Source organism: Lucilia sericata, unplaced genomic scaffold, assembly GCF_015586225.1.
Source record: "Lucilia sericata isolate MDLA Ls3-8-SP2 unplaced genomic scaffold, ASM1558622v1 Contig000802F_arrow, whole genome shotgun sequence".
Lineage (NCBI taxonomy): Eukaryota > Metazoa > Arthropoda > Insecta > Diptera > Calliphoridae > Lucilia > Lucilia sericata.
Window position 1 is genome coordinate 1 of NW_023994794.1, and position 223970 is coordinate 223970.

At 30.1% G+C, this 223970-nt stretch overlaps 1 protein-coding gene across 1 annotated transcript; it reads left to right on the forward strand.

Annotated features, from left to right (window-relative positions):
- The first annotated feature begins 45204 nt into the window (after positions 1-45204).
- On the forward strand, positions 45205-192997 carry LOC119608182 (cyclic GMP-binding protein D-like). Its single transcript, XM_037962498.1, has 5 exons — positions 45205-45328; positions 62174-62264; positions 121646-123412; positions 181127-181509; positions 192651-192997. Exons 3-5 carry the CDS (start codon positions 123295-123297, stop codon positions 192723-192725), a joined length of 576 nt encoding a protein of 191 aa, XP_037818426.1. The 5' UTR covers positions 45205-45328; positions 62174-62264; positions 121646-123294; the 3' UTR covers positions 192726-192997.
- The last annotated feature ends 30973 nt before the right edge of the window (positions 192998-223970 follow it).

Sequence of the window (223970 nt, forward strand, 5' to 3'; positions counted from 1 at the left end):
ACTTTAAAGTTCATAATTTGCTTCAAAATTCCAGTATATCAACGAAATTGGCATAAGCATGTTTTTTATAAACTAAAATATCTCTGCCATATATTAGGAGGCTCGGTCCATAATTGATTCTACCCCCCATATTAGGTCCCCCTCACAAAATGGCTCCTAACTATGACTTGCTTCATTGCAACTAAATTCGACTTCAGCAATTTTTTCAAAATTCTAGTAAAGCAATGAAATTCGACATAAACAAGTTTTATAGGAACATAATTCTAATTGTTTTTTGAGGATCGGTCCATAATTGACCTTATCCCCTATAAATTGCCTTTCTCTTGGAATGACATTAACAGCCATAAATGACTCAATTTGGAAAAAATCCAATAAATGATTAACTCATTAACACCGAATGGGTATAAAAATACCCAAAAATAGAGCTATTTTAGAAAAATTCTAGGAAATTGATATCAAAAATTTTCTTTTCGGGATAGATAAAGTAAGAATCGAAATACTTAAAATATTTTTTTTCGGTAATATTAGAGCATTCCTTGGTGGTGAACAAGTGGGCCAAATTTGAGCAATTTTACAAAATTAAATGGGGGGAGAAGAAGTCCCCAAAGCCCACCAAGTATTTTCTTTATTAAAAGAAAAACATACAATTTAGAACCCATATCTGCTACTCCTAAGCCTGCTTATATGTCAAGGCAATATAAATGCCCTAAATACTGTCTGTATGAAATTTCACCAAAATCGGACAATGGATTCGTTGGTGAGATGGTAATGGGTTAACTCTTGACGTGAAATTATGACACAAAGATGTTGGTATCTATAAAACTTGTTTATGTCGAATTTTATTGCTGTACATATGTTGTTTTAGACAATTATAATCATGAGAGAAATGTTGGGAATGGGGACCTACAAAGAGAACTGTATTCAATATGTATCGATCATAATGAGATTTAACACAGATGTTTTCGTTTCTTACAAATCAATTTATTTATAATTTTATTATTTTAATGAAATTTTTTAAGAAAGTCGTTGAAGCCAAAAACATTTTCTGAAGAAGATTTTATATGGGGCGGTAGAAAGCATTTGGTTCATATTTCATCACCTTACATGATTTTTAAGCCGATTATTTGCTTTAAAGTCATTTTCATAACGGGACATTCTATGTTAGCTAACTGTTTTCATTGTATTTCGAAGGGACATTTGGCCCATACAAATATATATTTTCAAGCGGAAGTATGTGAACATCGTTTTCGATATAATGATAATGTCATAAACATTGATAAAATGAAACTTCAACCAGTTTTGAGTACATCACAGATATATGATCTCTCTAAATTTTCTTTAGAAGAGAACGGATGTTATAGTCTAAACGCAATTTGTGACGAAACCATCACATATTGAGAGCAAATACGGATGGAAATTTGGGCAGTTGTATGGACCTATTTTAAACATATTGAATAGGTTTCAAGAGAAGCGTACGTGCAAATTTTCATCAAACTATTTTGAGAGCCAGACGGATAGACAGATGACTGCTTCATCGACTCAGAAAATGATTCTAAGTTGATTGGTGTACTTTGTTCAAAATTCAACTATTCATTATCTATTAGGAGGTATTTCACAATTTAGTGACATTTATCATTGATAAATTTAATTCATTTTATTTTCAAAAATTTCACAATTTTTTTTTTAGCCAACACCACTTGGCATTGGGTTTGTGATGATCCGAACCAATCGGCACGGAATCATTTTTTGAGATCATTTAGTGGAATTTTTGGAATCGGTACATAATTTCACCTAGTCCCCATATAACCGAACGCTCTGAATAGGTTTGAGTACATAAGCTTAATACAATTTTTTTAGGATCATGCCGAAATCCGTAACGATCGAGCTTCATTTGATTCTAGCCCCTATACAAAGCTTGAATTAAGCAAAGTTTATGTTAATATAAATCCAAAATATAATAATAATATTTATACTCACATTCCAAAACTTACTTACTAATCCTTCGAAAATTAACTAATCTTAACATTTTACAATTGTTAATATGCTAGGCTAATATTTAGCCACCTTTCATTCATTTATCATGTTGTTTTTTTGGTGTGTTTATCTTTTAAAGGAGATTTTTTTATTGTATTCAAAGTACTTATAAAAGAAAATTTTTGTATGTTTTTATCAATGTTTGTGTAACCACGTTATGCATTCCACAACTGTGGTTTCTTTTCATTCACATTGTTTAGATTCTCATTAAAACAACATGTGTTTTTGAAAGGATTAGTTTACATGCCTTCCACAATATTTTCTTTCTTCCCCAAAATAAGAAAAAAATGATATATTTCTCCCCTTTTCCACCAGCATATGGTTGCGGGAAAAGGGCTTATGACTTTTTTTTTTTTTGGTTTAGTTTTCTTGTTGGCATTATGAGTTGTGTGTTTGAATATTTAAAACAAAATGGTTTTTGATTCCAAATTAATTAAAGTCATTATTTGATGTTTGAACAACAAAACCTCATTTATTTAAAAACATTTTTGACTTTACAAACAGGTCATTCATTCATTAGAGAGAGCGTGTAACATATTTTTAGTGGTTCTTTTCTAAAAACAAAAAATATGTTACACGTGCTTTTGATCTATTGCGGTTTTGTTTAGTATAATAAAATATAATGAGTTCATAATGATTTATGAAAAATAGTTTTAAATTGAAAACATTTTTTCATATATTTAGCTACATACATATAACGAAAGAAGATCATTTTTAAAAAAGACCAAGAAAATTAAAAGTAACTTTTTCATTTACTTTCTCAAATAATATATTTGCTTTAATGTTTTTTTAAGCAAAATGTAGAACCCTGATTTGGGTTTTATAAAATAGTTTACCAACTAATGGTATGTTTGTAGTTACTTAATTAATTTAATTAAAATTTTTTTTTGAAAACCCCAAAATTTTGAAAACCCCAAAAATTTTATAAACATCAGTACAGAGGCTTAATACTTTCTTCACTAGAGTGATGTAGGCTATAAAAATAACAAATTTACTGTATTATTGCTTGTTAATTGTGTAAAATCTCTAAAAATCTAAATTTTGGTTATATTTCGAACACATTATTTTCCACGAAACCGGGTACATTAGGGCTTCCCCGTTTGTATGGAGAAAAATAAGGCCCGATCTTTACTAAAATTGACAGTGTTATTATACTAAACTTAGTTGTGCCAATTTTAGAAAAGTATATTTGACGTAGTTATGATCTAAAAGGCTCAAATCGGAAGGTCCGCTTATATGGAGGCTAGGGCAAAACTTGGGCCGATCCTTATGAAATTTATTTTCAGGATTAATATTTATATAAAACTTATTTGTGCCAAATTTCATCCTGATACTAGTGTTTATAAGTGAATTGTTGACATTCAAGTAATTTTCTGAAGGGGACTTTGTATGGGGGCTAGGGTCAAATAATGCCCTATCTTTACGAAAATCGCTAAAATTATAAAGATTTATGTAAAACTAAGTTTTGCCAATTTTTGTAGAGATAGTAGATCATTTAACATAATTATAAGGTCAAAAGCCCTATTCGGGGGGTTCGGTTGTATGGGTGCTGGTTTAAATAATAGACCGATTTGAACCATTTTTAATAGCGTTTGTCTTTAGACTAAAAGAAGCGTACGTTACAAATGTCATAAAATTATCTGAAAAATTGCGGCCTGTAGCGTGTTTACATGGACACACAGACGGACGGACGGACGGGCATAGCTTAATAGACTCAGGGAGTGATTCTGATTGGTTCCGATTGGTATACTTTAAGGTGTATGTAGGACCAATATTTTTGGGTGTTACAAACATCAGCACAAACACATAATACCCTTCTCACTATAGTGTAGTGTATACACACCTGCAGTTGAGACTACTCCGCACACGCGTGTAAAGAGTACTCCTCAAAAATAATCCAAATATATGGAAAAAAACTTACTGTTCAAGAAAAAACGATATGTTTTTCATTATATTTCAGACTTTGTAAAAAAATGTTTCCCTTTTCTGAAAAAAATATTGAGTTGTGTCACTTTTGTACTGGGTGTGTAATATTTAATTATTTTTAGATACGTGTTATATGTATAAATTGTGAAAGTTAAAATTTTGATTCCGTGATGAAGGTGCTATAATTTAGAAATCATTTAGTAATTGGTTTATGCATTTATAGAGCTAACTTTGACCATGTCGATAACTAATATACATATGTGCAATTTTTTCTATTTAATTCATATGGGAGTTTCTAATCTCCCCTAATTAAAGTCCACCCATTTACCCCAAAATGTTCAAATAAATGTTAAATTTCTTCGTGCAAAATTTGAAGATTTTAGGTCTATTAGTTTCCCAGACAAACGACAACGCCAATTTATTACCCAAATGTTCATATGAATATCAAAATTGTTCTTGCAAAATTTAAGCATTTTAGCTCTAAAAGTTTCTCAGATATACAGATTTTCTATTTAATTCATATAGGGGGTTCCAAGTCCCCCTCATGAAAGTCCGCCCTTTTTCCGCAAAATGTTCAGATGACACTAAAGTGGTTCCGACAAAATTTGTGGACTCTATCTGTTATATTTTCTCAGATATACTGATTTAATATTTTCTTCATATGGAAGGTGCCACGCCCACTATAGCCATTCCGCCCATTTTGTCCAAAAATATTCTTATGGATGTCAAATTTGTATGTTTAGGGCTCCAAATCTTGCAGTTTCTGAGATATGCGACTTTTAATACTTATTTGAAGGTGGGCGTGGCACGTCGTCCACTTGAAATTTTAGAAGTAACAAGTAAGAGTGTTATATTCGGCCATGCCGAATCTTATATACCCACCATCAAATCATCCTTATAAATAAACTTTGATATTATCGATCTATGTTGAATCATATGTCGATATTAATATGAACATCAGGGAAATATTTGGTAGAGGGAATTTAATAAGGGCTTAAGCATGGACCGTGCTTTTCCGAATTAAAAATATTAATTTTGTTTGATCCAATATTTATAACCATAAACTGTTTTTTTGTAAGAGTGGTTATATGGAGGGTAGAGTCAATTATTGGAGTCAATTGTTGGTTTATACAATAATTATTTGTATCTAATGTAGCTGTACTTGTATCTTTAATTCAGTCATGAGGTTTAAAATATTTATCTGAAGGGAACCGAAAATGGGTGTTTGATTAGTTATCCTCATCAAATTCAGTTGAAAACTTCCAGTCCTATAAAACTCCCGTAATTTGGAAGAACTTTTGAGCCATACATGAGCGTTAAAGTGATTCTCTGGAGTGAATCGTTAAAGGCGCCCCTATACGCCCACCCCCGTATAAGTCAATTATGGATCGATACTTCTAAAATTTAAAACGATTTTTAGTTTTTGGCTAGTACAAAACTTGTTTACGTAGATTTTCACTGCTGTAATCGCATTTTTGAGTCAGTAATGAGCGTTAAAGTCATTATCTGAAGGGGACCTTATAGGGGGGTAGGGTCAATTACAGACTGATCCTCATAAAATTTAGTGGGAGATTTTAGCTAATACGAAAATTGTTTATGTCGAAATTCATCGATGTACTCGCAGTTTTAAGCTAGTAATGAGCTTTAAAGTCATTTTCTGAAGGGGACTTTACAAGTTGGATAGGGTTAATTAACGACCGATCCTAATAAAATTTGACAAAGAACTTTTGGCTTGGAAAAACTTGTTTATGTAAAATTTTACTTCTGTACTCACATTTTTGAATCAGTAATAAGCCTTAAAGTCATTTTCTGAAGGGGACCTTATATGGGGGATAGGGTCAATTATGAACCGATCCTTATAAAATTTTACGAAGAGATCTAAATTCTTATAAAACATGTTTGTGCCGAATTTCACCTCTATTGATGCTTTCCTTAGCCCGTTATGTGCGATAAAGTCATTTTCTGACGGGGACTTTTTATGGGCGGTAGGGTCAATTATGGGCCTATCCTTATAAAATTTTACAAAGAGATTTAGGTTCCCATAAAACTTGTTTGTGCCGAACTTCACCGCTATTGATGGTTCTCTTAGCCAGTTGTGGGCGATAAAGTCATTTTCTGAAGGGGACTTTATATGGGGGGTAGGGTCAATTATGGGCCTATCCTTATAAAATTTTACAAAGAGATTTATGTTCCCATAAAACATGCTTTTACCGAATTTCACCGCAATTGATGCTTTTCTTAGTCAGTTATGGGCGATAAAGTCATTTTATGAAGGGGACTTTATATGGGGGGTAGGGTCAATTATGGGCCTATCCTTATAAAGTTTTACAAAGAGATTTATGTTCCCATAAAACATGCTTTTACCGAATTTCACCGCTATTGATGCTTCTCTTAGCCAGTTATGGGCCATAAAGTCATTTTCTGAAGGGGACTTTATATGGGGGGTAGGGTCAATTATGGGCCTATCCTTATAAAATTTTACAAAGAGATTTATGTTCCCATAAAACATGTTTTTACCGAACTTCACCGCTATTGATGCTTCTTTTAGCCAGTTATGGGCCATAAAGTCATTTTCTGAAGGGGACTTTATATGGGGGGTAGGGTCAATTATGGGCCTATCCTCATAAAATTTTACAAAGAGATTTATGTTCCCATAAAACATGTTTGTGCCTAATTTCACCTCTATTAACGCTTCTCTTATCCAGTTATGGGCGATAAAGTAATTTTCTGAAGGGGACTTTATATGGGGGGTAGGGTCAATTATGGACCGATCCTTATAAAATTCTACGAAGAGATTTATGTTCCCATAAAACATGTTTGTACCGAATTTCACCGCTATTGATGCTTCTCTTAGCCAGTTATGGGCGATAAACTAATTTTCTGAAGGGGACTTTATATGGGGGGTAGGGTCAATTATGGACCGATCCTTATAAAATTCTACAAAGAGATTAAGGTTCCCATAAAACATGTTTGTGCCGAATTTCACCGCAATTGATTCTTCTCTTAGCCAGTTATGGGCGATAAAGTCATTTTCTGAAGGGGACTTTATATGGGGGGTAGGGTCAATTATGGGCCTATCCCTACAAAATTTTACAAAGAGATTTATGTTCCCATAAAACATGTTTGTGCCGAATTTCACTGCTATTAACGCTTCTCTTATCCAGTTATGGGCGATAAAGTCATTTTCTGAAGGGGACTTTATATGGGGGGTAGGGCAAATTATGGACCGATCCATATAAAATTCTACGAAGAGATTTGTGTTCCCACAAAACATGTTTGTGCCTAATTTCACCGCTATTGATGCTTCCCTTAGCAAGTTATGAGCGATAAAGTCATTTTCTGAAGGGGGCCTTATATGGGGGCTAGGCGAAATCGTGGACCGATATTGCCCATTTTCAATACCAGACAAACTGCAACAACTAGAAGTATCTGTGCAAAATTTCAGCTCGCTAGCTACTTCCGTTTGGACTCTATCGTGTTTTCAACAGACAGACAGACAGACAGACGGACAGACGGACGGACATGGCTAGATCGTCTTAGAATCTAATAAGGACCCAGAATATATATACTTTTATGGGTCTTAGACGAATATTTCAATGTGTTACAAACGGAATGACAAAAACAATATACCCCCCATCTTTTTTGATGGTGGGTATAAAAAGTAGCCTATAGTTCCTTTCAGATATACAGGAAGACTCTGTGGAATTTTCAGAAAAATCGGTGGACAAAATATTTTCATGACAATTTTTATAGCGACATCTCCCTCTGTTAATGAAATAGGTACGTTTTAGTAAGTGGACCTTGTAGTTATGGGCCTTTTCGAATATTATTTAAGAAATTTTCGGATGTTGGCCTTATTGGGAGCTATGACTAATTATGGATCTATACAGATCTACGACGGTACTATGATTTCTGTTCATCTTACATATACATCTGCATAATGTTGTGTTGCATATGCACCTTTGTATGGGGACTAGTGAAAATTTGGACCGATTGTTTTGATTTTCATAAAAAAATTAATTGAAGATTTTTAGCCTATGTTATGTGATATTCGTTCTATATTTGACTTTGAATGACAAGTATTTGTGTGCAGCCACCTCAAACTACCGGGTACACTTCCATATTAATACACACAAGCCCACAAAACATTTGCGAAAATCTAAACACTTGTGTGTGTATAAAATATTATGAGAATTTGAGTGTGTTTAAGGATAATATGCTGTATGTATTTTTCCCAGTATGTAGAATATAAAAACCGAAAAAATTAAAAAAAAAACGGAAATGATTACATTAAACATGCAATTAATTGAATTTTATCCGGTTTTAAGCTCATTTCATATGTACGAGAATGGCACAGCAAATATCTGAAATTAATTTCATATGAATACTTAACAAATATTTGTTTGTTAAATTTTATTATAATTTGTTTTCAGTTTTATGTTTCACCGATACCGTTTCCTTGGTAGAAAAATATTAGCAAAAAGAATAAAATACATAAACGAAAAAAGAAAACAGACATCAAAGCATATTTTTATATGAATTGCTTTAGGGGTTTTAAAAACATTTCATTTCATTTGATTGTTTTATTTAAATGCAAGACATCACATTCTTTTAGATTTTATTTTTTTTTTTGTTTTGGTTTTAAAATAGATTTAAAATATTTCAGAGTTATTTCTAAATTATAGCTAACAGGTTAAGGTGGTACTTAGATTGGGCTATGTCGAATATTAAATTACAATTTTTATTTAATTTCATTTATACCTTAATTCAGAAATATTTTAACAATTTGTTGACAAAAGAGGGATTTTCTAAAAGAGGGGATATATGGGGGCAGAGGGTTAATATAAATTATAAATTTTGGTAGAGGGATTTACACCTACATCAGTTATTTATACAGAATATTATCGTGATATTAGTGTTTATAGTGAATTTTGACCATCAAGTCATTTTCTGAAGGGGACTTAGTATGAGGTATAGGGTCAAATGAGGCCCGATCATTTCGATATCTTTAAGACTTATATAAAACTAAATTTTGCCGATTTTTGGAGTGATACAAGAACTTTTAACATATTTATGAGGTCAAAAGCCCTATTCTCGGGGTACGGTTGTACGGGAGCTATACGAAATAATGGACCGGTTTTAACCATTTTCAATAAGCTTCGATCTAATTATCTTGAAAATTGCGACCTGTAGAGTGCTCACAAGACAGACAGACAGGCAGACAGATAGACGGACGAATAATTAAAAAGTTATTCTGAGCGGATTGGTATACTTTAAGGTAGATGTAGGACCAATATTTTATGGTGTTACAGACATCAGCACAAACGCATAATACCCTCCCCGCTATAGTGGTGTAGGGTATAACAAGTAGGGGAGTTATATTCGACTATGCTGAATATTTATTTAACTTTACTATAAACCTATTTTTATAAAACTTCGATTCACTTAACTGGTTCTCAGCATAACCGGCAAGATAAGTTATCTATGGTTTATAATTAGTAAAAATAAATGTAATATTTATGGTAATTAAATAAACTTTTCATTACAATAAATTAACTGCTTTCATCTTTCGGTAATCATTTCATATAAAGAAAAAAATTTTAACTTGTCAATTAATTTATACAAATTAAATGTTTATTACAGTTTGTAAACTTTTATTTTTCCTTTAATTAATGCTATTCACACTTTACAATTTCACAAGAAAAAGAGAAAAAACTTAAATTTTAATTAAAAATTTCAAGCATGAATTTACTTTTAATTATACATAATTTTCATTAAAAAAACATAAAGAAAGTCTTTTTTTTTTAAATGTTGTCTTCAAAACAAGAATTCCTGTGGTGCAAAAAATGATTTTATTTCATCAAAAACATTCTCTTTTTGTTCGTTGTAATTAAACACAAGTTATTTTTGCATAAGCAATAATTTCATGTTGTCCATACTTTTTCCCCATTTAAAGTGTTGTTGTACTAAATGCTAGGGAATAAAATTGAAATAAAATTAAATTAAGTTTTTTTCTCATTCGTAATATTTTTTTTTTTTATTTTTTTTGTGTTTGTCAACACAATAAACAGTCATTGACATTTGGCAACGTCAACTGCAAATAATTTTAAATATTATGTTGTTTTTTGTTGGTTTACAGTTTTCAATTATAATGGAAGTGTTTATAAATAAGTAAATAAGTAAGTTTGGTTAGCAAAATAGTGTGGAGAATCAACAGGACTATATATATATGACAAATTAAATATGCCCAGTAAAAATATGACACTTTGTCCACATGACCACATATCACACATGTTAACAGAAATTAACTGAATGTTAAATAGTTTTTATTTCATTTCATTTTGTATTTATTTATTAAACAAACTATTATGACAAACAATAAAATAAAATTGATAGGATTTCAGATTATGTTTTAATACATAAATAAAAATATAAAAATAAATAAAAATATGATCTTTCTAACAGTGAATAGTTAATATAAAAATTAAATAAAATATCTTTAATATTTAATATTATTGGTCTAGGGAAAAAATGGTACGTTTATAAATTCTATACAAATTTTGTTATTAACATTGTTTTATGTAATTATCTAAATGTATTTAATTACAATAGCTCGCTTGACCACCACATTTGATAATGATATCATCATCGATATCACTTGTCTGTAATGAAGTCTTGCTTTAGTAAGAAACTATTATAGCATTGAAGATATTTATATACAAAATCTATATCTGCTATCTGTTTTTATACCCTACACCACTATAGTGGGGAGGTTATTATGCGTTTGTGCTGATGTTTGTAACACATAAAAATATTGGTCCTACACCTTAAAATATATCGATCGACTCAGAATCACTTTCTGTCCATCAGTCTGTTCGGCTGGCTTGCTGTCCATATAAATCTTGTGCTCAAGCTACAAGCCACAATTTTCAAGATATTTTGAAAATTTAAATCATACTTGTTTTTGGGCACAAGGACGATGCCTATTGAAAATGGCTGAATTCGGTCCATTACTTCACCTAGCCCCCATACCTTCCGATTTGGGGTTTTTAACTCATAACGTCAAATATATTGCTATCTCTCCAAAAATTGGCACAAATAAGTTCTATATAGGAATAAATGACCATGACGATTTTAGTAATAATCGGCCGTCGATTGGTCCTAGTCCCATACAAACTCCCCTTTAAAAATATTTTAAAAGTCCAAAAATTTATTTATAACCATTAGTATCGCGATGAAATTCAGCATAACTAACCTTTATATAAAAATACATCCCTCCTCCCAATTTTTTGAGGTTCGTCCCATATTTGACCCTAATTCTCATATAAAACCTCTTTAAGAAATTTAGTTTTTCATCAATATTTGACCCTCACTCCCATATAAAGCCTCTTTAAGAAATTTTGTTTTTCATCAATACATTGCTGAAATACATCGGAATTAAGGTAAAATTCAACATAAGAGTTTCTTTATGAAAAATAAATATTTTTAAAATATACTCATGGTGTAGGGTATCATATAGTCGGCTATGTCCGATTATACTTTCCTACTTATTTCTGATACGTCGCGATTTAGAAATATTCACATTTTTATGCAAGCTATAGAAAGAATTATTGAGCTACATATAAGATCGTCTATTGATCCTATCCGACTCTAGATCTCAACTTGCTATATGAAAGACAAATCGGTTGAGACCACGGTAAATTTGATCGTATGTTTTATAGAAAAATTTTTCGAGCATGAAGAATTTGCATTAGTAGCCATCTCAGAATTAGGGGGGCTTTTAACAATGTGCTCCCGCTGACCATTTTGTTGTCTCTGGAGGGTTGTGTATTAGTCAGCCGAATCTTCAATTAATTGGAAGACTTCTGATCGAGGTACGCCTCAAGAAGGAGTCCTTAAATCTCTTCTATTGAATCTCGCTATTAACTTCTTATTAGTGGAGCTTGATTCAAGGTTATGCAAGACTGTGGCAAATGCAGATGATGTTTTTCTCTGGCAAATGTCTTGCTACTATTCTACCAATGCCTTCAAAACTCGCTTCAACAACTTATTTTGTGGAGCACCAACTGTGGTCTTAGTGTAAATCCTGGGAAAATAAAACTAGTGATATTCTCTAGAAGGTACGAGATCCCACACTTCCCTTGCCATGAATTCTAAACTGTCATGGAATCTAAATGTGCAGCCAAGAACAGCAAAGGTTGGTATTGCCACATATGCGTGAAGCAATGTAGAAAGATTTATGATAACTGGAGTGCCACAGAGAACCCCATCTCGTGCCATTTTTGTACTACTACATTGTCTACCTGCTGACCTTGCGGTAAAACATAATCAATGAAGTATTTTCTAGGCTGAGTTATTGGCCATCGAACCTTCTGTATACTGGATGAGGTACTTTAGGATCAGCAATTAGATCTCTCTGGTGTCTATTCAGCTGGAACTATAAGTCTGCCCAGATCAGATGATCAACAACATACACCTGTTCGACAGCCAGGCTTACTGGGCCAATATGCAATAACCCTAGGACATTGTAACTGATAGGGCTTCCATGTGTGCGATTAAGGCTACTGACAGCCGTGATGACAGGTCATTGTTTTATGTGATAGCAGCCTAGCAGATTGAATCTTCCGTATAATGACTTCAGCTGGAGTTGCAATAATGATGATTTGGAAGAAACGTTCGAACACTTTTTCTGTCTGTGTCCGGCTTTGTCTGACTTCCGAATGGCCACCATAGGCCGTGCTTATTTGCATGACTTGGATAATATCTCTGACGTTGATATTCGAAAGATCAATTTTTTCATTTATGCCACAGGTTACCTACAATAGACACAAAGATGTCAATTTCGGTAGGTCGAAGTTTTCATTCGTTCGGGTACCTTAACGGGACTTATTGTGAACCCAAGTGCGTCAGTAAGGGATCACGTATGTTCAAACCCATAACAATTGTGATGACAGGTCATTGTTTTATGTGATAGCAGCCTAGGAGATTGAATCTTCCGTATAATGACTTCAGCTGGAGTTGCAATAATGATGATTAGGAAGAGATTTTCGAACACTTTTTCTGTCTGTGTCCGGCTTTGTCTAACTTCCGAATGGCCACCATAGGCCGTGCTTATTTGCATGACTTGGGTAATATCTCTGACGTTGATATTCGAAAGATAAATTTTTTCATTTATGCTACAGGTTACCTACAATAGACACAAAGATGTCAATTTCGGTAGGTCGAAGTTTTCATTTGTTCGGGTACCTTAACGGGACTTATTGTGAATCCAAGTGAGTCAGCATCACGCTCACTGTCTCTTAGATTCGACCTAACTTCTCATTTACACTTGTTTCTATTATCTCCCTCTTAAATTTTATTGAGTAAGTTTAGTTTTGTACCTACCATCAATAAAATGCTGGAATATTTAGTTTAAATCTCCAAGTGTTAAATAGAATTGAAATCGGAAAAACCATTTAGAAAATGCAGATTTTTTCAAAATTCTAAAATTGATATCATTATATGAAGAGTACAAAAAGTTTGTTACTGCCGATTATAGAGTTTTAAATTGATTGAAATTAAATCTTACATAAAACTCTATGAGTTTTGTATTCAAATAATTTAATCTGTTAAACGTGAACAAAAGTCAGCAATATGGAACAATTAAAATCAATTTGAATGATTTTATGCACACACAATTATTTAATGCTAAATGATTTTTTTTTAAGTTATATGCATTTACAATTTGCTATTTAATATGAAATGGTTTTTCAAAATAGACCAACACATATTTTGATTGCAAATTTATAAAGCTTCCAGCAAAAGCTTTTTAATGATTTTAAATTTAAAATTAACCAATAAAATATCACGATATTACAATCAAGATTTATTAAGAATATGTTCTTTAAATATTTAACCATCCATTACACAGAGGGAAAAAGAAATTTACACGCCTTGTACCAAATTGACACCAAAGAGTTTGTAATTTTTCAATAACATCCGTTGTCAAAGTATATACATACGTACGACAACACAAAGTAATGTTGACAACGCAACGTTGTCAACATTGCAACAATTCGTTGTCTAAATCTAAATTTTATACACATCCGTTGTTTAAATGTTAACAAACGTGGTAAGCTCACTATTGGCAACGGATTGTTTGTCAATGGGTGTGTATAAAACGGACAACGGATGTGTATAAAATTTAGATTTCGACAACGAATTGTTGCAATGTTGTCAACATTACATAGTGTTGTCGTACGTATGTATATACTTTGACAAGGGATGGTATTGAAAAATTATAAACAGTTTGGTGTCAATTTGGTACCAGGCATGTATATTTCTTTTTCCCTCTGTGTAGATATTTCCCTCAAAAAGTTTCAGCTTAAATTAAAATATGCAAATTATATACAGATTATTTTGTAACGAAAATATTTGTTGGGTATTTTATGAAAATTATTTGGAATACCTGGAATACACCATTCCTGTTTGCATTAAAAATTTAGCACATATTTAAATATTTATATAAAATAACACAAAAAAATTATTGATTTGTAATTCATGTGGTTTGGCTTTTGCAAAATCCATACATTTGTTAAGCCGATAAATTTTAATTCCACAACAAAAAAGGAATACATACATAAAATAATCTATGAAATATGTATCAGATTTTTTTGTAAATTATTTATGTATATGTAAATTTAGCATAAAAGATTTGTATTATTAATTAAAATAATATATTATGTAAATTATTATAACAATACGGTATAGTAGCTTTGGCTGACTTAATCCCACTGGTGAGATTTTATTATTTTTTTGGGTAGAGTACTACTTAGAGTATTTCTATGAGACTAGATATTTAAGAAGTTTAGAAGAAAGTTGAAATGAATGACTAACTCTTAGATTACTTAGGGACACTAATGTGACCATTAGATCCGTGCTAGTGTTATATGTATGTTTAGATTTTTGGTTTTTAAAGTTCTTTGCACTCTTAAACATAAAAATTGATAAAAAATTATCATATATTTTTTAATGCTCAAATAGAATTTTTTAAATTTGTGTTTTTCCTTTTTGTAATTTTGAAAAACTTTACCCTAATCATGTTAATATCTTAAAAGTCATGGCATTAAAAGATTGTCATGAATTGAATAAAATATTTTAAAATAGTATTCTGATGTTTGCAGAAAAAAAGTAGGTAAAGGTTTTAATTTTCTTTATTTCTTATAATATCTTATTTATCTTCTATTCATATACATTAAGCCAAAAGAAAGTATTAAGTAGGTCGTTTTCAAGCTTTTGTATTGTTTTTGGTTATATGTGTTAGTAGGTAAGGTAAAGAGCAAATTCGATTGGTCAGTGAAATGAGATGCTATTTACAAGACCTTCAATTTAATATACAATGTTAGGAAAAAAATTCTTAGAATTTTGGTCCTTTAGAACCACATTTGTAACTATTCTGTTATAGGGCTTACATAATGTCTTGTTGAGAGTTCCTTTTTATTAAAAATTTTAACCTTATATAGCGATTTAAGAATTTTGTTATCATCCTATGTTTAGAAACACTGTTTCTAGTACGTAGTTCCTTAGAATTTTCCAATCAGTGTTCCTGTGGGAAGTAACATCTCGAATAACATCTCTCCCAAGATATTTGCATTAAATTTCGAAATAAGCCTGACAATGAGAGTAAAAGTTTTCCAACTCTTCACTATAATCTCCGAATACTCTAAACCTATGTCTACTAAGAATACGTAAAGGTACATCTAAGGAGACTTTTCATTCTATTTTCGTTGGGATCCTTCCTTAGACCTCGTCTCCTTGAATGGTTTGGCATTCATCAGGTTCCTTCGTTCCATCATTGCCGATATTTCCTACTCGTATTTGCTCTAATGTTTCGCTTGACCAAGACATTCTATCTGAGATTAGCGTTTCAAAGGTTCCGACATATTCTGTGTCTGGTATGCGATCAGGTACATCCGATGGTTGTGTATAACTTTCCAATGTGTCAAGTATACATTGACGATGTGTCCTATAACCGCTTTTCACCAGTTCGCCAAAAGTAATGAGCCGTTCGGCTGTAAGCGCCGCCTCATATCTTAAATATGTTTCAATGGGTGGAATATCTAGCAACGTTTCCAGAGCCTTGGTTAAAGTAGTACACATGGCACCACTTATACCCAAGCAGCATGTACGCTGAACTCCCTGTAGTAGTTTGATATTACACTTTTTGTCCAAAGCAGTCCACGAAATTATTGAAGCATAAGCTAGAATTGGTCTAATTACACTTTTATAAAGCCAATTTGTCATAGTAAGACTAAGACTCCATTTCATGGCTATAGTTCTGCTACATATCACCCAGCACCTATGTACCTTGATGATTCTACCCTCTATGTGCTGTATCCATTTTAATTTCGGTAGAGGATTACACCTAAGTACTTAACTTTGTCTGTCACTGGTATCTTCTTGCCCAGGAAGCAAGGTTCAGTATACGTAGAAATTTTTGTGTTTCTGGTGAAAAGACAGATTTTCGTCTTCGCCGGGTTAACATTGAGGCCTCTCGGTTGAGCCCAGCTCAAGGCCTTATTCAGAGCCTCTTCAGCTCTTCTACACAAGTAATTTAGATCCTTTCCCTTTAAAAGTATTACGACATCGTCTGCATAGCAGACAGGTCTTTTCTTATTAATCGTGGTAACCCTGAGTAAAGGTGCAAAATGCCACCCTGCGGTGTACCACGAAATAACTTTTTCCTGATAGTTATATGGTAAATCTCTCAGTTTATACATCTATTCCTTAGCAAGTGGTTGATCCAGTTACGGAGCACCCGGTCAACATTAAACTTGTCTAGGGATTGGATAAGAGTATCAGTGTACCCGTTATTGAAGGCGCTTTCGATGTCAATGCATACCGCCAGTGTATACAGTTTGCTATCAAAGGATGCACCTATGTAGTGGACAACTTCGTTTAAAACGATTTCCACCGATCGTTTCTTTACATAAGCATGCTGCTTATATTTAAGGTCTTTGTCTGGTATACTACTTTTAACCATACTATTGACTATCCGATCCAAGGTTTTAAGTAGGAAGGACGTACGACTTATCGGTCTATAGGACTTAGGTGTCGCATAGCTAGGTTTCCCTGGTTTGGGTATAATTATTAAAAAAAAATAATTTTCATTTTTTCATTTCAAGTGGAAAGTTTGACATTGTAAAATTGCACTTCTTTTATTAACGACACCTATACGTATACGTATTAATAATTTATTGATATTACAAATATTAAGTATACGCCTAATGAAAATAATGAAGTACTTGAAATACGCAAAAAATCAAATTTTTAAAAATTTTTTGTGATTTAGATATTGAAGACGAAGTTTTTTGATTTTATCTATTCACAATATTTGAGTTTTATTTTAAGAGCTATTACTATGCCTCAGAGAGTAAATTAAAATTCTAAACGGTTTGCAAGATATGATCCTAAGAAAATAATCACAGCAAGGACCCGTATATTTCCATTAATTTTCGTGTTGCACTATATAACTTAAGGTCTCCGCTTTGGAAAGTTTAAGTAACGACAGTCTCCACTCTTTATATTCTTCCAGAATGTACTCGTTGTTTTTACCAGTGATTTCAATGGTTATTTGCAATTCATCAGACATTAATTTTCTAAAAGTGATTACCTAGAGTAATCACAAGAGTGTCTACTGCTTTAGATTACCATGTTTCAATTGCAACTGTTATTTTTGAAGAGAAAATCAGAAATTACCTTAACACCTAACCTAACTGTTGAAACAAACAACATTTTCTTTTTATAAATTTTTTACAAAAAATCTATACAAAACAAAATCTTTATTTACAATTTAGTTCTTATTTTACATAATTTCTTATTTTCTAAATGTGCCATCTTGTTTTTATTTAGTAAAAACTTTCATACCACAAACATCAGACACATACTGAGAGGAGCCAATACGGCTACTATCACTTTACTTAAATTGATGGTTTGGAGAGAATGGTTACAATAGCTTCCTATAGTATTTATAACAGAGTTTGGTTGACTGGTCGGTTGGTTGATGGTGATGTTATTATGACCAGTAAAAATAAAAATGCAAATGTTGTTTGTTTGCATAATGTTGTTGTAGTCATCCTCATAGTCGTAGTCTTAATAGTAGTACATTATAGTTGTAAATGTTATATTCATGATTATAGTTTGTACTTGGGATGTTGTCATTGTTGGTGGTGGTGGCATCACTAGGCAGTTTTTATGTTTTTTTGTTATTATTCTTTTATTGTATAGTCTAAGTCTACAGGACATTGTGTCCTGATTTTATATTACAACCCTTCTTGCATTATTGTTCTCTGGCTATTGTGTTTATAGTTGCTGTTGCGTATATACATTTGTTTGCGTTTTTTTTTTTGTGGGATTCTCTTCATTTTCATTTTTGTTGTATTTTTATTTTACTCTTCTTTATTTTGTATTTGTTTATTGTTATAAGGACCAAAGGTCAAGGATTTAATTATTCTACTTATGCCAGTTTCCCTATATGTAGTTGTGTCGTTCTTTTTTAGTTTTATATGTTTTTTTTTTAATTTATTTTCTGTTTTCATTTTTCATAATGCTAACTCACACAATACGTTGACATTATTTTTTCCGGTTCATATGCTGTAAAATTTCAGTGCGCTATAGTAGATAATTTCATTATGAAATCTGGTTTTGTTTTTTTTATGAATTACTTATAAAGAGGTTGACAAAAATAAGAAAAGCAAATGAAAGTAGAATGTCTCCATTTTGGTTTTTGGGTTACAAGTTTTTCTTTAAAACTTTTCAACAATAAGGAAAATAGGTCAATTTATTAAATATAAATCTATAATTTATACAGATTTATTTCGAACGAAGTTTTATTTAACAGAAATTCATTGTGTGAATTTAACAAAAAGCTAAAACTAACCAATGACTTTCAATTGTTAGAAAAAATTAGAAAAAAAAACCTTTTAACGATTACTTCTAGATATCTGCATTACAAAGAAGTAGTTTAATCATAACTTATTATAAAATATAAAATATGTTAATGCGAACTAAGTAAATATATATATAGTCTATATTAATCATATTAAACAGTTATATAGTGAATTTTTTAATTTAATGAAAAAATTCCAACACAGAAAAAAATACCCAGCACGATATTGTCAAAAATTATAAATGAGGGACAGAAAAGGACCATTAATATATTATACTAAGATTAATATAAAATTCTTTGCTTCTTGTTAAGTTTATATTTTCTGTCTTTAAAAAAAATGTAAAACACACAATTAAATGTCAAAAATGTAACATGAAACAACAACAACTGATGAAATTTTAATTATTTTTGTGGGACGTTGCATACTTTTGCAAATGTACGAAAGAAAACAAACTACAATATTAAAATAATGTTGGCTGTAGTAGTGTTCGTCTTTGCTGTTTATTAATGTCATTTTTAATATAATAAAAAATTATTAATATTAAACAGGAAATGAAAAAAATGTGTGTGTGTATATTTTAAAGGACTTGGTTATGCAGGAATATGAGAGAGTGTGTGTGTTATATACATATGAGTTGTTGTTTCTGGGTAATGTTCTCTTACACAGCTGTGTTATATAATAGTATTTATGAATTTATTTGTGTATACTCACATACATATGCAAATTAAAATTTAATTTCCTCACCTCTCTTTTATTTTCTTTCTCTTATTTTTTTGTTATTTTTTTTTTTTTTGCTTTCAGAATTAATTTTTAATTGGCATTTCTTTATGAAGGTTTCCTTTTATAAGCTAAATAAAATTGTCTAGAGCATGTATTTAATTTAAATTAAAATGTTTCCTATTGTATTAGAAATTATAGTTAAACTATGATTTTTTTTATAGAATAATGTAAATATTCATGATCTTTCGGAATATGGTTTAAATAAGTTCATTATGCAGCAATTATAGTACTTAAAAGTACCATTCAGGACACATTTGATCCCGGAAAATCATTTTAATATTCCTAACAGGCATACAAATACAAGCATAGATATAAACAGATAAACAATAATAAGATCTAAAATGCCACTACCAAGTTTAATGAAAATCGATCCAAAATTGTCCCTATTAAATGTCAATAAAACGTTAAAAAATTATATAAAAGTGTATCCCTATATGTGCCCCACTACGTGATAAAAGACCAAGAAAAAAAACAGTGTCATCGAGTTTTTATGGGCAACTAAAGATTTGGGTCTCGTATCATTTTTGCAAAAAAGTGATAATTTTCTCAGGCTCACATCTTGCAAACCGTTTGGAATTTGGATTTAGTCTTTGAGGCAAAGTTGTAGTACTTGTCATAAAGAACAAAAATTTTAAAGATATATAACAAAACTTCATCTTCAAAATCAGAAAAATTAGATTTTTTACTTTTAAGTGCTTCTATATATAAATTGGACGTATACTTAATATTTGTAATATCAATAACTCATTAACACGTATACGTAGCGGTGTTTTGTAATTTTACAATGTTAAACTTTACACTTGAAATTAATCAAGTAAAAAAGTATATTCGGGCGTGGCCGATCATATGATACCCTACAGTAGTAATGTTGAAGTTTGCCTTAACCGATTAATGCCCACAGTTACATATACGTAACGCAAATTAATTCGAATTTGGACTCGAAATGCACAGAAATGGAAAATGCAAAATTAGTTTTTTCTGATGGATAGGTTAACTTAACATGTTTTTAACGATTAGAAATCGAATTTGAGTAATTTTGGATTATTTTGTAAAGTTCCCATTTCGTAAACCTGCAAAAACTCAGGAGGAATGAATTGTTAGAATGTTAATAACTTCTATGTAGTTAGTTTTTTAAAAAAAGTTTCTTACGTAAACTTATAAAGAAGTAATCAAAGCTTATTACCTAATTGCTTATAAACATATACCATGTCCTTGCGGAGACTTATAGGGAGGACAATTTAGGTGTTACGTATACGTTTCAGTACTTTTTGTCCCCCTCTATATATGATATAAATAATGAACAACTTGCTTACTCTTTTATGAAATCTGCTCCAAAATAGTTTTTATTTTCTTGAAATATTGATATTTTATGAGAAGCAATATATTTTTAATGTAAATGTTTATATTAAATTATCGTGGATATTTTCAATTTTCAAGGATTTCTGTGAAGGATATGCCATTTGACTGTGTGAAAACTTACTCAAGTCAAAGTTGGCAAATCTTAAATACATAGTGTTACTAGAATATCTGAATATAATTGCAATTATCATTCAAAAATGAAGCATGGGTTGAAAATTATGCCCTTTTTTGGTATATCAAGGGAATTGCAAGGGGATTCTACTGCCAAGGACCTTCAGTAATATATGCAAAATGTGTAATGTTAGTCAATATATCGGTTTTTGCAAGAAAATATACAAATTTCATTAAATTCATGAACTGGCATTACAAAAATCACAAAATTCCACGAATTAAAATTTTAAACTTTTAAATTATTTTTTATTTCATATGATATAAGTTAGTATATGCTTAAAACTTAATAATTAACCAGTTTTTACGATGTTTTTGTAAGAAATAATCTTTTACTTAAAATACTTTAGGCACAAAAATTCGTGGGTAATGCCCACTGTTACGTATATATAACGTCTTCTAAAATCCAAACCAGGCAATATAAAAACAATTTTTTAATCAAAATCGATTTATATACACAAGTTAACTGTCATATCCAAATTTCACATTTCAACCTTACGTAGATCGCCGTGGGCATTAATGGGTTAATTTCATTATATTATTGATGAAAAACTGATTTTCTGATAGAGGCTATATATGGGGCCTAGTGAACCGACCCTAACAAAAGTTTGTATATAAAATCATTTTCATTTCTTCATTTCGAGTGGAAAGTTTTATATTATGAAATTGCACTGCTTTTATTAAAGACACCTATACGTATACGTGTTAATTATTTATTGATAATACAAGTATTAAGTATACGCCTAGTTTAGAAAACGACTTGTTTTAACGGTTTATCAAGCGAAATAAACAAGTTATATGAGAACGTACAGCAAATTGTTTAAGAATCAGTTTGAACTAATTTTAATATGGTCCAGGAAATTCATCATTATTCAAGTTATTGAACCAAACTTCTAAAAATTCTCTCTTAAGGTAATGACTCTAATGGGCATATTAATATCGATTTTAATTTTATTTAGCATGAATCTAAAAATTAGTAATCTATAATATAAATTCCTATAACATCGATTTCATTTTTATCCAGTTTTCCAGTCAATTTAGAAAATATTTTTAAATCAAATCTTAAAAGTTTTCATAAAAGTAAACAGCAATACAACTTAAATTCAAAATAAGTCTATTGTTAGTTTTCTAGCAAAATTTTAACAAACAATAACAGTCAAACCTACTATGTTGTTTAACAGTTAAAATCTTAATATTTTATGATACTTTCCCTACAGATAATAGATAATATTTTATCAAAATCATGTCTTCTATAGCTAAAGAACAGACACTATGGCCAAGAGCTGAGTTGTTTGTTTAAATATAGAAGAAAATATATAGTTTTTTATATAAAATACTTACTATATGTAGTATGTATATCAACATTTTTCTACACAGCCAACCAAATAAATACAACTAAAAACTCATTATTACTAAACTGAACAACTGCAAACATTTTCTAAAACAAAAAAGTTGGAAAAAAAAGACACAACACAAGCAAAATGTACAAGAAGAATGCTGAAAATGTGTCTGGTCTGTTAACTGCAGAAATATGATTATTTTTTTAATATTTCAATTTTGAGCTGCTTTGTTTTCATTTTAATTATTTTGTAATTTATAAAAGAGTGAAGGAAAAAAACACAAAAATAAAAAACGAAACGAACATGTTTTTAACAAAGACAAGGCAGTGAAAAACAAGTTAGAGTGCTATATTCGGCTGAGCCGAATCTTAAATACCCTCCACCAGCAACTTTTGTATTAATACATTTCTAATTAATAAAATATTTGTAGAAATAAGTTTTCTCATGTTTAAATAGAAAAATCCCAAGATTTAAACAACTTAAATCTACTACAATTCCAAGATTTATTGAACATTAGAAACGCCATTTTCATTTAAATTTTTATAGCGCCCTAAGATATGCTTTAGCGATATCTCGTATTTGCATGTATGCATGTGTGTGAAAGATTTAAGGATTTTAAAAATACATACATATATATAATTTTGTTCTACACAAATTGATAATGCAAATAGTTAAATACGGTTAAAGCGCTTTTAGGGGCAGGACCTAGTATGAGAGATATGACATAGACCGATCGTGAAAATTTTTTGAAATAGCATTAAGTGCTTTTTGCATTACAAAATAGTATTTATGAACAAAAATAGTATTTATTTATATCATTATTTGGTAATGAGTTATGTGCCTTTAAGTGTTTTTCTGAAAGGGACCTTGTATGGGAGCTATGATCAATTATGGATCGATAGGAAAACAATTTCACAGTAATATTTCTCTGTATATGAGCAATATTTTTGCCAAACTTTATATGGATATCTTAATTTAGTAATGAGTTATGCGCGTTTAAGTGATTTTCGGGAGGGGACCTTGTATGGGAGCTATGACCAATTATGGACCGATCGAAAAAAATTTTCACAGTAATATTTCTGTGCATATGAGTAATACTTGTGCCAAATTTTATATTGATATGGATATCTGAATTTAGTAATGAGTTATGCGCGTTTAAGTGATTTTCGGGAAGGGACCGATCGGAAAAAAATTTCACAACAAAATTTCTGTGCACATGAGTAATATTTGTACCAAATTTTATATGGATATCTTAATTTAGTTATGAGTTAAGCGCGTTTAAGTGATTTTCGGGAGGGGACATTGTATGGGAGCTATGACCAATTATGGACCGATCGGAAAAAAATTTCACAGTAATATTTCTATGCATATGGGCAATTTTTATACCAAATTTTATATGGATATCTTAATTAAGTAATGATTTATGCGCGTTTATGTGATTTTCGGGAGGGGACCTTGTATGGGAGCTTTGATCAATTATGGACCGATCGGAAAAAAATTTCACAACAATATTTCTGTGCATATGAGTACCAAATTTTATATGGACATCTTAATTTAGTTATGAGTTAAGCGCGTTTAAGTGATTTTCGGGAGGTGACCTTGTATGGGAGCTATGACCAATTATGGACCGATCGGAAAAAAGTTTCACAGTAATATTTCTATGCATATGGGCAATACTTGTACCAAATTTTATTTGGATAACTTCCGACATTGTGGCGGAAGTTATTAACAAAAAACCCATTTTCCGGGAATATGTACTTTTGTATGGGAGGTATATGAAATTGTGGACCGATTCTGGCAATTTTCAGCAGGGATCAAGCTCTTGTACAGAAACGAATGTATGGTGATTTTCATGGAATTATCTTGCATAGTTTTCGAGAAAACTACATCAGAATGTGTAAAAAATGCTTATTTTTTTCCGAAGTTGTTTTAAATTTTGATTCATAACTTTTCCCGGTGTGAACCAATTTTGCCCATTTGCAATACCAAACAACTTAGGAAAATGAAGAACATTTTGGGTGAATTTGGTTAAGCTCTATTGCTTCGTTTTATCGTGAGCGTGTTTTACACAGACAGACGGACAGACGGACATAGCTAAATCGACTCAGAATTTGATAAGGACCCAGAATATATATACTTTGTTGGGTCTCAGATGAATATTTCTTGGTGTTACACACGGAATGACAAAGTTATATATACCCTCTATCACCACTGATGGTGGTGGAGGGTATAAAAAGAATGGGCTTAACTAAAAAAAAAAACTAGAATAATTATATATGTGGCATACTTTTAGTGTCGAAAATTATAAAAATGGTTGTATTTCAAAATATATTTTTAAGTTTTTTTTTATAGTTAGCTACAATGGGGTAGTAGGCTACCACAGATGACAACATAATAATTATAATTAATGTTAAATTTATTCTATATTTAGCTTTTTGTTTCCCTATAATTTTAACTTTTGTGAAAAAATAATTTTTTGTGCAATTAAATCAACCATTCTCTTTTTATACACACAAACACACATTTAAATGTATGTATAATATACAACATTGTCAAAGTAGAGTTGTAGGCTGGTTTGCCTACTTTTAGGAGGTTATTTAATTAAAAAGGAATGAAAGCTTACCAACCTACTGTCAACTAATACTATGTTGTAGGTTATTTCATTTATTTTTACAGATTTGTCTTTATTATTATATTTTCTGTATAACATTTAGCATTAGCATTAAATTTAATCTTATGAAATTATTCTTCAAAAACATTATATTCCAGACCATTTGTTAGAGGTCAAGAATATGCCTTCCTAAACCTGAATGTTATATAATTTCTCTAAAAGCTTTTCCGAGGTGTTAAGTTCATTCTAGACAAAATTATATGTTAACCATTATAAGATTATTTTTAGTATAACTTAAATATTCTGTGTATTTTATTTGTTAAATAAATTAAATTTATTAGAAGAAATAATAACTACATACATATATACAAAATACATACATATACATATATAAACCCTGCAGTTTTCCTATAGGAAATACCTAGTTTAAGTAATACAGTATCAACATAATTTACACATTTTTATTTCAATTTTCTCTACAAAAGTTCAAGAGTACATTTAGACTTCTTAGGTATTAACACATATTAGTTCCAGAACTAGTAGGGTATCTTTATATGTATGTGTATATGTTTATATACTTAACATTATGTGATTACATAAATAATTCATTTCATTAAATTTTCTCTATGTTAACAGAAACTAAGTAGTCACCAGTAAAACACCTTTTATCTTAATGTCGTATTAAATCTATTCAACTATATCTTAAGATTTCTTAGTTTGTATAATATTTTGAGTAAGAAACAAAAACAACTTCCAACATATAAAATTTTATTGTTGTATCTATATTTATAAATATACTACAATTATTAATGTTAAATTTATGTATATAAATATCATAAAAAGATATTACTTTGAAATGGCTAAAGTTTGTATTGTGCAAATAAAAAATTTTTACATAAATAAACGTAAGGACTCTTTGTGTTTAATTTGAGTCCTAACCTTTTTTTATAACCACAATCAAAGAGATGGGGGTATATTGATTTTGTCATTCCGTTTGCATTGAAATATTAGTCGTAGAGCTATAAAAGTATATAGCCATTTTCGTCCGTCTTTCTGTATGCTAAAAGCACTACGACCAAAGAGAGCAAAAGGGTGAAAAGGAGGAATTTTGATTCTTATGAAACTTATTTGTGTCGAGTTTTACTAATATACTGAGACTTTTGATCCGCTTTCTGATGGATATGTTATTTTCTGCAGTGGACCTTATATGTAGGCTTGAATGTCGACCGATCCTCATGAAATTTGACAGAGATAGAATAAATTTTTGACGGTATAGGCATATAAGAAATTTTTGACGGTATTCGTGCATAGTGATGTTAGGCTCAATTAAGTCTCGATCATCAATTAATGAGCACCAATCTTTGATGGTTTTATTTCATTTTCAGTCGTCCTTTATACATTGAACCCATTGTTCAATGTCGGCTATAAGTGGTACATGCTTGGAAATTTTCCTAAAATGTTTTAAAATATCGCAAGGAAAAAAATTCGATATTGAAAGGTTTAACATTCTCTATAATATCTAATGGAGGCATGGAAAAACCCTCATATTGCTGTTATTGCAAACCCGTGAAAAATAGGTCCTACCAGTACCTCTAGTCTGCCCGCACCATAAACTGGTGATGATCAAATGTATCCTCGGACTTTCCTTAAAATGATTTGACATGGGTTCGAACCAGAGAACTACATAATCTGGTACCACGGGAACCGGAAGCCCACAAGGCATAGTTTCGGACTTTGTCTTATACTGGTTATTAGAGAGGTCCCTTCAAAATTCGCAGGAAGAGAATGTCAGTTAAAAGACTGATGAACGTTAAAGTCTATAATTCTGGAAAAGTTCAGAGAGAGAACAGATACCCTGCAGAGGAGTGACTGTAAGACTGATCGTTTGAAATGAGTTCGTGTTAAGTGTATATGATACGGACTTTACCAAATCGTATATCTAGAGTGAGTGTGTCGGAAGTTGTTCTCTATGAGTGCGTCGAACGAATGAGAAGTATGCTAAGTTGAATGGTGATGGATGAATGGTATCTTATACAAGTGATACCATTGACTTTTCCTTCCTAGTCCAGGTTTAGGATTTAGTCTGTTCATATTAGATTTACCACAGTGTGTTCTCTGTGAGTAAGAACAAGTTTGTTTCGGTCTACCGAATACGTCTCTAGGTATTGTTGGCCATTCAACAGTGGTCATTCCGTCTGCGTGTTTGTAAACGGAAGTCATGTTTTTGCATATCGGAAGTTAAGCAACGGGACAATAATGGTCAGAGATAGGATAGCTTGAGCAAAGTGCTCGTACATGGAGCGCCAGAATTATGTACAAAAATTGCCACCACCCTGTAAGAAGCACAAAGGGGCAGCTGCCCTGTGGCACTTCAACTTCTTCTCTATAATAAAAACTTTGACTGAGTGTTATAGTTCTCACTCAAGAAAAAATTATACTTAAGTTTTATTATGAAGTTTTTAAACTTAAGTATCTAAGTGCGAACTATAAAACCGGCTCTTATAATTTAAAAAAAGTTTTTCATGAACTCATATACATATTTTCGATAAATTTTCAAACATCAAACTAATAATATAAATTCTTTTTTTTCATAATTTTATATAGAAAATCAATAAATAAATTTTATTCATATTAACATATCGTTACTTGAAATGCGGAACAACAAAAAAAATTGTAAATTGACTTTTTGATTGAAAACGGTCCATTGTATTAAAATACATATTGTGTCAATAATAGTTATAATTTTATTTAGGTTTTTTTCTCTGCTGTAAAATTTGCATTTCATGTGACGATATGTATACACCAACTTATTTTGATTATTTGAAAACTTTACATTACAAATCAAAGACTAATGAAGGCCATATCAAATATGTATATGTATATAAAATAAAAAAACAACAACCACACCATAAATTTATCTCGTGCAGGATTTTTTTTTTCATAAAAAATTAAATAGAAACAACATGACCCATAAGTATTAACAAATTCTTATTTGTTTTAGCCAGAAAAACAACAATATAAAATATACAAAAAGCGCCAAGGACGTGACTTTGCAAGACAAATCTCTACTTTAGACTTGTTTGTTTGTTTTCTTTGTTGGAGGGGTTTCCCAAACTTTGTAAAGAAAAAGTTGGTATTAAAGATTTTCTAAGACAGCAAAAATAACAAAAACTTAAATTCTGTTGTTGTAGCTGTATTATACATATTTTACTTTTTTTTTTTTTTGAAACTCTTGTTGAACCAACTGTTTTGTTGTGTCATTATATTGTCATCATCATGACATTAATGCTGAGGTGTCAGTCAGTCAGTGAGTCACTGTGTGGTACTTTATTTTATTTACGAGTATTATTTTTCAGTTTTTCTTTACATTTATTTACTTTTCTTTTCTTGTATACAAATGAATTTTAAATAAGATTTCATATGTATAAATTTTGTGTGCACTCATACTTATTTAATACAATCAAAGTTTAAATATTACATTGCTTTATAGAGAATTATGTATCAAACAAAAACAAATAGTCTAAGTTAGGGAGGCCATAAAGTACCAATGAACTTTCTGGTGGAGAAGTGTTTCTTTATTTAACGTCTAGACATTTAATGGAATAAAATGAAAGAGTAAATGTTTCATGATATAAAATATACATGATGACATTATTTTCGTATAAAGAAATGTTTATATTTTTTGAGCACAAAAACGAATAAAAAATATTAACTAAAATGCGTGTTTATCTAAGATATTTGACTTTTTCTTAAGAAAGAAAACAAATCGAAAATTTGCTGACTTTGCCTATTCATTTCTATGCTCATCAACAAAAAATATAAATAGTCGCCATGTTTTATATTCCATCTAGTTGACTTTTGCTATTTCAATTACATGGACTATATTCTGTTCTCATTTCTTGCATTTGAATACTATGAACTTTAGTATCTTATATTGTAAGAACTATAGTTTATTCGTAGGTCCGCAAAAAGTTGAAACAACGATTTTCATATTTCAATTACATGGACTATATTCTTATTTCATTTCTTGCATTTGAATAGTATGAACTTTAGTCTTTTACCATTAACTATAGACTAGACTACAGACTAGACTACAGACTAGACTACAGACTAGACTACAGACTAGACTACAGACTAGACTATAGACTAGACTATAGACCAGACTATATACTAGACTATAGACTAGACTAGACTACAGACTAGACTATAGACTGGACTATAGACTAGACTATAGACTAGACTATATACTAGATTATAGACTAGACTATAGACTAGACTATAGACTAGACTATAGACTAGACTACAGACTAGACTGTAGACTAGACTGTAGACTAGACTATAGACAAGACTATAGACTAGACTATAGACTAGACTATAGACTAGACTATAGACTAGACTATAGACTAGACTATAGACTAGACTATAGACTAGACTATAGACAAGACTATAGACTAGACTATAGACTAGACTAGACTAGACTAGACTAGGACTATAGACTAGACTATAGACTAGACTATAGACTAGACTATAGACTAGACTATAGACTAGACTATAGACTAGACTATAGACTAGACTATAGACTAGACTATAGACTAGACTATAGACTAGACTATAGACTAGACTATAGACTAGACTATAGACTAGACTATAGACTAGACTATAGACTAGACTATAGACTAGACTATAGACTAGACTATAGACTAGACTATAGACTAGACTATAGACTAGACTATAGACTAGACTATAGACTAGACTATAGACTAGACTTAGACTAGACTATAGACTAGACTATAGACTAGACTATAGACTAGACTATAGACTAGACTATAGACTAGACTATAGACTAGACTATAGACTAGACTATAGACTAGACTATAGACTAGACTATAGACTAGACTATAGACTAGACTATAGACTAGACTATAGACTAGACTATAGACTAGACTATAGACTAGACTATAGACTAGACTATAGACTAGACTATAGACTAGACTATAGACTAGACTATAGACTAGACTATAGACTAGACTATAGACTAGACTATAGACTAGACTCTAGACTAGACTATAGACTAGACTAGACTATAGACTAGACTAGACTATAGACTAGACTAGCTAGACTATAGACTATAGACTAGACTATAGACTAGACTATAGACTAGACTATAGACTAGACTATAGACTAGACTATAGACTAGACTATAGACTAGACTATAGACTAGACTATAGACTAGACTATAGACTAGACTATAGACTAGACTATAGACTAGACTATAGACTAGACTATAGACTAGACTATAGACTAGACTATAGACTAGACTATAGACTAGACTATAGACTAGACTATAGACTAGACTATAGACTAGACTATAGAGAGACTATAGACTAGACTATAGACTAGACTATAGACTAGACTATAGACTAGACTATAGACTAGACTATAGACTAGACTATAGACTAACGATAGACTAGACTATAGACTAGACTATAGACTAGACTATAGACTAGACTATAGACTAGACTGTAGACTAGACTATAGACTAGACTATAGACTAGACTATAGACTAGACTATAGACTAGACTATAGACTAGACTATAGACTAGACTATAGACTAGACTATAGACTAGACTATAGACTAGACTATAGACTAGACTATAGACTAGACTATAGACTAGACTATAGACTAGACTATAGACTAGACTATAGACTAGACTATAGACTAGACTGTAGACTAGACTATAGACTAGACTATAGACTAGACTATAGACTAGACTATAGACTAGACTATAGACTAGACTATAGACTAGACTATAGACTAGACTATAGATAGACTATAGACTAGACTATAGACTAGACTATAGACTAGACTATAGACTAGACTATAGACTAGACTATAGACTAGACTATAGACTAGACTATAGACTAGACTATAGACTAGACTATAGACTAGACTATAGACTAGACTATAGACTAGACTATAGACTAGACTATAGACTAGACTATAGACTAGACTATAGACTAGACTATAGACTAGACTACAGACTAGACTATAGACTAGACTACAGACTAGACTATAGACTAGACTATAGACTAGACTACAGACTAGACTATAGACTAGACTATAGACTAGACTATAGACTAGACCATAGACTAGACTATAGACTAGACTATAGACTAGACTATAGACTAGACTACAGACTAGACTATAGACTAGACTATAGACTAGACTATAGACTAGACCATAGACTAGACTAGACTACAGACTAGACTATAGACTAGACTATAGACTAGACTATAGACTAGACTATAGACTAGACTATAGACTAGACTATAGACTAGACTATAGACTAGACTATAGACTAGACTATAGACTAGACTATAGACTAGACTATAGACTAGACTATAGACTAGACTATAGACTAGACTATAGACTAGACTATAGACTAGACTATAGACTAGACTATAGACTAGACTATAGACTAGACTATAGACTAGACTATAGACTAGACTATAGACTAGACTATAGACTAGACTAGACTAGACTAGACTATAGACTAGACTATAGACTAGACTATAGACTAGACTATAGACTAGACTATAGACTAGACTATAGACTAGACTATAGACTAGACTATAGACTAGACTATAGACTAGACTATAGACTAGACTATAGACTAGACTATAGACTATAGACTAGACTATAGACTAGACTATAGACTAGACTATAGACTAGACTATAGACTAGACTATAGACTAGACTATAGACTAGACTATAGACTAGACTATAGACTAGACTATAGACTAGACTATAGACTAGACTATAGACTAGACTATAGACTAGACTATAGACTAGACTATAGACTAGACTATAGGATCGACTAAAACATTTTGTTAAGTGAAAAGTTTACAATTTCGGAAAAAGGGATTTCAAAAATTTCTAAAAGGAAAATCACATTTACTTTTTCCCATCCCATAAGCCACTTGCCCCTTATATATCTAATGATAAATTATTCATGGCATTGTCATCAATTAGGAGTCAAATTTAATTAATTTTTTTTTATTTTTACTCAGGTTTTTTCTCCTCTATTTTTAAATAATATCTTTGAATTGAATTAAGTTTTTTATTCATTATTTTTTTATTTTTAAGCATGAGCAGGTACTCATGTGAATGCATGCTAGAATAAACATCTTTCAAGGGTCATTCAAATATGAATGTAATACGTTGAGAAAATTTTCGATTTTTTTCAATACTTGACCAATCTACTTGTTATTTGAAAAAGAAATACTTATTATGTACTTCAAAAATTTTCTAGTTTATTTCTTACATACTAATTAATTTCCAATTACAAAATAACTAGAAAATATGTATTCTGGTGTATTAATAAGTATTATGTATAGCACATTTGTAATGTGGTACTACTTTCATAAATATTTAACCCAATTCTTTCTTTGGACATATTAAATGTTAGCAAGTATGAAAAAAAATGAATAGAAAAATGGAAACCAAAGAATGGCATGAATATAAGAATCTTAATAATAAATATTTTGAAAATGTAGGGAGAAAATAAGTAAGTAAATAACCCTTATTGGCAATGTGCATGCAATATACTACTTAAGTGACAGTAAGGCTGGTAAAGTTATTCCTATTTCTGTGAACTTCTAGGAATTTTGTATTTGTATGCTTAATGGTATAAATATTTCAAGCATTTTAGCCATCATAAAACGGAGTAATTGGGGGAGGTTTCTTAACAAAATTTCAACGATAATTTCTTTAAAATTTATGACAATTTTAAATTTATCAATATGTTTTTTGTATGACGGATTAAAAAAAATCATTTTGAGGTATGATATATTTTTTAAAGCAATTACTTTTTTTTATAAATTTTGTCGTACAGCTATTATTGTCTTTTTTGGGCATATACAATATATACATATAAGTACAAATATATTATTCACATAATGCCTATACGAAATACCATAAATTTAAACACATATTTTTATTGTTTTTTTCATTGACTATAAATTACCATTATGGTGATTTGTTGCTTGTCTTCACAACTTTGCAAAACCAATAAAAATTGCACTTATAAGGCGTATGATTAATATGAAATATTAATTTTTTTATTAATATTACTCATACGCATGTTGCAACATATGTTGGCCATATAACAAGAGAATAATTTCTTACTAATCTATTTTTTTTTTGAAAATCTTTTGTAGTGAAAAAACCCGTATTCAGCAAGAATGCAAAAGAATATAAAATTTTTTTTGCGTATGTACACATTTTTGTGTAATATTTGTTAAATTATAGTTAATTCAAAATCTCTTTAATCGTTTTTTCAAGTTTTGTTATATTATTTGAGCTGGTTATAAGAGGTTATGGTAACGTCTTTTATTGGGTGTGGTTTCGAGAAATAACTACTAAATGTAACTACATATGTATATGTATCAATATATTATAAGCATAAGATTATAATGTTTGTGCCCATAGCTTAGCCTATAGACTAGTCTATAATCTAGTCTATAGTATAGTCTATAGTCTAGTTTATAGCCTAGTCTATAGTCTAGTCTATAGTTTACTCTATAATCTAGTCTATAGTCTAGGCTATAGTCTAGGCTATAGTCTAGTCTATAGTCTAGTCAATAATCTAGTCCATAGTCTAGTCTATAGTAAAGTCTATTGTCTAGTCTATAGTCTAGTCTATTGTCTAGTCTATAGTCTAGTCTATTGTCTAGTCTAGTCTATTGTCTAGTCTATAGTCTAGTCAATAGTCTAGTCTATAGTCTAGTCAATAGTCTAGTATATAGTCTAGTCCATAGTCTAGTCCATAGTCTAGTCTATAGTCTAGTCTATAGTCTAGTCTATAGTCTAATCCATAGTCTAGTCTATAGTCTAGTCTATAGTTTAGTCTATAGTCTAGTCTATAGTTTAGTCTATAGTCTAGTCTATAGTCTAGTCTATAGTCTAGTCTATAGTCTAGTCTATAGTCTAGTCTATAGTCTAGTCTCTAGTCTAGTCTATAGTCTAGTCTCTAGTCTAGTCTATAGTCTAGTCTGTAGTCTAGTCTATAGTCTAGTCTATAGTCTAGTCTATAGTCTAGTCTATAGTCTAGTCTATAGTCTAGTCTATAGTCTAGTGTATAGTCTAGTCTATAGTCTAGTCTATAATCTAGTCTATAGTCTAGTCTATAGTCTAGTCTATAGTCTAGTCTATAGTCTAGTCTATAGTCTAGTCTATAGTCTAGTCTATAGTCTAGTCTATAGTCTAGTATATAGTATAGTCTATAGTCTAGTCTATAGTTTAGTCTATAGTCTAGTCTATAGTCTAGTCTGTAGTCTAGCCTATAGTCTAGTCTATAGTCTAGTCTAGTCTATAGTCTAGTCTATAGTCTAGTCTATAGTCTAGCCTATAGTCTAGTCTATAGTCTAGTCTATAGTCTAGTCTATAGTGTAGTCTATAGTCTAGTCTATAGTCTAGTATATAGTCTATTCTATAGTCTGGTCTATAGTCTAGTCTATAGTCTAGTCCATAGCTTAGCCTATAGCTTAGCCTATAGTCTAGTCTATAATCTAGTCTATAGTATAGTCTATAGTCTAGTTTATAGCCTAGTCTATAGTCTAGTCTATACTTTACTCTATAATCTAGTCTATAGTCTAGGCTATAGTCTAGGCTATAGTCTAGTCTATAGTCTAGTCTATATTCTAGTCAATAATCTAGTCCATAGTCTAGTCTATAGTAAAGTCTATAGTAAAGTCTATAGTCTAGTCTATTGTCTAGTCTATAGTCTAGTCTATTGTCTAGTCTAGTCTATTGTCTAGTCTATAGTCTAGTCAATAGTCTAGTCTATAGTCTAGTCCATAGTCTAGTCCATAGTCTAGTCTATAGTCTAGTATATAGTCTAGTCTATAGCCTAGTCTATAGTCTAATCCATAGTCTAGTCTATAGTTTAGTCTATAGTCTAGTCTATTGTTTAGTCTATAGTTTAGTCTATAGTCTAGTCTATAGTCTAGTCTATAGTCTAGTCTATAGTCTAGTCTATAGTCTAGTCTATAGTCTAGTCTCTAGTCTAGTCTATAGTCTAGTTTCTAGTCTAGTCTATATTCTAGTCTATAGTCTAGTCTATAGTCTAGTCTATAGTCTAGTCTATAGTCTAGTCTATAGTCTAGTCTATAGTCTAGTCTATAGTCTAGTCTATAGTCTAGTCTATAGTCTAGTCTATAGTCTAGTCTATAGTCTAGTCTATAGTCTAGTCTATAGTCTAGTCTATAATCTAGTCTATAGTCTAGTCTATAGTCTAGTCTATAGTCTAGTCTATAGTCTAGTCTATAGTCTAGTCTATAGTCTAGTCTATAGTCTAGTCTATAGTCTAGTATATAGTATAGTCTATAGTCTAGTCTATAGTCTAGTCTATAGTCTAGTCTGTAGTCTAGCCTATAGTCTAGTCTATAGTATAGTCTATAGTCTAGTCTATAGTCTAGCCTATAGTCTAGTCTATAGTCTAGTCTATAGTCTAGTCTATAGTGTAGTCTATAGTCTAGTCTATAGTCTAGTATATAGTCTATTCTATAGTCTGGTCTATAGTCTAGTCTATAGTCTAGTCTATAGTCTAGACTATAGTCTAGTCTATAGTATAGTCTAGACTATAGTCTAGTCTATAGTATAGTCTAGTCTATAGTCTAGTCTATAGTATAGTCCATAGTATAGTCTATAGACTAGTGATAGTCTAGTATATAGTCCAGTCTGTAGCCTAGTCTTTAATATAGTCTATAGTCTTGATTTATATATTCTTATCTACAGGATTACCACTTTTCCTGAACATTTCTTATCGATTCTGCAAATGGAAATAAATTTGCAAATACATACGTATAATAAAATTTCCTCTAAAAAGAAGAAAAATTATTATTATACATATACATATTACCATAGAAATTTAACATCATTGTTTACGAACATAATAACAATCCCTCCCTTTTGGCACATATTTTTATAGTGGTCCAATTTTTCCGAAAACAATTAGGAAGTACGTTATGTTTTCAGTTATTTTAAATTAGTCAGCTATTCATTGGTATTTTTATTTACTAAACAAAAAAAAAAAACAATACCTACATATTTTTTCAAATTATGTACTTTATTTATACTCTAATTAGGCAAAATTTCATACGAATTTGTACATGTCGGAAAAATATAAAAATTCTTTTCAACATTTTGTTGCACACTTTGTTGGAAGTCAGTCATGTATGAACGTATTAAAATATCTACATACCTATATCTATTACATAACGAAATAATTTAAATTTTAGAAAATCCATAGAAAGGGTAGAACACGTTGTGCAAATTCTGGGAAAAGCAAAAACAATGAAAAAAATTTATTTCTAACAATTTACTATATATGATAAATAATTACAAAATTATAAAAAAATAATCAAATAATTTGTATTTGTACATGGTGGTGGAAAGTTTATATAGACACCTTCCCGAACGTCGCGGAAGGCCACATGGTAAGTTGCTAGTTCAATCGGTCCAGAAGTCTAAGGGATAACTAGCAACGTAATATATGTATTTAAAAAAAAAAATAATAAAATTTTTCATAAAAGTGTGTATATTATGTATAACTGAATATCAAAATTATCACAAATTTGTTTTAATCTGTGCTAGATAATTTTACTAGTTTTGCTAAAACTTATGGATTTATAATAATATTTATATTTTTTCATAAAAAAAAAACAATATATTTGTTTAAATATAATTTATGGCTTAATAATAAATTAGCTTCAGATAAGCTTATTTAAAGCTCGTATATTTTATAAAAATATCAATATTAAAAAAAAAACTAATTAGAATAATATGTCATATTAATCTAAAACTAATTAGATTTTAATTTGTTTTTTAATAGTTCTGTTTTTTGCATATTAAGAAAAAAGATCTATAATAAAATATATCATAGAGCCAATAGGAAGCGACCAAAGCTAGTTGCATTATTGGCTACTTAAATTGTAGATTACGCTAGACTAGATATTATTATAGGCTATAAAATAGACTATAGATTAGACTAAAGACTAGACTATAAACTAGACTATAAAGCAGACTATAGCATAAACTATAGAATAGACTATAGAATAGACTATAGAATAGATTATAGAATAGACTATAGACTAGACTGTAGACTAGACTATAGAATAGACTATAGACTAGACTAGAGACTAGACTATAGACTAGACTACAGACTAGACTACAGACTAGACTATAGACTAGACTATAGACTAGACTTTAGACTAGACTATAGACTAGACTATAAACTAGACTATAGACTAGACTATAGACTAGACTATAGACTAGACTATAGACTAGACTATAGACTAGACTATAGACTAGACTATAGACTAGACTATAGACTAGACTATAGACTAGACTATAGACTAGACTATAGACTAGACTATAGACTAGACTACAGACTAGACTACAGACTAGACTATAGACTAGACTATAGACTAGACTATAGACTTGACTATAGACTAGACTATAGACTAGACTATAGACTAGACTATAGACTAGACTATAGACTAGACTGTAGACTATAGACTAGACTATAGACTAGACTATAGACTAGACTATAGACTAGACTATAGACTAGACTATAGACTATACTATAGACTAGACTATAGACTAGACTATAGACTAGACTATAGACTAGACTATAGACTAGACTATAGACTAGACTATAGACTAGACTATAGACTAGACTATAGACTAGACTATAGACTAGACTATAGACTAGACTATAGACTAGACTATAGACTAGACTATAGACTAGACTATAGACTAGACTATAGACTAGACTATAGACTAGACTATAGACTAGACTATAGACTAGACTATAGACTAGACTATGGACTAGACTATAGACTAGACCATAAACTAGACTATAGACTAGAATATAGACTAGACTATAGACTAGACTATAGACTAGACTATAGACCAGACTATAGACTAGACTATAGACTAGACTATAGACTAGACTATAGACTAGACTATAGACTAGACTATAGACTAGACTATAGACTAGACTAGACTAGACTAGACTATAGACTAGACTATAGACTAGACTATAGACTAGACTATAGACTAGACTAGACTAGACTATAGACTAGACTAGACTAGACTACTAGACTATAGACTAGACTATAGACTAGACTATAGACTAGACTATAGACTAGACTATAGACTAGACTATAGACTAGACTATAGACTAGACTATAGACTAGACTATAGACTAGACTATAGACTAGACTATAGACTAGACTAGACTATAGACTAGACTATAGACTAGACTATAGACTAGACTATAGACTAGACTATAGACTATAACTATAGACTAGACTATAGACTAGACTATAGACTAGACTATAGACTAGACTATAGACTAGACTATAGACTAGACTATAGACTAGACTATAGACTAGACTATAGACTAGACTATATAGACTAGACTATAGACTAGACTAAGACTAGACTATAGACTAGACTATAGACTAGACTATAGACTAGACTATAGACTAGACTATAGACTAGACTATAGACTAGACTATAGACTAGACTATAGACTAGACTATAGACTAGACTATAGACTAGACTATAGACTAGACTATAGACTAGACTATAGACTAGACTATACTATAGACTAGACTATAGACTAGACTATAGACTAGACTATAGACTAGACTATAGACTAGACTATAGACTAGACTATAGACTAGACTATAGACTAGACTATAGACCTAGACTATAGATAGACTAGACGAGACTATAGACTAGACTATAGACTAGACTATAGACTAGACTATAGACTAGACTATAGACTAGACTATAGACTAGACTATAGACTAGACTAATAGACTAGACTATAGACTAGACTATAGACTAGACTATAGACTAGACTATAGACTAGACTATAGACTAGACTATAGACTAGACTATAGACTAGACTATAGACTAGACCTATAGACTAGACTATAGACTAGACTATAGACTAGACTATAGACTAGACTATAGACTAGACTATAGACTAGACTATAGACTAGACTATAGACTAGACTATAGACTAGACTATAGACTAGACTATAGACTAGACTATAGACTAGACTATAGACTAGACTATAGACTAGACTATAGACTAGACTATAGACTAGACTATAGACTAGACTATAGACTAGACTATAGACTAGACTATAGACTAGACTATAGACTAGACTATAGACTAGACTATAGACTAGACTATAGACTAGACTATAGACTAGACTATAGACTAGACTATAGACTAGACTATAGACTAGACTATAGACTAGACTATAGACTAGACTATAGACTAGACTATAGACTAGACTATAGACTAGACTATAGACTAGACTATAGACTAGACTATAGACTAGACTATAGACTAGACTATAGACTAGACTATAGACTAGACTATAGACTAGACTATAGACTAGACTATAGACTAGACTATAGACTAGACTATAGACTAGACTATAGACTAGACTATAGACTAGACTATAGACTAGACTATAGACTAGACTATAGACTAGACTATAGACTAGACTATAGACTAGACTATAGACTAGACTATAGACTAGACTATAGACTAGACTATAGACTAGACTATAGACTAGACTATAGACTAGACTATAGACTAGACTATAGACTAGACTATAGACTAGACTATAGACTAGACTATAGACTAGACTATAGACTAGACTATAGACTAGACTATAGACTAGACTATAGACTAGACTATAGACTAGACTATAGACTAGACTATAGACTAGACTATAGACTAGACTATAGAGACTAGACTATAGACTAGACTATAGACTAGACTATAGACTAGACTATAGACTAGACTATAGACTAGACTATAGACTAGACTATAGACTAGACTATAGACTAGACTATAGACTAGACTATAGACTAGACTATAGACTAGACTATAGACTAGACTATAGACTAGACTATAGACTAGACTATAGACTAGACTATAGACTAGACTATAGACTAGACTATAGACTAGACTATAGACTAGCCTATAGACTAGACTATAGACTAGACTATAGACTAGACTACAGACTAGACTAGACTATAGACTAGACTATAGACTAGACTATAGACTAGACTATAGACTAGACTATAGACTAGACTATAGACTAGACTATAGACTAGACTATAGACTAGACTATAGACTAGACTATAGACTAGACTATAGACTAGACTATAGACTAGACTATAGACTAGACTATAGACTAGACTATAGACTAGACTATAGACTAGACTATAGACTAGACTATAGACTAGACTATAGACTAGACTATAGACTAGACTATAGACTAGACTATAGACTAGACTATAGACTAGGCTGGAGGAAAACATTTTACGCTAGTATTTAAAAAATTTTCATGTTAGTGTCAAAGCACTCTACATTTTTATTCATTTCAAAGATTTTAACGCTTTAATCTAATTTTATGCTATATAAATTCGTAGCTGTTTTATTACAAATTTAATCTTTATGCAACCAAATTATTTTTCTCGCTCGCATGGCGGTTGTCGTTGCTGTTTTAGTCTTGCCCATTAATAGATGCATAAATGTGGAAAATTTAATTATAATAATTTTTCATAAAATGACCCAAAAATGTTGAAAAGAACATAATTTAGTCAAACTTTTATACTGGAGTTGTTTAACCTCCTCCAGTTTTTGTCAGATTAAAGAGAATTATTTTTTAAATATTTCTTTCATTTGCTCATTTTTAGTTGTTTTTTTGATGAATATGCATTAATTAAAATAATGGCGATTTTATTAATTATACAGTTAGTCAAATTTTTTAAAATTAATGTATGTACTATATGGAGACAAAGACAAATGTAATTTATAAATTGTTGTTAATTTATAATGATTTATAGAAATGGTATTACTGACATAAGGATTAATGCTGTGCAATTATTGGGAATGTGAAGGGGAATATTTGTTATAACAGGATTTAAAAAAAATAAATCTTTTATAAGAGTTTTACCATTTCAGTAATAATGCTAAAATTATATTTTCAAAGCTTTTGAAACTGTTTACTAGAATAAAATAACAAAAATCAATATTTAAGTTTTTGTTTTTGCTTGAGAGTAAAAATAATTTCATTTTCTTGAAATTAAAAATTTATAAAGATTTTTATTTTCAGGTTTATTTGTAGAAAACAAACAAATCAAGTTTTGTGTTTATTGTTTCTTAACTTGAAATCAATTTCATTAATATTAGATTAAATATATGCAATTTTTTTTTGTTAGAGTTTACAAATCTCCTACAAATGTATGGTATGTACAAGTACATATGTATAGTTGTATGAGTATTTTGTTCTTGATTTAATTAGAATTAGTTTTTTATAATTATAAACATTTTGTTAAAGGAAAGTAATAAATGTGCAACATAAGTGTGTATTATCACTATCGTGTAACTGTTGGAACTATTATGTTTATAGAGTCTTGTTCTAAATTGGTATTTTAAGCGGCTGAAAAAATGCTAGAACCAAATGGAGGATATATTGGTTTAGTAATTCAGTTTTTAACACATCGAGGGTATTTGATTTCTATTAGATTCTAAGACGTCCACCCACCTGTAAGTCTGCAAGTTTGTTACTTCTGCAAATTAGAAAGACTTTGGTCCAAAATTGACCAAAATCTTACGAAATTCTGTTTATTTTTAAAGCGTATGATTTGATGATGGGTAAATAAGATTATTAAGTTGGTTTATTTTACGCTGTTAAATTGCATAAAAAAATGTATCAAAATTATTTTTAACTCTCTTCTCACGATATGTATGTAAATTCATAATATCCACTCGTCAATGACTGAGTAGCATAGTACATAAAAGAAAAAATAATTTGCAAAGTACAAACAATTGGATTGTGTTCAAAAGAAAATTTTTAATACAAAACAAAATGAACAGCTGGCGGCAATGAACATATGATGTAGTATAACTAGTGAACAACATAACCCGGCAGTTTTAAATGTAGTAAATGTATAACTCATAGACTAATCACTAGATAAAAATAAATAAAATAACAGTTAAATAATTTTATTTATTTTGTCACAGTTCTATCATTATGGGTATCGTAGTTTTAATTTCTCTTAGATGTTCGGGACATTCACCCCAAATCCTCTAGTTCGGGACATTTACCCCGAACTACTGGGATATTTACAGGCAAATAACTTTAGTCAAATACCTTGGTGTACTCATACATATGTGCCACTCACACCAATCAAATAACCAACCACTTACACACTAACAATGTAGTTACATAAACAGTATGTTACAGAATTCTGCGGAGAACAAGCGTGATAAACAACTGGCGAAAATACAAAAATGCAAAACAGGAAGTTGTTAACATAAATAAGTATGGTTGAGTGTGTGAATATGAGTATACTCGTGTGTTAAGAAAGAAAACTCAAAAAAAAGGGGAACATTACTTATACACCCACAAATATGTAGGTATGTATATGAATACAAACACCAACAAGGTGTGTGGTAAGTTGTTTTAGGGAAAATTTTTCCTTTGTGTTGCTATTTTTACGTTATGTTATTGTAAATTTTTCTTAAGACAAGATAAAAAGAAAAAACACCAACATTAATAACATTACCAGCATCATCAGGAAATGAAGGAAAATGAAAGAAAGAAACAAAACAGAAAATTATCTTGGTAAAAATAGCAACAAAAGAAACAAAATTGAATATATGTTTTTTCTATACTAAATATGTGTAAAAATTGGCTAGAGTTGCGATAAAGGAAACAATACTTCTTTATATGAAAATTAGGCCGCCTTTTAAGGAAGAGTTTTCGTTTTGTCTCATATGTGGCTCTTAAGTATATTTTATATAATGTCATAATTGCAAGGCATATTATGCCCTTAGAGTAAATTTAACACAATTTAAGAAAAAAATATTTATTTAAAAGGATCCCAGCAAAAGCTAGGTAATGACTTTCAATGGTAATTACTTACCTAACAACATACTTTTCTTTGACTACTACATATTATCTGGATTACATAGAAATAGTCTAATAAGGTCTTACTAATAATGCGTTATATAAATACTTTCTAATTCATTAGTCATATTTCCAATGAAGATATAGAAGCTGTGTACGTTTTTTCATGCGATTTACAATCACTACTTTTTCTAATTACTTGTAATCGTTTGTGGTAAGTACTTGCCTCCAATGACATCACCGTGTTAAAATAACGACTTAAAATGCTATTGTGTAAAGTAAATTTTAGCACTTAACTCCTTACATGGTAATGAAAGTTTTTACTGGGATGTTTATGTGTCTTACTAAGTAAAAGTATTAATTTGAAAAATAACCAAATTCCTCTTTAAGGAATGGTATTAGAAACAATTCGTTTTTTGGACCTAGATGTCGCCATTTAATTACAGTGTCAATAACTATACCCTCTGAAAGTTTTATACTCATCATTAAAAAGATGGTAGTATATTAATATGGTCGTTTTGTTTGTAACCATAGACCTAGATTTTTGTTAGATTCTAAAACAATCTAGCAATGTCTCTCTGTAATTATGTTTATGCTTACATTTGACTGTCTGTGTGTTTATCTTTGAGCCCAAAAACTTCTCTATTGATTAGCTTAGTTTGGTATTAGAACTTTTTAATATCGGTCCATGATTTGCCATTGCTCCAATACAAGCAACGCAAATAATGCAACAACTGTGATCAAATTATGCAAAGGATATTCTCAATTTTTTATTTCCTATCCGGATTTTGTTAGAAATATCCCAGAAAGGTAGAGAACACCCTTTACTTCTGGCAAATAATCATTCACATTTACATTGACGAACAATTTAAGTACACAACTGTTAATCAGCATAATCTAGACCGAAAGCCATTAAAATAGATGCTGAACAGGTTAATTAATATTCTTATTTTGGTAGTAAAGCAGCCCTCAAAGTCCTTGAATGGGCATCTCTTCAAGAATGTTTTTAGGCGATAGGGGATTCTTGCAGATGGAGAAATCTATGACAATCTGAAAGCTAACACCCTTAATAAGGCTGCCTTGTTGTTTATAGAACACTAAAATACAACTTTTTAACAGAAAACGACGTATTTGTTGGATGAGAGGAACGGTTATCAGTTGGATTAGGATAGGTACCGATCACAAAATGATACCACAACGAGACTTTTGATTGAAACCAAATGAGCTATCTTTGACTATAAATTCCAGAATATTCCTGTATTGGACCGATCTTAACCATTTTCTATAAGCTTCTTTCCCGGAACAATAAGAGGACCAAGTACAGAAGGACAGGCGGTCAGACGGAGGGAAAGACGGACGGAAAGACGCACGAAAAGAGTACAGAAAGACGGACGGATAAAGCTGAATCCACTCAGAATGATATTCTTAGCCGATTGCTATACATTAAGATAGGTATAGGACCAATATTAATGTGCTTTACAAATATCACCACAAACCCAATATACCCTGCTAACTAAAGTGGCGTGGGATATAATTACGATATTAACATTAAATTGACAAAACATAATTGTTCTAAAATTAAATTATTCAATATATTATAAACTTCTAGGAGATCATTCTGAAATGACCTGACATAACCGTTCGATACTAAACTTTTTATTTTCATGTTAAAAATTAGGGATGATCTACATCCCTTAAACACATGGGAATGTCCGCATTAGTATTAATACACAATATTTTTCATTTTATAAATCAGTTGTTTTGATGTCATAGGAAGGAACTGGATTTGCTGAAAATTTACCTATATATAGGCAAAAATGTCATTTGTGTGCATAAACTCATACAATCACACATTCTAACATTTCCTTAATTTTCAAAAGGAAAATCTAAATATCTTATGGCAACTTGTTGCCGTTAGCTGGCTTTACATCCGTATCATTATATACACGAGCAGGAAGTACAAATTTGCTGCATAAAATCTTAACAAACAGCACATATATCTTTTTTCTGCTCTAAATAAAAATACAACTAAATAAAACTTTAAGAATATCAAATGGTGCTTCTTATTCAACTTCTTAAAGAACATGATGCCAGTAACAAGAATCTTCAAGTTGTAGAACGTAAGACTTTCAATGTGAACAAGTGTAGTTTTTTCGTTTTTTGAGGTAAGTAAGAATGAATGTTTTATAATAATGAGTATGTACAACAACGGCACAAGTTGTAGAAGCTAAAAAAAGTATATATATAAATATGAAAACTGTTGTACAATGAGCTGCCATAAAGGTGTCAATGATGCCGAAACCCACTGATGTTCATTGTGATAACAATAACGATAATAATGATGTCGTACTTGAGGCAAAAACGTAATTCTTTTATACTATATACAGATACATATATTTCTTTCATTTGCTGCTACTGTAGCACCAGTCCTTGTTATTTTATATAACTGCAGGTACATCCTACTTACAGGCATTTTTGTGGTTTATACTTTTATAACTACACGACTACAATAAAAATATTATAAACAAACCAACAGAATGAAAATTATAGTTGAGTTTTCTTTTGTGTAATATAAAAATGATTACGCATTTATAATATCTTTTTCATTTTTATATCTTTTTTCGAAAATTTACATTTAGTATTTAAATTCTAAAGACACTTTATCACTATACTTGTGCTTGTTAAATTATCTTGAATCTTAAATTTTGTTTGTGTCAGTTTTGTTAATTAAATTTTGTTTTTTTTTTCGGGGAATATAATACATAAAGGAAGAAGTTCTTTAACTTAAGATTTATTTGTTATTGTAGTCAAGTATAATGTCATTGTCATATAATCTATTGATTTTTCTAGCTATTTTTAGTTGTTTACTTCATTATTTTGACAGATTTTTGTGGTATTACTAGATATTTTTAGATGTTTTCTTTTTTTATAGATTTCCGGTCATTCGTAGTTCGGTTAAATTAAAATAAAAACAAATTTTCTCGAATCATATATACAATTTTGACGATTTTTTGAACTTTAGGGAATAACTTCTATGGGATAAAACTTCTTTTATCAACATTTTTATGCTTTAAAAAATGGCATTTTAAAATATAATCTGCTAATCAACTTACCTTAAATTATATAACATGTTAATGTACTTTATATGTATTCATGTCAAACTGACTTAATATCAATTAGTACATTTTTATACCCTACACCACTTTGGTGAGGAGGGTATATTGGGTTTGTGCTGGTGTTTGTAACGCACAATATTATTGGCTTAGAATAATTTTCTGATTCGATTTAGCTGTGTCCGTCCGTCTGTCCGTCCGTCTGTCTGTCTGTCTGTCTGTCTGTCTGTCTGTCTGTCTGTCTGTCCGTCCACGTAAACCTAGTAATCAAACTACAGTTCGCATTTTTGAAGATAATACAATGAAATGTGGTAAATGATCTTCTATTGTCCCATTATTTCGGTCCATTATTTCACCTAGCCCCCATACAACTGAACCCCTGAACAGGGCATGTAAAACTTGTAATCAAATTACAGGCTGATAATAATTCAATGAAATTTTGCACATTATCTTCTATGGTGCCGAAGACGAAGCCTTTTGAAAATTGTTAACATAGGTCCATGATTTCACCTAGCCCCCATACGACTGAACCCGACGAATAGGGCTTTAAAGTTCATAATTATGTTTAATATAATCGTATCTCGACAAAAAGCTGGCAAAAGTTCTCTCATGAATTTTATAATTATAGGGTCTCATATGACCTATACAAAGCCCCCTTCAAAATTTGACTCAAATGTCCACAATTTTATGACACAATAAATGGCTTAAGTATATCTGAGACAAGGTACAATTCAACTTAAATGCTTTATTATGAAAACTAAATCACATTTTATGTTTGTAACAGGTGTAGGGTATAGCCTCGCCCGACTATAATTTCTTACTTGTTTATATTTTATTTATTTTTTATCAATCTTCATTGTATTATACAATCCTAAAGTAAATATTGTAAAAAAAAAAAATAATAATATTTAAAATTCAAAATGAAATATTTGTTTTTACACAATCTTTAAAAATGTTTATTAATCTACTGTAAAATATACGAATTTAACTACAAATCAAATAGTTAATAGTTTTTTTTATGTAAAAAAAAAATCCATCAATTAATTATAATAATTAAATAAAATATATAACTTTGTATTTGTATAAGATTTTTTTTTCACTAGAAACGTATACATATTTTGCGTCATGTATATTCATATAAATAAATAAACAGTAAGAGCAAAAAAATTCAACTTATTTAATTAATGTATATTAAAGAAAATATTATTAAATAGTTAGACTTTGATTACATATAAAATATATACATTGACATAATGATGCTGAAAGCTACTTATTCAGTATTTATTGTTAATAATATGTACATGTATTTATTTTTTTAATGTTGATTAATTAATATTTATTTTTAATATAAAGCTATTTCTTATAAAAAATATAGTTTTTGTTGAGTATTTAATTATTTTTTTTTAAATGTTTAATATAAAAATTTTTATAAATATTAATGTATTTTTTAAATGGTATCAGGGATTAATAGTTTATATAATCATTTCTATTTGACTTAACAAAAAATTTATTTATCTTTCGATATACATATATAAATATGTATGTAGTAGTATTATATATATATTTTATAAAACAGAATTAAAACGAAAGAGCAATTATACGAGGGGTTTATAATCAAAAGCTGATATGGCCATTTTTGTGTTACTTTCGATTTAACAGAAATGCAAATACAAATCACAGACATACAAATAGTCAGACAGACATATATGTATATACATACCGGTAGACAAACAGTAAGACAATCAGACAGACAGACAGACAGACGGACGGAAATAGTACATACAGATATACAGGCAGACAGGCAGACAGACAGACAGACAGACAGACAGACAGACATAGAGATAGACAGATAGACAGACAGACAAACAGACAGATAAATATATGGAACAACAGGCAAACAGAATGACACACAGCATAGGTAGATCATTGTTAATGGTACATAAAACAGACGATATAACTTCTATCAATGGAATAACCTAGAAGATAAACTTCAAATAAAACATAAATTAGACAAAATCAGTCGAACAGAAACAACATTCAGGAACAACATTCAACAAACAGATATAGAGATAGACAGACAGACAGACAGACAGACAGATAAATAAATGGAACAACAGACAAACAGAATGACAGACAGACATAGGTAGATCATTGTTAATGATACATAAAACAGACGATCTAACTTCCATCACTGGAAGAACTTGGAAGATAAACTTCAAAGAAAACATGAAATAGACAAAACCAATCGAACGGGAACAACATTCCCAGCAATGCCAGGAAATAGAATTAAAATGTGATTGGAATAGGATAAAACTAATATATGTGATATATGGAACTCAGGTGGTCAAATAGAACCACTTGTATATAATCATAGGCACTATATGATTGGTCATATTTCGTAACTCATTGGCTACTCACGTTATAGCTTCTGTAGAAGTTGTTTGGATGAGCAAGAAGAGGAATAGGTACAACACCTTCTATGTGACATACAAGAGCATAGACTACTCTATCTTGGTAGAGAACTTTTCCATGATTTAGACTGTCACAGTGAAGCGTCACTAGTAAATATGATCGGATTTATTAGAAATACCGGCTGCTTCTCACGAGGAACGCAGGAACCACATAGTCAACGAAATTAGAGAGGAAATCCATTCTCCTTTATGTATAAACTCTAAACATAAGGGAATAGGCTACAAATAGCGAGCAACCCACGTAACCGAACCTAGCCATAGTATAACTTCAGTTTATTATTTCTGCAATTTCGAGTTTTATTTAATTAAATCTGTGGTAAAAATAACTTTAATTAACAAGTAAGTAACATGTGTTGATTTGTTAGTTTTGATATAAATCGAAAACACTTTAATTAATTAAACATGTTTTTTTCTAATAAAAAATTCTTGCTTATTTTGTTGTTATACAAAACTTACAATTATACTCTTATATATGCACTTAAATTTTGTATATTTATGTCTATTAAATTGAAATGTAATTATCTGCAGTGTATAACTTAAGGCTTTATATATGTAAGATATAATCATAACACACAGACAAATACATTAATTTATTAATGTAAACCTGCAGTTTTTCAAGAAGTCTGTGAAACTTTTTAAGACGATATTTTTCTTAGTGTTTACTTATTGACTAAATTTTTATATACTAGCGCATCTAACATAACTGGGACAAGTAAGTACTCCTTGGAATAAAGAAATGTAATCACAAATAATATATGAGGGAAGTAAATCTTCTCTTAGACTTCTTATAAAAACTAGCCATTTACTTAATTATATAATCCTAAATAACTACATTGTTTGGAACAGCCACTCCGAACTGCAGAGTTGTGGATATTTTACGTATTCTCTTGTTAACCATATTTTTAAAAACAAATATGAATCCTTTGAAGTTGTTGTTTGCAACACAAAGCACATTCAATTACAGAGACACATGGATTATTTAATACATTTGGGATAAATACAACAGAGTACAATCTAACATTTTAATAGAAATTCATAGAAATAGCTTAGGGCTTCATAGAAAATAGAATTTATAATTATTTATACGCATACATATCTCTAGTTTAGATTTTAAATTATTATCTTAGGGTATTATTTGTAAAAAGTACATTAATGTTATTAATTTTATAGTAGGTATGAAATTATTATTAGAGAAAATTATTTAAAAATATCTTTAAGTTTTGTAGGATGCTTAAACAAGTGTATTTATTTTATATGTATATTTTGTTTGTAATATAAAGAAATATATATTTCTGGGTCTAAGACGATCTAGACATATATGTTTATCTGTATGTGAAGGATCAAAAGGACAAGGTTTATATGGACACACAGACGGACGGACAGACGGACATACCTTAATCGATTCAGAAAGTCAATCTGGACCTATTGGTATACTTTAAAGTGGGTGTAGGACCAATATTTTTGGGTGTTATAAACATCAGCACAAACTCATAATACCCTACCCACAATAGTGGTGTAGGTTATAATGAAATATATGGGATAAAGTAACTTAATGAAGTGGGCCTTAAATGAGAGCTATGACCAATTACATACCGATACAGATCTACTTTGGTAATATTATTTCTGTTCATATTTTATACATACATATGTGCAAAATTGTTGAAGTAGTTATTAATGTTAAATCCATTTCCGAGAATAGGTGTGTACCTTTGTATAGGTATAGGATACAGGAATTTTAAATCGATTGTTTTAATTTTGAACATAATTAATTTCTGGGCGATCAAATAAAATATAACAAAATTTATCGAATTATCTTTGGTAGTCTCTGAGAAAACTACTCGAAAATTAGGAAAAAAGTAATTTTTCGAGGTAGTCTGAAATTTATAATTTTAATCTTCTTACGTTGTACACTGATTTTGCTGATTTTCAATACCAGACTGCGGAGGACATTAATGGATATTTTTGGTGAATTTGGTTGATTTCCTTTGCATTGTTTTACCGTGAGATAGACCGACAGACAGACAGACAGACGGACATAGCAAATCGACTCAGAATTTCATAAAGATAAATATCTTGGTGTTACGCACGGAATTGCAAATTTATATATACCCTCTAACACTACTGATTATGGTAGAGGGTATAAAAATGTCCCTATTTAATGACCCTAAAATAATAAATCTGTCTGATGACATGAGAACTAGACAACCTTAACCCAAGGTCTCATATAAGATCGACCTTATGAACTTAAGGTAACTTTGTGAAGGCACTAGTTGTACCCTACACCACTTTAGTGGGGAGGGTATATTGGATTTGTGCTGATGTTTGTAACGCACATAATATTGGCCCTATACCTTAAAGTATACCAATCGGCTTAGAATCATTTTCTGAGTCGATTTAGCTATGTCCGTCCGTCTGTCCGTCCGTCCATGTAAACCTTGTAATCAAACTACAGGTCGCAATTTTGAAGATAATTCAATGAAATTTAGCACATGATCTTCTATTGTCTCAGGGACGAAGCCTATTGAAAGGGCTTGTAAACCTTGTAATCAAACTACTAATTTTGAAGATAATTGAATGAAATTTGGCACATGATCTACCATTGTCCCAGAGACGAAGCCTATTGAAAATGGTTAACATCGGTCCATTTTCTCATCTAGCCCTCATTCAACTGAACCCTCGAATAGGGCTTGTAAACATATTAATCAAACTACAGGTCGCAATTTTGAAGATAATTCAATGAAATTTGGCACATGATCTTCTATTGTCCCAGAGACGAAGCCTATTGAAAAAGGTTAACATCGGTCTATTTTCTCATCTAGCCCCCATACAACTGAACCCCCGAATAGGGCTTGTAAACCTTTTAATCAAACTACAGGTCGCAATTTTGAAGATAATTCAATGATCTTCTATTGTCCCAGAGACGAAGCCTATTGAAAATGGTTAACATCGGTCCATTTTCTCATCTAGCCCCCATACAACTGAACCCTCGAATAGGGCATGTAAACCTATTAATCAAACTACAGGTCGCAATTTTGAAGATAATTCAATGAAATTTGGCACATGATCTTCTATTGTCCCAGAGACGAAGTCTATTGAAAAAGGTTAACATCGGTCCATTTTCTCAACTAGCCCCCATACAACTAAACCCCCGAATAGGGCTTGTAAACCTTTTAATCAAACTACAGGTCGCAATTTTGAAGATAATTCAATGAAATTTGGCACATGATCTTCTATTGTCCCAGAGACGAAGTCTATTGAAAAAGGTTAACATCGGTCCATTTTCTCAACTAGCCCCCATACAACTAAACCCCCGAATAGGGCCTGTAAACCCTTTAATCAAACTACAGGTCGCAATTTTTAAGATAATTTAATGAAATTTGGCACATGATCTTCTATTATTCCAGAGACGAAGCTTATTGAAAATGGTTAATATCGGTCCATTATTTCACCTAGACCCCATACAACTGAACCCGACGAATATGGATTTTAAGTTTATAATTATGTTTAATATACTCGTATCTTGACAAAAAGCTGCAAAACCAAGTTCTATACTAGCCTTGATGACTCGCATGAATTTTATAATTATAGTTTCTCATTTGACCATAGCCCCTATACAAATCCCCCTTCAAAATTTGACTTAAATGTCCACAATTTTATTCAACAATATATGGCTTAAGTATAATTCAAGGCAAGGTGCAATTCAACTTAAATGCTTTATTATGAAAAATAAATCACATTTTATTTTTGTAATAGTCGCCCGACTATAATTTCTTACTTGTTTCACAATGGAAATGCCTCTTACATTAGTCTATTATTGATCATAAAGACTTTATAATTCTTGCTTAAGAATATCTATTTTTTATCAATTAACCGCCAGATAAATATTGTAAGAAACGGAGTGTCTTGGTAAGCTTGTGGGAAGTTTGTTAAGTTTTAGATTTATATATGCAAGTTCTATTCCTACTTGATAGTCTAACTTAGTTCATTATAGTCTGTTCTTAGAGGATATGCTCAATAAGTGAAGCTAAAATATTATTACAATTTCTGTTATATTAAATTTAGTTTCAATAAACTTTTTCTTTAAATTATGTTACAACTTGTTGCTTAATTTTTCAATAAGTTTCCATTTTACTTTAATACACTTTTTTATTTATTCGTAATTTTTTACTTTTAGTTCTATATATTTTTTTTTTCGTTACCAAATTTCAAAGCTAAACAGATGCTGTTTGCAACACGAAAACATACACTTGGCTGAACTTTGAAATCTGATTTCATTTACTACCATTGAAAATGTGTACCAGGATTTCGTTTTTGCTGATATGATGTTCATCTACTATGTATGATGTGTTTGTGTGTTGTTTTTTTATTACACATACATATTCTTGTAAACTGGAACTTTAATGTTGAGAAAAAAAGTGATAGATATAAAATGTTCTTATATGCGAATATCGTTAGCAAAGATTTGTTAAGCTGTTATACATACATTATTCATTCTAAGAAATATTTTATATTTATGGGCTAAAGCAAGTATGTATCACATAGATAAATGACAAAATTGAAAACGATCTACACAAAAACCAATCACAGATTTACTAGGAAAGTATTTTTATATTTCTATTGTTTAGTTATAAACTCTTTTCGTATTAAAACTTCTGCAGGTCATTTATGACAAAATATCTGGTTTTGTTTTTAAAAGAAGAAAAATAAATACTGGTTAAAACAGGAAATACACATTTCAAAAGATTTTTAAATCGCATTGTATATCCTATAATAAAACTTTGTATGATATGAAATTAAACAGTTTTGTAAATCTACAAAAGGAAAGTTCCATGTAAAACCAAATATCTTAAACGATGGCCAAAAAGTGAAAAATTATGTTGTAATAGTTACAACCAAAAAAATTATAGAACAGTAAGGCTGTCGATTCTTCTGTCGATTACTTTGAATTATTATCTGAAAATTTAAAAAAAAAAAACAGAAACAATTTATCTACACAAAAGCAATCTACAATAGGTTAAAAACAATAACAAAACCCAGGTATTCCCTTTTGAATTTTTGCCAACGTTATTTTAAGGAAACAGCTAAAAATTCAAATAAAAAAAAACTTTTCAACTCTATACATGTAGTGAATTGGAAAAAGGGCAACTCTTTTTTTCGTAAACATTCATATTGTTTTTTTCTTATTTTTATATCTGCCAACCATAAGAACGAAAACAACAACAACAAACAAAATCCTTTTTTTCCTGAAGGACAGATATTGTATGTGTACAGAGTATATGTGATTGTTTGTTATACTAAATATAGTCTAAAGTAAGAAGAGAATGTAGTAAAAATAGGTTTTCACTTTAATACACCTTAAATAGGATTTAAAGACTTTATTTTAGTGAAAAGAAGAAAAAATGTAAAAAAAAATAAAATATTTCAATGTATTGATGTGGTTCGCCAGCTAAAATGGTTGTTTTCCTATTTTTCTTTCTTGAACAGGAGCCATATTAAGAAGTAGCCGGAAATTGCTTAGCGTAACCCACATATTGTTGTACGTGTTTTTATGCTTCCATGGTTTTGTGCCAATATTAACAAGTATCTACAGATAACCCTTTTACTACTTTTACTTACTTTCATTCGCAACAAAATATTTTGTTGAATTCTTTCTTTTTTGTTTTGTTAACAATTTTTTAATGTACATAGGTATTGTGTGTAAAAGTTAATTGGCAACTGATTCAATATTTACTTTTTAAACATTGTTTTTTTTTTTTTTTTTTCATTCTATTGTAGTTACTTTAAAAAGTAGGTAGAACTTTGTATCTTTTAAGGAAATGTAATTACATTTTCTTTTGGATTTATTTGTTTTCTTATAAAATACTATTCCTTCAATAACAATAGATTCATTTATATAGAAAGCATAATAGTTAAAACTTAACAAACAACTTTGTGTTTGATTTTTCAAAAAATATTTAATATTTTTAATGAATTCTAAATTTGTTAAAAATTTTAATTGCTTCCATCCGTGATTTCAGCAGTAAACTATGATAAATCCTTTCATATGCTAACTAACTAACTAACTAACTAACTAACTAACTAACTAACTAACTAACTAACTACTAACTAACTAACTAACTAACTAACTAACTAACTAACTAACTAACTAACTAACTAACTAACTAACTAACTAACTAACTAACTAACTAACTAACTAACTAACTAACTAACTAACTAACTAACTAACTAACTAACTAACTAACTAACTAACTAACTAACTAACTAACTAACTAACTAACTAACTAACTAACTAACTAACTAACTAACTACTAACTAACTAACTAACTAACTAACTAACTAACTAACTAACTAACTAACTACTAACTAACTAACTAACTAACTAACTAACTAACTAACTAACTAACTAACTAACTAACTAACTAACTAACTAACTAACTAACTAACTAACTAACTAACTAACTAACTAACTAACTAACTAACTAACTAACTAACTAACTAACTAACTAACTAACTAACTAACTAACTACTAACTAACTAACTAACTAACTAACTAACTAACTAACTAACTAACTAAACTAACTAACTAACTAACTAACTAACTAACTAACTAACTAACTAACTAACTAACTAACTAACTAACTAACTAACTAACTAACTAACTAACTAACTAACTAACTAACTAACTAACTAACTAACTAACTAACTAACTAACTAACTAACTAACTACTAACTAACTAACTAACTAACTAACTAACTAACTACTAACTAACTAACTAACTAACTAACTAACTAACTAACTAACTAACTAACTAACTAACTAACTAACTAACTAACTAACTAACTAACTAACTAACTACTAACTAACTAACTAACTAACTAACTAACTAACTAACTAACTAACTAACTAACTAACTAACTAACTAACTAACTAACTAACTAACTAACTAACTAACTACTAACTAACTAACTACTAACTAACTAACTAACTAACTAACTACTAACTAACTAACTAACTAACTAACTAACTAACTAACTAACTAACTAACTAACTAACTAACTAACTAACTAACTAACTAACTAACTAACTAACTAACTAACTAACTAACTAACTAACTAACTAACTAACTAACTAACTAACTAACTAACTAACTAACTAACTAACTAACTACTAACTAACTAACTAACTAACTAACTAACTAACTAACTAACTACTAACTAACTAACTAACTAACTACTAACTAACTAACTAACTAACTAACTAACTAACTAACTAACTAACTAACTAACTAACTAACTAACTAACTAACTAACTAACTAACTAACTAACTACTAACTAACTAACTAACTAACTAACTAACTAACTAACTAACTAACTAACTAACTAACTAACTAACTAACTAACTAACTAACTAACTAACTAACTAACTAACTAACTAACTAACTAACTAACTAACTAACTAACTAACTAACTAACTAACTAACTAACTAACTAACTAACTAACTAACTAACTAACTAACTAACTAACTAACTAACTAACTAACTAACTAACTAACTAACTACTAACTAACTAACTAACTAACTAACTAACTAACTAACTAACTAACTAACTAACTAACTAACTAACTAACTAACTAACTAACTAACTAACTAACTAACTAACTAACTAACTAACTAACTAACTAACTAACTAACTAACTAACTAACTAACTAACTAACTAACTAACTACTAACTAACTAACTAACTAACTAACTACTAACTAACTAACTAACTAACTAACTAACTAACTAACTAACTAACTAACTAACTAACTAACTACTACTAACTAACTAACTAACTAACTAACTAACTAACTAACTAACTAACTAACTAACTAACTAACTAACTAACTAACTAACTAACTAACTAACTAACTAACTAACTAACTAACTACTAACTAACTAACTAACTAACTAACTAACTAACTAACTAACTAACTAACTAACTACTAACTAACTAACTAACTAACTAACTAACTACTAACTAACTAACTAACTAACTAACTAACTAACTAACTAACTAACTAACTACTAACTAACTAACTAACTAACTAACTAACTACTAACTAACTAACTAACTAACTAACTAAATAACTACTACTAAACTAACACTACTAACTAACTAACTAACTAATACACTAACTAACGAATAACTATAACATAACTAACTAACTAACTAACTAACTAACTAACTACTAACTTACCTTAAAGCGTAACTAACTAACTAACTAACTAACTGACTGACTAATAAAAATCAAGTGAGAAAAATAAGTTAAGGATCTGTTATATGGAACTTACACCTATTAAATGGATTTTTGAATTGGTTTTTTTACATAAGATATTTGTGTCAAATTTTTCCATATATGTCAGCAATTTATTGATGAAAACCAGATTTTCAGAAAAACATTTATACGGAGGGCAAAAATTGCGTATAATTATGGAAGTAACTTATGTCGAATTGTATCGTGATATTAGTTTGATAAATGTTTGTCATATTTTTGGTTATGAGATAACAATAAAAATGAAAAATTTATATATGCAAGTATGTGTATATTAAAATTTAAATTAAACTTCAAATCCCCTTATTGATAATGTTAAATATAACATATAAATCTTAAATTAAAGAATCATTTCTAAGCAGTTTTATTAAAAACTGTCAATGGGTGTTTACGTACTATCCTTCACATAACAAAATTGTATTCTTGCATACAAAGTTACGTATAATTTTCCCCATACTCAGTCTGACACGTTTTTCCATTTATTTCTACCCACAAATAATTGTTACAAAATGCTTTTTGTTGTTAAATCAGATTCGGACCTCACTTATCCTTAAGACCTTACAAGAAGAAAAATAACTAAACTCAATAACAAACAGCAACAATACGAACAATGATATGAATGAGCAGGACTATAGAAAATTATACATTTGCTTGACAAAATTACCTAAGTAAAGGAAAAGTACAAAAAAAAGAGAAGAAAAAAACTTAAATAAAAACTAAGTAAAAAGAAACTATATATATAAAAAAAACAAGAGAATAACATGAATTAAAGAAAAGGAGGAAGAACTTGTTCAACCATTACAATAAGACTACCATTAAATTACAAAAAAAAAAAAAAAAAAACAAACAAAACATACATACTTAAATACTTACATAAAAATATACGCTGAGAAAAATTTTGTATTTGTTATAACTATGGTAATGCATCACTATTATATTGTACATAATTTATCATAATCCAGTTTTCCAAAGCTCTGCTCTACGTCAGTGAAGATTAATCTTCAACATCAAATTCGTTTATTAGCAAACATAGTATCAGTAGATCTTGTTCAATTTACACTCAGTGTATAATCATACAAATCCGATCGTTATAATAGAATGTATAAAAAAAATAAAATTACAAAAGGCTCACAATACGTGTATTTACTACATTTGTATGGTTGTGAGTGTAATATTTTGCCTTTGTATTCATGTGCATGTACACATAGATTTCCTGGTATGTGTATTTTATGTGAGAAACCATTCATTAACATGTCACGTCAATCGAAGAGAAAACAATCTAATGGTTTGCTTATGATTTTTATCTTGGCTTAAAACGTAAACACAATACCTACATACATGCATATACATACATTTATACAACAGTAAACCGACCAAGTTAAAAGCTGAAAAAAGTAACTAGTGTACTATTGTTGTTGTAGAGTAAATACACAAACAATGGCATACATGTTGGTTTTTCGTATAAATATATGTACGATTTTTTTATTTGTCTGCTTAAACACCCATGTCAACTGAAATGGAAAAATATCTAACAAAACAAAGACAAGGACTCAACACATTCACGTAGAATATTTATTTGAAAATGACCACAAAGTAAAAGTAGCCATTGGTAAGTCTAACAACCAAACAAATAAACGGGATTTGATCAAACACACACTTTTATTTATATAATTATATGTATATAGTATTCGATAGATAACCATTCTTTATTCCAGTTATATATTATATAGACAAACAAATAAAAAAATTATGTCCACACACGTCTTCAATATTTAATTTATTCAATTGATAAACAACGGAGAAAAAAAAATCTATAGAAATTAAATAGTTAAACGCAGTGTTAGTTAAATTGAGAATGAATGGCTAAGAAGTCAACGTGATAATGTATGATTGAAAGCAATTTTGTAATTAGAAATAGCAAATTGGATTGCTTTTATTGGGGTCAATACAACAGAGTGCCGTTATGTGAGAGTCACAGATTTTACGACTAAGAGATTAAGCTGCAAATACAAATTGTTATTTTTGTCGTTTTTATAATCATCGTTTTATAGTTGAGGGTTCTATTGATTTTGTTATTCCATTTGTTATATATTGAATACACAATTTCATACATTTATTTAAAAATTCGGGACAATTTAAAATTTTTTGCATTTTTTTAAAGTTTGTATAATATATCCCCACCGGGCCTGTTAGCGATCCTTTGACAGTACCTCTGGAAACGAGCCCACGACCTCCGGTCTAGTAGGATTGAAAAAAAAACTACTAATTTACTAGAGGCAAGCTTTGTAAAATATGACATGAACCTAATCACAATTTTTGAAAAGTGTAACAAAATGTACGTCCGATCTTGAAACTTTTTATAAATACAGTAATTGCAAAAAAGTAACAAAAAAGATAAAACCAAGAGAAGATATGTTAAATATTACGAAAATGTTCTCTCCTGATAACAAATTAATAAAAATCCAAAAAAAAAAAAAAATATATTTACGTATACTTGTGATAAAATAAATACAAAATAAATATTACTCATACTACCCGTAACACATATTAGTTTGTATAGAAGAGTTTGGTGGGTCAGAAATGAAATTTTTTTGAAATAAATCTGTTTAATATGAACTTAATTACAAATTTAATAAAATGTAACAAAATGCGTTAACGAGATCTAAAAGAGGAAATCTTGAAATTTATCAGAAATATTTCACAGTAATTTATAAAAAAATATATATCAATGCAGAAGAATCTTGGTCATTGTTGTGAATAGTACCAGTTCTGTTTTTCTTGGATTAAATCCTAGACCACTTTCTGTGGCCCACTTACGGAGTAGCACCAAAGCATCAGACAAAATATCGCTAATGACGTCTGGAAACATTCCTGATACAAGTATCACAACATCGTCCCCATAAGCAACGACTTTAATCCCTCTGTTGTCCAGTTCAATTAGAATCGAGTTAACAACGATGAGCCAAAGCAGTGGGAAGATTACGCGATTACGACTTAACGCTGTTACCAAGACTCGCAGTAACTATTCTAGGTTTCAACATAGTTACTAACCAGTTGCAGATATACCTACTCTTCAACATCTAGATTAGCAAAAGTTTGTTGAATTTCAGAATTATTTACGTTATTGAAAGCATCTTCTACGTCTAAGAAGGCTCTCATAGTATATTGTTTAAATTCGAGGGATCTTTCTATAACTCTGACAACCTCATGTAGAGTTGTCTCTGTAGATCGTCGTTTAAGGTAGGCATGTTGACTAGTTGAAAGCCGTAATGAGCTCTCTAGTCGTTGCCTAATATGTGAGGCGATGAGTCTTTCCAGCGATTTTTGTGGGACGGAACAACTTCACTTTAGCGTCTCTGACCCCTGCTCTCTCGAGCTCAGCAGAGCCCGACTCTGTGATAGCGGGGATAAGGTGTGGTTGTCGCATTGTTTGGCGCAAATGATGGACCAGTCGTCCATGTGGATGTTGGGATTCAGGCATTCCAACATTTTGTGTGTTTCAGTGGTAATTTTTGATAACTAGATGGGTTCAGCGGGAATAAGCTCAAGACTTAAGCCTTCCCATACGTCACTTATCTTAATGATGTATTTGGAAGTCCTTTGAGAACGTGTCCATACATTTGATCACCCTGTATCCCCGATGTATCTCGCCGGAGTCAAAACGAGGTGCCTTCACTGGCTAGGAGGTGTTCCATAACCAACTCAGTCAGTTTAGATTCCACGGCACCCCATTCTGTTACTACAGGATTTATGGAGGATTATCAGGAGGTGATTCTTCACCACTTCGTTGAATGGTCTCCTGGCTGATATGATTGCGGATGCTGCAGGCCCTGGAGTGGTTTTGTTATCTGCAACCTTCCTCCTCTTGGACGGTTCTCCTGTCTCTGCCTGAGATCGATTCCGCTTGGACCTTTCATCTGCAGCTGCTTTGAAAGTTTCCGGTTTCCATAAACTTCTGGTACTCGTCTACCACAGCTTCGTAATTGACGCGATCTTCCTCATTGCTTTCATGTGGAGTGTCATTTGCAGCATTTTGCAATCTCGTCTAGAAAGATGTCTTGTTGACTCTTTCTTCTTGCTCGCTTTTTACATAATTGTTCGCCAGATTTGGCTTCAGATTGGGAAGGTGTTTTTGTCAAGGGTTTTGAGAGTAGTGGAGTGCTGAGACAGTCGCTCACACTAGCTGTTTTACTGACCACGGTCTCTTGGCTAGAGGCCAGAAGACCATCTTCGGATGATGAATCTATATCATCCTTCTTACGTTGTTGTAATTGTTGTTTTTCTGAATGTTCCATATTTTAGTCCCACGAGTGTGCACGTAAAGGGAAGGACGATCCATGCAGTGACGACGTGCATGGACTAGACTAGGCATTACAACCGGCCCGTGTCATAGCGACTAATCTTCTTTTACCACTAATTAGCCATTCAGGTTCTCGGCACTGCTACCAACCACCTTAATCTTACAAGTGGGGAATGGGATAGTGGGAAAATGAAGGGATTAAAACAGGGAATATGGATTGGGGATGGGGAGGATAACCTTTGGTCATGTAGGCTTTTAAGTTCGCTGTCATGCGGGAAAGCTCAGCAGAGTTTACTGCAGCCAGCACTAAGCCACCATATCGCGGCAAGATTATTATCCAGGTGGTGGTGCGACCTGTACTTTGATAACGTTTACATGGACACACGGACGGACATCGATATATCGACTGAGAAAGTGATTCTGAGTCAATCAGTATACTTTATAGTGGGTATAGTACTAATATTATAGTGCGTTACAAACATCAGCACAGACGCACAGACCCTTCCCACTATAGTGGTGTAGGGTATAATAAGTGTGATTGTTATTACAAAATATGATGAAGAGATAAGACATATTGTAGGATTTTAATAAAATATTAAAGATTTTAAACAAACTATTTATTTAATTCTATTATTTTTAATCCCATTAATTTGTCTACATTTGTACGTGCTTTAAGCAATATTCATAACATAACAACTACTTACTAAAGATTAACTTTTATTACTTTTCAATATCGATCATAACTTTATAATTAAATCTTAAATCGATACAAATTTTAATTAAAATAACTTGTTTATTTTTTAATTACAGTTCAAAACACTTAACAAGCAAAAAAACTATAATCTTCCAAATGCATGCATGATATGAAAACATCATACTGACAGAAAAAACAATTGCTAAGGTATGTACTAAACCATAAAATGAAAATTGAATTTCGTTGTTAAGTTTTTGTTTGCTGCTGAATGATAAAAATAATAATAGTAATGTAATTATCACTTCGATTAAAAGATAATAGAAGTGAATAGAACAACAAGTTCCCCTTTGGATTGCTCACATATTACTGGCGTGTTTTAAAGTTTTTTTGTTTCTATTTTATACACAAACTACATATAACTTTTTAGCATTAGACTAACACTTGCATGGTTTCCAAATTGCGTGTTAACTTCACTCCAAGGGATTATCTTATATAAGTATATAGCTATGTATTTCTACATATATGTATGTAGTCTAAATCTAAGTTGGAAAAAACCAATGAAGTGGCAAAAAAAAAGCAAAGGGATAAATAGCCAACAAAACTGCATTGAACTTAATAAACATGAAATTGCTTAAGTTTTCCAATGATGATCATTAGTGTAGAGAATCATAGAAGAGAAAACTCAAATATTTTGAAGATAATAAAAATCTTGCACAACAGAGAAATAACAAAACCAAAAACTGTTAATTAGTTGTGGTAAAAACAAAAACGTTATAACATTTTGGCATATTGATGGCAAAAAAAAAAAAAAAAAAAAAAAAAAAACAAAAGCCAAATGAAACTGAAAACCAAAGAAACATAATTAAAAATAACATGCTTTGGAACATGAATATTTTTTTGTTGGCATAATATTATCTTAATATATATTACATGAAATTAAAAGAAGAAACTTTTCATACTTAACAAGAGTTTTAGTTAATTAATTTAATTAACATGAAGATAAATTGTATATACATATGTACACATTGTTAATTAAATGAAAAGTGAATAGCATTGTTTTATTAGGAATACTTATTTGTCGGTATTTTTCTTAGAATTAGTTGGTTTTTTTGTGACCATATATGTTTCGGACTAAAAATCAACATAAGACAAAATATTAAGATTTTAAAAAATTTATAAAAATATCTGTAAACTATAGTCGGGCGTGGCCGACTATATGATAATCTACACCAATTATTGAATGTGATTAATTTTCAATAATAAAACCTGTATGTTGAATCTTACATAGGTTCCAAATAATGCCTGTTCTTGTACGGTTGTATTGTGACTAGGAGAAATAAAAGATCCTATTTCAATAATATTCAAAAGCCTTCGTCATTGGATCCAAAGAAGAGTATATGACAAATTTTGACAACTGATATTGGAAGTTGCTAGCTGTAACGTGCACACAAGGTTTGCATGGTGACAAAGACGGACATAGCTTTATCGAATGAGAAAGTGAGCCTGAACCGACTGGTATACTTAAGGACAAATATTTTTGAGTGTTACAGACATTAGCACATTGTGCCAATTTTTAGATAGATATATCTATTAGACGTAGTTAAGAGATAAAAGGCCCAAATCGATGCCAAATCTCATCGTGATACTAGTGTTTATAAGTAAATTGTGGAAGTTCAAATAATTTTCTGAAGGGGACTCTGTATGATCAGGGGGGACTCTGTAGGGTCAAATAATGCTCGATCTTTACAAAAATCGCTAGAATTATTAGGACTTATATAAAACTAAGTTTTGTCAATTTTTGTCGATATAGTTGTTCATAGGTACTTGAGTAAGCTATAGAGAGCATCATGAGCTACCGATAAATTACTCTGTATAGACAACAACTGGAGCTATCGATGGATGCTTTCTTTGTATGCAGGACATCTTGAACTCTATGAAGAACATCTTGAGCTACGTATCGATGCTTTCTTTCGAAGTAGAATATATTGAGCTTGCAATAGGTGCTTCCTCTGTACACTTAGACCTACCGATATGTGCCTTTTCTGTATAGAAAATATATTGAGCTGGCTATAGAGATCATATTGAGCCAGCGATATATGTTATCTCTATATAGAGAACACCTTGAGCTAGTGTTACAATTTTATTTTTATATATTAAGCCAATTTTTTTTAATGAAATCACATGAAGGTTAATAGTAAAACTTCCTATAACTTTCATTATGTTTGTATTTAATTTCCGGTACCACTAATCCTACATACACCTCAAATGATATTAGCATGGATATGATAATACTTACGCAAGATAAAATCCTAAAAGGGCAAATAAATAGAATAAATGCAAGTTTAATATCTTAAGGTTATTATTTCCATATGTGTGTTTTTGCTACAGTACAATATAAACTATTAACGGCGTCATAAAAACCTCTGATACAGTTATTTTGCCAACATTCAAGCTCGCATACCAGCCAAATACATTTTTGTACTGTGAACATACAACAGACAAGAATCTTAAACAGAAATAAGCCAAAAAGCCATAAAAATTTACGAATACTTACATATGCATGCAAAAATGATGATGGCTTTGCTTTAAGCTTTTCAAGTTAAATGGCAGGAAAATCGTAAGAAGACCAACTATAAAAACAGGAAATATGTTATTAAAAGTGTGAAAGTGTTTATTGCTGATTTCCTTTCTTTTTAACTTCCTTTTTATTTTATGTATGTTGGTATGTGAATATGTGAGTACGAGGGAGATAGGATATTCTTGTCATAGAAGTCATAGTAATAATATTTTTCTTAGTATATAGTGATGATTATAGTTTTAATGTTAGTAAACCACAATATATTAAATAAATATGCATGTATGTTGGCAATATAAAAATATTTTTACCATGCAAATAATAATAATAATATTATTATTATAAATTTAAATGTAATTTTATAACCAAGTTGTGGCACACAGCATCAAGGTAAAACTATAAAATTCTATTAGCATTTTTTTAAAAAAATTCTATATTAAAATGCAATTAAATCTGATTTGAGTAGAATTTACGAGTTAGAAGGTTGCATGTGTATGCTTTTACTTTACATGTGCATAAAAATTTTAAACACTTTGGAAAATGTCTAAAGTTATGTTATAAAATTTAACTGGTTTTGTAAAATATTTAAATTTTCATTTTTTTATAATGAATTTTAAAATATATTAAATATAATAGAATAGTGAGTAACATTTTTACAGATTTCTTCTCTATAGGTTTGATAATACTACAATTTCAACAAAATATATATATATATATATACATTTTCTCGCTTTCTTTGTACAGAGATCATTTTGATCTAGCGATAGATGCTTTCTCCTTATAGAGAACATATAATGATTTATCCATATAAATAGGTGACATCTTGAGCTAGAATAGATGATTTGATTTAGCAATAGATATACATATATGTGTATTGAGAACATCTTGACCTATCAAGAGATGTCTTTCTGTATATAGATAACAGCTTAAGATATCGAAAGTTGCATTCAGCATCTTGAACTGCTGATATATGTTTTCTCCTTATAGAGAAAAGCTCGAGCTATTTAGCGTTAGATGATTTTCGGTATTTTTATATGGTCGGAAAATTATGTAGTGGAAATTACAAAGGGAAGACAAACTTATATCTATACGAAAAAAGACCAGTGACTCCCAGTTTTGCCCAAAGTCATGCACTTTTTTATGGCCCCAAAGATTCGGGACCTCGTTGTAATTTTTGCATAAAAATGATCATTTTCTCAGGCTCATATCTTGCAAACTTGCATCTTAATTTTTTCATTTCAAATGGAAAGTTTTACATAGTGAAATTACACTGCTTTTATTAACGGCACCTGTACGTATACGTGTTAATGATTTATTCATATTACAAATATTAAGTATACTCATAATTTAGAGAAGCACTTGAATTGCGATTTTGATCTTGAATTAAATATGCAAAAAAGTGATCATTTTCTCAGGCTCATATCTTGGAATCTGTTCGGCATTTTGATTTACTCTCTGAGGCAAAGTAGTAGCTCTTGTCATAAAGAACACAAATTGTGTTCATATAAAATCAAAAAACTTCATCTTCATTTTTATACCCACCATCAAAAAAGATGGGGGTGTATTGTTTTTGTCATTCCGTTTGTAATACATCGAAATATTCATCTAAGACCCATAAAAGTATATATATTATGGATCCTTATTAAATTCTAAGACGATCTAGCTATGTCCATCCGTCTGTCCGTCTGTCTGTCCGTCTGTTTAAAACACGATAGAGTCCAAACGCAAACAGCTAGTGAGCTGAAATTTTGTACAATTATTTCTTATTTATGCAGTTTGTTTGGTATTGAAATGGGCAATATCGGTCCACGATTTCGCCTAGCCCCCATATTAGGTCCCCTTCAGAAAATGACTTTAACGCTCATAACTGACTAAAAGAAGCAGCTATAACGATGAAATTCGACATAAACATATTTTATAGGAACCTTAATATCTTTGTAAAATTTTACAAGGATCGGTCCATAATTGATCCAACCCCCCATGTAAGGTCCCCTTCAGAAAATGACTTTAACATATTTTATAGGAACCTCAATATCATTGTAAAATTTTATAAGGATCGGTCCATAATTGACCCTATCCTCCATATAAGGTCCCTCTCAGAAAATGACATTAATGCTCATAATTGACTAAAAGAAGCAGCTATAGGGATGAAATCCGACAAAAACATTTTTTTTGTATCATTGTAAAATTTTATAAGGATCTGTCCATAATTGACTCTATCCCCTACAGAAAATGACCTTAACACTCATAACTGTCTAAAAGAAGCATCTATAGCTATGAAATTTGACATGAACATATAAGGTCCCCTTCAGAAAATGGCTTTAAGGCTCTTAACTGTCTAAAAGAAGCATCTATAGCGATGAAATTCGACATGAACATATTCTATAGAAACCTAAGTCGCTTTGTAAAATTTTTTAACGACCGGTCCATAATTGATCCTACCCCCATATAAGGTCCCCTTCAGAAAATGGCTTTAACGCTCATTACTAGCCTAAACTATAGGCTAGCATCGATTCCTAAATATCAACGTTTATTTATAAGGAAGCATTCCTTTTTGGCAATGATGTGATGGTGGGTATACAAGATTCGGCACAGCCGAATATAACACTCTTACTTGTTTCATTTAAAGTGGAAAGTTTTACATTTTGAAATTGCACTGATTTTATTAACAACACCTGTACGTATACGTGTTACAAATATTAAGTATACGCATAACTTAGAGAAGTACTTGAATTGCGATTTTGATCTTGAAAATTTTGTGCAAAAATGTCTCCCAGGCCCCAAATCTTTGGGGTCTCATTTAAAGCACATGACTTTGGGCACAACTGGGAAAAACGGTTATATTTTTGGCCTCTATCACGTAGTGGTGTCCGTATCACAGAAAAAATTATCGGTAGTTTATTGTCAATTAACATGTTTTCCTCTTTCTTTAACTTTTATTTAAACAATTTTTTAATTGTCATAATTATCTCATTGTTTTGATCCTAAGTATACAAATTTGATTAAACTTTTAAATGAATCAATTAATTTTTTAATTGGCTGAAAAAGTTTTTCCAGCCTACTTTTTATACCCTACACCACTATAGTGGGGAGGGTATTATGCGTTTGTGCTGATGTTTGTAACACCCAAAAATATTGGTCTTACACCCACCTTAAAGTATACCAATCGGCTCAGAATCACTTCCTGAGTCGATTAAGCTATGTCCGTCTGTCCGTCCGTCCGTCCGTCCGTCCGTCCGTCCGTCCGTCTGTCTGTCTGTCTGTCTGTGTGTCCATGTAAACCTTGTGCGCACTCTACAGGTCGCAATTTTTGAGATAATTTGATGAAATTTGGAACATGCACTTCTCTTGGACCAAGGACGAACGCTATTGAAAATGGTTGAAATCGGTCCATTATTTCACCTAGCCCCCATACAACCGGACCCCCCCCCCCCCGGACCTGATAATTATGTTAAATGATCCACTATCTCTACAAAAATTGGAAAAATTTAGTTTTATATATGTCTTAATAATTATAGTGATTTTCGTAAAGATCGGGCATTATTTGACCCTAGCCCCCATACAAAGTCCCCCTCAGAAAATGACTTGAATGTCCATAATTCACTTATAAACACTAGTATCACGATGAAATTTGGCACAAATGAGTTTTATATAAACATAATTCCCAACAATAAATTTTATAGGGATCGGACCAAGTTTTACCCTAGCCCCCATATAACCGGACCTTCCGATTTGGGCCTTTTAGCTCATAGCTTTGTCAAATATACTACTATCTCTCCAAAAATCGGCAAAACTAAGTTTGATATAATTATAAATAACACTGTCGATTTTTATAATGATCGGGCATTATTTGACCCTATCCCCCATACAAAATTCCCTTCAGAAAATGACTTGAATGTCCACAATTCACTTATAAACACTAGTATCACGATGAAATTTGCCACAAATAGATTTTATATAAACATAAATGTCGACATTAAATTTTATAAGGATCGGACCAATTTTTGCCCTAGCCCCCATACAACCGGACCTACCGATTTGGGCCTTTTAGCTCATACTACTATCTTCCCAAAAATTGGAACAACTAAGTTTAATATAATTATAAATAACACTGTCATTTTTCACCATGATCGGAAATAAAAAGTGGTCTATTGCCAGACATACAGGAATGTGCTGTGAAAATTTGAAGAAAATCGGTTTAGCCGTTTAGTAGTCTATAACGTTCAAACATACAAACATATAAACCCACAAACAAACAAACATACAAACAAACACACATTCATTTTTATATATGTATATAGATAATTCCCAATAATACATTTTATAAGGATCGGCTCAATTTCTGCCTTAGCCCGCATACATCCGGACCTTCCGATTTCGGCCGTTTATCTTTTAACTACGTCTAATATACTACTATCTATCCAAAAGTCGGCACAATGTGGTGATGTTTGTAACACTCAAAAATATTTGTCCTTATTAAGCTATGTCCGTCTTTGTGACCCTATAAACCTTGTGTGCACGCAACAGATCGCAATTTTGAATATAATTTGTTAAAATGGGTCACATACTATTTTCTGGATCCACTGACGATGGCTGTTGAAAATGATTGAAATCGGTCTTTTATTTCTCCTAGTCAGCATACAATCGAACATGAACAGACATTATTTGGAACCTATATAAGATTAACAGAAATGCTTTATTATTGAAATTAATCACATTTAATATTCGCAATTGGTGTAGGGTATCATATGGTCGGCCACGCCCGACTATAATTTCTTACTTGTTTATTTTGATATTTTATTTAAATAATTTCATTATTTATAACGGAAAATAATTCTCAAATAGTCAATAATATTTTAGGCATAAGAAGTTGAAGTTTCATAAATATTTTAAGATTTATGATTTAAGATTTATTTATTTTTTCAAATGTGACAATAAAGAGATATTTTTGAGAGTGCTTAACGCATTGTTAAAGGTAAAGGAATCCTTTAATATTGTAAGCATTCAATTAATGCTTTGATTGTTTCAATCATCGACTTTATTGATTTTTAATACATTTTTAACCAAACTGTTCAATTTATTTGATTAATAAACTAATTAAAATGTAAGTTTTATTTTATTAAATATTTAATTTATCCAATTAATGAATTAACTAATTTTAAATTTTGAATTTAATTACTGATGTTAATTGGTTTGATTATTTCTTTAATTGGAAAAATATTTTTTTACAAATTTCATAATTGATATCATCATTTTGTTGATAGGTGCAAAACTTGTTTGATACAATCAATTTGATAATTTAAACACATTTTCAGTTTTTTCTGTGTATGTGGATTCATGCTTAGCAATTGTGTTACAAAGAGTGTGTCCCAAACTTGATTGAGTATTCAAATTTGCGATGAGGATTTGAATTAAAGACGGAAAAGTTTAGGCTAGAATGACGATCAATAACTCACACAGTCGGACATAGTTTAAATGACTTCAGAACTGATTCTGAGCAGCTTGTTTCTAGTAATTACTTTAAATCCTATTACTAAATGCATAATATTTTCCTCCTATAAATATATTATTTTTGTATACTTATATACGTAAGAGTGCTATATATTATTTATTTCTTTTTTCCGTCCTTGATTTCAGCCATTAAGTGTGACAAATCTTGTTTTTTTATATTTTCATAGACCGTTTCGGAATTTTGTTCATATTTATTTCCGTTATTTTGCTGATTTTAATCACAAACTTCTCCAATAAATGTCCAATAGAATTATTGAAGATTTGGAACCCGATGATATCTTTAGAAAATTCATTTTAAGTGTTTAAGTGTTTAAAATATTTAAAAGTGTTTAGAATATTTAAAATCTACCCAAAATGTAAATATTTTGTACTTAAAAATGCAACTTGTATTTCAATTATTTTTATAATCTACTACATTCACTTTCCAGGAGAAACTTTGCGAAATAAGTTATAAACATAAATATAATAAAGTTATAGGAGAAAAATCGATTTCTTTATAAAATCTTTAAATATTTATAAAATATTGTGCATTTAAACTCCATATGTACATATATGTATAGGAAACATCCTTTAGATGTTTCAAGAATAAATAATGATGGAAAAAATAAAAACTTTGGAGTTCATATTTTAACCATAATAAGAAATGGTATTAAAAGAAGCAAAACTTATAAAATATCTTTGGCAACTTTTCACTTTTGTGTAAGTGTTCTTATAATATGAAAATTATTTTATACCAGAATTAAATAATTATACTTAAATCTTTTTCAACAGGTGTATATTGAGCAATTATAAAATTCTTAGAATTTATTTTCAGTAGAAAAATTGTATTGATAAATAATACAAACTTTGAAATACTGCTGCTAAAACGTTAATACATTCTAAGTACTTAACGCTTTCTTTTCATAGATTATTTTGTGATTTCCTGAGTTCTACTCCTAAAAAAGAAAACACATTCCTTAAACTCTCAAGGTAATTCTACTAAATACTTTATGGCTCGTTATAAGTACAAAGAGTTTTCAGAAAAAAATTTGCACGTCCAATGTTTATGTAAAATGTACTCTATTACATCCGCTTTCCGCTTTATTTCAGTAGTTATCGTTAAATGCATTTTTTATCTTGTAAGGCTTAAGAACTCAATACATCTTTTTTCTTCATCCTCTTTCTACCTATAAAATTTACTATTATCATCACTTGGAGCAGAAAATATACAAAAAAAAAAAAAAACTAAAAAGAAAAATTACCATCATCTTTCGTGGAAAAAAAATTATAGGAAAAACTTTTATTTTATATAAGAGATGGGAAAAAACAGATGTTACAAGCTTAAAAATTTCATAATATTTTCATAGTTTAAAACTAATTTTATTTAAAAAACAAATACTTAACAATATTGTTAATATTTTCAGAATTTTTGTTGAAAATAAGTAGCAAAAGTTAAAATCATAAACATTATTAGGGAATAAATTTTAAAATAATTAATAAAAATACGATAGATTTCTACCCTATTTTTGTGGAGGATATTGGTCATTTGCACTGATGTTAGTAAAAAGTTTATCGGAATATACAAATCGTTATATAATAAACTTGTGTTTCTGGTTACTTTGAACCTAAACTGAATTTATTACCACAGATTTATACAGCTTATCATCTAAACATCTTTTGAACATGTAGTAGTAACCTTTACTTTAGTGTGTCATTTTGAAGGTCACATATATATCTGCCATTTATTTTCACTTATTTACTGATCCTCAGTGCACCCATTAAAGTTATCATAGCAAAAAGAGTCTTAAAAGAGTGTTTTTATACCCTACACCACTATAGTGGAGAGGGTATTATGCGTTTGTGCTGATGTTTGTAACGCCCAAAAATATTGGTCCTACACCCACATTAAAGTATACCACTTGGTTCAGAATCAATTTCTGAATTGATTTAGTAATGTCCGTCTGTCTATCCGTAGGTCCGTCTGTCTGTCCGTCTGTCTGTCCGTCTGTGTGTCCATGTAAACCATGTATTACAGGTCGCAATTTTAAAGATAATATGATGAAATTTTTTGACCCCAAGACGAAGACTATTGGTTAAAATCAGTCCAATAATTTGCCTTGCCCCTGTACAACCGTACCCCCGTATAGGGCTTTTGAGCTCATAAATATGTTAAATGTTATTGTGTCTTCACAAAAATCGACAAAACTTAATTTTATGTAAGTCCAAATGGAACTGCCAATTTTCGTAATGATCGGGATTTGTTTAACCTTAGCTCACATATAAAGTCCCATTCAGAAAATCATATGGTCGGCTATGGCCGACTATTTATTCTTTCTTGTTTAAAAAACCACCGCTGAAGTACAACAATGCCACATCGAAGCTTATGGTAAATGTGTATCATTGGTTTCAAGAGATTGCAAAATGATTGGGAGCTACCTCAGGCAGCAATTTCTAAACGTTTTTGATCTGCAACATTCACCCAAAAGCAGGGAAATTTGGTGCCATATGAATTTAAGCCGAGTGGAAGAAATGAACTCATTACTAAAACAAGTAAGAAATTATAGTCGGGCGTGGCCGACCATATGATACCCTACACCAATTGCGAATATTAAATGTGATTAATTTCAATAATAAAGCATTTCTGTTAATCTTATATAGGTTCCAAATAATGTCTGTTCATGTTCGATTGTATGCTGACTAGGAGAAATAAAAGACCGATTTCAATCATTTTCAACAGCCATCGTCAGTGGATCCAGAAAATAGTATGTGACCCATTTTAACAAATTATATTCAAAATTGCGATCTGTTGCGTGCACACAAGGTTTATAGGGTCACAAAGACGGACATAGCTTAATAAGGACAAATATTTTTGAGTGTTACAAACATCACCACATTGTGCCGACTTTTGGATAGATAGTAGTATATTAGACGTAGTTAAAAGATAAACGGCCGAAATCGGAAGGTCCCGATGTATGCGGGCTAAGGCAGAAATTGAGCCGATCCTTATAAAATGTATTATTGGGAATTATCTATATACATATATAAAAATGAATGTGTGTTTGTTTGTTTGTGGGTTTATATGTTTGTATGTTTGAACGTTATAGACTACTAAACGGCTAAACCGATTTTTCTTCAAATTTTCACAGCACATTCCTGTATGTCTGGCAATAGACCACTTTTTATTTCCGATCATGGTGAAAAATGACAGTGTTATTTATAATTATATTAAACTTAGTTGTTCCAATTTTTGGGAAGATAGTAGTATGAGCTAAAAGGCCCAAATCGGTAGGTCCGGTTGTATGGGGGCTAGGGCAAAAATTGGTCCGATCCTTATAAAATTTAATGTCGACATTTATGTTTATATAAAATCTATTTGTGGCAAATTTCATCGTGATACTAGTGTTTATAAGTGAATTGTGGACATTCAAGTCATTTTCTGAAGGGAATTTTGTATGGGGGATAGGGTCAAATAATGCCCGATCATTATAAAAATCGACAGTGTTATTTATAATTATATCAAACTTAGTTTTGCCGATTTTTGGAGAGATAGTAGTATATTTGACAAAGCTATGAGCTAAAAGGCCCAAATCGGAAGGTCCGGTTATATGGGGGCTAGGGTAAAACTTGGTCCGATCCCTATAAAATTTATTGTTGGGAATTATGTTTATATAAAACTCATTTGTGCCAAATTTCATCGTGATACTAGTGTTTATAAGTGAATTATGGACATTCAAGTCATTTTCTGAGGGGGACTTTGTATGGGGGCTAGGGTCAAATAATGCCCGATCTTTACGAAAATCACTATAATTATTAAGACATATATAAAACTAAATTTTTCCAATTTTTGTAGAGATAGTGGATCATTTAACATAATTATCAGGTCCGGGGGGGGGGGGGGGTCCGGTTGTATGGGGGCTAGGTGAAATAATGGACCGATTTCAACCATTTTCAATAGCGTTCGTCCTTGGTCCAAGAGAAGTGCATGTTCCAAATTTCATCAAATTATCTCAAAAATTGCGACCTGTAGAGTGCGCACAAGGTTTACATGGACACACAGACAGACAGACAGACGGACGGACGGACGGACGGACGGACGGACGGACGGACGGACAGACGGACATAGCTTAATCGACTCAGGAAGTGATTCTGAGCCGATTGGTATACTTTAAGGTGGGTGTAAGACCAATATTTTTGGGTGTTACAAACATCAGCACAAACGCATAATACCCTCCCCACTATAGTGGTGTAGGGTATAACCAGAGAATTAAGAAATCGAATGTGCAGTCCATCCAACCAGTCAAATCGACTCCAAAGCCATATACTTACATATGTAATTCGGTAATTATCACACCATACCGTGCCACACTACCATTACTACTGATGCTCTTGAGAGCAAAGTTTCTGAATTAGTTTGATTCGTTCTGGACCTCAAAATATGAAAAATTATCCTGCATGGAGTCCTTACGTTGCCATAAAGATAAATAAGCTAATAATGTACAAGTGTTTCTAAATAAAATCCCTGTTATTCTGTAAATAACCCTTTATAAGGGGTTGGAACAAAACTGGACTGTTTGAACTGATTTCGGCAAGTTATATGTATGGGAGCTAACTTTTGTGTGGTAAAGATGTTACTTATTTACAATTTCAAATGATCTTTTTCAAGGCAAAATATTTATGGGAAAAATCAGTTCTTTAGCGTCTTCCGTTTGGGCCTAATATGTCAACAACAGACAGACAGAAATGACAGACAGACAGACAGACAGACAGACAGACAGACAGACAGACAGACAGACAGACGGACATTCATTATTTTCGAAGAGCTTTTTATATTTTTCATCATTTATTAACTTTTTGTCTAAATCATATTTAACTAGTGGCCTATGATGTCATATAGCAATACACTCTGATTAATGAGTTGAAATCAAAAACAGAAAAATTTTAAAAATACAGTTCCTTTAAAACAAACACATCAACTAATACTTATATTAATCCCTTAAATAACTTTTTATGTAAATTAAAAAAAAACTAAAAGTCGACCCCATACTAAAGTTTTGTTCATATTTATTCTTATCTTACTTTCCTAATGCGTAACAAGGAAAAAGATAATTTATTTTAAATAAATCTTAAACCTGCACTAAAAATACTAAAGAAAAACACACTTTTAAAAAAGAAAATGAAAAACAGTTTTTTTGCTACAACAGCAAAAAAAATTGTAAAAGAAAATTTAAGTTTTATCTGTTTCGACATTTTAAACTTTAACCATAATTCATTTGTGCATAAACATTTGCTGTTCTTTTTTTTTAGAGAGAAAATTTTAAAAGAAAACATTTATACAACACTTATTTATGCCTTAAGTTTTTTCTTTTCTTAAAATACTTCTTTAGAAAATATAATAATGAGTGGATAAGGAAACCGGAAGTTGTGGATTAAACGACACAGTTAAAAGAAATTCAAGTATTGAAAATTATTTTTTTAGAACTTAAGGTTGATAAATATATGATAATGAATATTATTTTTAAATGACAAAATAAAATTGTTTAAAATATTATGATCAAACGTTTGTTTTAAAATAAAGTTGTCCACATATAAACCATTATGTAAATATATTATCTCAATATTAGCTTTTTATATATTGTAAATATATAACCAGATTATACAAGCTTTTTATTATACAACTTTTCTGATTTCTTCTCACTCTCTCTCTTCCCCCAATCCTCTTAACCAAAGTTCAGCAGATTTGACATTTATTTCTCCCTCAAAGGATCCCTTTAGAAACACATTAAGTAATCCCAACAATGAAGTATTCATCTGTTAAGATCACAATCACTATTTCCTGACAAAAAATAAAAAATAGCAAAATATTTTAACAACTTAAGCTACAAATATAATTACCAGCACGCAATATCTTTTCATTTTTTTATGCTCGTACAACAAAAAGGAATAAAATTAAAATTACAACCGGAATCCAAAAAAAAAAAAAAAAAAGAACAAAAAGAAAATGCTGAAAAAACACAAGAAGATTACAATTTATCACAACTGGCCTGTGTTTTTATATTCTCTTCTGTTTTTTTTTTTTAACACAATTTCAGTAAAACGAAAAAACCCCGGTATTTATATTCGTTCCAAAAAAAAAAAAAAGTATATGAAAAAATAACAAGTAACAAAGTGTGTTAATGGGTCTCTTCTTGTATTAAACATTAAATGGCCAAAGTCGTTAACTTTTTGGAACCGTAAAGAGAAATAAAAATAAACACACACATACCAGCCGTTTTTTGGTTTATTAAATATATAAAAAATTGGAAATAAACATGAAATACCTACAAAACAATTTTATAAAGATTGTTCTTACACTATATATAATGTGAATATTAAAAGTTTGAAATGAGCAGAAGTTGTGCTGAAGCAAAAAAACAAAAAGAAATCAACTTAAAATGAAATAAAACAAAAACAGCATTAAATTTGTGGTCTTTTCGTAAAAATTTTTCTTTCGTTTTTTTCCTTTTCATTTTACAAAAACAGCAGCAAGTAAATTATGATGGTGGTTAAAACTATATTAAAGAAATATAATGTACATTTAAGTATGAATACTTGAAATAAAGAAAAAGCTACTACAAAATGGCAAAATGGAACATTATTTTTTTCGTTATGGAAAGCAAATGAACTGAGGGTAAAGTTCAGTGGAAGTGAAGGTTATTGCACTTCAGAAGTGTTATATTTATAACTATTTTCTTTTAAAATTTGCAGAAAAATTCAGGTATTTGAACCTTTTACAAAAGCACATTAAGCTTTTAGTAAAATACTCTAAAAAAAATACTTAATGACAAATTAAGCGATGTTTATTTATTACAAATTACAGTTTTCGGACCATTTTCAAATAGTATATACAGTGACGTTCAATACGTATTGGACAGAAGTAACATGTTACATATTTATGTAATAAAATAGTTTATATTCTCGGTTATGAAGAAAAACTACATTCATATATAGAACTCAAACTCTAAATTTTATCATATTTATAGATTGAGAGTAAAAAATGCATGCGACAAAACAAATTGGAACTATCCTTGTTCTAAAAATTGAGTAAACATGCTTTGTTTAAGATTATTTTAGTTGCATTAATTGTTATCAAAATAAGAAGTTTCTCCCGCAAATGAGTATGTAAGGGCAACCGAACAACTCTTCTTGATTTGTCTTCTGTTTTATGATTTCCCATAAGATTGGCGAACTGTGATGGCATTCACATGACTGCTAACTCTCTCACTTAATCCATTTTATTACGTTCTTAGTCCCTCAGTCGATTTTGTTAGTTAGTTAGTTAGTTAGTTAGTTAGTTAGTTAGTTAGTTAGTTAGTTAGTTAGTTAGTTAGTTAGTTAGTTAGTTAGTTAGTTAGTTAGTTAGTTAGTTAGTTAGTTAGTTAGTTAGTTAGTTAGTTAGTTAGTTAGTTAGTTAGTTAGTTAGTTAGTTAGTTAGTTAGTTAGTTAGTTAGTTAGTTAGTTAGTTAGTTAGTTAGTTAGTTAGTTAGTTAGTTAGTTAGTTAGTTAGTTAGTTAGTTAGTTAGTTAGTTAGTTAGTTAGTTAGTTAGTTAGTTAGTTAGTTAGTTAGTTAGTTAGTTAGTTAGTTAGTTAGTTAGTTAGTTAGTTAGTTAGTTAGTTAGTTAGTTAGTTAGTTAGTTAGTTAGTTAGTTAGTTAGTTAGTTAGTTAGTTAGTTAGTTAGTTAGTTAGTTAGTGGCCTCCGGTAGGTTAGTGGTTAGTGTTCTAGTCTGGTAGACCGGAGGTGGTGGGTTCGATTCCCACCTAAGGCACTGGTTAAGGAGCGCACAACAGGCCCGATAGAGGCCTAGGTGTATTTCTTCGGATTTGATGTATATACATCCTCCTTTCAAACTAACTAACTAACTCGTTAGTTAGTTAGTTAGTTAGTTAGTTAGTTAGTTAGTTAGTTAGTAGTTAGTTAGTTAGTTAGTTAGTTAGTTAGTTAGTTAGTTAGTTAGTAGTAGTTAGTTAGTTAGTTAGTTAGTTAGTTAGTAGTTAGTTAGTTAGTTAGTTAGTTAGTTAGTTAGTTAGTTAGTTAGTTAGTTAGTTAGTTAGTAGTTAGTTAGTTAGTTAGTTAGTTAGTTAGTTAGTTAGTTAGTTAGTTAGTTAGTTAGTAGTTAGTTAGTTAGTTAGTTAGTAGTTAGTTAGTTAGTTAGTTAGTTAGTTAGTAGTTAGTTAGTAGTTAGTTAGTTAGTTAGTTAGTTAGTTAGTTAGTTAGTTAGTAGTTAGTTAGTTAGTTAGTTAGGTAGTTAGTTAGTTAGTTAGTTAGTTAGTAGTTAGTTAGTTAGTTAGTTAGTTAGTTAGTTAGTTAGTTAGTTAGTAGTAGTTAGTTAGTTAGTTAGTTAGTAGTTAGTTAGTTAGTTAGTTAGTTAGTTAGTTAGTAGTTAGTTAGTTAGTTAGTTAGTTAGTTAGTTAGTTAGTTAGTTAGTTAGTTAGTTAGTTAGTTAGTTAGTTAGTTAGTTAGTTAGTTAGTTAGTTAGTTAGTAGTTAGTTAGTTAGTTAGTTAGTTAGTTAGTTAGTTAGTTAGTTAGTTAGTTAGTTAGTTAGTAGTAGTTAGTTAGTTAGTTAGTTAGTAGTTAGTTAGTTAGTTAGTTAGTTAGTTAGTTAGTAGTTAGTTAGTTAGTTAGTTAGTTAGTTAGTTAGTTAGTTAGTTAGTTAGTTAGTTAGTTAGTTAGTTAGTTAGTTAGTTAGTTAGTTAGTTAGTTAGTAGTTAGTTAGTTAGTTAGTTAGTTAGTAGTTAGTTAGTTAGTAGTTAGTTAGTTAGTTAGTAGTAGTTAGTTAGTAGTAGTTAGTTAGTTAGTTAGTTAGTTAGTTAGTTAGTTAGTTACTTAGCTAGTTACTTACTTCTGTAGTTGGTTTCGCGGTTAGTTCTGCAGTTAATTATAAAGATTAAAACAATATTGTAAATACAAATGTTGGCCACAATGTAGAAATGTTCAACCTACTCCCCAATAAATCTCACTCATTACCTTACAAATTATACATAATATATCCCCCTGATGTTGCAGGACAAAAGTAAGGACTAAAATTAATGAAGTATATTAACGATGAACATTTGAATAAATTTTTCTTATCTCTCATAGTCTGTCTGTTTATAAGCGCGTGTTTGTTTAAAATCCAGTCCCTTATTTTATTATTTAAATAAAAATAACATAAAATGTAATTATTGTACAAAATAATCAGGAAAAATTACAAAAAGTATATAAAAAAAAACTTTCAACAAAAGTTTATCAGTGTTGGTCTTGAAATTAATTCAAGTGTAAAAGTGAATTTGACGCCAATATACGAATAATCATTTGATGATTTGTATTAAAAACCACAATATTTTGTTAACATAAAATTTAAAATGTAAATATTTGAACTTGTTGGCGCTGGCATTGGGGAAAAGTTTGCAAGTAATTAAATCGAAATTTATTTATTATGTAGTAAATTGGTGTTTTAGCGGATTGCTGCTTACGTTATGAAAGCTTAAAATTTTGAGTTGTACTTATTTTACATATTATATTAGTTGAAATATTTCTTGTAACATCTGTTAATAAATTTTCACTATTTTAAACTCATATATGGGAATTATATCTCAAAACACCATAATTTGTTTTAATAAGCCAGTTTTCCAATTATAACCTACATAGCCATAAAATTGCTAATTGAAATGCTTAAGATGACTAATTTTATATACTGACAAAAGAGTTATTCCCAATTAATTTCACATACAAAAAGTTCCAGACAAACGTCTCTCAGATTACATACATAGATATAATTTATTTGATTAAATTTATAAAGAAGTTTCTTAATAGTTCAAAGAATTAATGGCTTAAAGTAAGTGTAATAAATATTATATGAAATAATACGTTATGACAGAGCATTTAAAAAAATTACCTAAACTATTTAAAAAAGATACGATTTTCTGATATTTTTAGCTACAAATATATATAAAGTCAACAATACATGTAACACTGTATGTCATCTTAAGGCATCCTTACGACAACAAGACTTTTATTCAGGAACTTGCGGTAGAAGTTATAAAATTTCTCTCAAATTGTATATATGTAAAACTGTATATATTTGTATGTATGTATTATCCATAAATTCACCAGCAGTTCGGTCGGACAGTCCCGTACTACCTATTTGACCGACCACTTAGTTTTGCCCCTAGACTGCCCAGGTGATTAGCTATTTTAACATGAACTTGTCCTACGAAGAAGTCAATCGTCACCTCATAGATTACAAAGAGACAGACAAAAAGCTTAAGTTCGTTTTTAAGCTTACAAATGGGACACTAAAGTTTACAAAGAGTACATCTGTAACGAAAGACGAATCAAAGCAAACCAAGTGGTTAGACGTTAAAAAAAAATCACTGTTTTTTTTGGATACAGTGATCCTTTTTCGAACTGCTGGGCCCTTTACAAAGTCTGTGTGTTTGTATATATATTTTTGCCTATTTCTTAAACAACAAAAAATATTAGATTATTTAATCGTTTCTATAGTAGTTTCACCTTTTAAAAGTTTTAACCAAATATTATTTAATATTTATATTTCTATACATAATAAACTTACAAACGCTACCACCATACGGTAGAAAATTCTTAAATGCTCATAGTACACTTGTAACGACATCGGTGCTCAACCATACACAAACACTTATGCCAACACTTTCGTATATTATTACGTAGATGTATGTGTTTATAGTACATTAGACCAGCCCTTTAAATAGATTTGTTTTCAAAGATCTAAACTAACTCAAGTAGTTAAAAATAGTTTAAACAGTACCAACCTATTATTAGTACACACATACTTCCAAATACTCTCACTTATTCTAACTTATAACAGTATGTATGAACATTCGTTTATCATTCTTTTTGTTGAATTTTTTAACATATTTTTGCAAAAATAAAATAAAAATATATTTATTTATCTATGTGTGTGAGTATTTATTTAGAAAGAAAAAACTAAATTTCTTAAATGTATTTCTATACTTATAAAATATACATACAAACATTCATATACATGTACAAGTAAATACTACTAATACTGCTAAATTTCTATAGAAAACTGCCACTCGTCTCTTTGGTTTTGCACAATTCATACTTGTAAATGGGGTTTTTCATGCCCTTTGGGATCAAAGTGTAAGAGTGTATATTGTTTAGAAGGTTCGTTGGTTTGCTGGCTGCTGCTGTTGTTGTTGGTCTTGTCTTGTGTTTATATATATTTAAATAGTTTATGAGGTGCCGTTGGTACTTTAGTACCATTTTTATTTCTGTTAGTACTTTATTAACCTTTTAGGTAAGAAAATGGTATTTGATTTTAAAGAAATTAAAATACCTTTGCTTAACCTAATAAACTCTCCTTGAGATTAAGCAAAATCGTTCAAAATTATATTTGTTTTTGAAATCGGTAGACTACAGTAGAGTTCTGATGTCTAGTCTTTGAAAACAAGCATTAGAGTGTCCCAATTTTTTGTAGAAATACCCCTCCAACGATGAGTGTTAATATACCAAATACAAAATTTTATCGCTAGGAAACTAATTATAACTTTTTATTGACCGATCCTCAAAAAATTTGGTAGAAAGATTTTGGTTCTTACAAAACTTGTTTATGTTGCATTTTTAAGCTCGTAATGAGCGATTTTCTGAAGTAAAATTTATAAGGGGGATAGGGCCAAATATATACCGAACCTCACAAAAGTTGGTAGAGAGATTTAGGCCCATATGAAACTTGTTTATGTCGAATCTCATCGCTCTATTCTAAAGTATTTTTCTGAAGGGGACCTAATATGGGGGTTGGGTCAATTATGGGCCGATCCTCACAAAAGTTAGTAGAGAGATTTTAACTCATACAAAACCTGTTTATATCGAATTTCATCGCTGTACTCTAATTTCTGAGCCTGTAATGAACGTTAAAGACATTTTCTGAGAGGGACCTTATATGGGGGATAGGGTCTATTATATACCGATCCTAATAAAATTTGGTTAAGAGATTTATGTTCACATAAGACTTACTTATGTAGAATTGAATCGCTATACTCGTACTTTTAAAACAGATATGATCGTTAAAGCTGCTTTTCGGGGGCCACTTGTATGGGGGCTACCCTAAAACGTGGATCGATTTTCTCTATTTTCAATGCCAAACAAACCTTATAAATAGAGAATATTTATCAGCTGTCAAGCTCCTCCAGTGTGGTCCCTATCATGATTTCAACAGACAGATGGACGGACATGGCTAGATCGTCTCAGAATCTAATAAGGACCCAGAATATATATATATATATATATATATATATATATACTTTTATAGATCTTAGGCAAATATTTCGATGTGTTACAAACGAAATGACAAAAACAAATATACCCTCCCTCTTTTTTGATGGTGGGTATAATAATCAAAATGGGCCAAAAATACTCTAAAATAATTTTAGAATTATTTTTTCCTTAATAAGCTTAAAATTACGACATTTTGAAGACCTATTCTGAAAAGATTTTAGAAATTTTTACATATTGTACTGATCAAATCGCTGGTAGGGAACTTATGCCCCATTAATTTTTTTTTTTTTTATTTATGTATATCGTGTTCAGTACATTAATACGCGTCGATTGAGAGGTATGTACTTATTCCTACATAAGTTCCTCGGGATACTATATAAGCAATTCTTAAACTCAGTATGAAGTGGTTCGGTTCAATAACTCATATTAAGATACCCGATCTACTTAGTAGACTATCCTGTGATACATCACAAGATTTTACTTATTTCTGATTTCTCTTTACTGGATTATTCATCAGATCACATCACGAATCAATTGGAATCCATTTTGTTTGCTCATTTTATTTGAGTAAAACAATTGATTAATTAATTAATTAATTTATTAATACACTCGAGGCTTCTGGTTCATATTCTCGCTTTTTATTTGTTCTTACTTTTATGGAAGTGAGCAGTAAGTACTTATATAACTCCTTCTTTGTAAGCGAACGGTTTGAGTAATTGCCTCCAATGACATCACCGTGTTAAAATAATGAGTTAAAATGTCAAAGAGTAAATAGTTAAAAGGGGGTTTTATTCCCTTATTAACTCGTTACATTTAAATGTAAATTTTTCCTGGGATCTCATTGAAAAATTAACATGAAGTACAATCAACTTAACAAAAGCTGTTAAGTCTACAAATGTCCTTGAAACAGATGTCAATGTCAACAATCTTGATATCTAAATTAAACTAAATCAATGCCAAAGAAGTCTTCTAAAAAATTTACACTGATAAATTATCTTAATGCTCTATCGCCTCCACAACAGAGAAATCATATAACGATTCCAGAACAGAGTATTATTGGAAATCTTAAAGTTATACAAACAACTATTGGGAATAAACTCGTCATCTAAAGTTGAAAAATTTCAATGAAAGTATTCGCATAAGTAGCATTTACTGGGATCTCAATGTCTTCTTTTCTAATATATGAGGGGATCAAACTCTTCAGTTTTACCTATTTGTCAAAACTAATGGTTCATGAAATCGTACTGCCAAGGAATTGTTGTCATTTGAGTATTATATATTGATAATAATAGAGTCATTGGATCTGGCCTGATAAGCAATATATTGACCTAACCAAATCGTGATTATAAGATTAAAAATGTCTTGAAATGAGAGTAAAATTAAACAAAAATGTCCCAGATACACAGAAAAAATTATCGGTAGTTTATTTTCAATTAACATGTTTTTCTCTTTCTTTAATTTTAATTTAAACAATTTTTTATTTGACTTGATTATCTCGTTGTTTAAAACCTATGTTTACAAATTTGATTAAATTTTTAATTGATTCAATTACTTTTTTAATTGATTGAAAAAAATTTTCTGGCCAACTTTTCTATTTTAGCTTTTTTTAAATATTTTATTTTGATTTCTTATGCTAACAATGTTTATAATTCTTAAATAGTCAATAAGATTTTAGGCATATAATATTCAAGTTTCTTGACAATTTATAAAACACTTTATATGTTCAAATTTGATAATAAAGTGATATTTTTTGTAAATGCTCAACGCATTGTTTAAGGGTAAAGTATTCCCTTAACATTGTGAGTAATCAATTAATAATTTGATTGTTTTAATCATCAACTTAATTGGTTTTTCATAAATTTTCTACCAAACAAACTAATTCATTTGATTAATAAATTAATAAAAAATTAGATATTATTTTTATTAAATATTTAATTTATACAATTAATGAATTAATCAATTTTAAATTTTGTCTCAATTATCGATATTAATTGTTCTGATTAATTCGTTATTTGAAAAAAAAGTTTGTTTTTTTAATTTTTTTACAAATTTGATAATTGATATCATCATTTTGGTGATAGGTGCAAAACTTGCTTGATACAATTATTTTGATAATTGAAACATATTTTCAGTTTTTTCTGTGTATCTTCCAATACATGTTATTTTGTCTAAACTTATCTAAGAGCAAGTACTATATTTGTATGAAAATCCGTTTAATTTTCCAGCCTTTAGGCTATGTTTGGTCTTAATAGCTCTAGGAAAAATACACATTCATTCCGTATGAGTGTTAGTGAAAATTATTTCATCATTCCATAAAATTTTCTTCTAAATAACAAACCAAAATTTGGTTATAATAAAAAGTACTTTTGCACTTTATCACAAAACGTAAATCTTTCTCTCTCAATAAAAAGAAATCGTTTGTCACTCTCAACCTAAAGAAATTTTTATCTATTGTTGAGTAGCTGTACCACGTTGCTGTATTGTGTCATATTGAATATTTATATAAGTTTTAAAGTGAGTGAGTGTGTGGTTATATTTCCGTTAACTCTTTTGTTTAAACAGTTAACACCAACTAAGAAAATTTCGAAAAATTTTAACCCTCCTTTCAAAAGTAAAGCAACAAAAAATAGCTATAGAAATCAAGTATACTACTACAAGCATATTTATATTTATTTTTTGTGGTTAGTTTTTTGGAAGAGGTTTTCTTCTAGTAAAATTGAATGAAGTATTTATTTATTGTGGAAGCAGTGGCTGTTGTAGTACTTACAAAAGTAAGAACCAAAAGAAAAAAAACTTTATAATTGTGTACCCTGGGGAAATTTGTTTAGATTTTAAATTGTTGATGTTTTGTGGTTAAAAGTTCTTTTACTCATCTGCTAAAGCTTCTGTTTAAATCGTCAGACATGTTTCAAAGACTGTATAGAAAAGTTTATACGTTTTTCTTTATTTTTGCTTTTTTGCTTGACAGAATTTTAAAAGTATAAAATATTTAACTTTTCACAAATGTCTGTAAATTTTGTTAGATTTATATTATAACTTAATTAAAAACAATAAAATTTTTTACGTTTATATTAAATGATGAAAAGAAATTTGTTTAATAATAAAACACAAGAGACTTATGGTAGAGATAATGTTTTAGAATTTGTTAAAATGTTTGGTTAAGAAAATAGTTGCTATAAGTAAAAGCAATTAATGAATGTATTTTATTAAAATTTTGCCACTGGGGTTTCAATAGAAATTTTTAAGGATATTCTTAAGGACTAAAATTAAAAAAAAAAAACAAATAAATATTTTAAATCTTTAAAAGAATAGAATTTGATTTAAAATTAACATGTTGATAATAAAAATTATATTTGTTTAATACTACAACTGTCACATGAACTCATAAAAACGGAACAAGTTGGCTAATTTTAGTTCTGTGACCTTTTACAATATCATTTTAGTCATGATATCAATTATCCTTCATAACTTTATTGCAAAACATTTTATGAAAATATTGACATATTGATGTGTATAACAGAACTCTTGTCAAAAATTTTTAATTGTTCGTGGCACTTCAATTTTAATTGAATTTTTTTTTTTTTGATATGGGTTCTCAAGGATGACAGATTTCAAAACAACGCAAAATTATAAGTTATAATATTTACATTATTATAATAATTCTAATTTAAATTTATAACTAAATTAGAAAACTGGTAAGAAAGCAAATATGAAAATAATTTGTTGTCCTAAATACTTATGTGTATTTACTTCTTTATTTTCTGTTCATTTTTTTGCATTACTAAGCAGTTTTCATTTTTGTATTAAAAGCCTTAAAAGATTTAAGCTTATCCAACCATATGATAATTATACCTTTGTCAAGGTTAAACATTTTATACACACCAATACACAAGTACAAGTATACGCACACACTCACTAACATTTACGCAAAAACCTACAAATTATAGGATTTTACTTTTAAAGCAAAAAAGTACTTTGGTGTGATTCCATGTTTATTAGACGGGTCCTTACAAAAAAAAGCTCTAAAATAATTAAAATTTGTTATCTTAATATATAAAGTTATTTTTACAATATATAAGAAAATTATGGCCGTATATGGAAATTTGGAAATTTTTAATTTATTTTCCGCTTTTAAGGACACATCTAATACACATGGTATGACATAGATTTAAGAAGGTATTTATTAAGTTACACTTGTGTGTTTGTTTGTCATCAGTGAGAAGCAGTTATTCAGTGTATGTTTACTTATACTCCACTTACCAAACCACATTAAGGCACTGGTGAACTTGGTTTTGACATAAATAATTTACAAAAAATTTTCTGATGTGATGTCTTGTCTCAGGTTTTTGTCGTCATGGACGTGTGTGTCACACATTTTATTCTTTTGGGGCGGTATTCCCTTTCACCGCGCAGTAAAACACATACATGAACTATTGTTACGTGGTAGCTACATAGAATAATAATAAACAGGAGTGTTTGCTCTATTTGTGGTATTCAGAGAAGGGCCTTAAATAGCGGATTTGGTAAATTGTAAACCAAACTCTTGAGAATTTTAGATTAGATTTTTAGTATAAATCATTTTTTTAGAATTTTAGCTTAACTTCACAATTTTTGAACGGTTTATTGTCAATAAACTGGTTTTCTTTAAGTATATGGATTCAAATTAAACTTGTATGGACAATTTTTGGAATTATAAAAGGAGATTGCCATACTATTACATTTATGTATGTTAGAGTCATGAAGAGTACCTATGATCTTTATAGCCAGCTACCGACTGATTCTCAAAAATTCGGTAGGAATGTTTTTGTTCTTATAAAACTTGTTTATGACTAATTTTATAGCTGTTCTCGTGTTTTTTAAACGAGAAAATAGCGTTAAAGTGATTTTCTGAAGGGGACCTTTTATATGACAATTATGTCAATTATGATCGAATCCTCATAAAATTTGGTAGAGACAATTTGGTTTTTACAACAGTTATTTAACATCATCGATTTACTCGTATTTGTATGCCGGTTGTGAGCTTTAAAGTCATTTTCTGAAGGGGACCTTATTTGGGGGTTATGAACCGATCTTTAGGTATAGAATTTGGTTCTTACAGAACTTGTTACATGTTTATGTCCAATTTCATTGCATTTAAACTTTTTCTGAAGGAGGCCTTGTATGGGGGTAGGGTTAATAATCGACAAATACTCACGAAATTTGGTAGAGAGATTTTGGTTCTTATAGAACTTCTTTATGTTGACCGATCCTCATAAAAATTTATGGAGATATTTTGGTTCATACATAACTGGTTTATGTCGAGTTTTGTAGGTATACTGCTGTTTTTTAGACAGTTATTACTATTTTCCGGGGGGCCACTTGTACGGGGGCTATACGAAAACGTGGACCGATATTGCCCATTTTCTAGCTCGTTCCATTTGGACTCTATCGTGTTTTCAACAGACAGGCGGACAGACGGACGGACATGGCTACATCGTGTAAGAGTTCAATAAGGACGCAGAATATATATACTTTTGTATATTGTTACAAACGGAATGACAAAATCAATACTCCCCCAACTTTTTTGATGATGGGTATAACAAAACTCTATTAAGAATATATGTGGAAAATTTCAGCCATCTAGCTCTGTGGGCGTGTATGGCTAGAACATCTCTATTACCAACTGATTGAAATTAAATTGATTTCCTGTAAGTGAATGTTGTACGATCATGTATGTATGTATATATATACTGGTACTTTTAAGTCATGTATATACTTTAATGAATGTTACACATTTTTTAAAAAGTCAGATTTTTAGAAAGTTACTCATTGTATGTGACACAAATCCGCGTACACTTGCTAAAAAAAATAACTATAATATTTGCTACAATTATATTTACTACACGAGTTTCAAATTAAAAACAAAAAGAACTATTTAGAAAATCTCTTTAATTTTTTGTCACGTACGTTGCCCTTATTTTATTCGATACATTGGATAAAAAGGCTAGGAATTAATATATTAGTCTTTTTCGGCTTAAATCGAAATATATATTTTGATTAAAAAATATGGAAATAATTTGAATTTACCTTTAGTTACTTTTCTTTCAGCGAATTAGTTGCGAGTCTTAACTCAGGAAGACTCAAATTCAAGTTTTAATTAAGAAAAAGTCAAAGAGTTTTCCATCCGATTCACGCTTTCTTCAAGACATTCCTAAGTTTCGCCCTTTTAAAATGTTTAACATTTACTTTTTCCATGTCTTACACATACTTAGTTGAAATTTTTGTATTTGTACTAAGTATTCTGCTTCCCATTGTATATTTTTAAATTTACGTACAGTTTTAGTAAACAGCACGTTTATTTTTCTTGTCGCCATCTTTATCTCTATCATCATAATCAACATTATTATTATTATTATCATCATCATTATTATGATTATTGTCATTCGTTACTCCCAAGTCGGATTCTGTTAGTTCTTACTGAGTTTTGTTATTCTTGCTTATTTGGTTTAAGTATGTGTACTTGTTTTTTTTGTTTTTATCTTAAAGCTGCCGTTGTTGGCGGCATATTCCTCCATCATTATTATGATTTCCTATTGTTGTTGTAATTGTTGCACTCTCCTCCATATTTGGTTTTATAAGAAAGAACATCAGAGGTTTTTTGCCATGTCGTTGTTTTTTTTTTTCTGCGCCCTTGTTTTTCTTATTCCCCACTGGAGCCTTGGGCATGTCTTGCCAGATGCTGTGGTACGGGTATCATATAGTTTTTGTTTCATATTTGTTTGTGTATTTTATATTTTAGCTGTGCTATTTTTTTTTTTGTTTTTCTCCTTATTTTAAATATTTGTTGTGATTGTTTCAGTTGTTTTCTTTAAGTTTGTCTTGTCTTAGTGAGTGAATTGTTTTCCTTTGGCAGGCCTGTTGTTTATTTTAACAAGATTTAAATGTAAGCTGCCTCTTCAAGTTGTTTAATTTTTTAAAATCTTATCAAATATGAAAAGAAAATTTACATTTTTGTTTAAAGTTTTAAATAGCTTGGCAGTGTAAGAATTTTGTTATGAATTTTTTTTCGATATTAACGAAATGGAAATTCATTGGCCTTTCAAGATGTGTAGGTGGCGTATTCTTACATACACATATTGCCGTATTTTATGTAATATAGGATATTAGTGTTGAAAAGAATATTGATCTAAAAAGATTATAGTAGAAGAAAAGTTGATAAATTGACAGTTTAATGGCTCAATTAATATGTAGCCAATTGAACTTAGTAATTTGTTAAGCTTTGGGAATTCAAAATGGACAATACTTAGTACTGGCATACTTAACATTGACTTTTTGAAGTTATATGACTTTAGTCACCTTTATAAATAAAGAGAAAACTTCAAATTTGTTTAAAAATTTTTCTATTAAGTAATTTTGTCTCACCAGAAAAATTGAATTGTAAAATCTACATATAGATGAAAACAATTAAGAAAACCATTGAAAGAATCACTTTTAGTAGATTATATTATACCTACACCACTTTAGTGGGGAGGATATCTTGGGTTTGTGCTGATGTTAGTATACAAATCGGTTTAGAATCATTTTCTGAGTCGATTTAGATATGTCCGTCCGTCTGTCCGTCTGTCTGTCCGTCTGTCTGTCTGTCTGTCTGTCTGTCTGTCTGTCCGTCTGTCCGTCCATGTAAACTTTGTAATCAAACTACAGGTCGCAATTTTGAAGATAATTCAATGAAATTTGGTACATGATCTTCTATTATCTCAGGGACGAAGACTATTGAAAATGGTTAAGATCGGTCCATTACTTCACCTAGCCCCAATACAACTGAACTCCTTAATAGGGCTTTTAAACCTTGTAATCAAACTACAGGTCGCAATTTTGATGATAATTCAATGAAATTTAGAACATTATCTTCTATGATACCGGAGACAAAGCCACTTGAAAATAGTTAACATCGGTCCATTATTTCACCTAGCCCCCATACAACTGAACCCCTGAATACGTCTTGTAAACCTTGTAATAAAACTACAGGTCGCAGTTTTGAAGATAATTCAATACAATTTTGCACATGATCTTATATGATACCGGAAACGAAACCCATTGAAAATGGTTAACATCGGTCCATTATTTCACCTAGCCCCCATACAACTGAACCCGACGAATAATTGATAATTATGTTTAATATACTCGTATCTCAACAAAAAGCTGCAAAACCAAGTTCTATACTAGCCTTGATGACTCTCATGAATTTTATAATTATAGGGTCTCATTTGACCATAGCCCCTGTACAAAACCCCCTTCAAAATTTGACTCAAATGTCCACAATTTTATTCAACAACAAATGGCTTAAGTATATCTGAGGCAATATACAATTCAACTTAAAAGCTTTATTATGAAAACTAAATCACATTTTATTTTTATAGCAAGTGTAGGGTATTATATGGTCGGCCTCGCCCGACTATAATTTCTTACTTTTTTAAATATTCACTTTGTTATTCTGTTTTTAGTAGATCGAAATATTGATCGTTGGCCCACTTATTCATATTCTGGGTTCTTATTATTCTCTAATCTCTATCTAAACCTTTGCCCGTAGAGCTAGAGCACATAAATTTTATTAAGTTTACAAAATTTGTATCAAATAAAACTTTATAACAAATTACAAAAAAATTATTTAATTTTTTTTATTTGAAATTAATTTTATGGTCAATAGAGTTTAGTTTTTTACCTCAATAATATTTGCAGTCATATTTTCATGTAATTTATATATCCCCATTTACCCATTCATTTATTTGACTAAGACCCTCATAAGTTTTTCTTTTATAAAACACTTAATTCGATAAAATTTAAAAAAAAGAGAAAAAGAAATTGCATTATAAAAATCATATTTCTTACAATATTATATGCACTTTATACATTTCAAAAATATTTTTTCAATTCTACTCAACCATGACCTCCTTTGTTTGATGAATTAAACTTCATTATACCGAACAGCGCTATAGAGGAGAAAGTATTATAAGTTTGTTCTAATGTATAACAATAATAAAACAACACTGTCAAAGTTAGGCTGATCGGTAAGTCCACTATAGAAATAAAACACCTCGAATTAGACCTGCTTCTTGGACACAATTTTACATACAAACATCTACATACTTACTTTAAATTAATTTGTGTGATAACTCCCAAGCTCTCCTGCATCATCTTTCGAAAATCACTAATGTAGCTTATCATTTGGTCAGTCGTAACCAAATCTAATTTCTCAATTGTTTTTGTTATTCTTTCTCTGTGCTTATGAACTTATAAAACATTAATAAAGCATAAAATACTTCATTCAAACACCACTCTATATTTTCATAATTTTTTCCCATCAAATTAAGGTTATTAAAAAAAAAAAAAAAAAAAAAACATATTCCAAAGCTAACTAATAGAGCTTTATAGCTCAAACTACATAAAAATATATTACAGAAAAAATAATATTTTGAAAGAACTAAAAGAAATATGATTAAAGGAAACTATTGGGTGGAAAAATATAAGAAAACTATTGGAAATTGAAAAGAAAAGTAGATTATCATGTATTATATTTTAACAAACTTAGTAGAGAAAATAAAATGAAATGGACAACATATTTTAAAGACACTTTTAAGGAAACATTTTTCTTTTCCAAAACTTGAAAAAGGCATCCCAAAGAGGGTTGATAATACATTTTCATTTTAGGCAACATATGCTCCCTAGTGTTAAATATTAAGTAGTTTTTCTTGAGTGAAAGTTTATTGGAAGTATTTTAATAATTCTATGGCAAAAGAAAACATTTGTTTTGTATATTTGTATGCTTATATATATTTCGCAAATGTTATTTTTTAATTATATATTAAAAAAATATTTTTCTATAGCAGTGTTATATATATTTAAGGTAGACTGTTTAGTATGCAAAACATATTTTCAAGTATCAATTTTTAATAATAATAATAGAAAATATCAAAGCAAGTATAAGATTTTAATACGTGCAGCAGCTGTTGGTATAAGTTTGTCTTAAATGTAGTGGGAGGTTGTCTTAAATTTGAAACTAAATATTAAATTTAATGTTAAATAATTTTTAAAAGAATTCTACAATGACCGCCTATAGACAAGTTTATCATCATGAGACTATAATACCAACTACAATCAAGTCTATAGTATAGTAATGTTGACTATACTCCAACCTTTTATGTTGACTGTAGAAAACTACTGTAGCTAATCACGCTGGTCTGCAATGAAATCCTCCTTTAAGAATGAACAGACTATAGGCCAGACTAAAGTCTTGACTATGGGCCAGACTAGTGTCTTGACTATAGGCCAGACTATAGTCTTGACTATAGACCAGATTATAGTCTTGACTATAGACCAGATTATAGTCTTGACTATACTATAGACCATACTATAGTCTTGACTATAGACTAGATTGACTGTAGACCAGACTATAGTCTTGACTATAGTCTTGGTTATAGATCAGACTATAGTCTTTACTTTAGACTAGACTATAGTCTTTAATATAGAATAGAGTATAATATTCTTGACTATAGTCTTGAATATAGACCAGACTATTATCTTGACTATAGACCAGACTATAGTCTTGACTATAGACCAGACTGTAGACCAGACTATAGTCTTTACTTTAGACTGTCTAGTCTTGACTATAGACCAGACCATAGTCTTGACTATAGACCAGACCATAGTCTTGACTATAGACCAGACTATAGTCTTGACTATAGACCAGACTATAGTCTTGACTATAGACCAGACTATAGTCTTGACTATAGACCAGACTATAGTCTTGACTATAGACCAGACTGTTATCTTGACTATAGATCAGACTATAGTCTTGACTATAGACCAGACCATAGTCTTGACTATAGACCAGACTATAGTCTTGACTATAGACCAGACTATAGTCTTGACTATAGACCAGACTATAGTCTTGACTATAGACCAGACTGTTATCTTGACTATAGATCAGACTATAGTCTTGACTATAGACCAGACTATAGTCTTGACTATAGACCAGACTGTAGACCATACTATAGTCTTGACTTTAGACCAGACTATATTCTTGACTATAGAGTAGACTATAGTCTTGACTATAGCCTAGACTATAGTCTTGACTATAGCCTAGACTATAGTCTTGACTATAGACTGGACTATAGTCTTGACTATAGACTGGACTATAGTCTTGACTATAGACTGGACTATAGTCTTGACTATAGACTGGACTATAGTCTTGACTATAGACTGGACTATAGTCTTGACTATAGACTGGACTATAGTCTTGACTATAGACTGGACTATAGTCTTGACTATAGACTGGACTATAGTCTTGACTATAGACTGGACTATAGTCTTGACTATAGACTGGACTATAGTCTTGACTATAGACTGGACTATAGTCTTGACTATAGACTGGACTATAGTCTTGACTATAGATTAGACTATTGCTTTTAATATAGACCAGAGTATAATAGTCTTGACTAAAGACCAGAATGTGGTCTAGAATATAAACCAGACTATAATCTTGACAATAGACTAGACTATATTCTTGACTATAGACCAGACTATAGGCTTGACTATAGACCAGACTATAGCCTTGACTATAGACCAGACTATAGCCTTGACTATAGACCAGACTATATTGTAGACAGTAGACTCTCTAGTCTTGACTATAGACCAGACTATAGTCTTTAATGTAAAACAGACCATAATCTTGACTATAAGCCAAACAATAGTCTTGACTAGAAGCCAGACTATAGCATTGACAATAGGCCATTCTATAGCCTTGAATATAGGCCATACTATAGCCTTGAATATAGGCCATACTATAGTCTTAACTATAGGCCTATATCAGAATATAGTCTTGACTATAGCCCAGAGTATAGTTTTGACTATAGTCTTGACTATAGGTCGGGCTATAGTTTTGACTATAGGCCAGAATATAGTATTGACTTTAGGCTAGACTATACACTATTGTCTAGACTATAGGCTAGAGTATAGCGCAGACTATGGTCTTGACTAAGGCCTGACTATAGCCTTGAATATAGGCCATACTACAGTCTTGATTATAGGCTTTAGGCCTGACTATAGTCTACACTATAGGCCAAACTACAGTCCGGATTATTCGTCAGACAAGGGTCTAAACTATAAGCCAGACAATAATCGAAGTTTGGGCTATAGTTTAGACTACAGACCAGGCTATATTGTATCAACAATATGCTACGCTGTCTCTATTGTTATACTCCACACTATAGTAAAGAAAGTAGCCAAATTATTAAAAAAAAATATTTAGGACTAAATTAAAGGCTACATTGTCATCTATAAGCTACGGCTTTTATTATATTTCGTATATACTTTATAATTTAACATTAAATTATATTTCTTATCTAAACTTTGCAATTAACAAGCAGATAGATAAAAGTTAAAACTAATTAATTTAAAGGACTTAAATTAATTCATGCCTAATGGCTCACATTTAAAAACATTACCTTTTTGTAATAAACGATTACTTTTAACAAAAATTCTTTAAACTATCCCCTAACATAATCCTATGAACCACACTATCCGCATAAGCAAAACGCCCCCCACCCCACATTCCGACAATCCTTTAGTGGTACTCAAAAAAATTTCTGGCATTTGTTTCTTTTCCTCAACTCTTAATAATAAATAAGTATGAAAACTGTATGGAAGAGCACTTCAAAGTGACATGATGTGTTAACACAAGTTTTATGTTTCCTGATTTTCGTACTCTTTTCAGAAACAACAATCATAAGGATACTTCAATGTGTACGTACGTATGTAAAGGCTTAAAGGGGTTTTTGGATTGTTTTTTAATTTTTTTTATTTTTTTTGTTGATTTTTTATGTAGACCTTTTTAGACCTGCTTGAATGTTTTGTTTACATAAAATATTTTACCAAAATATTTTTTCTTTTTATTGAAAAAAACAAAAAGAATTCATAACCCATTTTTTTTAAATTTTGTAACAGGAAAAATAATTTATAAAATATTTTGTTTTTCTGTGATGATGAGTTATACTACACTTGACTTTCAACAGCTTTCTTTTTTTGCTGTTATAAGTACTGTAAGATATTTATGAATGTGTTGACGTTTTATCCTAGACCTGCCTGTTATACTTTGATTATATGTATGTATATAAAAGTATCTTAAATTTTTTGTTAAAAAAAATCCCTTGCTCATACTCTTCTTACCTATTCGTGCATTGTTTCAAAAATATTTTAAACTTTTTGTTTCACTTTCTATATTGAATATTTTTCATTTTTGTAGTTAGGTCAAAAATGTCTTCTCTATAGGGCTTGTTTTGTTGTTGTTTGTATGTTAATAATGGGTGCTGAGCATTGTTTATAAATCATGTTGTTTTTTTGTTTGGTTTTTGTGGGGCGTTGGATATCTATGAGGCATGATCTAATAACAAATTGCTAACAGTTTATCAACGTAATGGAGACTAAAGAAAATTAAGTTGTAAATAAGTTGTGAAAAATATGGCTTTAAAAGTGAATAAAGTTAAAAAAAATCAAAATAGAAAATAAAAATGTAGAAACATTAACGAATTTATGACATTCAGTAAATTTTGTTAATTTTAGGTTTCTCTATTTTTGGATTAAGATTAATAAAGTTGTTGTTGGAGGAAAATATAATGTTCTTTTGAGATATTTATATGTTTAGGTTTAGTCCATATAGCTGAAGCTTAGTTTGCTCTAAATGATTTCTCAATCCCAAAAGTTGTATTCCGTTTTACCACCACCATGAAAGTGCTTTAGTACGTATGAGCAATATATGTTGGTACAAATAAATTATATATTACTCATGCGTACCATATTCCAAATTATTTAGTCCATATAGCTGAAGCTTAGTTTGCTCTAAATGATTTCTCAATCCCAAAAGTTATATTCCGTTTTACCACCACCATAAAAGTGGTTTAGTATGAGAAATATATGTTGGTACAAATAAATTGTATATTACTCATACGTACCATATTCCAAATTATTTCCTTTAGATTTTAAAATATAAATTAAAGCCTTTAAATATTGCAATGTAATTATAATAATTATTAAAATCTATATTTACATAAAATCACAAAACTAATTACGAAATATATAATTAATTTAGGTATATATTTAACATTACCTGCCTAAGGGGATGTGTACTATTTATATATCACTCAAACTACTTATTTTGATGACTTTGAAAAAACATATGTATGTATACCTTAAATAAACCATTCCACTTGTTATTGAAACATCCTTAAATATATCATCATAAACATTTTCATACTTTTAAACTATTTAAATTTAATTTACATTTTAACGTTCTTATATTCATTAACATTGAAGGATGTGAGAAATACTTTTACTACTCAATTTTATTAAAAAGTCATCTTAAACATCAATATCTGTTTACAACCTAATTAAAATCTTATTTGCTTGTTCGTTTAAAATGCTTCGGGGTGAAATATTTTTAGAATTTAATATGGCATGTAATTTAATAAACTCTAACAAACAATTTTAATGAGCTTAATTTACAAGGCAAAAAAAAATGGTCTAATAATATTTAAACAGTTTAGTACAGCCTTGAGATGGTTAAATATAAAATTTTGGAAAATAAAACTAAAACTGCAACATATATACATTTACAGGAAATATTAAATTTTTACATAAGGTATGAAAGGAAAATGCATACACAACCATATTTATATGGTGACTTATTTACTTTTTTTATTTATATACATATGTGCCAAATTATATTTAGACACACATATGTATATGTACGTTCTATGTGTATATTGTCTTATGCATGAATTCATATACATATGTATGCATATAGATGTATATGAAAAATAGGCTACTAGTTTACTCGACACCAAGTCTATGTCAGTTTCAATAGAAAAACTGTTTCTTACCATACTGCCAGACTAAACAGTTGTGGCAAAAAATAACGTATACTCGTACTAGTAGTAAGAATATTCGTACTAGTAGTAAGAATATTCGCAAAAACATATTATCTTTCAAAATTAATATTTATTTTTTAACTTTGATCCACTACGAAAATCAAGATCTTAATGATTATGTCCTTCTTGTAGTTTTGAAACCATATCCAATAAGAGCATGAACAATGCTGGTCTCCTAGGGTCCAATTTTGGTTGGGTAAAAAGCATAAGTTAGTGACTTTGCGTAGCCCCACAGGATATAGTCGAAAGATATGAAAATTGTACGATCTTGAATGCCAACAGACAGGACCAATTTCGAAGAAGTTGTCGGCAAATTTTAATTTGAATTAATCAATATTTGTGGTCATCGGACGGCTCGTAATGTCTTCTTTATGAAACTATGCCCTGTTCAGATCAATGTTGTCCATATTTTTAAATAACCAATACTGTCCGATGATGCTATTAATACAAAAACCATATGTCAATAATAATATGAACAATGTTGGCCACAAAAGGGTCAATTGTTGTTGGTTTATCAGCATCAATTCACTGCCATATAAATAAACTTTGATATTTTGAATATTTTATTATTAAATATCGATATTAATTAGAACATCAGGGTAGTATTTTAAAGAGGTCCATTAATGGGGGTTTAACTATTGACAGTGCTCTTTTGGACTAAAAATATTAATTTATATAGGGAGTAAGGTTATTTATACATATATGGACCAATTCTCATAAAAGTCGGTAGAAAGATTTCATGTATTTTGTAGAACAATCTTGGTTCATATAAGTCATATTTATATCGAATTGCATCGGTTTACTTGTTTTTTAGGCCAGTAATGAGCGTTAAAGTAATTTTCTGATGGACCTTATATGGGAGGTAGGGTCAATTAAGGCCCGATCACATTTGGTTAAGAGATTTTGGTTCGCAAGGAACTTACTTGAGTCGAATTTCATTGCAATACTCGTATTTTTAAGCCAGTGATGGGCCTTAAAGTAGTTTTTTGGAGGGGACCTTATATGGGGGGAGGGGACCTTATATGGGGGGTAGGGTCAATTATGGACCGATCCACATAAAATACTTATATTTACTTATGTCAAATTTCTTCGCTATATTCATATTTTTACGCCAATAATGAGCGTTAAAGTAGGGGCCTTATATGGGGGGTAGGGCCAATTGTGGTCCTATGTCCGACCATTTTCAATACCAACCATTTCTGATTAACAAGTAATATTTTCATCTCAATATCTCTTTTTGTGGACGCTATCGTGCCAACAATTGGCAGACGGATGGACATAGCTAGATCGTCTTACAATCTTATGAGGTCCCAGAATATATATACTTTATGGGGTCTGGGAACAATATTTCGATGTGTTACACACGGAATGACAAATTCAATATACCCCCGTCTTTTTTGATGGTGGGTATAAAAAGGTTTCTAAACCACTGTGTTTTGGGTTAAAAAAACAGTTTCTGTCATTCTATATAGAACACTGTTTTCAAAGTTTTGATAAAAAAATGCTTCAGTAAGGTTCTCCTATGTGTTTTTTCGTTTACTAAATATGAGTCTGGATTTATTTTTACGTTAAGATATGTTTCAAAATTTTATGCATTTGACATTTTGCTATATTTTTTTATTTTTTGCCAACTTGCAGTTATGTATTTATTTTTCGACATATATGTACCTTCCACAAAAAAAGCAGCATAAATGTATATTCATATATATATTTTAAAGTATACAAATATGTAGGTATACTGACATACACACATATGTACATATACATACATATTTATATAGATAAATACATTCGTATTCCAGCAATTGTGTTGTTGATGATGCTACTGCTGCTGCTGCTGTTTGCTCTACTTAGTAGCATAAACTCACAGTTTGATATTTAGTTTCTAGTTCATGTTCATTTTACGTTTATACGTTTACATTTTACATTTAAAATTTATTTATGCACATATTAAAAATTAAAAGTTGAAAGTGTTAAATGTGGAAAAATAATGCACAGGAAAAAGAAATACTCTTAATATATGGTTGTGAGAAAAAAAAAAAATGGTAAAACTTACAGTGGGAATTGATTTAAATTATTTTAGCATAATTTATATATGAAAATTCTGTAAATGAGGTTGTGTAGAAAATAACTTTTCTCTGCGTTTGTTTATGTGAGTGTGTGTGTGTGAATATTAAAGAGTAAGAAAATTTTGAAATAAAATAAATGCATTTTTTCGTTTTTTTATTTTTAGTAAACTAGTTTAAAAAGTTTTGCAAAATTATAAATCAGACCAATTTTCAAAGTGTTTACTATTTGTGTTTTCGTATAGAAAAAAAAAGTAAATTTGATAGTTTGATTGTAAAACATTGAGGAAATTAAATTTAATATGAAACATATTATAAGTAAATTTAAAAATATTTTTATATCTGATTCATGAGTTCCATACTTTGTTATCTTACATAAATATTCGAATTTTAAATATTTGCATGTACGTATTTTTTTAATTTTTTTTTAATTTCTGTGTTATTTTTGGCCCAACTGAAAGAATACTTTCCTCATTCCCTTATATCCATCTACAGTTTATATAAAACTTTTGTTTAATTTCTTTTTAAAAAAAATATTATCAAGTAAAAAGTTAAAAAAACAACAATATTAACACTTTAACTAGAAAATACTTAAAAATAACTTTTTTAAAAGTATTCATACTTATAAAAAAGTAACAACATTTTTTTTAAATATTAGTATTTTGTTGTGACAAATATTTGAAAAGAAAATATATGCGTTAAAAGATAAAATAAATATGCTGAAAAAAAACAACATAATTTGTGTTAACAAAATATTATAACGCATTTACTTACATATGTTTTTATATGGAAATTTCTTAATAACAAAACTCTTACAGTTTTAAACAAATATACACATACACTTGTAAATTACTAAACAGTTCCCAGCAATTTCGTTTGAAGACCACGTATCACTTTACGACAATAATTTTACTCCAAAATCTAACTACTTAGTAAAGTATAATTTGAAAAGTTGTAGAACATCGAGTTTATTATATTGAATGTTGTTAGTCTTCCCTTTAATGAACCGAAGTAATCTAGAAAGAAGTCAAAAAGTAGTAATTTAAATCATCATCATCCTCCTCCTGCAGGTTAAGCGATTGTAATTAGTATTATGTGAATTATATGCATTGGGATATCCTCCCCGAAATGCTGAGCTACAATAAGCATGTGTAGTAGGGTGGGTCGAAAATAGGCTTTTCGCTCGGATCAACTTCTAATAGTGAAATTACGTTGTATTTTAACGTCAAATGGCAGACTGTAAAATATTATTCAATTATTTTGAGGGTAAGAGCCCGCGCATCGCCGCCAAAGTTTGTAAATGCGTTTATATGGGAAAAATGGCACTTTTTGCAGTTTTTTTCACAAAATGAGGCTTTAAGTATTAATTATTGCACAATTTTATAGCAAAATCGTAATGTCTTCAAAATTGTCTTTCCAAGAAGATGGAAAAACCCAAAATTGGTTAAAAAATGGTTTAGTTATTAAAATTTCCCCCCGAGAATTTTGTGAAAAATTTTACAAACAAATATTATGTTTATCTTTATAAGATTCATAAATGTGCTAGTACGAATTTTTGTTCAAATTGGATAACGCTTATTTGGTTTAGTCCCGGTGTTTAGAGGGTTAATGATTTTTAGTTTCGGAAATTTGATCAGAACTAACTTTCCATAGACTGGGAAATAATAATAATCGCAATTTAATTGATCAAAATTAAGCAACAATTGGTAATAATATAATTTTTACTTAATTAATGGCAAAAACTGCCTTTTTCCCGAAATCCTTCACATCACATCGCAGGTACGGTAAAACTATGAGAGGTATTGAGCTCATTCTTTCTGTGTTTAATTCTTATATATATCCTTTATAATATCCAGTATAGAATAATTCATTTAACAAAATTTTTTAAAGTTTGAAAATGGAGTTTTGGAGATGCTGTTAAAATAATGGCCCTTTTTGACCAAAGACTAAACCGAGTAAGGGTTATCCAATTTGAACAAAAATTCGTACTAGCACATTTATGAATCTTATAAATATAAACATAATATTTTTTTTGTAAAATTTTTCAAAACTAACAAAAATTTTCTTATATTTACTTTTATATGTCTTCAGAATCACAAAATTCTAGGGGGAAATTTTAATAACTCAAAACTTTTTTAACCAATTTTGAGTTTTTCAATCTTTTTGGAAAGACAATTTTGTAGACATTTTGATTTTGCTATAAAATTGTGCAATAATTAATACTTAAAGCCTCATTTTGTGAAAAAACTCCAAAAAGTGCAATTTTTCCCATATAAACGCATTTACAAACTATGGCGGCGATGCGCGGGCTCTTACCCTCAAAATAATTGAATAATATTTTACAGTCTTCCATTTGACTATAAAATTCAACACAATTTCGCTATTAGAAGTTGATCCGAGAGAAAAGCCTATTTTCGACCCACCCTAATGTGTAGTTTTATATAAAATATACAATTATTCGAAAATGAACACATAAGAGTGTTATATTCGGCTATTCCGAATCTTATGTACCCACCATGAAAAAACTTTGATATTTTGAATATATTATTATTATATATCGATATTAATGAGAACATCGGGCTAATATTTGAAAGAGGTACATTAATGGGGATTTAACTATTGACAGTGCTCTTTCGAATTAAAAATATTAATTTATATATGGACCAATTCTTATAAAAGTCGGCAGGAATATTTCAGTTCCTTATTTATTTCAAATTTAATAGATCTATTTGTATTCTGAAGCCAGTACTGAGTTTTGAAGTCATTTTCTAAAGAGCCTTATGTGGGGGTACGGTCAATTACAGACCGATCCTCTTTAAATTTTGCAGAACGATCTTGGTTCGTCGAAGTCATGGTTTATGTTTGTATGGGGGCTATGTGAAATCGTTGACCGATTTTGACCATTTTCCAAACCAAATAGTTCTGATCAATAAGAAATATTTTGGGAAAATTTCATATCAATATCTCTTTTCTTGTGGACGCTATCGTGCCAACAACAGACAGACGGACGGACATAGCTAGGTCTTAGAGGCTTACGAGGTCCCAGAATATATATACTTTATGGGGTCTGTGAACAATATTTTGATGTGTTACACACGGAATGACAAAATCAATATACCCCCATCTTTGTTGATGATGGGTATAAAAAGAAATGTACAATGTGTGAAAGAATATAAAAAACTTATGGAACTGGAGCCTATAAAATTAATTGCAACCATTACTGGATGAAATTTTTGTATAGAAATTCTTACATATTACAATTTTTTTTTGCTTAGCAATGTCGCTATATGTAGCTCGTAATATCAAAACATTTAAAATTATTATAGAACTAAAAAAACACAAGAAAAACATTTTGAAACAAAAACATAATTCATAGGAAATTTCATGTCTAACAGCGTAAAAGTTTTTAACACATGCCAAAAAATATATACCTACTATATATAGGAAAAAACAGCAAATATTCACATTCACAACTAAAACTTTGAAAACAGAAAATAAAAATCGTTAGAAAAACATACATAGTTTACGCATACCAGTAACTTTATATTTTTTGGCTTGTAAAAGAAGTACAACATCAACAACACACTAACAAACGACATCAACGAAAAGAAAACAATGTTCCAAAAAAACGTAATAAAATAAACTTTTTTCTATATACAAACTGTAACATATTAACCCAAAAAAATGTGTATGAAAAAAAAAAGCACGAAAAGAACTGAATAGAGTCAATGTTAAAATTACGCTGTACCCAACTAAATTGTAACCCTAAATAACAAGTTCGGATACATTTTCTTGTTGGTTGTTATAAACAACTAAAAGTTATTGTTATTGTTTTTACTATAACTATGACTATTATGGCTGAAGTAACACCACTCCTACTACAACATATTTACAATGACTGCAGACTATAGAACACACATGGTGTTAAACAGTGTGGGCTTAATTATTAGAATATTTGAGAATATTTCTGTAAGGCTAGGAAATGATAAGTTCCGGGAGTAACAGAATATTAGTGTTGATTGGTTACTGGTAAATAGTATAAGAAGATATACTATTTACCAGTACTTAGGAAAACTTTCTTTGAAAATAGGTGAAGTTAGTTTGATTAGTGAGTTGAGTATATCCATTGGGGACACGAATGCCGAAGTGCTTTACGTGAGTACCTTCCGTGTTGGCCTATCTCACGGTGGTCATTTTTAACCATTGGGTAGCCTTGAGAACGGTCTACCATCGCCCCTTCAACGTGTGATCACAAAATAAGCTTAGTTTTCAATTTAAACGTGTTTTAGCGAAGTTATAAGTGATTTAAGATTTCGACAAAAAAATCGATTTTTGAAAGAAAATATGGGTGATCACAAAATATGATTATTTTTCAATTTAAACGAAGTTAAAAACTATTTAAGATTTCGACCAAAAAGTGGATTTTTGAAAGAAAATATGGGTGATTACAAAATAAGCCTAGTTTTCAATTTAAACGTATTTTAACGAAATTATAAGCGATTTAAGATTTCGACAAAAAAATTGATTTTGCAAGAAAGTATAGGTGATCACAAAATAAGCTTATTTTTCAATTTAAACGTGTTTTAAGGAAATTATAAGCGATTTTAGGTTTTCGACCAAAAAATCGATTTTTGAAGGAAAATATGGGTGATCACAAAATAAGCTTATTTTTCAATTTAAACCTGTTTTAACGAAGTTATAAGCGATTTAAGATTTCGATCAAGAAATCGATTTTTGAAGAAAAATATAGTTGATCACAAAATAAGCTTATTTTTCTATTTAAATGTGTTTTAACGAAGTTACAAGCGGTTTTTCAAGGAAAATGTAGATGATCACAAAATAAGATTATTTTTTAATTAGGTGATAACACAATAAGCTTATTTTTCAATTTAAACGTGTTTTAACGAAGTTATAAACGATTTAAGATTTCGGCCAAAAAATCGATTTTTGAAAGATTACAAAATAACCTTATTTTTCTATTTGAACGTGTTTTAACGAAGTCATTTTAGGCGATTTTAGGTTTAAGACCAAAAAATCGATTTTAGAAAGAAAATCATAGTCCTTCTGCCTCGACAAATAGTCGCGTAGCATAAATCAATATATGCTGTTGAGATGGCAACAGCACCGAGAAATTTCCCCGAAGCGAAGGAAAGGCATACTAAATCAGTACTAGCCTCCAATATATGGAGACTTTCCCAATCTTTCACCAATTTTCGCATCAGTTCCATTCCCTTCTTTCTATTCTTTCTACGGCATGACAGGCAACTACTGAATGTTAACCTGACAATTCCCCAGCATATACCGGCTTCCTACTACACGACCGGTAAGAAATACCGATCGGGTTAAGGAATCATATGCTGCTTTGTACACAGACCTGTGTCATTTGAATAGAGAATTAGCCAACGCATTATATGTAGGGTATATCAGCCCTTAAATCAACAATCTCTCCCCGCGAATTTTGGTTTAAACCACAGCCACTGCGTGGATCCCGAAGGAACCTCATCCAACTGACCAGCCAGGACAAGTCCTGTGGGCAACTGGCCATCCGTAGTACCAGATTATGTGGTTCACTGGTTAGACTCCATGTCAACTCATTCCAACGAAAGGCCGAGGATACATTTGATCATCACCAGCTTATAGTCCCGGCAGACTAGAGGTACTGGTAGCACCTCTTTACCCCGGGATTACAATACACCATTATTGGACATTATATCATGGAAACATGCCCCGGTGGGATCCTTTGGGGCTAGTGGAGCAGCACCCATGATTGTAGCTCGACGTGATCTTAGCATTGGACATTTACACAGTATGTGTTTAGAGGTTTCTTCCTGACAGCGACAAAATCTGTATAACTTTGATTTGGCGTGAATTGGGTGATATCTATGACCCCAGTGTCCAGTGAGTAATCCAGTTAGTATTCTAAGATCGTTTTTGTTAAGCGATAATAACTTTTGAGATTTCTCTTTAAATAGCGGTTAGGTTTAAGCGCCTTATCTGTCTAAGCCCTGTTGTAGCTTCCTAGTGGCGAGCAAATTCCGATTCGTGATAGTAAGGCCTTGTGCACTGCTTGACTGTCTGATATTATGTATACTCTTAGACCCCTTGTCCTTCTCCTCACAAACTCCATAGCATAGAAGAAGATGGCGTAGATTTCCGCCTGGAACATTGAGGGGTATTTTCCTATGGAGATTGCTTTCTGGAAGTTCGGTCCACAAATACCTACTCCAGTTTCACTATCTTGTTTACGGGTACTACTGTACAAAACTGGACGTACATTTCCACACCTATTAGTCGCAATTAGAACCAAATTAGGGTTTAAACACTATTGGGTAATGAACTTTTAGGGGTCTTAATTGAAACCATGTACTAATTTTGTCAATTTTCAATATCAAGCAAACCTATCGTGTTCATAACGATAGACAGATGCACACATCTCGATCACCTTGAATCGTATACATATGTAATCAGGTTAGATATATGTACATACCTATATTTTGATTACTTTCAAACGAAACTAATCATATTAAACAAATTCGGGGATCCTCAAATATTCACTAGTATATGAAATCATTTTGTCTAGATACGCGTTCTTCAATAACAATTGACCTTCAAAATAACTTTAAAAAATTTTTTTCACTTATAACAGTAGCCTATATACAAAAGTCATATTATATTTCTTCACTTTAAATATAAAACAACAACTAATAAGTCATGCTCTATTTCTCATTGCAATTATATTTTAATTGCTTTTAAATACATAGAAATTTTAAAAGTAAAATCATGTTTGTGTTAATGGCATTTCCATAGCAATTTAGTAAATAATTGTTTGGAAAATGATAGCTGATTTATAAATATCATTTCAGTGAAACAGAAAATTCATTAAAAAGTAAGAATAGCAATTAAAATACAAAACATTTTTTATAATTATTTTATTTAATAATTAATTAGCGATTGTCTTTATTACATGGGTAAACGTATGTTTTTTTTGCTGCTATTAATTAGAAATAAATCATACGACATGTTGGAAAATATTAGGCTTTGCTTGGTATGAAAGATTTGCAATATTTTGTAAAATATACTGACCATTTCAGTATTACTAAAGGCAATGATACAACAAATTGCAGAAATTTAACAGAGTTGTATTGGGCTTTAAGAATTGTTAAAGAGACCTCTAAATCTTCTAGATGCAGAATCATGGGGGTCCCAAATGAAATAATTTAAAAATTAAATAATTTTTAACAATTATATCAGAGGTATTTTTGAGTTTGCTATTTGAGGGAGAATTCTTTAAATACAAATCGGATACAAGACTTAAATCAAACTACCTTAAAGAACTTCTGTAAGAAGGGGTTCTCAATAGTTTTGTAAATTTTCTATAATAATAAACAATTCTAATAGCCCAATCCCTCCACTGTAATACAAAACTCATTAAAACAGTTTAAGTTTTTCACATACTTCCAAACTTTTGCTCTTTTTATACACATATATGTATACTTATATAAATACATATTTTTTTATCCTAAGTAACACTAAAGGACGTACTCATACAATATAGTTTTGTAATAAAAATGTACATAAAATAATATAGGTATTACTACAGACATTGTAACTATTACAGGCTGTTATAACAGTTAAATTTAATTTTATTACATAACGAATTCTAAAACACAAACACACATTTTCATTATTAAATATTGATTATCAATAGCGAAATTTGCTGCTAATATAAAATAATGGCGCCATTAAGAAAATTATGTCTTCCATAAATTTTTTTTTTTTGGTAAAATAATTTAGTAATTTTTTGTACATAACAATAACTTTTGGAGAAGAAATTATTATTGTTGAAAGTCTTTTAGAAACTATTACATTTAACGAAATATATGATGAATGGATTTTGCGATTGATACTTTATTCAAAATATATAGGAAATGTAATATGGTTTCTGTTATTTTATTTATTATTTTCGAACAATAAGTATACGTATCAGAAAACATATCAAAGAAATTTTGATACCAATTTTAACAATATATTTAAGTTAAACTGATGTTTGGAAATGAAATGAGATTCTGATCATTACAAAATCTTTTATAGATGTAAAATGGACTTATATTAGTTCTATGTCCAAAAAAATTTTACATTTATCACAAAATTTTAATTTTGATTTTAGAAATTTTCTCTATGTTGAAGAAATTTAAATATTTAAAAAAATCTTTTACATCGTTAGCCTCTCAGTTTCTCAAAATTTACAGGCTGACCTTTTATGTTTTCTTTTCAAGTTTAAGCTGAATAACACATGAGATATGACCAAGAACTAAAGTAAACAAACAAGATTACAAAAAGTTCACGAAAATACAAAACATTGTTTTGTCTGGTTAGACAATAATGTTTTGCATTTGATGACCTTGATTTTAAAAAGGGCATTTCATATGAGATGTAATAAACATTTAACTGAATACAATTTAATATTTAAATCTTTCTGAATATATTTGTTTTTAATTAACGTAGTAAGTTCTATATCATTGTAACTGTAACATATTAAGAACGAGAGTGGTTAGAAAATGTTTTCTTATGATGAAATTAAAAAGATGTGTAAGCAATCCCGTTCAATTCCCAGCAAGTCAAACAACTAGCTAGGTGACTAGTTATTGATGTTAACTAACTAACTAACTAACTAACTAACTAACTAACTAACTAACTAACTAACTAACTAACTAACTAACTAACTAACTAACTAACTAACTACTAACTAACTACTAACTAACTAACTAACTAACTAACTAACTAACTAACTAACTAACTACTAACTAACTAACTACTAACTAACTAACTAACTAACTACTAACTAACTAACTAACTACTAACTAACTAACTAACTAACTAACTAACTAACTAACTACTAACTAACTAACTAACTAACTAACTAACTAACTAACTAACTAACTAACTAACTAACTAACTACTAACTAACTAACTAACTACTAACTAACTAACTAACTAACTAACTAACTAACTAACTAACTAACTAAACTAACTAACTAACTAACTAACTAACTAACTAACTAACTAACTAACTACTACTAACTACTAACTAACTAACTAACTACTAACTAACTACTAACTACTAACTAACTAACTACTACTAACTAACTAACTAACTACTACTAACTAACTAACTAACTAACTAACTAACTAACTAACTAACTAACTAACTAACTAACTAACTAACTAACTACTAACTAACTAACTAACTAACTAACTAACTAACTACTAACTAACTAACTAACTAACTAACTAACTAACTAACTAACTAACTAACTAACTAACTAACTAACTAACTAACTAACTAACTAACTAACTAACTAACTACTAACTAACTAACTAACTAACTAACTAACTAACTAACTAACTAACTAACTAACTAACTAACTAACTAACTAACTAACTAAGCAACTAACTAACTAACTAACTAACTAACTAACTAACTAACTAACTAACTAACTAACTAACTAACTAACTAACTAACTAACTAACTAACTAACTAACTAACTACTAACTAACTAACTAACTACTAACTAACTAACTAACTAACTAACTAACTAACTAACTAACTAACTAACTACTAACTAACTAACTAACTAACTAACTAACTAACTAACTAACTAACTACTAACTAACTAACTAACTACTAACTAACTAACTAACTAACTAACTAACTAACTAACTAACTAACTAACTAACTAACTATGTTTTCCATGTCTCCGTTATTAATTTTTTATTGTTTTTAAACTTAGGAAAACAGGTGTGATAGAATTATTGAAGATTTTCAATGTCACAGATATCTGAGGGCTACAGGAAATAATTTCGTCATACGTATAACATTCTGTCAGACAGATGGACGGACATACAGAGCTTAATCGATCATGTTAACTAGAGGGATCCATAATATATACCCTATTTACTTCATCATAAAGGAATTTTTACATTCAGTTTGACATACATTCATATGTTAGCGTTATTCTATTTAAATCAAAATTTCAATATTAAACATCTTTCATCTGCCGAAAATCTAAAAACTGAAATACCGCTTTTAAGTGTTAATAAAATTAATAGTTCTTTAAATCGCTATATACAAATTTACATACATAAATATGTATATTATGTATTATGCTTTTCGTCATATTTTGTTAACATTATGAACAACAATTACGCTTGAGTATAAATTTTCTTTCCATGTTAATGTATGGCCTTTTAACATACTTTCTAGTTAAAAACGTAGTCGGTTAAGAAATTTATTAAAGTCTTTATATTTTTGTCATATTACACTGAATTGATGAAAAAATCAAAAGCATGAGATCAATATAAAGCTCTGAGTTAAAATGTTATTAAAGGGGTTTTATATTTTACTATACATTGTTCCTAAAATTATCTAATATTCACTTACACAGTGTGTGATTTTACTTAAGGCACATATCAATGTATCCATACAATTTGAAATAGTACTTTCTTAACTGTATATATACATACATATGTATGTATGTATATACCATAAGTACATGTTGTGCGTGAACGTGTATGTAAAAGCAATTTGTTTACTTTAGTTACACGACATTTTAAGAATTACCCATCCCGTCCCCTCCCTCACTAACATTTACTTACTCACACAAGTTACAATCTAAGCACTCATGCTTTTATAGAATTTTCTGTAAAAAAAAGAAAGACATAAAGGAAAACTCTTCTTTGTATAAAAAACGATTAATCAACACAGTATGAGTTTAATAATAGGCTTAGTCAAATTGACAAACATCTTAGACTAGCTTAAAGTTTTTAATGTTATTGGATTTTTTTTCTTCGTTTTTGTTTTTACTTTATTTTGCATTTCTGTTTTGTTTTGTCTCTAAAATCTAAGGATCTCTAGTTTGAACAGCATAAAAAGACTCTAGTTAAGAAATGTCAGAGTAAATTTGTATACAAATGATAAGGATTAAATATGTTGCAAAGTTAAGAGTTTATATTGTTGTTGAACAAAGAGCATTCACATGTAAATACATTTTTTTGAAAGAAAATCGCACTTTGTTTTAGTTAACAAAGAGAAAAATTACACTTCAATTTTTGAAATGTTAAAAACACTTTTACAATTTAAGTCAGTATTTAATGAAATAGCTATATTTTTAAATACAATTTATTTAAAATTCAATTTGATTTATTTGAACCTGTATACTATGTATTTGTGTACTACTTTTGAGTGTATTGTTTTTTAAACAACACCAGCACTACCACCACCACCATTACCATTAATAAAATATAAAATAAAATTTATAATTATTTCCAGCATGTGGTTTTGCTTTTCTTTTTCCTACTGAAAACAACCATCAAGAACTGTCAAACCTATATAATCTATTAAAGCAACCATTTAATTTACCAATACTACCAAAAAGAAGTGGTATGTGGGAAAATAACAACTGAAATAATATTTAAACTCACAATTCAAATGAACAGATACATATACACATACATATGTACATATGTATGAACATAACAGAAACCTTGGTATGTATGCATCAAACTCAACTAAACCGACACCTTTTATATTGGAAATGGTTTGATAACGCAGCATACTGATAAATTGGAAAAAGTATAAATATGGAGGCAGTATTGTCTAATAATGGGATTTTTGAATCCCAAAATAAAAGCAGTAATATCAATTTTTTGCTGTAATCCATAGATCCGTATAGATTTTTATTGGCTAAAAGCAATTTTATGTAAACCTATTGAAGTTGGAGTTTATTTAATTCTGTATTCAATAAAATGTATCATTCAAAAGATTACTATAATGATTTTTTACCGTACCATATAACTAATATAAGGAAGATCAGTCTACTTTAATCCAAATTCATCTTATTAAATCTGACATTAAGAAGACTAATTTTATTAAACACAATTACAATTTAGTTCATTTCTGTCTAATAACATTACTGTCCCACTGTACCTTTATATTCGAGCACATAAATAAAATATATTTACATACATATGATGTACTACGTACATTTCTGCCAATACAAATATGTGTATATTTTTGAAAAATTTCCTTTCTTTCTGTTCTGTGGTGAACATGTGAAATTTAAATTTTAAATAATTTAATACAACAAACAAAATCCAGTTTAAACTTAAAATAACTATTTAAGGTTTTTTTTTCTATATTGGTTGAAACAAAATTTAATTTTTTGTTAAATTTTAGGTATTCTTGTGTCATTAAACATTTTTTTCATTAATAGGTTCACATATTGTCAATTTAAAAAATTTTAAAAGTTAGTAACAGAAAAACAAACTATTAATCATTATAGCAAAAACTAGGAAATGTTGTAAGTCACATAACATATGTGACACAAAACGAAAGATAACTAAATAAGTGTAAATATGTTGTTAACTTTATAGAGATGGATCTAATTTCGACGAAAGTTCGGTAATGAAAAAAATTACAGATTTTCACAGTCCTCCCCGCATGCTCCACAATTTTATATAGTTGTGCTCGAAAAATAACTCAGAATATGTATCATTATACTAATCTCAGACATACTCATATGAGGGGGCTTCTCGTCCTCTTATTTTTAGAGTAACCTCATATCCACTATTTTAATATACAGCCATTTTGAATTTTATCACGAATTAAGTGTTTAAAACCTTCATAGCCAAAACCCCCCCAGGGGGCATGTTACCTTGGCGAACTTCCCATATTTTGATTTTATTGCAATCCCATGGGAAAAAAGGTGATACCAATATCTCCAGCCTGCCGGGACTATAAACTGGTGATGTAACTTCACTCCTAGGCTAGTCCTTGCTATGATTTGACATAGGGTCGAAACAGAGCAGCACATAATCTGATACTACGGGTGGCCAGTTGCCCGCAGGACAGTGTCCTGCCTGGTCAAATGGTGGAGCTTGCTTCGGGTTCCACGTAGTGGCTGTGGTTTAAACCCAAATTCGCGAGAAGGGGGTGCTTGGTTAAAAGATTAATACATGGTGAAATATAAATTTTCGAATTTTAGAAACTAGGAGCGGTACAGACCACAGAGCAAGGCTATGGATTACTAAAATGTCGAATTTGAGCTGTACTTGTATCTGATGGATCGGAGGGATTCTGAGTTGTATCCAAGGTTATTTGGATTGAGTGACGAATGGAGTGATGGTCGGAGTGGCAGAGGAGATGGTGTACTGAACTAAGGTTTGGGGAAACGTAGTGAGATGGTGGCGGAATTGTTAATATCTTAATCTTTAATTTATCAGTGATTTTCCTTCATGGTTGAGTGTGTTGGAGTTTTCTTTAAAATATGCTCAACTTATTACTTTGTGGCCACTGAAATAAGTCTGGCTAATTAAATATAGAAATATCAATTACATCCCCTAGGTGCTGTGTAGTTGGACGACTTTATGAGGTCCAGGAATGCGCAGGGGTGAGTCTTTTGATGATGAGAATGTTTGTAGGAACATAGAATTCCTCATGACATCAATAGGGTTTTTCCACCTGATGTGGGGTGCGCTCCTTCTATCGACTCTAACCAGATATTGCCATTTCCTTTGTCGGGGTTAGATGGAGCTTGACTCATGACACCTGTCATTCCGCAACTGGACTACTATGGCAAATGATTAGTTAGCTTGAGCACGTATACTGAACCGGAAATTCCATATACGTAAATTTCCAACTACGTGTAAGAAGCACAATGGGCGGTGGTGAATCGTTACAGAAGCTAACCCAGTGGTTGAAAAAAACCACCGTTAAATAGGCCAACACGGCAGGTTTTCACGTAAAGTACATCGACATTAACCCCACAGAATGACTATGGGACTAATCGTTGGAAATGAATTGGTGTCAAGTGTATGTACATGATAAGGGATGGATGTAAGAGTACGCGGGCCTTACCCATCCGTATACCTAGATTGAGTCTGATATTTTCCCAGTAAATGTGTTGGATGAATGAGAAGTATGTTGGATTAAATAGTGTGCTGTGAGTAAGAAGTCGGCTGTCTTCAAATTACGTATGGTAGAGTGGACAGACTGAGTCGCCGAATACAGGGCCACTTCTAGAGTCCTTAGGTCAACGAATAATTAGTTCATTATGGCAAAAACAGCCTCGGATTGTTCATTAGTTCTGATGTACGAATAATTCCTTCATTACTTTGACCTTTTTAATTCACTTGAGAATTTGCTGCATAAAATTTTTTCACATTCAAAAATTATATACCCAGCGAAACCTTCAACTTGACTGAGGTCAACTAGTGAATACATTATTATTATTATTATTTGTTTTTTTTAATTCATAGGACTGTGTAATTAGTCACATATTTCCTTTATTTCGTTTATACATATTACACAAAAACAAATAGTCACACATTTCCTGTTCCCAGTAAAAAAAAACTCTGTTTGTTAATTAAGTTTACATAATTTATAGCATAATATAATTTATGAACAATTTATAAACGTACTTTTGGAGACTATTAATTCAGCGTAATTTTAATTTCAAACAAACGCTGACTAAATTATATGTATATTTTATTTTTGATAAAATTTACTCTAGATAATACATTTAATAATTTATTTAATGTGATAAAAAGAAGGAAGTTGCCAAAAAAACGTGTCTGTATGTTAATGTTTAATAATTTTTCTCACGATTTATATATATATTTTTTTGCACAATACTTTTCACACACGTTAAAGAAAAAGAGGCGATAAACTTCAACATTCGCATACACCTACTATTTACAGCTATAATTCTAATAACTTCTCATAAATTTACAGGATGTTTAAGAATTTCATCATGTATTAACACCAACACATCATATCAACACATGCAAACTGTTCCACATAAAATACATACATATTTTCTTATATAGTAGCAAATATTCACACATAGATATATACATATTTATTTTAAGCGTGAATATTATTAAAAGATATTGCTCTCAAGAGATTTTATAACCTACTTGACGCCGCAGAAATTAATAAATTGCTCCATAAAAAAGTAAGAGTGAGTTTGTGGATTTCTTTTTTACTTCGTTGTGCAAATTAAAGATTTGATGATATTTTATGTGCAAAATAAAAATTTATTTACCAACGAAGATAGAAACTTTTTTCAACACCTCAATAAAAAATATACATATACACAAATTTAACTGCTATTAATGTTTTTAAAGAAGCAAAAAAATATATATATATATCTTAAGTTTACCTGGCGAGACTAAAATGTTGCAACTGTTTGAAAATGACAAATTTTATAAAAATGCCAGACATTATATTTTCGTACACTCTCTTATATTTTATTACACAAATTGATATTAACACCTTAAGAGATTTTATTGATTTATTTGAGGTATAAATAAGAAAAAGTAATAAATATAATTTATGTCAGTCATATAATGCATCACTTAATTATCAAGAATGACACTTGTCATTGACCCTGACATATTTATAAAGATTTTGCAGTGTAATTAAATGAAGAGGAAAGTAAGTGAAAAGAAAATTGCTTGTCTCGTTTTTTGTAACATCAATTAACTTAAGCGCGTAAATGATTAGTCGTCTTTTTTAGGAGACATAAATGGGTTTTAAGAGATTTAAATTTTGTGGTAAAATTATAAAGAACATTTTTTTTTACTGAATATATCTTTCAAGAACTAATTATTGTCGTATTCCATTAGTTCCACGATTTATGAGAATATACCTATTTTCTGCAAGAGCTTAGTTAGTTAGTTAGTTAGTTAGGTAGTTAGTTAGTAGTTAGTTAGTTAGTTAGTTAATTAGTTAGTTAGTTAGTTAGTTAGTTTAGTTAGTTAGTTAGTTTGTTAGTTAGTTAGTTAGTAGTTAGTTAGTTAGTTAGTTAGTTAGTTAGTTAGTAGTTAGTAGTTAGTTAGTTAGTTAGTAGTTAGTTAGTTAGTTAGTTAGTTAGTTAGTTAGTAGTAGTAGTTAGTTAGTTAGTTAGTAGTTAGTTAGTTAGTTAGTTAGTAGTTAGTTAGTTAGTTAGTTAGTTGAGTTAGTTAGTTAGTTAGTTGTTAGTTAGTTAGTTAGTTAGTTAGTTAGTTAGTAGTTAGTTAGTTAGTTAGTTAGTTAGTAGTAGTTAGTTAGTTAGTTAGTTAGTTAGTTAGTAGTTAGTTAGTTAGTTTAGTAGTAGTTAGTTAGTTAGTTAGTTAGTTAGTTAGTTAGTAGTAGTTAGTTAGTTAGTTAGTTAGTTAGTTAGTTAGTAGTTAGTTAGTTAGTTAGTTAGTTAGTTAGTTAGTTAGTTAGTTAGTTAGTTAGTTAGTTAGTTAGTTAGTTAGTTAGTTAGTTAGTAGTTAGTTAGTTAGTTGTAGTTAGTTAGTTAGTTAGTTGTTAGAGTTAGTTAGTTAGTTAGTAGTTAGTTAGTAGTTAGTTAGTTAGTTAGTTAGTTAGTTAGTTAGTTAGTAGTTAGTAGTTAGTTAGTAGTAGTTAGTTAGTTAGTTAGTTAGTAGTTAGTGTTAGTTAGTTAGTTAGTTAGTTAGTTAGTTAGTTAGTTAGTAGTTAGTTAGTTAGTTAGTTAGTTAGTAGTTAGTTAGTTAGTTAGTTAGTTAGTAGTTAGTTAGTAGTTAGTAGTTAGTTAGTTAGTTAGTTAGTTAGTTAGTTAGTTAGTTAGTTAGTTAGTTAGTTAGTAGAGTTAGTAGTTAGTTAGTTAGTTAGTTAGTTAGTTAGTTAGTTGTCGTTAGTTAGTTAGTTAGTTAGGTAGTAGTTAGTTAGTTAGTTAGTTAGTTAGTTAGTTAGTTAGTTAGTTAGTTAGTAGTTAGTTAGTTAGTTAGTTATACAACATACATACAACTGAACCCCTCCAAAATTATGTATAATATAAATGTATCTTGAAAAGTTCGCACAAAAGTTTTATACAAGCCTTGGTGACCTTGCCGAATTTCGAAATGATCGGACCTCAGTTGACCCTAGCCCCATACAAAACCCCTTTCGGAAAGTGACTTGAATATCCGCAATTCCCTTTACCACTGTTATTGCAATGAAAATAATCACAGACAATATTATATGAATCTGTCCAGCCCGTTTTATCGGGATCGGGCCACATTTGCTCCTATCTCCCATATGAAGCCTCTTTCAGAAAATTAGTTTTTTCGTCAATAAATTTCTTAAATTAATCGGAATCAAGGTAATATTCAAGATAAATGCTTTATTATGAAAAATAAATCACATTTAACATTCATAACTAGTGTAGGGTATCATATAGTCGGCAACGTCCGACTATACTTTCTCACTTGCTGACTTATTGTATATGTGAGCTGTGCATGTTTATATTTTGATCTTGTAATGCTACATACATTTCCAGCTGACTTTTAAAAATTATATATGCAGCGTTTTGCTTTCATACAAGACATTTCAAATGAAAATTCTATTTCAAATACAAATCATTTCTTTAAATAACAAACTAAATTAATAGAAACAATTGCAAGTTTCTTAATGTCAACTCTTATATGAATAATTAGAGTTCTAGCCAAATGAGCCATGCAGAGAATTGAATTACGATACGAATTACAAAGAACTCGTATAAGATTAACAAAATCTAATCTTGAAAGTAAAACTATGTATGTAGCCAAATTAAGACTTACATTTTACCTCTTATCACTTATAAATAAAATTTTCCCAAATTTCCTAAATTCGAAAACCCTGATGTGTTGTTGAAATTTTTTGGTTAATGACTAAAGCCATTTCTCTCTATACAAAAAAAAAACAACAACTCAAACACGCACCGTATGCTTTTGAAGCCTAAATTCATTATTGTGTTTTTCTCTCTCCTTTCCTTTGTTTATCCTGTGGAGTTTCTTTTCCCCAAACTAATGTGAAGTACATGCAGTATGAGTGTATCTGTCTGCACATCAATTACATGTTATCTTTTGGAAAATAAAGTTGTTATATACTTTACTGTTATAGTTTGGGATAGAAATTTTTTGTGTTTTGTATTTTGTTTTAAATTAATGTTCTCTTGGCCATTTCTATGTTAGATTTTTACCAGATTCAAGGAACATACAGCATTATTATATACTTTAGATGCTCTCCATGCCACCTCACCCCCTTCCCACTTTAAAGCCTGATGAGTGTGTAAAATCATCAAAGTGTTACAATATACTTTGGTTATTATAGTCAGTCTTATCGTTTTAATTGCTTTGGGGAATTGTTTTTGAACGCACACATAGCAACTGCAAACAAACGCATAGATACGCACAAACATTTAGACAAACACACAAATGAATACAAACTCATTGAGTTTAGTTCATTTCATTTGTAGTTTAGTTGTATTCATTGTAAGTATTATGCCCTTAACTTCATCTTTTTTCTGCCCATCAGAATGGCAGCAAACATTAAGAACACTTTTTTTAATGGCCTCTACTCGGCAGACTGGAATAGAGTAAAAGCCAGCATATTCTTACGAGTATGTCTTTTCTTGTCTTGAGTCCTTCTGCTAATTTAATAGCTGATACTTTTTTCTTCATTCTATTTACTAAGATTATTGTTGTTGGTGCAGCAATTCAAGGATAATGTAAAAAAGGAACAAAAATAGTTGATATAATATATGTGTGTGTGTATATGGGCGTCTGAGCATTCATACGTGCATGTGTTTTTGGTAGGAGATATGGTGCGAGTAATTAGAATCATGAACAATGGACAAAAATGTCCTTAATTTAGAAATGTAGTAGAAAAGAAGAAGAATAAAGCATAAGCCGACTATCAGAAACCCTACTACCTACCTACCTACCTACCTAACTAACTAACTAACTACTAACTAACTAACTAACTACTAACTAACTAACTAACTAACTAACTACTAACTAACTAACTAACTAACTAACTAACTAACTAACTAACTACTAACTAACTAACTAACTAACTAACTAACTAACTAACTAACTAACTAACTAACTAACTAACTAACTAACTAACTAACTAACTAACTAACTAACTAACTAACTAACTAACTAACTAACTAACTAACTAACTAACTAACTAACTAACTAACTAACTAACTAACTAACTACTAACTAACTAACTAACTAACTAACTAACTAACTAACTAACTAACTAACTAACTAACTAACTAACTAACTAACTAACTAACTAACTAACTAACTAACTACTAACTAACTAACTAACTAACTAACTAACTAACTAACTAACTAACTAACTAACTAACTAACTAACTAACTAACTAACTAACTAACTAACTAACTAACAACTAACTAACTAACTAACTACTAACTAACTAACTAACTACTAACTAACTAACTAACTAACTAACTAACTAACTAACTAACTAACTAACTAACTAACTAACTAACTAACTAACTAACTAACTAACTAACTAACTAACTACTAACTAACTAACTAACTAACTAACTAACTAACTAACTAACTAACTAACTAACTAACTAACTAACTAACTAACTAACTAACTAACTAACTAACTACTAACTAACTAACTAACTAACTAACTAACTAACTAACTAACTAACTAACTAACTAACTAACTAACTAACTAACTAACTAACTAACTAACTAACTAACTAACTAACTAACTAACTACTAACTACTAACTAAATAACTAACTAACTACTAACTACTAACTAACTAACTAACTAACGAACTAACTAACTAACTAACTAACTCTAACTACTAACTAACTAACTAACTAACATAACTAACTAACTAACTAACTAACAACTAACTAACTAACTAACTAACTAACCTAACTAACTAACTAACTAACTACTAACTAACTAACTACTAACTAACTAACTAACTAACTAACTAACTAACTAACAACTAACTAACTAACTAACTACTATCTAACTAACTAACTAACTAAACTCTTAAGTTATAAAGAGATTCCGATGTGAAAGCAGTAGACCTTCACAACTTTATGTTACAAACACCAACACATGCACATATAACCTTCTTTACTCTACTTTGCCAAAATAACAGGCTGAGTACTTTCATAAGGTCTTTTAAATATTCTTCACACTGCTGTACTTTTCATATGACTTGATTTGACCTCCTGTCATTTATGTTTGCCTTTAATAAGATAATTAACACACACGCATATGAAAATCCTTAATAATGATGACATTGTCGTGCACCAGAGTATGAGTAATTCTGATTGTCTGGCGGGGTGTAGCTATCACAAAAATAAAAGAAAATTATGTACATTTTATGTCTATGTGCTTGTACTTTAACAATTTATGATTGTATGGTTATGGTTGATAAAGAAATGATCTATGTATGCATTTTAGAGGTCGTTATCATACGAAATCATAGCCAAAAATATTGCTATGGTACATTGATTTTGAACTTACATATGATTTATGATAATGGAAAACAACATAGAAGAATTGGAAATTAAGCTAGAAAATAGAATTTTTTTGGAAAAATATTGTGTTATTAAGTAAAATAAATATTTATTTAAAGTATTAAGAAAAACAGATAGTCAGATAAACATAGAGACATTACTTTGTTAGGATCCATAACACATACACGTTTATGGGTTGATATTTTTTGATACTGAATACAAATATTTTAAAATTAAATAGTTAACGTGTGTATTTTATAATTTTCATTTTCTACACTTTAATACATCAAAAAAGTTCATTGATTCATTTTATTCGTTTTATGTAAAAAATATTAAACAAGAACTGAACATTCCAGATTTTATATTTTTTTAGGTTAAAAACCCCTTATAAAAAATTACTTCCGTTAAAAAAACAGCGGAAATGTTACATTCGTACGTATGAACGAGTACATGACTGTTTTATTTTATTTTTGGCAAGAATTCTTTTATTTATTTCGATTTTATTATTATATATTTTTTTGTTATTTTACATTTTTTTTTTGTTAGTAAATTTTTGTATTTAACTGGGGACACATTTTTTGTTGTGTAATTTGGTTTTACTCTTGTTCATTTTTTGTGCATACAATTGGCACGCTTTAATTGTGGTTTTCATATGAATGTTAAATAATATAAACCAAAACCTGCTAACCTCAAATAAAAACATATTTTTTTTTATAAATATGTTTTGTCGTATGTGTAAAAATATGTATCTGTAGTATAGCAGGTGAAAATATTGTTTACTTTACACAAATAAATACAATGTATTGTATTTATTTGTAATGTTCCAAATATTTTTCATGTTAAATGCCACCAAAAGCCGTTCCCATGGGATCAAGACTTGGCGTTTGCATTCCGTAATTATATAATGTTTTTATACATTACAATCGCTATAGCGTGGATGGTATTATGAGGTTGTGCTCTTGTTTGTAACAGGAAAAAATAATGTTAATACAATCACCTTAAAGTACACTAAACTTCTCAGAGTAATTTTTGGACCTTTCCTGTCTTATAACTAGTTTGGCGCAAACGAAGAACGTGATGACATTTATCCCCTTATTTAGGTCCTCAAGTTAGATCTGCATGTTAGATCTGTCATTTTTCTAAATATATAACATTTTGCAACAGACACAACACAGTGCAACACGAAGCGAGCGTTTACATGTTAAATAATATTTCAAGGGCTTCTCTAAATTAGGCGTATACTTAATATTTGTAACATCAATATAACATTAACACGTATACGTACAGGTGTCGTTAAAGCAGTGCAATTTCACAAATGTAAATCATTTCACTTGAAGTGAAAAAAATTATGATGACGATTTTTTGATTTTATATGTTTGTTCTTTATGATAACAGCTATAACTTTGCCTCAGAAAGTAAATAAAAATTCCGAATGGTTTGCAAGATATTAGCCTAAGAAAATGATCACTTCTTTTGTAAAAATTACACCGAGGCCTTAAATCTTGGGGGGGAGCTTATAAAGTGCATGACTTTGGGCTAAACAGGGAGTCACGGGTCTTTTGTAACGTTATGGTGTCCGTATATGGTAATATTTCCATTACTTAAAAAATTACACACTGTGCATTTTAACTCTACTAACACTACCTTTTCCAATTCCTTACTTTAAGCATTTCTACATGTAATTTAACTTCGATAGAGATAAGTAAACATTAATTAAGTTTTAATTCCCATTTAGCTTAATAATAAATAATACTAATAAATCCTCAAACAAATCGATTTATTATTAACAAATATTACTTTTATTCCTTCATTTTTTTGCAACATTATTTTACCTTTACTGATTTTTATCATCTAAAATTCATTGCAGATTTGGCACTACAACAACAACAATAATAACCTAAACTAACAAATGAAAAGAGAACAAATTTAATGGAAGAAACGTACAATAAACAAATGAACCATAACAATAAATTTTCAAAGTCCTTTGAGGAACAAAAGAAGAGCGTAAAAAACAAAAACAACAACATTAACAAAATGTAAACACTATAAATAAAATAAACGGATGTTCTGAACACAAACACATACAAAAGAAGAAATCATACCAAAGAAATAGCTGAGAGATAGAGAGATAACAATGACAAAGTGGAAAGTAATACAAAAGTCAAAACGAACGAATGAAAAACAATAGAAAATGATGCCTTTAACTAACAGAAAAAAAAAACTAACAAAAGGTTTTTGAAATATTAAGAAAAACAGTCTTTACCGAACAGATCTAATAACAACAAAATAATATTTATTGATAATCGGTGAAACGCGCTGCAAATACTTTTCTTTTTATATTTATTTGGCTTCTTTCTAAAACAAATAAGCGTTGAAGTGTTGGCGTTAAGAAACAACGAAATAGTCATAATATTTAGAAGACAACAAACAACAGCAACTATAATACAATAAAAACATTTAAATGAGGTCATAACTGTAAATACTGCTACAAAATGACTAAAACGGAAACGGAAAATAGAATTGCCATAAAAACTATACACAGCAATTGAAACGTAGAACGTGTGTGTGTGTGTGTGGGGCAGAGCGAGAGTAAGAGAGAAAGTGACAAAGAGAAAAATATTAAGTTTCAAATAAACTACACAAAAAAAAATCCTTTACTTAATGATGAATAATATAAAAACTATAAACAACTACTAAAAAAAGACAAACAGCAACAGAATTGTTGTTGTTTTTTTTCCAAAAAGGACAAATCTAAAGCATTTTATAAATCAACAAAACAAACGAAATAAAATAGTCATATAACAAATTTATGTCCGTCCGTCTTAATAAAAAAAAATACCATCAACAAAACAAAAATATTTTATAGCAAAACGAAAAAAAAACTCAACAAACTCAAGTGAAATCATAAAAATTCAAACCAGAAAACAAAAAAAGAATTTAACTTGAAGTTAAAAAAATAAACAAATATAGTCATAAAAATTTCCGTAATTCCTCCTAGCAAAACAACACAATCTTTTTATGCATAATTCTCAGACAAAATGGCGTCTTTAAGACATAAAAAATTGGAGTGTGTCATCTCGTAAAAAAGAAAAATCAAAAACATAAACTTCTTTTTATATATATATAATATCATATCTTTTAACGCAACAAAATAATAAGTAAAAGTAATAAGCAAATTAAATCAAAAATATATTAATAATATACAAATGAAAATTACCAACAATTTCGTACACATATAATTTATTAAAACATAATTTTATAGTTTAGTTTATAGTTTTTTCTCCGTTTTTTATGCTGGCTTTTAAATTAATGATCTTAGAATTTTATGTGATGTAAAAAAAGAAAAATGAAAAAAGAACTAGGTCATTGAAACAATACTTACATTATTATTACAAAGCATTGTAACTAACATCAATTGTTAACGACACTCTCACCAGCAAACAAACAGAACAAACGCGAAAATCTAAAATAGAAATAATATAAAAAAAATAAAAAATAATAAAAAAAACAAACAAAATGTTTCAAATTTATAAAAGTCATCATAAAAGGGTAAATTTAAAAAACATCAAAATGCATTTGCAGCAAATGCATTTATGGCATTACATTGTGGCAGCTGTATTCTATATGAGTATGGGTAAGTACTAAACATTACCATAAATATTTACATATTTCTAAGTGTATATTATTGTTATAAATGGAGAAAAAGCAAACATTAATGATTTCAGTGCTCTATATAATGTAATGTATATGTTCTTTGTTAATGTCTGGAGTTTTGTGTTAATAATAAGTATTGTTTAGAGAGAGAGAAACAAATAAGAGTGTTATATTCGGCTGTGCCGAATCTTGTATACCCACCATCAAATCATTGCCAAAAAGGAATGATTCCTTATAAATAAATTTCGATATTTAAGAATCGATGCAAAACAATTTTCTCATTTATTATATCTATGTATAGAGAAATTTTTGTCGAATTTTGTCGCTGTACTTGTATTTATAAGGTGGTAAAAAGCGTTAAAGTTATTTTCTAAGAGGGACCTCATTAAGGGGGGTAGGATCAATTATGGACCGATCGTTATACAATTTTACAAAGCGATTTTAGTTTCTATAGATTAATTTTATGTCGAATTTCATCGCTATAGATGCTTCTTTTAGACAGTAATGAGCCTTAAAGCCATTTTCTGAAGGGGACCTTATATGGGGGGTAGGGTCGATTATAGACCGATCCTTATAAAATTTTACAAAGTTATTAAGGTCCCTATAAAATATATTTATGTTGAATTTCATTGCATTTCATTGTTATTAAGATTCCTATAAAATATGTTTATGTCGAATTTCACAACTGAAGGGGACCTTATATGGGGGGTAGGGTCAATTATGTACCTTTTGACAGTTATGAGCGTTAAAGTCATTTTCTGAAGAGGACCTTATATGGGGGATAGGGTCAATTATGGACCGATTCTTATAAAATTTTACACAGATATTAAGGTCCCTATAGAATATATTTATGTCGAATTTCATCGCTACAGCTGCTTCTTTTAGTCAGTTATGATCGTTAAAGTTATTTTCTAAAGGGGACCTTATATGGGGGCTAGGCGAAATCGTGGACCGATATTGCCTTTTTTCAATACCAAACAAACTGCATCAATATAAAATATTTGTGCAAAATTTCAGCTCGCTAGCTGATTTCGTTTGGACTCTATCGTGTTTTCAACAGATGGATAGATAGTCGGACGTGGCTAGATCGTCTTAGAATTTAATAAGGATCCAGAATATATATACTTTTATGGGTCTTAGATGAATTTTTCGATGTGTTACAAACGGAATGACAAAAACAATATACCCCCATCTTTTTTGATGGTGGGTATAAAAAATATATAATGTATAACATAAACTTAAAGTAAATTGGGACTATCTGATAGTCTATAGTATAAAAAAGATTTCTACCTAAATAACATTAGCTTTTTTATTTAGAAGCGGATTCCCTTAATCGCACGATAATAGTTTCAAACCAATATATGGGCCTATTAATCACATATATACATCTATCCCTTCTATTTCACGATTGATACGTTCGTGTAAAAGGAATTCAAACAAGTTAGAGTGCTTTATTCGGCTATAACAAATCTTAAAAACATTCCACCTAAATTAGTAGTTGCTTTATACATTTAGGGAGATAATTTTCATCTATAACTAATGTGTGGACCTTTTATGGAAGATATTACGAGTTATGGATTGATCCGAAAAAAAAAATCGAAAAATGTTGTATATGGGAGAAAATAATTCGGTTTATATGTACTTTAAACACATTCATGTCTAATTTTATATCGAAATATTCATTCAGTAATGAAGTATGTGCATTAACGTCGTAATCGGAAGTGGGCCTTTTATAGGAACTTTGCCCATTTATAGAACCATCCGAAAAATATTTTGCACAATACGTATGTGTATACACAAAACATATTATGTTGTATATTATTCCAATATCTTTATTTCTTAATTAGTTATGGTTTTTTAATTGATTTTCGGAAGTGGACCTTATATGGGAGCTATGACCATTTATGAACCGATCCAGAAAAAACTCATATGTGGTTCATATATGTACTTCAAAGATATTCATGATATTCAAAGATATTTTTCATTAAGTAATGAAATATGTGAGTTTACGTGATTATCGGAAATGGGCCTCATAAAGGGAGCTTTGTTCACCCGATAAATATTTTGTAAAGTAATATAAGTACAAATATAAATATATACAAAACATATTTATGTCGAATATTTATATCGAATCAATATCTCTATTGTTTAATTAGTTGAGTGCATTTAAGTAACTTTCAGAAGTGGACCTTATATGTATGAGAGCTATGACTAACTATAAGTAGACCGATATAAATCTACGTTGTTAATATGATTTCAGTTCATATTATATTCTGACTCTATCGTGCTTTTAGCAGACAGACGGATGGACATAGATTTAATAATGACCCATAATATATGTATACTTATGTATGTACTTTTGTGGGTCTACTACCAATATATCTTTATGTTACAAACGGAATGACAAAGTCCACAACTGACTGAAAGCATTGGTTCATAGTTGGACTAAGCTTACATAAAAGGACAATATTAACAAATTACTTTAATAGATTATTATAAGGTCAGCCATGTCCCTAACTCTCCTGTTTATAACATAAAGTAAATACATATATTCCATTTATACCACAAATCCCTCTGGTTCAATTTCATTTAGCAAAAATTCATTTCAATTATAACTTGTCACTTAAATGTTCATTTTTTTAATTTTTATAAATTTAATAAAAGTTTTAGGTTTTTAACTGTCAGTTTATTCATAAATTTTATTATATGTTTAGTAGAGGGGTTCAGGTTAAGTTTTGTAAAATTAAAAGAGATAGAGAAGGCATATGTATATATGTATGGTAGATGCCTTGACTTATGCTACACTATCTATATAGATATAATTGTTTGATACCCGAGTGAAACTATTAGGTCATCTGAGAAAGGATACTAAGACAGTTTTTTTGATGTCTATCTTTTGTATTAGTCTAAAAGGTATTGAGCTCACATATCTTCCCTGAATTGTCTTAAGATTGCCTTGGATTGCCTCTCTTCCAACACATTTTTCTTGTATATTACTTTTTCTATAAATTTTATATTTACTTAAAGTACTTCAACTTTTTTAATACAACAATGGACCATACTAATGTGTGTATGTATACATGTTGGAGTGCTATGTAAAGTTATTACACTTGTATGTATACAAATGTATGTACTTACTAGTACAATGAAATACCATTAAAACCACAAATAGTGTTGACACGCACATTAGAGATCTCTGCATATAACAACACAGGAACAACAATAAAAACAGCAAATAAATAAAATAAAAACAACATTGTCAATGACAGTGTAAATAAAATGTTAAAAATTTTTAAAACAAATAAAAACAATAGCAAAATTGCTATTACCAGCAAAAAAAAAAAAAAAAAACTTGTAATTGTTTAAATGTTTTATGGTTAAAATGTATAAATAGTAAAAATTACACAAGTACACATACATATACATATACACACACAACACCCTCAACCAACAAGTTTACCTCTTATAGAGGTAAACTTTATATACATATGTATGTATATATGTATTATTATACAATTTTCGTACCAGGCTATCATAGGGTTTCTATGGTTTTATATAAAACCTTTTCTATTTGGTACTTTTTTATTGACATGAACAATGAACTTTTCACTTCTCTTTTTTACTCGCTTTTACTTCTCAACGGTTAGGTTTTTTTATCACTTTGTGCTTCGCATTTCAAAGTGAAAAAGTCTTTTAAGGTTTAAACAAATTTATTAAAAACGGTTAACAAACTAACATACTTACTTAGCAATTTTATATATATTAGCATTAGTTTGGCATTAGTATTAGTTTTAGAATATGTAGATGTGTTATATTAACCCCTAACCAATGTATTAAAACAATTTACCAATGTCCTCAATTAGTATCTAGAGTATAGTTGAACATGGTTAAAATTATTATTTTAACCACTATTTATTTATTTTTATAAAATTTAAGTGCTTTTAAAAAGTTAATGAAATATTTATGGGTCAAGTGGTTTTTATGAAAATAAAGAAAAATAATAAAAAAAAACAACAAATACATAAATAAAGAGGTTTAAATGAATACTGAGAAAAAATATAATTTCTCAATAGTATAATCATATTTAATGGCAAATTTACATTTAAAACATTAGCTCTACGTAGCTCAAGGTTGAAATATTTAAAGTAGCAATTGTTCTTTATACACAGAGAATATGAGAGCATTAACAAATGTTTTATTTCTATTAGTTTTAATAAGTTCTATGTAATTGAATAGTGAGAGTTTTGTAATATATTTAGTTTGTGTGAATTAAGAACTGCCAAGAAAACTGTTTCACTTAACGGCTAGAGCACGGTATTCGCAGAGAATATGAAAGACTTTTTCTTCATTTCCCAGTCTTTGCTACTGCGACAGTCTTCATTGAAGGGAAGCCCAAGCCGACTGGCATGTCTGCACCCAGCACCCCGTGTCCTGTTATTACTTCTATTAATCTCGAAATATACCGCTTACTTCAGTTTATAAGGTGCCTTGTGCGTTTTTCATTGAAGGAGAGCCACAATAACTTGGCCTCTTTACATTTGTCTACGTTATTCCACCTATTTTCAGCCTTTTGAAGAAAACATATGAGTATACTGCTCTTGATAAAACCTAACGGCGTTGTAGATAACAAGAGCAGATCCCGTTCTAACAAGCTCATCTGCCTGTTCATTTCCATAATAATCTCTATGTGCAGTCACCCAAACAAGGGTAACGTCAGACAAGATATCTAAGTGCTTAACCTGCCTTGATGGCTTTTTTCACGGAGGTCTTTTTCATCCACTGGATAGACTTGAGACGGTCTATCACGTGCCCCTGAATCCTTCTATGAAGAACTTAGGTGGCAATTTTTGTACATGACTGAGCCAGTCCATGTACAAGCACTTTGCTGAAGTGCACGAGCTATCTAATCTCTTGCCATAGTAGCCCCGTTGCGGAATGACATGCAGCATGGGATCATGAAAGATTGCATTATCTAAAATGCAATCCCCATCAAGTAGTGACCCATTCCAGTGCATTCCTTAACCTCTTTAAGCCGCGCAACTGAGATGGCCCTACAGACGTATTTGGTAGTCTAAAATACACAGCCAATAAATAAGGATCCATCTGTATATCCGATAATATGACGAAGGATGTAGGAATTTCCAAAGTCAATTCGAACCCAATAATTGCCCAGACAAGTTGAGTGCTGGGCCTCAACCATAAGTCGCGTAGCATGAATCAATATGCATCCTAAATCAGTACTAGTCTGCTGTCGGCAAGAGGAGTATTTTCCGATCGTTCACCAATTACAATAGTTCCATTCTCAGACCATAGAGAACGACCTGACAAACACAGAATGAAAAATTCTAAGGAATTACGTCCAAGAAACTGAGTTTCTGAACATTCAAAAATAATATACTCTGTTACAAATTTTTTTCATGAAAAGCGGCGCACAACAGGCCCGATAGTGGCCTAGGTGTGTTTCTTCGGATTTGATGTACCATACATCCTCCTATCAACCTAACATAACCATAAAGAACAATGTACGGAATGACATGCAAATACCAAGTGTCAACCTGAAAATTCCCCAACATATTCTGGAGCCCTACTACGCCAAGTGTAAGAGATACTCAACTGGTTCAGGAATCCAGCCAGTGACATCTGTTGAGATGGCGACAGCACCGGAAAGAGAATCCAGACATACATGGCACTTGGATATATCAGTCCTTGAACCAATATTCTCTCCCCGCGAATTTGGGTATAAACCACAGCCACTACGTGGATCCCGAAGGAACAAGTCCTGCGGGCAACTGGCCACCCGTAGTGTCAGATTATATGGTGCTCTGGTTAGATCCCATATCAAATTATTCAAACGAAAGGTCGAGGATACATTTGATCATCACCAGTTTATAGTCCCGGCAGACTAGAGGTATTGATAGCACCTCTTTTCGTTCTTTTGTTGCGTCTACTCTCATGTGGAAGTAGACATCGTATTAGTCATTGACTAATACGCATATATACAAATTAAGATTTATCCCAAAAATTTCATGTGTTTAATGAAACCAAACCTTGACTCCTTTTGACACTTTTCCGCCTTTAACAAAATTGCAGTTGGATAAGTAACCAAACAAAAATTTTATAATATTTTGTCTTGCTAATAAACATTGATACATACATTTATATTTATTAACTACATAAAATCACCATATTTGCCAAACTTTTAGCTAAATTAACAATTCCCCGAGCCCTTCTCTTAAAATTTCAAGTTCCAACACCAACAAAATCTTCAATAAAAAACAATATACCAGATCGCCACCAGTCGTTTATTTGTCTCATAAAATTGATGAAGTAGAAATGCTGAAATATTTGCCCAAAAAATATATAAAACTTTGCTATTTTCATAAACTATAAACGAAACAACATTGTACAAAATAAAATTTGCCTGTATGTGCCATGCAAAATATGAATTGTTAAAGTTTATAAATAAACAAAACATATATATATATATATATATATTTTTTGTTTGCCCTACCACAATAATGTATGTAGTTTTATATGGACCGATGTCTTTTTTTCTTTTATATTCATATTCAAACAAATAACAAACGAGTCTACAAAAAAACAACAAAAATAATATTTATTTTTTAACACTCATATTTTTTTTTCTCTGATTTTTAAGCAAATAAAGTGTAGCTGTGGAAATTTGTAGAAGGAACAAAAATATAATAAAATAAATAAAAAAAAAAACGTATAACGAATTTGTTACAACAAAGCGCTGGACCAGAATAACAAGCAAATAGTAAACGGAAATGGAAATGGCATTTATTTGTTTCTCTATTCCATGCATGGTGCCTGAGTTCTATGCATAAAGCTGTTTTATATCATTGTTATTTGGTTACAGTTTCAGTAATAACAATAACAGCAACAACAATATTAGTCGTCATGCCCAATAAACATTTTCCTGATTACAAAATGTTTGTTAAATCACTGGACGATTTGATTTTAACGAATCGGTGTAACAGTTTGTGAATTTTAATGAATGTTTGAAAATATGAAATTATCCTTTTAAAATTGTTCTTATTAAGTTCAGTGATATTTTCATTTGAAATTGAATGTATATCGATCAAGAACTTGGACTTGTTGAAACCCCCCCATAAAGCCGCTTGCAGATACCCTAAAGTACAATTGAAATACATTATGATTAAGAAAAAATTAAATAATTATTTAAATTATTTAAATTCCCTGATTTAAACTCTCTCAAAATCTCATCAATATTCATATAATTTTTTGCACATTGGGTTTATGAATTTATTCATTCATAGTTGTTGTAATATCAAAAAAAAAAAAAAAAACAAGGAAAAAAAGAAGAAATTCCATTAAAATATGCGCATTGAAATACATAAAACGGAAATAAAATTGATACAATGCTACGGGACAAAAATGGTATTAAATAAAATTATTTCAGCAAATATTGTTACAATAACACATGCATACATATTTCTATATACATATATACTCATAGATATATATATTTTTTATTTTATTAATAAATATATAAAAAGACAAGTAGAGTAATAAACATTTGCATTTATGAGAAGTGTAAAATAAAATAATCGTTTGAAAATAAATAAAAATATTTACTACATTTAGTCTTCCACGCCCATATTTCATATATGGATTTATAATTTTTATGAAGGACATTAAGTGGAAAAAATGCACAATTTAATAAACGAGGTTAATGTATGTAAATATGTATAAATTTATATATAAATATATAAAATATGATAAATTATTATTTTACAATATTTCTGAAAAATATAGGAATAAGGTGGCCCAGAAATTTGGTTCATTCTAATAAAACCATTTATCAAAATTTTTATTTTTGTGGTAAATACTTGGTGAGCTGGATCAAAGTATCAAAAGGTACTTCTCTAAAGGATTTCCATTTTTCCATGTTTCACGCAAAGGATTTGATATCAGGTGAAAAGTCCTGGAGAGGCAAGAATACGTTTCACATAATATTAAAATTGTTTACATTTTCTTTGTAAAAAATATGGAAAAATTCCTATAAATCTTCTTATCCTACCAATAATAACGCCAGGACAAAAATTTCAGAAATAGTAACTTAGAATGAAGTAAATTTTTATATTCGGTATGAACATCAGCAACTTTTTTTGGGGCCACCCTAATAACAGATATATTATTTATGTTTGCATAATCAAACTGAAAAATTTTATGCATATATTTTAATCTGTTCCAAATTGAGAAATTTTTTATTGCAAATTCATTTCTAAGGACAACATATTTTTAAATCAAATTATGGAAAATGTAAGTAATTTAAGAACTTTGATTTGATTTGATGATATAGCCCTATTCTGCCTTTCATATTATGTATATCCAACCATAGTTTTAACAGTAAAAAAAATATAAAAATATAAATTTTTAATTTCTAAACATTGCACAGTGCCACATTTAGTATATTCTGGGGTGGCGTGACATAATGTCCAGTGTCATAATGTCCATAGACGTTATGACACACTAAACTGAGTCATAATGTCCATGGACGTTATGACAATTTCAAAAGTGTCACAATGTCCATGAGCAATGGGACATAAAGTCCATGGTTTTTAAAGAATCCATTTAAAAAAAAGGCTTAATTTAGCGAAGACGGTGTTCGAAATACACCAGAGTTTGAAACTTCTGCGCCCGGCCGAAGGCCGGCTATCCAGAACACTTTTTAATAGGAGCCCAAAATGTAACATACACCAATTTTAGGAGCAATTCTTTTCGGGATAAGAGTGTTCCTTTCTTAAATTTTAAACAAATTTTCCAATACATTTCTGTTTTAAAAGTGTCACAATGTCCATGGACATTATGTCACCGGCTAAGCTATATTAAGACTTTTCAAGATTATTACACTTATGCAAGTGTCATAACGTCCATGGACTCTATGACACTGTTTGGTGTGTCATAACATCCATGAACATTATGACACGGCACCTTAAGTCAAAAAATGTTGTTCAAATTTACGGTAGCGTATCATAATGTTCAGTGACATATATCCATGGACGTTATGACACACCAAAAAGTGCCATAGTGGCCATGGACGTTATGACAATTCTTCAAAGTGTCATAATGTCCATGCCCTTTCATAGTGACATTTTAAAAACAGAAATATTTGCTCACTAATTTAATGTATGTTGCCTTCTGCCGGGCGCAGAGATTTTAAACTCTGGGGTATTTCGAATACCGGCTTCGCTAAACTAGCTTTTTTTTATAAATGGACTCTTTGAAATCCATGAACTTTATGTCATTATGCTCATAGACATTGTGACACTTTTGAAATTGTCATAACGTCCATGGACACTATGACTCAATTTAGTGTGTCATAACGTCCATGGACATTATGACACGCCACTCAAATTTACAACTAATTTTTTAAATGTATTAAAATTTATACCATAATCTAACATAATTTTTATGATAACCATGCTCACAAACAAACATTCGCCCTCTTTTTGCTGTTACTTTGTTAATAATTTGATAAAACTGTGTAATATATTTACAACTTTAATGATAATAGTTGATTATTTTAAACATTATATTTAGTATATTTTTAAAAATTTAAAAAAAGGGCGTGGTCAATACAAATATTTTAGTTACTTTTATTAAATTTAATGTTTATTTTAATAAAATTTAGTTTTACACAGTGATCAAAAGAGAATTTTCAAAACTCATTAGACAAAACCAGCAAATAAAGTTGGCACGGCCGTGATATTACCGCATAGGGTTATCACTAACTATATGACAAGTAAGAACATAAAATTTAAGATAATATCTTTAAAATTTAATCAATAAAGTCTAAAAACACAGTCTGACAAAATTTGAAAAAGTTCGAACTCAAGTTAGATTAAGCAGCGCTGAATCTGATCTCAGATTTTTTAGATCACATATGGGATTTGATATATCGTATACTGAAATTTGAAAAATTCGCCATTTTTGGCTCTATTTGAGACGTTATAACAGCGCTAAGACAACTTTATTTGTCAAGCTTTGTATGTCATTTGAAAGTCTATTCTATTAACTTTAAAATAAAGTTAATAGAAGAAACATCTGATATATCTTCTTTGTTCTTCGGGATATGTAAATTCACCTAAAGCTTGAAAACTTATGGTTTGTGTTATATTCATGGTTTTTATAGCATTAACTACTGTAGTTCAGAGGGTATTAAGCTTTAAAAATATTGTTCATAACAGGCAAAAATAATAGATCCACATCTATCTGTTCCAGCCGACTCAAAGATACTTTCTGATTCGACTTAACAATGTCTGTCCGTCCGTCAAACTCAATGGATGATATCTCAGCATCTACAATAGTTTTGAAAAGAATTCAAAAGGCAACTAGCAAAAACTTCCATTACCATGTAAGGGGTTAAAATTCTAAAATTTACTTTAAGTCATTATTTTAACACAGTGATATCATTGGAGGCAAGTACTTACCTCAAACTATTGCAAGTAATTGGAAAAAGTAGTCATTGTAAATCGCATGAAAAAATGTATACAGCTTCTATATCTTCACTCGCGAGATGACTAATGAATTAGAAAGTATTTATATAACACATTATTATTAAGACCTTATTCGAAAAGAATACTTTGGTCTCCGGGTTAACGGTCGCAAAAGTTAGCTTTCGAAACTCATAATGCAAATATTAGTGAATGGACCTTATATATGAAGGATATTATCCTTTCTAGCATGTACTGAAATCAAATTCTAAAAAATAACTTATTTTTCTTTGGAAATAATCATTTACTGCAGCTTTGAACTCAAAATTACGCTCACAATCGATAAAAGTTAAAAAAAAACTTGGTACACCGGTGTCCCGTATACGTGAAAGAGTTAATAGACTTTTTTTGCAATTAAAATTGTGGAAATATCAAATTCCGAACAGAAGTTCGGAAGACAAGAACAATTTAGTTTTGAAATTGTCACATTTCTCTATGAGCAAACATTAGATTTCTACCGATTCTTCCTTGCTACTAGAAGTTTTATCTTAGTTCATAAATATATGAAAATCTCGAAAATCGAGGAACTTTTTTTGTTTCGACTTTTATCATTTTAGATTGAGAAAATGTGTCACTGTGAATTGACCGCAACATTACTAAAATAAGATGACAGCACTCTGCTACTTACTTTTTAGAAACTTGGGTTTGGGAACTTATTCCTTATGGACTTATTCTCGTCCTATTATATATTTGTTTCGATCGATGCAGAATGCTCTCACTTCAGACAGGGTACTAGAAATTTGTTTCACTCAACTGTTTTTTTATTTATATATACATATATATGATTGAGATATGTATAATTGTGAAATGAACCCAGGACCTCATCCTTCTGCTATATTAGTGTGAAATTGTATGCAGTATTTAACAAAAAGGATCTATAAATGATTACTATAAATATATGTATATACAAATACCTTTTAAAGTTTTCAATTAATAACCACAATTATATATTTTTTCTACCAATTACTATAAAATTTATTATTAAATATTTTGTGGTTTTGCTTTTTAGTTTATTTTATTAAAAAATCATACTTAAAACTAAATACTTCATGAATAACTTGAAGTATTTTTAGTTAAAGTACCTTCAATGCACTTACATTTTGAAGAATTTTCATAATAACCAAAGTTATTTATTTTTATTGAAACCTTAAAATTATATATTTAAATGTACTTTTCTTACACAAGTTTTATTATATTTTCTTAATATTTTTTTCCTTTTTTGATGAAGTCAACAAGAAAATATGTTTTCTAAGCTGATTTAAAGTTTTTTTTTTTTTTTGTTTTTTGCTACTTCACTACCAACAAACACAAGTAGCAACTTAAAATATGTGTTAAGTAAAATTGTTTACAAAAAGGAAAATTCATTGTTTTTAATAACATCTTGTTAAGATGATTTAATTTTTAATAAAAATAGAAAAAATATATTAAAAATGTAAAGTGCTCAACAAATAAGATTTAATATTCTTCATTGCAACTGTTTAAATAAATCGTCTTATTGAAATAAATAACAAAATAAATATAATACATAAAAAAAGCAATAACAAGAGAACAACAGCTAAAAAAAAAATAATAGAAACTAATTTATTTATATGATTTTTAGGGAATGTTTATTTTCCTCTTTGTTGTTATTACATCAATGTCCATTTAAGTAGTCCCTTTTGTCATATAAAATTGCCATAAATTCCTCTAAACAAATTTTTGTTTGTATTATAGTTTAAGGATATATACAAATATAGTTGGTGTTTGTTTGCTGTTGTTATTGCTATTGCTGACAAAATTCTGTTATAGAAGGGCCAAATAACCAACAGCATAGAGTGGTGATAGTCTGCTCTAACCTCTGATCTCTCATAACTAAATTATTATGAGCATTTGCTGCATGTGACACTTCAATTCCCATGCATGCCATATAATATAAAACTTGGCTAGAAGGAAGTAAAACAAGTTAGAGTGCTATATTCGGCTGAGCCGAATCTTAAATACCCTCCACCATCAACTTTTGTATTAATACATTTCTAATTAATAAAATATTTGTAGAAATAAGTTTTCTCATGTCTTAAATAGAAAAATCCCAAGATTTAAACAGCTTAAATCTACTACAATTCCAAGATTTATTGAACATTAGAAACGCCACTTTCATTTAAATTTTTACAGCGCCCTAAGATATGCTTTAGCGATATATCGTATTTGCATGTATGCATGTGTGTGAAAGATTTAAGGATTTTTAAAATACATACATATATATAATTTTGTTCTACACAAATTGATAATGCAAATAGTTAAATACGGTTAAAGCGCTTTTAGGGGCAGGACCTAGTATGAGATATATGACCAAACATAGACCGATCGTGAAAATTTTTTGAAATAGCATTAAGTGCTTTTTGCATTACAAAATAGTATTTATGAACAAAAATAGTATTTATTTATGTATATCATTATTTGGTAATGAGTTATGTGCCTTTAAGTGTTTTTCTGAAAGGGACCTTGTATGGGAGCTATGATCAATTATGGATCGATTGGAAAACAATTTCACAGTAATATTTCTCTGTATATGAGCAATATTTTTGCCAAACTTTATATGGATATCTTAATTTAGTAATGTGTTATGTGCGTTTAAGTGATTTTCGGGAGGGGACCTTGTATGGGAGCTATGACGAGTTATGGACCGATCAGAAAAAAAATTGTCTGTAATATTTCTGTGCATATGAGTAATATTTGTACCATATGGGTATCTTAATTACGTAATGAGTTATGCGCGTTTAAGTGATTTTCGGGAGGGGACCTTGTATGGGAGCTATGACCAATTATGGACCGATCGAAAAAAATTTTCACAGTAATATTTCTGTGCATATGAGTAATACTTGTGCCAAATTTTATATTGATATGGATATGGATATCTGAATTTAGTAATGAGTTATGCGCGTTTAATTGATTTTCGGGAGGGGACCGATCGGAAAAAAATTTCACAACAAAATTTCTGTGCATATGAGTAATATTTGTACCAAATTTTATATGGATATCTTAATTTAGTTATGAGTTAAGCGCGTTTAAGTGATTTTCGGGAGGGGACATTGTATGGGAGCTATGACCAATTATGGACCGATCGGAAAAAAATTTCACAGTAATATTTCTATGCATATGGGCAATACTTACAACAAATTTTATTTGGATATCTTAATTTAGTTATGAGTTATGCGCGTTTAAGTGATTTTCGGGAGGGGACCTTGTATGGGAGCTTTGATCAATTACGGACCGATCGGAAAAAAATTTCACAACAATATTTCTGTGCATATGAGTAATATTTGTACCAAATTTTATATGGATATCTTAATTTAGTTATGAGTTAAGCGCGTTTAAGTGATTTTCGGGAGGGGACCTTGTATGGGAGCTATGACCAATTATGAACCGATCGGAAAAAAATTTCACAATAATATTTCTATGCATATGGGCAATACTTGTACCAAATTTTATTTGGATATCTTAATTTAGTAATGAGTTATGCGCGTTTAAGTGATTTTCGGGAGGGGACCTTGTATGGGAGCTATGATCAATTATGGACCGATCGGAAAAAACTTTCACAACAAAATTTCTGTGCATATGAGTAATATTTGTACCAAATTTTATATGGATATCTTAATTTAGTTATGAGTTAAGCGCGTTTAAGTGATTTTCGGGAGGGGACCTTGTATGGGAGCTATGACCAATTATGGACCGATCGAAAAAAAATTTCACAGTAATATTTCTATGCATATGGGCAATACTTATAGCAAATTTTATATGGATATCTTAATTTAGTAATGAGTTATGCGCGTTTAAGTGATTTTCGGGAGGGGACCTTGTATGGGAGCTATGACCAATTATGGACCGATCGGAAAAAAAATTCACAGTAATATTTCTATGCATATTGGCAATACTTATACCAAATTTTATATGGATATCTTAATTTAGTTATGAGTTAAGCGCGTTTAAGTGATTTTCGGGAGGGGACCTTGTATGGGAGCTATGACCAATTATGGACCGATCGAAAAAAAATTTCACAGTAATATTTCTATGCATATGGGCAATACTTATAGCAAATTTTATATGGATATCTTAATTTAGTAATGAGTTATGCGCGTTTAAGTGATTTTCGGGAGGGGACCTTGTATGGGAGCTATGACCAATTATAGACCGATCGGAAAAAAATTTCACAGTAATATTTCTGTGCATATGAGTAATATTTGTACCAAATTTTATATGGATATCTTAATTTAGTTATGAGTTAAGCGCGTTTAAGTGATTTTCGGGAGGGGACCTTGTATGGGAGCTATGACCAATTATGGACCGATCGGAAAAAAAATTCACAGTAATATTTCTATGCATATGGGCAATACTTATACCAAATTTTATATGGATATCTTAATTTAGTAATGAGTTATGCGCGTTTAAGTGATTTTCGGGAGGGGCCCTTGTATGGGAGCTATGTCCAATTATGGACCGATCCAAAAAATTTTTCCTCTGAAAGAATTCTATTGACATAAGATTTTAATTTGTAAAATTTTGTGAAGATATCGACATTGTGGCGGAAGTTATTAACAAAAAACCCATTTTCCGGGAATATGTACTTTTGTATGGGAGGTATATGAAATTGTGGACCGATTCTGACAATTTTCAGCAGAGATCAAGATCTTGTGCAGAAACGAATGTATGGTGATTTCCATGGAATTATCTTGCATAGTTTTCGAGAAAACTACATCAGAATGTGTAAAAAATGCTTATTTTTTTCCGAGGTTGTTTTAAATTTTGATTCATAACTTTTCCCGGTGTGAACCGATTTTGCCCATTTGCAATACCAAACAACTTAGGAAAATGAAGAACATTTTGGGTGAATTTGGTTAAGCTCTATTGCTTCGTTTTATCGTGAGCGTGTTTTACACAGACAGACGGACAGACGGACAGACGGACAGACGGACAGACGGACATAGCTAAATCGACTCAGAATTTGATAAGGACCCAGAATATATATACTTTGTTGGGTCTCAGATGAATATTTCTTGGTGTTACACACGGAATGACAAAGTTATATATACCCTCTATCACCACTGATGGTGGTGGAGGGTATAAAAATAGAGTAAAAATTCATGATATTCGTTTTCTTTTTCCATTTTTTACTCTTTTTGCTTTGCTGCAACAAAACAAAGTCATTTGGAAGCATTCTTTTATATATGAATTTACATACCAACAGCCAACAGACTTTACGCCAAAAATTTCATGTACAAAACAGAAGAAAGATAAGTTTTGAGTTTGTAGATATAAATACTCACACATATTTTACCATACGTCCGATGTGCATCGTGTATATACACACACATGCATAGATGACATGTCCATGTTTGAATATATATAAATTTACATATGTAAGCTTACAGTGGCTAAACGTTAAAGGTTTGAGTCAAAATTTGAACTAATACATAGTCATTGAATTTATGTATATATCTCATTCTCGGGGGAGTTTTCCCGTTTTTCCTACCGAGCGTCCTCGGGTGGCGGATAGAGGGTGGTCCTCTCCCATGTTTAGAGTCACTTAAACTAATTCTAGCTTATGCTTTAATAATCTGGTGGACTGCTTTGGACAAAAAGTGAAATATCAAACTACTGCAGGCAGTTCAGCGTACATGATGTTTGGGTATAAGTAGTGCCAGGTGTACTACTTCAACCATAACTCTGGAAACGTTGCTATATATTCCACTCATTGAAACATATTTAAGATATGAGGTGGCGCTTACAGCCGAACGTCGGAATATGTCGGAAACTTTGAAACACGGATCCCAGATAGAATGTCTTGGTCAAGCGGAAAACTAGAGCAAATACCAGTAGGAATACGTTGTTACACGAATGTTTCTAAATTAAATAAAAATAAATAAAGTGGGCCTAGAGTCCTATATTGAAGACCCAGAAACGGAAATATAACACCTTTTACCTAATCATAACACAAGCTTCCAGGCAAAAGTTCGAGCAATACCGGAATGTGTAAATTGGATTAGATTAAATATGGAGTCCATAGTCCTTAATATATTTACAGACAGACAGAAGGCAATTAGGGCGATATCAGGTGATAGAATTAAATCTAAGACCGTATTGGATTTTAAGAAAGCTTTAAGTGAATACTCTCCCAGAGGTAAGGTTCATATCATATGGGTACCATGCCACTCGGTAGTCGGCAACGAAAGGGCGATTGTAATAGCTTTAAAGGGAAGGGCGAATGTAATAGCTTTAAAGGGGATGAGCAAGAGGACTTATTTCATATACATATGTACCCAGAAATTTCATTGCAAATTATTGGTTTGGTAACACATCAAATTATTCGTCTAAGATCCATAAAGGAATATATACATATAATATGTATATTCTGGTTCCGTATTAGATTCTAAGACGATATATCATGTCCATCGGTCTGTCTGTCTGTATGTCCGTCTGTCTGTCTGTTAAAAACACCATAGAGTCTAAATAAAAGTAGCTAGAGAGTTAAAATTAGTTTGTTTAGTATTGAAAATGGGCAATATCGATCCCAGATTTCGCATAGCTCCCATATAAGGACGCTTTCTGAAAATTACTTCAACGCTCACAAATGTCTAAAAGAAGCATATGTAGTGATGAAATTCGACATTGCATTAGTTGATAAATGCAACAATTTCCCTATATTTTTGTAAATTAGTAGAAAATATCAAACATATCTTTATTATTCCTTCGCCTTTGTTTCTCCACTGTAAATCCATATACATTCATACATACATACATCCATATACTATTACACATTTCAATGCATCAACAGCAACAAAACAAGAAAAAAGGAAGTTTTATTATAACTTTAGCAGGAAAAACAAAATTCATATAGAAACGTAATTTTATTTCATGTTTTCCTTTTGGTTTTCTTGTCTCTTGAATATATTGCTGCATACTATAATTTTCTTTTTTTACAAACAACAAATTTTCCATAATAAAATTGAGCAACAAACTAGCAAATTTTTCAACATATACATATGTACATATGTTTGAACATTTTTAACTGATTGTAAAAATACAAATTTTTGAAAACAATTCAACTGCTCTTTTATTGCTCTTAACTATTGACATTTTTCTTTCATATTCTATCCCATACTACGACTACTTTTAGCAAAATTTTTTATTTGTATTTCTTTTATTTTTGTACATATTTGTTTTACATTCATTTGCATTTTATTTGAAATAGAAAAAAGTTTATAATTTTTTGTAGATTTTTTGTTCTAAATATATCTCGAATATTTTGCAATATAGTTTTTTGTAGATTCTATAAAAGAAAAATGAGAATGTATACTAAATATAATATAAGTCCAATTAAATTAAAATATTTAAACGAAACAATACCTGAAGCTATTTTGAAATTTAAAGATAAATGTATTTTTTATCTTTTGGGAAATATTTAAAGTCGTGTATGTATGTAATTCTATTTCTATGAAATCTTTTTTTAAAGATTTAGATGTCTTGTGTTATAATAATAAATAATAATTTTGATTTTAATAAAAATTTAATTTTTAATTTGTTTACTAATTGCTTGAATGAAGTCTTAGATGGACAGACATTGCTTAGTCGTTTTTGTTAAATATATTCGGAATATGTATATTTATAATGTAGCAAAATTTCCGCTAAATTAAATATTTTGAGTTCTTGGTTGTTGTTTAAGTTTACGCACTAAATTTATTTCTAGCCATCCTTATAAATATTTTCTTCCCAAAATTACATATTCATAAAAAACAATAGTTTATGTTAATGTGGGCAATATTAGTTAAAAAACATGAATCCACAAATATTAGGCATGTCCTTAAATAAGAAATTTCCTTAGTTTAAGTCTTAGTAATTCTATTAAGTCCAAATGGGTAATAAGAACACGCTTTGGAAATTAGAACATAATATTATGCAGCATATAAAAAAACACCTAACTTTTATGGACCCGTTTAATAAATATATTTTTATATATGTGAACACAACTATGTATACATATATATGTATTTGTATGTTGAAAGCTACTAAAACTAAAATAAAAAACACAAATTTAGCAAAAAACCATAAAAAGGTTCTAATTTTTTTCCTGTTTCATAGTTTTTTTCTTCCATTTTTTTTCGGTTTATTTACGTTACTCTAGGGAATTTTGGTAAATAATGTAGAAAATATGTATAAATTCAATTTAAGATTTAACATACACAAAACAAAGAAAGAAAATCTAAGAAAAAACCAAATATTAAAAATTATACCGAAAATTGGCATAAATCTATTATTTATTTTATTAAAGTCTGTATAAGAAAAATGTATTAAATAAAATTTTATGGAAAACTAAAATTAGATGCAGAAAATAAAAGATGATTAGATTTTACAAGAAAAGTTTTTAAAATCCTAATTTGAAATTTCTAAGAAAATATTTATTCCTGTTTCAATAAATTATAAAGTATATTTCATAAGTTTAAAATATATGTATATATTAGTTAGTTTAAAGACTTTATTTTCCTAACACAATTTTCTTTACTAAAAGTTGAAATGTATTTTTTATTTAATTTCTCTTATGAAAAAGAACAACATACATATGATTCATTTGTATCGATAATGTTCTAAGTCAAAAGTCTATCCTTTTTGTGAATTATGTATTAAAAAATATTATTTAATATGATTTAGTGGTATAACAGCAAAATTACTTCACAAATTAAGTTTTTCTTGTCCTGAACTTGGTTTTTATACCCTACACCACTATAGTGGAAGGGTATTATGCGTTTGTGCTGATGTTTGTAACACCCAAAAATATTGGTCCAACACCTTAAAGTATACCAATCGGTTCAGCATCACTTCCTGAGTCGATTAAGCTATGTTCGTCCGTCCTTCTGTCTGTGTGTCCATGTAAACCTTGTGCGCATTCTATAGGTCGCAATTTTTGATATAATTAGATGAAATTTGGAACGTTTGCTCATTTTGGTTCAAGGACGAATGCTATTGAAAAGGCCGAAATCGGTTCATTATTTCACCTTGCCCCCATACAACCGGACCCCCGGAATAGGGCTTTTGACCTCATAATTATGTTAAATGATCTACTATATCTACAAAAATTGGCAAAATTTCGTTTTATATAAGTCTTAATAGTTGTGACGATTTTTGTACAGATCGGACAGTATTAGACCCAAGACCCCATACGAAGTCTCCTTCAGAAAATGATTTGAATTTCCACAATTCACTTATAAACACTAGTATGACGATGAAATTTTGGCACAAATAAGTTCTATATAAACATAAATTTTATAAGGATCGGCCCAAGTTTTGCCCTAGCCCCGATATAACCGGTCCTAACAATTTGGGCCTTACGTCAAAAACACTATCTTCCAAAAAATTGGCACAGATAAGTTTTATGTAAACGTAAATCCCGGCAATATATATACGTATTTCTCCTAGTCAGTATACAACCGTAAATGAACAGACATTATTTGGAACCTTTATAAATCACACTCAATATTCGCAATTGGTGTAGGGTATCATATAGTCGGCCACGCCTGACTATACTTTCTTACTTGTTTTCATTTAAGAAAATTAGATATAGTAGACCAGATAATAGTAGTATGAGTGTTTTATTAAAATAAATATTACTCATACGTCCCAGTATGTATTATTGTGTTAATTTGAAAATTTTTCATTGCATAAAATATTGGTAAATAAAGGATTTGTTTTTATGTAAAGTGGTGGCTCTTGATATTTCCAAGTGGTTCAATAGAGTGTGGCACATTACACTTATATTATCTTTCTATTCATTTCCAGCTATGTAGCTCAAAGATCGAAAATTAAGAGTTTTTATGGATAAGATGTCATCTGTCGAAATTAAGGCCAATTTAGACGTACCCAAAGGCTCCGTTCTTTCTCCAGCTATAGTTTTATTTTCATAAACGAATTTTTTGCCAAATTTCCAAGACTTTTCAAAGACCTTTGTAGAATTGGAAAAGAAGCAAAACATGAATGAATCACTTAACTATGACTTGGTAATAGTTGCTGAATTTAGACGTACCCAAAGGCTCCGTTCTTTCTCCAGCTATAGTTTTATTTTCATAAACGAACTTTTTTGCCAAATTTCCAAGACTTTTCAAAGACCTTTGTAGAATTGGAAAAGAAGCAAAACATGAATGAATCACTTAACTATGACTTGGTAATAGTTGCTGAATACGTTCAAACGCATATGTTCAAACTACATATGCATATTTATATATGTTGAGGAATCAGAAAGTCTTAATTATTAGTTTTGATCATGAGGATACAGTGTGATGTCCTATGATCTAAACTCATTTTCCAAGTAACTTAACTTATAGTCACTTACATATATATATACAGTCTCTCGTTTTGTCTTTCAACACAACACAGTTATACTAACAAATTGAAAGCAATTTGCAAAATATGAAAAAATTCAATTTCATAAATGTACTAGACTTTTGAAGCTTAACATAAATTTATTTTAACCCTTTCGTTGAACGTCTAATACACCAGAGAATGTTTTTAACAAATCCCCACATTAAAAAGAGAAACACGTCAATAAAAACAAAAAATACATGAGATGAATAAAAACAACTTAATATTTGTAAGCAACAGTGTGTGAGATTATAAAGAGAAAGCCCTCTCACAAACATAAACACAAGCATACATATGCAAAAAATCAACAAATTTATTTAAGTCATTTGTTTCTTGTTGTTGTTTTTTAGCCTTATTATAAATGAAGTTATCATCAAAGTGATGACAGTTGCTTTTATTCACCTGTCACCTATGCTAAACTGTTGATAAAAAAAAAAAAAACATAAAGAAGCTAACAAAAAGAACATCAATAACAAAAAAAAAAAAAATATGAGTAAAGAAATATTATATCAGTTAAAGGCAAAAATAAAGAGAAATTGAAATTGACATGCAAGTAAAGAAAGTAGAGAAAAGAAATATTAATAAACAAATATCACTAAACATTAAAAAACAAACAACAACAATACCAAAAAGTTATATGTTTGATATAAAACATATTGACACCATCTTTTAGCCAGAACAACATCAACTCAATAAAGAGAAACTGCTCAAGTTACTTACATATATACAAACACATAGAAACACGCTTACATTTACTTACTTGATACATCAATATCATTTATCAACAATGTATTTTATTATTGTTTACCAACAAGAAAAATAACAACAAGAGACATTATCGCTGTCAAATACTAACTATGGTTAAACAATTTATAATATTATATACCAACCAGCAAGTATTTAGATACCATATATATGTACATACATACATATATATACATATTCCTGAAAAAAGGAAAAATTACCTTTTACCCGTAAGCTTAGAGTAAAAGGGGGAAAAAACAGAAATAATAATATGCTAACTGTCCACATTCAGGCACTTGCGGATATAGAGAGTAAAGAATGGGTGTGAGGGGAAAAAAAGTTAAAAGGCGACAACATTTGTTACGTCTGCTTCTAATGTTTGTCTATTTTTATTAAAACTTTTTTTTTACAACATTATTTTTCATATTCTTTTAGATTTCTTCCTAGTTCCTTTTTTTGTATTTAGATAAAAGTTACTTTAACGTTTTCATCGTAAATGTCAAGAAGTTCAAAGGCAAATGATAAATGACATTATGTGTCAGTTACATACCAGCAAAAGTAACATCATACATACATATATACACCTACATACATCAAAGTTACGCAGTAATAAAATGGTATGACAGTTTTGATATTGGACGAATGTCTTTTACACTTCACATTTTAAAATATGTTCATTCATCATAAGAAGATTTGACTTGAAGAAAAATTAAAAGAATATATATTTTGCAACTTCTTCTTAATTTCAATAAATAATAAAAAAACAAGCAAAATAGTACAGTCGGATGTGGCCGACCATACCAGTTATGAGTATTTGTGAAATGTTTATTTTTTTAATAATAAAGCATTTGTGTTGAATTTTTCCTTAATTTTGATAAATTTTTGATGATTTTCTGATAGAGGCTCTAATGGGAGCTAAGGTCAATTATGAACCGACCGTAACAAAATTTGGTGGAGGGATTTTTGTTGACATTAAGGTGAATTATGCCGAATTTCACTGAAATACAAGTGTTTATACAGGAATTAACGACGTTGAAGCATTTTTAGAGGTGGACTTTGTAAAGGGGCTATGGTTAAATAAGGGCCGCTCATTACAAAACTGTGCAGTATCATTTAGACTTGTATAAACGTAGTTAGTTAGTTAGTTAGTTAGTTAGTTATTTAGTTAGTTAGTTAGTTAGTTAGTTAGTTAGTTAGTTAGTTAGTTAGTTAGTTAGTTAGTTAGTTAGTTAGTTAGTTAGTTAGTTAGTTAGTTAGTTAGTTAGTTAGTTAGTTAGTTAGTTAGTTAGTTAGTTAGTTAGTTAGTTAGTTAGTTACTTAGTTAGTTAGTTAGTTAGTTAGTTAGTTAGTTAGTTAGTTAGTTAGTTAGTTAGTTAGTTAGTTAGTTAGTTAGTTAGTTAGTTAGTTAGTTAGTTAGTTAGTTAGTTAGTTAGTTAGTTAGTTAGTTAGTTAGTTAGTTAGTTAGTTAGTTAGTTAGTTAGTTAGTTAGTTAGTTAGTTAGTTAGTTTGAAAGGATGTGAGGATGTACAAATGTACATCAAATCCGAAGAAATACAGGCCTTTATATGGCCCTTAACTGTGCCTTAGGTGGGATTCGAACCCACCACCTCCAGCCTAACATACTAGAACACTAACAACTAAAAAATGTATGTCACAATTCATGCTATCTTTCCATGTACTGAAGTTACATTTAAATTTTTTGATATATAGCAATTTCAAACTTAATTAGCGTATTTCAAAAAGTATTGTAGCATTTTAAATCTGTAAATGATATCTTCATTTTGAGTTCTTTGAATCATTATTTTTGGATCTCTTTTAATTTCTATTTCTACCACAACAGTGTGTGAACATTTTTTTGGCAAAATTTTTAACAACATGACCAAAGATGAACATTTTCCAATCAGAATTTAAGTTCAGTTTTAATAATCCTCTATACAAAATTGGTTTGCAGATACATATGTATAAGTATCTATGTAATTGTATGCCAATATCTGCTGCAGACATCACAACATGCACTTTAACATGATGACATGAGTAGAGTAGTAAAGTGAGCAAAATCTAAAAGCTGCATACAATTCATGTAAAATTACGATGGTTAAAGACATTTTACAATGATATAATAAGTATATGGGGTAGTTAAGATGTAAGAATGTCGTAAATTGAAATGTGCAGAGAAAACTAAGGCTATCAGCTAAGAATGACTTTTGAATCGAATTAATTAAGTCTGCCCCTATGACCCATAGGCAGACATGTTCAGATTGTGTCAGCAATAAAATTGGTTCAAATAAACAATACTCTTTCAAATGTTTCCGAATCTATTTCAGTATTAATATCGACATTAAACCTTAAACCCTGTTAATAAATGACGAAACAATCGTATTCATGAACCGCATAGTTCATGGGACATCTTATATAAATGTTCCTTAAACTGAAGATTCATCCTTTCTCGCTTATATTGAAACTAATTTAACTAATATTTATCCAAAAATTTAATAAAATAGAAAAATATTTGCTTAAAAATTAAATTATGGTAAAGAAGTTAGTTAGTTTACGGTATCCCTAACAGCTACTAAAAATTTTGAGTTATAACGATTTTCCATTAAGTCTGCACTAAATATATGTAAATGTACCGATGCAAATAAGTTTCTAAACACTGTGTGATAAAACCAAATTGGCGAATGCCTGCCAAAGATGGAAAAACTTTACAACACACAACAATACACAACGTAAAAGTGTAAAACTGAATAAGTAACGTAACACTGAAAAACACTGAAATAATTTGCATTTATCACAGATAAGCATTAGTAAATTCCTAGCAATTTCAAAACCATTATTTGAACTGATAAAAATGCATATTTGCCTGTTCTTGTTACTTGAAACATGGAGTAAGTGAACCATATAGTAAGTTTATAGATTGCAAGTTCGGCTAGAAAATTGGAAACGAGTTAGATGAGGTACTGTTTAGTGGTTGGTATGTTGTTGTTATGGCAGATTGTATGCAAAAAGTTAGTAACATATGAACGAATCATGTCAAACTTGTTTCCATGTGTTACCCACCGCCAATACTGCGGTTGACATCATCAGATGCTGCTGGTGGTTGTAGCAGTGGTAACAATGGTAAATTATGTTAAATCTATTATTGTGGTTTCACTAAATGCATCGTCTAGCTCTATATACTCCATTATTAAACAGGAGGCTAAACTAATTTTCGTATTTTTATTTTTTTTCTTTCGTAGAAAGCCATGGAATAAAAATGGCGGAATGCTACATAAAACGGAAGTTAACACATGTATGCTAGGGCGGCCCCGTTTGTGTGGAGAAAAATAATGTAATGATGTTAGCACTAAAAATGAAAGTTTAGTGTATTCTAAGATAACGTTTTGCAAAACCTTTGTTCTGAGGTTAATATTTGTTGAACAGGATTAAAAGGTCCTTTTTTTTGAAAAACAAACATTTTATCCATCTCACCAAATATTGATGATAGGACAAATATTTTGAGAAAAGGCATCATAGAATGATGTAAATTTTCACTTTCGGCGGAAAAACTGCAATTTCCAATTTTGGGCCCACCCTAATGTACATATGTATGTATTAGGTTGAAATGGTTAGATAAATTAAAAGAGTTTAATGAAATTTTCATTTGACTAAACTCTGGGGCTTGACTAAATTCCATGCAAAAAAAAAAATAATAGTGGATTATTTGCAAAATTTGCTATGAGTATTGTGAAATTTTTTTTTTAATATACAGATATCAAAGATTTGTAAAGTGGAATATTTTACATATACCCAGCATCGAAACATTTTCGCATATATCTCTTCATTTTATGGGAACATGGCTTAATTATGAATCGAAAACTTCGATATTCAAGAGATTGGTTAATTTCTAATAACAAATTTTTTGCATAATTTAATCTTAATTTGTGTGGCCTTCGGTAGCTTAGTGATTAGTGTTCTAGTCTATTAAACCGTAGTAAAGGAGTGCACAAGAGGACCGATAGAAGCCCATGTGTATGTTTTTTGGATTTTATGTACGTACATATATTATACCCACTTTTAAGTACACCAATCGGCTCAGAATCAACTTAAGCCATGTAAAGCCGTCCGTATGTCTGTCTGTCTGTCTGTGTCTGTCTGTCTGTCTGTCTGTCTGTCTGTCTGTCTGTCTTCTGTCTGCCTGTCTGTCCATGTCACAATTTTGAAGATAATTGGATGAAATATGTACTATATATGTACGCATTACTTTTCATCCAAGAATGCACCCTCTTGATTCTGGTTGATATCGGTCCATTATTTCACCTAGCCCCCATATAACCAGACCCCTAAATTATGATTTGGAGCTCATAATTATACCAAATATACTAATATCCCTTCAAAAATAGGTACAACTACGTTTTATACAAGCATAAATGATACTGCAAAAATTCGTAATGAGCGGCGCTTATTTAACCCTAGCCCCCTTGTAAAGTCCCCCTCTAAAAATGCTTGAACGTCGTTAATTCCGTTATAAATGCATGTATTTTAATTTTAATATCAACAAAAATTCCTTCACCAAAATTTGTGTGGATCGGTTCATTACTTGACCCTATCCCTCATATATAGCCTCCATCAGAAACTAATTTTTTATAAAAATATATTGAAATTAAGGAAAAATTTTACATAAAAAATAAAAATAAAATACTAAACATGCCCGATCATACCTTTTTACTTGTTTTTGGGTTATCATATTATATTGAGGTACAGTCAATTATGTACCGATCCTCATAAAATGTTGTAGAAATATTTTTAGCCGATTTAACCATTCTAGCTCCAAGCAATCAGCATCTACAGAAAATAGTTTTGCAAAAAAGAAAAAGTATAAAACAAAATACATTAGAAAATTAAAAAACAGAAATAATATCAAACGAACTTATGTTCACTAAAAGGACTTATTACACTAATTGGAATTTAAAAATAAATATATAAAAAATTTTACCACACCACATACAGATGCTTGGCTCTTTTCTAAAATCACAACAACGTGTTGTTTTTCTATTTCCTCCTAGAAAAATATAGAAAGAGAAGAGAAGAAAATTTCTTCTGGTTTGCTTCCTGTTTGTCTTGCTCACAAAAACCAACAAAATAAATTATTTAAAGAAGTCATAAATAAAAAGTATACAAAAAAAGACACTTAAAGTTTGCACAGACTTTAAGCAAACATGCCACAATGTAGCAGAAAATGTCTTTTAGCTTAAAAAAAAAAATTATATACATACTTATATGTATGTAATATATAAATATAATTTAGGTCAACTCGTATATCTGGCCAACAAACTGTACTTGAATAAACAGACACCAGAGAGCAATGTAAAACCAAAAAATATATAAAAAAAATATACAAAAATAACTATAAGACCAAAAGGAAAATAAAATGCAAAATATACATCTTCCATTTATATAAAAGTTTATGTATAAGTATGTATATACATACATAAGTGTAACTAAAGTTTAGCGAGGTTACAGTGTTAAAGGACAAAAATCTCGAAAATTAGTTTTGCAAAAAAGCAAGTAAAGAAAAAATTAAAAGAAATTAAATAAATCAACAAAAAAAAAAAAAAGAAAAAAGAAACTATAAATGAAATTTAATGCAAAATTAAATAAAGAAATCAGAACAAATATATAAAAGAGTAAAAATGCTTTGATGAAATATAATAATTTATAAATTTACCTTGAACTTTGTGTATTTAAGTATTCTTTAGATTATAATTTTCATTTCATTGAAGCCTATAGAGAAAAGTACTTGTGATAATTAGGCTCATTAAATGGCTCTTTAAGCTAAAGAAAATACTTTTTTATGATTGAAAACTCTCTAACAGCTTTAGTATTATGAAATTGTATTTATAGGGTTTTAATGAATTACACGCAATATTTAATGAACAACAAATTTGTATTGGAATTTAGTTAAGGCAAGTGAATTGTAGTTCTTATTGACACCTTCAGTTTCTTAAACAATATAAATAAGGATGTTTAAGAGCGACAAAACCCTGATTAACTTATAATCAGGAATACAATTTTATTACATTATTTATTTTTATGCTGCAAGTTATTAACTTTTTAAAATATTAACTCAATAACTCAATTGATTGTGTAGCAATCGTTACGTTAGTTTTGAGTTCCCAGAAATCATATTGTGAAAATCGAATTAGATTTATCCCTTGCCCTTCTAAGGTCCCCTTTAGACAATTACTTTAAGATTTAAAGAACATTACAAAAATAATTTCCATTAATATTTTTATAGTTCCTAAAAGTATGCTTTAAAAATATTTTATAATTTGCATGTATACGTGTATATGAGAAATTAAGGGATATTAAGATTTATAGTTATACATCATTTGGTTATAGTAAACTAATTTTGCTCAATTTTGGACCTATAGATTGGTCTAAGAAAGCGGCCAATTAAAGACCGATCATGAACAAATTTTATAGCAGAACAAGTGGACTGTGCCGAATCTCATATACCCACCATTCAACCGTATGTCGTAAAAGGAATGCTCCCCTATAAACATCAGGGAATATGGCTTAAGTCAATTATGGACCGAGCTCTTTTGAAATAACAAAATATTTATTTTGAAATACAAACTATTTTTGTTTAATTTTTAAACCATAAACCGATTGTCATTATTGCAATATCCCGGGGAAAAGAGGTGCTACCAATACCTCTAGTCTGCCGGTACTACATATAAACTGGTAATGATCAAATGTATCCTCGGCCTTTCCTTGGAATGATTTTACATGGAGTACCATATAATCTGGCACTACGGGTGGCCTGTTGCCCGCAGGACTTGTCCTGGCTGGTCAGTTGGTTGAGGTTCCTTCGGGATCCACGTAGTGGCTGTGGTTTATACCCAAATTCGAGGGGAGAGAATGTTGATTTAAGTACTGATATATCCAAATGCCATATATGTCTGGATTCTCTCGCCGGTGGGGTTGCCATCTTAACAGATGTCACTGGGTGATGTGACAGAGCAACTTATGCTGGATTCCTGAACCCGTTGAGCATCTCTTACTCTTCGCGTAGTAGGGCGCCAGTATATGTTGGGGAATCTTCAGGTTGACATTTGGTAGTTGCCTGTCATTCCGTAGATCGTTCTTTATGGTCTTAGAATGGAACTGATGTAATTGGTGAACGATCGGGAAAGACTCCTTTGCCCGACAGGAGACTAGTACTGATTTAGTAGACCTTTTACTTCAGGGAAGTTCTCGGTACTGTTGCCATCTCAACAGGATTCATATTGTTTCATGTTACGCGACATATGCTTGAGGTCCGTTCCATCAACTTGTCGGGGCAAACATTGGATTCGAATTGACTTTGGAAAGTTCTACATCCTTTGTCACACCAAATGCGTCTCTAGGTATTGTTACCGAATCAACTGATCCATCTTAGTAGTGTAGGTTGCGCGGGCTTTAAGAGGTAAAGGAATGCATTGGAATGGGTCATTAGTTGATGGGGATTGCATTCTACTATGGCAAGATATTAGATAGCTCGAGTTCTTCAGCTAAGTGCTTGTACATGGACCGGCTCAGCCATGAACAAAAATTGCCACCTGAGTTCTTCATAGAAGGATTCAGGGGCGCGTGGTAGACCGTCTCTAGTCTACCCAGTGGATGAAAAAGACCACCGTGAAATAAGGCCGTCAAAGCAGGTGTTCACGTTAAGCACTGAAATGCTGAATTCTTTCAGAGCTTTTTAAAATTTTGATTCATAAAATTCTCATTTTCAATATCAAACAACTAAGACATGCAAAGAAAATTTTTCGTAAATTTGATTAAATTCTATTTTTATCGATTTATCATCAGCGTGATTTTCACGGAGTGACGGACAATTTTAAATCGACTGAGAATTGAAAAGAACCAGTGTATACTTTATTGCGTCTCAGATGAATATATTTGGAAATAACTGATTCAAATTGAGTAAAAATAATAGTCTGATATCTTTCATGCATTGCATACTAGCAACATATAAAATAAACATTTTACGTCCTTTTATAAACCAACCTTACACTAAATATTTATTAGTCCACACAAAAAAAAAGCTGTTACTAAAAATCCAAGATAAATATTTGATTTGCTGCTGTCGTAAAATATTTACTAGCCAGCCAACTACTATTGTTAATAAATATAACTAAAATCCCTGCAAGTAATGATGAGTGGTAGTCATTGGTATTATTCCCTTTTTTTTGCTGATATTCCCGTAACAATTGTAATCTGTAAATAAGAGATTTATAGCTGAGGAATGTACTTGTTCATTGCATCATTTCATTCCATTTTTTTGCGATCTTATACATTTTATTGTATGGCATTATTTTATTTGCTCGTAATATGCTTGTGTGGTTTAAGATTATTTTGTTTTTGTTGCTTCTTCCACATTTATTTACTTTTAAATACCACAATATATATATATATATATATATATATATATATATATATATATATATATATATATATATATATATATATATATATATATATATATTAATACAAACATATAAAGTTTTATTGTATGTCAACTGGATTGATGGTGTGGTATGGTACTGACGCTTGTGATGGATTTTTTTGTTATATTCACATATGCACTCTGGTGTACACTTTTCCGAACGTGTTGGTGTATACTTAAACACCTTTATGTTTTAAATGTATGGTTACGTACTTTTAACTGAAACAAAAACAAAAATGAAGAACGTACAGCCAAGAGAAAAACACTTAAATTGCCATAAATGTTATTTCAGTCATACCATTGCTATAGCAAGCGACACACTGGGTTGGTCCTTATTGTAGCATTTAAAAGAAATTGTTTTTATTCTGTTTATAAAAGAAACAATTGTACTGACATTGTAAAGTCTAACGTATGCAATTCTGAAAGATTTTATAGCCTCTTTTGTTTGCTAAAAGCTATCAATGGTGATTGACTCCATGAAATGAGAAAAAAAAAAATTTAAAAAAATCATATAACTATACAGATTTTTTACGGTGCTATTAAAAGTCATGTTCTAGAGGTGGTTGCACTTTTAAAAGGGGTGGGGGTGAGATATTTGTACAAGTCTAATGGAAAAGGTTTGTCAATATTTGCATTCATTACGTAAAAATGATTGTATAGTATTGTAAAATTTACATCGTTCTGTTTAGAAATTTAAGTTTTTTTTTCAAATTTTTCAAATTCTTCTTACATTAAGCCAAACAATAGTTTTTTGTATTTTTAGATTATATCAAAATATTAAAAAAAATTATTTATACAAAACCATAGATACAATAACATAAAATCAATCATTGTTCAATTCTTTATTCGGTTTGGTTTTTATTTTTTGGTTGAATATAAAAAAAAAATAACAAAATCATTAATCAATATAGTTTTTGTTGTTGCAGTTGTGGTTTTTGCTGTTGATAATAAAAACTAAATAAATGTTTAAAAAAAAAATCCAAAAATAATAAACATGGAAATAAAAATAAGTACGGACTTATAGTCGGGCATGGCCGACCATATGATATTAGTGTTTACAAGTGAATTTTAAAAATCAAGTCATGAAGTGGAAGTCTGTATAGGGAATAGGGTCAAATAAGGCTCGAACATTACGAAAATCAACAGTACCATTAAGACTTATATACAACTAAATTTTGCCGATCTTTGAAGTGATACAAGAGCATTTAACATATTTATGCTCTCAAAAGCCTTATTCGGTGTTTACGGTTGTAGGGGGGCTATACGAAATAATATACCGATTTTTGCCAAATTTGTGCCAAATTTCATCAAATTATCTTGAAAATTGCGATCTGTAGAGTGCGCACAAGATTTACATGGACATACAGACGGACGGACATAGCTTAATCAGAAAGTGATTCTAAGCCGATTGGTATACTTTAAGGTAGATGTATAGTAGGACCAATATTTTTGAGTGTTACAAACATCAGCACAAATGCATAATATACCAATATTCCTTCATATATTTTATGTGTTGTTATAAAAATACTTAGACATATGTAGTATTAATAAATTAAACTTTCAGACATATCCCAGCAGTTCGATAAAGAGTCAATGCATCGGAAAAGGACAGTGATTTTTAGTAATGTCTATATATACTCTTTGTAAACAAGGTTGAAGATAATCCTTAATTTAGAGTCCCCTTTGTAAGCGAGGGAGTGGACACTTAAAAACAAAATTAAGCTTTTTGTCGTCTCTTCGTAATCTATGGGGTGACGATTGAATTCCTCGTAGGACAAGCACATGTTAAAGTAGCTAGCCACCTGAGCAGTCGGTGGCTAGGGATAACCCTAAGTGGTAGGTTAAATAGGTAGTTCGGGACTGTCCGACCGAACTGCTGGGGTATGTACATTAGGATGGCCCCGTTTGTATGTAGGAAAAATAAGATGTCGATGTTCCCAACTAAAATTAAAGTTCAATTGATTATAAGATAGCGTTTCTCAAAATTTTTGTCCTGGGGTCAATATTTGGCGAGCTGGATCAAAGGATAAAAAGGTCCGTTTTGGAGGTTTTTATGATTTTTTTCATATTTCTTCCAAAAGAAAGATAAAGAAACTATCGTCTCCCAAAGACCTTTCATATGATACTAAATTTTCATATAGTTTATTTGTCAGATATGTGATAAAAATCATAAAAACTTTAAAAAAGGACCTTTTTATCCTTCGATCCAACTCACCAAATATTGACGTCATGACAAAAATTTTGAGAAATAGTATCTTAGAATGAACTAAATTTTCATTTTCGGTAAGAACATCAGCAACTTCCATTTTGTTGCCACTCTAATGTACATACATATATGTGTACAACGGGTATTTCCAAAGGAGATATGAAAAAAATTTTATAAATTTTTATTAACTTTTTTAACGGACCTGAAGATGTACATTATTATACATATTGAAAAAAACGTTACAGATTCCCAATTAAATATTGCACATAGAAATTAATTAAAGCTTAGGACTTATTACTATGTTTAGGTTAAATATAAAAGCATATCAGTTGTAGGATCACCCTATTTTGGATGAAAATTAGCTGTATATTTTAACTAACAAAAATGTTGTATAAGATAAATAAAAAATTAGATGTAAAATATATAAAAGTTATAAAGAAGTTTACTGAACTTTAATATAAAGAATATTTTTCAAAACAATAATATAGAACAGGAAGTTTTTGTATTAATTACACCTGACAAAATATTTATACTAAACAAAAAATAACATAAAAACCATGATGAGGATAGCAAAAAAAAAATCAAGTTTGTCACAAAATTTTACAAGCATGAGTAGTGCAAAATATCTGTATATGTATGTGTATGTATTGTAGTTTTGATAAAGTCATGCAATAAAATCGCACACAGGTATGCAACAGTATTTCTTTTGAAAACCACATACACACTCACAATCACATTCATAGAAATTTCAAAAGTACTGGAAAAATGCACTAGCAATAACGGGAGATTGAGTAAAAGCTGGAGTATATCTCATTCTATAGAAAATATTAAGAAACAGGAAGCTGTATGTATAGTTATAATAACAATAATAATGTATAGGAGTTTTGTAAGAGATCTCTCTTTTTTATATCACTCTAAGCATTAAGTTTTCTTTTTCATTCTTTCATACTTTTTCTTTGGCAACAGTTTTTTTTGTTGTTGTTGTTTTGTTCGATTGTAAAACTATATATACATTTATTTCTTGAAGAGCTGTAGAAAAATAAGCTTAAGAATTTCAAATATCTCATTTCCTGTACAGTTTTTATGCTTCTTTGGTTTTTCTTTACGTTTGTAGCGTTGTTATGGCTGTTTAAATGAAGTTTTTTTTTGTGTTTTTTCTCTTTCTATTTAAAAAAAAATCATTAAAATAACTTACTGTTAATGACACAATAAAGTATAAGAAAAAGAAAATTACCAAGAAGAAACAGTTTTCAAGTAAGAAGATTTTGAATTGTTGCTTTAGAAATTTGTATTTTTTGTCCTTGTTATAATTTCTTTCTTTCTACCACTTACACATTTTTTTCAGTAACAACTGTAGTTTTATTTTAAGCTCTAGATTTTTTGTTGCACAGAATGAAATGTGATCATTAAAAAATTCTGTATAAATTTGTTGTCATTAGCAATTGCATTTATGTAACGGAAATAAAGGTTTATAATTAGTTATTACAAAACGTGTAACACTTTAGGCTACTATAATATAATAACATACACCATTAGGGTGGAATGGATAGTAAGGATTGATGATGATGTTTGTAAATGTCCAAAATATTGGATATATACAAAGTATACCAATAGACTTTGGATAAGTTTCTGAGTCCATTTAGCTATGTCTGCCCATCCATAAAATGCATAAAAAGTCTACAATTCACCTTGTCAACAACAGGACCATTGAATTGGGCTCTAGACCTTATAACAGAAATGAAATATTTCCACATGAAATCAGTTTCTCATCAATAAATTCTAATATCTGGTTTGTAAACGAATCACATAAAAAGTTAATGGGTTAAAGCTGATTATATACACTAAACCCATAAGAATTCTCTTAAGCTTTAAATCATTTATAATAATATCTTGGAAAGGCAACAAATGCACAAAAAGATGATAAATAGTTACAATGTAAATGATAAAAACAAAAGCAAGATATGGAAGTCGAAAAAACAAGCAAAACTATTTGTACATTCTATACATGCAATATAGTAAATGAGAATTAAACTAAGATATTTTATGGGAAAACTTTTTAAAACCTATAAAAAAGAAGTTATGCGAAAACTACAGAAGAGAACATGCGAACAAAAAAATGTGTGACTGACTACTTTTATAAAACATTTAGTTTGTTAAAAATGAACAGTCAGCGCAAAAAAAAAAAAAAAAAAAAAAAAACACAACAACTGATATAAACTACAGCATAATAAATTACAGGTTGTGAAAATTTAATACACATACAGTATATGTATATGTATATAATGGGAAAATACATGTGAATACTCCAACTCATAAAAAAGAATTCATGTAGTGGAAAACACGAAAAAAACGCAAAATTATAACCGTGAAAAAAGAAAACAAAGTGGTTAAAATATTACAAAAACACTCACAGGTGTTGTTAAAGATCAAGTTGGTTGTACAAGAATATATATATGTGCGTATGTTTGTAGCTTTATATAAAATGATATAGAAACTTTTCTTTATATTATATGCAACATAAAGGTTTTTTTCCTCCCGATTTTCCATGGTGTATCATCGTTATCATCAACATCAGTTGAGTGTGTAAATGTGTTTATTTTATAACAAAACTTACCACATAATGAAACAAAACACATTTCGCAGTTTTTCTTATTTAATTTCAAACTTATAGATATATACAAACACATGTATAGTAGATGTACTTATCATCTACATAGGTAGTACTTAGGTATTAGTATAGCTCCAAAAATCATATAAATTTTGCAAATTTCGTTGCATTTTTGTTTCAAGACAAAATGTTATTTTATACTCAATAAATATACCTCAATATTAAAAAACGTTAATTTTCACAACTATTTAAGGTTCAGTAAAATAGTTACCATCATAATGTTCGAAATATAATAAAGTATAAGAGATAAGGTATAAAAATTATATTATGCTTGTTGTATGTCGTCTTTTTACATTTTAAAATATTAATATCAGTATTTTCAATTTCAAATTCTTTATTTCAATAACCTAGCCTATATAGGCCATAATCGGTTATAAATTTCTACTTATGACAGTATTTATGAAGGTACATTACATACTCGCGAAAAAACTCTAAACGAATCAAAACATATGTGGTTCCTGATACAGTCAAACGAATTCTCGTTTATTACGAATAAATTTTCATACAAAAAACATCTCTTATAACGAACTCGGTTATTACGAATTATCAAATAAAACGAACTACTCTTTCAATACCTCAAGTAAAATTTCGTACAATGTAAACAATGTAAACTGGCTGGCTGTCCATGTAAACTTTGTGCGCAAGCTACAGGTCGCAATTTTCAAGATAATTGGATGAAATTTGGCACGCACGTTTTATTTAACCCAAGGACGAAGACTATTGAAAATGGTTAAAATCGGTCCATTATTTCACCTAGCCCCCATAGAACAGAACCCCCCGAAAATGGCTTCTGAGCTCATAATTATGTTAAATATACAGATATATCGATAAAATACGGCACAACTAAGTTTTATAGAAATCTTGATAACCCTGCCAAATTTCATAAAGATCGGGCCCCATTTGACCCTAGCTCCCATACAAAGTCCCCTTCAGAAAATTACTTGAATGTCCCAAATTAACTTATAAACACAAATATCGCGATGATATTCAGCACAATAAAATATTATGTAAATATAAATATATTCACAAAATTTTATCGGGCTTGGTCCATATTTGCCCGTAGCCCCCATATAAAGCCTCTTTCAGAAAATTAGTTTTTCATCCATAAATTGCTTAAATGTATCGGAACAAGGGAATATTGAAGATAAATGCGATATTATGAAAAATAAATCACATTTAATATTCATAACTGGTGTAGGGTATCATATGGTCGGCCACGCCCGACTATACTTTCTTACTTGTTTTTTATTTAGCTTTGTTAGAAAAAGGCAAAAATTTAAAAAAAAAAAAAAAATATGAACAAATGAATATTAAATTAATTTATAATTTATATTCTTTTGATTTCGTAAAATTACACTTTTTTTGAACAGCAACATCTTCACCTGTCTTATAACGAATTTCGCTTCAAATGAACAAATTTCACTTGTTCCCAGGAGTAGTTAGTTAGTTAGTTAGTTAGTTAGTTAGTTAGTTAGTTAGTTAGTTAGTTAGTTAGTAGTTAGTTAGTTAGTTAGTTTAGTTAGTTAGTTAGTTAGTTAGTTAGTTAGTTAGTTAGTTAGTTAGGTAGTTAGTTAGTTAGTTCAGTTCAGTTAGTTAGTTAGTTAGTTCGTTAGTTAGTTAGTTAGTTAGTTAGTTAGTTAGTTAGTTAGTTAGTTAGTTAGTTAGTTAGTTAGTTAGTTAGTTAGTTAGTTAGTTAGTTAGTTAGTTAGTTAGTTAGTTAGTTAGTTGTTAGTTAGTAGTTAGTTAGTTAGTTAGTAGTTAGTTAGTTAGTTAGTTAGTTAGTTAGTTAGTTAGTTAGTTAGTTAGTAGTTAGTTAGTTAGTTAGTAGTTAGTTAGTTAGTTAGTTAGTTAGTTAGTAGTTAGTTAGTTAGTTAGTTAGTTAGTTAGTTAGTAGTTAGTTAGTTAGTAGTTAGTTAGTTAGTTAGTTAGTTAGTTAGTTAGTTAGTTAGTTAGTTAGTTAGTTAGTAGTTAGTAGTTAGTTAGTTAGTTAGTTAGTTAGTAGTTAGTTAGTTAGTAGTTAGTTAGTTAGTTAGTTAGTTAGTTAGTAGTAGTAGTTAGTTAGTTAGTTAGTTAGTTAGTGTAGTTAGTTAGTTAGTTAGTTAGTTAGTTAGTTAGTAGTTAGTTAGTTAGTTAGTTAGTTAGTTAGTGTTGTTCGTTCGTTCTTTCTTCTTTCGTTAGTTAGTTAGTTTGTTGTCGTTAGTTCGGTAGTAGTTCGTTAGTTAGTTGTTTCGTTAGTTCTTTAGTTCGTGTTAGTTAGTTCGTTACGTTAGTAGTTCTTTTAGTTAGTTAGTTAGTTGTTAGTTCGTTCGTTCTTAGTAAGTTAGTTAGTTAGTTCGTTGGTTGTTCTTTAGTTAGTTAGTTAGTTATTTTCGTTCGTTAGTTTCTTTCTTAGTTCGTTAGTTCTTAGTTTTGTTGTCGTTCGTTGTTGTTTAGTTAGTTTGTTCTTAGTTCGTTGTTCGTTAGTTAGTTGTTCGTTTCTTTCTTGTTCTTTAGTTCGTTCGTTAGTTAGTTAGGTTAGTTAGTTAGTTCAAAATGAGGATGTATATATACAAAATCCTTGAAAATACACATAGGAGTCTCTCGGGCCTATTGGAGGTCACTATGGGATGACATTTATAAATGAAATGATCCAGATTTTCACGGTCCAATTTAGTATAGTTATGACCGTAATCCTGTATGACCACTTACAATACGTAGCATCTTACTAACATTGAACATGCTATTTCTAAAAAGGCTTCTAGGCCATTTTATTATTCTTAGAGGCCTTATGGAATTTTCTAGCTGAGGTTTGCATTCGACAGGTTGACTTCCACGATTTCTGTTTCCTTTAAAGCAGGTATATTCCCTTTTTTTGGCGGTACCCATATGATGCAAAGAATTATTACATCATATCGTCCTGCACAAAATCGTATGTACAGCTGCAACCACGACGTTAAATCAGCCAAATCATCAAGTCAGTGATTTGTTTCGATAGAACTTTAGAAGAGGATATCCAAGATTGGTTTAGTTAACTTTTGGTGCGAAATTTTTTTAATTTATTAAATTTTTACAACAAAATCCTTCAAATTTATACTATACAGAAAATAGTACTTAAAATGCTGGAAAGTTCAGAATAGAAAAACACACCATTATACTTCGACAAATAGTCCCTACATTACGAATGAGTAATATTTAATTGTCCTTAGGTATGGAATAACAAGTATACGCAAAGTAGGATATAACATTTTCCTATAATGGACTTGATTTACACCACAAATTAAGACGTGTTAAAGCGACATCGTGTAAATCGAGGAATAGGTGTAATATACATTATACATATTTATATTTACATATGTGTCGTATGAGCAACATCAACTTCTGTTGTTTATGATACATAAAAGTAGTAATTTTTCATTATAAGTATTACACAACAAAAAAATAAACGTTAAAAAAGTTTTGCAATTATGTTACTTAATGTTTTATTTAAATATTTTTTCCATAAAACTTGTTTAAACTTTCTCCCATTTGCAACAACTTGGAAAAAAAAACTTGCAACTAACAATATTTTAAGACTGAGAAAAATATTCATAGAAATAATAAAGACAATTGAAAAGGAATTAAGAAGATAATAGTGCAATAATAAAAATAAAACTACATATATATATATATATATATATATATATATATATATATATATATATATATATATATATATATATATATATATATATAGATTTTCAAGAATTTTCTTTAGATATATTTGGATTAAAATCTAATATTAACATTATATTAACTTATTATATAAAATTTAAATCATTCATGTCATAAAATTTTATTGTTTATCCGTTTTAACCACAAAATTTTTGCATAAAGCTAAAATGTCATTGGAAATAACCACACCATTTTCAAACTCATAAAATATTATTAAGTGTAAATTTGTGAAAAACTATTAAATTTAATGCTTTTGATAATATTTGTTTTTTTGAAATCGATTTAATTATTTTAATTTAAACATATAAAACGCATGTAATTTCAATATATTATTTAATTGGATTTTATTAGAAAAACTAAATGTGCACTGAACACGTATTAATTACGAGTGTGTAAATAAAATAAAATCAATTTCATATGCAATGTGGTTTTAACAAATTACTATGATTGAAATGGGTGATAATGGTTTGTGGCTAGGAAAGGCAGCTGATGCAAAACTAAACACGTGAGTAGTTTTTTTTTTTAATGGATTTCAGTTTTAGTAAAGGTAGATTATATACATATGTAATGTACTTAGAAGGGCAGTCATTTATTTGTCTTTAAAATGTAATCCCCAAATAAGCAGTTAAAACAATCATGAATGTGGATAGTTTTAGAAAATTTAATCCTGCTTGAGATTTTTGTTCCAAAATGAGGAGGATGTATTTATATTTCATCAATTCAAAAAACTCAGTTTCCTGGGCGTAGTATATCACAATTTTTTATCAGTATTCTAAAAAAATTCAAACCACAGCCTCATAATGACACAGAAAGTGTTCCATTGTTATCTCCACATTCCTCTGAATTGTGAGAAGGCTTGACACAAGGCCTTCCAAAAATCATTGGTATGATGAACCCATAATAATGTTCGATTCGATTTAAATTCTAAATATTCCAAAAAAACTTTCAAATAATAAGTACTAATTAATATTAAATTTCCCAATAATTGTTATTAAACTGAAAAGTGCTTAAAATTAGTTTAAGCTATTTAACAATAATTTTTAAATTAAATGCATTTGTTTTCTCAATAACTATTTTTTTTGCATTTAAAATAATGTTTTTATTTTAATTATTTGTATGTAAATGAAATGTGGTCAGTGGCAAAATGTTGTTAATGTTTGGAGAAATTAATAAAGCCATTGAAAAAATTATCATTAATTTTATTAAATAAATATATGTATGTATTTTCGTAAATAGAAATGTCAAAGTCAATACTTGATAAAAATTTCGAATTCAATAAAAAAATTTCAAAGGCAAAAACAATTAGGATTAATTTTAAATAAAATTCTGTATTTGATTAAAAATTAATCGAATTAAATACAAGCAAATTGATGTTTGTTTGAATGCAGATAAAAAGTGTGTGTATTAAATAAATTTAATTGCTGAAAGGATGCGACAATGATATGAAATGCATTTAACTTATTGGCTTCTTTATAAGGCAAAGAAGAAGAAGCAACAACGATTTTTGCAATACTTATAGTAATTTTTGTGTGCGTAAACCTAAATAAATATTTTTAATATTAAACAATTTTATGTAAAACAAGTAAGAAACTATAGTCGGACGTAGCCGAACCTAGGATAACCTACACCAATTTCGAATATTAAATGCTATTTATTTTCATTAAAAATTTTATGAAATTATCTTGAAATTTGCTATCTGTACCGAGTGCACAAGGTTTACACGGACACACAGACGGACATAGCAAAATCGAATCGTAATGTGATTCTGAACCAACTGGTATTCGTCATTCCGTTTAAAACACATCAAAATTTTGTCCACAGACTCAAAAAATAATATGTATTCTGTGTCCATATTGCATTCTAAAACAATCTAGCCATTTCCGTCCGTCAGTCCGTTCGTCCATCTGTCTGTTGAAATCACGATAGGGACCACACGGGAGGATTGAAATTTTTGCGAAAATATTCTCTATTGACAAGGTTTGTTTGGTATTGAAAATAGGCAATATCAGTTCACGTTTTCGGATAACACCCATACAAGTGGACCACCGACGGGCATAACTGCTTTAGAAATACATAAATAAATAAGTTTCAAATGAGCCAAAATCTCTTTAGCAAATTTTATGATGATCGGTCCATAATTGATCCTTCCCCCATATAAGGTCCCCTCCAGAAAATGACTTTAACGCTCATTACTGACTTACAAGTACGAGTATAGAGATGAAATTCGACGTAAGTAAGTTTCTTAAGAGCCAAGATTTCTTTATCAAAGAGTAAAATACGTGTATAGCGATGAAATTTGACACAAGTAAATTTCTTGTGAATCAAAATCTTTCTAACTAGTTTTATGTGGTTCGGTCCTACCCTCTATATAAGGTCCCCTTCAAAAAATTACTTAAACGCTCATTACTGACTTAATAATATGAGTAAAGCGAAAAAATGAGATAGACATAAGTCTTATATGAGTAAAAATCTCTCTACCAAATTTAGTGGGAATCGGTCCTTCATATAAACTCTCCTTCAGAAACTTTATCGCTAATTACTGGAATAAAAATGCGAGTAAAGCGAAGTAAATAAGTTTTATATGAACCAAAATCAGTCAACAAAATGTTATCAGGATCGGTCAATAATTGACCCTACACCTCATATAAGATCCTCTATAGTTAATTTGATGAGGATACAACAAATTACGAATTGAATGAAGATTGATCTATAACTGATCCTAACCCCTATATAAGGTTACCTTCAGTAAATGGTGTTGCTTATTCCTTATTTCAAAATACGAGTATAGCGATGAAATTCGACAGACACAAGTTCTATATAAATCAGAATCTATGTACAAAATTTTATGAGCGGTTCATTATTGACCCTTCCCGCATAGAAGTTCCCCTTCAGAAAATTATTCTTACGTTCATGACTGAACCGAAAATATGAGTAGAGCGATTAAATTCGTAACAATAAGTATTATATTATTACCTTTGTATAAAATGTAACGATAATCGGTCTATACATGTATGTATGTTGTAGGGTATATCTTCAAAATTGCGATCTTTACTTAAATTACAAGGTTTACATGGACAGACAAATGGATGGACATGTCTTTATCCCAAACTATATTGGAGCTAGGTGAAATACTAGATCGATTTCAATCAAATACAAGTTAGAGTGCTATATATTCCTAAATACCCTCCACCAGCTACTTTTATATTAATACATTTCTAATTGGTCAAATATTTGTAGAAATAAGTTATCTCATGTCTTAAATAGAAAAATCGCAATATTTAAACAGCTTAAATCTATTACAATTCCAAGATTTATTGAACATTACAAACGCAATTATATTTATATTTTTATAGCGCTTAGCGATTTTTAGTAATTTGCATGTATGCATGTGTATGAAAAATTAAAGGATTTTCAAAATACATATATATAATCTACACAAATTGATAATGCAACTAGTTAAATACGGTAAAAGTGCTTTCAGGGGCAGGACCTAGATATGACCAATTATAGACCGATCGTAAAAAATTCTTTAAGCAAAATTTCTGTACATAAAAGCTATATTTCAGTAAAATTTTGTATCTATATCGTAATTTTGTAATAAGTTATGAGTGTTTATTTGATTTTCTGAAGGGAAACTTTTATGGGACCGACCGCACCCATGTAATGAACTGATCGTGAAAAAATCTTGAAATAGAATTTTTGTATACAAAACTAATATTTGTGTCAAATTTTGTATCAATAGCTTTATTTAAAAGGACCTTGTATGGGAGTTATGACCAATTATGTATATAAAGACAAAATTTCAAAATTCTGTATCTATATCATTATTTGGTAATGAATATTGTGCATTTAAGTGATTTTCTGTAGGGGACCTAGTATGAGAGCTATGACCAAATATGGACCGATCGTAAAATAATTTTATAGGTTAATTTATGTATATTTTTGCTAAATGTATGGATATCAATATTGGGTAATGAGTTATGTGCGTTTAAGTGATTTTCGGGAGGGAACCTTGTATGAAAGCTATGACCAAGGATGGACCGATCATGAAAAAAATTTGAAATAACATTTAAGTGTACAAAAATAATATTTATGCCAAATATTTTATGGGTTATTAGGTAATGAGCTACGTGCCTTTAAGTGTTTTTCTGCAAGGGACCTTGTATGGGAACTATGATCAATTATATAGATATCTTAATTCAGTAATGAGTTATGCGCGTTTAAGTGATTTTCGGGATCGGACTTTGTATGGGAGCTGTGACCAATTATGGACCGATCGGAAAAAATTTCGTAGTAATATTTCTGTATGTAAGGGCAATACTTGTACCAAATTCTATGTGCATATCTTAATTTAGTAATGAATTATGTGCGTTTAAGTGTTTTTCGGGAGGGGACCTTGTATTGGAGCTAGGACCAATTATGGACCGATCCAGAAAATTTTTTCTCTGAATGAATTCTATGAACATAAGATTTTAATTTGTAAAATTTTGTGAAGAATCGACATTGTGACGGAAGTTATTAACAAAAAACCCATTTTCCGGGAATATGTACTTTTGTATGGGAGGTATATGAAATTGTGGACCGATTCTAACAATTTTCAGCAGCGATCAAGTTCTCGTGTAGAAACTTATGTATGGTGATTTTAATGAATATATCTTGCATAGTTTTCGAGAAAATTACATCCAAATGTGTAAAAAATGCTTATTTTTCTCCAGGTTGTTTTAAATTTTGATTCATAACTTTTTCCGGTATGAACTGATTTTGCTCATTTTCAACACCAAACTTTTTAGGATAACAATGAATATTTTCGGTGAATTTGGTGTACTTTCTTTGCTTATTATTAACGTGAGCGTGTTTTAGGCAGACAGACGGACAGACGGACATAGCTAAATCAACTCAGAATTTAATAAGGACCCAGAATATATATATACTTTGTTGGGTCTCAGATGAATATTTCTTGGTGTTACACACGGAATGACAAAGTTATATATACCCTCCATCACCACTGATGGTGGTGGAGGGTATAACAAGTAAGAGTGTTATATTTGGCTATGCCGAATCTTATATACCCACCATGAAATCACTGCCATATAAATAAACTTTGATATTTTGAATATTTTATTATTATGTATCGATATTAATGAGAACATCACTGTAATATTTGAAAGAGATCCATTAATGAGGGTTAACTATTGATAGTGCTCTTTCGAATTAAATATGTTAATTTATATAGGGAGTAGGGTTATATATACATATATGGACCAATTCTCATAAAAGTCGGTAGGAAGATTTCAGTTCCTTATTTATTTCAAATTTCATAGATCTACTTGTATTTTTAAGCCAGTAATGAGCATTTAAGTCATTTAAAGGGACCTTATACGGGGTTAAGGTTAATTATGGACCAATCTTCATAAAATATGGTAGAGAGATTTTGGCTCATATAAAACTTACTTCTGTGAAATTTCGTCGCTAGACTCGTATTTTTACGCCAATAATTAGCGTTAAAGTCATTTTCTGAAGGGTACCTTATATGGGGGGTAGGGTCAATTATGGACCGATCCACATATAGTTTGGTGGAGAGATATTGGCTTCCATAAAACCTATGTGTGTCAAATTTCATCGCTATATTCGTATGTTTAAGCCAGTAATCAGAATTATAGTAATTTTCAACTGACTTATGCGAAGTTTTTTGCCATCTGCTTCATAAACAACGAATTTGTGAATGTTTGAAGCTTTTTACACAATATTCCGGGGGGTACTTTTGTATGGGGGCTGTGTGAAATCGCTGACCGATTTTGTCCATTTTCAATACCAAACATTTCTGATCAATAAAAAATATTTTAGGAAAATTTCATCTCAATATCTCTTTTTTTGTGGACGCTATCGTGCCAACAACAGACAGACGGACAGACGGACGGACATAGTTAGATCGTCTTAGAATGTTACGAGGTCCCAATATATATATACTTTATGGGGTCTGTGAACAATATTTCGATGTGTTACACACGGAATGACAAAATCAATATACCCCCCATCTTTTTTGATGGTGGGTATAACAAAAGAAAAGGGTCAACAGAAGTTCATGTACCAAATTAAATAAAATTATCTTCAAAATTGTGCCCTGTACTTTAATTATAATGTTTACAAGGACGGATGTAATATATACGGACGGACATGCATTACAAATATCAGCATAAATGTGTAATACTCTACCCACTGTAGACTTGTAAGATATAATTGCACAAAACAAGATTATACAAGTTTTTTGAAAAATATTTGTGGTTTTATATCAAATTTAATTTTGTATAAAAATAGTCATAAAAAAATTTATTAAATCACATATTGGAATTTAAAAAATTAATTTATAAAATCTTATTTATGGTAATTTTGTAAAAAGCCGCAAGGTGCTGATTTGTTATTTTATTTACAAAATTAAATTTTAAATATTTATTTTTTTATAACATGTGTATTTGTTTTGAAAATAACATTATTTACATATTTGAGTTAAAATACTTGAAATACTGTTATTTTCTTTCTTTACTTAGTAATATATGTAAATATACATATTGTTGTTTTATAACAATTTTTGTGTGTCTGACATTTTACACTAGAATAATACTTTTAAATCTACTCTATGTACATTTACATATTATTTTAAAGAAATTTTAAATACCTGCAAACATCTTTAAAAGAAAAATAATAAAAATATTTTATATGGCAAAAACGAACCCAATAACTGCTACGAAGTAAATAAAATTATATTTTTTTAAAATTCTTCAAATCTATATAAAAATATTACTGAAATTTATACTGATAAGTTTTATTGCCTTAAAATATCTAGTAAGGTGCAGTACAAAAACTTTAATGTATTAGATAAATATCTCTAGAAAAAAGTAGCATCTAAATTATTCTGACCTAATAACTGTAAATATTCTCACACATATGTATGCGTATGATATTCTTTACTTGTTGTGTAATAAATTCATGTAAATAACTGCCTTCCACATGACTTAACAAGTTGTAAAATTAAATAATTTATGTTTTCAAAATTTATGTAGGTTTCTTAAAATTTCAAAAAATGTTCTTCTATTTGGTTTAAGCTTAAATATTTATTATTTTATTTTTTTAAATTAAAATAAAGTTTGCTAATGAAAATATATTTATAAGATTGTTAGAGTTCAAGTATTTCATGCGTTAAAGAAATATTAAATACATAAATGGCAAAATAATTTTTCATATTTTTGTTCCAATTTTGTGTGTGAAAATAGAAAATATAGTTTCAGAAAACTAACTCAGTGAGGGACTGTAACTGTCATTTTACTCATCGAGTTGTTTGATTAAAATATTTAAAAAACAGACAAATAAACTGCAGGATGGACGGACATTTTTTGGACTCGAGTGATATAATGATTTCTCCCCCTTGTTGTGTGATCTATATATGTATATTAAGTAAGCTTAGGTATTTCCTTGTAATTTTCTTGGTTGAGAAAAATTTTTTACGACTTTTTCTCAAATAATAAATAAAAAAATTACTAAAGGCTGAAATCCTACCCATTTTCTAAACAATCCTGTTGTTCAGTTGAGATGAATAGAATATAGAACTTATTTTGTTACATCCTGTTATAAATATTTTCTGTGTGATATTTGCACTTATACATAAACACATTAAATTTAGAAAAAAAAAAAAAGGAAAAATGTTTCTTTGAATTTAACATGAAAAGAAATTTATTTCCACAAACATATGGTACAGTTTATATATTTTGTTACAACCCACATACACAATCAACTTGGGAAATAGAAAGCACTTAGATTTGTTGGTAACAAATCGTTCAAAGTTTTTTTTTTTTTTTTTAAATAAGATTCATTCAATATATTAAGACATTTATATACAATGTTTTGAAGAGGAAAAAGGAAATTGTATTTGATCAAAGGTGACTATGTCTTAAGTACTTTTAACAGAAATTTAACAGAAGATATGACAAAGAATAGTATAAATACTGAAAAGTATTTTCAACTAGGAAATAATTGTTAGAGACAGTTTATTATATTCTTTATTGTGCACATCAGCAGTTTTTTTAGAATACATACTCAAACAAAATGTATTTTATCAGAAATGTTTAACGACAGTGGCTTAAATAACAAAGACAGGCAGACAGACCGGCAAACGGACAAACCTACATAGAATTCCATAAGGACTATGTATATTTATTCACTTATCCTCCGATTTACACAATACTCTTTTAACCCGAGTTTTAGACAATGATCTTTTTAATCTAAGGACGAATGAAGTGCAGGTAAATACCTGTTATTTTTTATTTATTCTATATGAAAAGCTCACTACTCATGGAATCCATATTTTTCAGAACAGAAAGTTTATCTTCAGACTTACAGGAAGATCATGTGATATTTTTATGAAAGTTTGTTTGGAAAGCTTTGCATTGTGAAATTGCACTGTTTTTATTGACGACACCTGTACGTATACGTGTTAATGATTTATAGATATTACAAATATTAAGTATACGCATAATTTAGAGAAGTAGAATTTTATAAAGCTTTTTACGATTTTGATCTTGAAGATGAATCGTAATTTTGAAGAGAACAATAAAAAGTTTGGTACATGCGCATTTTTTTTACAGAATTAAATACAAATATAAACATTTTAACAAATTCTGGGAGAATTGGTAATTTTGAATCTAGTGTCATTCTAGATCTTTCGAATATCATTGGAAGGCTATTTTTTTTGTTTTTTAGTACATATTTAAGAAAATCATAATTTAGACTTTTTATAGCTTTTTTTTCATACGTTTTAGTGTCTTCTGGCCTTTTTAAAAGTCCGATTTGGCCTTTTAACGTGAAGCTCCTGCTCTTAAATCACATTATAGTTCAAAACTAAAATGTATCTTAAATTCTTTAAATTATTTCAATATTCTAACACATCTTGCTAAAAAAAACACATTTTTAATAAAATTTTTGTTTCATTTTGATAAATCTCAAAAGACATATTTACTATTTCGTCGAAATTTTGTACCAAATTTGGTTACATATGTATGTTGCATACATATTTTTATCAAATATTAATGTTAGCCAAAACAAGTAAGAGTGTTATATTCGGCAATGCCGAATCTTATATACCCACCATCAAATCATTGCCGAAAAAAATACTGCCTTATAAATAAACCTTGATATTATCGAAACAATTTTCTCATTTATTAGATCTATGTTGAATTTTATCACCATATGTCGATATTAATATAAACATTATAGACCGATACCCATAAAATTTTATAAAGAGTTTTTGGCTCACACTTGGCTCTCACAAACTAGTTTATGTAGAATATCACTGCTGTAATCGCATTTTTAAGTCAGTAATTAAATTTAAAGTAATTTGCTGAATGGGTCATCTAATTGTGGTCGTTGTTTGGTGTGGTGTTGCAGCATCATATAGACTGATCCTCATAAATTTAGTAGGGAAGTTTTGACTCATTCGAAAATTTGTTTTTTTCAAATTTCATCGCTGTACTCGCAGTTTAAAGGTTGTAATGAGCGTTAAAGTAATTTTCTGAAGGGGACCTGATATTGGGGGTGGGAGCAATTAAGGACCGATCCTTATTAAATTTGATAGATAGTTTTTGACTCGCACAAAGCTTGTTTATGTAGAATTTCACCGCTGTACTCGCATTTTTGAGTAAGTTTTGAGCGTTAAAGTCATTTTCTGAAGGGGATCTTATATGGGGGGAAGGGTCGATGGACCCATCCTCATAAAATTATTTTAGTTCTTATATGCTTCTTAAGGTCAGTTATGAGCATTAAAGCCATTTTCTGGGGACATTATAAGGAGGTCAATTATGGACCAATCCTTATAAAATTTAGTAGAGAGGTTTAGATTCCTATAAAATATGTTTCACCGCTATAGATGATTCTTTTAGACAGTTAGGAGCGTTAAGGATATTTTCTGGGGGGTAGGGTCAATTATGGGCTTATCCTTATAAAATTTCAAAGAAAGTTTACGATTTCTATAAAACATGTTTGTGCCGAATTTAAACGCTATACATAGATGCTTCTTTTAGCCATTTAGGGCGATAAAGTCATTTTCTGAAGGAGGCCTTATATGGGGACTAGGCGAAATTGTGGACCGATATTGCCCATTTTCAATACCAAAGAAACTGCATTAACTGAAAGTATCTGCGAAAAAAGCTCACTAGCTATTTCCATTTGGACTCTATCGTGTTTTCAACAGACAGACAGACGGACATACATGGCTAGATCGCCTTAGAATTTAATAAGGACCCTGAATATATATACTTTTATGGTTCTTAGAGGAATATTTCGATGTGTTACAAATGGAATGACAAAACAATATACACCTCATCTCTTTTGATGGTGGGTGTAAAACTTTATATTTTTTAAAACCCCATTGCCCTCATAACTTACAGTAAACAATTACTACATATAAAACAAGTAAGGAATTATAGTCTGGCATTGCCGACTATATGATACCCTACACCTGTTATGAAACGAAAAACAAATTTTCCGAAAGAGGCTTTATATGGGAGCTGGTAGCTTATTTTCAATAGGCTTCATCCAAATTTTATCAAATTATCTTGGAAATTGCGACCTGTAGCTTGCACACAGTTTCAATGAGCAGCTTCTAAGACTTTAAAGTGGTTATAGAATCAATGTACACTACAAAGTTCAGTACAAATGCATAACACCCTCCCCACTATAGTGGTGTAGGGTACACATATTGGCAGAGGTTTCTTTAATAAGACAACTCTAATATCAATGAACTTCATAGTGAGTGATTAGTGCGCACTGAAGTTGTATACCGCAGGACTAGTTGCAAGGCATGATTTTGATCGGAACTTGTAATATATTGGGAGCAAGAGACTACTTACCACATAACAAACAATATAGAATTATCTACAATTACCACCTGTTGTTACATTAAAGATCTAAATGGATATATAATACGGCGGACAATAGTCGTTACATCAGATTATTTTACGTATTACATATCTTTGCACAAGCTCCAAATACTTTACCCACTATAGTGATTAAATATTATACAATAAACACACATACACATATAATTTTGTATGTATCCATATTTGTATTCGAATTCGATGTTCCATCCGCTTTTGCTTGTCCGTCGTCTCATTGTCTATCTGTCTTTATTGATTACTATGTCTGTACGAATGTATGTTGCCGTCTGATTTTGGGCTTTAAAATCTAAACTACAATATTTATGGCCTATGAGGGGATTTATGTTGTGTAAAGGTTGATATTTGATTTTAGTTTCTGCTTCATTCGTTTTAATGTTTTTTGTTGCAGAAAGAGAAAAATGAAACTCACACACAAACACAAGACAAAAACGAACAATGGTAGGTTACGGTTAGATACTGAAAAAAAAAAAATTATAGAAAAATTAATATTATTTCGAAAGAAATATAGCATTAATTCTCTAGACAAAATAAATCCTTTATTTGTGTATGTTGCTAGAATCATTTTATTTGTTCTTTACATCGATTCAGTCAATTTTGTGGCAGAGCAGAGAGAGAGAGAGAGAGATGTAGTTGGTTAAAGGTGACGTATGAGTAACATTTAATTTAATTTGAGAATAGATTTCATTTTTATTTATTTTTTATACTTCTATGTGGAAGTCATTGTTAAAAGCACAAAATCATTGATTACTTTACGTTTGATTCAAATATTTTGAATGTTTGTAATAGCTACACAAAAAAAAAACATCTTTTAATATTATATATTATTGTCTTGTTAGCTTTAACCTTTAACATAAACTTTAGGAAAATAAATCAATACAATTTCTAATAATAGATAGCAGAAAAAATTCTTTTGTTAGGAAAAATTCTTTGTTAGTTATATATATGTATGTATACGTTAGCTTTGTTATACATATAATTTTAGCTATATACTTATCTACCTTTTGCTAACAAAAAAAGCATTTCCTTTATTTTTAATGTTTACTACATTTACCTTTTATATCAGTTCGAATATCGAAAGATGTGAGTGTATGAGTGTAGTTGTGTTTTGTTACTGGAATTCGTTTTCCATTGGCAAAATTTCTATTCAATTAAAAATTTTGTAAAACAAGCTATTTTTCATTAAAAGCATTAACACTTCTATACAAATAGGAAAAATATATCTTTGTTTCTTTTACATATATTACTGTGATAAATCAGATATCAGTTTAATTGATTTGACACTAACAATGTTCCTCTATATACAGATACGTAAAAGGATTTTTCAGTAGCATAGTTAAAATTAAGAATTTTAGTAGATTTTTGGGGCGAACGATAGAACATTTTTTTTGAGGCCAGGTTTACTACTCATGCACATGTGTTATGTTAAGGGTTTCCAAACAAAATCGGAAACAATACTTTTTGAATACGATAAAATGTGTTTTTATTGCTGTAATGGACATAAACTCTTCTTCAGACTCTTGCACAAGGGGTACAAATAAAATACCAACACTACAAGAATATATCCAAAATATGAATAAGTACTTATTAGTTTTATCCATGTTTTCCCTTTTTGTTCCTTTATAGAGCATATTTGGAATAAATGATATAGATTAGCCAATTCTCAGGAGAAACTCTACAAATCATAGCTATAAAAACTGGTTTTATAAAGTATCACAACATCCATTCAAATTTGAATATGTTCAATGACAAATGTTAACTTACAAATTTTTGATATACGACTAAATTGGTCTATAGGCTTTATTTTTTACAAATACCAATAAAAGGATTTGCTTTACAAAAAATGAAACACAAAGAAGTGTAGATACACATACACTCATAAACACATATACATACGTATACTATTGCTAAAGACATTTTTGTCACTGGCATATTTTGAACAACATGTAATTGTAGATGCTACAAGGTATGAATATAAATTTTTTTGCTACCACTTATACTAAACACATACATACATATGTATGTATATGTATATATGAGATTGTGTATAACAATCTTGCAAAAAAGCAACCCCTTTTTTTAGGTTCACACAGGCGAAATGCATAGCAAATGTTAAACATGACCTCACTCACTCAGTTTGTGTTTTTTAAGACAAAAAATATTCACCTTATCCATGAGTATGTCTGTATGTCTTAAGCATTTGCTGGCAAGCTACATAGTATATGACTGTAACCTTAGCCATTAAGTTAGACAAGAATATTGTGGTAAAATAGAATATGTCGTTGCTATTGTTGTTGCTTTTAGGCATGTAGGCTGACTTGCTTGTTTGCCTGCTTACATTTTAGACAGCCTAAAAACATTGGCAAGTTCAAAGAAACATGCCTCATGTCATTAGATTTGTAACTAAATATGTACTATATGTGTACGCATATAAATATGTATACAACATACGATTGGTGTCTGAGAAGGACATTTCATTGTTTGTAAATTTTCATGAGGCAGTGAAACAATAGTGATTAGAACAAAGTTGTAAAAACTAATGGTCATTTTAAAATGTCTGTTTATTGCTTTCATCTCAGAATATACTTCCCATCTGAATTTTATATTTATCTCGAAGCATTTAAAACTGTTTGTAAAATTTTAGCTCACAAAGCCTTTTTTGACTATTCCAGTATAATTGTGATTATTCTCTTCATTTTTTACAATTACAAGTACAATTGACAACCCCTTTTGTATATAACCTTTTTGCCGGTCTCTGTGTATGTATAAACAAAGTTAAATAATGACTTACGGCATTGTGTGAATCTTAAATACTGCTGAAAGAAAAAGAATACATTTTTAAAATGTATGAGTATGTAAATAATATTAAATTATTGTGTTTCTTTAACACATTCCAAAAAAAATATTGTTGTTTTTAGTAATTTGCATTTTATGGTCAAGGTGCTATTTTATTGAGCGTAAATCTCTGTGGAATTAGAAGAAAAAAACATTAAAGTTTAATGAAATTAAAAAATTAGGCATTTAAATTATTTTTAGCTTTATAAACACAGGAAGAGCAAGTAAGAAATTGTAGTCGGTAGAGCCTTTTATTGGAATTCGTGTCAATTATGAACTAAACTCGCCAGAGCTCGATAGAGTGACTGATTTCTAATACCAAAAACAGTTATGAACTTTGAAGTCATATTCTGAAGAAAACTTTAGATGAAGGCTCGGATTATATGTGGACAAATTTTACCTACAGATTGTAGCAATGAAATATCTGTTGCAAATATAAGCTCTCTAGCTTCTCTCGTTTAAGCCCTATCGTGTTTAAAACTGAGAGACGGACCGATATATAGACAGACTGTCGGACATGGCTAGATGGTCTTAGAATTTATTAAGCACCCAGGATAAATTTAAGTTTGTGGGTCTACGAGCAATATTTCGGTATATTGTAGACGAAATATGGAAACAATGTAACCGTTCGAAATTTTGATTTACTCTCTGAGGCAATGTTGTATTAGCTCTTATCTTAAAGAACAAAAATTATGATATTATAAAATCAAAAAACTTTTTCTTTATCTCCATATCCTACACCACTAAAGTGGGGTCATATACCTACCTTTAAGTATACCAATAGGCCCAGAATCTGAGTCCATTAAGCCATGTCCATCCGTCTTTCCATCTGTCCATGTAAACATTGTAATCAAACTACAGGTCGTAATTTTGAAGATAATTTTAAACTTTTGACTCAAGGACGTACCCTATTGATTTTGGTTGATTTCATTATTGCACCTAGCCCCCATATAACGGACCCCCTGAATTGGGATTTGGAGCTTACAATTATACCAAACACACTAATATCCTTACAAAAATAGGCTCAAATAGGCTGTGAAAATCCTTGAACGTCGTTAAATTATCATCAAAAATTATATCGAAATTAAGGTAAAATTCAACATAAATTCTACTATTGACTAGTGACGATTACACTTTTTTACTTGTTTCATTTCAAGTGGAAAGTTAACATTGTGAAATTGCAAAACACCACTACGTATACATGTTAATGATTTATTGATATTACAAATATTAAGTATACGCCTAATTTGTAGATTTTGTTCTTAAGATGAAGTTTTTTTTTTCACAATTTTTGTTCTTTATGACAAGAGCTACTGAGAAAATTATCACTTTTTTGCAAAAATAACACCGGCCCATAAAAAATGTACAAGACTTTGTGCAAAACAGGGAGACACAGGTCTTTTTTTGGTCTTTTATCACGTAGTGGTATCTGTATATCATCATAAAATTCGTTAATACAATTTTTGTAAAAAAAATATTTTAGGCAATTCTCATTAGTGTAGAGCAATAAAAGTTATAAAATATAACACTTTTTCTAATATATACACATCAGGACAGAGTAATAAAGATTTTGGGAAATAAAATTGTCACATTGCAAATAAAAATTGGATAAATTTAAAACTATACTCAATCGTTTTAGTTGTTTTGCAATTCTTTTCATCCCAACTGCTGTTCAACAACTTTCTATCACAAGTCTGATAAAATTCTTCAAATGCTTTTATCAAAAAATTTCTAATACCATAACGAGTGTGCTATTCTGTACTTGACATATGCTTTATGTCTTTCACTTGTATTGTACACCATATCAGTCATTCAGCTAGATGTCAGCCATAATAAATTTGAAAATTAATCATCACTTAAATCCAACAAAAAAATCTCGAAAAAAGAAAAAAAAAAACTAAAGTGTGAAAATTTTAAATTTTTATTGAAGTCTGGCCTGTATTCATTATTATTTGGTATTCTTCTTTTTTCTAATCTAACTAAAAATAACAACATTTCATAAGCATTCTTTGTAAGGGTTCAGTTCAATTTTCATTTAATTTCTACTTCAAATTGTTCTCTTTTACTTGAATATTTTTTCGTCTGTGAAAACATAAAATGAATAGGCTTCATTAAAACATGAAGAGGTCTGTAAATGATGTTTAAAACCACCAATTTTATTGCTAATGATGGTTTTTCATATTTACAACTATTCAAAAAAAAAAGAACCCACCATCATTAATGCCAGCAACCGTGGAAGCTTCAATTAGTATTTTTTTGCAATTTAAACATTATTGTATGTTGTATTTAAGTGTTGTTTTGTTGAAATAGCAATTAACAAACAATTTTAAAATATACACAAAAACAATAAATGATGATGATGATGAAAACGCAAATCATTGCCAACTAAATATTCATTTAAATTTAGTGAATATAAGTCTATATAAATATGTACATACACATATATTTTGTGTGGTTAAAATAATGAGTTTTAAGCAGTATTGCCACAACAATTTTTTGATTTATTTTCAGGTTATCCCTGCTTAGAAGGGATGTTTTTATGGGAATATTTTAATTATTTAAATTAAGTGAAACTATTTGAAAATTTTATTCAGGTTTTTGTTAATTAAATTTTCTAGCGAAGCGTTATAATGTTTTATTGTGACAAATTCAAAACAGATTAATCAAGCTTTTCGCTTAATGAAATAAAACAACATACATACATATGTAAGTATGTGTATGTAATATTTTTGTCCAAACTAGACAAATTGTCAATTGTTAAGGTGAAATGTTCGGTGATTTAATTTTTGTTGGGGATTCATGAGAAATGGTTATTTTATTATAACACTTATTATAACACTTAATATACAATTAAACATTGAAAGTTTGAAGGTCTTTATTCCATAAAGGTCAATATATTAGTTTAGCTCTTATCTTAGTGTTAGTTAGTTAGTTAGTTAGTTAGTTAGTTAGTTAGTTAGTTAGTTAGTTAGTTAGTTAGTTAGTTAGTTAGTTAGTTATAGTTAGTTAGTGTAGTTAGTTAGTTAGTTAGTTAGTTAGTTAGTAGTTAGTTAGTTAGTTAGTTAGTTAGTTAGTTAGTTAGTTAGTAGTTAGTTAGTTAGTTAGTTAGTTAGTTAGTTAGTTAGTTAGTTAGTTAGTTAGTTAGTTAGTTAGTTAGTTAGTTAGTTAGTTAGTTAGTTAGTTAGTTAGTTAGTTTAGTTAGTTAGTTAGTTAGTTAGTTAGTAGTTAGTTAGTAGTTAGTTAGTTAGTTAGTTAGTTAGTGTTAGTTAGTAGTTAGTTAGTTAGTTAGTTAGTTAGTAGTTAGTTAGTTAGTAGTTAGTTAGTTAGTTAGTTAGTTAGTTAGTTAGTTAGTTAGTTAGTTAGTTAGTTAGTTAGTTAGTTAGTTAGTTAGTTAGTTAGTTAGTTAGTTAGTAGTTAGTTAGTAGTTAGTTAGTTAGTTAGTTAGTTAGTTAGTTAGTTAGTTAGTTAGTAGTTAGTTAGTTAGTTAGTAGTTAGTTAGTTAGTTAGTTAGTTAGTTAGTTAGTTAGTTAGTTAGTTAGTTAGTTAGTTAGTTAGTTAGTAGTTAGTTAGTTAGTTAGTTAGTTAGTTAGTTAGTTAGTTAGTTAGTTAGTTAGTTAGTTAGTTAGTTAGTTAGTTAGTTAGTTAGTTAGTTAGTTAGTTAGTTAGTTAGTTAGTTAGTTAGTTAGTTAGTTAGTTAGTTAGTTAGTTAGTTAGTTAGTTAGTTAGTTAGTTAGTTAGTTAGTTAGTTAGTTAGTTAGTTAGTTAGTTAGTTAGTTAGTTAGTTAGTTAGTTAGTTAGTTAGTTAGTTAGTTAGTTAGTAGTTAGTTAGTAGTTAGTTAGTTAGTTAGTTAGTAGTTAGTTAGTTAGTTAGTTAGTTAGTTAGTTAGTTAGTTAGTTAGTTAGTTAGTTAGTTAGTAGTTAGTTAGTAGTTAGTTAGTTAGTTAGTTAGTTAGTTAGTTAGTTAGTTAGTTAGTTAGTTAGTTAGTTAGTTAGTTAGTTAGTTAGTTAGTTAGTTAGTTAGTTAGTTAGTTAGTTAGTTAGTTAGTTAGTTAGTTAGTTAGTTAGTTAGTTAGTTAGTTAGTTAGTTAGTTAGTTAGTTAGTTAGTTAGTTAGTTAGTTAGTTAGTTAGTTAGTTAGTTAGTTAGTTAGTTAGTTAGTTAGTTAGTTAGTTAGTTAGTGTTAGTTAGTTTAGTTAGTTAGTTAGTAGTTAGTTTAGTTAGTTAGTTAGTTAGTTAGTTAGTAGTAGTTAGAGTTAGTTAGTAGTTAGTTAGTTTAGTTAGTTAGTAGTTAGGTAGTAGTTGTAGTTAGTAGTTAGTAGTAGTTAGTTAGTTAGTTAGTTAGTTAGTTAGTAGTTAGTTAGTTAGTTAGTTTAGTTAGTAGTTAGTTGTTAGTTAGTTAGTTAGTAGTTAGTTAGTAGTAGTTAGTAGTTAGTTAGTTAGTAGTTAGAGTTAGTTCGTTAGTTAGTTTTAGTTAGTTAGTTCGTTAGTTAGTTAGTTGTTAGTTAGTTATTTAGTTTAGTAGTTAGTTAGTTAGTTTAGTGAATACTCTATCAGGCCTGTTGTGGCGCCTCTTTACCTGTACCTCAGGTGGGAATTAACCCACGTCCTCCGGTCTACCAGACTAGAACACTACCCTTTTATGGAGTATATAAGAGAGCATACCAATTATTTCTTTCGCATAACTTCAGAAGTAGCGAATTTGGAATCACAAAAGGAAGTCCCTCCCTTGACAAGCCTGTGTTTAAATCGTGGCTTTTGAAGGTCTTTTCCTGTACATTCATGGACTTAATTCTGCTTATTTTTTGCTTGGATATTTTTCAATGTTATCGAAACTTAAGATGCATATTCTTTACACTCTGTCTTCAAAATAACTTCCTTTTCCCCTCTGACATTTAATACTGTAGTTTTTAAACCACAACAAATATTAATTATTTCATAAACACGCATATACATAAATATATTTTTCCTTATTTAATATTTATAAACGCTCATAGAAATTTTGTGGTACTATTAAAATAAATTTTAATTATTCTCCAAACAATATTATAATTTTAATAAAACAATGAAAAAAATTGTAATTTGTTTTCATTCTCTTCTATTTCTTTTCATAATTTTCAACATTTTCACAAATGCGTCTGGTCTTGCTGCTGTGTCGTTGGTTTGGTGTGATAATTCATCGTGTGTGTGCTGTTTATAATATTGTATAACCAACCTACAGCAACCATTCATGCCGATGTCATCAGAAATTTTGATTTAGCATCACCACCACAATACACAAACAGTAATGGTAATAGTGGCGGTGGTAGCTCCGGCGGCAGTGGTAGTAATGGTGCCAGCAGCAGCAGTAGTAGTAGTGGCAATATCAGTGGTGGTAGTAGTATAAGTAATATTAATTCAGTGTCTCCATCGTTACAATCTTCCTCGGCTACAATATATGCGTCGTCTTCGATAACGTCAGCGTTAGTACAGGCAGAGGCGCCGTCATTAGAAACATTTGTGTCAGCAGCATCAACATCAGCATTTGTGGAACCTTATTTGGATGGTTATGCCACAACAAATGTAACAACACAAATTGGTACACACGCATATCTGCCATGTCGGGTAAGTGTTATATAATTTTATTTTTCTACTTTAGTTCTTTAGCAAAAACAGAACATTTACTTTTTTTTTGTCTTTAGATAAGAGCATCTGAAGGAAAACAAGAAATTTAAAATTTATTGAATTTTTACATACACATATTCATATTAATATGAGTAGCGGTGATTTTGTCGTGCTTTTAACAGAGCAGTCTTAGTGATCAAAAAATATTCCGTAAATTTTATGGATATCATCAAATCGACTCATATAATAATTCGAGCAGTATTCAATTTTTCTATGAAACTATTCATTCTCATTTAATTACTTTAATGGTGTAGGGTAAAATCATGTATTTTTCAAATTGTTTCTTTTTACTAAAAACCCCCACTTCTTTATCAATAATGTGCGTGTTAAACATAATTTCTCCCAGTTTTCTAAATGTTCAGTCTTGTTTTTTTTTTTTTTTTTTTGTTTATCTTTAAATGTACATCCCTGCAGTTTCGGGTTTGTGTCCTGAATTAGAAATTCCATTCACAGTTTAAAACTACAACTGATTATAGTATTAGTCTTATGAACAAATTTAAACTGCAACAGTTTTCTAGTGTTTAAGAGGGAGACATTGATTGCAAATTGCTGGGTTTAACAAGAAAAACCCATCATGAACACACATTATCAAATATATGTATAATTTTATATTTAACATTTATTGTTTATTTTTATTTATTATTATTGTTGTTATTATTATTTTTTTTTTTATTTTCACCATGTTGTTGTAGTTTTCCTTTTTTGTCAAGGATACAACATTGAATGAATTGTGGCTGTTTACACAATTTTTGCGTGCTGTTGTTTGTTTATATTGCCAGTTGGTTGGTTGACTGGTTTGTTTGTCTGTTTACATTTGTCATAATTATTTTTTAATAACAAACCATTAATTTTTATTTAATTGTTTGAAATTCATAAATTTCATTTCTCATTTTCCCACTCAACTTATAACGGAACAGAACGGAAGAGTAGTATAAGAGAGGTTGCTTTTAAGTAGTGAAAAAAAAAAATAAAACTTTTTAATATCACGTGATGACTTTAACAATAAATACAATCATATTTTACACAGACATAATAAAATGCAAGAGAGGGAAAACCACAGAAAAAAAATTAAAACACGAAGGAGAATATCATTAATAATAAAAACACCTTTGACTTGTGTCTGAAAAGACGTTAGATTTAAATGCTAATGAATGAATGTTAAAGTCATTTATCATTTATTGTTTAATTTATTATTTTGATTATTAATAATAATGATAATTTAAATAAACATTATATTAACAGTAATTTTACACATTATGCTCTAGGTCACAAAATTGACCATGCGACAAAATAGGAAAATTATTAACACAAATAGTAATGGACACAAGGGGCACAATATTGTGGTTTATTTAACGATGAAGTGTCATTTGTAAATAACTTTTTTTTTATAACAATTTTAATGTTTATAAATTTATAGATTTAATTTCTTATTGTTTTAATTACATGACACTTGCAATTATGTTATGAATCGTTTATAATATATAATACTAACTACTAATAACTGAAAACACCATTCAAAAATGACAATAACTCTTTCGTAACCTCTATTGTGTGTGGTTGGGTAAATCAGTTTATTGTGATTTCATGGCTTAATTTAAAACTCATTGTATTTATACTATTATTATATATTTAGGGTTTGGCCTATGGTCTGGGTGCTGGTCTGGTCTATGATCTGGTCTATGGTCTGGTCTATGGTCTATGGTCTGGTCTATGGTCTGGTCTATGGTCTGGTCTATGTCTGGTCTATGGTCTGGTCTATGGTCTGGTCTATGGTCTGGTCTATGGTCTGGTCTATGTCTGGTCTATGGTCTGGTCTATGGTCTGGTCTATGGTCTGGTCTATGGTCTGGTCTATGGTCTGGTCTATGGTCTGGTCTATGGTGGTCTATGGTGGTCTATGGTCTGGTCTATGGTCTGGTCTATGGTCTGGTCTATGGTCTGGTCTATGGTCTGGTCTATGGTCTGGTCTATGGTCTGGTCTATGGTCTGGTCTATGGTCTGGTCTATGGTCTGGTCTATCTGGTCTATGGTCTGGTCTGGTCTGGTCTATGGTCTGGTCTATGGTCTGGTCTATGGTCTGGTCTATGGTCTGGTCTATGGTCTGGTCTATGGTCTGGTCTATGGTCTGGTCTATGGTCTGGCTGGTGGTCTGGTATGGTCTGGTCTCTGGTGTGGTCTGGTCTGTCTATGGTCTGTCTATGGTCTGGTCTGTGGTTACGGTCTGGTCTATGGTCTGGTCTATGTCTGGTCTATGGTCTGGTTATGGTCTGGTTACGGTCTGGTCTATGGTCTGGTCTATGGTCTGGTTATGGTCTGGTCTATGGTCTGGTTAGGTCTGGTCTATGGTCTGGTCTATGGTCTGGTCTATGGTCTGGTATGGTCTGGTCTATGGTCTGGTCTATGGTCTGGTCTATGGTTGGTCTATGGTCTGGTCTATGGTCTGGTCTATGGTCTGGTCTATGGTCTGGTCTATGGTCTGGTCTATGGTCTGGTCTATGGTCTGGTCTATGGTCTGGTCTATGGTCTGGTCTATGGTCTGGTCTATGTCTGGTCTATGGTCTGGTCTATGGTCTGGTCTATGGTCTGGTCTATGGTCTTGTCTATGGTCTGGTCTATGGTCTGGTCTATGGTCTGGTCTATGGTCTGGTCTATGGTCTGGTCTATGGTCTGCGATAAGGTTTGATAAGTATACTCTATAAATGGTCTGGACTTTTATCTGATATATGACTAGCTTAATGGTTTCTATATGTATATGATGTCACGTAAACTTTTATTATAGTTGGTACCATCGACAACTGTTATTGGAACCAACCTATTATATACATACATATAAAATATACATAAATACAATAAATTGCAGCTTATGAAACATTCATATGCCTTTCCAAACGTGTGCCTTTTTATGTTCCTCCCTTCTTTCAAAAATTTATTACCAAATTTTCTCTTCATATCATGCATTCATAGTGTCGTTATTGTTTGAAGGGAAGAAAGAGAATTAAATAAAATTGTTTATGACCATTATGTTGGACACTTGAAAAAATGTGTTAAATATTATTTACACCAAACAAATACACAAACCAAAAAAAAGGAAACATAGTATTGGGTGTTATACTGTTTATGCTGGCTACTGTTGTTATTAATGATGACAATATAAATACATATAAAATTTTCACGTTTCTTTGATAAACATAATATATAATTTTTTTTCATAATTTTTATGACAATACATTAAATTATTCACAAGCTTACATTTTTTATTTGAACTTTTTGGGTTTATATGAATATAAGTAGTTCTGTTGGAAGAGCTTTTAGGTTAGGTCATTCGATTTGTAACCTAAGGTGTAATGTTAATTGAATTTTCGATAATACTTTCAACTATTGTTATTAGATTAGTGAATTTCTTACTTAGGGTATATTAAAGTCGACTATGATATAATTTAGTTATATAAAATAAACCTTGAATATTTTATTAATTATAGTAATAAATGTTAGTTTTGTCATTAACAGCTATAATATTAGGAATGATATTTTTATGATATAATCGATAGTGATTATAGTTTATTTTATAACTTGAACCCTTATTAACTTCTATTTTACTTTTAAAAACATGTAATTAATATTTTCTTCTTTACAATAAATTTTTCTTATAAAAGGTGATGTCATCTAATCGACTCTTTAGTTAAAGTGTAATAAGAAATTTTAATATCCTATTTAATAACATAATGATAACCCTTACCACTACCGCTGGGTGGGTTCTATGCGATGTCCCTCCTTCCGTTCGTGCATATATTTAACCTTGTAATGAAACTATAGATCACATAATTTATTATAGCTCAATATAATATTGCCTGCTATTGAACAAAGGCCAGCTCAATAGCAAATAAAATAAAAGTCCTTTCAATTATTTCTATACAATTTGCACTTGACTATATGAACTTAGTGTTAAAAATTATTAAATAAAATATTATTGAAAATCTATCATCTTATTTTGTATGATAAGAAATTTATAATTTTTAGCAAATCATCAATACAAAAATTTCACAATATTGTCAAATTACAAAAACGAAGTAATATATATATGTAATGAGTAAAGGACAATTCTTGCAATTATAATTTCCTTTGAATGCCTGCACAACTCAGCATACTCAAAACTAAAAAGATCTTAAAAATATTTTTTTTTTTTTGCAAAAAATTTCAAGTACTATTGAATAATTTTCCAAGCAACAGAGCAATAAATGGAATATTTTTCTAAATTTATTTCTGTAAAGATTTTTTCCTTCTTTGAAATATTTGTGAAATACATTTACTTATAGTCATGGTCAATTAAATCAACTTTGTTTTCATTTATAAACAATTTTCAAAATGAAAAATTTTCATTATTTATTACTGCAAATACATATACACAAGAACGAATAAGGACATCTTTGTAACTGGTAAATTTAGGGAATGAAATAAATTTTTTATATAAAGATAAATTAAATCAAAAGAAATACAAGAAATAAAGTATGGTCGTTAAAGTAGGAAAAAGTGCGAAATTTCTTAAAGGACGAAGATTTTAAGTGGTATATATATTTATACCCTACACAACAATAGTGGGGAGGGTATTCTGAGTCTCTGCATCACTTTCTGAGTCGATTATGCTATGTCCATCTATCCGTCCATCCGTCTGTCCATCCATCCGTCTGTCCGTATATCCGTCTGTGTGTCCATGTAAAGCTTTTGCGCACGCTACAGGTAGCAATTTTCATGATAATTTGATGTCATTTGCTCAAGGAAGAATCCTATTGGTTGACTTCGGTCCATAGCCCCCATACAACCATATCCCCCGAATAGGGATAAATTTAAATTATACTGCCAATTTTCGTATTGATCGGACCTCATTTGACCCTAGCCCCTATATAAAGTCCACTTCAGAAAATGACTTGAATGTGAAAATTCTGGATAAATCGTCATAAATCGCTTCAAAAAAATTTCTACGGATAAGACCATAATTACCTTTGCCCCTTATAAGCCCTCTTTTTCTACAAAATTATTACAACTGATTTCAATATGTTGTGTAACTATATGTTAGGCGTTAATTTTCACAGCATACTCTAGGACATTTTGAAAATGTATTAAATATTAGGGAAATGTTAATATAAAGCTGTTTACTTGGTATTTCATCAAAAATTTCAAAGATTTATAAAAACTATAGTTTCTGCTCATATATAGTTCATGTTATTTTCATAATTTACTATTATTTAGAATATATTAATATTAAATTTAATTCATTAACTTCTATTTAATTAACTCATTCAACCCTCTAATTTCCAAGCATATTTATGCAATATTTATATACATATTTTTTTGCAATTTCAGAATATTTAAATAATACTTAAAAATATATAAACACTTTTGCCCAGCCATCCATAAAATACATAAATTTACTTTGAATTTCTATTAAGACAACTTAAGCAATGTTTTTTAAAAGACAACAACAAACAGAAGAGAATTCTTTGTTTTGTCATTAATTAATGCTAAATTCCCAAAACCATTTTGTAGAATTTTGACATTTAATTGAGTGTAGAAGGGGTTAAGGAAAGACTCTTCATGAATAAATTTCTATATAAATTCCAATTATTATTCACTGGCTCATTGATTTTAGCCAACCCCCTTAAAGTAGGGAGCAATATTTACTAAATATCACTTATTTATTTTAATAGTGTACTAACTCAAAAATTCGTTTTCTTTTTAATTGGTTGATAGTAAATTGAGTTTGTCAATTTGTTTGTAAAACTTAGACTCCAAGAAGTATGTATTTGTTAAGTCTTTATAAAATTCATAAACGATCTAGACATTTGTCCGTCTGTCTGCCCATCTGTCTGTCTATCTGTCTGTCTGTCTGTCTTTCCGTCTGTCTGTCTTTCCGTCTGTCTGTTTGTCTTTCTGCCTCTACAAAATCAAACAAACGAAAAAACTATAATTTGTCAAGAATTTTTCAAAAACTTAAGATTCGTGTACATTCTTTTAAACAGCAAAAAGTATGTATCTGTTATGTCTTTATAAAATTCTAAGACGATCTAGACATCTGTCCGTCTGTATATCTGCCTGTCTATCTGTCTGTATGTCTGTCTACTTGTCTATCTGTCTGTCTTTATGCCTCTCCAAAATCAAACAAAGGAAAAAACTATAATTTGTCAAGAATTTTTCGAAAACTTAGGATTCGTGTACATTTTTATAAAGAGCAATAATTCAGATTTGTCCAATGCCACTTTCTTAAAACTTTTCATATTTTTATGTTAGAACTCTATTAAGGGAAACGAAAGTTTGAACATTTTCCATTGGCGTTCAATGTACTTGGAATTGATTGTCAATTCGTTTATTTTAAACAAAAGCATTTTTTTTCTTAGAACTTTATGCATACAAATTATTTAATTAGTATTTGTCATTGTTTTACTACTACGCTTTATTTATTTATATTATTTTACTTTTTTGTTTTTTGAGTTCATTGGTTAAAATATTTTATATTTAAACGTTTCTTAAATTAAAGTCTATAACTTTAATTTAAGAGACGTAGCCTAGCGTATTGTAATGATAATTTAATTTGAATTTCAATTAATAGAATAATTGTATGAAATTAATAAAAAAATCATGTTTTAATTATAGACCTTTAGGCTTTCATCGTTGTATTGTATTGGATTAATTAATAATTTTTCATTACTTAATAATATGATACTGAAGTATATAATTTTATTGAAGTATTATAAGGGTGTAGAAAATTATGAGAAATATTTATTAAATATCTTTTGAGATGCCAATCAATAGAACTAATTAGTTCTATTATAAGTTGTTTTTTTTTTTTCTTATTTTAATTTGTAATTCTAATAAAAATATCATATTATTTACTTTACACCTAGGTCAATATCGGTCCTCTTATTATAGAATAGAAAACATAAACTTTACTCAATTTAAATCGATAACAAGATTTAGTTTATCTTGCTAAATAGAAGGATTTTATAACATTCTATTAAGTTCATATTGAATGTTATATATTCACGATAGTTTTTCGTAACTGAAAACTAAAATTCTATTCCATTTGGAAACTTAATTTTCGTTGAAATTTTTAAATCAATATTCATAATTAAGTAGTCAATTTCGCTTCCCAAAAAAAAAAACACTTTTCTATTTAACTTTTCCTTGAATTTTAGATCATTTTAAGTTCTAGCTCTATATGTGTATATTTACAAAATTATATAACATGAAACAACTTAACAATTGAGTACAGAATCATAACAAAACATAATGGTTTGAAAGGCCTATTACCAAAAATTACAAATTCAATGAAGATTAGTACATAACTGATTCAGTGAATAGTTTTCATATAAGGCCAATTTTATTTAGATATAAAACTTACATACTTCTAATTCCTTTCACATACTCCAAAACTATATTTTCGACCGCAACTATTGGCCATTAGCATAACTGTTAATACACTGGCTACTTGTATATTCGCACATTGTTCAAGAATGAACAATAATGAATCAACAAGTTTCATATTTAATACAATAACATAATAGCTATTTTAGATAATGAAAAACCACTATTCTATACATGGAATGCATAGTTACATGGTATAAATATTCTAAATATATGAAGTGTGTTTTAAGTTCACATAAAAATTTCACTGAAAATGGACTGCAGCCATACTAGGCAAAGTTAACTTGCTATTCAAACACATACGTTAGTTGTTTAGACCTAAACTGTTATAAAAGTTTTCTTTTTTTTTGGTTTTTGCAAAATATTTTCAAACTACAATAAACATGAATATTCGCATTCATATGTGTATAGATATTTGGGAAAAATTACTAAAACTATGATTAGGTTAGAGTTGGTGGTAATAAGGTTAGTGTTAATAGGAACCATTTATACTACAAGTAATAGAAGTTCATATTACGAAATACACAACAAAATATATAAAATCAGTTATCTACTACATACTACATATACTTGTTATTGTAATATTTTACAGTACAGTGGAATATGTGTAAAACGTACTTGTTTTAAAACCTATCATTAAAACTTTTGTTCTTTTTCAGAAAATTTTTGTTTTAATAAAAAGAAGTGAAATAATTATTTTATTAAAAGCACATAAGACATGATTCAATTCTGATTCTGTCTTTAGAAAGTTCTTTATAAAGAAACTGTACTGTCATATATTTTAAGGATACCTATTACATTGAATTGTAATTAAATTTTAACACGCATGAAATTTAACACTGTTCTCTTCACCTATATTACCACAAGCGTTTGTATACATGTATATTAGGGTAGTGTTTTGAAAAAGGTTTTTAGTTTTTCACAATCTTTGTAACCATATGGATCTATCTATGGTAGGGCTGATGACTCAGAACACTGTATAATATCACCTTGTACTTATCATCATTCACATAATGGTCTCTGCGAGCCTTAACGCGTTTGGATGTTAGAGATCAAGATCATATGGACGTTTTTGGATTCTAAGCCCTCTGTGCTCAGTTTAGAACCAACCATATGACTTTATCACACATACATACTTTGATAGAATGATCAAAGTCGAAATCTTTGAGCTTTTGTCATTTAATTTCTATACACCACAAATCTATTGGTCAGGCATTATAAGAATAATTTGACAATGCTGGGTCTTCTCACTAATAACACTTCAGTATGTTTATCTGCGCATAAAGCCCACTTAGGCAATGAACAGTCGGACGACCGTCAATATATAAAGACTTCCATTTCAATTCCGCTGAAGACAATTAAAATGTTAAATATAGGTGAAATAATATAAGTACATGCAGGCATGGTAAAGGTAATGTGGTTACCTTTGATGACCATCAATATATACCATACCATTCCAATTCCGCTTAAAACAATTAAAATGCTAAATATAGGTTGAATAATCTAAATACATGTAGCATGGCAAAGCTAAAGTGGTCATCTTTTGATGAAAAATTTACTATGCAACCAGTAATAGATGAAACATATCAATGTTACTTGCAGTAATATTGAGTTCTAGCTAAACATCGATTGGAAATTGAATTCTGTCGTATGTGGAAAACCCAGGAAAATGAAAAAAGAGTATATCATCTTCTCTGCGAACCGGTCGGAATTTTGATTTACTCTCTGAGGCAAAGTTATACTTCTTGTCATAAAGAACTAAAATTGTGAACATACATACATATAAAATCTAAAAAACTACATCTTCATTATACTTGTATATCTCCAAAAGTCGGAGTAAGTCTTAATTTTACTACTGATTTTCGTAATGATCGGGCCTTATTTGATAAAGACTAATATTACGATGATATTCTGCATAAATAACTTCAATTTGAACGTAAATTCCTCAACAAAATATTATAAGGATATGCCCATATTAACTCTCTGCCCACATATAACCCTCCTTTAGAAAATCCCTTTTTGTGTCAACAAATTGTTAAAATACTTTTAACATTATCACTGATGTAGGGTATCATCTCATCAGAAATTCTTACTTGTTTTTTATTTCAAGTGTAAAGTTTTACATTGTGAAATTACACTGCTTTTGTTAACGACAACTGTACGTATACGTGTTAATAATTTATTGATATTACAAATATTAAGTATACGCCTTTAGACAAGCACTTTGAAAGTAAATATAAATCTAATTTTTTAAACTTTGCTTCATAGAGTAAATCAAAATTCCTAACGAAAGATATGAGCCTGAACAAATTATAACTTTCTTTTGCAAAAATTACACCGAAAACCCAAATCTTAGGTGGCCCATAAACAAAGTTCATTCTGGGAAAAACTGGTCTTTTTTGATCTTTTATTACGTAGTAGTGTCCGTATATGGTTTTATTTTTTCTTGTTGCACTGTGTTATTTAATTTCGTGGATCCAATAGTGGAGTATCGAATAAGCTGCTACCTACATAGTTGTCCCAATATAAATAGCTACATTCATAGTAGTTCCAAAGTAACTAGCTACCACATAACATATTTGTATTTACAAACAAAAATAATTAGTTATTCACATTAAAAGTAAGTAATTTTTACTTAGATCCACCACCACTTTCATTATTTTTGATATCAAAGATTTTTCGAGAAAACCCCCTTAATGTACATGTATGAGTATGTATGTCTGTCTATTGCGTTACAAAATAAATGTACATGTAACCCTGCCTAATACATGAAAATGTTACCAAATAAATATTAATTGAAGTAAATGTACAACCTGGCAGTAAACGATTTTGTATGAAATTTTAATGAACTACTAAGTACCTATTTGTATACTAGTTTTTACTGGTACATAAATAGGTAGAAAAATACATAAAATCCTAACTACCCATTTATTAAGCATAGGGTTCCGTTTTCTAAACAACTTTTAAAACTTGACTCGTACTATTATATTCTCTGGTTTGGGTAACACTTAACTATCTTAATTACAGGTATTTTCTCAAGGTTATGTATTTTGCACACGTCTACGAACATTTGTGAATAAAATATTATGACATAAAATTATATTAGTGTTGTCTCGCTGGAGAATTATAAAAATGAGTATTGAAAATTATTTATTTTCAGAAGTCTAATATGATGATGAAAAAGTTTAGCATTTATAGAACAAACATTTTATATTATGTTATAATTTCTTTTAAAACATTTAGTGGCAAATGTGGTTTTATATTTTCTACTTCATTTAATATTTAATTGGATACAAAAATGGTTATAGGTATATTTTTGTAAAAAGAACAAACACTATTAGAAAGCATCCAAGAGATATTTGCAGTTTAATGTTGATAAAATGTTGACACCATATAAGTAACATGTTTTTTGATCTGATATGATAGAATACCAAAATATTAATGTAAATAAAAAAGAAAATAATTTGCTTCTTAAAATCATATTCCAAAGAAAAGTTAGTTATTTGATGTTAACATATCAGTTTCATATATAATAAACACGTAAAAATATTTTTTTTTAATTCTTGCCGTTATATATACATATATGTATATTTATGTTTATTATATATTTCATGAACAATCATTAAATTTCTAAATTTTTTTGTTTGTTTTATTTTCATGCTGCAGGTGAAACAACTGGGAAATAAGTCTGTGTCATGGATACGTGTACGAGATGGTCACATACTCACTGTTGACAGGTAATTAAAAAATTGTTGACAACATTTTACTTACTTATAACGGAATTAGTACTTAAAAATACAAACTCTCTTTTATAAAACAAATATTCGCCAAGAATAACATTTAACATATATACATACATATCGACATCTGAAATGCAAAAGTGTGTAACAATCAAAGAATTTAAAATTGCCTTTTTATGACTTGTACTTACACAACAGCTTTCCATATTATACTTTTCTAAAGAATTAGTCCGCACTGAACTATATCAGATTTTCTCCATTACATCTGGTTTTCAACATATCGTGTCCTGAAGTGGTGTATGTCATCTGAAAGTCCGTTCTGTTAAATTTAAAACAAATACATACTTTACATCTGACATATCGTCTTTCATCTTGGAGATATGTACACCTAAAGCTTGAAAACTGAAGGTTTTTGGTATATGCATGGTATTTATACCCTAAATTGCTATAGGGCGGAGCAAAAATATTGGATCCATACCTAAGTTTTTTTTCAATTTATTTTTGTATTATGCACAGTTCAAGTCTTTAGAAAAGTATACGCTGGTCTCTGGGTTAAAAATTTGCCGGCCTGATTAGTTGTATGTACACTCGTTCGGCTTCAATGTAAAATTATCTAATAATGAAGAGTATTTAATATTCGGCGCAGCCGAATGCAGCCCTTTAACTTATTTTTTTAATATTTTAAGGAATTCCAACCTTAACATAAGTACCATGCTTTTGAATTATCTTGCATTGCATATAAACAAGTTATTTACTTCAAACAAACTTTTGTAAAATTAAATGTATTACAAATAGAATGTGTAGGTAAACACATAATAAATATAGCATTACTATCCAAACCAGATGCCACTATCTACATAAGAATAATACGAATACTTACAAACATACTCCCACATAAATGAATAAAAGGATGCACACATACATACGTATGAAACGAAAAAAAAAAACTTTAGTGCATTTATTTATTTGCCTCAATATATAAAAACACTTAGACACATAATCTAAGCAATCAATTTCTATTACATTAACCCAAGTTTTCATTTTACAAAAAAAAAAAAAAAAAAAATATATGAAGAAAATATAAAGAAATAAAGCTTATTTTTCTTTTCCTTTACTTAAGATTCTTTCTTGTAGTTGTTGTATTTTTCCCCATCATTTCTACTTGATTTTTATACCAAAATAGGAGGAGGCAAAAAAGAAAAGAGTCAAGAAAAGTTTTCAAGATAAATGTGACACAAGACATTACGGCTGTTGAAACAAGAACAAAAACTAAAGAAAAAAAACTTTAAAATAAAGTAGCTGAAACACGCATGGGGTATACTCTGCAAACTGTGGCAATTTAAACCTATACACCCACTTAAACTTGAAACAATCGAGTGCATTAGTAGAAGGATAGAGAGAAGAAAGATTTTTTTAGCTACACACACATGCATACAAATATTTAACATAACGAGGGATATTTGAAAATTACTTTGAAAATCGTAGAAATATGTGAATGTGTTTGTTTTAAATAATTAACTTTTGGCCTCCGATTCTGTTATCTAATTTTTTATGAAATTATATTCGGCAGAGTAAAATTGGTTATTATGATGCCATTCATTAGTTTTGTTCCAAAGTCTACTTTTTATCGTATACTACATTACATTGCCTCCACTATGGTAGTAGTGTGGACTATAAAAAGGGATTCTGAAAGTAATTTCAGTCCTTTTAAGTTTAATATCCTACAAGTATGTATATTTTGTATTGATATATGAATGTATGTGTGTTAAAGTAGCTGCCATAGACTAATGCTAACAAATATATTTACTAACAGACACATATTAGTATTTTTTTTTTTATAAGGATATAATTTTACTCATACATTTATAAACAACAACTATTTCTATACACATATACTTCAATATATACCTTTTAGTATACACTCGAATGCACTTATACATACATATGTATGCAATAGATTGATATAAAAGATTGCATTACACCAGGAAGCAATCAGTGCGGACACAAATCAACAGCAAACTTTTTCTTAAAAAGAAAAAAATCATACAAAATCAAGTAAATGTTGCACAAACACGTTAACAAACACATATACATACATATGTACAATGTACAAACACGAAATACACCCACACATGTGTGTTTCGTGTCTCAGCAGTTTTAGTAGAAAATCCTTACACTCCATGAAGAGTAGTTATAAACACATATTAGACCCGAAATTATATATTATAAGGAGAACTAGTGACATTTAGTATCTTAAGTAATCTATCAACGATTCGCATCCAAAAGTTCTTTTACTGTGCTTTACTAGGGATGCACTTATTTAGTTTATATTAGTGCTAGTTGTGCAGTTTTAGTCTTGAAAGTATTTGTTGAATTCCTCTTAGAACACACACTTGTTAAGATATATAAGTCTACGCTGTCACTCAGAACTGCCGGGAAAGTAGTTGTTGTTATTGTCTTAACATTCTCTTTGCTTTGAAAACAATTTTTCTTAATGTTTATTTGTGAATGTGTGTAAGTGTTTTTGTTAAGAATGTAAAAATGATAGAAGAAAGTACTCTTTTCAACTCTTTTTTCTTTAAACTCGGTTTTTATAGTCTTTACGGAATAAATTGTAAGTACTGTGTATTCAAGTAGCTCCATTTACTTTATTTTACAAACAAACACATAATAAAGCTTACATTCATAGACAGACGTAGATTCTTTCATAGTATTCGCACACTTTACAGTGAACTTCAACGATGTACAGTTAGAAATAAGAATTTAGGTAAACCTTCTATATTTTCCGAAAGGAGTGCAGATGCTAATTGCTATTATATTCCATACTTTTAATATATATAAGTTCTTGTCATTTCTAAATTTTAGGGAGCATTAAATTGATCGTCTAGTAGAAGATCTATGTGTTCGATATATGTAAGTATGTATATATGTTCGTCAGCGAGTAACTATGATAGCTTTGTGCTAATGTGCATAACTCATAAACATCAGATCACTATTTACTGTATCACGCACGAAGCCTATTGAATATAATAGAAATCGGTCCATCATATCACCTAGCCTGCCCATTTCCACTAGAGATTCCAGTTTGTCTGTCTATCCGCCTGTCTGTCTGTCCGTCTGTCTCCCCCCGGGGGCATGTTACCTTGGTGAAATCTCCACCTTGCAATATCCCGGGGAAAAGAGGTGCTACCAATACCTCTATGAACTGATTTGACATGGGATCTAACCAGAGTACCATATAATCTGGCACTACGGGTAGCCAGTTGCCCGCAGGACTTGTCCTGGATGGTCAGTTGGTTGAGGTTTTTTCCGGATCCACGTAGGGGCTGTGGTTTATACCCAAATTCGCGGGGAGAGAATGTTGGTTTATGGGCTGATATATCTAAATGCCAAATATGTCTGGATTCTCTCTCCGGCGCTGTTGCCATCTCAACAGATGTTATTGGGTTATGTGAAAGAGCAACTTATGCTGGATTCCTGAACCCTTTTTAGTATCTCTTACTCTTCGATTAGTAGGGCGCCAGTATAGGTTGGGGAATTTCCAGGTTAACACTTAGTAGTTGCCTGTCATCCCTTAGATCGTTCTTTATGGTCTGAGAATGGAACTGATGTAATTGGTGAATCGGGGAAGACTCCTCTGCGGGAAAGACTCCTCTGCTCGACAAGAGACTAGTACTGATTTAGTTGACCTTTTACTTCAGGGAAGTTGTCGGTGGTGTATCCATCTCTACAGGATTTATATTGTTTCATGCTACTCGACATATTGTTGAGGCCCGTTCCCTTAACTTATCGGGACAATTATTGGGTTCGAATTGACTTTGGAAATTTCTACATCCTTTGTCACATTATCTGACATACAGAGGGATCCTGATTTATTGGCTGGGTATTTCGGACTATCAAATACGTCTCTAGGTGCTGTTGCCGAATCAACAGAGCCATCTCAGTAGTTAAGAAATGCATGGGAATGTGTCTGTCATTAGTTGATGGGGATTGCATTTTAAATAATGCAATTTTTGATGACATCAAAATGGTGGTCACCTTCTGTTGATGTTGGACTTCAGACCAGTGATTGCTCTGTCCTTGTCGGGGTTTGCATTGGGATTGATCCCATGCTGCCTGTCATTCCGCAACGGGGCTACTATGGCAAGAGATTAGATAGCTCGAGTTCTTCAGCAAAGTGCTTGTATGTGGATCGGCTCAGCCATGTACAAAAATTGCCACTTGAGTTATTTATAGAAGGATTCAGGGGTGTGGTAGACAGTCTTCAGTCTACTCAATGGATGAAAAAGACCACCGTGAAATAAGGCCGTCATGGCAGGTGTTTACGTTAAGCATTCGGCATTCGTGTATGTCTCTCTGTCTAAAACACTGAAAATATTCACTATTGCCCTAAGCAGTTTGGTGGTGAAAAGCAAAATCGTTTCACAAAGAAAAAAGTTATGAGTAAAAAGCCTGCCGATTTCTATCAGAGATTCCAGTCTGATCGTCGGTCTGTCTGTCTGTTCGTCTGCCTAAAACACGTTCATGTTAAAACTAAATAAAAGAGTTCAATCAAATTCACTGAAAGTATTCACTATTGTCTTAAGCAGTTTGGCATTGAAAATCAGCAAATAAAAAATTGATGAGTAAAAAATTGAGACCACCTCGAAAACTTAAAATTTTTTCCTAATTCTCGATTAATTTTCTCAGAAATTACAGAAAATATTTTATGAATGTTTAAAATCAAAACAATTGAGCCAAAAATTTTCCTTACAACCGATAAATTATTCAGCGATATTCTGTTCGGATTGGCCAATAATTTATCATATCTCCCATAAAAGGTACATAGATTAGTTATGGACTTGATCAAAATTGGCTCCTAGATATATAAAACAATTACTAAATGACATAACATATTTAATTGTTTTTAATACACATTGCTATAATTTTGTTTGTCACTGTATTTACAAATTGAATACTCATACGTCTTATCTAGCTGGCTTGATTGGTAACTATTCTATTTGGTATTTTGTTGTTAAAACTTTAAAATTTATTTTCTTTTTAATACAAACTAGAAAAAGTATTGAAAGCCAACCTTTTCGTTTGGCCCATCGATTTTGAAAAACAAAAATTTTTAAGATGTTAGTGATAAAAATGTCTACATATGTATGTATATGTACTATATATCAAATGATTAAAAAAAAGAGAGAGTATAATTAATATTGAATTTGCAAATAGTAACATTATAAATATAATTATTAAATAATCTTATTTGTTTAAAGTTAAATTCACATTATAATCATCTACAGTTCGCAATTTTTTTTAACAACTTAGAAGTTGTTCTACCCTGGTGTGTGTAGAAAAGAAAAAAGTAAAATCATAGAAATGCAATAAAATGCATGATGTGACCACTTCCGGCTCATATATCAGCCACTTTTAGCAATTTGCAATTTTTTTTCCCTTTTTTACATCATTTCGTTAAAGGAGAAAATTGTCGTTATTTAGTTTTCTCTAATATTTATTCTACGTAAACTAAAGGTTTATGTGTGTATAACTTAGACAAATGTAGATGTTGTCCTTTGTTTTTTGTACATTTCAGATACACTGACATTGGTATTATCGATGACATTTCGGTTGAATGGATTTTAAAACACTAAAATTGCAATGAGAATAGAAAAAATAACGATAAAAAATATATAGATTATAAAATAAAGACAATTTATGGTAGTTTTTGTTTTTTGTTTTTTCTTCTAACAAACTTCTAAAACAACCAATTCCTGGAAGAGCATAAGCAATAAAGACATTATATCTATGTTTGGCATACACATGTTAGAGTGTTTTTTAGTGTAATTTCATAAAATTATCTGTATATTTAGTAAAACGATATCATATAATTTATAATGTTAAAATTAATGTATTTTGCAATGCTGTAAATAAACATTGTGTTTAAGTAAAATAGAGATAATCTGTATTAGTGTGTATTAGCTAAATGTTGATAGAAAGTGTAGTAGAAAATAGGTTAATGGTCGAAAGTGTATTAAGTAAATTTATAGTTTCCTATTAACTATCTTTGATGAAAATTTAGTTAATTTTATTGGTTTATCTAAATAGTTATCATTGCGAAAATATTGTTATTTTTTACATCCTACAATACATAGATATTTCTGAAGCTCATGAAGTGGGGACTGAATGTCAATGAACTAAATGCCATATCATCATGACGCCCTTGTTCCACGGTGGTCTTTTTCATCCACTAGGTGGACTTAAAACAGACCACCACTCGTCCCCCAAATGCCTTTTATGAAGAACACTCAGGTGGCAAGTTTTTGTACGTTCTGTACCGGTCCATGTACAAGCACTTTGCCGATGTACTCGAGCTATCTAATCTCTTGCCAAGTGATCATGTTGCGGAATGATAGACAGCTTGAGACCAATCTCAATGCATACCCCGACAAAAAGGAGACAATTTGCAATTGGATCAGTAGATAAGGGTTCCCACAAACATACGCCCATGTTGGATCATTAGCCGAACCATAGCCGCCGAATAAGGGAGTTCATAATTATTTTAAATGTTTTGCTATCTTTACAAAATATTTTACTATCATCAGACAAAGTCCACCTTAGAAATGTTCTTAAACTTGTTTACTTGTTATACCCTACACTATAGTGGGAAGGGTATTATGCGTTTGTGCTAAAGTTAATAACACCCAAAAATATTAGTCCTACACCTTAAGTATACCAATCGGTTCAGAATCACTTCCTGAATCGATTAAGCTGTGTACGTCCGTCCGTCTGTCTGTATGTCTGTCTGTCTGTGTGTCCATGTAAAACATATGCGCACTCTACAGGTCGCAATTTTTGAGATAATTTAATGAAATTTGGAACATGCGCTTATTTTGGCCCAAGGTCGAACGCTGAAAAATAGCTGAAATCGGTCCATTATTTCACCTAGTCCCCATACAACCGGATTCCTCGAATAGGGCTTTTAACCTTACAATTATATTAAATGATCTACTATATCAACAAAAATTGGCAAAAATTAGTTTTATATAAGTCTTAATAATTCTAGTGATTTTCGTAAAGATCGGGCATTATTTGACCTTAGCCTCCATACAAAGTCCCTTTCAGAAAATGACTTGAATGTCCACAATTCGCTTATAAACACTAGTATCACGATTAATTTTGGCACAAATAAGTTTTATATAAACATAAATCCCGACAATCAATTTTATAAGGATCGGTCCAAGATTTGCGCTAGCCCCCATTTGGGCCTTTTAGCTCATAACTACCTCAAATATACCACTATCTTCCCAAAAATCTGCACAATGTGCTGATGTTTGTAACACTCAAAATTATTCGTCCTTAAATAAATCAGACTGTTCAGAATCACTTTCTGATTCGATTAAGCTATGTCCGTCTTTGTGACCGCGTAAACTTTGTGTGTACTCTACAGCTCACAATGTTCAATATAATTATTGAAATAGGATCTTTTATTTCTCCTAGTCAGCATACAACCGTACATGAACAGACATTATTTGGAACCTATGTAAGATTCAATATAAATGCTTTATTATTGAAAATGAAACACATTTAATATTCCCAATTGGTGTAGGGTATCATATGTTCGGCCACGCCCGACTATAGTTTCTTACTTGTTTTTGTATGATTTATTGACCAAATTTTCGAAGTTTTTGGAGAGAGTACCAAATGGCCCCCCTAGGTAGAGTTAGCGAATATTAGAGAACAACAATTAGAGAACAATGAGCATAATCTATCCATGTATATAGATCATATACGTGTGTGTATAGATCATATATTCTCTTTAAAAATGCCTTTTAATTTTTTGCATAAGCCTAACTATTAAATAAAACATATAATTCTCTTAATACATATGTACTACATACTATTTATGCTAATTCAAATAACTTCTAGTAATTAATTTACATTTTTCAAAAAATGTAATTCCTGTCAGTAAATTAAAATCTCAATGCTACAAACCGCCTTAGCTGCATTTGAACAATTCTTTAATTTATTATATTTATTTTTTTTTTTTCATCTACAATTTTTCTATATAATAAATCTAATAATATTCTTTTGTTTAACAAATAATTACAACACTTCAAGTTACAAGTTTCAACACATGAATGAACAAATAGAAATAGAAAACAAGAAAAACGACAGACATAAAATTATAGACATACACAATGACAGATTACAAATCAATGCTTGTCATTAGCATTGTAAACAATAGATGAAAACCTACATAAATACTTATAAATTAAGTATTTTGAAATAAACAAAATAAGTAGAAAGTATTTAAAGATTGTCTGTGTATACAGTACAAGTACAAGTAAACAAGTTTATAATAATATTGACAGAAAGCATTTCTATTATATACGATTGCATGTAGAAGTAAGTGCGTGCATGCATGTACGGATTGGCAGATTTTGTAAATCAAAGTATATTTAATTTACACACAAAATGTGCATACATTAACTAAAATCTAATAAACCGAAATTATTAGAAAGTATCAGGAGAGAAGGGAAGGAGTCACAAACAAATAAATAATGAATTGTATTGAAACAATAATAATGAGCTTATATAATTAATTAAGGTTTTAGATGTATATTAGGGTATTATAATATTATTTCTTCGAAATCAAAAGTGGTAAACATCTGCACCAACGTATAGTAACTTCCCCACTTCAGAGGTGTAAAGCATAACAATGTGTAGATTTTGGTATAAACTTAAATTGTGGTCTTAACTTACATCATTGTAAACCCAAAACCATATAAAAAACAAGTAAGAAATTATAGTCGGGCGAGGCCGCCCATATAATACCCTACACCTTTGACAAAAAAATAATGTGATTTATTTCCCATAATAAAGCATTTAAATTGAATTGTACCTTGCCTCAGATATACATACTTAAGCCGTTTATTGTTGAATAAAATTATGGACATTTAAGTGAAATTTTGATGGGGACTTTTCATAGGGGCTAGGGTCATATGAGGACCTATTATTATGGAATTCGTGAGGGTCATCAAATCTTATATAGAACTTGGTTTTTGCAGCTTTTTGTCGAGATATGTGTATATTTAACATAATTATGAACTTAAAAGCCCTATTCGGCGGGTTCAGTTGTATGGGTGCTAGGTGAAATAATGGACCGATGTAAACAATTTTCAACAGGCCTCGTTTACGGTACCATAAAAGATCATGTGCCAAATTTCATTGAATTATCTCCAAAATTGCGACCTGTAGTTTGATTACAAAGTTTAAAAGCCCTATTCGGAGGGTTCAGTCGTATGGAGGCTAGGTGAAATAATGGACCGATGTTATCCATTTTCAATAGACTTTGTTTACGGTACCATAAAAGATCATGTGCCAAATTTCATTGAATTATCTCCAAAATTGCGACTTGTAGTATGATTACAAAGTTTACAAGCCCTATTGGGAGGTACAGTTGTATGGGGGCTAAGTGAAATAATGGAACCATTTTCAATAGGCTTCGTCCCTGGGACAGTAAAAGATCATGTACCAAATTTCATTGAATTATCTTCAAAATTGCGACCTGTAGTTTGATTACAAGGTTTACATGGACGGACGGACATAGCTAATCGACTCAGAAAACGAAGTGGTGTAGGGTATAATTACCATTTTGAAATCAATTCTAATAAATTCATAACTAGTTATCATATAGTCGGTCGTTATAGGCTACAATTACCTACTGGATTAACTCTAATTAATAACGAATATATATTTTAAAATCCATTAACTATTATAATATTTGTAATTGCCATTAAAAGCATAAACTTTAAACTAATGACTTATGACAAAATCATTTCATAATCTTAATGGTCTTATTTGACCACAACAAATCTTACACACATCCTTGTACACCTCTATGGCATATTTCCTCTTTTAGGACTCAAGGAAATTACTTTATCTTTTTGACGGTAGTTTTGTTAAGGACAGCTAACTTATAACTGCAAATGTACTTAATTTCTTGAAATGAAAATCATGATATAAACTATTTTATTACAAACATTATTTATGTATTTCCTTATGTCAATATTGATTTGTACTTGCATATTAACTTTGCAAGAAACATACATTAATATACATACATATACTATATTAATATATTTAGTCCCATTTGTTTGACAATTTTGAAATATTTCTAAGAGTTTTGTTCCGTTATTCTAATAATGTCGAATTGTGAATAATATTTTACACATGATTAAGGATATTCAGTTTATGTATCCATAAATATTTATGTTTATGTATTTTGTGTTTTATTTGCATACTTGCTCATATGTTTATGTATTTGCTGTTATTTGTATTTGAACAACCATTTGTGTATATAAATATTCATTGGAAATATTATAAACTTTACCATAATTAAGGTTTGTCAAATTGATATACTACTGATTAAGATATGAAATATTAAGGGTAAAATACAGTACAGTATCAGATATGAAATATAAAGGCGTTATGTGTTGTCGAATATTTATACCCCACACCACTTTAGTGGGGAGTGCTGATGTTTGTAACATACAAAAATATTCGTCCTATACCCACCTTAAAGTATACCAATCGGCTTAGAATCGTTTTCTGAGTCGATTAAGCTATGTCCGTCTGTCCGTCCGTCCGTCTGTCCGTCCGTCCGGCTGGCTGTCCATGTAAACCTTATGCGCAAGGTACAGGTCGCAATTTTCAAGGTAATTGGATGAAATTTGGCACAAACTCCTTTCTTGGCCCAAGGACGAAGCCTATTGAAAATGGTTAAAATCGGTCCATTATTTCACCTAGCCCCCATACAACAGAACCCCCCGAAAAGGGCTTCTGAGTTCATAATTATGTTAAATATACCTGTATATTGATAAAAAGCGGCAGAACTAAGCTTTATACAAGCCTGGATGACCTTGCCAAATTCAATAGAGATCGGGCTTCATTTGACCCTAGCTCCCATACAAAGTCCCCTTCAGAAAATTACTTGAATGTCCAAAATTAACTTATAAACACAAATATATGAAATTAAGCACAATAAAATACTATGTAAATATAAATATATTCACAAAATTTTATCAGGCTTGGTCCATATTTGCCCCTAGCCCCCATATAAAGCTTCATTCAGAAAATTAGTTTTTCATCCATAAATTGCTTAAATGTATCGGAACAAGGTAATAGAAGATAAATGCTTTATTATGAAAAATAAATCACATTTAATATTCATAACTGGTGTAGGGTATCATATGGTAGGTCACGCCCGACTATACTTTCTTACTTGTTTATTAGTTGCATATAACAGCTGATATATTTCACAGGAAATAATCGAGCATTAGATAAATACCAAAAAAAATACCAAATATATACCAAAAAAAAAATGATTGAAATTCTGTTGGGTCTCAGAAGAGTACTCCTCCCCTTCTATATATTTTTGGTTTAAGTAGTAGGTGGTTTATTGGTTAAAGAAACGGTAAATACTCAAAAAATCGATTTCGACGAAATTTTTTTCAAAAAAAAAAATTTATATTTTTCTGTAATTTTTTTTTCAAAATGGGTCCTTTTTATTATTATTTTTTTTTTTGCTTAAAAAAAGCTTATACAATTAGAAAATTTGTGTCCGACCTACTATCACTAGGTGTAAATTTCATCAAAAAGGGAAGATATCGATTTTTTATGTTGGGTCACTTGACACGAAATTCCCCATACGTATTTCTCTTTATTCCGAGTAAAACCCATCATTGCGTATGAGTTGCATTTAATACTACGAGTAGAGTAATTATACGTACCGTGATACTATGATATTTGTATAGCAAATAAAAATTGTTACATATCTTTAGGTTGAAGTTTAATAAAACAATAAAATTATACAGCCAACGATAAAAAAGGCTTTTTAATAATTTTCACCAATCCTAGTAAATGACAATAAAATTTTTTCCACATTTTGACAATTTAGCCCCCGGGTCTGTAAACTTGTGTATCAAATGAGGATTCTGTAAATTTACAGAAGTTGCCAACGAAAGTTTCGTTTTATAAAATTAGGGAGCTTATTCTGGGAAAGTTAAAACATTCGCGACTACGTAAACAAGTGGCGCATTATATCTAAAGTGGAAAATGGTTTTTGAAAAAAATTTAGCACTTAATTTATATTTTTGGATTTTACAGCAAAAAAATGGATATATACACAACTATCGTTCCAAAAATATCAAAAATTGTTAAAGTTATTAATTATTAAATGAGAAATATTTCAAAGAGTTTAACATATTACATATGTATATTGGAATGAAACCATGTCATTACATTAAATATATTTGTATTCAGACGGCAGTTTCAAAAATACAGCTTCAAACTTTTAAGCAAATTTTAAAGTTTTGAGAAAATCTCAGTCTAATTCATTGACAATAAATTAAGAAATAATGTTGATATCTCTTACAGGTAAGCGGTATCAGCGATATTTTGCAACATTTAACATTTTCTAAAACAAAAATCCACAATCAAAATAAATAATAATTTCTATATTAAATATTTACTCTCAGCTACTAGTTTAATAAACAATAAATTTTTCTCATAAGTACATAATTTAAATTCTAAATTAATTAGTCAATAACACAATTTTCCACTTTAATAAATGTATAAACATAGTATTTGTTAAATTTGCACTGTTAATATTTACCACAAAGTATACAAATATTCATAGAATATGCAAGAATTCATATTGTATATTAATAAAAAGGAAGTGTTATGACGACATTTTAATGTATATTGTTAAAATATTTTCAAATATAGTATATATTTCAAATGAAATAAACACCTAAATCGACCTAAGTTAGTTTTGAATTTTATATGCAGCCATATACGACTAATATAAAGTGCAAATTTCCCTGGCAAAGTTTAGAAAGAAAGTAGTGATAAAACGGTCTTCAATATATTCACCATATACTTTTAAATTTTAAACAAGTTAGAATGCTATATTCAGCTGAGCCGAATCTTAAATGCCCTCCAATAGCTACTTTTATAAGTAAGTTTTCTCATGTCTTAAATAGAAAAACCAATATAGCGCCTTAAAATAGGCTTTAGCGATATTTAATAATTTTCATGTACGCATGTGCGTGAAAGATTTAAGGAAATTCAAAATATATGTAATATTGTTCTACACAAATTTATAATGCAGCTAGTAAAATAGGGGTAAAGTGATTTTCGAGGCAGGACCTAGTATAGGAGATATGACCAATTATGGACCGATCTTAAAAATATTCTTTAAGTAACATTTTTGTACATAAAAGATATATTTCAGTCAAATTTTGTATCTATATCGTAATTGAGTAAAAAGGAATGTGGGTCTAAGTGAGTTTCGGAAGGAAACCTTGTATGGGATCGATCGCACCAATAGTGAAAAAATCTTGAAATAGAATTTTTGTATACAAAACTAATATTTGTGTCAAATTTTGTATCAATAGCTTTATTTGGTAATGAATAATGTGCGTTTAAGAGGTTTTCGTAAGATGACCATGTATGGGAGCTATGGGCAATTATGGTCCGTTCGCAATAAAATTCAACAGTACCACTAATGTATATAAAGACAAAATTTTGGCTAAATTCTGTATATATATATCACTATTTGGAAATCATTTATGTGCCTTTAAGTGATTTTCGGGAGGGGACCTTGTATGGGAGCTATGACCAATTGTGGACCGATCAGAAAAAAAATCATTGTATACAAGAGCTATACTTGTACCAAATTTTTTATGGATATCTTAATTTAGTAATGATTTATGTGCGTTTCTTTGATTTTCGGGAGAGGACCTTGTATGGGAGCTATGACCAATTATGGACCGATCGGAAAAAAATCAAAGTAACGTTTCCCTATATATGAGCAATACTTGAATTAAATTTTATATGGATATCTTAATTCATTAATGAGTTACGTGCGTTTAAATGATTTTCGGGAGGGGACCTTGTATGGGACCTATGTCTAATTATGAACAGATCAAGAAAATTTTTCTTTGAATCAATTCTATTGACATAATATTTTAATTTGTAAAATTTTGTGAAGATATCAACATTCTGAAGGAAGTTATTAACAAAAACCCCATTTTCCGGGAATATGTACTTTTGTATGGGAGGTATATGAAATTGTAGACCGATTCTGGCAAGCTCTTGTGTAGAAACGATTGTGTGGTGATTTTCGAGGAATTATCTTCCATAGCTTTCGTGAAAATTACATTAGAATGTGTAAAAAATGCTCATTTTTTCGGGGTTGTTTTAAATTTTGATTTATAACTTTTCCCGATGTTAACCGATTTTGCTCATATTCAATACCAAACAACTTAGGAAAATTAAGAACATTTTGGGTGAATTTGATTAAATTTAATTGCTTCGTTTTATCGTGAGCGTGTTTTACACAAACAGACGGACATATCTAGATCGACTCAGAATTTGATAAGGACCCAGAATATATGGGTCTCAGATGTATATTTATTGGTGTTACACACGGAATGACAAAGTATCCTCTATCCCCACTGATGGTGGTGGAGGGTATAAGAAAGTAATTTTACTTGATTTGTAATTTAGGCTGTTATTGCTTTTAACCACAAATATATTTATATTTCTACACACACATAAATTTATGTGTGTTTAAGTAAATTTCAAATATATTTATGCATATATGTATGTGTGTATATGTGTCAAGTTATTTATAAATGTATACAATACATTTGTAGATACAATAAATACAAAATACGTTTAATATTTATGCAAGTATTTGGTATATTGAGTGTTATGTCAATATTCAAATTCTTGTTAACATGTCCTATATACATATACATACATGCATATATATATATATATATGTGCTTATGTATTTGTTTGTGACCGTATAATGTTTATGATATTATGCATATATTTTAATGTATTTGTGTATTAAAATACAATTTATTGTCGAAATATGTATGTATGTATGTTAACAATTGTAAATAGATAAAATATTCAAAGATTTCAACTGTCTTTCAGTTAGTATTTGTATTTAAATGTTTGTTAGTTTAATGCACAAAATATGTATATGTAAATGAAATAATAATTATTTATATTGTAATTTCTAATGAGTTTTAGGAAATTTAGATATGTGAAGACAAATTTTAAATATTGTATTACTAAGTACTCATTTTCACTTTAAATTATATTTAAATCTTGTTAAAAAATGTACTAGAAGTAAAAATTACTCAGCATTATTTATGTTATAAAAACATTTCTCTGTCATTATGTTAATTATAAAAGTTATTTATGATTAGAACTTAGTTACTTTGTAATTGAACATAAGAGATTTTCTATCGGTAATGGGGATTTGAGCAATTATGAATCACTTTTCATAGTTTTTGTAAAATTCTCATAAAAATATTTGAGCAAGACAACAACTATAGCGGGGATGAAATATGGGGTTTGTGCTCATGTTTGTATCGCACAGAAATATTGTCCCATTAACACCATAAAGTATCTTGCAGTTGATTAAACCGTGTCCGTCGCTTCGTTTATGTGCCCACGTAAACGTTGTTATCAAAGCGCAGTACGCAATTCTTTAGATAAGTTGATAAAATTTGGTAGAAATGTTTATTTTATATGAAGGAAAAGAAAATGAATGAATAGGTCCATTATTTCGCCTAGTCTCTATATATACATTAATGTAAATGTAATGTAATTCACTTAACAAATGTTATACAGATCGGTTTGTATTTGCTCCTAGTTCACATACATATGTATAAAGAATCAATAAATGACTTATGTAAATAAAATTAAACAAAAATGCTTTATTATGATGTGGGGTATCATATGGCATACAATGCCTGAATATAATTTGTTACTTTTTTCACATTGTTTTCTTTGTATTTATACACTAGCTATACCCAGTGTGCTTTGCTACCCTAAAAGCAAAGATTCTAACTACAATAGTTTTCCAGATTTACAATATGTTAAATATGAGAGATGTCAAGCAAATTATTGCAAGTTCGCCTGTTTCTATCTATCGCAAATTTCTATCTATATATGAAAAATTTTAAGAATATAAGAGTATGTGGTGCCAAGCCACCCATTGAAAGTCCGCCCGTTATTCTCTAAATGTTCCCATGAATGTCAAAGTTCTTCATGTAAAATTTTAAGATTCTAGCTCTAATAGTTTCTCAGTGTTGGGGGCTTCAAGCTCGCCAGATGAAAGCCCGCACTTTTTCGCCAAAACGTTCAGATGAATATTAAAATAATTTGTTTAGAATTGTGAGAATCAAGTTCTATTAGTTTCCCAGATAAACGAAATTTTATATTTAATTCATATGGGAGGTGCAAAGTTCCCTTTTGAAAGTCCACCCGTTATATTCTAAATGTTCAGATGAATGACAAAAGTCTTCAAGTAAAATTTTAAGATTCTAGCTCTAATAGTTTCTCAGATATACGAAATTTTCTATTTAATTCATATGGGGGCTTCAAGCCCCTTAGATGAAAGTCCGTTTTTTTTTTCTTCCAAAATATTCAGATGAATATTTAAGTTCTTCGTGCAAAATTTGAAGAATTTAGTTCCATTAGTTTCCCAGATAAACGAGTTTTTGTATTTAATTAATATGGGCGGTGCCGCTCCCCTCATGGGTAGTCCACCAATTTATTACCCAAAATGTTTAAATGGATGTTAAAGTTATTCGTATTAAGATTCTAACTGTAATAGTTTCCAAGATAAACGAATTTTTGTATTTGATATATATGGGAAGTGCCACGCCCCCTAATGCTATTCCGCCTACTTTTTGTCCCAAATAATCATATTGAAACTAAAATGGCTCCGACAAAATTTGAGGACTCTAATTGTTATATTATCTCAAATATACGAATTTCATATTTTCTTAATATGGGCGTGGCACCCCGCCCACTTGAAATTTCAAAATAAAAAGTAGCCCATTACCTATTCCAGACATGCAGACATACGCTGTGAAAATTTGTAGAAAATCGGTTCAGCCGTTTAGTATTCTATAACGTTCAAACATACAAACAAGCAAACATTAATTTTTATATATATAGATGGATTCATCATTGCGTATGAGTTATGTATGAGTTTAATACTTAGAGTGTGACAAGTATACGCTCCCTGCTGAAAATTTGTATAGTATATACAAATGTTGCATATTTTTAGGATGAGCTTTATTAAAAACGCTATAAAAATAACGATTTTGCATTACAGTATACATTTGTGAAACGTAGTAATTAATAGTTAATCTTTAGCATTGTTATTAAAATCAATAAAATTATGGATGAATAACCATATACCTAAGGTCTCAATAAACAAGTTTCTTGAACATATGAACTTCCTAGGAATGATAGGTAAGTCGAAAAAGTGAAAAGTTTCCTGAAAATTTTTTACTTTCATTTCTTTTTTCTTTACTTCAACATTGAGATACATTGAGATGAAATAGAAAAGGAACGTATTGCTTGCATGGGTAATATCAATTAATTTTGACGTATTATTTTGCATTCCTTTTCTAATTCATGGTATGTTGGTGGAGTCACAAGATCACCCTGTATGATGTTAATGAAGTATGTAAAGAAGATGGAAGACGGTCTGAAAGCAACGTGCCTGTGGACATCTTAAGTTCCGAATCAGAGTCAAATTCGGACGACGATTTGCGTCCACAACTTAAAAAAGTGCGATTTGCACGTCCAGGTCCATCAAAATTATAAATATAATAATAATACTTTTTTATTATTTTTGTAATAGATAGCATTGTATCTCAATGTTCAAGTAAAGAAAAAACAAATGAAATTAAAAAATTTTCAGGAAACTTTTCACTTTTGCGACTTACCTATCATTCTTAGGAAGTTCTTATGTTCTAGAAAGTTGTTTATTGAGATCTTAGGTACAGTTTTGTAGTTGATTGTTTTCTTAAGTTTTGGACGGTTTGCTACTTATAGACCTGTTCTTGTGATAAGAGCAACAACATTCTCTCAGAGAGTAAATCAAAATTTCGAACAGTTTGCAAGATATGAGCCTGAGAAAATTATCACTTTTTTCAAAAATGACACAGAGGCCGCGAATCTAAAAAAGTGCATGACTTTGGGCAAAACTGGAAGACACGGGTCTACTTATTTTTGCTCTTTTATCATATAGTGGTGTCCGTATATAGTTTTTTTCGTGCTGCACTGTGTAATCTTCTTTATATATGTATATTTTATATGTTTAATTTAGAGGAGTTTGTTATAACTTTTACAGCTTTTGACCGACTCTAAAATTTTATAATTGTGTACATATTCCAATTATAACTTTAGGTATTACATAACTTTAGGTATAAATCCAGAGGCAGAGACGGCCATATTCGCAACTTCTGTAAAATTACAGAATTTTATATTTGAGACTCATGTATACAGTGAAAAGGTCTAAATGGTGAAAATGTGCAAAATTGGTGGGTGACCTTTTCCATTAAAAGTTTTTTATCGTTGGTCATGTGTTATCTATTCTTTCAAATATAATATAAGTTATGAAATGCTAAAATTTCATATTGTGTTTTAAGTAGTTTTTGATTTTGTGGTCAAAAACTACTGGTTGCGTATCGTATTTAAATAATCCAGATATAACTAATTTAAAAAAAAAAATCAAAGTAAAACTCGATTATAAGTATAGCCTAAGACTATATTTAGTTAACAAAGAGTAAGTTGGAAAATATCAAACTGCAAATAATCTAAAGTTTGATTAAACTCTTGTGGTATGCTCTTTTAAAACTTGTGACTTATAAATATATTTTTTTCATACTTATTACATTTTGGTGTACACTACATATCGTCATTATAAATAAAGTTTTGCTCTGCCCTATTGCATTTTAGGTGACGATTTACTACAATAAAGAAACTATTAATGTTAAAAACAGAATATTGTAGTATCCTGTAGTTAGCAACGTTGTCAACATTGCAACAATTTGTTGTCGAAATCAAAATTTTATACACATCCGTTGTCTAAATGTTAACAAACGTGGTAAGCTCACTATTGGCAACGGATTGTTTGTCAATAGTGAGCTTACCTCGTTTGTTAACACTTCAACAACGGATGTGTATAAAATTTAGATTTCAAAAACGAATTGTTGCAATGTTGTCAACATTACATAATGTTGTCGTACGTATGTATATACTTTGACAACGGATAGTATTGAAAAATTATAAACAGTTTGGTGTCAATTTGGTACCAGGCGTGTATATTTGTTTTTCCTTCTGTGTATACTAGTGTATCTTATGGTCGTATATGATTTGTTATTATATCTTACAATTTATATTTCTTTTTTAATTAAAATATATTTATAATTTCCCATTAAAAATTTATTGATTTTTAGTAGTAAATTTATAAATAATTTTCACCTGTTTTTGAAGTATTTTAGTTTAATTAAAAGTTCAATAAATATTAAGAAAAAAATACCACAATTTTAATTTTAAAGTTTCGAGAAGAGGAAAATTGTTTTTATATAAAATAAAAGACAAAAGGAATTGATGAAGCGTTAACTATATTAAAAGTTAACTGTATTAAAAGCTGTACGCAATTTTATATGACCTTTACCTTTGTGTACTTAAATTAAACTAGGCAAGTTATGAGTGAGTATATAAAAAGTTAAATTAACTACATGAGAATTTCACAGCGCGATAAAGGTGAAAATTTGTTTGGTGTCAATTAAATATGAGGAATATAAGGAAATTTGGGCAATTGTGACGCATTTAACTTATTTTTTTCCAGAGAGAATCGAAAGGTACTTCTATATAAATTTTATCATATTTGTTTCTGATATACACACAGTGCTCAGTATGTATGCCTATATCAAGTCCTTACTAATTTCTATCATATGTCAAGAAATTGAAGGTCCTTTTTCTCGAAAGAACTAGCATACAGACAGGCTGTTTTTCATTAGGTATATGGCCAATTACAATTATTTATAATGTGTATTTGAGCAATAATTAATTGCAACTACTTTTATGCAATTACAGTAGTTTCAGAGCTAGGGCCAAAAGAATGTATTACCTACCAAAACTCAATATTTGTGAGCAAACATAAAAGTCCATTTTCTGGCTAAACTAGAAGAGCTAGGGCCAAAAAAGAAAATCTGTGATCACTTGTATTTTCTACCAAAACTCAATATTTGTGTGATAACATAAAAGTCCATTTACTGGCTAAACTAGAAGAGCTAGGGCCAAAAGAATGAAAATCTGTGATCACTCGTATTTCCTACCAAAACTCAATATATGTGAGAAAACATAAAAGTCCATTTTCTGGCTAAACTAGAAGCGCTAGGACTAAAACAATGAAAATCTGTGATCACTTGTATTTCCTACTCAAAACTCAAAGTGAGCAAACATAAAAGTCCATTTACTAGCTAAACTAGAAGAGCTAGGGCCAAAAGAATGAAAATCTGTGATGACTTGTATTTCGTACTCAAAACTCAATATTTGTGTGAAAACATAAAAGTCCATTTTCTGGCTAAACAGGAAGAGCTAGGGTCAAAAGAAGGAAGATCTGTGATCAGTTGTATTTCCTATCAAAACTGAGTATTTGTGTGAAAATATAAAAGTCCATTTTCTGGCTAAACCAGAAGAGCTACGGGCAAAATAATGAAAATCTGCGATGACTTGTATTTCGTACTCAAAACTCAATATTTGTGTGAAAACATAAAAGTCCATTTTCTGGCTAAACTGGAAGAGCTAGGGTCAAAATAAGGAAGATCTGTGATCAGTTGTATTTCCTATCAAAACTGAGTATTTGTGTGAAAATATAAAAGTCCATTTTCTGGCTAAACCAGAAGAGCTAGGGGCAAAAGAATGAAAATCTGCGATCACTTGTATTTCGTACTCAAAACTCAATATTTGTGAGAAAACACAAAAGTCCATTTTCTGGCTAAACTAGAAGAGCTAGGGCTAAAAGAATGAAGATCTGTGATCACTTGTATTTCGTACTCAAAACGCAATATTTGTGAGAAAACATAAAAGTCCATTTTCTGGCTAAACTAGAAGAGCTAGGGCCAAAAGAATGAAAATCTGTGATCGCTTGTATTTCCTACCAAAACTTAATATATGTGTGAAAACATAGAAGTCCAATTTCTGGCTAAACTAGAAGGGCCAAAAGAATGAAAATCTGTGATCGCTTGTATTTCCTACCAAAACTTAATATATGTGTGAAAACATACAAGTCCAATTTCTGGCTAAACTAGAAGAGCTAGGGCTAAAACGATGAAAATCTGTGATCACTTGTATTTCCTACCAAAACTTAATATTTATGTGAAAACATTAAAGTCCATTTTCTGTCTAAACTAGAAGAGCTAGGTCTAAAACAATGAAAATCTGTGATCACTTGTATTTCCTACCAAAACTCAATATTTGTAGAAAGTAGAAGAGCTAAGGCTAAACTAATGAAAATCTGTGATCACTTGTATTTCCTACCAAAACTCAATATTTGTGTGAAAACATAAAAGTCCATTTTCTGGCTAAACTAGAAGGGCCAAAAGAATGAAAATTTGTGATCGCTTGTATTTCCTGCCAAAACTTAATATTTGTGTGAAAACATAAAAGTCCATTTTCTGGCTAAACTAGAAGAGCTAGGGCTAAAATGATGAAAATCTGTGATCACTTGTATTTCCTACCAAAACTTAATATTTATGTGAAAACATAAAAGTCCATTTTCTGTCTAAACTAGAAGAGCTAGGGCTAAAACAATGAAAATCTGTGATCACTTGTATTTCCTACCAAAATTCAATATTTGTGTGAAAACTTAAATGTCACTTTTCTGGTTAAACTAGAAGAGCTAGGGCCAAAAGAATAAAAATCTGCGATCACTCGTATATCCTACTCAAAACTCAGTATTTGTGTGAAAACATAAAAGTCCATTTTCTGGATAAAGTAGAAGAGCTAGGGCTAAACTAATGAAAATCTGTGATCACTTGTATTTCCTACCAAAACTCAATATTTGTGTGAAAACATAAAAGTCCATTTTCTGGATAAACTAGAAGAGCTAGGGCTAAAGCGATGAAAATCTGTGATCACTTGTATTTCCTACCAAAACTTAATATTTATGTGAAAACATAAAAGTCCATTTTCTGTCTAAACTAGAAGAGCTAGGGCTAAAACAATGAAAATCTGTGATCACTTGTATTTCCTACCAAAACTCAATATTTGTGTGAAAACATAAATGTCAATTTTCTGGCTAAACTAGAAGAGCTAGGGCCAAAAGAATAAAAATCTGCGATCACTCGTATATCCTACTCAAAACTCAGTATTTGTGTGAAAACATAAAAGTCCATTTTCTGGCTAAACTAGAAGAGCTAGGGCTAAAACAATGAAAATCTGTGATCACTTGTATTTCCTATCAAAACTCAATATTTCTATGAAAACAAGAAAGTCCATTCACTTGTATTTCCTACCAAAACTCAATATATGTGTGAAAACATAAAAGTCCATTTTCTGGCTAAACTAGAAGAGCTAGGCCAAAAGAATGAAAATCTGTGCTCACTTGTATTTCCCACCAAAACTCAATTTTTGTGTGAAAACATAAAAGTCCGTTTTCTGGCTAAACTAGAAGAGCTAGGACCAAAAGAATGAAAATCTGTGATCACTTATATTTCCGACCACAACTCAATTTTTGTGTGAAAACATAAAAGTCCATTTTCTGGCTAAACTAGAAGAGCTAGGCCAAAAGAATGAAAATCTGTGCTCACTTGTATTTCCCACCAAAACTCAATTTTTGTGTGAAAACATATAAGACCGTTTTCTAAACTAGAAGAGCTAGGGCTAAAACAATGAAAATCTGTGATCACTTGTATTTCCCACCAAAACTCAATTTTTGTGTGAAAACATAAAAGTCCATTTTCTGGCTAAACTAGAAGAGCTAGGACCAAAAGAATGAAAATCTGTGATCACTTGTATTTCCTACCAAAACTCAATATTTGTATGAAAACATAAAAGTCCATTTTCAGGCTAAACTGGAAGAGCTAGGACCAAAAGAATGAAAATCTGTGATCACTTGTATTTCCCACCAAAACTCAATTTTTGTGTGAAAACATAAAAGTCCGTTTTCTGGCTAAACTAGAAGAGCTAGGACCAAAAGAATGAAAATCTGTGATCACTTGTATTTCCTACCAAAACTCAATTTTTGTGTGAAAACATAAAAGTCCATTTTCTGGCTAAACTAGAAGAGCTAGGGCTAAAACAATGAAAATCTGTGATCTGTATTTCCTACCAAAACTCAATTTTTGTGTGAAAACATAAAAGTCCATTTTCTGGCTAAACTAGAAGAGCTAGGCCAAAAGAATGAAAATCTGTGCTCACTTGTATTTCCCACCAAAACTCAATTTTTGTGTGAAAACATATAAGTCCGTTTTCTAAACTAGAAGAGCTAGGGCTAAAACAATGAAAATCTGTGATCACTTGTATTTCCCACCAAAACTCAATTTTTGTGTGAAAACATAAAAGTCCATTTTCTGGCTAAACTAGAAGAGCTAGGACCAAAAGAATGAAAATCTGTGATCACTTGTATTTCCTACCAAAACTCAAAATTTATATGAAAACATAAAAGTCCATTTTCAGGCTAAACTAGAAGAGCTAGGACCAAAAGAATGAAAATCTGTGATCACTTGTATTTCCTACCAAAACTCAATTTTTGTGTGAAAACATAAAAGTCCGTTTTCTGGCTAAACTAGAAGAGCTAGGACCAAAAGAATGAAAATCTGTGATCACTTGTATTTCCTACCAAAACTCAATTTTTGTGTGAAAACATAAAAGTCCAATTGCTGGCTAAACTAGAAGAGCTAGGACCAAAAGAATGAAAATCTGTGATCACTTGTATTTCCTACCAAAACTCAATATTTGTATGAAAACATTAAAGTCCATTTTCAGGCTAAACCAGAAGAGCTAGGACCAAAAGAATGAAAATCTGTGATCACTTGTATTTCCCACCAAAACTCAATTTTTGTGTGAAAACATAAAAGTCCGTTTTCTGGCTAAACTAGAAGAGCTAGGACCAAAAGAATGAAAATCTGTGATCACTTGTATTTCCTACCAAAGCTCAATTTTTGTGTGAAAACATAAAAGTCCATTTTCTGGCTAAACTAGAAGAGCTAGGGCTAAAACAATGAAAATCTGTGATCTGTATTTCCTACCAAAACTCAATTTTTGTGTGAAAACATAAAAGTCCATTTTGTGGCTAAACTAGAAGAGCTAGGGCTAAAACAATGAAAATCTGTGATCACTTGTATTTCCTACCAAAACTCAATTTTTGTGTGAAAACATAAAAGTCCCTTTTCTGGCTAAACTAGAAGAGCTAGGGCTAAAACAATGAAAATCTGTGATCACTTGTATTTCCTACCAAAACTCAATACTTGTGTGAAAACATAAAACTCCGTTTTGTGGCTAAACTAGAAGAGCTAGGACCAAAAGAATGAAAATCTGAGATCACTTGTATTTCCTGCCAAAACTCAATATTTGTGTGAAAACATAAAAGTCCATTTTCTGGCTAAACTAGAAGAGCTAGGGCTAAAACAATGAAAATCTGTGATCACTTAAGCTAGGGCTTAAACAATGAAAATCTTAGATCACTTGTATTTCCTACCAAAACTCAATATTTGTCTGAAAACATAAAAGTCCATTTTCTGGCTAAACTAGAAGAGCTAGGGCTTAAACAATGAAAATCTTAGATCACTTGTATTTCCTACCAAAACTCAATTTTTGTGTGAAAACATAAAAGTTCATTTTCTGGCTAAACTAGAAGAGCTAGGGCTAAAACAATGAAAATCTGTGATCACTTGTATTTCCTACCAAAACTCAATTTTTGTGTGAAACATAAAAGTCCATTTTCTGGCTAAACTGGAAGAGCTAGGGCTAAAACAATGAAAATCTGTGATCACTTGTATTTCCTACCAAAACTCAATATTTGTGGCTAAACTAGAAGAGCTAGGACCAAAAGAATGAAAATCTGAGATCACTTGTATTTCCTACCAAAACTAAATTTTTGTGTGAAAACATAAAAGTTCATTTTCTGGCTAAACTAGAAGAGCTAGGGCTAAAACAATGAAAATCTGTGATCACTTGTATTTCCTACCAAAACTCAATTTTTGTGTGAAAACATAAAAGTCCATTTTCTGGCTAAACTAGAAGAGCTAGGGCTAAAATAGTGAAAATCTGTGATCACTTGTATTTCCTACCAAAACTCAATTTTTGTGTGAAAACATAAAAGTCCATTTTCTGGCTAAACTAGAAGAGCTAGGGCTAAAATAGTGAAAATCTGTGATCACTTTTATTTCCTACCGAAACTCAATTTTTGTGCGAAAACATAAAAGTCCATTTTCTGGCTAAACTAGAAGAGCTAGGGCTAAAATAGTGAAAATCAGTGATCACTTGTATTTCCTACCAAAACTCAATATTTGGGTGTAAACACAAAAGTCCATTTTCTGGCTAAACTAGAAGAGCTAGGACCAAAAGAATGAAAATCTGTGATCACTTGCATTTCCTACCAAAACTCAAATTTTGTGTGAAAACATAAAAGTCCATTTTCTGGCTAAACTAGAAGAGCTAGGGCTAAAACAATGAAAATCTGTGATCATTTGTATTTCCTACCAAAATTCAATATTTGTGTGAAAACATAAAAGTCCATTTTCTAAACTGGAAGAGCTAGGGCTAAAATAATGAAAATCTGTGATCACTCATATTTCCTACCAAAACTCAATTTTTGTGTGAAAACATAAAAGTCCATTTTCTGGCTAAACTAGAAGAGCTAGTGCTAAAATAGTGAAAATCTGTGATCACTTGTATTTCCTACCAAAACTCAATATTTGTGTGAAAACATAAAAGTCCATTTTCTGGCTAAACTAGAAGAGCTAGGGCTAAAACAATGAAAATCTGTGATCACTTGTATTTCCTACCAAAACTCAATATTTGTGGCTAAACTAGAAGAGCTAGGACCAAAAGAATGAAAATCTGAGATCACTTGTATTTCCTACCAAAACTCAATTTTTGTGTGAAAACATAAAAGTTCATTTTCTGGCTAAACTAGAAGAGCTAGGGCTAAAACAATGAAAATCTGTGATCACTTGTATTTCCTACCAAAACTCAATTTTTGTGTGAAAACATAAAAGTCCATTTTCTGGCTAAACTAGAAGAGCTAGGGCTAAAATAGTGAAAATCTGTGATCACTTGTATTTCCTACCAAAACTCAATTTTTGTGTGAAAACATAAAAGTCCATTTTCTGGCTAAACTAGAAGAGCTAGGGCTAAAATAGTGAAAATCTGTGATCACTTGTATTTCCTACCAAAACTCAATTTTTGTATGAAAATATAAAAGTCCGTTTTCTGGCTAAACTAGAAGAGCTAGGGCCAAAAGAATGAAAATCTGAGATCACTTGTATTTCCTACTCAAAACTCAATATTTGTGTGAAAACATAAAAGTCCATTTTCTGGCTAAACTAGAAGAGCTAGGGCTAAAACAATGAAAATCTGTGATCACTTGTATTTCCTACCAAAACTTAATATTTGTGTGAAAACATAAATGTCAATTTTCTGGCTAAACTAGAAGAGCTACTACCAAAAGAATGAAAATCTGTGATCACTTGTATTTCCTACCAAAACTTAATATTTGTGTGAAAACATAAATGTCAATTTTCTGGCTAAACTAGAAGAGCTAGGGCTAAAAAAATGAAAATCTGTGATCATTTGTATTTCCTACCAAAATTCAATATTTGTGTGAAAACATAAAAGTCCATTTTCTAAACTAGAAGAGCTAGGGCTAAAATAATGAAAATCTGTGATCACTCATATTTCCTACCAAAACTCAATTTTTGTGTGAAAACATAAAAGTCCATTTTCTGGCTAAACTAGAAGAGCTAGGGCTAAAATAGTGAAAATCTGTGATCACTTGTATTTCCTACCAAAACTCAATATTTGTGTGAAAACATAAAAGTCCATTTTCTGGCTAAACTAGAAGAGCTAGGGCTAAAACAATGAAAATCTGTGATCACTTGTATTTCCTACCAAAACTCAATATTTGTGTGAAAACATAAAAGTCCATTTTCTGGCTAAACTAGAAGAGCTAGGGCTAAAACAATGAAAATCTGTGATCACTTGTATTTCCTACCAAAACTCAATATTTGTGTGAAAATATAAAAGTCCGTTTCTGACTAAACTAGAAGAGCTAGGACCAAAAGATGAAAATCTGAGAGCACTTGTATTTCCTACCAAAACTCAATATTTGTGTGAAAAACATAAAAGTCCATTTTCTGGCTAAACTAGAAGAGCTAGGGCTAAAACAATGAAAATCTGTGATCACTTGTATTTCCTACCAAAACTCAATATTTGTGTGAAAACATAAAAGTCCGTTTTCTGGCTAAACTAGAAGAGCTAGGGCTAAAACAATGAAAATCCTTGATCACTTGTATTACCTACCAAAACTCAATTTTTGTGTGAAAACATAAAAGTCTATTTTCTGGCTAAACTAGAAGAGCTAGGGCTAAAATAGTGAAAATCTGTGATCACTTGTATTTCCTACCAAAACTCAATATTTGTGTGAAAACATAAAAGTCCATTTTCTGGCTAAACTAGAAGAGCTAGGGCTAAAACAATTAAAATCTGTGATCACTTGTATTTCCTACCAAACTCAATATTTGTGTGAAAACATAAAGTACGTTTTTCTGGCTAAACTAGAAGAGCTAGGGCTAAACAATTAAAATCTGTGATCACTTGTATTTCCACCAAAACTCAATATTTGTGTGAAAACATAAAAGTCCGTTTTCTGGCTAAACTAGAAGAGCTAGGGCTAAAATAGTGCAAATCTGTGATCACTTGTATTACCTACTAAACTCAATTTTGTGTGAAAACATAAAAGTCCATTTTCTGGCTAAACTAGAAGAGCTAGGGCTAAAATAGTGAAAATCTGTTATCACTTGTATTTCCTACCGAAACTCAATATTTGTGTGAAAACATAAAAGTCCATTTTCTGGCTAAACTAGAAGAGCTAGGGCTAAAACAATGAAAATCTGTGATCACTCATATTTCCTACCAAAACTCAATTTTTGTGTGAAAACATAAAAGTCCATTTTCTGGCTAAACTAGAAGAGCTAGGGCGAAAACAATGAAAATCTGTGATCACTTGTATTACCTACCAAAACTCAATTTTTGTGTGAAAACATAAAAGTCCGTTTTTTGGCTAAACTAGAAGAGCTAGGGCTAAAACAAGTAATATTTGTGATCACTTGTATTTCCTACCAAAACTCAATTTTTGTGTGAAAACATAAAAGTCCATTTTCTGGCTAAACTAGAAGAGCTAGGGCTAAAATAGTGAAAATCTGTGATCACTTGTATTTCCTACAAAAACTCAATATTTGTGTGAAAACATAAAAGTCCATTTTCTGGCTAAACTAGAAGAGCTAGGGCTAAAACAATGAAAATCTGTGATCACTCATATTTCCTACCAAAACTCAATTTTTGTGTGAAAACATAAAAGTCCGTTTTCTGGCTAAACTAGAAGAGCTAGGGCTAAAACAATGAAAATCTGTGATCACTTGTAGTTCCTACCAAAACTCATATTTGTGTGAAAACATAAAAGTCCATTTTCTGGCTAAACTAGAAGAGCTAGGGCTAAAACAATGAAATCAGTGATCACTTGTATTCCCTACCAAACTCAATTTTTGTGTGAAAACATAAAAGTCCATTTTCTGGCTAAACTAGAAGAGCTAGGGCTAAAACAATGAAAATCTGTGATCACTTGTATTTCCTACCAAAACTCAACATTTGTGTGAAAACATAAAAGTCCATTTTCTGGCGAAACTAGAAGAGCTAGGGCTAAAACAATGAAAATCTGTGATCACTCATATTTCCTACCAAAACTCAATTTTTGTGTGAAAACGTAAAAGTCCAATTTCTGGCTAAACTAGAAGAGCTAGGACTAAAATAGTGAAAATCTGTGATCACTTGTATTTCCTACAAAAACTCAATATTTGTGTGAAAACATAAAAGTCCATTTTCTGGCTAAACTAGAAGAAGGCTAAAACAATGAAAATCTGTGATCACTCATATTTCCTACCAAAACTCAATTTTGTGTGAAAACATAAAAGTCCAATTTCTGGCTAAACTAGAAGAGCTGGGCTAAAATAGTGAAAATCTGTGATCACTGTATTTCCTACAAAAACTCAATATTTGTGTGAAAACATAAAAGTCCATTTTCTGGCTAAACTAGAAGAGCTAGGGCTAAAACAATGAAAATCTGTGATCACTTGTATTTCCTACCAAAACTCAATTTTTGTGTGAAAACATAAAAGTCCATTTTCTGGCTAAACTAGAAGAGCTAGGGCTAAAACAATGAAAATCTGTGATCACTTGTATTTCCACCAAAACTCAATATTTGTGTGAAAACATAAAGTCCGTTTTCTGGCTTAAACTAGAAGAGCTAGGGCTAAAACAATGAAAATCTGTGATCACTTGTATTACCTACCAAAACTCAATTTTTGTGTGAAAACTAAAAGTCCATTTTCTGGCTAAACTAGAAGAGCTAGGGCTAAAACAATGAAAATCTGTGATCACTCATATTTCCTACCAAAACTCAATTTTTGTGTGAAACATAAAAGTCCATTTCTGGCTAAACTAGAGAGCTAGGGCTAAAAATAGTGAAAATCTGTGATCACTTGTATTTCCTACCAAAGCTCAATATTTGTGTAAAACATAAAAGTCCATTTCTGGCTAAACTAGAAGAGCTAGGGCCAAAAGAATGAACATCTTAGATCACTTGTATTTCCTACTCAAAACTCAATATTTGTGTGAAACATAAAAGTCCATTTTCTGGCTAAACTAGAAGAGCTAGGGCTAAAACAATGAAAATCTGTGATCACTTGTATTTCCTACCAAAACTACATATTTTGTGTGAAAACATAAAGTCCATTTCTGGCTAACTAGAAGAGCTAGGGCTAAAACAAGTGAAAATCTGTGATCACTTGTATTTCCTACCAAAACTCAATATTTGTGTGAAAACATAAAAGTCCATTTTCTGGCTAAACTAGAAGAGCTAGGGCTAAAACAAGTGAAAATCTGTGATCACTTGTATTTCCTACCAAAACTTCAATATTTGTGTGAAAACATAAAAGTCCATTTTCTGGCTAAACTAGAAGAGCTAGGGCTAAAAAATGAAAATCTGTGATCACTTGTATTTCCTACCAAAACTCATATTTGGTGAAAACATAAAAGTCCATTTTCTGGAAACTAGAAGGGCAAAAAATGAAATCTGTGATCACTTGTATTTCCTACCAAACTTAATATTTGTGTGAAACATAAAAGTCATTTCTGGCTAAACTAGAAGAAGGGCAAAACAATGAAAATCTGTGATCACTTGTATTTCCTACCAAAACTTAATATGTGTGAAAACATAAAAGTCCAATTTCTGGCTAAATAGAAGAGCTAGGGCTAAACAATGAAAATCTGTGATCACTTGTATTTCCTACCAAAACTCAATATTTGTGTGAAACATAAAAGTCCATTTCTGGCTAACTAGAAGAGCTAGGGCTAAAAATGAAAATCTGTGATCACTTGTATTTCCTACCAAAACTAATTTTTGTGTGAAAACATAAAAGTCCATTTCTGGCTACTAAACTAGAAGAGCTAGGGCTAAAACAATGAAAATCTGTGATCACTTGTATTTCCTACCAAAACTCAATTTTGTGTGAAAACAAAAAGTCCAATTTCTGGCTAAACTAGAAGAGCTGCTATAGATCTAAATATGAAAATCTGTGATCACTTGTATTTCCTACCAAAACTCAATATTTGTGTGAAAACATAAAAGTCCATTTCTGGCTAAACTAGAGAGCTAGGGCTAAACAATGAAAATCTGTATTTCCTACCAAAACTCAATTTTTGTGTGAAAACATAAAAGTCCAATTTCTGGCTAAACTAGAAGAGCTAGGGCTAAAATAGTGAAAATCTGTGATCACTTGTATTTCCTACCAAAACTCATATTCGTGTGTGAAAACATAAAAGTCCATTTTCTGGCTAAACTAGAAGAGCTAGGCTAAAATAGTTGAAAAATCTGTGATCACTGGTATTTCCTACCAAAACTCAATATTTGTGTGAAAACATAAAAGTCCATTTCTGGCTAAACGAAGAGCTAGGCTAAAACAAGGAAAATCTGTGATCACTTGTATTCCTACCAAAACTCAATTTTGTGTGAAAACATTAAAAGTCCAATTTGGCTAACTAGAAGAGCGAGGGCTAAAATGTGAAATCTGTGATCAGTTGTATTTCC

What these genes read in the sequence shown, in the direction of transcription:
- LOC119608182 (XM_037962498.1), top strand. Translation starts at nt 123,295, where the DNA reads ATGTTTCAAATTTATAAAAGTCATCATAAAAGGGTAAATTTAAAAAAC. An exon ending in TGTATTCTATATGAGTATGG is followed by an intron (nt 123,413 to 181,126) that starts GTAAGTACTAAA and finishes ACCAACCTACAG; the next exon opens with CAACCATTCATGCCGATGTC. An exon ending in ACGCATATCTGCCATGTCGG is followed by an intron (nt 181,510 to 192,650) that starts GTAAGTGTTATA and finishes TTCATGCTGCAG; the next exon opens with GTGAAACAACTGGGAAATAA.